At 40.5% G+C, this 263,769-nt stretch overlaps 1 protein-coding gene across 1 annotated transcript; it reads right to left on the bottom strand.

Annotated features, from left to right (window-relative positions):
• Nucleotides 1-22,311: 22,311 nt before the first annotated feature.
• On the bottom strand, nt 22,312-223,173 carry kirrel3a (kirre like nephrin family adhesion molecule 3a). Its single transcript, XM_051685589.1, has 16 exons — nt 222,842-223,173; nt 120,795-120,944; nt 102,136-102,285; nt 80,750-80,907; nt 76,231-76,381; nt 62,874-62,979; nt 48,254-48,402; nt 46,681-46,808; nt 46,144-46,270; nt 41,355-41,455; nt 40,078-40,276; nt 33,486-33,593; nt 32,111-32,194; nt 31,844-31,953; nt 30,067-30,153; nt 22,312-24,163 (listed from the first exon to the last, which is right to left on the bottom strand). The coding sequence occupies exons 1-16, from the start codon at nt 222,912-222,914 to the stop codon at nt 23,699-23,701; spliced, it is 2,346 nt and encodes a 781-aa protein (XP_051541549.1). The 5' UTR covers nt 222,915-223,173; the 3' UTR covers nt 22,312-23,698.
• Between the last annotated feature and the right edge of the window lie 40,596 nt (nt 223,174-263,769).

The raw sequence follows: 263,769 nt of genomic DNA, 5'->3' as shown, positions 1-263,769 counted from the left end.
TATAGTCCCAAATAATTAAACATAATGTTTATCTTAATGCCTGGTGTATATCATTTGGAGTGCAATTCAGCTTTCATGTTCAAATCAAGCGAAATAGTGACATAATCAATTCTGTAGTGGCTATTGAGTCTGTCGTGGATATGAGATCTCAATTTTAACACTAATAGCAAGACAGGACCGTAAACATCATATTTCAGGCGTGACACAGATAAGAATTTAATGGCTTGGAGTCACCCTGTGAAGTAATCTGTGTGATAAAAGCCAGCAGGATCCTTCAGACCAGACCCTGACGGGAAATAAGGGCTCGATACAGCTAAATAGAGAGAGAGAGATGGAGAGAGATTTTGGCTGGAGATGTTGTCTTGCCCATTCTTCTCTTGATGGCTGAAGTCTAATAAAGGCAGGAGAGTAATTAGTACTGATGCAACGCTGCTGATCACCTCCCTTACCATCTGATGGCACTGGAGTAATGCAGCAGGGGAAAGGGCTTATGACAGGCTTCATTATTTCCCCCCCCCCCCCTCTCAAATCTACTGTACCGGTGTTTAAATATTTGGTTAAGTGAAGAATTGTTATTGATTTTTATTATTATCAATTAATGAGTGCAATTAATCTTAAAAAATACTGTACTGTCTTCAAGGTCATAGATTTGTCTTGAACATGGGGGGTGAGGGGGTGGGGCGGTGCTGTACTTGCTTGTTTTGATTATTAGGGGTTATCTCCCCCCATCCCCACTGGAATCTACACCCTGACTGTCTTTATAAGTGAGCTAAGATAAATATACTTTCAATTCAATTTTATTGAAAGTTTAGTGAAATTAACACACACACCTCATGCAGAAATTAAAACACACAAACAGAAAAAAAAAAAAAAAAAAAAAATGATGAAATAGTGAGTAATCTGAGCTTGGGGCGAGATAGTCCCACCACCCTCTGCATATTGATTCAATTGATGTCCTGAAATGGAAGTAATGAACTCACATTTGAACACTGTACAAACACCTCTTTGAATATCTCTAATATGATAAAGAGATTTGCTCTATAACTAACATTTTTAAGAAGTCAGAGGAATGTGTTCTTTTGTAAGTCACAAAAACACACATATTTCTAAAGGCTGTGAGGCAGTTTGCAGTTTGCACACATCTGGGAGTTTATTCTGCAAGTCGGTTCCTTTGAACCTCTATTGAATGTGTTTTAAATCAGTTAAATGTTAAATCAGATTAGTTCAAGGAACAATGTTGTTATTATTTTGTCAAGAATTGCTCAAATTCTGTGATTAATTATGCACCCTCATGTCTTCTAAAGGGATCGTTCATCCAAAAATGAAAATTCTCTCATCATTTACTCACCCTCACACCTTTCTTCTTCTGAACACAAACTAAGATTTTTAAAATAATATTTCAGCTCTGTTGGTCCATTCAATGTAAGTTGATGGTGGTCAGAACTTTGAAGGTCCAAAAAGCATAAAAGTAATCCATATGGCATTGGTTAAATCTGTCTTTAGAAGCGATATGATAGATTTGGGTGAGATTATATGAGTAAGTAATGAGTGAGTAATATTTAAGTCCCTTTTTAGTATAAATCTTCATTTTCACTTTCACATTCTGAAAGTGAAAGTGAAAGTGTAGATTTATATAAAAATGGATTTATAAATTGATCTGTTTCTCACAAAAAGTGATTGCACCGCTTCTGTAGACATAATTTAAACTCCAGAGTTGTATGGATTACTTTTATGCTTAATTTTAAATTTTGTTGTCATGTGATAAAATAAATAAATAAAAAAGAGGACCCTTTTTAGACCCTCAAGACTGTGCAATTATAAAAAAAAATATCAGATATTATGACATTTTTATTAAAAGGCACATTTTGTTAAGGTTAAATTGAGTAACCCTGAGAAAACGTCTTGATATTTATGACTCAAAAATGCACGATATTTGTAAAAAATAAAAAAAATAATATGTTATTATAATTCAAAGTTGTACATGTTAGCATAAGTTAATGCTTACTAAACTAACAATAATTAACAATTAACAATTTAATTTTTATAAATTAACACTAACCAAGATTGACAAATGCTGTTAATATTGCTCATTGTTACTCATGATACCTAATGCATTTACTAATGTTATGAATTTAATGTTAATGAACTAATGTTCTAAATATGTAGTTATAAGCAATGAACAATGACTTTTTACAGCATTTATTAATCTAATCTTAATTTATCACAACACTGTAATTTCATGTAAGTTCATGTTTGTTCATAGTGCATAAACAAATGTTAACATACACAACTTTCAATTAAAAAAATGTATAGGGGCACAAGAAGAAATGAACATTAATCAAGATTAATAAATGCTGTAAAAGTATTATTTATTGTTAGTTCATTTTAACTAATGTAGGTAATGTTAATGAATACAACCCTTTTGTGAAGTGTTACAGAAATAATGGTTGAAAATATGACATTATTATTAAAAACATGAAATATACAGTAGGAAATATGCCCTTGACAAAGTTTAAGGCAGCACCAAAGCAGCATCAGAGCCAGCATATTTTGGTCTTTACAAAGAATATGGAGCCTGTTCAGAGCAGCCTTAACTAAGATGCCTCTATTTCTTTAAACCCCATCTGCTTAATGAAAAATGCAAATGTTAGCAGTGTTCACGATTCTACAAGAGCCGTGAAAGTCATGTTGAAAAAATGACCTGATCCCGTGTCCGACATCCTCAGAAGATGTCTGGGGTTGAGCCATGTCATTACACTCAAAGTATACAGAGCTCAAAGTGATAATCCAGCAAATGGATTTAAGCGCTTGAAAGCTACTAGTGCATGTCCTAATGCATCCATCACTTGTGAACTTCAACCAGATAAGAGGAAAGGACTGCTCGCTCCAGCCATAAAGTGGACAGACTAATGCAGCCCGGGCGTCTGATATCATCCACAGCACAGATCAGCTCATCCACAAACTGCCACTGTCGTGAGCCACACAAGCATTTATCAAAACGACAAACAAATTTAGTTTAAAAGCATATTTTTTTCCTTTCGGTAAATACCTTAAGTTCTTGATTTTGAACTTTTCGTGGAGGGGTCTCTATTGACCCAGATGATTCGACCACAACTTATTTCTAAAATTGGAAATAATCGACAGGTCTGAAGTCTGAAGTGCTTTCCGCTTCAACAAATACAAGGTGCAAGGTCACTGAAACCCATTAAAACAGTAAGAAAACAACCTGAAATGATTGATTTTCAGAACATCAGATCCCTGCACCTTACTGTAAGGTGTAATTGCAAGAGTGTTTGTGTGAGCCGAGTCTTACAAGGAGGGCATGTGAGTCATGTTATGTTTCTAAGGTTATTTGTTGATCTTTTATCTTTAAAGGGTTTTGCAGGAAGAGTGTTTATGTGGCATTTCAGGTGTGGATTTTTATATATGAGTCAGTTCAGTATCTTCACTTTCATTAAAAGGGATAGATCACCTCAAATATGGATTGGAATTGTATCATTTTCTCACTTTCATGTCATCCCAAACCTGTGCGATTCTCTTTCTTCCATGGAACACAAAAAGAGTTATCTAGCAGAATGTCCAAGTTGCTCATTTTCAATCTATAAAAAGGGCATAAAAGCACCATTAATGTAATCCATTTGACTTGTGTGCTAAACCAGACTTAGCTCACTGTGAATTTGCCAACAATAGGTGAAAAGTTCTGCTCCTGAAATCGGCCTGGGCTTACGGAAATTCGAATCACTGCCGCAAGCAGTGGCCGCAAGCTGGAAATGTTGTTGACCGTACTGGCACATGAGTGCTCCAGTTTCCTGGTGAAATGTCCACAGAGTGGCGCCAACAGCAAGTTGTATTTTTAGTTATTAATGATATAACACAGTCAACAGGAATGCATATTTTATAATCCCTATTCCTTAACCCAAACCCAACCCTAAACCTAACCGTCAGTGGAGTAAAAATGTAATATTAGAGCGATAATGCAACTTCCAAATCATGCTCATAATTTCTTATGTGAATGCTATTTCAACCTGTGTCTCCGCACAACTCACCATCATTCACGCTAAAGTGAAATGTGTTTACGCTTGAACTGATGCAAAAATGTCTGATAGGGATGGCGCTTGTCGGTAATTCAGCAGAATGTTGTTGATTTCAGGGTACATGAACTTTCGGAAGCAACATGTCGATCTTCTACAGTGTAATTATACTAATGTACTAATTATTCTGTCTGAAAAGTAATTGCATTACTTATTACTAAACTTTCTAAAACCCTTATCAACCTCGACCAGATGAAAAATATAAGGATAGACATGTAATTGTTCTTTTAATTCTTTCAAATAAATAATATAAAATCGAATAAATTATTCATGAACTGGCCAAAGAATTTAAGGGGGCAGCGTTAAATTAGAAAACATATATTTTAACATAAGACATTACATTTTGATTTTAAATTCACTATTGTTTTATATAGAATTGTTCTATAGTCTATACAGTATTTAACACAATTACATCAGAAGTAACTGTAATTAAATTACTGAAAAATTAAGAGTAATCCCTTACTTAATTTTTTTTCAATGGAAAAAGTAATTTAATTACAGTAATTAATTACTTATGCATTACACCCAACAGAATGACTGCGTGGTTCATGACAAATTTCACAGATGTTCTGATGTGAAATGTCTACTCTGTGACACTAAAAGCAAGTTAAATGTTCTTCCAAACAGAGGATTTTTTTAAGGTTAATGCTCTATCAGTTTTAAAGCTGAAGTACTGTATGCCATTTCTGCAACACTAGCGCCACTGAACGGAACTGTGAAAAATAAAATACAATTTCAAAACAGCTTTCTGAATACGCTTCTTGTCTGCAGTTGTTCAAACAGTTAGATAGCCCCGCCCCCAACAACGAATGCCATTGGTTGCGTAATGTTGTTGGGGTGGGTCTAAGCGGGTCACTCAAAACAAACAGGAATTTTTATAGCACCACAGAGACACAGTGCTTACAGTTTGCGAGAAAACTGACCTATGAATGGCTTACTTATACGTAGTTGTCTATGCATATTAAGCTGGGATAGAAGTATTTTAACACTGAAAAAGTTACATCAGCTTTAAATCAACAAAACATACCTCTCTACCCTAAACCATAAATCTAAACCTAAACCTAACCAATAGTGCATTAATAGTAAATGTGAGATGAAAAACAGAATAGCTAAATCGACCACATCATTTTGAGATGATTCTACAGTATGACATTTTTGACTCACATGTTGACCTTTGCGGTGCAAGTGAGCTATCATGCAACTTGATCGTATTTGAACAAGTTTGCAAATGTAGATGGTTATGTAATGCAAATGCTAAAATGTATTGCCTTACAAGTCATGCACTGTTGTAAAAGTGTTTTAATGTCATAAAATAGCATTGTATAAGGATCAGGACGAAAAGTACGTGATTATGAACTGAAAATCTGCCGTTTCTCGTGATTTGTAAAAATAAATAGATATGAATCCTTATGAAAGATTCCTCTATACAAACTGGCAAGCTGTTTTCTATTCAGAGGGAGTGAATATATTGTGCCCAGGGAATCCTAAACGAAACTCTGTTATTTTCCGAACCGAGATAAGGAGAGGGATCAAGAGATCATGTCACGCTTGTTTTTTTTTTCAGCATGCCAACACAAAGCTTGAAGGTCAAATCATATTCTGTCTAATCACTCATCTGTTAGCCATCCGCTCTGATTGCTGCCCCAGAGGTAAGGGCATGACACGAAATATGCACATTCCCAAATGCCAGAGCGGTATTATTTGTTTGGTTTAGCTGGATGCCACCACCTGAATGGAAATTAGCACTTTTGATTGGAGGAAAAATGCTTGAAGGGGAAACAAAATGCAATTAACTTTGAACACACACACCTTTACAAATGTGCACAGTGATATGCATATCTTAAATAAAAGGGATGTCAATCGATTACAAACAATTACATGATATACTGATTACTTAACAAAATTAATCAAAATTAATCACACAGAGTGAACACTTGCTGAGAAAAGCCCTGAAATGAAGATTTCACTGTGAACACTTCACGCTTCGAACACAGGGGGCAGTGGTTAAAATATCAATCCACTGCCCCCAGTGGCCAGAGCGGGAAGTGTTTTTTTATCAAATGGGCACATGTGAGCTACAGTTTCTGGGCGAAATGTCCACAGAGGGGTGCTAAAAGCGAGTTGTAAAGCAAATTGTTTTAAGCTGTAAATTATTTAATATAGCTGGAATGCATATTTTATTAACTCTACCCTCCCACCAAAACCCTAAACCTAACCATCAGTGGAGTACAAATGTAATCTTATTGGGAAAATGAAACTTCCGAATCACGCTTATCATCGATTATACAAACACAATTGCTTCCTGTTTTCAACACGGGATGAGGACCTTGGTAACTGATAAAATGTGCTATGAGTAACACCACAGGAAAAGGTAAATGCATTTGAATTTATGCAAAGACGTCTAATGGGAGATGGCACTTGTGAGTAACTCGGTAGAATGGGGTTGATACATAATTGTACTAAATTAACATCATGTTTGGAAATAATTCCTCTCTTCCTCACAGCAGTGTGGTTATAATGGCCATCGTGAAAACAGCAGATGCAGGTTTATGTTGCTCGTCTTCATCTGAGCAAGTCTGTGCGGTTTCCTGGGAAACGCAAAAATCCAGTCTGATAAATTGCTCATTGGCCCTGTGTGAGACCTGTCAATGCAAAAATACCTGACTAAAGATTTTCTAAAGACAGCGTACATATACGTTTTTTACAGTGTCATGGTCTTGGAGCATTTTGGGAATTGGTTCATAAACAAAACATCCTATTCAAGAATGTTTAAGCCAGCAAAAATCAATTATACGATTAATTCAGCTATTGTTTTTGGTTTTGTTTTATGATCTTTCAATTCAATTAACCCTGCATCTGCTACATTTTCCATTAAAGAGCAAACATTAGACCTGGGGAAATTTAATGGTAAAAAATAGTACTTAAAAATGCTGTTTGCCTAAACATTTTTTGCCTTTGGCTGTCTGAAATTTTGGAATGAATAATAACATACATTGTTAGTAAGTAATAAGAGGTCCCACACAACTCAGAACCACAGATTTCCACAGAATTCAAGCAATAACCATAAAATTGCTGCAAACTGGTCTTACTATACCTAAATTTTTGCAAAATGACTTTTACGTGGGTTGTTGTACGTATCGCAGTAGTTTTCTGGTGAAATGAACGCTAGAGATGCTGACTTTTATTCCCTTTTACACAAATCAAGAGTAAAATGGCAGATTGTAAGTTAATAAAATACATACTTTACGCTTTGTTCCTCACATAATACGGTTGTATGTCATCTAAAGTGCCACATTTGCTTTTATGACACTATCAGTTAGGTTTAGGTTTAAGGTTTATGGTAGGGAGGTCGGTTTTGTTATCTAAAACTCGACAGAGCATTAACCTTAAAAACCTCTTTGTGGGAGAAAATTGAACGCACTTTTAGCACCACACAGTGGACATTTCACCTTGGAACTGCCACAATACATGTAAGGAACCATGTAATGTCATTTTGCAAACATGTCGCCACAGTAGCATAATTTTTATATTACTCCACAATATTAATCGGTTAGCAGGCTGTGGCTACCAATTGGATATAGAATTCACAAATTTGCATCAGGGAGTCAGGTGCCAATTTAAACTCCACATGAAAGCGTTGCACACAGTGGTCATGTCAGGAATGGCATACTACCCATACTACTCTTTCTGTCATATCTATGAATAACAAAAATAGTAAGAGTAGTATGGCAGTATGCCATTCCAAAAACTACCAACGTCTTGTTCTGCTTTAAGCACTGGCTCTGCCCACGTAATGATACTTCATCTGAATTGTCCAGTAATCATTAGCTGACGCTTTGAAAGCTCAGCAGCAACAGGGAGAAAGTTGAAATAATATGAACTTTGATCGAGGCGTCAACAGATCCTCTACGGGAAAACTCCAACAAGCTGCTCAGCGATCCCTTTTCAGTGCCATAGATTGTGTTTGGATTGTAGATTATTTGAAGGTTTGACGTGCTTCTATGGTAAAATTCAGATACAAAGGACACTAAGTACTTTATTTTTGTCACAATTCCCATTTAGGTTTGTTTTGTAAAAAGTCCTTTCTCCATAACTTCAATGGCACGGAATCGCTGTTGTGTGTTTCATCTGTTTATATCAGTGTAATGTCCTTGCCGGACGCATTGCAAAGGTTCTGCCCTGTTCCAACGAGTGTTCAGGATTTACACAGAGTTGAATCAAATGTCAGAATCGAATGTGAAAATTGGGAAATGCGTTAATTACGATTATGGAAAATTAACGCGTTTAAGGTTTTTAATTAATTGCATGCATTTACATGTTAATTTTGACAGCTCAAATTTTAAATTCTAATTCTCCAAACATAGCATTGAAAATGTGGGGAAAAGTCTGCAGATTCTATCTGGGTCTTGTAATTTAGCAAATGCATTTATCCAAAGTGACTCAGAGTACACTTATTACAGGGACAAACTTGTTCAAGGGCACAATGGTGATGGATCATGACTCACTTCATACACAGTACATGGCTCGAACCAGCAACCTTCCAGCTGCCAGCCCTCTGCTTTAGCCAACCTTTAGTCTAATAATCCACTTTAATGCGCAGGAAACGCTAGCAATGCAATCGTGGGATTGATTCCCAGGGAACACACACTGACATGTACCGTGAATGCATTCCTAATCTTGAATGTGTCTCCTCAATGCATAATCATATTTGTAATACAGAAACAACAGTGTTTAGTCCAACTAAATGTTTTATATTGGAATGCTCGAAGGGACTCTTAGAAACACTTATAAAAGATACTGATGACTGTCATAACTCTATTACACTGGGTATTTTTAACAATTAACTCAAACTGCAGTCATCAATTTGCAGCCTTGATAACCAGTTTGATTAATTTTGTGCTTCCAAATATCTGATTAAATATCTATTTGAGATGTATTACTTTTATATAACAATTATTACTTTTTTAGAAGTGCTGTAGCTATTTGCACAGTGTGGCCACCGTTCAACCAATCTTTGGCAATAGATGCTGGCAGCCTGGATAATTACCTTTTATCAAAGAATTCAGTTTGAAGCCAAGAGTTCATCTTTGCAGAAAATGAGGAAATTCTTTCACCTCAGTCCATTAAAAAAATATAACCCATGAACATACCCCTCATTCTTAGAGGCATTCCTCTCACCCTATGCTTTTAAAAGCTAAACCGTCAATTTAAAATGCTCCATACCCTTCACTTTGATTAAAATGCAAAAAAAAAAAAAAAAAAAAAAAAAAAACACAGAATAAAATGCACAGAATAAACAGAGATTTTTTAAAAGTCAGTGTGATTTGATGTTCCCTATCTGTCACTCACTCGACATTGGTGTCGATGTAGTGACACTAGGGGTCACTCTTGGGAGCCCGAGACACCTCTGGTCTTTGATAAAAGGCCAATGAAAATTGGCGAGTGGTATTTGCATGCCACGCCCCCGGACATACGGTTATAAAAGGAGCTGGTATGCAACCACTCATTCAGATTTTCTCTTCGGAGCCGAACGGTCATGCTCATTGAGCTGAATACTACTGTTCATTCACCTCTGCTGGATCTGACGGCGCATTTCAGCGGCTTCTCCCTCCTCTGCACTGGTGCACTGCAGAGAATGCCCCTGGGTGCTTCGGCAGAAAAGCTAGAGAGTATATTTTCTGAAACAGCATTTTTCCCCTCTAAAAGAGCGCACACACGGAACGTCTTTTTAAAGACGCGTCTTTTTAAAGATGCTTTTCCGATTGTGTGTTATTCCTGGTTGTGCTCGTTATCTCTCGCCTTCTAACGGTCACGATCACTGTCTTTCGTGTCTGGACACTGCTCACGCGGAGACAGTGTTCGTGGATGGTCATGTTCTCATGGCGAGAATATGTCCATGGCAACGTTGCGGTCGCGGCTCGCCTTCGTAAGAAAGCGAGCCACCCCAGAGGCTCCCGCCTCGGTCCTTTTACCCACGGGTTTGAGGCCAGCGCGGCTAGCACTGGGGGCGATTTGGGGACCCCAATGGGACCACCTCTGCCGGGTATCCCCCCACGGACCTCCCATTCCCCAGCACGCTCGTCTGCCCCGATCGGGCTTCCGGGTGAGTCCGCCGGCTCGTCTCACGGCGAGTTCGACCTCTTATTCGGAGCCCGCGAAAGTGATGAGCTCTCGAGCACAGTATCGGAGAGCAGGCTTGTCCAGTCGGACGCCTCAGCTGGGCTCCTCCCTTCGGGGTCGATTGGCCAGTCACAGGCTGACGCGGAGATGACGACATGCTTTCCCGGGCAGCCACGAGCATCGGTTAGAGTGGATTTCACCGCTCTTCCCTGAACTCTCGCGGCTCGGTGATTGGTTCCTGGGCTCGCAGCGCCGCTCAAAGCCACGCCCCGCCCCTGTTCCTTTCTTCCCGGAAGTGCATGAAGAGCTGACAAGGTCGCGGGAGGCTCTTTTTACTGCCTGGTCCCGATCTTTTCAGCTTCCCCGCCCTCACTACCCTCGATGGTGGGGCGGCCAAGGGCTATTCAGCAATCCCTCGGTGCATAAAGGCACTCGCGGTGCACCTATGCCCGCAGAGCGCTGCCACCTGGCACGGGTGCCCAAAGCCCCCATACAAGTTGTCGTCTCTGATGGCCAAGGCCTACGGTGCCGCTGGACAAGCCGCCTCCGCCCTTCACGCCATGGCTCTCCTGCAAGTCTTCCAAGGCACTAAAGGAACTGCACGAGGGTAGTTCCGCCCCGGGATTGATGCAGGAACTGCGCTCGGCGACCGACCTCACTCTCCGAGCGACGGAGGTCACGGCGCGGTCTCTCGGGTGGACGATGGCCACACCAGTGGTCCAGGAGCGCCACCTTTGGCTCAACCTGGTCGAGATGGGTGAGGCCGACAGGACACGATTCCTTGCTGCCCCCATTTCCCAGGCGGATCTATTCGGCGACACCGTCGAGGACTTTGCCCAGCAGTTCTCCATAGTAGAGCAGTAGATGGATGCTAGCCGGCATATCCTGCCCCGACGTGGCTCAAGATCCCGCACCCCGTCTACTCATCGCCAAGGGCGTCCCCCTGCGGTGACTGCACCGCCACTTCGGCCTGGCCCCAGCATGAAGCCCACCGCAGGAAGCAGACGCCGCCCGTCTTGCGGCCGCCCAGAACCCGTGAAAGGCTTCAAAGCGCCCTTGAGACGGGCGACCCAGGGACAACAAAACCCGCTGCTCTGAAGCTGGTAAGCAGATCTTCATCTTTTTGTTACCTTTTGCATTTAATTGCGCTGCATGCCCAAGTGGCTGCAGTACTCAAGAGCTCAGCAAGAGCGGTTTCCTTGTTCCCTGGGTCACGTATCCGGTGTGTACGGCTGTCATCACGACCACTGTCCACCACTCCATTTGGCTGGTTGGCGCTCCAGCGGCGGTCTCCCGCCCCTGAGCGCCCAGCTGTGGCACAAATCCACCCCCGATGTGACAGTCTCCACGGGTCACGGGGACAGGCCTCTTCCTCCCCTGTCCCAAGCTGTTCCGGGGGTGGTCACAAGGAGCCAGGTAAGTGCTTCGATGTCCTTAGACTCAGCACGGCCACAACGTGGTGTGGCACCTCGAGCTCCGCCTGCCGCGAGGCCCCACCTGCCGGTACATCCGATTACATTGTCCCTTTGGTCCCCCTTGCGCGGAACTTGGATGCATGGCTTGCGCTTTCCAATCCGTCACGAGGGCTGCTCCGGACCGTCCGACTCGGCTGCGTGATTCACTTTGCCGGGCATCCGCCCAGGTCCAGCGGTGTCCACTTCACCTTGGTGAAAGACGAAAACGCTGCTACCTTGCGCGGAGATCGCTACCCTCCTATGGAAGGATGCGATAGAACCTGTCCCTCCAGCCGAGATGAAGAAAGTGTTTTACAGACCCTACTTCATCGTACCAAAAAAAAAAAGGCGGTGGGTTGCGGCCAATCTTGGACCTGCGAGTACTGAACTGGGCTTTACACAGACTCCCATTCAAGATGCTGACGCAAAGACGCATTCTAGCGAGCGTCCGGCATCAAGATTGGTTCTCGGCGGTAGACCTGAAGGATGCGTACTTTCACGTCTCGATCCTTCCTCGACACAAACCCTTCCTGCGGTTCGCGTTCAAGGGTCAGGCGTATCAGTACAAAGTCCTCCCTTTCGGCCTGTCCCTGTCTCCTCGCATCTTTACGAAGATCGCAGAGGCTGCCCTTGCCCCATTAAGGGAGGTGGGCATTCGCATTCTCAACTATCTTGACAACTGGCTAATCTTAGCTCACTCTCGAGATGTGTTATGCGCACACAGGAACCTGGTGCTCTCACACCTCATCTGACTAGGGCTTCGGGTCAACTGGGAAAAGAGCAAGCTCCTCCCGGTTCAGAGCATCTCTTTTCTCGGTTTGGAGTTGGACTCAGTCTCCTTGACGGCGTGCCTTATGAACGAGTGCGCCCAGTCGGTGCTGGCCTGTTTGAAGGCATTCAAACAGAAAACAACGATTCCACTGGAACTTTTTCAGAGGCTCCTGGGGCATATGGCATCCTCGGCGGTGGCCACCCCGCTCGGGTTGATGCATATGAGGCCGCTTCAGCACTGGCTCTAGACTCGAGTCCCGAGATGGGCATGGCACCATGGGACACACCGCGTGGCCATTACGTCAGTCTGTCACCGTCTTTTTAGCCCTTTGGTAGGGCTACGAGCCCATTCTACCTGTGGTGTAGCGGCTTCTTGGGCCCTTACCAGAGGTGCCTCTCTAGCAGACATTAGCAGAGCAGCGGGCTGGGCAACACCCAACACTTTGCAAGGTTCTACAACCTCCGGGTGGAACCGGTTTCACAAGCGGATAAGCCCGGGATAGCCGGCCGGGTGTATCGCTTGCACATAGCGCCTTCCACCTCCTTTTGAGCTGAAGACGTACGCCATTAATTCCCAGTAGTGTTCACAAAAGTTGTTCCCTGGTTGACTTCCTCCGAGCCCTGTGGCAGTCGAGTGTTCGGAGAGACTCGCTGCCGGCCTAGTACACGTGCTAACTAAGAGCCCGGTTCTGGGGTAGGTGCACCGCATGTGGCGGTTCCCTGTAAGGCTAACCCCATGCGATCTATTTCTTCCACTTATTCGTTTCCCTGCTGGCAAACTGCGTCTTCCTTGGGCAGAGCCCCTCTGCCCCAGTCTCCATGTTTGTAGTAACTCCTCCCCCATTGGGCAGGATCTACCTTGAAGGCTCTCCACATGGTTGGAAAGACCATGTGACGTATTCCTCCACTTAAATATCCCCCCCCTCTTGGGGCGAGGTGTGGTCTCCGTGGTGTCCTCCCCTTGGGAGGGACACCCCCCGACAAGACCTGGCGGCCCAGTCGGATAATCCCCCTTCTTTTTTAGGGAGTGGAAAAAGAGAAGGGGAAAAGAGGCCACGACTGGGTTAAGCCTGTCTTTATCTTTGGGTAGTCGACTTGTCCCCAAAAAGGGCCGTTCGACACTCATAACTGTGTTGGGGGAGGTTACGTGTCGACCTGGTGTGCTGGCTATGAGGCACACAGCAAGTCTGCCCACCACACACCGCCAGTTCACGTAACGACGTTCAGCCTTGTGGCGTTTTGTACAGGGACACCTAGTGTCACTACATCGACACCAATGTCAAGTGAGTGACAGATAGGGAACGCCATGGTTACTGGTGTAACCTCCGTTCCCTGATGGAGGGAACGAGACGTTGGTCCCTCCTGCCACAATGCTGAACTACCCGCTGAAATGGCCAGAACTTATATTGGCTCCTCAGCGTAAAACCTGAATGAGTGGTTGTATACCAGCTCCTTTTATACCCGTATGTCCAGGGGAGTGGCATGCAAATACCACTCGCCAATTTTCATTGGCCTTTTATCAAAGACCAGGGGTGTCTCGGGCTCCCAAGAGTGACCCCTAGTGTCACTACATCGACACCAACATCTTGTTCCCTCCATCAGGGAACGGAGGTTACACCAGTAACCATGACGTTCTGTGTCTATCATGTCGGGGGAAATGCCACACTTTTATATGTGCAGTTATAGACATCTCTGTTTCAGTCTGACAACTTCAAAATAATCCATGTAAATCCCTCATCAGAAATGCAACTTTATAATATGCTGAAGAACTGGATTAGCATGCAAAGATATGCCACCTGTGTGCGGTTGCGTTCGGTCAATGCCGGCCTTTTCCAAATGTCAATAAGCATGCAGTGATTTATCTTTAAGTCTAGTTTGAAGTGCCCTCTGCCAATAACAGCTGTTGATGGAGCGCCTGCTCATGTACTTTCTCAATGGCTTATAATTTATGTAGAACATAAAACAGAAAAACAGACCTTGGCTGATCTGTTGGTCAGCAGTATCAGAGCGCATGTCAGAGATGTAATTGAGACCTTTAAGAATGAGATCAATGTCTTATATGATTTCCCATATATAAAGGCCAGTGTATTTCTCCACCCAGTGCTAGGTGTAATCCAATTACAAAGTAATTAGTTACTGTACTCAAATTACTTTTTAGTAAAAAAAAAAAAGTGGTGTAATGCATTCAATCTGTAATTCTTGTAAGAGTAACAAGTCATTGTGAAGGAGAAATCTGAGGTGCTGAGTGTATGACTTGTGTGAAACAATGAACAAGGAAGAAATATAGATATTATTTTGAATTTGCAGAGCGAAAAAGGTTTTAGAAAGTAACCTAAAAGTAAAGTAATTAGAAATGTGATTACTTTTTCAATGAAGTAATTAGTAAAATAAACTGATTACAATTTTAGATAAATAATTTGTATTTTGTAGTGGATTACTATTTTTAAGTAACAACCAACATTGTCTCCACGTTTGCATTTTATTTTTATTTTTTTCTAATTTTAGCCAGCTCAAAGTTGTGTAATAATATTCTTATTTATATCACTATTACTTTTGCTGATACTTTATTAAAGAATGAGCAAACCCCTAACCTGGAGTATTACACTGCTTCAGACACGAATGAGGGCATTTCCACCTCATATTTTCTTCCAAAATGGAAATGTCAAAACCTAGTTTGTTACGCTGTTGCTCAATTTGTTATTATGAGTTATTTAACTTCTAGAATGTGAAGGTAAAAAACACCCACTTATTTTCTCTCTCTATCTCTCTCTCTCTCACTCTCTCTGTCTCTTTCTCCTTTTTGAAAATGCTGATAAAGTCAACCTAATTAGTCTGTGATTGTGCAATCATGAACAATTATTGGACCATCCTCATGTGCATAATACAAATGACAATTAATTACAGATGGTAATTGTCAGCATTTGGTTATCAAGCAGGTATCATGCTGCGAGGTACGTCAGACCTCATCAGGAGAGAAAGTTGGGGATTTGTAGCTCAGCAGCTTGCATAACATGCGATATAACTGTCCGTTAAGTTGGTGTTTAGTTGTGTGAGCTCTTTAAACTTCCTTTGTTTTTGTCGTTGACATTTGTGGTTCTATTTAATACTACTTTTTTAATATTTTACTCATATGCTAGTATTAGGTTTGTCCCAAGGGAAAGAACATTTGAATTTAAATCTCATAATAGGAATTATATAGTCAAAGAAACACCTGCAGAAAAAGTGGAGAAGTTTTATGTAAAGATTTATGTAAAGAGGAAAAAGGCAGTAAAAGGCTTCTTTAAAGGAATAGTTCACCTAAAAATGAAAATTCTGTCATCATTTACTCACCCTCATGCCATCCCAGATGTTTATGACTTTCTTTCTTCTGCAGAACACAAATTAAGATTTTTAGAAGTATATCTCAGCTCTGTTGGGCCTTTTAATTCAAGTAAATGGTGGCTAAAACTTTGAAGGTCCAAAAAGCACAAAGGCAGCATAAAAGTAATCCACACGACTCCAGTGATTAAATGCATATCTTCTGATGTGATATGATAGGTGTGGGTGAGAAACAGATTAATATTTAAGTCCTTTTTTTTTTTTTTACCATAAATCTCCACTTTCACTTTTGCATTCTTCTTTTGTTTTGGTGATTCACATTCTTTGTGCATATTGCCAACTACTGGGCAGGGAGGATAATTTATAGTAAAAATGACTTAAATATTGATCTGTTTTCTCACCCACACCTATCATATCCCTTCAGAAGACATAGATTTAACCACTGGAGTTGGATGAATTACTTTTATGCTGCCTTTATGTGCGTTTTCAAACTTCAAAGTTCTGGCCACCATTCACTTGCATTGTATGAACCTACAGAACTGAGATAGATTTCAGAGGACTTTTTTTTTTTTTTTTTTTTTCATCAGAAGAAAGAAAGTCAAACACATCTGGGATGGCATGATAGTGAGCAAATGATGAGAGAATTAAAATATTTGGGTGAAATATTCCTTTAGAAATTTTTTTTTTTTTTTATCATTTTCATGATCAATTCGCTGATCCACATCTGAAGGAGTGAATCAACTCCTAAAACAATCACCACACCAGCAGAACTTTGGTTAAACCTGCTTTGAAGCATCAATAATGCAGGTCTGAGATTGAGAGAAGCAGATACTTTATTGATCATAAAGACAAATCTTAGTGCAAAGGTCTTTGTGTCCAACAAAATAGAGAACAAGATTCCCGATACTCAGAAATGCATCATAGAATGACAAACCCACTTAAAAGCGTTTGCAATCAAGTTCTTCAGGAAAGTGAGCCAATTAATAGCTGGTTGTACAAAAACATCTGCGTATACACCATTATGGTCATTATCTGAATAATGATCAATCCATGAAAGATGCTTTATGCTGAAACGAATAACTAATTTATGAGCAAATTGTGCTGTGTATAAAGGATGGACGGGGGATATTTGTGATTCTTCAGGTTGAGAGAACAATGAGAGCTGAAAGAGAAAAATTGACATGCATATTGATTTGCGAGGGACCCTTGGAGACCTCCGAGACAAAATGTCAGAAGTTAGTTTGCCATCGACCAGCTCAACTGGCTCTGATATTAATTACAAAAGGCAAATAGTTAAAGCAATACTGAGAGTGTCCATCATCCTAAATGTCCTGGTAAAAGCAGGAGCAAAATTATTAGTCTGTATGTGTTTCCTTGTCTTTGCATGACGTACAACATGCGGAACATTCCAATCGCCCAAAAGTGCATTGCGAGGTAACTTCACAGTATATTCATACCATTTATGATATGAAATTCCACATCATAGAGACTGCATGTGTTACCTCCCTTTGATGTCCAAAGGGTGCTTCAAACAGCATATGGAACAAGTGTACATCAATATATCACTTCACAGGAAGTGGACAGGGAAATGTACACATCAGTTATTGCGCACTACATGAGTTCTACACAAAGTTTGGCTAAAATAAACATGGTGAAAAGGAGTAAGACCCTCAGGTCTTACGTTTTTATTCAGCTTAATTAACTTCAGAAGTGGTTACTCCTGATTAATGACTAATGAAACATTAGTCATTAATCTTATAGTTACAGGCCCTTAACACTTACTTAGAGTTTAATCATTTTAAACCATGTCTTGCACTGCACACAAATAACTAATATTGCCATTATTTTCATGCTGTTAGCCAGAGGGGAACTGGCCCCCACAGTGAGCCTGGTTTCTCCCAAGGTTACTTTTCTCCATTAACCAGCATCTTATGGAGTTTTGTGTTCCTTGCCACAGTCGCCTTCAGCTTGCTCACTGGGGTTCTAAATACAATCATTACTTAATTATTTATTTTTATACACCATTCACAATTGTATTTTATCAAACTACACAGTGATCACTCTAAGACATTATAGATATTACGGATTCATTTTCTGTTAATGCATGATTTTCTGTAAAGCTGCTTTGAAACTACGTGTGTTGTGAAAAGCGCTATACAAATAAAAATGACTTGACCTGACTTACTAGGCATATGTGACCATATATGCCTGTTGCAATGCCAGTCGCATGACCATGGGTTAAAATTCCACGCCATAGATGACCACCTTTTCCCATTACCCGTTCTTTTGGATAATCCAGAGACTGAATTTTCTCTTGATTCTAGATCATGCTGTGTTTTTAGTGACGTTAATGCTAATTATTCACATTTTATCTGTAACAGTGAGAGAATCCTTTTTTGAATGGACATACTCACACCAATCAGCCACAACATTAAAACCACATGCCTAATATTGTGTAGGTCTCCCTCGTGCTGCCAAAACAGCACGAACCAGCATTTTAGAATAGCATTCCGAGATTATATTCTTCTCACCACAATTGTACAGAGTGGTTATCTGAGTTACCATAGAATTTTTGCAGATGGAAATGCCTTGTTGATGAGAGAGGTCAACAGAGAATGGCCAGACTGGTTAGAACTGACAAAGTCTACGATAACTCAGATAACCGCTCTGTACAATTGTGGTGAGACGAATAGCATCTCAGAATGCTATTCTGAGATGCTGGTTGGTGCTGTTTTGGCAGCATATGGGGGACCTACATTATATTAGGCAGGTGGTTTTAATGTTGTGGCTGATCGGTGTATAAGCACAGGTCCCACTTCTTTGCTCATCCTTGAGTATTTTTTATTTTTTTTAAAGGAAATGATGAATGAACTGAGCCAAGTGCTTCTGTCAACTGATCTATCTCTTTTTTCCCCTGTTCTTTCAGAGCTCCACAATGTTTCTATTTGCCAGCTCTCAAAAGGTTAAGCAGGAAAGTCAAGCATTCTCGTTTGACAGCTCCTACGCTACCAGCGGCTAAGAGGTCCCTTAACCTTGTTCAGTGCGGTTTAGCGCAGTGATGATCTTGAAGAAATCACCTTATTCTACTGTCATGTGATGCTTTCTAGCACTCTTCAGACCTAAAGGTTGCATTGTGAATCATTTTTTCTTTCCACATCACAACTTCCTCTCACCATATGTGTTGCGCAGAAAAACAACATAATGTCTGTCGACGTGAGCAATATCATATTTATTCTTTCTTAATATTTTTGTTTGTGCTTATAATTACGCTGTGCTCTTTCTGAGCAGCATTCTAAATGACAGTTTATTGGTTCATTACATGCAGAAAAAATGAAAAGTTTTGTGCTTAATCTTCAAGATGTCAATGAATCAGACAGACAAACAATACATCCCAAATTTCATATCTTTCATCTTCCTGTATGGTGAGGCACCCAGACACGGCACATCGTTCATAGGAACAGAGTGCAGATAAATGTCTCACGCAGCGTCTGGATGAAGCTGCGGTTTGGATAGATGTTTCATCATGCATTCAGAGGCTTGAATCATTTTCCTGCAGGTGTTTCTTGCGAGCGCAGAATGAGGAATGATGACGTTTATTTAGAGCTTCATTTGTCGTATTTCTGGGCCTTGCTGCATGCTGTGATCATCAGTTTCGGAGTGATATAAATGTGTATAGTTTTATTTTAATTTACATAAACATTTCAGTCTCTGCTGTAAACTTTGTCATCATGAGTGCTCCCATAGATCTGAACTGCCTAGCTGAGTAGCATATTCAGTTTTATAGATACAGTTGGCAACGTGTCATATACTGAAGGCGAGGTTTAACATTGGGGAAAACAAAACATGGTTTACATAGTTACCCACTAATTTTAATTTAAAAAATGAAGAGAATTATCCAATAGATTTGTCCAGTTTAAAAACAACAACAACAACAACAACAACAACAACACACACACACACACACACACAAATTTATTTCAAATAAAAGAAACCCAGAATCTTTTTTTTAAGCTATTATCCAATAAAATTGGCAGTTTTTAAAAAACAGAATAAAACAAAACACAAAAAAACAAAAACAACCTCCCTCCCACACACTTTTTGGAGTGTTTTTCTTTAAATACTTTGCTAAATCTATTGGGTATTTCTCTTTTTTCCCCCCAAAACTGAATGGACAGATACAGTAGCTGGGTAAAACGGGTGGGTAACCTATGGAAACCAGGTAAAACAGGTTGGTGGGGGACTGTATCTATGACCACCAATGCTGAGCACCCCCCCCCCCCCGGTATTATAAAATAATACCAAACCGTACACCATGCATGCACTTGTGTCCACAAGCAGAAGAATCAACCCTATGTTGGCAGTGTCGATAAAGTTATAGGGACCAGCTATAATGTTGCTTGTAGTGTGGACTGGTGTAAATTGAAGCATTAAGCTGCCATCACTTCTAGTCCTGTGCAAAATCAATAGATGCATCCTGAAAGTGGCTGCAGAAGTAATTTACTCACCGCTGGTCACAACAGATAGGCAAATTCTGTTTCAGCACTCTGAGCTCCACAGAACGCAGGCAACTGAGGAATGTGCTGATGAAGCCTTTTCCAAATAGCTGCACTTACGAAGTGTGTGACTCGACTTTCGATTAAGATGGCAAAGCTGGAAGCAACAGGGACTGTAATTTAATCCAGTGCAAACACGAGGCTCTGTACCTAAAGTAAGATCATCCTTTGAAGTCCATTTAGTTTTAAGATGAAGCCGTCGCGGTCGGACCAACCTTTAAAAGCCAAGATGATGGATTAAACCCACAGTATTTCTCATTTGTATAAAGATGCTTGGAGGGTTTGTGAAATATCACTAATGCTATCACGGGGAGATTTCCCTGACCCTGTATGCAGTTTTATTCAAGGGTGGTTTATTCAGGAAATTTTACTCAAAATAGGGGATGATCTTAGCAGCTTTGTGTGGTGTATTTATTATGTTTAAAGGACACAAGCATTTTACTTTTTGCAAGTCCACTTAAAGTATTAATGTCAAGGTTTCTTCCACTAAAAACAAATTATCATAATTTAGTTTTACATAATTTTTTCACACTTATAATCAAACAAGCAGTTTTTGCAGCTTCACCATAAAGGCTTCTATATGTAAATTTGGCTTGTGATATAAGTAATAGAGTTAAAATTTGTTTTGGTATGTTAACACGCACGATCCTACTGTATTCAGATTTCTGAAAAGCCTGTTTTGTTGCTTTGTTTCTTTAAGTGGAGGGGAGATTTGTGTTGTCAACGGTACACAGGGTCCTAAATGTCAGACAATAAAGTTACAAACAACTACCAAGTATATCTGAGCTTTTGTTCTTACCTGTCGTGACTGTGTTGAACAAAAGGAGATATTGCTAGTCACTTGGTTTCTATTTCTGTGGCATTGCGCTGTGTAAAGGTAGCACCACTCACAGTGAAATGTAGTTAGTCCAGAATTTGTTGTTTACATTTTTTAAACAACAAATGTGTTCACAATGACTATAACTGTATTATATTGTGCAGGATTGTTGATTTTTCAGTGTCCAGAAACAAATTACTTGTCACTGGAAACTTGTCACCTGGTAAAGAGACATTGTTAGAGCATGTCTACATAGTACAAACAAGCCAAATCATGTTTTCCATGATATGTCTCCTTCCTAGGGATATTTCACCCAAAAATTTAAATTGTCATAATTTACTTACCCTAATGTCGTTCCAAACCCCTATGACATACGCTGTTTAGCAGCAAAAACAATGTTCTTGCATGAACATTATGCCACTATGAACAAGCTTTTCTTATAGCACTCATGAATATGCAATCGGGCGCATTAAGGTACCTCGAGGCCAATGGGCTAACCTTTCCGGGGAGCCCCCTGCCAGTCGTCCAATGGGTAGGGTGGAACTGTTATTCTATGAACATGCTCTACACGGACGATTTTCATGGTTGAGCACTGTCTCTACAACGGCATCTCCCGCTGGGCGCGTTCAGATGTGTTACTCCCACAAATGTCGACGGGGGATAATGGGGTGGTGGATGCCATGAAAGGGGCCCCCCTGGGAGTTGTGGGCCTCTGGGCTTCAGCCCTGCATTAATGCGCCCATGTAATAGACGACAATATTTTCATTGAAAAATCAAAACCTTCTGCCATCAGAAGACTTGTAATATTATGCACAGATTACTTTTATGATACTTTTGGGAACTTTTTTAAGCTTTAAAGTGAGTGAACCCTATAAACTGCCATTGTATTAAAAAAATGCAACAGAATATTCATTAAAAAAAAAAGAACTATTATTCAGCATGATAAAAAAAAAAAAAGTTATTCAGGTTTGGAATGACATGAGGGTGAGTATATTATGATAGAATTTTCACTTTGGGGTGAACTATTCCTTTAAATGAAGCATTATTAAAGTTTCATAACATATTCATCTTAAAGCATTAATGTTTCATCATCAGTATGGTTAGCGGGTGTGTTTAAAATGATGAGTGATCTGGTTTGACAGGAAGTCCTGAATGAAAAAGCACACAGAGGAACAAAAGGTGCTGCCTCAGCTTTAATGACCACAGAAGCTCATTCCTACACACTGTTTTATTCAACACTTATTTTGTAATCATGATTATTTGATCAGTGTAATTGCTCTGGTTTTAAATGTTAAAATGAACTTAAATGTTTCACTCGAAAAATTCTGCAGGCTTGGTCACCAACGAGAGGCACTTCCTGCAGCAATTAAAGGTGTAAAGGTATACACCAGACATTCGGGGGTGGGGTTGCTGGAAAGAGAAGAAGCTTACTTAAAACAGTAAGCATACACATATGGTAGCTTCAAAATGAACATGCCATCACAAAGAAGAGGAAAAAATTAAGAATATTCTTCAACAAACATTCATTCTCCCACCAGAATGTGGGATTTATGAGCACAGATGTATAGAAAAACAACAACAACAACATATAGCTGGAGGTAAAAAGTCGCTTATTAACCACAAAGTGTTTGAATTCACAGGAAGCTTACATACATAAACTCATTTATTAACCATGAGGAGTTGGAATGACAAGCTCACATATAATAAGCATTAAATAAGTAAAAATAAAATAAAATATTCAGATCTACATTCTGGTCTCTGGCATGTAAACACTATGCTGTCCATGTTAGCAAAGCTCATAAAGAGCTTTCCACACATGCAGTTTGGCTGTGTGTGATTTTACACACTCACAATGCATAAAAAAAAAGACAAAGCATGAAATCGGAATGACGAGAGACATCATAAGCAAAGAGATGTAATTAAAAAAAAAAAACAGTTTAGTGCACAAAAGGGAAATATATCTTACAGAGTCTTTAGAAAAAGCACAGAATGATCATTTTCCGCAACGGTCCCCAGAGGATAATTCATCCTCGTTAAAATCTTTTTATCAGCAGAGAAACACTGTGGTTGGCATTGAACAGACACCATTGTGCTTTGGGCCACAGTAGAAGAACTACAAGAAGGCCCAAGTTTGGCTCCTCGTAAAAAATTTATACAACCCTCAAGTTTGTTATCGAATCTGAGTGCCAGGTACTCTATCCCAGAGAGCAGTCTGGCTGCATGGAAAAGATTAGATCGGTTCACTATGATAGTCCATGGCAATTGCGTGGACGGACTTCTGATTGTCATATTATGAAACAACGTACAAGATCTTTTTCCCTTTTTTTCCGTTTTCCATTTTTCAAGCTTTCAAAAGTTCTTTCACATAGTTACTTTTCAAAATATACAGAAAAATGGTTGATTGTGTGTTGAGACGTTGGCATTGTCTTTCCAAGTTCAGGATGCTTGAATTTCGACAGTACAAAGAACAGAGTACGAATGTGGCATAAAGCACAGGTGACTCACCGTAAGTGTCCAAATGCATGTACGACTTTCATAAAAGTGGTTGGCATTCATTCCTAACCCTTTGTGGGGTTAAACGTGTGTCTGCATTCGCTTCTGCAGTGGTCGGGTCAGGTCCGAATTCTGCAACGATGATTGCGAATAGTGCGACGAAGAAGATGCAGAGGCTTTGCTGGCTTTGTCGAACTGCACGTATCCATCCGGCTTGCTGCAGCTGCTGACACTGCTGTCACACTGCGTGTCCTGGAACGAGCTGGAATCACTGAGCGATCCTCTCTGGAATTCTCTCTCGCACAACTCGATGGAGCTGCTGCCCATTCCCAGCACGAAACGTTGGCTGTAGTCATAGAGGCGGTTGGGCCCTGCACCCAAGGTGTTGTAAATGTTGGTGTAAGACATGCCGGTGGGTACGCGATGTTTTCCGAGGGTCGCCGTGGCGGGGTTCCGGACCTCAGCATTCTGATTGGCTGTCAGAGATATGGTTGGGGTTTGCTGTTCCTTGAAGGTGTTGACGCTGTAGTATCCGTTGGTTGGATCCTTTGAGGCATAAGAGACATAATTAAGACATTTAATTTGTAAACACAACCTGTAAACAATAAAAATCATTAAAAACACAATAATTAACACAACAGAACCTAGGTCACTGTCAGAAGTGTACAGAAACAAAGTACAAATTCTTCGTTAAAGCTACACTGTGTAACTTTTGGCCCTCTAGCGGTTAAAAAATAAAACTGCATGCGTCTTGTGGAAGAACATTGTTTTGGTAATGATGTAAGTTATGCTTCGACTCTGCTTCTCTGCGTAGATGAATGTGGTCAGAGCGAATAGACAAATAAATAATGAAAGAAAGGAAAAGACGGAGCTTATTTTCTCTGTGTACGGATATGACGTGACACGCACGGGCAAATGACATATGTATGCAATTTCCTGCGAAATCCGTCCCGACAACAATAAAAAATATAAATCATTATTATAGGTTTATCAAAGTGTATTTGAGTAAAGACATGGTTTGGAAGATGAATTTTTGTTGCACTCTCTCATTAATAACATTTTGTTATTGTTTAACAACAAAAAAGTGACAGTGTAGCTTTAAGTACAGTTTTTGAATATTTCAATTTTACTTGATTTTACTTTAATAAAAATTACTTCAATCTGTTTTAACTAATAACACACACATTTTTGTGTTGTTCTTGTACATATTGAATACATCATTCAAACATTCACAGTATAGGTTGGAAAAAGTATGTGAACCACTAGGCTAATGACATTAACAAAAGTTTTGGAATCCAATTAATGTAACAAGATTGGAGGTGTGGGTTAGAGCTACTTTAAATTATAAAAAGCACTCAAACCTGCGAAGCACACAAGACCTATGATCAAGAATTGCTGCTTTGCAAAAAGCAGGAAAGGGTTGCAAAGTTATCTCAAAGTGCTTAGATATCCATATGTCCACATTTAGACAAATTGTCTATAAATTAAGACGAATTAGTACTGTGAATACTCTCCCTAGAAGTGGCCGTCCAGCCAAGATGACTCAAAGAGAATACCACAGAATGCTCAGTGAGGTAAAAAAGAACCCTTGAGTGATAGCTAAAAGATTTGAAGGAATCATTGGAACTGGTTAACATCTCTGTTTATGAGTCTACTATATGGAAAACATTAAACAGGCATGGTGTCCATGGCAGGACTCCACGAAGGAAGTCACTGCTTTCCAACAAAAACATTGCTGCACACCTGAAGTTTTCCAAAGGCCAATTTGAAACTCCACAACACTAATGGGAAAATGTTTTGTGGATTGATGAAAGTAAGGTTGAATTAGTTGGAAAAGAACATGCAGCACTACATATGGTGTAAAAATGGGCACCACACACCAACATGAAAACATCATCCCAACGGTGAAGTACGGTGGAGGGAGCATGATTTGGGGTTGTTTTGCCACTTCAGGGCCTGGACCGTTTGCCATCATCAAGAGAAATATAATTCCCAAGTTTATCAAGCTATCTTATAGGATAATGTCAGGGTTGCTGTGCGCCCTCTGAAGCTCAGTAGAAGTTGGATGATGCAGCAGGACAATGACCCTAAACATAGAAGTAGATCCACTACAGAATAGCTTCAAAAAAAGAAAATCCACCTTTTGGAGTGGCCCAGTCAGTGCCCAGACCAAAAAGAGATGCTGTGGGATGACCTCAAGAGAGCTGTTCATACCAGACATCCAAAGAATATGGCTGAGCTGAAGCAGTTCTGTAAGGAAGAATGGTCCAATATTCCTTCTGAACGTTGTGCAGTTCTAATTTGCAGCTACCGGAAACGCTTTGTTGAGGTTATTGCTGCCAAAGGAGGATCAACAAGTTATTAAGTCCAAGGGTTCACTTACTTTTTCCACAGCACTGTGAATGTTTAATGGGATGTGTTCAGTAAAGACACAAAAGATTATAATTAAAGGTCCGTGTACTTTTGCGTCCATTCTTTTTTACTTTATAAACCCAAAAATGAAAAAATGAAAAATGCGGTTTCTTCTGATGAATAGAATAAGCAAATGCAAACTCATTTTCTGTTGACTATTTCATTTTCTATTTAAAAATTAATAAAGAGAAAGAGGAAAATGGCTTAATTTTCGTTTTCTTTCATTGTTTAAAAAATTAATTTACGGCTTGAACATTTGATATGCACATGTTCGCGGCACTGAAACGCCCCTTTTATCTGATTGGTCAACTCGCCCCATCTTCTGTACTGCCTTAATCCTATCAGCCAGAATTAGAGCTGGGATTGCTGTGCAAATTTGTCTCAATTTTCATTAAATATTGTCCCGACAGAACCACCACTAACTGTAACCTATGCATGCCATATGTATTAGAATCTTGCTGCTTGGCACATCATGGTGTCGTTACCTCTTAATGGACGACGTGTGAGAGATCGCAAGCCACATCACTTGGCCATATGCTGACTGGGAGTTGGTCTATTATATATTATTTTTATTTTTAATAACATATGATTTAGTAGTACCTGTGTATTTGTGTCCCATTGATAAATGTAATTAAAAAAGAGTGCTGTTGCTTTGGATAATAGCGAATGCTAAATTAATGTTTAGGCATCATGAACATGGATTGGAGTGGACATAAAATTCTAATAGCTAAGATTCAGACACAAGGCATCCCGACTGGTCTCGCCGGGACATGGGACATGGTGTGTAAAATCAGGACTGTCCCTGATTATTTTCAAGAACACAAACTAAAATTCACCTAAATGTTATTTCACATTACAAAGGTTGTAGTAAGTTCCTAGTAGACAGACTGATAAATCTCACCTGTAGTAAGTCAGTCTGCCCACTGGGAACTTACTACAACCTTTGGAATGTGAAAATAATGTTTTCGTTAATTGTAGTGATTTTTGATTTTTTTTTTCATAATATAAGTAAATACTGTACATTCATATGCAAATCCATCACTCTGGCGATCTACTAAAACCTGTGAAATGTTTTATTTATTTATTTTTGGTTTATTTTTTAAATAATGTTTTGTTAGATAGAACATGCAAGTCGATAAATGACTGCTCTGATGCCAGTAATGTTTTAGTTGTGGATGGAGTTTTCAGATGGTTCCTTACGCATCATAGGCGAATATCCAAAGAATATTGAACCTAAAACTAACTTTACCCCACAGTTAAAGTAAGACTATGTCTTTACAATGTAGGCATATGCTTCAGTAGTCTTATGAATGTATAGTTATTTTCGTCATCTCATTTAAAACCATGCCTTTTCAAACTGGAGCAACGTCAAAGACAGCAGGTTTATGTGTAGGGCTGTCTGATAAATCTGGCTACTTGATGAGAGAGATAGCTCAGCTGCAATAAACATGGTGAGTTTTGGAGAATAAATGATAAAGAATGTAATATTAACCGAGACAAATTCATCTGAACAATTAAACAGCAGAAGACTTTTATTCTGTCTCACAGCATAGAGGAAGACGACGTTGCAGGTTGGCCAATCAGAAGAAAGGGGCGTTTCAGGTCCACCCAAATATTCAAGCCATATATTAGTGAAATCAAATAATCAAAATGTACAGGGTCCCGTGGCTATTTTTCCAATTTCCTATTTTTAACTTGAGCATTAAATCAAAAATACAAATATCAAGTCATTATTTGTTTTTTAATATTGGTTTTGTAAACAAATAATGAAATAACACGTAATTCTGATTTTGAATTCCTAACTGAATATGAAATGAACGAATGATACACAGATTATAATTGTTTGTGTGTTGTTAGTTTAAGCACATTGTGTTTGTCTATACTTGTGACTTTGATGAATATGAGATCACATTTTATGACCAATTAATGCAGAAAACCAGCTAATTCCAAAGGGTTCACATATATTTTTTCTTGCCACTTTGTCAATAAAATGTGATTACCATTTACATTAAACCAAGGTACCATGAGTATGAATCAATAATGACCAGATACATTTATAAAAATGAAGTACTGCACAATAAACTGTTTAGTGAATTCATCTCCCGAAGAGGTAATTTAATCATTTAACACATCAGATGAATCCCTCTTTTTGTTCCTCATTGTTTCTGGACATTTTCCTGCATGTATTTATAAAGCTTTTGTCACCTAATTAATCTGTTTATCTGAAGTCTGTTAGCACTATAATTCAAACAAGCAGCATTTGCATAACAACGATTAGCACTTTTAATATATTACCGGACAGCTTTAAACATCGTGAGCTTTGATTTAAAAGCAAAAAGATAGAGAAAAAGAGAAAGGAAACAGATTTTTTTTCTCAAGCATTTGTAAGCTCTAAAAAGCCAAGGTCAAGTTCAGCTCACACTAATTATAGGCAGCGTGACATGGAAATTAGGGAACAGACTGATAACTGTCCCACGCTAAGAAGATTACATGGTTTAGTGGTGTGAAACAGTCATCTCCAGCATAAACATTCAAATCTTGTTATCAGCTAATTAAATGGGCCTTGACGATTCATGTCGATTCATTAAATATGCGAAATAATCTCCATAAAATTCACTCACATTTTATTTTTGGCCAATTTATATATATATATACATATATATATATATATATATATATATATATATATATATATATATATATATATATATATATATATATATATGTATGTATGTATATATAAAACATCTCTCTTTTTTCCCATCCTAGCAGCCTTGTAGGGGCATTGAGGTGAAATAACTCAAGGATTTCAGAAAAAAGAGCAGTGCAGTGTTTGCTTTCACTGCTGTCAGAGTCAAGGCCGCTCATCTCTGAATCATGAATGCGGGCCAAATGGCTTAATCATACAGGATGGAATTGAATATTTCAAGTTTGACAGACGTTGGAAGTTCCGTCTCATGAGATTTATCTCTGCAGGTATGGTTGACTGGTGAAAACAAGATGACCAAAAAGATTTTTTTCATTTTCTGAGGAACATGTGAATTGTGCTTGCCCATGCAAAACTCACTGCCACAATGTTAGGGTGGTGCAGGGTGATGCTATTTGGTTGCCAAGTGATCGGAGTGGTTTTCAGTGCATTGCTAGAGCCTTTTGAGGGGTTGCTTACTGTGCCAAGTTGGAAAAGCCCACCACCAAGTTTCTGATGTTCTGTTATGTAGATATGGCTTGGGACCCTTCTTCAATGTAAGTCTATTGGATTTTTTTCATCCGCTAGGCCAAAAATTGCTTAGAAAAGAATAGTAGACCTCTCCTCAACAATGTGCACGATTTGAGGTTAGAGTTTTGAGGTGAGTTACACACCACGTTTATCGAAAAATCTCTAATCCTAAATATGAGCAATAGTAGCTAATAGTGATGTTTTCCTTGACAAGCACCACTCAAGATAGACGCTTTTTGTCTAAAACCTGCAATTTATAAATAATAATCCAAATGGGTCCTTAAAATATTGTGCTTTTGAAATGGTCTAAAATGCTGCAGTAGTCGTTTTTCCTTAAAAGATCAGATTTTACAAGTACTTGAAAAGTTTGAATATTTCTGAGACAAAATGTCTAGACTGTAGTCTAGCCAAATGGTTTTCATTAAACGAATAAGCATGCATGTTCAACCAAAGCGAGCCCCATTACTTCTCAATTACTAGGGAATATAATGAAAACTTGGGCTCTGTGGATCTGACATGCAGTCAGTCAGTTTGACAACATATCCATTTATGAACATTTCTATAATGGACTCTGTGTAAAAAAAAAATCAAAGGATCGCAAATGAAAGGAATTCCTAAAAACTCATGTCCGAGAGTAAGTGTTCCCACAACTCTGGATTATTAGATTTTCTCAGATTACGCGGCTGTTCTATTAAATCTGTTTTTTATGAGTGTGATGGAGAAATTACTCTCTGGGGTTCTTTAATGGTGACAGATGCGAGTCTTGCAGAGTCCCCCCCGCCCCCCCGCCCCCCCATCCCTCCATCTCTCTGTTCATCACCTTAATGTGTTGTAGCTCTCTCTCCTCCTCCTGCAGGACCTCCAACTGTTTCAGCACCGACTCCTGCTGAAATTCTCCTCTCTCCATCTAAGGAGAAAGAGATGGCGAGATGATGCAGTAGGCTTTTGTGGACCACAATTGAGTGTTATTGATTTCTGCCTGTATACATGTAGAATTCAGTGTCTAGAATAAACATTAACTCCCTGTAAGCTCAGATCTGATCTGAACCTGGTCAGAGTTCAAGGATGCAACAATGCTGCAGTGTGCTTTGAGTGCTGCAGGCAGAGATGGAAAGGAAGAGAAAAAGATGGAGAGATGCTGCCATGTCTTGTATCTTTAGTAGCGTTTGATTGTAACATCCTTCCCTACCACAGCACTGCAACCTCAAGTGAGAGACCCTGTTAACACCTGACATTAGATGGACAGTTCACTCAAAATTAAAATTCTGTCATTATTTACTCACCCTCAAGTCATTCATACCTGTATGACTTACTTTCTTCTATGGAACTCAAAAGGAGATGTTTGGGAAATTTTTTTAGCCTCAGTCACCATTCACTTTCATTGTATCTTTTTGCCCATATCATATAAGTAAATAGGGACTGAGGCTGTCAGTCCCTAACATTCTACCTAACATCTCTTTTTGTGTTCAGAAAAATCATACTCTATTCAAGTACATGAACACAAATTCTTGTAGCTATGAAAGCACAGTTTCATGCACCATTGCTTTGCAAAATGTGTCAGAACAAAATTCCTAACAAAAAGACAGTACGTGTTGCATTATCTGCACTGCCACAAGGAGCGCTATAGCAAGCATTAGCGTAAACTGTAGCGTTTTATTGTTTTTTTTTCTCTAATACAGTAAAAAAATTACCATGTTACAGTAGTGAGAATCATCATTGAAAAAAAAGAAAACAGTAAAAGTAAAATGTCCGAATACGTTGCAGTAATGAGAATTGGGGGTAAAAGGTGCCTAAATGTCCTGAAAATAATGTGAAAATGCAAAAAAATAAAATAAATAAATAATAATAATAATGATAATAATAATAATAATAATATATACAGTACTGGTCAAAAGTTTTGAAACACTTATTATTTATTATAATTTTTTTCTTCACATTTTAGAATAATAGTAAAGTCATCTAAACTATGGAATAACATAAATGGAACTATGGGAATTATGTTGTGATTAAACAAAATCCAAAATAAATCAAAACTGTGTTATATTTTAGCATCTTCAAAGTAGTCACCCTTTGCCTAGAATTTGCAGACATGTACTCGACATTTTCTCAACCAAGTGTTTCAAAACTTTTGACCGGTGTGTGTATATATATATATATATATATATATATATATATACATTTTGGTTTGGGTTTAAAAATGAACTGGACACCTTGACAGGTTTTGTGAGAATCACCCCTCTAGTCACCACTTTAGTGTGCCTACTGAGAATCTTCTGTTAAATTTTTGGATGGTTTTCTTTTAAGGTCATGTTTGGCTAACAATGTTGCAAACCTTTGTTTAGGCACAATGGTTACATGTTATTTGAATAGGCGCTCCTTCAGTGTAGTCTGGGACGCATCAGGATGCATAAGTGTTTACACAACAAATGTGGCCATATGAGTCCCTGTCCACAGCTAAAGGTGGTTTGAGTGTTCAGACCACAATGCATCTCCAAGATGCTTTGGATCCCATTTACACCTGTACTTAGGGCAGTCCAACTGGGATCAGAGCACTCAAGATGGATGTTAATGCAAAATGTAAAAAAGTGCAAACTCACCATCATTTGCTTCATACTGCTGTTATCTTCCGGTTCTCTGGCTGCGTTATGGTCCTTATGGACAATCTCCACTCGAATGTCGTTTTTAGCTGATACGACCCCTTTGAGATCTGCTGAAAAACATTCTGATTAGCTATGGTCACGGTGTACCCCTTCACACACACATAAATGGAAACCTTGCTTTGGCCCAATGCAACATGCATGTCCATTTTCCCAGATTTTGGCTGCTAATTTGAAAGGGGTGAGATAAGTGCACAAGGGGCTTACTTTCACTTTTTAACGTGCCAGAGAGCTCTCGCTGCCGAGAAGAGAGGGACACAGGAAGTGACGACATCACCAGGTGCATGTCCTCTGTGTTGCACGGTAACAACATGCAAAGAAAGAAGTATCACTGGTTAAAAATAAGGTCTTTATAGTCTTGACCAGATAAGTCTTGCAAAATGGCTGCTGCTGGTAAAGAGCAGAAGCTCACAGTTAATGGAGACAATCATTTCTGTTTGAGACATTTGCAAAGCAAAGATAAGACAATAAAGACCTCAGATAAACTCCCTCAGACGTGTGTGAAGTGCTGATGTGCTTTTATCATTCAGTGTTGGGGAAGCGACTACTTGTAATCTGAAAGTAGTTAAGCTACAGTCAAGTTACCCTTTTGAAATGGTTGTTAACTATACTACAAGCTACTAGCAGTAGCTAACTCCACTGTATCTACTTAAGGGAGCAACATATTTTTAATAACATAACCTATATAATCAAGATAAGAAACAGAAATTTATTTTTTAAATCATAGCATTTACCTGTAATAAAAACAGAAAATCTATTATACATTTACAATAATTGCTAACTAAACTATTAAAACTAAATTCACATAACATAATCGAAAACATTGTGATAAATGGCAGTATTTAGCTATTATTATTAATTTCTCAAAAATATATACATATTGTAAAATGTTGCGCAAGGACTTCTGGGAACATTTATTAAACCTAACGTAACCTAACCTAACCTAACACTAATCCTAACTGACCTCTGGGAACACTATTATTCACACAAACATTGAATTGTGTGTGTTTTTTTTTTTTTAAACTGGCAAATTTAAATCAACCATCTGAACAAACTGATTTGCTAAAACCAATTTGACTTCTAAATGCTACTTGAGAGAGAGAGATATTCTAGAAGAGTAAGGTAAACAATGCCTGTGTTTATACATGCATCGTCATTTTGAAATAATATTGTTGAGGAAAATAAATTAATAAAAAAAAAAAAAACATCACGTCTAAACCACACCCACCATTAGTTTCTAACAATCATCAACACTCTTCGATTAGCCGAGTTCTACCAGGCCAAGAATTTTGTGCGCAAACAGGAGACGTCACTAAAAGAACACCTTAATGTAACAAAAATGTCACTACATTTCATCATAATTTTTAAGCAAACTAAAAGAAGCCTGATCACCCAGTAAATATCAATTAGCCTTTAATAGCATCACCACTTTTAGTTAGTTACTCCCCAACACAGCTAAGGTTGTGTTGCATAGTGCAATACAGAATTACAAGTTTAGTCTAAAATCAGCGGGTGTCTCTGTGTACATGCGGGGTGAGTTGCTTCTGTGGTTTGTCTCTGTAGAAACAACTAGCTCTCTTACTTCTCTGCAGTCGAGCACAGCAGAAAGCCCCCAGGGTCCCAATGAGGACGATGAGAGCCAGGAAAGCTCCCACTGCAACCCCGATGATGACGGCCAAGCGCAAAGACCCTGAGGAGAACACAGAACCAATGGGATCATCACACAACTGGTGACAGTACGTAGAACCCGTGCAACATTCACAGTGCAGATGTGGAGCCTGTTTGTCACTCGAGGAGACATAATGAAGTCATGTTCCAAGAGCCTTCGATTAAATCCTACGGGTATGAGCTGACCTCTTTGAATAACTCAGCTTTGCACATTTGGAGTCAGCTTTACTAGAGGAAAATGGGCCAGTATTTGAATAAAAAATATCATCTAACTTCATTAAAATATTTCAAAGAAACCATAAAGGCAAGTAAAAGGATTAAGGGCTGTTTAAATTAGATTACAAATGGAAGTTCTGAAATATGTCGGAATTCCATTACAGTTTTTCTGAATTGCTAAAACACTAAACCTCATTCTCTGAAGCAAATGCTCAGTGGCCTAAACCATTTGTCTAATCAGTCACTCTTTTTGCAAAACTCGTAACACATTCTTACTCACTAAAACACATTTCGCACTGTGATGTACTTGTGTTGCAAAACGGTAAACACGGGCAGCAAAAGTTAAACACAACTACAACACAATTGTCATCGTTTACACACAATGACTCAAAATTGTTCACACTTGTTTCTAATGATGTGAAAACGTGATGCTGAGGCAGAATGAATCTCTCACTGACTTTGATTTTGCAGTTGCACATCATTTTTGAGTTTACTGTAATGTGTTTTTCATTTAGTGTGTTCTTTGTTCTTTGGGGTTTTGCAGTTGGACTACTGCATTTTACAGTATGCAAGTGCCGAATATACAGACATTCAATACTGTATTACTTGTAGTACTTACAGTATACAATATATTAACTGTACCTCTGTAAATTGTGATTACTATACCATACTTTTTGACAGTAATTGCAAAATGTGCTTACTATATAAAATACAGTTTTTACCAATTGTTTACACACTAAAATTGGAACTTGAAATGCAACCACCAAAATCTGAAACTCATGTACCAAATCCCTAAACCAAGTCTGCAAAATTGCAAGCACAATTCCTTCTTTACATTCAGTTTTCACACTTTTGCAAAACACTACACACAATTCTCTACATAAGGCACAACATTCAAAATTAAAATCTCTTTAGTCCCTTTGGAAAGCAATGTAAATCACAATGCCAAGCTCTATACATCAATTGGCAACACCCACTCCTCACAGAAATCAGAGCTTTAGCACTATAAAAGGCCACAGATGAGCTCTCCTGTTTTGGAGGAAAATGGAAGTCAATGGTGAAGCAAGAGCTAGAGGTGCAGGAGTGAGAGTAAGATGAGGATGATGAAGGACAGTTGTCTCAGATGAGATGAGATCAGGGCCACATTGGTTGACCATGTGCTCAACCATGGATTGAGTATGAGGGAGGCTGGGCAGAAAGTTCAGCCCAACCTGAGCCGCTACACGGTTGCATCTATCATCCCTACATTCAGAAATGAGAACCGGTAAGTTACCTACCATCTACACTATGCTCTTTATGTATGTATACTGTAGTATACTGCAGTCCAACATATCAGTAGGCCTATGTTACTCAGTGATTGCTGGCCAATGTTACAGTAATGTCATTTCATATTGAAAGAAAATATATTATTTTAGCTTACTGTAACCAATCATATCATATTTGTGGAACTTCTGCAGAACTGAAAGATGGCCAGGCCATGGTGGAAGACACCGGCTGTTCACACCAGAACAGGAATCAAATCAAATCAAATCAAATCACTTTTACTGTCACACAACCATATACACAAGTGCAATATTGTGTGAAATTCTTGGGTGCAGTTCCGAGCAACATAGTAGTCGTGACAGTGATGAGACATAAACATCAATTTACAATAAACATCAGATTTACAACACAATTTAAAATCTAATATACACATAATTACACACAACACAATATACAAATAATAACATACAATGTACAGTATACAATACACACAATATAGAATACACATTATACAATAAAAAAGTATATATAGTATATATACAGTAGGTTGTATTGTACTGTATTGACATTCAGGCTGTCGGTTGATAGTAAGTTGCTAGTGTGTTGTTAAGAGAGAATATAATATAATAATAATATAATTTATGACAGTACGGTGTGCGATATAAGAGTAAGAGTAATAAAGTGCAGTGCTGATGTATTTTGATCGTGGGAGATCAAGAGTTCAAAAGTCTGATTGCTTGGGGGAAAAAGCTGTCATGAAGTCGGCTGGTGCGGGTCCTGATGCTGCGATACCGCCTGCCTGATGGTAACAGTGAGAACAGCCCATGGCTTGGGTGGCTGGAGTCTCTGATGATCCTCCGAGCTTTTTTCACACTGCCTGGTATATATGTCCTGGAGGGAGGGAAGCTCACCTCCGATGATGTGTCTGGCAGTTCGCACCACCCTTTGCAGTGCTTTGCGGTTGTGGGTGGTGCTATTGCCGTACCAGGCGGAGATGCAGCCAGTCAGGATGCTCTCTACAGTGCAGGTGTAGAACTGTGTGAGGATGTGGCAGTTCATTCCAAACTTCCTCAGCAGTCTCAGGAAGAAGAGGCGCTGATGAGCCTTCTTCACAACGGCTTCAGTGTGGATAGACCATGTTATTTCCTCAGTGATGTGGACACCCATGATCTTGATGCTGCTGACTCTCTCCACTGGTGCTCCATTAATGGTGATGGGACTGTGTTCTCTATCTCTTCTCCTGAAGTCCACCACAAGCTCCTTTGTCTTACTTACGTTGAGGGAGAGGTTGTGCTCCTGACACCAGTGTGTCAGAGTGTGCACCTCCTCTCTGTAAGCTGTTTCATCATTGTCAGTGATCAGACCTACCACTGTCGTATCGTCAGCAAACTTAATGATGGCATTGGAGCTATGTGTTGCCACACAGTCATGTGTGTACAGGGAATACAGGAGTGGGCTGAGAACACAGCCCTGCGGGGCTCCTGTGTTGAGGGTCAGTGATGAGGAGATGTTGCTGCCTATTCTAACCACCTGGCGTCTGCTTGACAGGAAGTCCAGGATCCAGCTGCACAGCGAGCTATTTAAGCCCAGAGCCCAGAGTTTCTCATCAAGTTTGTAGGGCACTCTGATTAGTCTCTCAAAGCATTTGCTGATGATTGGGGTCAGAGCAACAGGACGCCAGTCATTTAAGCAAGTTATTTTGGATTGCTTTGGAACAGGCACAATGGTGGACGTTTTAAAGCATGTGGGGACTACAGACAAAGAGAGGGAAAGGTTGAAAATGTCCGTAAAAACACCAGCCAGTTGGTTCACGCACGCTCTGATGACGTGGCCCGGAATGCCCCTGTGAATTCCCTCGGTAGCCAGAATGGTCGACACAGAAGCATGAGAAATTCCGGATCAGGAGAGCAGAAAGACTTGGTAGAATGTACGTTCCTCTGATCACACCAGGATTTGTTGATCATAAAACATACACCACCACCTCTGCTTTAACCTGAGAGGTCTTTCGCTCTGTCCGCTCGGCGCACGGAGAACCCCGCGGGTTCAATGGCTGAATCTGGAATCTCAGCAGACTTCCAAGTTTCTGTTAGGCAGATAATGCAGCAGTCCCTCGTCTCTCGTTGGAAAGAGATCCGTGCTTTCAGCTCACAGAGCTTGTTATCCAGAGACTGAACATTTGCCAGTAGAATACTGGGTAGCGGGGGTCGATTTGCGTGACGTCTTACTTTGATGAGAACGCCGGCTCTATTTCCCCTTTTCCTCCTGCGTTTCCGTGGCCGGGCAGCCCAGACAAAGGGCTCCGCTGGTGTGTTTGTAAACAGCGGGTCGGCATTGAGTCAGGTTTACGGTGTGTAATTGCTGAACCAATGTCCAAAAGTGTTTGTCTGTTGTAGACAATAAGGCAGACAACATCCAATACAAAAAAACATAAGAATTGTAAACAAAACAAACAAAACACTACAATGTTGTGTCGGAGCTCGCAACGCAGCAGCCATACTCGGTGCCATCTTGAGTCCAAAAAGACTGTTATTGTTAAAATGGTGGTGGCAAACAATACCATTCGACTACGAGAAATCCAGAACCACATAATTGTAGACAACACAATATTCAATAACATTCACCAGCTGGGCTTGTCTATACTAGACCAGGTACAACCGGCTACAGTGTAACACTGACAATGCAAAAGGCATATACCTACTGATGGGATATTCATAGTAGTGTTTTATGTATAGCACATCAGTGTGTTGTTGGTTGGTAGACAGATCTATTCATATGACGCATGTGTCATTTTGATGCAAAAAAACATTTTTGAAAGAGATTCAGTTTTTCTCGATTGCTAACACACAAAAATTGGTAGTGTAAGCCATCCTCCTGAAACTATTTTGCCAATTCCCAGCAGAAAGACCATGTACCCCAGTCTATAAACACTATTTACCCCTTTTTGCCACATTTCTCTGGTCCATTCACACTTCTTTGTAAAAGTCTAAACACACCTCTCACTTTAAGACACAATTGTCACCATGTTGTCATTTAGAAAACACTGCCATTCAATAAGTAAACTCAAACCAGCGCAATTCAAACGCCCTTAACAAACAATTGTCAATGTGTAAGCACTAACAACCAAAATTACTCAACAAGCAATCAGGAAATTGGAACGAATAAAAAGGGCAACAGGTAAGCTCACCTCTGTTTCAGAATCATGGATGCAAACATCAGAGAATGAGGCAGGGGAATGGTAAGAATGAGAGGAGGTGGACAAGGGAGAGGCAGGGGAAGAGGAAGAAGAACAACAATCTCAAAAAATGAGATCCGTGCTACTGTAGTGAACCATGTTGTTGTACACGGTATGACAATGAGGGAAGCTGGGCTGAGAGTACAGCCAAACCTGAGCCATTTCAGTGTTGCATCGATTGTCCGGATTTTCAGGGATGAAAACAGGTACCATACTATGAAGTTGTACTTTTTTGTACTATACGTACCATGAAACTATATGCATTACAGTAGCAGAAGCAGATAATACAAGAAAGTAAAAGAGTTTTGAATGCAGTGTTTGCTTTTGCTAGAGATTTGTAGAGTTTTGTGTTTTAGAGTTTTGGGACAATGGGCCAAAGATTAGCAAACATGTGTAAAACATTGGTAAAAATAAAAAAAATAAAAATAAAAATAAATAAATAAAATTTGTAACTACATGCCCTGGACGCTGTGTTCTCCATTTTCTGATGTAGTGTCTAATGAATGCTCTGTAGTGTTTATATTGACTTGCTGTACGATCTGAAAGTACTGTTTGATTTTGAGCTGTACTTTCAGATGAAATGTTTTAGGTGATTGTTGGATTATGCCAGAAGAGTCAGCGGTTTTGTGAATGTAGTTTGAAGATTTGGTTTTGTTTCAAGTTGTGAGAAAATGGGTGAAGTTTTCAAGAAATGTGTTTTAGCAATTCAGAAAAACTGTAAGGAAACCTATAGATTTGAACAGGTGACATTTACCTGCATAAACTGACTATCAGTCAGTCTTTACCCCAATGCATTGAAAAATCATGGTAGTGCACTGAATCATTGTGAGACGCAAGTAGGGCTGGGTGGTTTGATGGTATATCTATATACAGTACTGTGCAAAAGTTTTAGGCACTTGAGTAAAATGTTGCTTAGTGAGTATGTCTTCAGAAATAATGCCATAAATAGTTTTCATTTATCAATAAATGTCATACAAAGTCCAGAAACAAAAAGGCTAAATCAATATTTGGTGTGACAACCTTTATCTTCAAAACAGCACCAATTCTCCTAGGTACTCCTGGACACAGTTTTTCTTGGTTGTTGGCAGATAGGATGTTCCAAGCTTCGTTGAGAACTTGCCACAGTTCTTCTATCTATTCAGGCTGTCTCAATTGCTTCTGTCTCTTCATGTAATCCCAGACTGACTCAATGATGTCGAGATACGGGCTGTGGGGGCCATACCATCTGTTGTAGGGCTCAGTGTTCTTCTTCTATTGAATTATATTTGCAAAGGGAATGTTGAAATCTAAAATTGATATTTCCTACTCATACACTAAAAGCAGAATATATAAAATTACTGTTTGACCCCAGCTTAGCTGGGATATGTGAAAAAAAAGAATTTCACTGTATATGTGCAAATGTATAATGTGTGAAAAATAAAATTATTAAAAAAATAGTATTAATTATTAATTATTATTAAAATTATTAATTATTAATTAATTGAAGACAAATGTTTTTGTGAAAAATATAAAGCACCTAAGACTTTTGCACAGTACTGTATATATATTTATAGAAATGTATCAAGTGATGGAGATTTATTTTTGTGCAGTTGTAAGTGGCTAGGCTGCTTTACATTATTTACAAGTGAGAGTGATGAACAAATATGGAGTAATGTGAAACTTAATATAACTTACATAAAATAATAACATTGCTCATACCACAATATAAGATTTTGTTCATATAGACTACCACAAGACATTAGTAAATAAAAATAAGCACCCACTCCAGGCACACATGCATAACTTGAGTTTTTACCTTGTTCCTTGAGGCGAATGATCTCTGTGTCGGAGCCGAAACTGTTCCATGCGGTGCAATTGTAGATGGTTTGGAAATCAGTAGGGACGATGTTGCTCATTGTGAGGGTGGAGATGACACCTTCTTCTGTGCTCACAGTCTCCACTGTATAACGGCCTGATGTTCCTGATTCCAGCACAGTCTCCTTCCATGACCATGCCTGCAGAACACACACACAGTGAATTAATCCACAGAAAATAAACCCAATCACACAAATGATAAATTCTGTTTCAATAGATCTTTAATGCTTTAGAAGATCTGTTCAATGCTTTTAACTCTAAACACATTAAACCTGTCTCAAGGCTCTTTACAGAGTCACATTTTTGCTCATATTCGCTGTTTGTTATTTATCAACTAAATAGATAGACGGTTGTCTCGAGTAGCTAGAAATTAAGTGTGGTCCACATTATCCATTCCATTTAAAAAAGGAAGGGACAATTTGACCAACATGTACAGTTACCAGCCACATTTATGTTTTTACATAACAAAACCAAATAACAGTTTTATTATGTTGCTCTCTAGAATACTTTATAATGATTGGTTAATCGTGGCATTGTATGGTCAAATATTTTAGTATTATGACCAATAAACAGTATAATCGATTGTAGTCCCAGTCCGCAGTCTCTTCTCACATAATAAAAGAATAGTATTAAAACTAATAAATTCAACTCAAATCAATATTTCATGTCCATTTATATATTTATTTAGTAAGCAGCTGTGTAATATAACTCTGTACAAAGTGAGTTGTACAGTCAACCACCATTACAGCAAAGCATACCCCTTCAGGGTGATATAAGACCCCTCTACTTCATGTCAGGGTCCTGATCACCCTGTCTAGGTTTTTATTTTGCAAAAATAACTGACTAACTGTATCTTATCCCTTACATATTCAATATATAGCCCAGTATAGCCTACAGTTATATTCAATTATATCTTGTTAACTTGCCGCTAAGCGTCTCATACAAAACTCATGAATATCTTTCCAAGATTCAATGCCATAAACCTCTGAAAACTTGGCAAATGGCAAATCCAACCATTTGGAAGTGCTTGCTTTAGCAGCCTGGTGCCTTGTAAACATGACTTTGATTTCCAGCAGACTGACAAACACTCTGACTCCTGTAAACTGTATAAAGCCAGCCAATCAAATTAAAGCTTGCAATTTTCTAGTTTATTAATTTTTTGTGTGCAATATGTCCTAGATGGTCTATAGTCTAACAGACAGATAGATATGGACTCACGATTCGGTCTGGAGGTGGGGTGCTGCGGATGAAACACTTGATCTGCCCCTTCTCCCCATACAGAGCCTGCTGGGTCTGTGTGCTGGAGATGGTGGGAGGCCCTGAAACAAACAACAGATTCTCAAGCTTCCTGCCTAACTGCTGAACCACCTGCACATCAGCACTGTACCCATCCACACAGACATCTGCCCTGAGAACAGAGGTGACAGGACATTTAGCTCCTGCTTTCATTATCTCCTGTCTCTAGGGGATCCACAAACTACCACAGACTACTGCAGAGTGATATATTAAATGTACAGACATGAAAAGTTATGGGTAGTTAGGTACCACAACACATATTTATATATGAATTAATGCAGTGATTAAATACCAAATTGTCACCTTGTAATTATGGAAATTAAATTCTCTATAAAAAATTTAAAAAAAAGCTAATTTGTTACTTTTTTTATTTATGGTTGAATATACAAATTTCATCATTATATAGTGTTGCTAAGAAAATGTAGCATTTTATATTAGGGGGTCCCTGAAAGGCTGAAAGTCTGGGTGGGAGGTCCCTGGGTTGGAAAAGTTTGACAACCCCTGTCTTATCTGGTTTGTATTATTTTCTACTGTATCTTGAGATGATGGATGAGGCATGCCAGTGTGACATTTTATGGCTCACATTTTCTTCTTTTCATACCACATGATTAGTTTTCAAACATAGACACACTGCAATCATTTTGCATACTGCAAATATCTAAAAAAACATCCTTAAAACAACATACACTTAAATCAGAAGCAAAAGACAAGATATTAAGAGGTGAGTTCATTAAACATTAGTGCCACTTTTGTGTATTATTTTAACACAAAAACCTGCATCTTAATCATGACCATCCGCAATCAGCGCAGAAATAGAGCTGTGTCTTGAGTATTTAAATTAAGTCATTGTCATTCCTTTCTGCACAAACAAGTCTCCTTTCTATGTAAATTAGGTTCATTAGGTTCCTGTTCCTGATGCATCCTCAGGTATATAGCACTCAGAACTGGCCAGCAAAATCAGAAATTGTATTTAGCACAGATTTTGTGGTCGCCGTTTCTTAATCTGTATATATATTTTTTATATATTTTAGGGATAGTTCACCCAAAAATGAAAATTCTCTCATCATTTACTCACCCTCATTTAAGATGTGTGTGACTTTCTTCTGCTGAACACAAATGAAGATTTTTAGAAGAATATTTCAGCTCTGTACTATATGTCCATACAATGCAAGTGAATTGTGAGCAGCCAAAAATCACATATAAGGCAGTATAAAAGTAATCCATATGACTCCAATGGTTAAATCTGTCTTCAGAAGCGATATAACAGGTGTGGGTGAGAAACAAGTCAATATTTAAGTTTTTTTTTTTATCTTTATTTTTTTTACTATAAATCTCCACTCTCACTTTCATATTCAGAAAGTGAAAGTGGAGCTTTATAGTAAATGGGATTGAAATATTGATCTGTTTCCTACCCACAGTGATTGCATCACTTCAGAAGACATATATTAAACCCCTGGAGTCATATGGATTACTTTTATGCTGCCTTCATGTGATTTTTGGAGCTTCAAAGTTCTGGCCACCATTCACTTGCATTGAAAGGACCTAAATAGCTGAGATATTCTTCTAATTTCTAACTTCTAAACCTTATTTCAAAGGTCCTGACAATTTTCTTTTAACGGCTTATTATCTTATGTCTTTGTTTCTCTTGTTTTAAGAATGTTTCCATATTTTTACTGCAAACAAGACAAAATACTAATTATTTGCAGTGCACTTGCACAGAGAACAAACCAACAAACTTTTTTCCTCTGCTTCTAATTCAGCACATGCAATATACGACTGGGTAGAGTATTTGGACTCAACTTCATTATTTCACAAATAATTTAGAGAGAAAGCAAAACAGTGAAAGAGACATAGATAAAATCATAATAAACATAATCATAACTTTCCCATTTTTCCTTCCGCAGCAGATTGCAGTTCATTATGTTTCTCTACACGACAACAGATTTCTATTTTAATTGGAATTCGGAGGTCTCTTTGCATTAGTACCATCTCATCAATTAGAGATCCCAGCAGCGTGCAGAAGTCTTCTGTACACACTGCAGCTCCGTCTCTCTAGAGAGAGGAAGACAATGCTCTCGCTTTCCCCGCCACCCTCTTAATCACCCACACGCTCAAAGGCTGCAGTCGGGCAGAAGGGTGGGACGAGTTTCCGTGCTCTTCCAGCGGCAGTCTGTTCAGATCATGTCCTCTGGGGGAGCCAAACAAATCTGACAGGGGATCATGGCCATAAATGAGGGCTGTAATTAAACAGCTTTATCTCTCAGCCTCAGACGGGAAATGAGCGGAGAGAAGAAAGAGTGGAATGTGAAGACTGAACTGCATGAGGAGAGCACTGTCTCACATCTCACTCCGTGCCAGGCTTGCAAGGAAGCTCTGCTCCTATAAGGGGGTGAAAGAGGGAGGCCCGTTCATCTGCTGTGATGCATCTGAACTGAGTGTGTTGCGTTTCTCTGGGTTTTTAGAGATGAGGGTGCAGAAATTGGAGAATTATTTTTTAACAAGTTTAAAAGCACCTTTTAATAGCATTAGCTAGCATTTATGTATCCTAAATACAATCAGATAATATTTTCACAATTTTTTGTTTCATAATTTGACAAAATTACTGTGTGATTGGAAATGGCACTATAACAATATGTGTGTGAAGTGATATAGACCTTATTTTGTTTTGTTTTTCCTCTAATATCTTATATTTGAGCTCAAGTATACTCTTCACTGAAAATTGTATCTTCTTGGTATACAAGTCCTCAAACTTAGAAAACAAACAAACAAACAAAAACATTAGTGGCAGAATTGTTCATTGTGGTAGGAATGACACCACAACTGAAAGGCAGTCATAATTTGTGCAAAAATGGATAAAAATTCATTTTCACAAAAAATATAAAAATTGTTTAGGTTTATTTCACTCTGTCTAGATATATATATATATATATATATATATATATATATATATATATATATATATATATATATATATAAATTATATTTTTATAATTTTTTAAATATATGATATAAAATCTGGGACAAAGGTAAAACAATTCAATTTATAGCTTAAAAGCATTTGAAAAGTGGCAAAAAGAATAAACAAAACACAACAAAAACAAAACGTTGAAAGCATGGTAAAATGTTTCCAGTTTTAAAGTGAAGATAGTTTAAAAACATAATTTTAAAAAGAAAGCAGAAAACAAGTTTGAAAGCACCTTTTACTCAGATGAGGGGTCAGGAGCAGCTAAGAAATTGGAGAGATATCGATCTGTTTTCATGAGGAAGCTCATTCATGCACATCTTTAAGGGGCCTCGTTATCAAAGAAACAAAATTGTGAGTGTTTATCAGAGAGACGCTCTTGCAGCCTAATGGACACTAATGTGGTTATTCATTTATGATCTATTTTAATATCAGTAATCTTATTTCCAATTCATCATCTGCCTAATCTGCCTCATTTCTGGTTTTAAAGCGCTAATGTGTCTCTTCTTTCAAGTCATGTCAGAATGATTGTATTTACGAGATGAGTGCACATGAATGCCATCATAATGGTGTTATTACCAGTGGGAATAACGGCATTTTTTTTAAAAAATAGAAAAAAGCTTTCCAGAAAATCCTACTAATTTAGCTGGTTTATGATTTAACAGGCTTGCTTGACAAAATACAGTTCCTATTCTCTGCAGCAGTCCGAGAAAGATAAAATACACCCACAAAGCATCAATTACACACCTAATGCACATTTTAGTGCTAAAAAAGCTTCCTGTCTTTGTCTGGAAATAAAAAGGAGAGCATGAAATTGCCTAGCGAGTTCATTAATTTCAGACCAAAATAACTTATACACGTCAGGCTGTAATTTTGATTTCCAAACTCGTAAGCAGGAACTTCCTATGAGGACTTGATGGCAGCATTAGCCCTCTGCATATTTGCATATATTTGTATACTTTTTAAGAGGACACTGGATTGTATACAAGGAGTTGAGGAGACCCACACTCACACATCATATCTCGACTTTCAAACACCACAACAGAAGAAATTGTGAAGATTAAGAATTCATCAAGCATTGAACAGGCTTATTGCCTCACAGGAGCAGGCCAGTGTTACTGCAAAGCCCTGAGGACTTAAAAGTTTTCATCAAAACAAATGGATATACCATATAGGGCCCCATAACACTTTTTCATGAGCTATTCTAGAAAGAGAATAACCAATAAAACGATGCAGCAGTACAAGGCCAAACAACAGAAACACATCGGTCTATATGTATATACAGTCTTTGTTAGTAAATTATTTAAGGCACCCAGAAAGCACCATGATTTTTTTAATTACATTTCAGGGCAAAACAATTCATGAAGTGAAGGGGTTAATCAATATGCCTGTATTGATTCAGAAACCAGCTAGAGTCCTTCAGGCAAATCACATGGCTGCATGTGCCCCAGAGTTTGTTATCTATCATCAAGCGAGAAGAAATGATGAGTGCGATATCAAGATCATCTCTCCTGATTACAGCACCTATATCGCTGAGGGTCATAGAGTATATTTCGCTTACTGCAAAGCTAAACAGTGCCGAAAACATCCCTTTTAGCCCGAGTGAAATGTGGCCTGATCCTGCATTTGAGAGCCTCTTCCAGCTCTTGTGAGTCAAAGCAATCAAAGCTCAAAGCAAATGAGAATTCCTTTGAAGAGTCCAGTTCAGACCGGCAGATGGAATATAAAGAAAGTGTTTAAAGTATTTACCATTGACGGTGAGAGTCACTTCCTTCTCTCCCACTCCCACACGCGGCACCACAGCTCGACACACGTATTTCCCAGCATCCTCTTGTCTAACTGTCTTCAGTGTCAAGGTGTTCTCATTGCTTAGCACCTGCAAGGTAACAGATGTTTGAAAAAGAGCAATGCCACAGTCTAAACAAACTTTGTCAACATCATTAAAAAGTTTTGTATTTTCCTTTCTTGGTAAAGTGATTAAGATGAACTGCATCTGTAATTAAGCATCAGTATAGTAACATGCATATATGCACACAGTATATGTAGTTTTTGAAATCAGCTCGACATCACAAATGAAGCTGTGAGATCTTAACAGATGACTACTCAAACGCAATGTGCTCAACTGAGGGTCATTAGCATTCGAAACTGAACTACCACAGATGCTCTCCTCATCAGAAACAGTTATGTCATTTGTTCATCAGATATAGTCATCACATCCAGATGGAGAAATTAATAAAACTCTATAAGTTCATCAGGTTTATGAGTAGAGCAGTGCAAAATACGTACAACTCCATGGCCCCTTTTCATCCAAACAATGGTGAGCGAAGGATTTCCAATCCAAGCACAGCTAAACACAGCATCAGAACCCCGGTCCACTTGCAGGCTCTGAGGTTCAGCGGCCAGACGTGGCCCAACTACAGCACAAAAACATAAACACATTAATGTTTTTGCCCACATTTAAAAGGTAAGTTGACCCAAAAAATGGAAACTCTGTCATCTTTACATTCCCTCATATAGTCCGAACCTGTATGAATTTATTTCTTCCATCAAACACAAAAGAAGTTAAGCAGAATGTACAAGCAGCTATTTTCTATATATTTAAAGGTGAAGTGTGTAATTTCTGCACTACAAGTGGCACCAAATGGAATTACAAAAATAAAGTATGTTTTCAAACAACATTTGCCAACACCCCTTATACTCATCATGCCCTTTCGCACTCTCTGATTCCCTATGAACAAATAGCCTAAATAAAAGGGGATGAATGCTTAACGGTGTAATGAAAAAGACTACTATAACATAAAAACACCGGACAGAAAGCGTGGCAGAGAAATCGGGTTGTCCGATAACATCGCTGGATTGAACGGCAGCTGGGTGTGTGGTGCGGGGGATCCACCATATGAGGTAGGATGGTTCTTCTGGTAACTAGTAAGCTTAACGACAGTGCCATTTCTGACCATTTCAGCGCCCTAGGCGAGATCGCTGTTGTTGACGGGGGAAGGCAGCTGTTTGCTAGAGCGATCTCATCATTGGTGGTGTGTGTGTGTGTGTCTTCCACCTTGCAACACCAATGTTCACTCTGATTTTACGCCATTTTCTCTCTCTGTGTCTTCTAGCAAGTCTTAGAATTTTGGCTTTAACATCTGTAGGCGAATCTAAATTTCTTTTCCTCTGTACACGTCTGCCATGGATGTTCATATTCCCCAAGCTGGACAGCTAGTTCAAGTAGCCACGCCCCAAACTCACGCTATAGGTTGAGCTAGAAAGGGATGGGTGGGGCTGAATGGGCCATTCAAAATATAAACATCAATGTTTTGATGGTGCCTGGGAGTATCAGTGTTTATACTTTTGAGGGAGGTAAACACATGAATTGCTTACTTATAATTGTCAATGAACAATAAACTGGAATAGTAGAATGTATTTTGACATTAAAAAGTTACTTACTTCACCTTTAATCAGGAAGGACACTGTCAATTTCCAAAAATGACAACAACATACCATAAAAGTAGTCAATATGACTTCTAAAGTCTTCTAAAGCCATGAAATAGCTTTATGTGAGGAATAGACAAAAATGTAAATCTTTAGGCACTGAAAACCTTCCTCCCCGCTGTGCTTTTTTGCCTTTTTTTTATTTTTTATTTTTTTTGGAGCTAGAAAACATCTGACCTCATTTAATTCCATTACATGGAAAAGCATGAACATTCTTAAAAATATATTTTGTTTTCCATGGAAGAAAGAAAGTCATATGGATTTGGAATGACATGAGGTTGAGTAAAAGATGACAGAATTTTCATTTTTGGTTTGTCAAGGAAATGGAACACATATCTACACTTTTTAGTAGTAGATGAGAAGGTAAACTCACAGTAAACATCCACATTACGGCTGATGTTGGTGCTACCCAGGGCATTGGTGACCTCACAGGATACTGGCTCGGTGAAGAAGGAATGATCCACTAGCACCTCATAAGTGTCTCCTGTTGTGTCCATGATAATATTGCCCCCCTTCGCCCATCTAATTATCCATTTGAGACAAAACAGAGAAAGAAAAAGACAAACCCTTATGGACGTTGCCAAGGCTTGTTTGTCTAGATCTGCTCTAAAGATCAAAGGCTGTAGGAAAGGTATTTTTCATGGACAAATGACTGAGCTCACGTCTTATTTGCATGATGTACTAAAACAACAAAAGCATCCTTCAGAGTGTCTAACGCAAATTTCAGAACACTGCACGTTCATTTTCGTGCTGTCCACAGACCGTGTCTTGTTCAGCGGAAGAATAACAGAAACACATAAAGAGGTTTTTAGATGCTGCCTCTGTCATTGGCACCCTTTGATGCTGCCATCATTATAGTGAAATGCAAAGAGGAGAGAGAGAAACGGTGGACAACGCAAGCGAACGCCGCTGCTCTTGTTTCAGATGGGAAGATCAAGCACTGAACAGATGGACTTTTGTTTGTAGTTGTGAAGTAAAAGTGGACAGTGTTAGAATAATAAAAAAGAACTTTGTGTAATGAACATATTTGTCATGCAACAGTGTGTATTCTTTTTGGCCTTTTTGCAACTTTTATTGGCAGCGATAGTGAGAGAACAGGAAATGGTGGGGAGATCACAAACTTTTTGATCAATATATTTCCTTTACTTTTCCAGTCATTTGTGATTACTATATAAATAATTTTGATTCAAACTGATTTGTTAATGATTTATTAATAAACCTCCGCATGCGATTTGTAAACTGGTTTGACCGATTTGAATTGAACCAACCTACTCAAAAAAAACAATTTGTTCACAAATCGAACATCATTATGGCTTGTAAGTTAGTTTTACTGTACACAAAAGCAATATCTAGCTGATTAAATATTGAAATGACCCAGATGTGTAAAATAAAAAGACCAATTTACTAATTATGACTTTCATTCTTTAATAACAACAAAAAGAAAATGGGCCACCATAAGCCATGAAACTTGGAATCAGAACAATCCAAAATTTGTTAAAACAAATCAGTTTCCTTAATCTAAAATAATCTAAAAGAGTCAGTCCAGGGTCATCAAAATCAGCCATTTCTTCCACACCGGTTTATTATTATAATTTTTTTCTTAAACCCATCCACTTAACCACTTATGATTATTTCTGGGTAACCAAGAACCAATAACAGCCCTTCTAACAAAAAGACATTAGAACATAAATTTAAAGTTTAAGTATGTAACTTTTTCTGTGTTAAAATACTTGTATCCCAGCTTAATATGCAGAGACAACTGTAAGTATAAGTGTAAACACTGTCTTTCTGTTGCGGTATGAAAATGGCTCTGTTTGTTTTGAGAGACCCGCTTAGACCCGCACCAGCAATGTTATGGACTATCTCTTTGTTTGACCAATGGCAGATGGGGGGAGTATTCAGAAAGCTGTTTTGAAAAAAAAGCTTGCTTTTACAATTCTGTTTGGTGGTGCTAGTGGCACAGAAATTGCAAACTTCAGCTTTAACAATAACAGGATAACATCCATAACTCAATGTGACGAGGAGGAGGGCGTGGCCGGGCTGTGATGACGCACGCCTGGCGCTGAGTTGTCTAATCAGAGGGAGAGAGATAAGGAGGGGCCGGGACATCAGTTCAAGAGAGAGAGAGAAACGCACGTGTTGTGTGTGTGCATCCTTGTTTTGTTTGCTGCAAAGCACTTTTATGTTGTTTGAGTTATGTTCTGTCAAGTTTTACATTGCTGTTCAGCCAGTTCCTGCCTCCTCCTTGCCCATCCCGTACCTCGTTACATTGGTGCCGAAACCCGGGAAGGAGGAGGGATGCGCTATCGGAGAGCCCTTGCTGCTGTTTGAGGGTCGCAACGCTGAGAAGGTATGGTATGGTGGTACTAGAGCGGTTCGCCAGGGGGCGGAGGAACCCGTTGCCATTCGCCAGGAGATGGAGAAACTGCTGCCACCGGACACCAGGAGGTGGAGGAGCCTGCTGCCATCTGCCAGGAGGTGATGTCCAGTGCCATCGCCCGGCATCGCGGAGGACCGCTGCCCAGCTGGCAGAGGACCAGGTGACAGTGTGTCCGGGGACCGGTGAGCCACTTTTTCTCTCTCTCTCTCTCTCTCTCTCTCTCTCTCTCTCTCTCTCGTTCTGTCTCTCCCGCTTGCTTTTTCTCTCTCCACTCTCCCTTCCCTCGTCTCTCTCTTAGGTTCCCAGGAGGTGGGGAAGGCCAGCCGGAGGAAGGACGGCCGAAAGGGCAACACCTCCCCTTCAGGAAGGGAGGGGGGAGTAGGTCAGGCCGGAGGTTTCCCTGGCCTGAATCTGGAGGTGGAGGAGTGTGATGAGGAGGAGGGCGTGGCTGGGCCGTGATGACGCACGCCTGGCTCTGAGTTGTCTAATCAGTGGGAGAGAGATAAGGAGGGGCCGGGATACCAGTTTGAGAGAGAGAGAGAGATGCACGTTTTGTGTGTGTGTGTGTGTGTGTCCTTGTTTTGTTTGCTGCAAAGCACTTTTATGTTATGTTTGAGTTATGTTCTGTCATTAAAGTTTACATTGCTATTTAGCTGGTTCCCGCCTCCTCCTTGCCCATGCTGTGAAACTTGTTACAGTGGTACCAAAACCTGGAAGGGAAGAGGGATGCGCTGTCGCGGACTCCTCGCCACTGCCATCCACCAGCGCAGCAGCCGTGGCCGTCTCCCTGGGGATGGAGGGGTCACTGCTGTCCACCAGGGGCCGGAGGACTCGCTGCCATCCATAGGGGGAGGAGCGAGCTGGTGTCTGCCAGAGGGCGGGGGAGCGGTTGAGGACTGGGCAACAGCATGTCCAGGAGCCAGTGAGCAAGTTCTTCTCTCTCTCTCTCTGTGTCTCCGCTCGCCCTTTCACTCTCCCCACGCCTCCCCTCATCTCTCCCCCAGGTTCACAGTAAGCAGGGTGGACCACCGGCTGGCAGAATGGACGAAAGGGCAGCGTCTCCCCTCCAGAGATGGGGGGGGGGGGGGGGTTTAGTCAGACCAGTGGCACCCTGGCCTGAATCAGGCAGGTGAGGAGTGTGACGAGGAGGAGGGCATGGCTGGGCCATGATGGTGAACGGCCAGCGCTGAATCAGCTGATCAGTGGGACAGTGAGATAAAGGGGAGCTTGAGGCATCAGTTCGAGAGAGAGAGAGATGCACACGGCCATGCTGCATGTGTGACTATGTTTGTTTATATTTGTTTTAAGTTAAGTTTGACATTAAAACTTTATGTTGACTGTTCAGCCGGTTCCCGCCTCCTACTTACCCATCCTTATACTGTTACACTAAATTATTATAATTATTTTTTTTTACATTACACTATTTTAGAGCAGAGCCAAAGTCTTTCTAGCAAGTCAGTCCACTGGCGGCCATCTTTAGAACACTCCCAGGAAACTATGATTGGCTCTTTTACCTGTAAGGTGGGACTTCCTTTCTACATCTGATGACCATTGGCCGTTCCAGTTTGTCCCCTTCATTTTAATAAAAGTGGCCTGTCTCTGCTAAATAGTTTCTGGCAGAGCATAACTAGAAAAATGTATACATTTTACTATAGAAATTTGACTATAGAATATGTATCTTTACTTTTCCAGGCCTAAAAAAACACAATTTAAACATTCACTGATATTTCCAGGTTTTCCATAACCATGAACCCCTAACAATGGACACGTGCCAGATCCGACTTGCATCGCCTGCATGTGTCGAGCACATGTGCTAACCAATAACCCACAGCTCTGACACAAATTCTCTTTTTTTTTGTAGAGTTCCTTTGTGTTCCTTTGGGGATTTTACCTTCTATGTGAACTCAAACACATGAGAGAGATCCGTACACAGGACACAGGTCTGTTGGCTTCACCTGTCAATCTCAGGAAAAATGACTGACCAGCTCAAAAAACCAGTGAGAATGAAAAAGGAGGCTGAAGAAAAGAAAAACTCAAAAAGAAAAACAATTTCTATCTGTGGAGATAGACAGACACCCATTTCATACATATGTATGAGTTTGCACACTTGTAGCTAATCCAGTGGCAATTGATTACCCATCAAAAGCATCCAAAATGAAGCGATTACTCAGGATCAATGTATGTCTGTCATCTCATCACAGATTCAAACGAATGGCAGAAAAGGGCTTATTACATCGTGTTAGGAAATTCAATTTCATCAATTACGATTATGCCAATAGTCAGCGTAAGCTGTTTATGAAATTATTTTAATCCTGTATTTGGTGCTAAAATAGGAAAAAGCTGCGAATAATTTCCATGGATCTTTGACATTCAAACTGATTAAATGCCGCACTTTAATTTAATCAAGACCCAGAGCAGTTGGATAAATTACAGCGTCCTCTTGCCAGGGACGTCTTCTCTAAGACTTTTTTTTTTATGGCTCTGATGAGGGCTTACGTTTAGACAGAAAACATTATGTTATGTTATAGAGCTATGACAACTTTATCTTGTAAGAGAAAAAAAAATCAAATAAAAAATAAAAAAATTGTCACATAAATACAAATAAAACATCACTGGATTTCATTCAAACCCTAGCCAGAAAGACAAATGCAAACACTCTCAAACCTGTTACTGGCTCTGCAATACAAACAAAGATCAAATCCATGTATCTCTGTTGTATATTCTATTTCCTTTGCATTATTCAGCAACGATAGTATGTATGTACAAAGGCTAGAACAAAAAAGCATACACAAAACCCCTTTGAAGGTGTAAGCCAGTAAAACACCCGTGGAAAATAAATTGCTTGTTTTTGTAAGATGTGGCAGGAGGCCTGCCTGTAATCTGCCACATTTCGAATTAAAATGCTGGGTGGTAAGAATTGTCTCCGCAATACAAGCAATCAGCCACATGGACTCTGATGCCCGTCGATGCCAAGCTGCAAACCCACATGTTCACATGAAATGTTCCACACGCCCAACAGAGCGTCTTCCATTAGACACTACAGAGGTGACAAATGAGGATAAGACAAGACAAATCACCTACACCAGAACAAAGCCGCCAACACCAGCGCTGACAGAAAGCCCCTGGAGGGACAAGAAGCACATACTTTATTCACAGGCAGAGAACCGACGTGTCTGATTCCATCCATTCTTGCCCCACTTTTTTGCTCTCAGGTTTAAAGAAAACAAACATTCATGGGCTTAATGGAGATATTCTATCTCTTTTGCACACTGAAAACAAACTCTCCTCTCATAACTTTCTCTATTTTATTTGAAGGTTTTAGCTTATTATTTGAGGCAATGGCATTTCTTGAATACTGTATGATGGCTTCACATTTCAGGGTGTTATTTTGGTGGGAAAAGATCTAGGTTTAGCCTAAATGAAAGGCTGAGTCCTTTCAAAAGAAAGAGTGGAAGTCTTTATGATTTCACTGTCACTTCGAATTTCACCCACACTAAATCACATTCACTGCCTCCTGGGACAAATGCAATGATTTTCTTCATTGAGTCCACTTCACTTTCATCATATACACAGTTGACAGTGCTTCCTCAAGGAATTTATATACATTACATGCTGCTATAGGCCGAAGTATCATCCAATATTTGGCCAATTAGATTATCTACACCTACTTTTCTAATTAACCAATTAAGCTTTATGTTGCTCTTGTGTCAGTTCCAAAATCTACCAACAGCCTTGACAATGGATAATAAACATTAGCCATCAGGCCGAATGTTCTCATATGTGTGTTCAAAAATAATGTACTATACAGGTTAAACCATCATCATAAAATCATGAAAATACACTAAACATACACTATTTTTTTAAAAACATGTACTACAACCATTCAACCAGCACGGTTGAGAATGGTAAGATAAATGCGCTGAAAAAATCTGGGCCAAAAATGGATTGTTATCATACCTTGCTAAAACGTACTCAAGTGGAAATGCTACTGGAACCATTTCTCACTGTGAACCATTTAGCTCGTTGGTGGAAAAGCACTTATTGTTCTTTTAATATAAACAAATTTGTGTACATTTCATTAGCTATTTTTGCATTGTATTAGCCTTCATATCATACAGACAGCAGGGTCCAAAAATCTGAAACCACATTGAAAACAAACCCTGAAATAAGCAAGGGTTTTAGAAGTAAAAAAAAAAAAAAAAATGGTGTTTCTCATCTCACTCCCTAACTCCCTGTCAGGAATCTATAGTTTATGAACAAGAATTTGAGCACAAGCAAGGGTGTTGATACATTAAACATTGGGACACTGATGACTCAAAAAACTGCGACATGTTTATGAGGTTGCTCTTTATATGCACCTGAATGAATCAATAACATTGCTGTTTAAAAAGACACTATTGCGCACTTTTGTTGTAGATCGTACATCGAAAAGTACTACACTGTAAACCCTGATGCTCAAAATAATTAATTGTTTTGAGTAGGGAAAATTTTAATCATACAAATTATTTCAATTAAACTAACCTTGATGAGTATTCAGAACGTTCTCCTTCTTTTGAGTTCATGAGACTTACACCTTTTAAGTAACCAGAATTGTTTTATTGTTTTGAGTTTAATTAACTTGTCTCTTTAAATTTACAGGAACTTAAATTTAACTGATACTGGACAGGGGATTTCTGTTTCCCATCATGCTTTGCATGGCACTCGACAGGGAGTGCAAATGTTAAAAATTATGTGTTTTTTTATGTGTCTTTGCAAGATGAATGTAAAGGCGGATACTTGTTGGTGTTTAATGTTTTGTTGTGTTATTTAGAAGGGTTTCTGTTATGTTAAAGTTTTGGGGGTTACCATTATGGTAAATAGTGGAGTTTGAGCTTAGTTTGAGGACAGGTGCAATTTAAGGTTGTTGTATAGTAAGTATATTGCTTTACCTGTTGAGCAATTGCTGTGCTAATCAAAGTGTATTGTTTCCAATTAGCATTCATTCGGCATATTAGCATTCACTGTACTAGCTTATTCTAGCTAGTGCTGGCTAGTAAGGTTCCCACTACTTGAAGTATTTAAGTTGAACTTACTTGTTCATTTTAAGTTCAGCCAAGGAGTAAAATTTGAAGTCAAGTAAATATCATTAAAATGTATGAGTTAGCTCAATAATTCAGGTCAAGAGCAATAAACATGCATGTATAGTACAAAACCAAAATCTAAAAGTTCTATACTTAAACTAGAGAGTTTATTAATATAAACAATTATGTAACTGATGGCATCAAATTTTTTGAGTTCTGCTAACTTATTAAAAGAACAATTACGTAAATGAACAAAAATACAAATTTTTAATCTTCCTCTAACAACTATAATATTTACAAGTTTGTAGGATTGTTTCCCTTTCGTACACAATATGGATGAAAGATAATTACAAACAAAATCTATTATAAAGACTGAAAATAAGCTTTGACTTCATAAATTTAGGATCGTCCTCTTACTGACTTGAGGGACATCACAAGACATGATGACATTTCCAGTAAGCGAACATCGATGCTTACTGTTTTTTATGTTCTGGGAACTTTCAGGGAGTCAACGTTTCAGTGAACTGGAACTATTTTGTGATTGGGATAGCCCTAGAAATATCCAACTCCCTAGACAGCGCCCTGACTGCTGATTGAGATGCACCCAAAGAAACACTGTGATGTAAAATGAAAATGAAATATTTAATATAATTAATCAAATGTAAGCAAATTTGTGACATTAACCCTGTTAACTGCTTTGTACTTTAATTTCCATGCTTTCATTAAAGCAGACAAGATATCCTTTGTAACATTCACAAATATTGCAGGATAACATGGATCATCAGGTTTTGCACAGAATTGCAGAGTCTATGACATCTTGAGTGCATGCTGTCATAAAAAAAAAGTGGGACATAACAAATACTAAGAAATAAAATAATATTCATATTTTAATTTAACTTATCAGTCAAATAGTTACACTGATAATATAATTTGAAATGGAAAACTTTGAATCAAATTAGAAAAATCTAAAATAGAAGCCTTTTCACAAGTTCTCTCAGACTTTTGGACCCCTCTATATATATCGACAAAATATCGCCATTGATCATTGAAAAACTCATATTGGTCGACCACAAATAACATGGAGCTGTGAGGTCTACTGCTGACTTCTATACAAGATCACATGATGCCAGACTCCATTCGACATATAATAGCTCTCAGAAACTATGAAAAGCCATGAATGAAAAATATTCAAAGTCTTAAATGGCCATCATGACCACCAAACATAAAGGCTTTATTTCTGCTAATTAATTTACAGCCTCACTAATTGTATTTCAAATGCCACAGGAGGACAGTGATGGGTTTTATTTCTACAAGCGTCTGGACTGGACACCTCCAAAAACCATTGCTACATTTTGTCTTACGTAAAAAATTAAATAAAAAAAAAGACAACAAAGTTAAATTAATTTCCAAATTTATGTAAACAAAATGAACATGAATAAAATATTGGCTCGTGAAAATAATCCTTCCTCTTTCTAGTATGGCAGCTCTAATCCTCTCGCAGGGACGGTGTAATGCCCACAGGAAATCTCAAAATCAGTAATGACTTTCTTCGTAATTAGTTGGGCTTCTGTGTTGCTGCTGTGTGAATTCAAATACTGCGTTTCTCTAGAGCAAGTCTCTGTGTGGAGAATTTTCCTGCACTTGATTGATGGTTTCACAACATTACATTTGGCCAAGGGTCTGTGATACACAGAGCACAACCTGATGTTCTTCTGAAGCCTGCTACACTGGGTCGGGGGACAGAAGACAAACAGTGTCTTCTGAGCTTCTGAGATCCTTTGCCCAGCTGGCTGAGGGCACAGGTGGAAGGCTCTGGTGTGTGTCGGTCTGCGCTTCTTTAGACCTCTCCTTCATGAATAATACATGAAAATCTGATGGGGGGAGCAGGTGAGATCATCTCTCAGACCACACTCATTAAAAACAAAGTGTCAGAGAGACGGTATGTACAGTATGATACTGTCTTTCGCTATATAAGTTCCTCATGAGAAAGATCATGGAAATGATTAAGAGATGATCATAGACATAACTTACTGTGGGGATGGCTGGATATGTCCCCATCACTTTTATCCCTTGGATGATTTTGTCCCCACAACTTTATGAAATAGCTTGCAGCAGGGTAATATCTAATACAAAAGAGGTCAATCTCTAGTTATTGAGCAGGCGTTTAATGGGTATTATATTGAGAAATGATCTGGCGTTGGAATTTATTTTATTTTTTTTATTATTTTATGTTTTGCTGAGTGGTTGTTGCAGTTTGCTGTCCAGTAAAATCACAAAACAAATTCAAACATACATGTTTTTGCTACTGATATACATCCACTGTACAGTGGCATTTTTTGGTTTATTTAACCATTTAAGCTCTGAAGGTGTTTTTAAAGATTTCCTGTTTCAGTGGCATTCCCAAAATTAAAAGCTTATAACTCGACAAAAAAACAAAAACAACAAAAAAAGGGTCAAATGTTTGGTATCACTGTAAAGAAAACTTTTCAAATGTTTTAATGATATAGATTGTGATACATTCTGAGACTCTCAGCCTAAGACACTGCTGAAAAAAATAAAATAAAATACGTGAGCCAAGGTTTTTAAAATTATATACAGTATCTCTGGGTGTAAACTGTAGGGGAGAGCGGGGCACAAACAAACACTTTTTGGTTTTCTTAAGTTTGTGTAAATGCACTTGGGGTTCAAAGTGTTTTTCTTTTTTCACATTAATTTTACACATGTCTGGTACAAAAATGTGGATTTGTTTCATGAATACAGCGTATATTTTTTTCGCCATCTACCTGGAAAAAAGGAAAGTGAAATGTTACGTGTTGCCCCATAGGCAGGGCATGTTGTAACAGCTGAGGGGTACATTGTAACATGACCTGACCATTATGACTGTTTAAAATTCCCCTCTAACAACTATATCTGATCTAATTAAAATAAATAGAAGATAAACTAAAATATTATGTCAATATAAGCCATTTATTAACTTTGGCATATAATAATAGCAATAATTCTGACACTTGACAATAAATGTTGGTGCAGCTATCATTGTGAGGACTCTCCATAGACATAATGATTTTTATACTGTACAAACTATAGATTCTATCCCCTAACCCTAACCCTACACCTAAACCTCACAAAAAACTTTCTGCATTTTTACATTTTCAATAAAACATCGTTTAGTATGTTTTTTAAGCAATTAAAATTATGGGGACACTAGAAATGTCCTCATAAACCACATTTATAGCATAATACCCTTGTAATTACCAGTTTGTAACCTAAAAAGTCCTCGTAAACCACTTAAACCTGCCCCCCCCCCCCCCCCCCCCCCCCCACACACACACACACACACACATTAAGGGGAATTATGTAAATTCCATATCTGACTGCATGGAATTTCATACAGTTTGTTCTAATTGGGGCACATTGTAATGCAGAGTTACAACGTGCCCCGTCAGCGCAACAGATTTAAACCAGGCTTGCCACTTCTGCTGGCTATCTGAGAATTAAAAGACTATTTAAGATGCTGGCTAACAGATTGGAGATTAAAATGATACCAAGTTTGCCTGGTTTTAAATAAACACTAAAAACAGAGATGAAAATTAACTTTTCTGTGAATTTTTACTTTTGCTACTTAAAAATTAACATTTGGCGAGACCTTCCAAAGTTTTTATTTTTTTATTTTGCCACAATTTTTTCACTACACAGTGTTGCTATGGCAACAAGTAAACAAATTAAGATTTGACTTACCAACACATGTGGAAACGTTTAAAACACGTGTGTTACAACTAGCCCCACGTTAGTTTGTGCCCTGCTCTCCCCTATATAAGAACTAATTACACAAAATATCACATTATTACACTTTCATAATTACACATGCAAACACAACTATGACTAAAGATTTAATGATGATTAAAGAGTAATGAGATTTCACAGAATGAGTGCCTTTTGACTCGATGAGTCTGCATCATTGAGTCTGTGTCATTTACTTGGCACCATCTCCTGGTGGCCAAATGTAACATTGTGCTTCATGTGGATTATCTAATGATCTATGCATCCGATTACCTTGTGTGTGGGCTCGATTGAAAGATAATGTTTTGTTTATTTTTTGTCAAGTTATAAGCAAAAACGCGCCATTTAAGCAACACCTGTTCACATGAAACATAAATGTCAGAGACATACAGTATGATATACTCAGCTATTAATCGCTATATTTTTGTTGGTGAGTTGAACAAACAGGCTGGCTGTATTCTACTCTTTGAGAGCTTTCCAACAACATATGACACATGGCTATTTGATGAACTTGTTTTTACTGATTGCAATAATATGTACAGTGCAATTTTTTTTATAAACTATCAAAATGGAAAACTTCTGATTTGTCTGCAAATTTCAAAGCACTTGTTCAGTTTTGGTCATAATGCCTACATGCATTGGAAAGTAGAGCTTCTAAGATTTCAAATTATACTCATTTTGTGTTGGTCAAGACTGTAGTTATTAATATTTTGACTATTATTATTTTTTTCTCACAGGTCAATCCAAGCTTAAAGGATTAAACAAAAACGTATATTAAAGTGTATTAAAATCAGAGACTGTATAGAATGAGACAGGTCAATGCTATACTTATGAATGGGAAAAATGATAACTATGAATATGGCGGCTCTTGAAAATTAAAGTCCCACCTTACATTTAAAAGAGCCAATCACATTTATTGATAGATACATCATTTATCAGCTTTCATCGAGAAGGTGCATGCGCATTAGCTGGACCAGCTTGAAAATTAGTTTTTTTTTAAGTGATCTGAGCTAAAGAAGCACAATTTATGATACAGTTTTTGTACGATTTTATAGCTGATTTGCATTACGAACATGGTCGCCAAGTGACCTGACTTGCTTTAAAGCCACTTTGAATAAAACCCCGCACCCCTTGTTTTCAAAGTGAATATGTTCCCACTAGACCAACAGGTCAAGGTTAATCCAGTGGCAAATGTATGGAAGAAGTTACAGAATTAAATATAAGTTAATTTGTGCCCTTGAATTGGTCAACAAGAATTGCTCCATCAAATCACTGTGTAATGAGAACTGTGTAATGAGATACTCAATGTGCTATTGAAATTGTTATTTAAATGCCTTTGCTGTAATGTTATTAATAAATCATTTACATTTCAGTTTTGACTTGGAAATGGACAAATACTATACACCAGGGCTACTCAACTTTGGAAAGGCCAAGGGCCACAAAGCTGGATCCCTGTACCCTTGAGGACCGCACTCTTAATTTGTATGATTATTTATAAGTTAACATTTATATATTAAGAATGTTGGAATGTTAGTTAACGGGATAGTTCACTTAAAAATGAAAATTCTCTCATCATTTACTCACCCTCATGCCATCCCAGATGTGTATAACTTTCTTTCTTCTGCTGAACACAAATGATGATTATTTAGAAAAAAATATCTCAGCTCTGTGGATGAGAGACAGATCAATATTTAAGTCCTTAGATTTTTACTATAAATCTCCACTTTCACTTTCAGATGTGAAAGTAAAACTAAACAGGTGCCACATGTGACTTACAGATGTGAATGTGAAAGTGAAAGTGGAGATTTATAGTAAAAAAGGACTTAAATATTGATCTGTTTCTCCCCCACACCTATCATATCACTTCTGAAGACATGGATTAAACCACTGGAGTCTTATGGATTTATTTTATGCTGCCTTTCAAAGTTCTGGCCACCATTCACTTGCATTGTATGGACCCACAGAGCTGAGATATTCTTCTAAAAATGTTAATTTGTGTTCAGCAGAAGAAAGTTATACACATCTGGGATGGCATGAGGGTGAGGGAATGATGAAAGAATTTTCATTTTTGGGTCAACTATTCCTTTTAGTAATTAATTTAAACATAAGGGGTGTAACAGTTCTATTTTCTGATATAGATCAGTTCTGTTGTCACTGTGATTGTCAACTAACATACACTAGAGATGTGTTCAAAAACAAGAGCTATATTTTAGCACCAAAAGTCCTCCAGTGAAAAGTCATGAAGATTTGTTCACCCCTTATTAGTGTTTTGCGCCAAAGTAGATCACTAAAAAGCATTTCCGTGAAGGCGTCTCAACGCTGTCACTGCAGGAAACACTGTTGTTTTTTCCTGTAAATACTGTTGTCTGGATGAGTACATATCCCTGATGAACTACTCAAGAGATTGGACAGATTTGCAGCATGTTGAGTAGCTCTCAAGTGAGATTGCAAGCACGCACGTTTGATTGACAGACCGCGTGTGAGCGCACATGTACTGTGTATGAACGCGTGTGCAGACCGACTGCCGCTCTCATAACATCAGCCATGCTCAGATAATATTTATTTAATTTTTTATTTATTTGAAACATCCTCTTGCAGTTGAATTCCCTCTCTAACGCGATTCAGCAATGTAGGTATTATTTTGGCTGCTGATAAAAATATTTCTGATGATGATATCATAACGCGGGCCACAAAAGATAGCTCGAAGGCCGCATGCATCCCACTTGTTGAGTAACGCTGCTATAAACCATACTATAAACCTGATCTCCGGAACAATATATCGCATAGACTATTTTTCAAAAGTGTGTAATTTATGTTGTAGAACAAAATTCCATGTATCTTCAAGTAATGTTTACCACAGACCTGATTTTACTCATAAGTTCAAAAAACCCATTATAAAAACCCATAGGAAAATCTTGAGGGAACCCATGGTGAATTAGACTTCCGGGTTCAAATACAAACTGACATCATGGCTGAACAGCTCTATGATACATGCCTACCTTAATAACATTATTCTTTGTGTTATATTACCCTTACATTAATTTAAAATAAAGTTAGCATTAAAACTAGTCAGCACTGTTGCAATGGGGTTTCAGATATATCTGCTGAGGATCCAACTCTCCCTTTTCCCCCCCCTATTTTGGAAAGTCATGAAAATGTAATAATGGGCTGTTTCTTCTACTATATGAGCAAATGTGAATGCAGAAATAATATTAGCTGGTCTCACGTGTACCTCAATAGAACTTTACCTCGCTATACAGTAGTTTCAAACCCTAAAATGTTAATAGGGTCCATGAACTAAGCCTTTGCCAGGTTGTGAAGTCACAACCAGCATGTCCCTATGACACCCACAACGATGATGATTTCCTGTCAAATACCTTGCCAGTCTCCTAAATGTAAAAGCACATGCTTAAGGAAAAACACCTGTAAGGATGTTGCATGTGTAATTTCACACTTGTGTTTTGTGTGATTTTGGAACATTTCACAGATGCTTCTAAAGTATTTATAATCTGCAAATGTCAAGTCTCGGGTGCTATTTTCATCAGATCACGTGAATATATAACAACAAATTAATCTTCTATGCACACACACTTGCATTCGTGATTAGCATGTGTTCACATGTGAAATTCATGTGGTTTTTCTGTGAAGGCATGTTGTGTACAAAAACAAAAGCAACAGCGACTGTATACAATCTGCAGAGATACATAATGAGACACTGGCAAAGAAAAGCATTGTTATGGCCTGTGTGTGTGTCTGTGTGTGTGTGTTCTCACCTATAATGAGTGACAGGAGGATTCGCTTTAGCGGCACAGTGGAACTTGACCAGATTGCCTTCCAGAACAGGCTGCGGTTCCACAGAGAGGTTCACCAGTGGGAAATCTGCAGGAGTAGAGGGGCCGGTCAACTTCATCATCCCAGAGAATGTCTCAAAACCCTCATTAATAAACATTCGTCCAGAAGATTAATTGCAGATTAAAGAACAAACTAAAAATAAACTCTAAAAGTGGGAATGACTTGATTATTCTTTTTCTCGGTTATGGGAGCTACTTTGCATTAAGATTAATTGGAGCTGTAACTCAGCTTCTAATTGCTGAATTAGAATTTAAACAACTTTTAAAATGATTAAAGAGAGTTTTTGGCGATGTGAACAATAAGACTGATTACACAAATTAAACAAACAGCAGCCAAATTTACATTAAGCAAAAGCAAAAATTTAACCCTAGACCTTGTACCAAGCTGTTTCAAAGACAATTACCTTTTATTTATTTATCACTGGAATTCTTTTTGTTCTAAAAATGCCTCCTTCAGTTAAAACAGCAAGATTGTTTGAAATAAATTTAAAAAACACATTTTTTATCTAAGAGAAGACACAAACAGTTTCTGTTGCTTTCATTCACTCTTTTTCAATTATCAGAACCCAAACCTCAACAGACAGAAAGGACTGACAGCAGAGAAACAGAAAGTGACAGCAGACAGACAGGTGCTGACACACTTCGAACTGAAGCAACTGTCTAAGAGAGCATGATTGTGTTGTGTGTTTGGACACAGGGCATGTTGGACATTAACTAGGCTAGCGGTAGAAACATCAGCACCATACCGACAAATAACAGTTATTCCAGACAGCAGTGCTTCCTCCTGCTGTTTTTTCCCCAAAAATCCTCAAACTTTAATATGAGAAAAGCTCCTACAATCTGCCCCAGTCCTGTCACAGTGGACATATCTGTCACCTCCCACAGGTCTGAATGTGATTAGAGGCCTTTGGAAAGCCCAGACACAGCGCTGGGTCTGATTTCTCATTAGCAGTCTGCTCCCATCATTCCACAAACGTATTTGTACCTGGGACAGATGTTTCATTCATAATGGTGTGGGACTAGTCATTTAATACGAACCTGCAGGCTTTTCGAAATACGGCGAAAAGAAATATTGACGCTTTCAAATGTATTAAAGAAACAATAACAGTTAACAAAACAAGAAACTTAGCTGTCTGGATTTTTATGAAAACATAAAAGAGCCTCAGATGGTACAGAATCAACATCGATTTGTGGTCATTCATTTTAAATAAAGTTTACTCTGGACTGTGGTATCACTGGGATTTGGAGTGGTTTCTAAAGTTTCCAAAATGTTCTGCTGTTCAATCATGTTTCAGTGCATTTTAGGAAACACATACACTGAATAGGTTTTACAATTTCATAATTACAACGTTTCTGAAAAAAAAAAAAAAATAAATAAAAAAGCTACATGCAAATATGCATCTGAAATGCAAACTTGTTTCAGTAGTTTGTATGTTAATGTAATCTTATATAGAGGAGTTCCCTATCTGTCACTCACTCGACGTTGTGTCGATGTAGTGACACTAGGGTCACTCTTGGGAGCCCGAGACACCTCTGGTCTTTGATAAAAGGCCAATGAAAATTGGTGAGTGGTATTTGCATGCCACTCCCCCGGACATACGGGTATAAAAGGAGCTGGCGTGCAACCACTCATTCAGATTTTCTCTTCGGAGCTGAACGGTCGATATTTACTGAGCTGACTGTTCATTCACCTCTGCTGAATCTGACGGCGCATTTCAGCGGCTTCTCCCTCCTCTGCACTGGTGCACTGCAGAGAATGCCCCTGGGCGCTTCGGCAGAAAAAAGAGAGTATATTTTCCTAAAAGAGTATATTTCTCTAAAAGAGCGGCACACACGGAACGTCTTTTTAAAGACGCATCTTTTTAAAGATACCTTTCCGCTTGTGTGTTATTCCTGGTTGCGGTCGTTACCTCTCAACTTCAGACGGTCACGATCGCTGTCTTTTTTGTCTGGGCGCGACCCACGCGGAGACAGCGTTCTTGGATGGCTCATGTACTCACTGCGAGAACATGACCATGGCAACGTTGCGGTCGCGGCTTGCTTACGTAAGAAAGCAAGCCACCCCAGCGGCTCCCCACCTCGGTCCTTCTACCTATGGGTATGAGGCCAACACGGTTAGCACTGGGAGCGATTTAGGGACCCCAATGGGACCGCCTCCACCAGGTATCCCCCCACGGACCTCCTATTCCCCAGCATGCTTGTCTGCCCCGATCAGGCTTCCGGATGAGTCCGCCGGCTCGTCTCATGGTGAGTTCGACCTCTTGTTCGGAGCCCACGAAGCTGATGAGCTCTCGAGCACAGCATCGGAGAGTGGGCTTGTCCAGTCGGACGCAGAAGCCTTAGCTGGGCTCCCCCTTCAGGGACGATTGCCCAGTCACAGGCTGATGTGGAAATGACGGACATGCTTACCCGGGCGGCCAAAAGCGTCGGACTAGAGTGGAACCCTCCATTCTCCCCCGAACTCTCGCGGCTCGATAATTGGTTTCTGGGCTTGCGGTGCCGCTCAAAACAGCCATGCCCCGCTCCAGTGCCTTTCTTCCCGGAAGTGCACAAGGAGCTGACAAAATCGTGGGAGGCACCTTTTACTGCCCGATCCCGATTTCTCAGCTCCCCCGCGCTCACTACCCTCGATGGCGGGGCGGCCAGGGGCTATACGGCGATTCCCCCGGTGGATAAGGCACTCGTGGTGCACCTATGCCCGCAGAGCGCCGCCACCTGGCACGGATGCCCAAAGCTCCCGTCCAAGGCCTGTAGGTTCACGTCGTCCCTGACGGCCAAAGCCTACAGTGCTGCTGGACAAGCCGCCTCTGCCCTACACGCCATGGCTCTCCTGCAGGTCCACCAAGCCAAGGCGCTAAAAGAACTGCATGAGGGTAGTTCCACCCCAGATCTGACGCAGGAACTGCGCTCAGCGACCGACCTCACTCTCCGAGCGACGAAGGTCTATGCGCGGTCTCTCAGGCGGGCGATGTCCACATTAGTGGTCCAGGAGCACCACCTTTGGCTCAACCTGGTCGAGATGGGTGAGGCCGACAAGACATGGTTCCTTGCTGCCCCTATCTCCCAGGCTGGCATATTCGGCGACACCGTCGAGGACTTTGCCCAGCAGTCCTCGACGGTGATGCAGCAGACGGAGGCTATCCGGCATATCCTGCCCAGGCGCGGCTCAAGATCCTGCATCCCGCCTGCTCGTCGCCAAGGGTGTCCCCCTGTGGTGACTGCACCAGATCCGCCACAGCCTGCCCCTTTGGCCCGGCCCTGGCGTGGAGCCCACCGCAAGAAGCAGACGCCACCCGTCTCATGGCCAGCCGCCAAGCGCCCCTGAGACGGGCGACCCAGGGTCGACAAAACCCACTGCCTTGGAGCTGGTAAGAAGACCACTCCATCCCTGGTGGAGGGCCCGGAGGAGAATCTTTTATTGCCTTTTCATTTGATTTTGCTGCATGCCTAAGTGGCTGTGGTACCCAACAGTTCAGCAAAAGAGCAGTTTCCTCATTCCCTGGGTCACATATCCGGTGTGCACGGCTGTCATCACGACCACTGTCCACCTTTTTATCCTTGCAGGTTTGGTGCTCCAACGGCGGTCTGCCCACCCCTGCGTGCCCAGTTGTGGCACAGATCCGCCCCCGATGTGACAGTCTCCATGGGTTGCGAGGACAGGCCTCTTCCTCCCCCGTCCCAGGCTGTTCTGGGGGTGGTCACAAGGAGCCAGGTAAGTGCTTCGATGTCCCTAGACTCAGCACGGCCACGACATGGTGTGGCACCTCAAGCTCTGCCCCGCCGCGAGGCCCCACCTGCCGGTACGTCTGACGAGATTGTCCCTTTGGTCCCCCTCGTGCGGAGCTTGGATGCATGGTTTGCACTTTCCAATCTGTCGCGATGGCTTACTGGACCGTCCGACTCGGCTATGCGATTCAGTTTGCCAGGCGTCCGCCCAGGTTCAGCGGTATCCACTTTACCTTGGTGAAGGACGAAAACGCTGCTACCTTGCGTGCAGAGATCGCCACCCTCCTACGGAATAGAACCTGTCCCTCCGGACGAGATGAAGAAGTGGTTTTACAGCCCCTACTTCATCATACCGAAAAAAGGCGGTGGGTTGCGGCCAATCTTGGACCTGCGAGTACTGAACCGTACTTTACACAGACTCCCATTCAAGATGCTGATGCAAAAATGCATTCTGGTGAGCGTCCGGCATCAAGATTGGTTCGTGGCGGTAGACCTGAAGGATGCGTACTTTCACGTCTCGATTCTACCTCAACACAGACCCTTCCTGCAGTTTGCAATCGAGGGTTGGGCGTATCAGTACAAGGTCCTCCATTTCGGTCTGTCCTTGTCCCCTTGCGTCTTCACGAAGGTCGCAGAGGCAGCTCTTGCCCCGTTAAGGGAGGTGGGCATTCACATTCTCAACTATCTCGATGATGGGCTAATCCTAGCTCACTCTCGGGACATGTTGTGTGCACACAGGGACTTGGTGCTCTCGCACCTCAGCCAATTAGGGCTTCGGGTCAACTGGGAAAAGAGCAAGCTCCTCCCGGTTCAGAGCATCTCTTTTCTCGGTTTGGAGTTGGACTCAGTCTCGTTGACAGCACGCCTCACGAATGAGTGCGCACAGTCAGTGCTGGCCTGTTTGAAGGTGTTCAAACATAAAACAGCGGTTCCACTGAAACTCTTTCAGAGGCTCCTGGGGCATATGGCATCCTCAGCGGTGGCCACCCGCTTGGGTTGATGTATATGAGACCCCAAGATGGGCATGGCGCCGTGGGACACATCGCATGGTCATCACGCCAGTCTGTCACCACCTCTTCAGCCCTTGGACCGACCTCACATTTCTACGGGCAGGCGTTCCCCTAGAGTAGGTCTCCAGGCACGTCGTGGTCATGACAGATGCCTCCAAGACGGGCTGGGGCACCATTTGCAATGGGCATGCAGCCGCCGCCTTGTGGACGGCCACGTGGCTGCGTTGGCACATCAACTACCTTGAGTTGCTGGCAATTCTGCTCACCCTGTGGAGGTTCCGGCCGTTGATCAAGGGCAAGCACGTGTTAGTTCGGACAGACAACATGGCAACGGTAGCATATGTCATAGGTCTGCGCTCTCGTTGTATGTCACAACTTGCCCGCTGTCTACTCCTCTGGAGTCAGCAGCACCTCAAGTCGCTGCGAGCCACTCACATCCCGGGTGACCTCAACACTGCAGCGGACGCGCTGTCACGGCAGGTTACCCTCAGGGGAGAGTGGAGACTCCACCCTCATGTGGTCCAGCTGATCTGGAGTCGATTCGGACAGGCACAGGTAGACCTGTTCGCCTCCCAAGAATCCTCCCACTGCCCGCTCTGGTACGCCCTGACCGAGGCACCTCTCAGTATAGACGCGCTGGCACACTGCTGGCCCCCTGGCCTGCGCAAATATATGCAAAAATATGTCTCCTTTTATACCCGTATGTCCAGGGGAGTGGCATCCAAATACCACTCGCCAATTTTCATTGGCCTTTTATCAAAGTCCAGAGGTGTCTCGGGCTCCCAAGAGTGACACCTAGTGTCACTACATAGACACAACGTCTCGTTCCCTCCATCAGGGAATGGAGGTTACGCAAGTAACCATGACGGTAAACTTAATTGGCTTGCTGTCCGTATACTGGAGGGCTCGGAGTTCGAGACTTCACTCGAGTCCTGATTACCCCCCCGGACTTTACTTATTTAGATAAATTATGAATCTAGAGAACAGGTGGAGATGGGGTGAAGGAGGGATGTCAGGAGAACTGTCACAGGAAGCAGGTAAGCAGCGGCTTATATACTCCTACACGTGGGCAGTGATTTGTCAGATTAAAATTAACATTCTTCTCCAGAACCTCTGTTAATTAACTCCATTTAGAAAGATTCAACCATGTTTCAGTGTTTTTTTTTTTTACGAAATGCATACACTGAATAGGGTTTACGAAAGTACAAATATGTTTCTGAAAAATATTTAATCAAAATCTTAAGAGCTACATGCAGGTATAATACGCTGAATAGGTTTTACGATTTCACAATTACAATGTTTCTGAAAAACATGTTTTCAGATTATCAAGAAATGAATATCTGGAATACAAAAAAAAAAAAAGAAAAAACTTATGAAAGAGGCATGTCTGGTTTCTAAGGTTTCCAAAATCTTCTGCGGTTTAATCATGTTTTAGTGTGTTTTACAAAGAACACATGCTAAACGCTGTTTTACGATCTTACAGTTAGGATGTTTTAGGAAAATATTTTATTTGTTGTCACAATCTTCAGAACTATGCGCAAATATGAATCTGAAAAACAAAACTTCTTAAGACTCATATTTAAGATATCATATTTCATTTTTTTTCACGAAATATGTTCACATATATGAAAATATGTTTTACAATTTTACTAATAAAAAAAACAGCAACCTGTTTTTACAATTTCAACACTGCAAAAAATAAACAAAATAAAAATTATAATAATAATTAATAATAATTTTCATCTCGTTTTCCAGGTAAAATATTTGAATATCCGTAAAACACATACAGTAAATTTACTTGAAAGGAAAAATGACAAAAATGTAATTTAAAGGGAAAAAAGTTATTTTTTCTTGGCCCACTGGCAAATAGTTTTTTAAGCTGAATTAAGCACTAAATTGTTCCATTTCTTTCAAAACAACATCTTATATTATTTAGTTTCTCATGTAAAGTTGCCTTTTTTTACATTTACAGATATTTAGATATTTTTACTGGAAAACAAGACTAAAATACAGATTTTACCCTTAATTGCACACCTCGGGTCTTTAGAGACTCAGGACCTAATTTCACCCCCTTTACTTCATCCATTTTTTGGAGCTGTGCCCACACCTCTTTAGTATTCCTATTTTGTTTTACACCTCTTATAAATAGTGTAAAAAAAAAAAATGGCACAATTTCAACAAAAAAATAAATAGATAAATAAACAATAATTATTATTATTATTATGGTTTACATACCAAAAGTGTATAGGGTCATATAGGCCCCTAGGTATATATATAAAAAAAAAAAATATATATATATATATATATATATATATATATATATATATATATATATATATATATATATATATATATATATATTTTTTTTTTTTTTTTTTTGCACTTCCACAAATTATATTTTTTATGATTATTTCATATCTATAAGTAAACCTATTTCTTTATTACAAGAGAAATGAGTACTATATTCGTACAAATAAATACTATATCACATTGATTTTTTGTGCAACAGTAGTGAATTATCTGTATGCCATATTTATGTACACATACATATTACACATGCTATTTCTTACTCAAGGCGACACTGTTGTTTCAGTGATTGAGTTGATTTACATTTGACATTGCTATTTGATGAAGAAACAACATTTCTGATTTGTTGCATTATCTCTTTGACATATGAAAAATAAAACATCAAAATATATCATAATATATTTTATTTTCTAATTTTCTAATTGTCTTGAAAGTATTTTTATAATGTTACACTATCTGAGAATTTTGTAGATCTATTTTTGATAGATATACATGCCGGGTCTCTAAAGACCCAAATATGTAAGAGTGTTTGGTGAGATTCCCATGCATTAAAGGGTTAAGAAAATGATTTTTAGCAGTGAAGAATTGCATGCAAATATGCATCTGAAATGAAAAATATTAAGAAATAGTCATGTCTGGTTTTTAAGGTTTATAAAATCTACTGCAGTTAATTCATATTTCGATGTGTTTCACGAAATACAAATGCTGAATGTGATTTTACAATATTATAGTTAATCTTCAGAACTACATGCAAATATGCATATGAAAAGCAAACTTGTTACGAAAGAAGCACGTCCTCCAAATGTAGAGGCATGCATCTATTTTAAAGAGAGGACTCGAGGGGTGATGCAAGTGAGTGTTTCCTTGAGTTTGATAAAGCACCTCTTGTCAGTTTCCTTTGTCTGGAGTGAGCGTGCTCGCCGACAGGAGCTCACAAGAGGCCCCCAGACACAACTGCATGTGTGTATGCAGTCATTAATTATTCCTAACAAACAGCATTGTTTCAATCCTGCTCTTATTTACAAGGCAATTACTGTTGGAAGCGGCAAGCCACTCTCCTCTCTTGGGTACTAATTCTTAAACGAAACCGCTACACAGAGGCCCAGAAGCTAACAGCATGAAGGATCTTCACACCACGTTCGAGCAAAGGAGTCAGATAATGGCGGCGATATCAATGCCTTCAGATCCAGGCAATCAGCAGCAGTAACTGTGAAGAATATTAACAGACTGTACGATAAAGCCAACTATCAAGAGTCATGTTTGAGTTTTAAGAGGGAAAACAACTGAAAGGGACTAATATAAAGTGTGCAATGGATTGATGTGGGTTGCTAGCTGATGCATGCCTTGAGAACACTTTTATGAAATATGAAACATGTTGTTTAATGATTTTAATTACTGAATGTGGTATAGAGGCAATGACCTTTAAAGAGAGAACAAGGGAATGGAAGAAGGAGAGCGCTGGAGATGTGAATGTCAACACATCGCAGATTAATTTTTGTATCTAGTCATGAAGATTGGTTGAGCGTCCTTATCGAAAATAGTGTTGTGTGAAGAGGAGCTGCCACAGAACTACTCAAATTTCCATTACCCACCATCATAAAGTAATTTTTTTAAGAGTGCACTTTCATGGAAATAATCAATTTAATCTTGAATGGAAGTCTCAGAGGGTGTCCAACTAATTAAAAAGTAGCACCCATATCAATGAGGAACTTCATCCAAGTGATACAAACCCTTAACTCTGGCACACCAGACACTGAAAGACCATCTGCTCAGGGCCAAACTGATTAAAGAAATTCATATCCACCAGTTTCCCTGCTGAAAAGACCAGCTAAGGTCAGCCTGACTTTCCACGATAGACCAGATTGCTTTATGCTGAACAGTGTTGGGTTGGTCCTAGTATAGCTAGTGGACCAGTATAGCCTAACTATTTACTAGCAAAACTTAAGATATGTTCACACTTGAGTGGAAAAAGGACCAAAAAGTGAGCTCAGAACTCATTTTGGCCCAATTTTAGTGTGAGTTCACTTTCCATTCACATTATTTTTTTTGAAGTGGTTTTCCACTTTTCACAGAGATTTTTTTAACATAAACACTCTCATTATATCTTCCCCATTCTGGTTTTCAATTGATCCTTCACTGTAGGCCAACTTTAAAATTGTAATCCTTCTTAATAACTTGAATATATATATATATATATATATATATATATATATATATATATATATATATATATATATATATATATATATATATATATATATATACACACACACACAGTACTGAGCAAAAGTTTTAGGCACTTGTGAAAAATGTTGAATAGTGAGGATGTCTTCAAAAATAATGCCATAAATAGTTTTCATCATTTTTATCAATTAACATCACACAAATTCCAGTAAACATAAATCAGACCAGACAAAAGCTAAATCAATATTTGGTGTGGCCACCTTTGCCTTTAAAACAGCACCAATTCTCCTAGGTACACCTGGAAACAGTTTTTCTTAGTTGTTTACAGATAGGATGTACCAAGCTTCTTGGAGAATTTGCCACAGTTCTTCTATCTATTTAGTCTCAATTGCTTCTGTCTCTTTATGTAATCCCAGACTGACTCGATATTCAGTGGGGGGCTCTGCGGGAGCAATGCCATCTCTTGCAGAGTGCCCTGTTCTTATATTCTAATCTTTTCTATTTGCAAAAGAAATGTTTGGGAGTCTAACATTTATATTTCCTATTGACACACTAAAGCTGAAGATATAAATAACCATCTTAAGACAAATGTTTTTGTGAAACATCTTAAGTGCCTAAAACTTTTGCACAGTACTGTATATGTATAAAGCTTAATACAATAGTGATATTATAATTAAGAATTATATCCAGTATAATTTTATAATATGTCATTTTAATATGATCCTCATTTTTAAAAAAAACATTTTTTTTTTTTATCTATGTTAACTAAAATAAGCCACTTTCTACTCTATGTTATTGTGTGTCATCATTACTTTTGAATGGTAACTTGAATGCTACAAGTTCACAATGCACAGTATGGGTCCTATTTTAAGAGCGCTAGAGCTAAGCGCAGCACTATACCATAAGTCATACACATAAAGTCAAAAGGCTTGGCCATGAAGTTTTGGTATTTTCATGCAAGCATGCGCTAAGTCTAGGCAAAAGTGGGTTTGGCAGAATTTAGCACACAAAGCGCTAATGGTCTGGGTCAAGAGCAATTTAACTCTGAGGTTCTTCTCCGGCACTGTCTCCCAATGTCACGCGTATTTCTTTGACAGTTACAAGCTCCTTTTATATGCATTGGAAAATGTGGTTCTCGTCATAATTTGGATTTATGCTCTGTTAAATGATAGAAAATGTAAGTACTATTAATCATTTTCACACAAATCAAGGCTAGTATTAACAGTGATTGTATCGGAACGCACTTCACTTCTACCAGTTGATTTTGATTTCGAAAAATGTTATTCATTTTTTACCAAAAATATTTCTTAATAAAAATTACTGCTGGTGGAATCTCCAAACTGCAAATGTAGAAACTGAGTTTGGACTTTGCGATGAGATAAGACATGCTTTTGAAACATCTTAGTGCAATGACCTATTTCTCAGGAAAACAGCAAATTGCACTTTGCACAAATTTATTTACATACAATACTCCCACAGTTTGAGTGCATACACCCACAGATAGCGCAAACACTCCCACCGACGGCCACTTGCATTTTGTGCTGGCACGAAAATTGGATAATACATAGTGCATGGTCATAGCCCATAGCACTGCACTTTGTGCATGCACGAAAATAGAGCCCTATAAGTGATTTAAAGCAAACCACACTCAGACTACTTCCTGAGATTGTCTGAGCTTAGTTCACTTTAAAAGGGTCTGAGTTTGTTAGAATAGTTCACATATAAGCCAAAATTTTTACAAACCACTCTAAGACCCCTGAAACAAACACTTTTTGTTAGGCTGGTGCAGCTGGTTGACCAAGGAAGTCATGCAGATTAAGCTACTTTAAAAAGATTGATGGGGACACAAGCATCCCATGTTGGAGACCAACATCCAAAACGCAACATATGTTGGTGACCAACTATGCTGGTCTTTTCAGCAGGGTTTTGTGGCCCACAATTATCCAGACAAGAATTATCATCAAATGTTTGGTTGTTTGGTCAGAAAAACAAAGTGCATGAAAACAGCCCAAGTGGAAATTGAGCGGTTGGTGGGATTCACAGCAGGTCTGGAATGACGAAAACCTCACAGAGTGAATTTGGTTTTGAAGGAGTCCTGATAAATAGGCCAGTGCTTTCACAACCAAGAGCTTATAAATGATTAGAAGAAAATGTTTCCTCTCTAGTATGAAGAGATGGGCCAGAGCAACACTTTACGCTTATTTAGGTCATCAGTGACTCATGTGCCCACAGATCAGTGCCGTCTATTTGCCGTACACTTTAGGCAGAACGCAAAAACTTCAGACGAAATGGAATCGTATGAATTTTTCGTTCTGACGATGAACTCATTCAGCTCTTTCACGTTATTTGATCAAACCTGCAGGTTTATAACTGTTGTTGTTGGGCAATTACCTACAGAGAAGGATAAATGGAAAAACAGCATGTGAATTTGAAGATATAATGAGAGTGTTTTTGTTAAATAATCTCTCTGAATTGTGGAAAATAGGTACCACTCAGCACATTTGCATAAACTTTGCTCCTCAGCGAGCATTCTCAACTACCAGGTCTCGCACAAACCATGCTCCATCATGGCATCTCACCCAACAGCTGCCCGTCATGAATATTGATGTCGTGGCGCATCAGACAAACGCCCCTCGTGACAGTTTGAGGTCCCCGTAGGCTGCTGTGGCCCAAAGGTTCTAGCACCTCTCCACTCTTAGACATCACTTATTTACCCAGCACATGTTCTTCCAGCGTGGGCCTACAACGAGGTCTACACTTCACTGAACTGCTTCCTTGTGTTAGGCCTGCCACATCTCAAAAGACCGCATACGCAGAATGGCGCGAGCTCAGGTTAGACGTGCTCACACTCAGTGTGAATTATTCTGATAAAGACAGCTAAAGGCAAGTTTAAGTGAGCCACAGGAAGCACACCCTGAATCTTGAGCTAAATCAATCATGACAGCAGCAGTTGGCTTATTCGTGGTATTTCGCTGACTTACAAGTAGCAGAGCAGAAATAATCTTAAAACGTTTGTGGATGTACAAATAGATGGCTGATATTCCTTTTTGTAATCATGGTTAATTAATTAAATAAACGAAAAGTGGATTTTATTGGCTCTCACAGATGTGAAAACATCCAAGTTGACCAACAAGAGGTGTTTGTGGAATCCAGGGAAGAAAGGGGCTTACAGTAAAACTCTTCTATTGTTTTGCATGACAAAATAATTTGGGATGAGTCCGGTGGTGCAAAAACACAGACAAACATTTTACAGTTTACGCTTTCATTTGTGAATTTGAGCTCCATTGTGCTGAGGCACATTCCTTTTGGGCAATAAAATAGAATTTATGGACTTGAAGAAAGGAGCTCTCAGAACTCATGGATCTTTGAATATTATATATTTTCTGGCTTATTAGTCAGAGTTAATATCTTTCAACACATGAGAGAGTTGAAGGAATGCCTTTGTTCACGATGCATATTGTCAAAAATATTCCATCAAACGTTCTAATCTTCGCACTGAATTAGTTAAGGCCTTTCTTGTTAGCACTTTCAGATACATTTTTGACAGTAAGGCTTATGACTGCTATAAATAAAATTAAACAACACGATGTTTACCAGTAGAGGAGGAGCTGGTCGTGTTCAATTCTCACAATGTTTAATACCTAACAATAAGCATCCACAATGCCCGGCTTAATGCATAAAAACGTTCCCCATACACAGTGTGCAGAAAATCTGTCACTTATAAATTTCACAATTCCATCTCCAAGACAAAAAGAGAGACGAAAAAACAATTTTGTCAAATCTTGTGTGTCTGTGTAGTGAAGTACGACATGTGCTCAGACATCAGATTGCATGTGTACACAACGGCTGTTTGGATAAAGAAAATAGGACAGCACATAGTGGATTTTCACATGTGAATAATTTATCTACACAGACAGGAAAACACAAGAACTGCACAGAACAGAATGCAGGTCGAAGAATTTGGAAGGAAAGGTAAGCTTGAGTGTGTTTTGGCACTAATTATGTTTAAACAGAAGCACAGTCGGTGGAAAAATCAGAAAGCCCACACTCACGTTGAATGTCGATGGTGACTGTTGCCTCCTTGCCATTGGGCGCCGCTTTGTTGGAAGCACGGCATGTGATCTGCTGTCCGCTTTCAATGTTGGAGGCAGAGATGTGGAGCGTGCTGATCGTGCTTTCTCTTCTGCCATCTCGCAGCAGTGTCTAAGAAGAAAAAAAAAGGCCACCATGAGCGTTAAAGTGTCAGGAGGGCAGCATTCCCCAACGGATATTAACACAGGGCTCAACAATAAGTATGGCCCACCGGCCCAGGGCCAGTGTGAGTGGTATTCAAGCCAGTTGATGGAACTTTCACTGCCCTATCGGGACAGTACTGCGTTGTCACTAAATGATATATTTGTTAAACATGTAAATGTATTTTAACCTCTTCAACTCTGCGGACCTGCCGGTGGGTCCAAAACGGGGTGCTATGTCGCAAAAATGTTTAATGTTCAAGTCTTTGAATACATAAGTCAAACATGTGTGGTTTCTTTGGAAAGCTTAGAATCTGAACTTTTCATAGATAACCATCTCTTCTGCATTTGTTACATAAAATAAAAAATCAGTGGTCATGTGGTAGAAATATGAATATAGAAGTATTTCAAATAGCACTCAAATAGACAAATCATATCAAATGAAAGCTCCCATTCTCAGGAATGCAATTGTATAGTTTATTTTGTTGCCCTAACACAGTTTGAAAGATTTCCAAAAGAATCACAAAATGAAATATGATTTCTGTAAGATCAAATACAAAAGTCTCTTTTATGCGCTGATCACTGCTGCTGTAAGCCTCAAATAGCAAAAAAATGTACATCTGCTTTTACCTTAGGCAGTTTTCTGAAAAATAAATAAAATAAAATAGCAATTTTTTACTTGTCTCTGAGCTTTCTTGTGTGAATAATCCAAAGTTATATCTTAGATCTTCAGAACAAAATATGCAGGAAAGACATGCTATACAAATCATCAGAAATATATGTTATCGACTATAGATGATAAAATATACATGTATACATCATTGCAAAGAAGAGGATCTCAGATTTCTAATGACACCTAGATTGAGCTTCTAGTCCACTCAGAGGCCGAGATATTCGCTAAACAATTGGGGGTGGTGCATGAACTGAAAATTAGACTGAATTTCAATGGACAAGCACACGTGTGAGGGATAAAATGTGTTAGAGCGCCACTTACATTTTAGATCGGCATTTTGTGATGGAAGGTGATAGAGGGGAAAAATAATTCTAGTACTTGCTGCCATCTAGTGGAATAAAATAAAATTTGATGGAGGGAGATGGAGTGAACAGAACTAGAATTACATGCTTACAAAGTTAGGACAAAAAAACAAAAAAAAAAGATGTCTATACACTTCATAAAATTCTATATTTATGGTGATATTACCTGTACTTTCACACTCTGATATTCAAGCTATTGTAGAGACACACTGTTTATTCAGAAAAGATTATTAAAAAATTGGTACAGATATTTGAGGGATATTGACTTCATCTAAAACACCCATCTGCCTCGCAGCTATAACATATTCTCTATCAAAATTAATCAAATAACGCAATAAAAGAGTGTTCAGAGTGGAGCTCAAGTCCTGGAGAAAAACTTCAAGAAAATGAAAAATTCAAATATCTTGTGCTTTTATCATCTGACATTTTTCTAACAGCTGATTGTGTTATGATGGAAAAAGGTTCTCTAGTCATTAAACATTCAGTATTTCAGTTATAAATCAAAGTTTAGGCACAAAATCAAGTTTTCCAAACTGATGAACAGTGTTCAGGATTTTTACAATACTGTTTGTATTTAAACAACAGATTTCTCTCTTTAATATGTTGCTAGTATTTACTGGCATGACTTTCAAGACGTGAATAACTTAGTTCTTATCTATCTCATGGAGGTACTTGATCATCTCAGAAGCATTTAAAAGAGTCTCCCAAGTGCAGAACAGATCTGAAAGCAGTGCTTCTGTTGAAAAACAACTAACCTCTCTAGCTTGCTTGTGTCTAAATTAGGCCTGGTTAATTAATGAAGGGACTCTCTAAGGTGGGTGCTGAGGGGTTCGGCTTACTCGAAATGAGCAGATTACACTCTCCAATCACGGTACGAGCGGTCCTTTAAATACATTTCCTGCTCTCTCAATTTCCTCCCCAAAGCTGACATACTGAGCAAATTGCTAAGGAACACATTCATAATAGAGTATTGGAATGTCTATCCATTATGACATATTTAAAGCACTGCATTACAGCTCCACTTTGCCCTAAAGATTAAATAAAAAATTAGTCCTCACTTATCATTAATTTGACAGATTCGAGGGCATGCAGTTAGGCGGAGTGCAGGATTTCATGAGAAACTTTTACAGTTACATGTGAAAAAGGTGAATGCGTGGCTGAAGATATTGCAAAAATAAAACAAAAAACTGAAGCCCAAAAAATTTGATACTGTGTATAAACAGTATGTTGTAGGGGCTTTTGAATATTCTAATCTAATAAAAATGTTTGGGAATCACAGGCATGTTCAAACATTCTAATTGAAACATTCAAGTCACAGTTTATGAGTATCACATGTGCATTTGAATGTTTGGTTTACATAAAACATTTCAGACAGAATTTTTGGGTAACACAGGCGTATTTGAATTGAAAAGTTCACAAAAGCATTTCTGGGCATCACATACATGTTTGAATGGAATCGAAATGTTTGAGATTTTGAGGTTTTTATTTTACACTAGTTTGAGTTTCTGGGGGCACCACCGCCATGCTGAAATTTTCAAATTGAATCCAAAAGTTTGAGAAAGCATTTTTTGGCATTAAAGACATTTGCTGGCATTTTGGGGCATCATAGGCACATTCACATATTTGAATCTAATCAAAATGTTTGAGACAGAATTTTCAGGCATCAAAGGTATTTTTCAATGTTCAAATCTAAAGTTTAACCCTTTAGGCTCTGAAGGTGTTTTTTTTAAAGATTTCCTGTTTCAGTGGCATACCCAAAATTAAAGGCTTATTAAAAAAAAAAAAAAAAACAAGCAGGGTCAAGTGTTTGGTATCATTGTAAAGAAAGCTTTTTAATTATATAGATTATGAAACATTCTGAGACTATCAGTCTAAGAAACTGCTGAAAAATCACAGAAACAATTGAGCCAACGGTTTACTTTTGTTCTTATTTTTCTGATTTGACATTTTATATCTCTGGGTGTAAATAAGGTGGCTCAGGAGAACTGCTTTTGTTTTGTTCCCAATCATGCCAATTATATCTGAGAAAAATGGTGTATTGAAACGACAAATCAATCAAAAGTTGTAGCTTTACAAAATGATTTATCCTAGTGTACAAAAACATCTCCATGTGTCCAAAAGCCTCTCCAAACAAATAAAACATAATAATTGTACATAAGAACTAAATACACATGCAAACACAACAATGACTAAAGGTTGCCATAGCATGCAGACATGATTTTAGTAATGAGTTTTAGCGCATTACTGATGCATTTGAATATTCAAAAAGATAAAAAATAAAATCACAGGCATTTTTTTCTAGAATAGTTCACAAAAGCATGTCTGTACATCACAAATATGTCTAGTTTTAGTTTTTTGGGTGTTTTACTGGTATGTTTGTATGTTCAGATTGAATCTAAACTTTTGAGACATCATTTTTGGACATTAAAAATGAGTTTGAATCAAAAACATTTGCTAGCTTTTTTGGGCATCATAGGTGCATTTGAACATTCAAATCAAAACATCAGAGAAAGTATTTTGGAGCATCACAGGAGCGTTTAAATGTTCAAATTGAATCTAAAACATTCAAGACAGCATTTTTGGGCATCAAAGGCATGTTCAAACATTCTAACTGTAAAGCATTTTTAAGCATCATAGGAACATTTGAACAAATATAGTGTTCGAACTGAATCAAAAACATATAAGACAGCACTTTTGGACATCACAGGTTTGTTCGAACATTTATAATCGAAACGTTCAAGACGTTCAAGAAGTGTTTTTGAGCATCACATGAGCGTTCGAATGTTCAAATTGAATAGAAATGTTCACTACAACATTTTTGGACATCACCGAATGAAATGTTTGAGAAAGCATATTTGGGCATCATAGGCACATTTAAACATTTGAATCAAAATGCTTTAGACAGTGTTTTTGAGCATAACAGAAGAGTTTGAATGTTCGAATTGAAAACATTTAAAACAGCATTTTTGGACATCACAGCCATGTTCGAACATTCAAATCGAAACAATTGAGAAAGCATTTTTGGGCATCAAAGGTACTTTTGAACATTTGAATCAAAACACTCAAGAATCAAACTGAATTCAAATTGATTATGAAAATTTGACAGCATATTTTGGGCATTACAATTTTAGTGCTGATCGAAAAAGTCCAAGACAATCATTTTGGACATCACCGGCTTGATCGAAATCATGATGCCCAAAGATGATGCTTACTAGCTTTTGAAACACAACCATTGGTTCTGTCATGGTTCAGTATTGTGTTCTGTTGGTGTACAATGGCTGAGAGTAGCAGGGGATGCCCATACCTTCGTGTATGCCGCACCATTCAGCACCTCTCCATTACGGATCCAGATGATGGAGGCGGCTGGTTTGGCATTGTCAGCGTGGCAGGTGAGGTTTAGCGAGTCCCCGGCACGCAAGCTCACCACAGGAGCACCACTTATCACAGGGTCATCAGGAGGAACTGAAAATCAAAATCAGACCTAAGTTTATTTTTTGGACAAACAATGTCAAATACTATAGTAAAAGAAAGAAAGAGCAATGGAAGGATGAGTCAAAAAACAGGTTCCTGAATAGCACTGATTGCACTCCTCTCTTTAAGCAGCACTGATCAGCCTGGTTCTCATTCAGACTCTGCTAAATTATTGATTGGGCACTCAGCTCATTAGGGAGCATATCTGGGGCAAGTCTAAATCAAAGGCAACAAGCAGCTGGTACATCCTGAGCACTCCAGAGAGACAGTATTAGAGGAAAAGAGAAGGCAGCAAGTAGTGAGAAGAGGAGGGACTGTTTGAAGATGCCAGAACGGGCCAGTTGGGGACCGCTTGTTGTTTCGGAAGGTCCCAGAGTTGCTGACTTCATTACGAGGGAAGCTGAGACCCTATTACACATATCTTACTGATTAGACTTCGGCAGGCATTTACTCTAGCTGAGATTTTCAGTCGATCAGATTTCACAAACAAGTTTGAGCAACTGGGTGCTTAAAGACGGCATGGTAACAGCAAAGTTAAAGGGATAGTTCACCCACAAATAAAACTTTGTGAAGTTAAAATGTTGTTCCATTCAACAGTAAGAATTTCTGTCTTATGTGGATGTTGGGCAGAATGTCTTTTTAACATCTCCTTCTTTGTTCCATGGAAAAAAGAAAGTCATATGGGTTTGGAACAATTGGGATGGTGAATTTTCCTTTTAAGGTGGAAAATGAAACTTATCTAATCATTTACTCACCCTCATGGCATCTCAGATGTGTATGATTTTCTTTCTTCTGCTGGTCACCATTCACTTGCATTGAAAGGACTTACAGAGCTGAGATATTCTTCTAAAAATCTTTGTTTGTGTTCAGTAGAAGAAAGAAAGTCATACACAACTTTGATGGCATGAAAGTGAATAAATGATGAGAGAATTTTCATTTTTGAGTGAACTATCCCTTTAAGGACTGAAGGCGACTGCAGTGCAAAGGGACTGTTCTTCCCATGTTCATTTATTCCCATGTTATCAGAACAGTTATTTGGAGGACTTCACACTCTCTGCTGGACATCTTCTCTTCAGATCTCTCTATGTAGCACATCAGACATTGAGATTTGGCCTTGTGCTCGGTGACAGTCTCCGAGCGAAGACCTGTGTGATTTGTTAGCTGGTATTTCCTCTCTGGAACCAATCAAGTCTCCCTCCGGCTTGAAAAATCATGCAGCTCTCAGAGCGAAAGAATAGTTTTTCCCTTATGACTCTGTGTATAAAGGCCACATCCACATCTAGTTGTTGGCACAGTTTGGAGAGAGAGAAAAACAGAGAGAGAGTGGAAGAGATTAGAGAGTGAGAGAGATATAAAGAAAAGCATGAAGAAAAATGAAAAATAGAAAACTGATTTGGTCTGTCGTGATGGAAAAGTAAATCTATTTAACTGAGCACAGACACATGGGCAGCTGAAATATTTTAAATAGGTATCAATAATATATAAACAAACATTTATTTATTTTTTTATTTTTATTTTTGAGTGGTGCTTCCTTGTGAAAAATGTTTCACCACAATGTTACGTGTTGTGGGTGATTTCCAGGGCATTGCTATTCATGTGTCAAGTGTTGCTTTTTAGCATGTTGCAGTTGTTAGGGCATATTCTTGGTGGTTGCTTATTGGCCCAAGTCTTAGGCCTTAGTCTTGAAAGGTTGAAAACGCATTGATTTTGCTATGTTTATCCACACTGCCAGTGACATTGGAATGGTGTTTCCCTCCACTGAAAACTGAGACTTTTGAAAATGCATTTTAGTTGACACATACTCAAAAAAAACAAAAAAACAATGATGTTAGGAAATGGAAAATAGTTTCATACAGAAAATTGAGTCTGATTGCTCCTTGACATGCCGCATGATTTGAGGTATCATTCATGTCCGTAGCGCAAAAATTCTGAGACGAGTTACACACCAAAGTTTAATACTTAGGGTTAGGGTTTTGTTCAATAGTAACAGTGATGCTTGCCTTAGCAAACGCCCCCAATAAATAAGGACCAATGAAATGGAGTGAGACCTCTTTTGCTGCATTTAAATTAGTGTCTGAAAATTCAAAGTACTTCCATCCACTCAGAATCCACTCTCATTTCCAGGAGCAATTAAAGTCATATTCTTTTTCCCATCTGGACATCAAAGCAATCCTTAACGGCTTGTTTTTTATGTCTAAGTGCTTTGCGTGTTTAGAGCAAGAACTCATTTCAAGTGATACAAACAGAGCTTACAATTGCATGCTGGGATTGTTTTCCAGGACAGACAGACCAGAGGCTAAGTGTATGCAAATGAGCAAAACATTTAAGTCATTCAGTCTGTCTGCTCAAGTTGCAGTTATTGATGGCACTGAATTAGAGAAACAGACAAAGAGATAGTGAGTGAGCGAGAAAGTTTCCTAAGCAGGCATTGCAGCCAAACCTTCACATCCTCGAATTCTGGAAAGCTAAGTGGCAATATATTTGGTGTGAATTCACACACTGGCATTTTCAAGCAGCTTTGGACGGCATCCCATGACTCTCCATGTGGCGCAGATCCTAGATGGTTCATACTCTGCTTTTGAGCGCCAGAGACTGTCATAACCATGTTGAATCTTCTCCTTACCGGCATGTTTGCAAATATGCCCTGGTGCAACAGTTTCAAGCTCAAGTCTTAACACGGACAATAATCTTCTTTGTCCTGAGCAGGGAAACCCAATGGATTAATCATCCCGGTGTAATGTTCAGAGTGGGCGAAACTCTCACACAGAGCCTAACGAACAGCCAGCACGGAATTACTTCTGTCTCGGCTCTCTTGATACAACAGGCCCGTGAGACACCTCAAATCATTCGGCATGTGGAGGGAGAAAAATAGAGCAATTTCATTTTGGAAACAAGAGAGAAAGGGGCATTCTGGGAGATGTGACCTATTTTGTAATATACCTGGACTTGGTCTCGCATCTGGAGATGTGTCTCTCTCTCTTGCACTTTCTCTTTCTCCCTCTCTGTCTTCCTCTCTCAGGAATTGGTAGCACAGTGGATTAATTTCATCATAAATTCAGTTGATGTACCACACAGCAGCACACAGCCTTTAGCAATTATCCTTTCTCTTTTGCTTTTTTTTCAGGTGTATTAACTAAAAATACATACAGAGGCTGATAAAGACCCTTTTGAACAGGAACAGAACAGGGCTGCTGGCACATTGCACAAGTCTGTGTTTGTAGCTTGCTAGCCTGCTTAGCATCGCTTATTCTTGCTTATTCATTTTCATAGTTTTATCCTTTGCCATTTTACTGCATGCTTTAGGTTTTTCCGCTTTTCTACTGTTTCAACTGCATGTATTTTACCGCGTGCACCCGTTTCTCTCTTTTTTACTTTTCTTTTTTACACTTGTCTACATCTTGCGTCTCGACTGCATGCATTCGTTTTCTCCATTGTGTTTTACACTGATTATTGCATCAATCTCAAACATCTGCTGATTAAGAACCACATTGAACCACATCGATTGCAAACCCTTGCCGCAAGAACAACCACAACAACAACAACAAACAATTGCAGTAAGTCATAGCATCCACCCATGTTATTTCCTCCTGCATTGCATGCCACATGTTCACATGTGATAAATGTAAGGAATTAGTCAGGCTGACGGAGAAGACTAATGAGTTAGAGACATGCATCCGAATGCTAGTGGAGGTCAGTAAGAAAGAGAAGCCTGTAGATACTGTTTCGGATGCAGGTAGTACAGCGAGCAACACACACACTTTGATTACGGCTGTAGAGCCCCCGCAGCAGGGCATTTGGGTGATGTCTCAGCGGCATACTCGCTCAGCAATGCGACACCACTCTCCCGTTCCTGTTAGAGTTTCCAATCGATTCTCCCCACTCAGTTATGCACCCACTGAAAATGATGTTGCCTTAATAACTGGTGATTCTATTGTAAGGAACGTGGAAATGGAGACTCCATCCACCATTGTTAAATGCATTTCTGGGGCTCGAGCGTCTAACATCAAATCAAATTTACAAGTGCTAGCTAATGTAGATTTTCTAAAATTTATATTCATATCAGCACTAATGATGTCCGTCTTCACCAGTCGGAGATCACTAAAGATAATGTTAAAGAGGTGTGTGAACTTTCAAAAACTATGTCAGACACTGTAATATACTCTGGCCCCCTCCCTGCTCATCGTGGTGATGAGGTTTATATTAGATTAGTGTCACTGAATGGCTGGATGTCTGAGTGGTGTCCGGAGAATAGCATAGGATTAAAAGACAATTGGAAGAGTTTTTGGGGTACAACTGACTTGCTAAAGAGAGACGGACTCTCTCTCCTCTCTAGTAATTTGGCTCATAGTCTTAATAGTGATAGTATTTGAGGTAGCATTCTAAGATGCTATTCTTCTCACCACAATTGTATAGAGAGGTTATCTGAGTTACATAGAATTTGTCAGTTCAAACCAGTCTGCATGAAAATCCCAGAAGATCAGCAGCTACAGAAATACTCAAACCAGCTCGTCTGGCACCAACAATCATCCATGCGATTATCTAATCAGCCAATCGTGTGGCAGCAGTGCAGTGCATAAAATCATTCAGATACAGGTCAGGAGCTTCAGTTAATGTTCACATCAACCATCAGAATGGGGAAAAATGTGATCTCAGTGATTTGGACTGTGGCATGATTGTTGGTACCAGATGGGCTGGTTTGAGTATTTCTGTAACTGCTGATCTCCTGGAATTTTCACACACAACAGTCTCTAGAATTTACTCAGAATGGTGCCAAAATTAAAAAACATCCAGTGAGTGGAAGTTTTGCGGATGGAAACGCCTTGTTGATAAGGGAGGTCAACAGAGAATGGCCAGACTGGTTTGAACTGAAAAAGTCTACGGTCATTCTGTACAATTCGGGTGAGAAGAATAGCATATCAGAATGCTATTTTGAGATGTGGGTTGGTGCTGTTTTGGTGTTACGAGGGGGACCTACACAATATTTGGCAGGTGGTTTTAATGTTGTGGCTGATCGGTGTAGATCACCCAGGCCATACTCTGGTTTCCTTGGTGAATTTGCAAATTTTCTATCAGATCTAGTAGTTAATGCAGATAGAGCTTTAATCAGGTGACTTCAACATTCACATAGATAATGAAAATGACACATTGGGATAAGCATTTATCGATATTCTCAACTCTCTTGGAGTCAGAGAAAATGTGACAGGACCAACTCATTGCCATAATCATATGCTAGATTTAATTCTGTCATATGGATTTGATGTTGATACTATAGAAATTCTACCACAGAGCGATGACATCTCAGATCATTACCTCATCTCAATGATCACACTCATGTCCTCAAGAGAGCAGCTCGGAAAATGGAGCGCAAGTGGAAGAATACAAATTAGAGGTATTCTGCGGTGCATGAAAGGAAAGTGTCTGTAGCTACAGACAGGCACTAAAAGCTGCCAGGTAAGCATATTTTAGCAAACTCATAGAAAATAACCACAACAATTCTAGGTGTTTATTCAGTACTGTGGTTAAATTGGTTAGGAATAAAGCATCGACTGAAACAGATATTCCGTTGCAACACAATAGTAATGACTTCATGAATTACTTTACTGATAAAATTTAAATAATCAGAAACAAAATTGGAACTATGCAATCAACTGTCACAACACCTCAGAAAACAGTGTCTCATAATTTTCCTCATAAGCAACTTCAATCATTCATTGTCATAGGTCATGAAGAGCTAAATATCAAAAGCCACAGCATGTATGTTAGATCCAGTACCAACTAAGCTCTTAAAAGAGGTATTTCCTGTAATTCCAGAACCTCTTCTTAATGTTATTAACTCCTCGCTATCCTTGGAAAATATCCCAAGAAACTTTAAAATGGCAGTTATCAAACTGCTTATTAAGAAGCCACAGCTTGATCCTGGAGAACTGACTAATTACTGACCGATTTCAAATCTACCATTTATGTCGAAAATACTAGAAAAGGTAGTATCCTCCCAGCTATGTTCATTTCTACAGATACATGGTATATATCAACAATTTCAGTCAGAATTTAGAGCCCATCACAGTACAGAGACTGCATTTATAAGAGTTACAAATGACTTCTCTTCTAGTGCTTTTAGATCTCAGTGCTGCCTTTGACACGATAGATGGAGAATTATGTTGGCATTAGTGGACTTGCATTAGCATGGTTTAGGTCCTATTTATTAGACCGCTAACACTTTGTATGTGTAAATGAGGAATGGTCAAATCAAACAAAAGTTAAGTATGGATTGCCACAGGGACCAGTTTTAGGGCCTCTGCTTTTCTCCTTATACATGCTTCCCCTGAGAGATGTTCCCTATCTGTCACTCACTCGACGTTGGTGTCGATGTAGTGACACTAGGGGTCACTCTTGGGAGCCCGAGACACCTCTGGTCTTTGATAAAAGGCCAATGAAAATTGGCAAGTGGTATTTGCATGCCACTCCCCCGAACATACGGGTATAAATGGAGCTGGTATGCAACCACTCATTCAGATTTTCTCTTCGGAGCCGAACGGTCATGCTCGCTGAGCTGAATACTACTGTTCATTCACCTCTGCTGGATCTGACGGCGCATTTCAGTGGCTTCTCCCTCCTCTGCACTGGTGCACTGCAGAGAACGCCCCTGGGCGCTTCGGCAGAAAAACTAGAGAGTATATTTTCTGAAAGAGCATTTTTCCCCTCTAAAAGAGTATATATTTCTCTAAAAGAGCGCACACACGGAACGTCTTTTTAAAGACGCGTCTTTTTAAAGATGCTTTTCCGATTGTATGTTATTCCTGGTTGTGCTCGTTCTCTCTCGCCTTCTAACGGTCACGATCACTGTCTTTCGTGTCTGGGCACTGCTCACGCGGAGACAGCGTTCGTGGATGGTCACGTTCTCATTGCGAGAATATGTCCATGGCAACGTTGCGGTCACGGCTCGCCTTCGTTATAAAGCGAGCCACCCCAGAGGCTCCCGCCTCGGTCCTTTTACCCACGGGTTTGAGGCCAGCGCGGCTAGCACTGGGGGCGATTTGGGGACCCCAATGGGACTGCCTCCGCCGGGTATCCCCCCGCGGACCTCCCATTCCCCAGCACGCTCGTCTGCCCCGATCGGGCTTCCGGGTGAGTCCGCCGGCTCGTCTCACGGCGAGTTCGACCTCTTATTCGGAGCCCGCGAATGTGATGAGCTCTCGAGCGCAGCATCAGAGAGCGGGCTTGTCCAGTCGGAAGCCTCAGCTGGGCTCCTCCCTTCGGGGTCGATCGCCCAGTCACAGGCTGACGCGGAGATGACGACATGCTTTCCCGGACAGCCGCGAGCGTCGGTTAAAGTGGATTTCACCGCTCTTCCCTGAACCCTCTCGGCTCTGTGATTGGTTCCTGGGCTCGTGGTGCCGCTCAAAGCCACGCCCCGCCCCGTTCCTTTCTTCCCGGAAGTGCATGAAGAGCTGACAAGGTCGCGGGAGGCACCTTTTACTGCCCGGTCCCTATCTTTTCAGCTTCCCCGCTCTCACTACCCTCGATGGTGGGGCGGCCAAGGGTTATTCGGCAATCCCCCGGTGGATAAAGGCAACTCGCGGTGCACAACAGGTTACCCTCAAGGGAGAGTGGAGACTCCACCTTCAGGTGGTCCAGCTGATTTGGAGTCGATTCGGTTAGGCACAGGTGCACCTGTTCGCCTCCCAAGAATCCTCCCACTGCCCGCTCTGGTACGCCCTCACCAAGGCCTTCCTCAGCATAGACGCGCTGGCACACAGCTGGTCCCCTGGCATTCGCAAATATGCATTTTCCCCCAGTGAACCTGCTCGCACAGACCCTGTGCAAGGTCAGGGAGGACGAGGAGAAGGTCGTCCTGGTAAGCACCCTACTGGCCCGCCCAGACGTGGTGCTCGGACCTCACGCTCCTCGTGACAGCTCCCCCCGGGCAAATTCCCCTGAGGAAGGCCCTTCTTTCTCAGGGAAGGGGCACCATCCGGCACCCGCGCCCAGACCTCTGGAATCTCCATGTCTGGCCCCTGGACGGGATGCGGAAGACCTCAGCTGTCTCCCACCTGTGGTGGTAGACACGTTCACTCAGGCTAGGGCTCCCTCTACGAGGCACCTGTGTGCCTTTTAAGTGGCGTCTGTTCGCTAAGTGGTGTTCTTCCCGTCAGGAAGACCCCCAGAGGTGCGCAGTCAGATCAGTGCTTTCCTTCCTGCAAGAGAGGTTGGAAGGGAGGCTGTCCCCTTCCACCTTGAAGGTGTACGTTGCTGCCATAGCAGCACACCATGACGCAGTCGACGGTAAGTCCTTAGGGAAGCATGATCTGATCATCAGGTTCCTAAGAGGTGCCAGGAGGCTGAATCCCTCCAGGCCACGCCTTGTTCCCTCATCGGACCTCTGTAGTTTTTCAGGGTCTACAGAGAGCCCCCTTTAAGTTTTGCAGTCAGCCGGGCTTAAGGCACTCTCCTTGAAGACTGCCCTCCTGACTGCGCTCACTTCCATCAAGAGGGTAGGTGACCTGCAAGTGTTCTCTGTCAGCGAAACGTGCCTGGATTTCGGTCCGGGCTATTCTCACGTGATCCTGAGACCCTCGACCGGGCTATGTGCCCAAGGTTCCCACCACTCCTTTTAGGGACCAGGTGGTGAACCTGCAAGCGCTGCCCCAGGAGGAGGCAGACCCAGCCCTGTCGTTGCTGTGTCCGGTGAGCACTTTACGCATCTATTTGGATCGCATGCAGAGCTTTAGAATCTCTGAGCAGCTCTTTGTCTGCTTTGGTGCACAGCGGAAAGGAAGCGCTGTCTCCAAGCAGAGGATTGCCCACTGGCTCATTGACGCCATAACTATGGCATGTCTTGCCCAAAACATGCCGCCCCCGGTAGGGCTATGAGCCCATTCTACCCGTGGTGTAGCGGCTTCTTGGGCCCTGGCCAGAGGTGCCTCTCTAACAGACATTTGCAGAGCAGTGGGCTGGGCAACACCCAACACCTTTGCAAGGTTCTACAACCTCCGGGTGGAACTGGTTTCATCCCAGGTAGTGGCACGCAACACAAGCGGATAAGCCAGGGATAGCCGGCCGGGTGTATCGCTTGCACATAGCGCCTTCCACCTCCTTTTGAGCTGAAGACGTGCGCTGTTAATTCCCAGTAGTGTTCACAAAAGTTGTTCCCTGGTTGACTTCCTCCGAGCCCTGTGGCAGTCGAGTTTTCGGACAGACTCGCTGCCGGCCCAGTACACGCGCTAACTAAGAGCCCAGTTCTGGGGTAGGTGCTCCGCATGTGGCGGTTCCCTGTAAGGCTAACCCCATGCGATCTATATCTTCCGCTAGTTCGTTTTCCTACTGGCAAACTGCGTCTTCCTTGGGCAGAGCCCCTCAGTCTCCATGTTGTAGTAACTCCTCCCCCATTGGGCAGGATCTACCTTGAAGGCTCTCCACATGGTTGGAAAGACCATGTGATGTATTCTTCCACTTAAATATCCCCCCCTCTCTTGGGGCGAGGTGTGGTCTCCGCGGTGTCCTCCCCTTGGGAGGGACAACCCCGACTAGACCTGGCGGCCCAGTCAGATAATCCCCTTTCTTTTTTAGGGAGTGGAAAAAGAGAAGGGGAAAGAGGCCACGACTGGGTTAAGCCTGTCTCTATCTCTGGGTAGTAGACTTGTCCCCAAAAAGGGCCGTTCGACACTCATAACTGTGTTGGGGGAGGTTACGTGTCGACCTGGTGCGCTGGCTATGAGGCACACAGCAAGTCTGCCCACCACACACCGCCAGTTCACGTAACACAGTTCAGCCTTGTGGCGTTTTGTATAGGGACCCCTAGTGTCACTACATCGACACCAACGTCGAGTGAGTGACAGATAGGGAACGTCATGGTTACTGGTGTAACCTCCGTTCCCTGATGGAGGGAACGAGACGTTGGTCCCACCTGCCACAACGCTGAACTACCCGCTGAAATGGCCGAACCTTATATCGGCTCCTCAGCGTAAAACCTGAATGAGTGGTTGCATACCAGCTCCTTTTATACCCGTATGTTCGGGGGAGTGGCATGCAAATACCACTCGCCAATTTTCATTGGCCTTTTATCAAAGACCAGAGGTGTCTCGGACTCCCAAGAGTGACCCCTAGTGTCACTACATCGACACCAACGTCTCGTTCCCTCCATCAGGGAACGGAGGTTACACCAGTAACCATGACGTTATCAGGAATCATAGAATAAGTTTCCACTGTTATACCGAAGATACCCAACTTTATATTTCTTCTAAACCCAATGAAAATTCACAATTCTCCAAATTAGCAGAGTGTATCAATGAAATCAAAGATTGGATGGCCAGAAATTTCCTACTACTCAATTCCGACAAAACAGAGGTACAAATTATTGGAACAAAAACCTCTAAAAATAAGCTGCTAATTATAATTTGACTCTCGATGGATGTACTGTTATGTCGTCTTCTAGAGCGAAGAACTTAGGTGTTCTATCTGATACCAATCTGTCCTTTGAAAATCAAATTTCCAATGTTTGTAGAACAGCATTCGTCCACCTCAGGAATATTGCTAAGTTAAGAGACATGCTCTCTGTCGCTGATGCTGAAAAACTAATTAATGCGTTCAAAACTAAGTTATTGTAATGTATTGCTGGGAGGATGTCCAGCAAGTTCAATACATAAACTTCAATTAGTTCAAAATCCAGAGTGCTGACTACAACCAAGAAATATGATCATATTAGCCCAATTTTATCATTGTTACATTGGCTACCTGTTAAATTTCATATTAATTTTACAATTCTGTTAACTACATACAAAGCTTTGAATGGTCTAGCTCCACAGTACTTAAGTGACCTTCTGACACGCTATATTCCGTCACGTTCATTATGATCACAAAATTCTGTCTTGTTAATAATTCCAAGAATATCAAAATCCACAAAAGGAGGTAGATTCTTTTCATATTTGGCCCCTAAACTATGGAATAGTCTCCCTAACACTGTTCAGTTTCATTTCTGAAATTAAATTTCATTCATATCCCGAGGTTACCAGAGCCAGCCAGATCCAGCTCTGTTCCTGATTGGTGTCGGACTCCACTGCTACGTGACACTGAGTGATGACGACAAACTACAGCCGGTGCTAGCCAGACATCACTTCAGTCTTTTGACTTCAGAGGATGAACTGATGCCAACACCAACTGTAAGACATCGGATACTTCATATGCCACAGCCTGAACCTTGGACTTAGGATGAACCCCATCGAACCTCATGAAATGACCTGCCGGTTGAACTGCGATGCAACTCATTGATCTTTGCCTGCATCACCTTTGTCTATTGATGGACTACTCTTAAAATGGAATACACGAAAGCTTTCATCAGCCAACTAACAAGGACAATGCATCTATGTGAACTTCTGCAGTTAATCCAGGATGGACTACAAAGATTTTAGTCATTAAACTAAAAGTTCATTTTTTAAAAAAAAAATTGTAAACACTGAACCTTAACGCTTATTTAATTTACACATTTTAAACCATGACTTGCACTGCACACAAATAACTAATATTGGGATTACATTCATTTTGTTTAGCCAGAGGGGAACTGGCCCCCACAGTAAGCCTGGTTTCTCCCAAAGTTATTTTTCTCCATTAACCAACATCTTATGGAGTTTTGTGTTCCTTGCCACAATCGCCTTCAGCTTGCTCACAGGGGTTCTAAATACAATTATTATTTAATTATTTAATCAAACTACACAATGATCACTCTAAGACTTTATAGATATTACAGTTAATTTTTTTTTTTTGTTAATGCATGATTTCCTGTAAAGCTGCTTTGAAACGATGTGTGTTGTGAAAAGCACTATACATATAACAATGACTCGACTTGACTTGATCTTTCCTCCCAGAAACAAACATTTATTTGAAAGGAAGCATTTGAACTGAAATATATCTCGACGCCTGTTGAAATGACACTGGTTAATATGTTCCTGCACTGGTGAATATGTTCCTGCACTGTTTATGAAGAACTATTTTAGCATAATTAAGGAAAGCTGTAGATTTAGAAGACATGAACATGTTCAATGGCATTAATTAAACAAATTCACAATAAAAAGTGTTGTATTGATGTTTACTAAACAGCACAATGGCCAAAAAGCCTTGTGGTACCCAACAATGAAGTCAGTTGTCTATTTGTTTTGTTATAGAAATCATTGTCTCCGCTTCCGCCTGTCAGAGAATCAATGCGAGAGTTTTTCCAATTCTGAATAGTTTGTTCTGTTTGAGGTGTTGAACAGAAAACACCTCAAAAGAGATGTTTAACATACTTTAACATAGTTTTCACCAATATTCTGAAAGCCTCTTCTCACGATTTCTCCAAGTGAAAGAAAACAAAATGCAGTCAACAGAATTCCCAGGCAGTTATTGCCATCTTTGACTGATGAACATGTTTTAATTACATTTTCCTTTAATATTGAGGTGTTACACAAAGCTTCCGCTAGCACATCAGACAATCCAGAGTCATTGAAACAAGCAGATATGCTTTTAATAACACTGGACTTGTCATTTCACATTAATACGTGCTAATTAAGATATAATGACAAGTTGTTGTGTATTTGAGCTAAAGCTGTGTTAACAGGGGAGATGAATAGTTCCCTTACAATTTAGATTCAATGTATTTGTTCTTTGATTATGACAAGAATAGTGAGCATAAATAAATAAATGGATGTCAGCTTGATGAGCTTTAACCACAGGGTGCCATTATTGACACAAGCACTGAATTGACAACGGAAGATTTTACCCACTTCTTCTGCTCGAGTTCCTTTAAAAGCATCTCTGGGAGAGAAATGGATGTCACAGAGACATCTGATGTTCAGAAACAGGAGTAATCATGGGAGGAAGGCCAAAGAAACAGAGCATGTTCAAAGATGACACGCATGGAAAAGTGGCCCACACCAGAGAGCCTTTTGGCCTAAACAGGCCGGTGAACAGCAGAGCTCATCTCTAATCAGAACACTGACTATTGCTCCAGATGCCCTGTAGGAGATCTTCAGTACAGGAAGGGCATGTCACTATGCAATTTTCACTTTCCTGATACTCAAGATTTGGCAACTTGACCTCATCTGTATTTGTAGGAATTAATATATAAAGTGCAGTTCTAGCACACATTTAAAGTGATTGTTCACCCAAAAATGACATTATTTACCCATCCTCATGTTTTTCCAAACCCATATGACTTTCTTCCATGGAACACATGAGAAGGCAGAATGTTAGGGACTGACAGCCTCAGAGACCTTTCATTGCATCTTTTTTTATTCCATACAATGGAAGTGAATGGTGACAAAGTCATTCTGCATAAGAAAGAAAGTCATATGCTTTCGGAACAACATGAGAGTGAGTAAATTATGAGTTCCCTGTCTGTCACTCACTCAACGTTGTGTCGATGTAGTGACACTAGGAGTTCGATCTTGAGAGCCCCAATCACCTTTGCTTAAAATAGAAAAGGACAATGAGAACTGGCGAATGGAATTTGGATGCCACTCTCCGCCCCCGGACAAATGGGTATAAAAGGAGATGGTGTGCACCACTCATTCAGATATTTTCTTCGGAGCCGAATGCATGTATTGTGTTCGTCCTCTCACCTTTCGCTTATGCTGCTGGATTTTATGGTGCATATCAGCGGTCACCCTTGCACAGTCGAGTGTTGTGCTTCCCCTGGACGCTTCGGTGGCTGAGTCCGCGGGTGCTAAAAGAGTATATTCAAAAGAGTATATTTCCTTCTAAAAGAGCTCATGCAAATGCTTGGCATCTTTTTAAAGATGTCCTTCCGCATTTGTGCTACTGGATTTGGCCATTATCTCTCGCCTCTGGACAGCCATGAAATCTGTCTCGAGTGCTTGGGGCGCCGGCACGCCGAGGCAGCTTTCGTGGAAGGGTTATGTTCTCATTGCGAGAACATGCCCATTAGAATGTTGCGGTCACGGCTCACTTCCTTCTTTATGAAGCAAGGAGCCACCACGGCTGCTCCCCAACCCGCTCCGTCCTGGGCTGATGCTCAGCCGGCCGGGTCGGCAAGCACCGCGGGCAATCTGGTTGTGGATATGGGAGCGTTTTTGCCAGCTCAACCCCCACGGACCTCCCATCCCCCAGCACGCTCATTCTATCCGGAATAGCTGTCCAGCGATACAGGCGGTCCGCCTCAGGGCGGATTTAATGTGTTGTTCGTGGCTCGCGACGAGGATGAGCTTTGGGTCGCAGCATCAGAGGGTGAGTTTCTGCTATCAGAAGCGGATGAATCTTCTGAGCTCCCTCCCATGGGAGGTAGAGCACAGAATGAGGCGGATGCTGAGATGGCAGCCTTGCTTGCCCGGGCAGCTGCGAATATCGGGCTGAAGTGGAACCCTGCCCTGAGCGTTTGTGGCTGGATGATTGGTTTCTGGGCTCAGAGCGTGACTCATGGCTGCGCCCCGCCCCAGTGCCTTTCTTCCCGGAAGTGCATGAGAAGCTAACGAATTCGTGGAAGGCACCTTTAAAAAAAAAAAAGCTGCCCGTACACACTTCGCCGGCTTGTCCATCCTAACTACCCTCGACTGCGGAGCGGCTAAGGGATATGTCGAGCTCCCACAGGTGGAGCGCGCCGTAGCGGTGCATTTATGCCCGCAGGGCGCGGCCACCTGGTGCAACCGACCAAGGCTCCCTTCCAAGGCCTGTAAGTTCTCTTCCTCATTAATGACGAAGGCTTACAAGGCTGTGGGTCAAGCTGCTTCCACCCTGCATGCCATGGCCATCCTGCAGGTCCACCAGGCCAAGGCGCTGAAAGATCTGCTCGAGGGTAGAACTGACCCAGGGCTGATGCAGGAACTACGTACTGCGACCGACCTCGCCTTACGGGTGACAAAAGTCACGGCGCGTGCCCTGGGCCGGATGATGTCCACTCTTGTCACGACAGATGCCTCGAATTTGGGATGGGGCGCCGTGTGCTATGGGCAGGCAGTCTCGGGGCTCTGGACAGGGCTCCGACTCCTTTGGCAGAGCATCAACTGCTTAGAGTAGCTGGCGGTATTGCTGGCCTTGCGGAGGCTTTGGCCGTTGATTCAGGGCAAGCATGTGTTGGTCCGGACTGACAACAAAGTGACCGTAGTGTATATAAACCGTCAAGGCGGCGTACGCTCATGTCGCACGTTGAAGTCGCTGCGAGCCACTCACCTTCCGGGAGTCCTAAACCATGCAGCGGGAGCGCTCTCACGGCAGGTAACACACCGTGGGGAGTGGGGACTCCACCCCCATATAGTCCAGCTGATTTGGGAGAGATTCGGGGAGGCGCAGAAAGACCTGTTCACCTCCCAAAATTTCTCTCACTGCCCCCTTTGGTACTCCATGTCCGAGGCTCCCCTCGGCACGGGTGCCTTGGCACACAGCAGGCTTCGGGGGCCATGCAAGTATATGTCTCCACCAGTGAGCCTCATTGCACAGACTCTTTACAAAGTCAGGGAGGATGAGCAGCAAGTCCTGTTCGCTGTGCTGTACTGGCCCAACTGGACTTGGTTCTCGAATCTGATGCTCCTGGTAGTAGCACCTCCCTGGTGCATTCTCCTGAGGCAGGACCTTCTCACTCAGGGGAAGGGCACGCTCCAGCACCGCGGCCAGACCTCTATAATCTCCAAATCTGGCTCCTGGATGGGACAGCGGTGGTAAGCACGATCACTCAGGCCAGTACCCCCTCTACAAAGCGGCTGTATGACTTGAAGTGGCGTCTCTTCGCGAACTGGTGTTCTTCCCATGGGGAAGACGCACAGAGAACTGAACTGGCCGCTGACATGGCCGGGACTCTCTATCAGCTCCTCAGCATAAATCTGAATGAGTGGTGCACACCATCTCCTTTTATACTCGTATGTCCGGGGGCGGACAGTGGCATGCAAATTCCACCTGCCAATTCTCATTGGCCTTTTCTATTTTAAGCAAAGGTGACTGGGGCTCTCAAGATCAATCTCCTAGTGTCACTACATCGACACAACGTCTCGTTCCCTCCATCAGGGAACAGAGGTTACATCAGTAAGCAAGACGTTTTCATTGTAAGGTGAACTATCACTTTAACAACATTACAAATACAGTACTAATGAATACTGAGATATGGATGAAAAAAAATCAGGGATGTCATGTACTGGTTCTCAAAAAAATGGTAACGGGACGAGTACCAATACAGTCTTTTCGGTACTCGCCGATACCGAGTCCAATACCTGTTTTTTTGTTTTATTTTTTTCTGAATTCCATATAAACAATTTATTTCAATTTTGTCATCAAAATGGTGTTTAAATAATTTAATTAAATGAAAGTTTAACAATTAATTTTAATGTTGTATTATTTATATCAATGAAGTGATTTTATACAGAACCTGACAATCCAAAATACAACACTGGAGTTATTTTTGTCAAATAAAGTGCTGCATAACAGAGCATCACAGATGTGAGATATTTCTTTTATATAATAATTACTATTAATTTATAATTATTATTATTATTATTTGTAGTATTACAGTGAATATTACATAACTACACAGTAGTGATCTATTTCTTTCATACTTTTCCCCCTTAATTAAATGTAGCTTTAATTTTGGCAGAGCTTTTATTTCGAAGTGTTTCTGTGTTGTTATGACCAAGGAGCTCTGACACTGCAGTGGTAGCTTTTCACTTTGGAAAAGCCAGTGGCTACGTGACTCAAAGTGATTATTAAACTGCAAAAGGCTGCTATTTAATTAAATAAATACGTAGTCTCCATGTACCTTGCGCTAAAATGTGAATTAGCGCTCTGCCTGCTGTAATCTGCTACAAACAAAGAGTGTGATGGTCATGGTGGTGTTTTTCGTGTATGAGCCAAAGAGCTCTAAAAGGTACACGAAATTTGTGTCTCAACTGTATGTCAGCACAACACCAGCTCCACACATTCACAAGCACTCACATTTAAAGCGCTGCACATGCAAACTATATATTTATTTCATTAAATCACAGCTTTTGCTGTTAAATAATTTCACTAGGACATGATAGGACGTGATTTTAATTTGTGCGCTGAATTTTTACGTAACGACATTCATACGTCAGATTAAATAGTTTTTTTGGTATCAGAGCATTTTTAATAGCATAAGTACAAGTACATGAGCACAGTATAGGACCCCTAAAGGGACATCCCTAAAAAAAGATATACTTTTTTTTTTTCAAATGTATTTTTCAGAGAGGCGATCAGAATAGTTTAATAGATATTTCTTACAAACATTTGTCCCTGTGACAATGGAATTATTCATCTGTTTTTCCCTTGCATATTTGTGTCAAACATGCACAGATTGCATCACATACTAGCCAGTCTCCCTGTTTCCAGTCATTGGTGAAACGCCAGTGTCAAAAAATAACATGATTTATTCTTCACATTTTAACTTTGATGGCTTAACGGCAAGACTGTGTGCCACATGGAGTTCTAGAGTCATGTGTTTGGCTTTCGAGGTAAACTTCTGATTTTCAAGTGAGGTCCAAGTTGATTCATGACACAACAGACAATAATTCAATGAGCCTTTTGATTTGCCTATGTCACTTGTTATAACAAGATAAGCTAAACGTTCTTACATTACGATTCAAGCCATGCATTATATTGCTGTTCCAGGCAACTCAACAAGAGACTGTTTTATTTATTTGGCCATATTTACTTGCATTTAGAGAGAGTTATTATTACACCCTACATATATCTTTGTTGTTCAGGTGAAGACAGAGGTTTTGCACCTACGTCATGTTAATGAGAATTTTCACTCTCCCTTCATTATAGCTGTGACACAGAACCATGATGTACCTGTCTGTGAATTCTCATCTCTCGGAGATGCAGATGTTGCTACATGCTTGCTGACAATTCAACAAAGTGTGACGCTCAAAATGAGGACCAGCTGTTGCCAACTTCAATAAATGTTTTAACCTTCATAACGCTAACTGTGTGTGGAGACAGCAGGTGATCATTCTTTGCACGTCTCTCTTTCATTTAAAAACAGAGACAACTACGTGATGGGGGAAAACAGAGAATAACAGAGAAAGAATGGCATTTGGCTGTTTTTCAGGTCAAGCCCTGCATCTGTGAACTCCACAGTTTCTTCACAGTATTGTTTGCTATTTCCACCCCCAATCTGGCTGTGATGTGCCTCTTTGTGCAAGCACTGACATTAACATGAGGTGATGGGAGGCGTATTTGGACAGGGTTGAGGGAGTTAGCTTGCTGCGAAAGGGTGAGAATTAAAAAAAAATAAATAAAAAATAAAAAGGGGGAAAGACAACAGGAAGTCTTTCCTTTTACTTCTATTCTAGTTTTCTGAGAATCTGGTGATGATCCTCTGACTGGTGATTTATCTACGAAGAGGAGGAACAGAACAGCCTCTTCTCTTTGAAAGACTACGGGTAATTGCCATCCCCTCTCATTAGGACTGATGTTTGTCTCCCTCTGGGACAGGTTAACATGGCTTGTTCAACACGCATTTAAGGCAAAGGATAACATCTTGTACAAAGCTTCAATCCACTAGCTTTTCTCCTGTGCCTAGTCTGTGAAGTCCAGATTTAGACCTAATTAATGTGAAGTGACTGTACAATTAGACTCCAAGAGGTGTGCGAAAACAAAACCCTTAAATGCAGTGGTGACTCGAGTTTTCAATTGGTCAAGAATGCAAACTTCTGTAATGTTTCTTATAATTCAGATTTAATAATGTAAGCTTTTACTACACCAAAGATTTTCACTAAATATGCATATGCTTCAATTGAATTTTATGAATTATTCACATATGCAGAGAAAACATGTTAATATTTGTCATCCAGGCACTTGAAGTGGGACAGAATTACAATAAAAGGGCTTTTATGTGTTGGGCTATAAAAAAAACATTATTCCAAAGCAATAGACATTAGTCAGAGAAGAAGGCATATTTAATTTTTTCGGCAACAAAAACAAGGCTGTGAGATATAGTAGTGCGTTATGTTGTATTTATGTTGTACTGTATTGTACCTGGGCGTTGATCGTCCAGTCCATGAAACATTGGGCCTCATTCATAAAACACTAGCAGAAAAAAAATCAATAATAGTTTGTAAAACCATTCACACAAAAACTGTGACAGTTGATGTGAATGAAGAATGATTTTATGAGCAATTTACACAGAAATGAATTGCAATGAATGTGTCAATTAACATAACGATGACTTACAATCATTTACACAGAAATTCGTCGCATTGAATGTGTCAAATCACATAAGAATGATTTTATGATCAATTTACACAGAAATTCATCACATTGAAAGTCTAAACTCACGTAAGAATGATTTTACGATGAATTTACATAGAAATTCGTCGCATTAAGTGTGTCAATTTACGTAATAATGATTTACACTTAAGAATGGACAGTCGGTTGGTCTGAAGGAAGGAAGTAAGGAAGGAAGGAAGGAAAAGAAAGAAAAAGAAAGTCTCTAATTAAGCCAGAAAGCAGCCAAATCTTATAAGTCTCTTTAGCTCAGAGTAGAAGACAATGAGCAGAACAAATGCTGTGAGCTTACAGAAACACTGCAGTGGCTCTTTTTAAACAATAGTGACCTTTGGAAGTGTCTGGGGTTCCTCCCCATGGTTCACTGACTGAATTCCTACACCATTTGCTCACTCCTGTTTCTCAGCTTGGCTTTAGGGGAATTCCTTGGATCTAATTAGCCTCAGGGGTCCTTCTTCAACAATGTGTACCTACCCCACCTCATGTCTTATTCAGCAGCCTGGCCACAACAAAGCAAACTGGGTTACCCCACAACTCTCATACGGGGGTTCAAAGTTCAAATGTCACTCTGACAGGTCAGCCGCCTCCCACTGCTGTCACCTCAGCGGGGTTGACCTAGAGTTTTTACACGTCCGAAACTGAGCCGGATTGTTTGAGAGCCTTATTGTGAGGCTGTGCCACTTGAAAGCGAATAAGGAATAATGAGCATGAGGGTCGCCAGTGCTCTGTGGGAGACTGGAGAAAGTATTTAGTAGACACTGGCGTAACTGCGACCATGACTCAAGAGCCGGATATATGAATGCATCACAGCAGCACCCTGGATTCTAGCCTAAACAGTGAGCTTCAAAGTCAGGAAAAAGCTTCTCCAACCATTTTTCTCCATAAGTGATAAACAGGTCTGAGACTTTACAGGCAAGGCACCCAATCAGTTTATAAAGAGAAGTTAGATTCTTGGCTGTCAGGAGAGAGATACAGAGGTAAAGAAAAAGAGAGAGAGAAAGAAATAAGGAAAGAAAGAAAGAAAGAAAGAAAGAAAGAAAGAATGAAAATGGAAGGTTGCGTCTGACTGTGGTTACACTCCGTTGTCCCACGGGAGGGAAGTGACAGGGGATTGACGGTGACGGAGTCCCTACATGAGGTTCATTACCTCTCTCAGGAGCTGCTTGTGGTTTTGTATGCAACTTTTCAGAAGTAAGCCAGTTTGTGTGGGATTAAATGTCAGACTAATGGCTCTGCCCTAGGGAGCATGATGATTTGTCTCTGCTGCCACCAAACCAGCAAAAAATAAAAACAAATGAGCAGCCTCTCATCTATAATTAATCATTTTAATGGACCTCGAATCGCCGGCATCTTAGATTGGCTTTAAGTGTCTAGACTCAGATTACTGGTTTAAAACACTGTTACTTTGAGGCCAGTATAATGAATTATATGGAATATATCATAGTTTTAACAAAGGAAGGAGAGAAATCAATAATGATAATCAGGCTGAGTCGGGCTGCCCAGGAGCTAAGCTGACGCAATGCGTTTGTGTCAGGGACTTCATCGATCACAGACATATCTAATGTGTCTTATTAAAGCTGATTAGCTCTGATTTCAGAATATCACACATTTATCTGACTCAGACATTGACTTGTCTACATTCATGGTATTTCAGAGGCAATGTTTTTTCTCGCTTTCTCTTTCTGTAGCTCACGCTTTATTCTACTCTGTCAGTGCTTGAATGCATTGAATGAATTTTAGTTAAAGTATTTATCGATTTGTCTCACTGTTGGCCGGTTCATCCTTCCATCCATCAATCTTTCCACACTCTTTAAAATAAAGGCTCCATTCAGACCTAAAAATGTTTTACAAGGCTGATGCCACAGGAGAACCTATTAAAGTTCAACAGAGAACTTTTAATTATCTTGTTCTTTAGAAAGTCATCTACAGTATGTACTCCTGTTTCTATCCATCCATCCATTCATCCTGATTTCTTTGAATGTTGTGGTATTGAGAAAGACTGACCTAAAACAGTGAGCCGAGCGGGTCGTGATCTGCTAGCGACTTGGATGGCTTGACACTCAAAGCTGCCGTCATCGGCCAGTTCCGTCCTCTGAATCAATAGGTGATATTCCCCTTTGCTGTGGTCCCCAATCACGTCATAGCGTGGATAACCTGAAACACAAGCGCTTAGATTAAACAATTATATTCCTGGCAGATGCGTTCTTATCAAAGCAACATAAAAGAAGCCACATACACTCACCCCAAAGAGTATATGGAAACTTAAGCCACACTTAAAAATATATATGAATGTCATTGCATTAGATAAGCACATATCAAACCTTATACCATGGTCTGTTCGAATACTCGATTCTGACTGACTGGAATGCATGCGGTTCAAACAGTTGAATGCACAGGTAGTTCTGGTCAATTTAAATCACCATTCGATATTTATGCACTGTTTGTAACTCTAGCCACATAACATTACAGAGCAAGCAGAGTGAGCTGTAGCAATTAAAAATATTTCCTAACCACTTACATTAACATAGCTTATATAATGGAATTCAGCTTGTTTTGCACGGTGGGTGAGAAAATGAAATCAGGACCTATTAAATGTGTCTTTCGCTGTCCAGCAAGGCGATGCAAGATGATTTAAACTGTAATGTGTTGTGTATGTTACTACCATCTCTCAGGACCTGAAGTGGGACACCCACATAGACTCCATTGTGAAGAAGGCTCAGCAGAGGTTGTACTTCCTTCACCAGCTGAGGAAGTTCAACCTGCCACAGGAGCTGCTGACACAGTTCTACTCGGCCATCATTGAGTCTGTCCTGTGTACATTTATAACTGTCTGGTTTGGTTCAGCCACTAAATCAGACAGAAGGAAACTACAACTGACAGTCAGGACTGCTGAGAGGATTATTGGTGATCCCCTGCCCACCCTCCAAGACCTGTACTTCTCCACAGTGAGAAAACGTGCAGGTAGAATCACTCTGGACCCCACACACCCTGCCCACTCCCTCTTTGAACTGTTGCCCTCTGGCCGGCGCTACAGAGCACTGAGTGACAGGACATCCAGGCACAAGAACCGTTTATACATATCTCATGTACATAAGTAAATTCACATATTTAATTCAATAACTGTACATACCCCTACCTTGCACATACATTACCACTTGCACATGTACATAAGCCATTCTGTTATATGTCCTATTATTTGTATGTCTATTTATACTCTTACCTTGTTTTATATTCTGTGTCTCACTGTAATGTTCTGTGTGCACTTGTTTCTCCTATCACCAAAAAAATTATTTGTGTATGTGAGAACACTTGGCAATAAAGCTCATTCTGATTCTGATTCTGATGTTATGTTGCTGTGCTGAAGTGCCGCCTATAGCCACTAGAGGCCCCCCGCGCTCACTAAGACTAAAGGAGAGTACTAAGACTTATTTTCATGTCTGTAATTGGCGTAACATGGCATAATTGTTAAGATCATAAGGCCCATTACACCTATATTTTACACTTATTCCTCATATTAAAAATATAACCTATTGAAATAAAAAAAAAAAAAAAAAACGGAGTAAGATCGTACGTAATCATAAGATTGAAGTGGGTCCTGACAACCTTATTATTGGTATACTACCTTCATTATTAAGCAATAAAATACAGCAATAGACTTCCAGCCTTAAAGCAAATTACAAGGACAAATCAGAGTCCACACGAATGCAAGGATGGAGTTGAGAGAAATAATATAAAGAATGAATACGAGGATGGAGTGGAATTAAATATATTAGATGGGGAGATCAATAATATATAAGATTAAGAACCTTAAATTTGAACAAAGACGGGAACTGCTTAAAGAAGTAATTATATATTACATGACTGAAATCAGGTCTTTTAGACTATGATCTGTCCTGTGACAGACAAGTTTGGCTCATATGCTAAGATTCAGAGAAAACGTGATGTGAAGATGCAGTAACTACAAAATCCACATCAAAATAATTAGATGGATGGACATACGGACGGATGGATAAATGGAAACTAACGCCATGTCAGCACCAAAGGTTATTTTCTTGGCAATAACAGAGTAGTTTAAAGCATCCTTACAAAAAAAAAAAAAAAAAAAAAAAACTATCACAGCACTGTAAAAAGATGTAAATAAAAGAGATGTAAGATGCGAGGTGAAGACAGCATCTCTCAGCGACACGAACGTACAACGGGAGACAGAAACACGCGTCCCACAAAACACTGTATCCAGCCATTGTCGCGAGTGGTAACAATCGGCTAATATTGGCTGGGATGGTACTTTACAATTCCGGTCCAGTATTTCTCGAACACCTGCAGCGTGATTTTGGGGAGCTGAGTTGGAGGGAGATATTTGATGAGCGGGAAGAGAGTGCCTGTGGAACATTAACAGAAGCCACAGATAGTCACTGCTAGAGACACTACCAGGCTTCTTTATGGGCACTTAAACTTATGCATTGCACAAAAATATCTCTTATTACCGTTCTCATTCGCATGACGTCCCTGACTCTCTGGTTTGCAGTATCCGCTTCTTGAGAGAGTCATTGCTTTCGGCCAATGACAAAAATAGAAAATGACTACACATTTCTGGTGCTATTTTGTGATTAGTTGGAACGGTCTACAGCCTACCCTCAATGTTTGCAACACACAGCCCACTCCCAAATTGCTTTTAACCAATGCACAAATCGTATTTCGTTTGCCAATCGTTTGATTGGGTTGGCAAGACTCACGTTTGGGTGGGCTCAGCCCACCCCTGCCAATGCCTACATCCGGCCTAGATTGTATATATGACTCTTTTCTATGCAAGCAACTAAAGATACCAAACCCACTGGCTTACAAATAAGAAAACTGTTTAGCACAATGATTTACACTCATAGTCTGCAACAAAATGATTAAATGAGTATGTTGTTGGGGGCTTTTTACTCTTTGTGCTAATGTTTTGTTCTATTTCTATGGTAGTTGAATGAATGTGATAATATTTCACTTCACAATAAAAGACTGGGCCCATTTAAAGTTGGCCTTGAAGAATCTCTACTCACACTGACTCTAGTAATAATATAAAACAATGAGGAAAATGCAGTCTTTAGTACAAGTGGAATTAAACCTTGCATGAACACCTTAAATTTGAACATAACATTTTTATCACTGATCAAAATGCTACACAATACAAAGCACACAGTAAATGTGTTTTATGCCTATTTAAAAAGACAGACGAATAGCTTTAAGCTGCAATTTAAACAAGGAAGCAGATTAAAGTAAAAGTAATTATTGATTCAGTTTAAAATGTTTACTCTGCTATACAAGGATTTGCACTTCTTAGCAAAGCACCACACATTCATAAATATTCTTATTAAACACATGACATCCAGCATGACACAAACAGAAGTCTTAAAAGAGGTCTTTCACTGATCCATAAAAGCTTTACACAGCATTAATAACAGAAACATAGAAAGGAAAACATGATTTTCCTTGTTCAGTGTGGCATGTAGACAAAGCAAAGCACATAGCAAAGTATACCAATGCCATTCATTGAATCAAAGCAGCAAAAACAGGCAGTTCAGAAATTGGTATTGATGTTGCAAACATGAGTATATACTGTAGTAACTTATGACCGCTTATGTTTATATATAAACGCCTATTCAGAATTCAGTATTCAGCAAAACTTAAGAATGATAGTGTGAAGTACGCTACAAGAAATTAGTCAATCATAGCAGAGGTTACTTACATATATAAGTCTTAAATGTACAGTAGCAAAAAGGGCCTATTTATCCACAACTGTGACAAATGAAAAATATTAGGACATTTTGTATATCGCTTGTTGTCTACAGTAGTCCACAATGGTCCAAAATCCAATTTTACATACGTATCTGTACATTAACGTTAAAGAAAGTTTAATTGGCTATGATTGTGTCACATCGCGTTTAGTGTGAATGTGATTGTCGCGTCGCACATAGTTTAGACACAGTGTAAAGGCCTGTTCACACCAAATTCGTGATGATTTAGCGAGACGAACCTCTGACGGAAGGTCTATTCACACCGAGTCCATAAAAAGATGAAACAAAAAACCATTTCACTCCTGTACAGTAGACAGTGCTGTTGATGTTACAAACATTTATATCAGTCTCCTGCCCGCACTTTCAGTTTATTGAACGCTGTTAAAGCATTTACTTAACTTATTTGGCATAACTGTTTAATTATGTTCTTTCCATGGTGTTGATTCATTTTGAGGAGAATTAACCTGTGTTTTTTATGCGAGTGAAATGAGTAAAGAACAATTTTGCATATTTATTTGCACATGTATTTTGCTACGAGCAGCTATTGTTTTTATAATGTCTGGATTAATGCTTGGATAATATAACACAAGGTACAGTGATATTAGTACATGTGGAATAATGTACACTAAGAATAACAGTAGGCTATAGTATAAAATAAGATGCATAATATACAAAATATTATAAAATAAAACACTGGCTCATGGTCTCTTCTTTATTTAAATTATTGAAATACTTTGTTATATTGTCCTTGCAATAAAAATAGCAGTGTGGTTCTGCAATTCGTTTGTCTATAGTAAAATATTGCATGTAACATTTCTTAACATGGGATTCTTTACTACGAACTTAGTGCAAACCAATTGCTGAACTTCGCTTCTATTTCTAATGCCATGAGAATAACAGACACAATGATATACATATTATATAATGTACATTAAGACAAAAAACCATAAGCTGACTTTTAAAAAAAACAGACCAGGGTAATGTTTGCTGTACAAAGGGTTCATGGGACTTCTCCACATGACACAGCGGCGAAATGCAAATACCACTCGCCAATTCCCACTGGCCTTTTTTCAAAGACCAGAGGTGTTTTGGGCTCCCAAGAGTGACCCTAGTGTCACTACATCGACACAACGTCTCGTTCCCTCCATCAGGGAATGGAGGTTATGAAAGTAACCAGGACGTTTTCATGAATAGCACCATCGGAATGCATTATTCCCATTAAAAGCTCGTTCGGAATGAACAGTCACATAAAAAAATGGACTTGGTGTGAACAGGCCTTACGAGTCAGAGACAGAGTGAAAAATAGTTGTATGAAAGGCAATCACAAATGTTTTTGGTGCAAAAAACCTTAAAACAAGTGGACTTCAGGGGAAAAATTAAATGCTACAAAAGTGTAGAATATGGCCTCTTTATTAAATGATGTATGATGCCCTTGCAACCAGCAAAATTGCTCCATGGTACTCAACTCAAGACAGATGTCTCATTTTCTGTTAATCTGCAAATATCTGCAGACAGATCGCAGCCCTGAGCACATTTAAATCCGAACATGATCTTGTAACCAGTTATCATGGCATGTCTGTGAAATGCCAGCGATCCTTTATATTAAAGACTGAGTTTGGCTGTCCTGTGCTTTCTGGTAAAAAAGCCTGTATTAAGAATCAATAGTGTCATTACTGCCTTCAGGTTCCTGCCACTGGATCTTCTTTTGCCTTTTATTTAAGAGCTGTTTTCATTAGGGATTATTGAGGCATACAGGCGCCTCAATAAAGCTCTGATGAATTCCCCAATATGCGTGACTGGGCGGCTACAGACAATGGCTGTCAATTAGAAGAAACAATGTGAAATGACCCTATTAAAGGTAATGAATCCCACCAAAATGGATTTGGCTTCATGTTGGATCAATAGCAGCTGCGATAGAGAGCTGGAACGTAGATTTATCACATGCATGAAGACTGTGGGCCTCTCACTGTCACTCCAGTGGATGCAAAGACGGTTGAAACTGACGGTTGAAAGGAGGAAGATCAAAGCTCTGAATGAGTGGATGTGAAACCCGAAGGGGGAGAAATACACTGATGGGCATCCTAATCAAGCTTTATGTTCACTTTAATATCTCTGACATGAGATCTGTCATTTTTCAAGCTCAGAGGACATGTACAGTACCCTTAAATACATAGCTACAGTATCTATGTTTCATTATTTGTGAATTCTGGTGTTTTACAGGACAGTATAAGCGTGCAATTTTGTCAGTGTGAAACTACAGGTGATAAAATATAAGACTGGTTTCCCAAATTGTGTTATGGATTTACACAATAAAAGTGAGATATTGACTCAAAACAATCCATGAATTGCTTTACACATGAAACAATTGGCTATTGGTTTAACTGACATATGAAAGGGCTGCTTTGAACATATTGATTAAAGCTGATAGCGTCAAGGTTCTACTGCAAAACCGAAACATTTTCCAATCTTTTCATTTTGGCAACCGCTATAAAGCAAGATTTTGCCATTGTGTTGTGACTACTAGTTTAAGCGATAGTTCACCCAAAAATGACAATTCTGTCATCATTTACTCACTTTCATGTTGTTCCAAACTCATACATGATTTTCTTTCTTCTGTGGAACACAAAACGAGAGCATCAGTCACCATTCACTTTTATTGTATGGAAAAGAGATGCACTGAAAGTGAATGGTGACTGAGGTTACCATTCTGCTAAACATCTCCTTTTGTGTTACATAGAAGAAATAATGTCATATGGGTTTGGAATGACGAGAAGGTGATGACAAAATTTTAATTTTTGGGTGAAATATCACTTTAAGTATCAGAGGTCTGTCCTCAACTATATGGTGTAAGCAAGAAGCAAGCAAGACTTTTTTGAATTTACAGAAGCCACCGTTGGTTCCCTATCTGTCACTCACTCGACGTTGGTGTCGATGTAGTGACACTAGGGGTCACTCTTGGGAGCCCGAGACACCTCTGGTCTTTGATAAAAGGCCAATGAAAATTGGCGAGTGGTATTTGCATGCCACTCCCCCGAACATACGGGTATAAAAGGAGCTGGTATGCAACCACTCATTCAGATTTTCTCTTCGGAGCCGAACGGTCATGCTCATTGAGCTGAATATTACTGTTCATTCACCTGCTGGATCTGACGGCGCATTTCAGCGGCTTCTCCCTCCTCCGCACTGGTGCACTGCAGAGAATGCCCCTGGGCGCTTCGGCAGAAAAACTAGAGAGTATATTTTCTGAAAGAGCATTTTTCCCCTCTAAAAGAGTATATATTTCTCTAAAAGAGCGCACACACGGAACGTCTTTTTAAAGACGCGTCTTTTTAAAGATGCTTTTCCGATTGTGTGTTATTCCTGGTTGTGCTCGTTATCTCTCGCCTTCTAACGGTCACGATCACTGTCTTTCGTGTCTGGGCACTGCTCACGCGGAGACAGTGTTCGTGGATGGTCACATTCTCATTGCGAGAATGTGTCCATGGCAACGTTGCGGTCGCGGCTCGCCTTCGTAAGGAAGCGAGCCACCCCAGAGGCTCCCGCCACGGTCCTTTTACCCACGGGTTTGAGGCCGGCGCGGCTAGCACTGGGGGCGATTTGGGGACCCCAATGGGACCGCCTCCGCCGGGTATCCCCCCGCGGACCTCCCATTCCCCAGCACGCTCGTCTGCCCCGATCCGGCTTCCGGGTGAATCCGCCGGCTCGTCTCACGGCGAGTTCGACCTCTTATTCGGAGCCCGCGAAAGTGATGAGCTCTCGAGCGCAGCATCGGAGAGCGGGCTCATCCAGTCGGAAGCCTCGGCTGGGCTCCTCCCTTCGGGGTCGATCGCCCAGTCACAGGCTGACGCGGAGATGACGACATGCTTTCCCGGACAGCCGCGAGCGTCGGTTAGAGTGGATTTCACCGCTCTTTTCTGAACCCTCGCGGCTCTGTGATTGGTTCCTGGGCTCGCGGCGCCGCTCAAAGCCACGCCCCGCCCCGTTCCTTTCTTCTCGGAAGTGCATGAAGAGCTGACAAGGTCGCGGGAGGCACCTTTTACTGCCCGGTCCCGATCTTTTCAGCTTCCCCGCTCTCACTACCCTCGATGGTGGGGCGGCCAAGGGTTATTCGGCAATCCCCCGGTGGATAAAGGCGCTCGCGGTGCACCTATGCCTGCAGAGCGCCGCCACCTGGCGTGGGTGCCCAAAGCCGCCGTCCAAGGCCTGTAGGTTTACGTCGTCTCTGACGGTCAAAGCCTACGGTGCTGCTGGACAAGCCGCCTCCGCCCTGCACGCCATGGCTCTCCTGCAAGTCCACCAAGGTGCTAAAGGAACTGCACGAGGGTAGTTCCGCCCCGGGATTGATGCAGGAACTGCGCTCGGCGACCGACCTCGCTCTCCGAGCGACGGAGGTCACGGCGCGGTCTCCCGGGCGAACGATGGCCACACTAGTGGTCCAGGAGCGCCACCTTTGGCTCAACCTGGTCGAGATGGGTGAGGCCGACAGGACACGATTCCTTGCTGCCCCCATTTTCCAGGCGGGCCTATTCGGCGACACCGTCGAGGACTTTGCCCAGCAGTTCTCGATGGTAGAGCAGTAGATGGATGCTAGCCGGCTTGTCCTGCCCCGGCGTGGCTCAAGATCCCCCCATCTACTCATCGCCAAGGGCGTCCCCCTGCGGTGACTGCACCGGCTCCGCCGCAGCCCGCTCCTCCGACCCGGCCCCGGCGTGGAGCCCACCGCAGGAAGTCGACGCCACCCGTCTCACAGCCGGCACCGAAGAACCCACGGAGGTCTTCGAAGCACCCCTGAGACGGGCGACCCAGGGACAACGAAACCCGCTACTCTGGAGCTGGTAAGCAGATCTTCTTTTTGTTACCTTTTGCATTTAATTGTGCTGCATGCCCAAGTGGCTGCAGTACTCAAGAGCTCCGCAAGAGTGGTTTCCTTGTTCCCTGGGTCACATATCCGGTGTGTACGGCTGGCATCACGACCACCGTCCACCACTCCATTTGGCAGGTTGGCGCTCCAGCGGCGGTCTCCCGCCCTGAGCGCCCAGCTGTGGCACAAATCCGCCCCCGATGTGACAGTCTCCACGGGTCATGAGGACAGGCCTCTTCCTCCCCCGTCCCAGGCTGTTCCGGGGGTGGTCACAAGGAGCCAGGTAAGTGCTTCGATGTCCTCAGACTCAGCACGGCCACGATGTGGTGTGGCACCTCAAGCTCCGCCCCGCCGCGAGGCCCCACCCGCCGGTACATCCGATGACGTTGTCCCTTTGGTCCCCCTTGCGCGGAACTCGGACGCATGGCTTGCGCTTTCCAGTCCGTCGCGAGGGCTGGTCCGGACCGTCCGACTCGGCTGCACGATTCACTTCGCTGGGCATCCGCCCAGGTCCAGCGGTGTCCACTTCACCTTGGTGAAAGATGGAAACGCTGCTACCTTGCGCGGAGATCGCTACCCTCCTACGGAAGGACGCGATAGAACCTGTCCCTCCAGCCGAGATGAAGAAGGGGTTTTACAGCCCATACTTCATTGTACCGAAAAAAGGTGGTGGGTTGCGGCCAATCTTGGACCTGCGAGTACTGAACCGGGCCTTACACAGACTCCCGTTCAAGATGCTGACGCAAAGACGCATTCTAGCGAGCGTCCGGCATCAAGATTGGTTCGCGGCGGTAGACCCGAAGGATGCGTACTTTCACGTCTCGATCCTTCCTTGACACAGACCCTTCCTGCGGTTTGCGTTCAAGGGTCAGGCGTATCAGTACAAGTCCTCCCTTTCGGCCTGTCCCTGTCTCCTCGCATCTTTACGAAGATCGCAGAGGCTGCCCTTGCCCCGTTAAGGGAGGTGGGCATTCGCATTCTCAACTATCTCGATGACTGGCTAATCCTAGCTCACTCTCGAGACGGGTTATGCGCACACAGGGACCTGGTGCTCTCACACCTCAGCCGACTAGGGCTTCGGGTCAGCTGGGAAAAGAGCAAGCTCCTCCCGGTTCAGAGCATCTCTTTTCTCGGTTTGGAGTTGGACTCAGTCTCCTTGACGGCGCACCTTACGAACGAGCGCGCCCAGTCGGTGCTGGCCTGTTTGAAGGCGTTCAAACAGAAAACAGCGGTTCCACTGAAACATTTTCAGAGGCTCCTGGGGCATATGGCGTCCTTGGCGGTGGCCACCCCGCTTGGGTTGATGCATATGAGGCCGCTTCACCACTGGCTCCAGACTCGAGTCCCGAGACGGGCATGGCGCCACGGGACACACCGCGTGGCCATTACGTCGGTCTGTCACCGTCTTTTCAGCCCTTGGACCGACCTCTCGTTTCCACGAGCAGGTGTTCCGCTAGAACTGGTCTCCAGGCGCGTCGTGGTCACGACAGACGCCTCCAAAATGGGCTGGGGCGCTGTTGGCAATGGGCACGCAGCCGCCGGCCTCTAGACGGGTCCGCGGCTGCGTTGGCACATCAACTGCCTCGAGTTACTGGCAATTCTGCTCGCCCTGCGGAGGTTCCGGCCGTTGATCCAGGGCAAGCACGTGCTAGTTCGGACAGACAGCACGGCAGCGGTAGCATATGTCAACCGCCAAGGCGGTCTGCGCTCCCGCTGTATGTCATAACTCGCCCGCCGTCTCCTCCAACGGAGTTAGCAGCACCAAGTCGCTGCAAGCCACTCACATCCCGGGCAACCTCAACACTTCGGCGGACGCGCCGTAACAACAGGTTACCCTCAAGGGAGTGTGGAGACTCCACCTTCAGGTGGTCCAGCTGATTTGGAGTCAATTCAGTCAGGCACAGGTGCACCTGTTCGCCTCCCAAGAATCCTCCCACTGCCCGCTCTGGTACGCCCTCACCGAGGCCTTCCTCGGCATAGACGCGCTGGCACACAGCTGATCCCCTGGCATTCGCAAATATGCGTTTTCCCCAGTGAGCCTGCTCGCACAGACCCTGTGCAAGGTCAGGGAGGACGAGGAGAAGGTCGTCCTGGTAAGCACCCTACTGGTCCGCCCAGACGTGGTGCTCGGACCTCATGCTCCTCGTGACAGCTCCCCCCGGGCAAATTCCCCTGAGAAAGGCCCTTCTTTCTCAGGGAAGGGGCACCATCCGGCACCCGCGCCCAGACCTCTGGAATCTCCATGTCTGGCCCCTGGACGGGACGCGGAAGACCTAAGCTGTCTCCCACCTGCAGTGGTAGACACATTCACTCAGGCTAGGGCTCCCTCTACGAGGCGCCTGTATGCCTTTAAGTGGTGTCTGTTCGCTAAGTGGTGTTCTTCCCATCAGGAAGACCCCCCAGAGGTGCGCAGTCAGATCAGTGCTTTCCTTCCTGCAAGAGAGGTTGGAAGGGAGGCTGTCCCCTTCCACCTTGAAGGTGTACGTTGCTGCCATAGCAGCACACCATGACGCAGTCGACGGTAAGTCTTTAGGGAAGCATGATCTGATCATCAGGTTCCTAAGAGGCGCCAGGAGGCTGAATCCCTCCAGGCCACGCCTTGTTCCCTCATCGGACCTCTGTAGTTTTTCAGGGTCTACAGAGAGCCCCCTTTGAGTTTTGCAGTCAGCCGGGCTTAAGGCACTCTCCTTGAAGACTGCCCTCCTGACTGCACTCACTTCCATCAAGAGGGTAGGTGACCTGCAAGCGTTCTCTGTCAGCGAAACGTGCCTGGAGTTCGGTCCGGGCTATTCTCACGTGATCCTGAGACCCCCGACCGGGCTATGTGCCCAAGGTTCCCACCACTCCTTTTAGAGACCAGGTGGTGAACCTGCAAGCACTGCCCCAGGAGGAGGCAGACCTAGCCCTGTCGTTGCTGTGTCCGGTGCACGCTTTACGCATCTATTTGGATCGCACGCAGAGCTTTAGAATCTCTGAGCAGCTCTTTGTCTGCTTTGGTGCACAGCGGAAAGGAAGCGCTGTCTCCAAGCAGAGGATCGCCCACTGGCTCATTGACGCCATAACTATGGCATGTCTCGCCCAAAACATGCCGCCCCCGGTAGGGCTACGAGCCCATTCTACCCGTGGTGTAGCGGCTTCTTGGGCCCTGGCCAGAGGTGCCTCTCTAACAGACATTTGCAGAGCAGCGGGCTGGGCAACACCCAACACCTTTGCAAGGTTCTACAACCTCCGGGTGGAACCGGTTTCGTCCCAGGTAGTGGCACGCAAACAAGTGGATAAGCCCGGGATAGCCGGCCGGGTGTAACGCTTGCACATAGCGCCTTCCACCTCCTTTTGAGCTGAAGACATGCGCTGTTAATTCCCAGTAGTGTTCACGAAAGTTGTTCCCTGGTTGACTTCCTCCGAGCCCTGTGGCAGTCGAGTTTTCGGACAGACTCGCTGCCGGCCCAGTACACGCGCTGACTAAGAGCCCGGTTCTGGGGTAGGTGCTCTGCATGTGGCGGTTCCCTGTAAGGCTAACCCCATGCGATCTATATCTTCCACTAGTTCGTTTCCCTACTGGCAAACTGCGTCTTCCTTGGGCAGAGCCCCTCAGTCTCCATGTTGTAGTAACTCCTCCCCCATTGGGCAGGATCTACCTTGAAGGCTCTCCACATGGTTGGAAAGACCATGTGATGTATTCTTCCACTTAAATATCCCCCCCTCTCTTGGGGCGAGGTGTGGTCTCCGCGGTGTCCTCCCCTTGGGAGGGACACCCCCCGACTAGACCTGGCAGCCCAGTCGGATAATCCCCCTTCTTTTTTAGGGAGTGGAAAAAGAGAAGGGGAAAGAGGCCACGACTGGGTTAAGCCTGTCTCTATCTCTGGGTAGTCGACTTGTCCCCAAAAAGGGCCGTTCGACACTCATAACTGTGTTAAGGGAGGTTACGTGTCGACCTGGTGTGCTGGCTATGAGGCACACAGCAAGTCTGCCCACCACACACCGCCAGTTCACGTAACACAGTTCAGCCTTGTGGCGTTTTGTATAGGGACCCCTAGTGTCACTACATCGACACCAACGTCGAGTGAGTGACAGATAGGGAACGTCATGGTTACTGGTGTAACCTCCGTTCCCTGATGGAGGGAACGAGACGTTGGTCCCTCCTGCCACAACGCTGAACTACCCGATGAAATGGCCGGACCTTATATCGGCTCCTCAGCGTAAAACCTGAATGAGTGGTTGCATACCAGCTCCTTTTATACCCGTATGTTCGGGGGAGTGGCATGCAAATACCACTCGCCAATTTTCATTGGCCTTTTATCAAAGACCAGAGGTGTCTCGGGCTCCCAAGAGTGACCCCTAGTGTCACTACATCGACACCAACGTCTCGTTCCCTCCATCAGGGAACGGAGGTTACACCAGTAACCATGACGTTAACTATGAAAGGTATTTTGATGGAGATATGATGTCTGTTTGTCCATACAATGCAAGTCAATGGTGACCAAATCTTCAAGTTCCGAAAAGGACATAAATGCAGCATAAAGGTAATATATACAACTGGTAATATATACAACTCCAGTGGTTTAATCCATGTCTTCTGAAGAGATATGATCGGTTTGGAGTGAAAATAGACCAAAATATAACTCCTTTTCCATTAAATATCTTTACACCAGCAGTCTCCTTGGCGATCATGATTTCAGGCTCGATCAGGATTACCTTTATGCTGCCTTTACGTCCTTTTTGGAGCTTGAAAATTTGGTCACCATTCACTTGCATTGTATGGACAAACAGACCATATTTCCATCAAAACATCTTTGTTTGTGTTCCACAAAAGAAAGAAAGTCATATGATTTTGAGACCACATAAGGTTGAGTAAACGATAAGAGAATTGTCATTTTTGTGAGAACTATTCCTTTACTTAAAGGTTCTTTAGGGAACCAAAAATGGTTCTTCATGGCACTGCTGTGAAAACCCTTTTTTGTAACCTTTATTTTTAAGAGTGACATACAATGGTATCCATGAGTCCCTGGATGCTAATTACTGCTCAGAGAAATAGAGTAATTTTTTCACACTTGAAACAATGGTTTTATACACACAAAGCCAAAGCTGCTCTGAATGTACTGCTGGCTGATCATGTCAATGCTTTAGAGCGAAACCGGCAAAATTTCCAATCTTTAATGCTTTTATAAATGTCATTTTCACAATCATTTTGAAGCAAGACTTCATTGAATGTCCAGTTCCCACTGCTAGTTAAGTACCAGAGCTCTGTACTTGATTATACCATGTTACAATGATATCCAGGAGTCTCTTGACACCTATAAATGCTCAGAGAAAGAAAAGTCCTCAGAGGTTCAATTAAAGTCCATGACTAAATGCTGCCTGGGGCAAGGGCTAAACATGACTAACTTGTGGAAAAACCAATGTCCAAAATGAAATTCCTTCTTTCGTAAGGTATAGGCTATATTTTAAATTGCATATCACAAGAGGACTAAATGAGGCTGCAGCTAAAAGCTTAATCTTCAAGTATTAAGTGTTTGTTTCTAGATACATATGTGAATGCAATCAGCAACCATTGTTAGCAATAATGACCCCTGGATCCAGCAATTATGAGTAACGTTATCTAAGCAGGATCTGATCACTGTACTTTGAATAAAGTTCTACTATAAAATCCTTGAATTGCTCTTTCATTATGCTTTGTTACACAATAAATATTTCTAAGAGCTAATAAGTTGAACTTCGAGCAAATTGAGGCGAATTTGGAAGTGACATTGAACAAACAGAAGCTTGAGGGAGGAATGTGCAATGAATTTAAAAAAGATACAAGTTTGTTTGCTCTACTGCAAAAACACACACACATTTATAAACACACACAAACACACATACACAAAATGTGGCTCAGAACAGCATACTAAAGACAGCAAATTTGGTAATCATTTTCCTTAGTTTCAGAACATTTCAATTTGTTTGCACAGATTAATTTGTACATCTCGTCATGTGAATGTAAAACAGCTGCACTTGCAGCATGTCTCTCTGGGGTTCTGTGGATGATGAAGTGTTTGCCTTAATTAATGATAGAATTGCAATTAATTCTCTGTTGTAGTTTTGCTTTGCTCAGTCTGATGCTACTTTGGACAGGCACTTTCTGAAGCAACCAGGAAAACCTTCAAACAATCAAGAAAAGTTAGTGGGAAAAAATGGCAAGGCTGCTTAGTAAGAAAATGTCAGGGGATGCATTCACAACCTGACAGAATGGCTATTGTGCTCGAATTTATAGTGCCTTACATGAGAAAAGACCAAAGACGTGTCATCTGAGGTATACAGCGTCTCTGTAATGATACCAACAGATCTAGCTGACACAAGGCTGTTGCGAGCAGCAAAAGTATCTGTGGTATTAGTGTGATTGAATGTACACTTCATATAGAGCCAAACAAAATGTACATAAAGGAATATTCCGGGTTCAATACAAGTTAAGCTCAATCGACAGCATTTGTGACATAATGCTGATTACCACAAAAAATTATTTTGACTCGTCCCTCCTTTTCTTTAAAAAAGCAAAAATCGAAGTTACAATGAGGCACTAACAAAGTGAATGGGGCCAATTTTTTAAAGGTTTAAAGATACTGTAAATGTGAAGCTCATCATTTTATAAAAGCACTTACATTAATTCTTCTGTTAAAACTTGTTTACTTTTGAGCTGTAAAGTTGTATAAATCTTCATTTTAATGGTCGTTTTAGGGTACACAGTGTTACATCATCATGGCAATGAAGTTGTAAAATTGGATATAACTTTCACACACATATTGTTTACATCTTGTGGCAATACTTTTGAAAAATTTAGTATTTTAATATTTACAGAATGGCCCCATTTCCTTCCATTGTAAGTGCCTCACTGTAATTGGTCATTTTTGGTCATTGCGCTAATACGTTTCAATACCACCTCTTAACGCAGCACAATGTCCAAATTCAGTTCCTGCATTTGCAGTTTGGAGATTCCACCAGTAGGTAGTAATCAGGCACATCGCTAGGTCAAAACTCAAGGCCCAAGCCCCGAATGATTTTAGTCCAGCCCTGAATGTTTTTGTTTGGAATTGCAGATGTTTGAGTGGAACTGAAGCAGGAGTTAAGTAAGTGTTGGTTATTGCAGCGATTTTCCTGCAAAATTAATTATATTCATCTGCGATTTGGCGCTTTATACACAATAAATATGCTTCCTCATCAGAAACAGGCGCGATTCGGTTTTTGCGTGAGTGTTGCGTAAGCCATCACAAAAGCATTCGCGTGATGCTGCAGTTATACTTTTGCCTGTACACTTGCGTGCACAGCTCTCAACGGCAATGAGACATTCATACTTGAGGAGTACCACAGTTGAACTCTACTCCAGAAGAAAACCAGGCTTGATGCGCACTGCTCTATCTCTGGAGCACGCGTCATCTGGGCTTTCCTCAATGCATCGGTGCTTACCACAAAACTATTGTGACCCATTTGATTTCTATTCAGAATTGTCTAGTTAAAACACTACGGAGGAATTCTAACATCTCAAACCACTACACAGCACTGACGAGGTAAAGACTAAAGAGATTAACCTAACCACAGTTATAAGCAGCCTTCCATGGTCTTACCTATGCTTATGGAACTGCACTGTAAATATAAGGGAAAGTAAAAGGGCTTTAAAGTCTGGACCTCCAAAATGTATTCTAGTCTCATAACTAATCTCATAGAAAAAAGGTGTTATTTAAATTTAGTTTGATTACATATAGTAGATTGAAGTAAAAAATTTAAAATGTTACAGATAATTAGATGGAAAAAAAAAAAACTTTATTATTTATATGTATGTAATTATTTATGATTTAATTTTCCACCTGTTGATGAAATTCATTTTTAAGTCACTGCAAAAGGGGCCGGAGGAAGAAGTTGGAGAGAGTAAAATGTTTGGATTTAGTACGATTTTTTTGACCACTTTGCAATTTTGATAATATTTTTTGTTTAATTTGAATTGTAATTTGAATTTAGAAATATTTTTGGTTACATTTTTTCATGTTTCAATAAATTAATAAAAAAAAAATTCTATCAAAATCGACCAGAAGTAAAGTGCGTGCCGATACGATCACTGTTAATACAACCCATGATTTGTCAGTAGATAAAAATGATTAATAATACTTACATACGCTTTAATTTAACGGAGTATACATCCAAATTATGACGGGAATAAAATTTTCCATGCATATAAAAGAAGCGTTTCATTGTCATAGAAATATGCACAAAATAACGCAATTTTCAATTCTTCTAATTAGTGTTAATTTCGTTAACAAAAACTATGACGAAAAATGTTCGTCGACAACCTTTTTTTCCATGATTAACATGAGACAATGACGAGACGGCACCAACGTCATTAAACACTAACTGTGACTAAAGCAACATGCAATTTTGTTGACAAAAAAGACTAGACTAAAATGTAGTTTTTAAAAATAAAGTCTTTACCAAAATCTCTCTTTATTTTCATTGGGGGAAAAAAGAGACAAAATATTAGTCTGTTTTTTTTTATTTCTAAATTACAATCCAAATATCCTGTTCATTGGATGACATGAGCAGCAGTTTCCTTTCCTGTGCTGCATGCAGCATATCAGGACTAAGCAAGCACAGTGAGGAGTACCTTTCAAGTAGTTTACAGAAAGCTAACGTTCATTAAATAATGACAACAACAGTTGGACTTGGGAGAAAGAGAAGATGATATGAAGGCTGAAGATATGAAGAAATTGAGGTAGGTTAACGTTTTGGTGGTAATGATAGGTTGGTTTTTTTTAAGCTATATTAAAACAACTAGTGACAACTATATTAGACAACTTAATAAGCTATATTAAGACAAGGCAGTGGTGTTACATTATGTAGGCTGTGTTTTATAGCTAAACCGAACTCATTAAGCTAATAGGCTAGCAAATTGTTGTGAAGGAGATGAAAATGAGCGGCAACGTAGGATTGAGTATAGACCAATGACTTATGTATTTGGCATGTATTTGGTGACAATGCTGTGTTTATTTGTCCTTCACATTACCATCAAAATGATATTTAGAATATGTTATAAAAAGGAATTGCCTAGAAAAACATAAATATAACCTGCATTATGTACTTACTTTGTGAGTATAATACCACCTAGTTTTGATTGTGTAGAGTTTTCTTTTTCTGGATACTCAGGGTTTGTGTTATTAAGTTAAAATGATAGCAATGATTTACTTCTAGTGCATCACTTGGATTTCTTGATGTTGCATCTGTCTAAATGTGACTAAATGTGACAAAAATATGACTAAAATGTCAAAAGTTTTCATTGACTAATACGAGACTAAAATACTGAGGGTTTTCTTTGACTAAGATAAGACTAAAATGTCCAGACTTTTAGTCAACTAAAACTTGACAAAAAAAAAAAAAAAAAAAACAGGATAAGGTTGACTAAATATGATAAAAACTAACAAGGACATTTGATACAGGACTAAGACTAAGACTAAATAAAAAAAAAAATAGCTGACAATATTAACACTACTTCTAATTCATTGCATACAGTCCATTTAAAGTAGGCCTACTCACTTATGAAGTTGCTGTCTTTGCACTTGACCCATCCCATTTGTGCCTTGTGCGGGCGATTTAGCCAAAACCACTTGCGCCTAAACTTAGCACATATTTACACGAAAATACCAAAACTTCATGGCCATGCCCACTGACTTCACGCTTATGACTTAAAGCATTGAATGTGCTTAACGCTAGCTCTCTTAAAATAGGGCCATATGCCACAAATGCTGTCGACTGAGCTTAACTTGTATTGAACCCAGAATATTCCTTTAAAGCTATAGTTCACCCAAACATTGTTATCCTTTACTCACCCTCCTGTTGTTCCAGTGTAAAAAAAAAAGATGCAATGACAGTGAACGGTGACTTAGGCTAACATTCTACCAAAACATCTCCCTTTTCACATATGGAAGAAACAAAGTCATATGGGTTTGGAACAACATGTGACATAATTTTCATTTTTAGCCCTTGAAGGCAGCATAAGCTCTTACCTGACAGGTCTCGGTTGACCCCCAGAGCGAGACCGTCTTTGACCCAGAGCACCACGCCATGATATCCAGTAATGGAGCACGGCAGGGTCACAGGCTGCCCGGCGACAACCACCAGATCATGAGGCTGCTGGATAAACACAACACAGGTTCCTAAAACAGAGAGAGAGAGTGAGTGAGAGAGAGAGAGAGAGAGAGAGAGAGAGAGAGAGAAAGAGAGGGAGGTCACAATTATAAATCATCAAATACAATTTGTCAGTGCTAGCTGCCACTGCCAAAGGAATAAAAAAAAAACACTTTTTTACTTGAGGATCATTATTATGAGCCTAGTAAATCTATTCAAACTCCAGAACTCACTTTGAAGAATAAATCTATAAATTTTAGTTTTATGTCACTCTGAACCTTAATAAAGTGCACTGACACACCGCAGTGCGAGTGCAGGTGTCTCGCAGTTAGAAAAGCTGAACATGACAGTGCTGAGATCAACAAGACTGCAGCATCGGCACCATAAATCAGCTCTCAGCTGAAGCTCCTCAAACTCTCCTCTCACTCCAGAAACTCAGCTTAGCAGGCAAAATAACTTTCCCCTCGACAAAGTCTTGCCATGTGAGATGACAGGCTTGGTGGCACTCTGGAATGGCCACATCCAGATGGCTGTTCACCTTGAAGTGTAATATAGTAAACTGCAAATGAAAAAGCACCCTGAAGGCAAGCAGTCTTCAATACGGGAGGTGAAAAGGATGTGTTACCTTTCTCATTAAATTGCAGAGTGAGACATGCAGAGCTATTTTTTTACATTTGGTTAAACGGCATAAGAGAGTCAATAGAAAGTGAATATGCATTTCTGAAAGAATATATTCACTGAAGATTCCCGCGAAATAAACATCTCACCCTTTCAACACGCCGCTTCCCCTCACCTTTTTTCATCGTTTAATGTGAAAACAGTTGAGACATCAGAGAAATGGAGGAGCCTCATGCATCTCTGGAGACCACTTTGGTAGAGTTTGTCTTAAATTCAATAAAGTGCACCTCTGCTAGGAGCATCTTTCATAAATAGCGCTTGGCCTTCCACTGATGTGGCAGAATTACTGTGGGACAGCGCTGTAAAATGGCGGTAATGCCGAACAACTCGTTGTTGTCTAATCTAGGCATTCTGAGTTAACACCTCTCATTCTCACATTTTATCTTAGTTCCCTTGGCATTAAAAAGTGCACAAAACATTGCCATATAGTTGCTTTTTGTTCTTCTGTCCTTGCCGAAGATGTGTGGGATGTTTCTAGCCAAACACAGATGATAATTTTTTTGTCTCAAAGGTTGTTCTTTTATAGCTCCGAAGACTTAATAGAGTTCTTAGTTGTGTCATTAAAGTATCAACTTTGTCTCTAACATTTCTCCTAAAATTCTTTAGGAGAAATAATAATAATAAAAAATAAAAAAATAAAAATAAATAAAAAAATACATTAATAAGTCAATTGTTGTCATATAGTAACAGTTTAGAATTATAATTTGAATACAGAAAGAACAGTCCTGATTGGTCTTGGATGATTATTAGATGATAAATGTTTGATTACATGATGAAAACTGATACAGATGATGTAACTTTTTCAGTTTTAAAATACTTTCTTCTATACAAGCTTAATAGAGACAACTATAAGTAAGCCATTCATTGGTTAATTTTCTCGAAAACTGTAAACACTGTCTTCTGTGGCACTATGAAAATTGCTCTGTTTATTTTGAGGAACCCGCTTAGACCCACCCCCACAACGTTACTCAACTAATGGCATGATTTGGGGGCGGGTCTATCACTTTGTTTGACTAATGGCAGACGGGGGGGTGTATTCAGAAAGATTTTTTTATTTGCAATTCTGTTTGGTGGTGCTAGTGGTGCAGAAATTACATACTTCAGCTTTAAATTTCAGACTCAGTTTTTAGAAAGAGCTCCCGGGACATTCTGCCTAATCTCCTTTTATGTTCCACAGAAAAAAAGAAAATCAAACATGTTTGGAACGGCATGAGGGTAGGTAAATGTTAACAGAATTTTCACTTTGGGGTTAACTATTCCTTTAATAAACATTGGGAGTCACAGAGAGTCAAGAACATATTCTGTGTTAACTGCTATTGGCCAGATCAGTGTGTTTTTGAGTGATCTTCAGAGTTGCCCTGGCATTTCAAACACTTATGAAACTGATAGAGCACAATGATGAAATGTCAGCATCAGCCCTCCAGCCACACAGTAATACAAATTTTGAAGTTTTGCGAAAACTGGCAAACTTCATTAAAAGTTTACAATAGAGATGAGTGGGAATGTAAATGTTACAGGTCTGCAAGAACTTCCAAAAATGGCAGTGTTTAGAAATGTCTCACGCCGCTGATGCATCTGAATATTTGAATAGTGTTACATATTTTACAAAGATTCATCAACTCTGATGTTTAGACTCTACCATGTACAAGAATCCTTTAAAACAAATTAATGATCCACCACTCAATGTATCCCAATGGTAACATTTCCTTTTCAAATACAATGTTATTTTCATTTACTGATGTTCAGCACATTTATATTAACACTTAGCATGTCGAGTAGGACCAGTGACACTGGTGCCATGACCTGGATGGGAGTGAGGTTTAGTGGGGTGAGTGTAATGGTAGCCAGTTGGTAAGTGATAGCTGTGCAGTGTGTAAACCTCACTCTCCTGGCCTTAAGAGATGCACTAGCGACCAAAGCTAGAGGCTATGGCTTTATAGCCTCCTTGCTAGCGCGTCTGACTCCCATGCTAGGGATCGCTGATTTGAATCCCACTCGGGGTGGGTTGAGTAGGACTGGTGGCACATGCACACCAATACGCTGCTAACTACCTAAAATCAGCTTGTTCAAAAAAATCAGAAACTGCAGGAAAATCCTGTTTACATGTGATTTGAAATCATCAGCTTATTCTCTGTTTTTGATATCAAAACGTAAACAGGTATGCACATAACACTTGCGCACATTGGATAAGGCGAAATACGCTGTTAAAGCTGTTTACATGCAGAGAGAAATCAGGGTAATGGGCAGAAATCTATATGCCAATCACTTTTTGCTTAAACCATTTATGAACTTACCCCGATAAAGTAAAGCTGCTTAAGGCGTTTACATGACCTTAAACAATATTAGCTTATAAAGGATAATCAGTGTAAGATTGTGCATGCAAACTTTCTCATTAACTGGCATTAAAGGGATAGTTCACCCAAAAATGAAAATTCTCTTATCATTTACTCATCCCTTCCCAGATGTGTATGACCTTCTGTATTCATTCATATTGCTGAACACAAATGAAGATTTTAAGAAAAATATCTCAGCACTGTTGCTCCTTTCAATGCAAGTGGATGGTGGCCAGAAATCTTAAGGTCCATAAAGCAGATAAAAGCAGCATAAAAGTAATCCATAAGACTCCAGTGTTTAAATCCACATCTTCAAAAGCGATATGATATGTTTGGGTGAGAAACAGATCAATATTTAAGTCCTTTTTTACTATAAATCTCCACTTTCACTTTCACATCTGAAAATCACATGTGTTGCAAAGTGAAAGTAAAAGTGGAGATATATAGTAAAAAAAGGACTTAAATATTGATCTGTTTCTTACCTACACCTATCATATCGCTTCTGAAGACATAGATTTACCCACTGGAGTCTTATGGATTACTTTCATGCTGCTTTAATCTGCTTTTTGGACTTCAGATTTCTGGCCACCATTCACTTGCATTAAAAGGACCAAAAGAGCTGAGATATGCTTCTAAAAATCTTTGTTTGTGTTCTGCAGAAGAAAAAAAGTCATTCACATCTGGGATGGCATGAAGGTGAGTAAATAATGAGAGATTTCTTTTTTTTTTCTTTTTTTTTTTTTTTTGTGAACTATCCCTTTAATTACTGTGTTAACAATTGGTAAGAGTTTAGAAAGGCTGTTACCGATAACAGTGGTCTAAAATAATGCCAAACAATGGTTAACATTATGTTTCTTGTATGTAATAACATGCACTGATGGATCTTGCACAATAAGACAAGGAACGTTCATTTTGACTTCATGTTGACTTAAAGTGCACTTTTGATGTGAATTGTCCAAATCAAATAGCATTTTCAAGACCTACACATGATCATTGATCAATTACATGTTCTTCTTAGGAATGATAGATGTAAATAAAGAAATTAACCACTGAAATATATGTATCATCTTCAGCTGAGGCATCACAGCATCTTTTTGTTTATGAGACGCAGCAGATGTGCTTCATGTAAGCAGACCAATATCCACAGCAGGGGCTCTGGGAACCATGGACACCTCTAATGAGAGCCACAAATAGATAAATAAATCCAATAATTACATTCAGAGGATTGGCGCATGCCCTCGCAGTGGGTGAAGCACCCCAAGTCAAATCTAGACAAATGAATTTTGTTATTGGATTCCTGCAGTTCCATTTCCTGGACACAGATTTAAACATCACTTCCAGACGATGTCAATTCTGAATGTAACAAAGGGAGAGAAAAACAGCATGTAGGCAGGTCATTGAACCCTCTCGGACGAAAGAAGCCGAGAGAGAGAATAAGAGCGAGTGGGAATGGGAAGTTATTTACAAGATCAACATGCAAAATTGATTGGGTTTATTGTGTTATAGCTTTTTGAAAGCAACCACAAGTGTTACATAAACATACACTCTTGTTTATTTGACAAGAATGCAAGTTTGGTGCAATACATGCCAAGGTCAAGTCAAGTCAAGTCATTTTTATTTGTATAGCGCCTTTCACAACACACATCATTTCAAAGCAGCTTTGCAGAAGATCATGCGTTAACAGAAGATAAAACTATAATATATATAATGTCTTAGAGTCATCATTGTGTAGTTTGATAAAATATGATTGTGAATTGTGTTTAAAAATAAGTAATTAAATAATAATTGTATTTCTAACTCCAGTGAGCAAGCCGAAGGCGACTGTGGCAAGGAACACAAAACTCCATAAGATGTTGGTTAATGGAGAAAAATAACTTCGGTAGAAACCAGGCTAACTGTGGGGGCCAGTTCCTCTCTGGCTAACATCATGAATACAATGCCAATATTACTTATGTATAGTGCAAGTCATGGTTTAAAATTATTAAACTAATTAAGTGTTAAGGGTCAGTGTTTTTAACAAAGATTTTGTAAGAACTGTAAGATTAATGACTAATGTCTTTGAAGTTCATCCTAGATTAATGGCAGAAGTTCACATAGATGCAATTGTCCTTGTGTCCAAGGTGTGATCTTAGGTGTTTTGCTTGAAATTCTGATTTCCCAGGGTATCATTCTGAAATGTGTAAATTATTTGACTTGTAGAAGTAAAACATCTCTTTACTTCCATATGGCACAGTTGGGTTTATGCATTATGAACTAACAGTGAACAGTGGTACATTTCTAAACTAACATTAACCAAGATTAATAAATGCTGTAAAAAATATTGTTCATTGTTATTTCATTATACATAATGAATTTATTAATGTTAACAAATAGAACCTTATCCTTATTGGATCAATATTGTCTGGCTATGATATTATTGGTTAATATTTTCCACACACGTGTGGACTTGGGTATGTCAACAGGAAAGTTGTTTCAGGGGTGGACAAAGTATTTACCTTTTAATGAAAGATTATGAAAATAAACTGCTTTCTTTTTCTTTTTAATAATGTACACTGATAAATCGTGCACAATAAGATCAGGGACATTTTTTAAGAAAGTAAGTAAATTAAACTAAAGAGGGATTTGATTTTGCATCGTTTAAGACGTAGGCACTGCATCCGTTCTACAAACTAATTTGGATTTTATGAGGTGGATTTAGCCGCTGTCTGAATATGTTACCTGTGGAAGAGCAGAAGCAGCTTTATTTAACTGTGGCTGTGGAAGCTAAAGGGTCAGCTGAGAGGAGCAAAACGCCTGCAGTAAACAGTGTCAGCAATTTATGCCTGAGTGCTGCTGATGCTATAGCTCATTAAAAACACAGCCCTCTAGCATCCTTACCTCCTCCAGAGAGAAACAGACAGAGAGCGAGAGAGACAGAGAGAGAAATGGAAAAGCCGTTTGTGCAAGAGGCAATCAGCTCTGTTGTCTTGTTGTCAAAGGCCTACTTTACCATAGTGCTTTAGAAGTGTTTATAAACTACGTGGCATAAGCCTCTCTATCGGTATGGTGAAATTGTTCAAATTGTTATTCTTCCAACCTTCTCCTGCCTTACATCAGTCTGAGATGAAAGAAGTAAGCAACAACCTGAAGTACAAGAGAAACAGGAGGCAGATTAATCTAGCATGCAACAGAATTATTACAAAGATTTTCTTATCCAGGGCAGGAAAAAAACATGCAGTGGTAAAATGGCTCATGATTGAGGATTATACCGCCATCACTAAAATTAATCATCCAGGACAGATGAATCTCTAAGTGTAATCCTTAGCGAAAAATAATTAACAAAAAATAAAATAAAATAAATCTCACACTGAAGCATTATAGACAGATGGCTGATATGGTATCCTCCTTGGAGCCTCCAACAAAAATAAGACTGCGACTTGTTCCACCAAATACAGGTACATTCCTTGAAAGATTGGGAGTAGTTTTGTAAAACATTCTGTGCAAAATTGCACTTGCTTTCCAAGAGTGAGAGCTCTTCCTGTATCACAAAATAGGTTTGACTGGCCTGGCCCTCTCCAATCTAAGCAAAAGACATCTTGCACGACAGAAGTGGAACATGAATTGCTTTGATTTTTGGATTGATTTCTCAACTGAGTCTCCAAAACTCACAAATTCAAAACCAAGCTGTTAGCCAAGAGAAATCAGAGGGCCTCCAATTCCACCCAGACCTCTCTGCTCTTCAAAAGATGGACATGGTCTGAATCTTGCAACCACAAAATCCAAACACTCAAGAAGTTCAACTCACAGGACCTGAATTGCACTCTTCTTGCATGTCTTGAATTTGCTGAATGAAATAAACATAATTTTGCACCAGAGAGGGTGTATTTATTGATCTTCATTATGTGTTTCTATGATTGCTGAAGAAGCTTTTTTCCTTAACAAACCTGTACTTCAAAGTGTATAAAAAAATTTCAGCACAACCTTGAAACACAAAAGGACACAAAGAATAATGATGCCAAACTGCTTGATCTTTTTTCGTGGCTCAAGTTAATTGTGGCCTCGTTACAATGGGTTTTCAAATGTTGATATTGTACACACATTAAAAGTTGAGGGTCATTACAATAGTAATTCAGTAACTACGGTTATTGTTATAGGAGAAGTTGTTTTTGAATTAAACATGTCTCATGAGGTCAATTAACATTCTGATAGAGCTGCTGAAATACTACTATTCGATTTTACGAAAAGACTTCAAAAAGAGTGCATCAGTTATGAAAATCAGACTGGACACTGATCAACAACACATTGGAGCTTTCTGATAAAAATCTAAAATATTTCTACAATGGATAGACAATCTAATGTGACAGGCTGGTCCATGAGGAGGGAAGTTATTTATGAGAAGAGATTATTTCTTATTCGGGGTTTTGATTAGATGTTTTGAAGATGATCAACTCTGTCAGGGATGGGTGCATTTCATTTCCTTCTCTAGAAAACCCCAAAAACAGTGACCTTAACAGACCCATCTAGAGATAAAAAAAATGCCAGAAACAGCTGAGAAACATTCCACATATCTGAAACTAAAATACTGCACTAAAGTTTTCTTGACTGATATATCAATTTAACTTCTAGACAGAGTTACAGTTTAAAATCAACATGAAACTCATTTTACTTCCTTAATCTTATGTATTTCCAAGTGAAACATGATATCTTGATTTTATCCATCAGAAACTGAAATTTAAGGGATAGTTCACCCAAAGATTCATTGAGCACATTTCCATGGACACCAATTACTCCCAAAAATCAGCTTTTTTTAAAATTATTTTATCCCCTTTTCTCCCAATTTGGAATGCCCAATTCCCACTACTTAGTAGGTTGTCATGGTGACACGGTTACTCATCACAATCCGGTGGCGGAGGACAAGTCTCAGTTGCCTCTACTTCTGAGACAGTCAATCCACACATCTTAACATGTGGGTTGCTGTGCATGACACCACGGAGACTCACAGCACAGGAGGCTCATGCAATTCTCTGCGATCCATGCACAACTTACCACGCGCCCCACTGAGAGAGAGAACCACTAATCGCGACAATGAGGAGGATACCCCATGTGAGTCTACCCCATGTGAGTATACCCTCACTAGCAACCAGGCCAATTTGGTTGCTTAGGAGATCATTGCTGAACTCGCGACTCCAGGGGTGGTAGTCAGCATCAATACTTGCTGAGCTACCCAGGCCCCCTCCAAAAATCAGCTTATTTAAAAAATCTGGCAAAGCAAGAAAACCGTGTTTACATGAGATTTGAAACAATAGCGTTATTTTCTGTTTTTTACATCAAACCATGAAAAGACATGCTCTCAACAGGTGCACACACTGATTAAGCCGGTGAGAACACTGGTAAAGGTGTTTACATGCCACGCGAAATCAGCTTATTAAGCATAATCAGTGTAAGAACGTGCATGTGAACGCACTCATTAACTTTCTCTAAACATATGACTCATATGAGTTTCTTCTGTGAAATATGAAAGAAGATGTTAGGCAGAATTTTAGCCTCAGTCACCATTCACTTTCATTTAGGGCTGGGCGATATGTAAAAAACATTTTCACGATATTTTAATAGAAAAATATCCCGATTACATTGTCAACCACCTGCCGAGCGTCGGTGAATATTTTTGCTTTATTTGATTTTGCTTTAAAAATTTAATTAATTTATTGAAATATGAAAAACTTAAAAGATATTTTTTTATTCAAATTGCACTTTAAATGAAATTTAAAAAAAAAGCTATTAAAATAAAGAAGTGATCAAAAAAATCTTATATAACCATCTCCCCAAATCCAAACATTTACCACCTGCAAGAGCCCCATTTGCCATCACGAAAGTATCCGACTACGACATATAAAATTGTTGAATTTTGTGTCGGGAATACGTAAGATTAAGGAAGTAAAATGGGTTGCAAACAGCCTTTCATGTCTAAACTGTAACACAGGTGTTTGGGCGAACTGTCCCTTTAAATACCAAAATGAAGCCAGGTGGTTTAGAGACATTTTGATAAAAAAAATTATTATAATAATTTGCATTTTAACTTGCACCAATAAATCATGCACAATAAGACCAGGAACGGGCGTTAAGAAAGTAAATAGAGTCAATTAATTTCATGCTGCCTTTAAATACAAGATTCAATTATGAACAAGACTGTTTTTCTAACTGCAAAGATCAAAACAGGTGCATCTGAACATCAAAGAGCACGAAACTAGACCAAGGTCTAAATTACAAATTGTAATCGCCAACATTATGGTAATTTGTGAAGCATTCATGTATGCAAATCTCAAACCAAACCACCAGGTAAATGAGTCATTCCGCTCAAGGAGTTAATGATTGTGTTTTGTGACATTTATTTTATTCTTATTTTCAGTGTTTTTTTGATATGAGGTTTAGCATATGCACAGTGCGAGTATGTGCCAGTCTTAGAGGTAACAGTGGTTTTGTTTGGCCGCAGTGGAGTTCCAGCTGCTCTTGTGTAGTATAAACTGAAGGCCTCCTGCACTCCTGGCTGATTCAGCCACCCCCTCTAGCCTGCAGGGCTGCCCGGGGCGATAATTCTGCTGCCTGACACTAAAAGAGCTTCATGGCACCTGTACCCTTCACCACCGGCTCTAGATTCACTCACAGAGCTCTAAAGCAGCCGCAAAGACACACCCATGCATACATGAGTGTATGCTGGCTCAGACACGTGCACACTTGCCCGCTGGCACACATGGACACAAAATGAATTTAACATGTGGCCTCAAATGGTGATTTATTCTTTACATAGTTGATAATTGTTGGGTGTGTTGAAATCCTAAAGGAGTTCCTCAGACTTTCGGCGCAAAGGACTTTTTAGGGCTAAGCAGAGGCTGGCGATTGTCACACACTGCTATGACAAGCAGTAATTGCAGTTATAACATTGCCGCCCAGCCAATTCGTTGAAAAGAGGCATGGTGTTCCATTCACTTTAGCACTGGTGTACGAGCCTGGTCTCGCAGGGGCAGGGCAGACCTAGCTCCAACACGGCTAATTACTGTGGGGACCCGGGACCACAAACTCAGAAGAACTGCCTCACCTTAAAGCAGCTGTGGAAACTTGTGCATTTCCAGTGGACTCTCGCAACAACTCCTAATAAAACACCAAATTGTCTGACAAGCAATTTATCAAAGCACCTTTATGTCCGCAATTACTCACCGTGTGACACCTCGGCCTCATATTGCATTAACACATGGCTTTACACCATGCTGCAGCTCTGGGGATTTTGGAATCACTGAATTGAGTCAATAAAATGGTGTTAAGAGTAAAAACAAAATGTGCTATTAAATGAATGACAATTTGACAATTAATCAAATTAAAATTGCGATATGGCCAAGTATTATTATTATGAAACTGCAAAAGGATGCAGTGCTCTGATGGACGCAAGCATTTCAGCAATTAATTTTGAATGGGCAACTGTCAAATGCACACAGTAACTCAAAGGACTTCCCTAAGTTTTCCATCAAAATAAAAGCTTGATTCAACTGGATGTGTGAAATTAAGGACATGACGACCAAAATGTATTACTACTGTAAACATGTAGAAAAATGTAATATTACTATTAATAACACCAATTACCATTCATTTGTATGGTATATAATATTACTTATAATTATTGTTATTATTATTATATTTAAGCAATTTTACACAAGCAAGAATGTACAGAATCTCAGCACTCAGCCATAACAACCTTGTGCAACAGGTAATCACAGGTTTTTTCCATCAATGTTTTAATTTACATTGAAGCTCTGTTGTGCAGAACTTTATTTGACCAAAAAGAACTGCAAAGTTTTGTTAAAAATGTATTTTTACATTTTATTTTAATTACGGAATTTAAGAAGAATATTCCTACAGAATCCACAGAGCAGCCAAGCACCACACACATTTCCATGACTCTAACTCATCATGCTGGGCTGCATCTTGATTTGATATGTCTGAACTCGAAATCCAGTGCATGTTATTGCCCCAGAACCCACGCACACCCGCTGTAGTGTGTGATTCGCATTTCAACGTGTCCAACGTCCCCACCGGCCGGCCCACCACTTACGACGGGCAAGTCACGCTGGATAACTTCAGCTCAGTGAAGCTTTGATGCCTAGAGGTTGAATTCTACTCAAGCTCAGGATCTGCGACGCAACGTTCATGAATGGGTGAATTACCGTACTGACAGTGTGCTCACTGCTACGTCTCTCCTGCAGAACTAATGGAGCTAATCTGCGGTCTAAAGGTCGAGTCAGGGAAGATTACAATGTAGTCGTGAACTGACAGGCTGACCTTATCATGACTAATGCCCTCGCGAAGGATGCGGCTATCAACACCTGGCTCTAACAGCATGCGTTTACCTTAGTGTAATAGCAGCAGAGGGACATCTGAGGTATTTATACAGCAAAGTGTGAATTTTTACAGTAAGATTTGCATGCAAACACACATACATGCACCTCCAGGCGATGTTGCAGAGTTCTAAGGACATTGCATCTTCATTAGTTGCAAGGGAAATGGGAATTAAAGCAACGGTATTGTAATGAACTTAAAACAATCCTGAAATGCTCTGTTTTGGGAGCACTTTTCCACTCGTAAAAAATGTGAGCCGCAAAAAGCGAGGCAGCTCAAATGTCAGTGGGGGCCGCAGTGGCAGGTTAAGTAATGTGTCCCTCGCAGCTAAAGCAGACAGGCTGTGACACTGCTGCGGTTCTTCTGTACCTACCTGGCCCGGGCAGATCCATAACCCTGTGTCTAATGGAAATGTCAGAAGTACTGTTTGAGCTGCAGTCACGCGCCCCTCCCAAGGCGCACACACATGCGACAGGCCATGTCATAACCAGACTTCCCTCTCTCTGACAGACTATGCTTGGCAGTGGCCCTGGCTTTCCCTCAGTAAACAATCCCCAACAATGTGGAAAGGGAGACCACCCACTGCAAAAACAACCAGGGATTGGGACTTGTTTGATCTTGCGACTCAAAAAAGCTTCTGTCTCTGAAACCACACTCAGGTGCGAGTGTGGTTATAAAGACAACCTGAAACAGCATATGCAACACATATAATTTCTGTAGTGTGATGTATTTTCAAGTGAAACAGAATATTAAGGAAATATAGTAGGGTGGGAATTTTACCAATCTGGATTTCATTGGATTGTGATGGGGGGTGATACATGTTAATCTATTATATTTTTAGGAAATGTTTTGGGGACATTTAAAAATTTCCTCATTTGGAAAAACAATCCATACATAAATGAAATAATGATTTTTAAAATTGTAATAATGCAAAAAGTTTTCTGTTAGGGTTAGGTTTAGGGTGTGGGTTAGGGTTAGTTTTAGAGGTTGACCGATAGTGGGTTTTGCCGATACTGATAACTAAAGTGGGAAAACAGGCCGATAGTTTGTCAAATTTAAAATAGTGCTGAACTTAAGTATTTCTCTCACACTGGAACCTTCTTCAAAGTCTGAAATTAAAGAAAATATTAATTACTGACAATAATAATAGCGTGTATTGTATACAAACTGTTAGAAACTCTCAGAGAAGACCAGGAGACTCGGGTAAAGCTTCAGCAGGATTCTTTATTGTAGAAGATCAGGAGCATTAGCCTACACGTCAGAAGGTGCTGTCTCATGCTGCAGTCATCAAGTCTGACTTAAGGAGGCATCCATTGTATTTTATAGGCATTCAGGAGGCAGTACTTCCAGGTGGTTACAAAGCATTCAGGTGAAACCAAAGCATCCAATGGGTGAAGAGTTCTACTAGCCCTAATCCAATTAGAATAACAATATCACTCAAACGACTTCATTATCATAGAAATAAGGAAGGGTCCACACCAATGGAAAGGCATTTACATTTGACTTAGACATTGACTGAATCATGAACAATGGCCACCAATTCACAGAATAGGGCTGGGGCACCTAGAACAATCACAGAAAATAGGTGATAGCCTTAGTTAGCACGATAAACATGTTTTCATTCACATACACTCTTGGTCAAGCGGACAAACAGAAAATGGTCATTGGGAGATAATCTCACAGAATCACGATACAAAATACAAAATACCTTGGAAGCCCAATATAATGTGAATCACTTTAGTTTTTCATGTGATATTATATGAAAGATAGCATGTGTCGATGTTTTAAACCCGCTATTGAATGTCCGTCTCTATAAATAGCCTAGTCACGTTGCACAACAAACTCCACGCAGAATCAGTGATTGTTTTTATTTAACCTCTAGAGGGTGTCGTTATATTGTTGAACCCTCCAGCACCGGCCACAGAGAAATTAAACCAAAAATAACTGTTGGAAACTATCCAACTACTGTTGGAAACTGTTCGAGTTGATTTTGTCCGATAACCGATAGTAAAAAAAAATGCAACTACCGGCCCAGATTAATCGGTAAATCCGATATATCGGTCGACCTCTAGTTAGTTTATAGCAGTGGTTCTCAAACTGGGGGGATTGAGAGTTTGAAAAGGGTCGTGAACACATACACTCACTGAGCAATTTATTAGGAACACCTGTAAACCTACTTATTTATGCAATTATCTAATCAGCCAATCATGTGGCAGCAGTGCAATTCATAAAATTATGCAGATGCAAATCAGGAGCTTCAGTTAATGTTAACATCAACCATCAGAATGGGGAAAAAATTTGATCTCAGTGATTTCGACCTTGGCATGATCGTTGGTGCCAGACGGACTGGTTTGAGTATTTCTGTAACTGCTGATCTCCTGGGATTATCATGCACAGTCTCTAGAATTTACTCAGAATGGTGCCAGAAACAAAAAAACATCCAGTGAGAGCAGTTCTAAGTATGACCATAAATACTTAGGCAACATTTCATAAAGTTCGTTTTGGAATCATTAATTCTTGTTTACAAAATTATTATAAGGATGCAGATGTCCGCGATTCCTGTAATTTGAAAAATAACACGTTGTTTGTGTGGTTGCCATGGGGTGATGCCAGTACATGTAGAGCCTCTCTGGGGGGCCTGACTGATCGAAGTTTGAGAACCCCTGGGTTATAATAATTATAGTTAACTTTATATAAAAACAATATAATCTATGGTAAGTCCTCATTTGGATAGCTGAGCAAATGTGTGTTTGTGTGTGTGTGTGTGTGTGTGTGTGTGGAGTGATACCAGGTGATTCAGAGAGAGAGACAGCAAAAATTACAGTTCAGACCAGCGTCCAATTCCCATCAGGGACTATGTTATTCAGCAATTAGAAACACACATTTCAGTGATTAGCTGAATCTCAGCAGGCCAGCCACTAATCACAGCAGTCCACGCACACTGCACAAGACACTTTAACTTTTTCTTATATTGGGTTGGAAATAACTTTGCAGGGAGGGTGCAAAGTTTTTATTTTATTTGTGCTGGTTTCATTTCTCAGTGTCAAACATTCCCCTTGCAAAGCTCATGGGATGCTGAGCTGCAGGTTTTCTGTGGCCCTATAGCTGCTGGATGACTTTGTTGAGTGAGATCAGTTCTTGGCATATATTCTAGCTGAACATATGTCACAATCTTGTCATTGTAGTCTTAGTTACTTTAATGCTGGTTCTGCTCTGTCACCAGTGTGTTACTGAAGCTGTTTGGCTTTACCAGTACAGATATCTGCTAGAGGATTTGACTGGAGCCATTCCAAATGTGGGAATAAAACCTTTGGACCCGAGTAATGGACTAACTGGCAGGAGGAGAAGAATCAGATTCGACAGATTAAAGACCAAATGATTGTTTGTGGCGTGTATGTTATTAAATAATTTTGTAGTTGATGATGTAATGACTTGGAGATGCTTGAGATGTTTAATGCAACTTCAGCCTGGTGCAATATAAAATCTACTAGTAGATTCAGTAGACTAGTTAACAGTAAAGTTTTTCTTAAAGGAATAGTTCACCCAAAAATGAAAATTTGCTGATAATTTACTCACCCTCAGGCCATCCAAGATGTATCTGAGTTTCTTTCTTCATCAAAACAGAATTTAAGATTTTTAGGATTTCATTTCAGGCCTCCTCCTTTAAACATGCAAGTGAATGTACTCCATTTTTTGATGGTCCAAAATGCATATTTAGGGTGCACCAAAATAATCCACACGACTCCAGTTGACAAATAAAATTATTCTGAACCCAAACGATTGATTATTTTTAGAAACAAAACAATACTTATATACTTTTTAACTACAAATGTTCGCTTCCGTACATCTCTGTGACACGCGCTCATGAGAGGGATGACGTAAGCTCCCTGGTAAGGTCACGCGTCACGTGGAGGAGGAGGCAGAAAGCGCGTCATTGTTTACAAGACAAGGGGAGCTGTACAAAAGTTGAATTGTCTTTGCTGTAGATTTGTATTTGTATAAGTGTATTGTTCAAAATGGTCGTTTGGTGTGTGTATCCTGGATGGTTCAACCTTCAGAAACACCAAAGAAAATGCACGGCAGGAAAAATATTAACTTTTCATCGATTGCCTATACATGATCATGAGCGACTGTAGCTCTGGCTTATTGCGCTGAACCTGGATATTAGTACACCCCTACGTTCTCTTTTTTTTTTACCTCTGAGGATTTCAGACCATCGAAAGAAACAAAGGTCGGTATCTGAATTCATCGGCTGTGCCCGTGCTGTTTTTCCAGCGAACTCAGGTATGTGTGAAATCTTTGTCTTTGTCACACCTCCCTCGGGCTCTGCACCTCCCTCAGCGCTCCACTCCTCATCACCCGAATTCTAATTCACCGCACCTGCACTCAATTCACTCGCTCATCACTGCCTGCATAACTCACCTTCACGCCACTTCACTGTCAAGTCTCACACAAAGGATGCTTGGTTTCACTAGCTACAACTTGTGTGGCTTGAATTCCTGACAGTCATATAGCCTATATATTTCTGCTAAAGAAAAAGCACAAGTACAATACATTGCTCCAAAATAAAGGATGGTTATTTACTGCAGTAATATTTTTTATTTTTTTATTTTTTATTATTATTATTTGGAAATTATTTTTAATTTTATATTGTTTTGAAACTGTTTTGGACTGTTTTGGTTTGTGAACGGCGCTTGGTCTGTGGTCGGTGCAAGTTTGTCTTGTAAACAGTGATGTACTTCCTGCCTCCTCCTCCATGTGACGCGTGACCTTACCAACGAGCTTACGTCATCCCTCTCATGAGCGCGCTTGTACGGAAGCGAATATTTGTAGTTAAAAAAGTATATAAGTATTATTTTGTTTCTAAAAATAATCAATCGTTTGGGTTCAGAATAATTTTATTTATCAACTGGAGTTTATTTTAATGCACCCTAAATATGCATTTTGGAAAATCAGAAAAAAATGGAGTACATTTACTTGCATTGTTTAAAGGAGGAGGCCTGAAATGAAATCCTAAAAATCTTAAATTCTGTTTTGATGAAGAAAGAAACTCAGATACATCTTGGATGGCCTGAGGGTGAGTAAATTATCAGCAAATTTTCATTTTTGGGTGAACTATTCCTTTAATAAGCTACACATTTAATTTTATTATAATTAATTGTATTTATTTATCACACATTATACATTTGCACATATACACAGTGAAATTCTTTTTTTCACATATCCCAGTTAAGCTGAGGTCAGAGTGCAGGGTCAGCCATGATACAGTGCCCCTGGAGCAGAGTGGGTCAAGGGCCTTGCTCAAGGACCCAACAGTGGCATCTTGGTGGTGCTGGGGCTTGAACCCCTTCTGGTCAGTAACCCAGAGCCTTAACCACTGAGCCACCACTTCCCATTTATATTAAAATAATGTGTAGTTAGAGGTTTGTGTTTCTTTACATATTACAGAGGACCCCCAATTAGTTCCACATAATTATGTAAAGATTTTCTAAACTGATTATGCAAAAAAAAAAAAAAAAAAAAAAAAAAAAGAAAGAAAACAACACTGGTATCGGATAGGAACGGTATCGGCCAATACTGATATTTCAGATATCGGAATCAGATCGGAAGAGAAAAAGTGGTATCGGTGCATCCCTACTGGTGAACTGTGGCTACTTCACCTTGGACTGCACTAACAACACTGGCAACAGAGCTGTTCAGGTTGTAGTCCAAAAACCCAGAAGAGAATTAGCTTTCATGAGCCATGGGTTCCTTCAGGATTTTCCTATGGGTTTTAATAATGGCAGTTTTGGATTTATAAGTAAAACAAGGTCTGTGGTAAAAATTAATTGAAGTTACTTGGACGTTTTGTTCTACAACATAAATAACACACAGCCATACCTCAAAATTGAAGCCACACTGAAGCAACATACTTAAAGAAAAAAAACAAAAAAAAAAACGGCGGCTTCAAAATTCACATTTGAGGTATGACTGTGTGTAATTTATGTTGTAGAACAAAACGTCCAAGTATCTTCAAGTAATGTTTAACACAGACCTTATTTTACTCATAAATCCAAAATTGCCATTTTAAAATCCCATATGAAAATTCCCAAGGGAACCCATGGCGATTTAGCCTTCCGGGCTCTATACACACAGGAATCATAAGGATTATGATATCATTTGAGCATTCGAGTGTTTTAAATGGACTAAATGGAGTGTCAGAGAGGGGCCAGCCTTTGTACTTAACAGCCTCTCCACTTGTCCGTCGAATACTTGAAGTGAAAGCTTGGTACGATGGGTAATCTTCAAACAAAATTCACTGACATGGCCCTTTGTCGTCAGACAACATGACCAAGATTTTCTCAAGGTGCCAGATGTGAAATATCAGGAGTGTTTGCACAGGTTTATGGACTTTTGATGACAGATTATTAATAGTCAGGCTAATGTCATGGCTGAGAGCTGTTTAAAGAGTCACTCCTCCAATGGTCAGGGCCAAAGCAAGATTTGGCATGTTAAAGCTTGTGTTGTGTGCGCAAACGTTCTCAAAATAGGTTCTCATTTAATTAACCTCATAATATAGTAAACAGGATGGAGGTTAAAGGTTTGGGGTGGCAAATACAGGAAGAAATATAGCTGCAGAAAGCCATTATGGGGCCAAGCACCAGCATGGCAACCAATTCACAACATTAAACACAACCCAAAGATCTCATAGAGCAAGCACAGATCACATCACCCAAGGACAGATTTAAACCCAGATTTTTTCAAAGACAGATGAAAAAAGTTGGACTCAAGATGGCGCCGAGTATGGCTGCTGCGTTGCGAGCTCCGACACAACATGGTAGTGTTTTGTTTGTTTTGTTTAAAATTCTTATGTTTTTTGTCTTGGATGTTGTCTGCCTTATTGTCTATGACAGACAAACACTTTTGGACATTGGTTCAGCAATTACACACCATAAACCGGACTACAGATTCCTCAATGCCGACCTGCTGTTTACAAACACGCAAGTGGAGCCCTTTGTCTGGGCTGCCCGGCCACGGAAATGCAGGATTTAAAGGGGAAACAGAGCCGGCGTTCTCATCAGAGTAAGACGCCGCGCAAATCGACCCCCGCTACCCAGTATTCTACTGGCAAATGTTCAGTCTCTGGATAACAAGCTCTGCGAGCTGAAAGCGCGCATCTCTTTCCAACGAGAGACGAGGGACTGCTGCATTATCCGCCTTACAGAAACTTGGATGTCTGCGGAGATTCCAGACTCAGCCATCGAACCTGCGGGGTTCTCCGTGCACCGAGCGGACAGAGCAAAAGACCTCTCAGGTAAAAGCAGAGGTGGTGGAGTATGTTTTATGATCAACAAATCCTGGTGTGATCAGAGGAACGTATATTCTATCAAGTCTTTCTGCTCTCCTGATCTGGAATTTCTCATGCTTCTGTGTCGACCATTCTGGCTACTGAGGGAATTCTCAGCGATCATTATCACTGCTGTGTACATCACCCCACAAGCCGACACAGACCGGGCACTCAAGGAACTGTATGGGATTACAAGCAAGCAGGAAACCGCGCACCCTGAGGCCACGTTCATTGTGACCGGGACTTTAATAAAGCCAGTTTCAAATCAGTCGCACCAAAATACCACCAACACATCAGTTTCAACACACGAGGGGACCGGGTTTTGGACCATTGCTACTCTCCCTTCCAGGATGGCTACAAATCCCGCCCACCATTTGACAAATCGGACCACTCTTCCATTCTGCTTCTGCCCGCTTACAGGCAGAAACTGAAACAGGAAGCACCCACCCTCAGAACGATCCAGTGCTGGTCGGACCAATCAGATTCACACGGACTGGGAGATGTTCAGGTCCGCCTCTGATGACGACATCAAGCTTTACGCTGATAGCGTAATGTGTTTCATCAGAAAGTGTGTAGAGGACGTTGCTCCGACCAGAACAATATGGATCTATCCAAACCAGAATCCATGGATTAATAGTGATGTTCGCGCGGCACTTAATGTGCGGACCTCCACTTTTAATTCCGAGAATGCGGAGGAGCATAAACAAGCCAGTTATGCACTCCGAATATCAGAACAGCAAAATGTCAGTACAGGAACAAGATTGAAGGACAGTTTAACACCACCAACTCTAGAAGCATGTGGCAGGGAATTAACATCATCACAGACTTTAAAGGGAATAAAAACTCTGCCATGAACACCGCTGCATCTCTCTTGGTTGAGCTAAACAATTTTTATGCTCGTTTTGAGGGAAATAACACCACCCTCCCGGAGAGAGCTCTCACGGCCGAAGCTACAGAGGTTAGTTCACTCTCCGTCTCTGTAGCGGATGTAACCCGATCCTTCCGACAGGTGAATATCCGCAAAGCTCTGAACCCGCGGCTTTGCAATATCACTTGCTTAAATGACTGGCGTCCTGTTGCTCTGTCCCCCATCATCAGAAAATGCTTTGAGAGACTAATCAGAGATTACATCTGCTCTGTGCTGCCTCTCTCTCTAGACCCATTGTAGTTTGTTTACCGCAACAACCGCTCCACTGATGATGCCATTGCATCCACAATACACACTGCTCTCTCCCACCTGGAAAAAAAGAACACTTATGTGAGAATGCTGTTTGTAGTCTACAGCTCAGCATTCAACACCATAGTGCCCTCCAAGCTTGATGAGAAACTCTGGGCTCTGGGCTTAAACAGCTCGCTGTGCAGCTGGATCCTGGACTTCCTGTCAAGCAGACGCCAGGTGGTTAGAATAGGCAGCAACATCTCCTCATCACTGACCCTCAACACTGGAGCCCCACAGGGCTGTGTTCTCAGCCCACTCTTGTATTCTCTGTACACACATGACTGTGTGGCAACACATAGCTCCAATGCCATCATTAAGCTTGCTGATGACACGACGGTGGTAGGTCTGATCACTGACAATGATGAAACAGCCTACAGAGAGGAGGTGCACACTCTGACACACTGGTGTCAGGAGCACAACCTCTCCCTCAACGTCAGTAAGACAAAGGAGCTTGTGGTGGACTTCAGAAGAAAAGACAGAGAACACAGTCGCATCACCATCAATGGAGCACCAGTGGAGAGAGTCAGCAGCTTCAAGTTCCTGGGTGTCCACATCACTGTAGATCTCACATGGTCCATCCACACTGAAGTCGTTGTGAAGAAGGCTCATCAGCGCCTCTTCTTCCTGAGATGGCTGAGGAAGTTTGGAATGAATCGCCACATCCTCACACGGTTCTACACCTGCACTGTAGAGAGCATCCTGACTGGCTGCATCTCTACATGGTACGTCAATAGCACCACCCACAACCGCAAATCACTGCAAAGGGTGGTGCGAACTGCCAGACACATCATCGGAGGTGAGCTTCCCTCCCTCCAGGACATATATACCAGGCGGTGTGAAAAAAGCTCGGAGGATCATCAGAGACTCCAGCCACCCGAGCCATGGGCTGTTCTCACTGCTACCATCAGGCAGGCGGTATCGCAGCATCAGGACCCGCACCAGCAGACTTCATGATAGCTTCTTCCCCCAAGCAATCAGACTTTTGAACTCTTGATCTCCCACAATCAAAATACATCGGCACTGCACTTTATTACTCTTATATCTCACACCGGACTGTCATATATTATATTATTATTATAATATACTCTCTCTTAACAACTTACTATCAACCGACAGCCTGAATGTCAATACAGTACAATACAACCTACTGTACATTCTATATATACTTTTTTATTGAATAATGTGTATCTATATTGTGTGTATTGTATACTGTACAGTGTATGTTATTATTTGTATATTGTGTTGTGTAAATCTGATGTTTATTGTAATTGGTATATGTCTCATCACTGTCATGACTGCTATGTTGCTCGGAACTGCACCCAAGAATTTCATACACCATTGCACTTGTGTATATTTTTGTGTGACAATAAAAGTGATTTGATTTAATTTGATTTGAAACCCACAACTTTCCATTCTAGAGTTTAGTGTGCTATCTATTACACTACTCAGCCACAAAGTTGCCAATCAACAAAGGGACATACCGAACTTAGTGGAATTACAGCCGTGCACAGCTGTTACCATGATCAACTTTATATTCATGTAACTTTTCAACAAAGGGGAAAATAAAAATTTGCTTGGGGAAAAGCCCAGCAACCATTCAGTAAACAGAATTCAAAATCTCCGATATGGCGAGCATTACACCATAGTAAGCACAACACATTGCATGAATATGACATACAAAGCAACCCCACACTACTTCACAAGTCACCAAAAAAGTTAGAGAAACAGAAATGCTTCACGGGTGCTAAAAAGACATACCAGTCTAAGAGTCAGAAGGTTTTGAATACAAATGTATTTAAAATGGTGGTGTGTTGATATGGCTGATATCAAACACAACAGAAAAAAAGATCAATCCAGTCATAATGTATTTTGCAATTACTCAAATTTTTTCCCATTGTCCCAAACTGATCTCAAACCAACTACCTTTCAACTCCAAAGTATAGTGCAACTTACCACTGGGCCACATTGCCTGATGTTTTTTTTTTTTTTAAGTGCTGAAGAGATATACCAAGCTGAGATTCACCAAGTTTTGAATAAAATAAAAGTATTCAAAATGGTGGACAGCCTAATATCAAACAGCAGAAAGAAAGAATAGACTGGTCATGATACATTTAACTGATTAGCATGTTAGCTGACTAGCATGTTAAACTAATGTTTCCTTCTGATTGTACTGTGATCAGATAGCCTTACAAATGTGTCGGTTAGCATGCTAAATGATTAGCATGCTAACCTATTAGCATGCTAAGCTAATGTTACCCTACGGATAGCATTGTGATCAAATAGCCTTATATGACAGAAAACCTAACAGTTAGCATGTGAACCGATTAGCATGCTAAGCTATCATAGCATGCATCATGATAACCATACTAAACAGACCATGTTCTTTTGAACTACACGTGATTCTGTCTCCAAACTTCTCAATCCTTTCAAAATATATAATTCCCATATATATCAGAAGAACAACAATTAGACAAAAAAGTATAAGAAGTATACCTGCAAACAGAACTGATCTGTGAGAAGCCCTGCAACTATTCAATAAACAAAATACAAAGATATCCAGTACTATAAAACATCAACTCTTAAAACAAGTCACCCTGGAAATCAAACCCACAACCTTTTAGGCTATAAACCAATGCTTTAATCACACTGAGACACTCAGTTGACATGCCCTTTGAATGGCACTCAAGTGTAAGTTATCTTTTGAAATATAGGTGGTGCTGTCTCCAAACTGCTCAAGTATCATCAGGCTATGATGTCGATGATGCATACCAATTTTCTTTGAAATCAGGCAATGTATTTAAAAGATAGGTCTTTTTTTTTTTCAAATACATTTCAATATGGTGGAGGGACAGTAAAGTTGATATTGGAAAAATACCCACAGAATCCATAGACACCAAACTCTGCATGTGCCCTTAGATCATGGTCCTGATGAAGAATACCAAGTTTAGTTTTAACAGGACAAACTGTTGCCAAGATACAGCCTCAAATCCAGTTTTACATCGACCTTATTAACTTTGTGCTACCGTAACTTTTAAACAAAGGCGAAAATCAAAATTATTTACTATAATTTCTGTGCGGCTTGGTCTAGAGATTATTTTGAGCCATTGTTTGGACAAATCGGACAAAATTTGAAGGACATGAAACTTTTAAACTGTAAACATCATTATCCAAGGTGGCAGCTACCGTAATGGGCAGTTATAATGTATGGGGTAATTCATTTGAAACATTAAGAGGAGAGAAATCAGACAACATTTTTTTTTTTTTTTTTTTTTTTTTTTGTTTCTAGGAGAAACGGATAAAAATATACACGCAAAAGAAAATTTTATTTTTGGGCTGGTGGTGGCGCTATGGAATTTGGCCTAGAGGTCACAAATTTGCTGTGGAGACTATTCATGACCACCCTATCAGTGCACCAAATTTCATAATTGTCCTACAAACGGTTCTATGGGCTGCCATAGACTCCCATTGGGGAGGAATAATAGTAATTATAATACTAACAGATACAATAGAGGCTACGCACATTCGGTGCTTGGCCCCTAACTAATAATAATAACACTAACGAAAACAATAGGCGCCACAGCACCTTCGGTGCTTGGCCCCTAAGAAGAACAGATGGCTGAGAAAGATGGAGAGAAAAGAAAGTGAGAGATGTACAGAATGTTCTCTTCTTGTGTGCCAGCTGCCAAAACTGCCAACTCTATAAAAAATAGCTTTGATATAATCATTATTTCAAATAGCTTTATTACTTCTGAAACGAATGGTGATTAAAGTTCATCAAAGCTTTGAATCTTGCATATCCAGTGATTTGTATAAAATCTACAAAAGTCAGTAGCATCTAAAGCACCTCTGAAATGAGCCCAAGCTCTTTCGAGTGGTCGACAAAAAAAGTGTCACATAAAAGAAACTGAAAACAAAACTTCAAGGCCTAAAACCCATTTTCAAAATAACTCTCAGAGTCATGGGTGAACTGAGTTATTTTTCCATGCCTACGTGTCAGCTGACAGTTCTGAGAGATGCCAAATGATTTTTTTTTCCAAAGTATTATTGAGGTAATCTTAGAGGTTGGGAAATGGAGATCATCTGTCAGTCAGGAGGGTGCCATTTTTAGGTCTAAACCGACACGCGTCGTTCATTTTCCTCCGTGTTGTGTCATATCTGAAGATTCTGGACATGTGAGGTAATGGATTGATTTCAGCATGACCAAATCTGATCCCTGGAGTTCAGTCGCAAACCAGCAGATGCAGGAAAAGACAGGCTTTCATTTGACTTCCTGCTTGTGGTGAGACTTCATGAAATGAACATGCAGTATCACCTGGGATTTGGATCTCTATACCTGTGACAGCTGAAAATACCACATGTTGTGCTTTGGATGTTGGTGCTCAGTATGAGATTCTGGTGTGCTAGTGTCCACCCCAGGCTTCTTAAAGGAATGTTTCAGGTTCATTACAAGCTAAGCTTAATTAACAGCATTTGTGGTATAATGTTCATTACCACAAAAAATAATTTCATCTCATCCCTCGTTCATTTAAAAAAAAAGCAATAATCGTGGTTACAGTAAGGCACAAGGGAGTAAGGAAGTGAATGGAGCCAGTCCATAAATGTTTAAATACACAGTTTTAAAAGTATAGCGACGAGACATAAACAATGGGCCTCATTCATGAAACACGAGCAGAACAAATTTTTGTGTAAATTGTTCATAGCCATTCTGATGAAAATTCTCAGATTCATTAAAGTTTTCGTATTTTCAAAACGTTAGTTGGTATGAACGAAATCTACACCTGCTCCCGACTATGTGTACATCGTGTGTAAGACATCCAAACGTGTTGTGTTCTTACAGGCAAATTGTCATGACTACATTTTAATAGAAGTGAAATTAAATAAGTAATCAAAAATAACTAATAATGAAATGAGTGACCTTAAAAAATAACAAATTATTTAAAAAAAAATCTTTATTTTCTTTTTAAACCATAGCCTATACTTAGCCTATTTACTTATTTCTTTACTGCTTAAAGTATAATTTTTTCCCAACTCCGCTTATCGTTTTTCCAGCAGAAGTGCTTGATTTTTCTTGAAAATATTAATGCCCTCTAACATGACTTGTTGGACAGGTTTTTTATTTTTGTATTTTTTTTTTATATGAGCTCTATAATTTAGGTTTCATAATTTAGTATAGGCATCGGTAAATTGCATTCAGCTGATAACGTATGGTCAATGCTAATGCTGTTTAACCCATAAATTAACACATCACGGGCAGGTGGGTACACAATACAACGGGGGAAAAATTGAAAAAGCCTGCACACTATCGTATAGCTTGCAAATCTGTAATATTTTACAGCATTTCGGTCAAAGATCTTCTTCAGGCATTCTATTAATTTCTCTGAAGATTTTTCCAGTTGCAAGTAGCCTATAACACTCATGACTTACCCAGGAAGTTTCTTCAAATGATTCTAGCCATGCGCTGCAAACTGAACCAGAGAAGGTTAATGGTGGTGGACATCCTCCTGCCAGCGTGGACTGAAAATGTTTTACACTCTTTTTATGTTTCACATTTTACTGACTCTTTGAACTGTTTGATTCAGAAAAGACCATCATATGACATCAAAAACATGCAATGAAATTAAGTCCTCACTTTCTTTGAGACGCTATTGTGCTTGCTAAATCAAAATTTTACGATGCAAATGCACCTCATTCATAAAAACGATTTCATTACCGTTCCACCTAGATGTTAAAAGTATTTACTAGTGAGTCTGGTGCCTTCCTTATATGGCATTTTCATGGGCTTGGATTATGATAATTGTGAATGAACGTGCACACCCCTCCCCCCCCCCATTTACGAATGTTTGGAATTCACGAATATATACACGTTTAACTAACAAATCTGGAGAGTACGAAGCGTTTGTGAATCCGGCGGAAAGTTTTCGTGAAGGTCCATCTTACATTCAAACTACTCAGTCAGGCAACTGTGTATCTAAATAAGTGGTAGGCGTCAAAGCATAGTTTCTTACTGTTTAATTCTTATGATTGATCAGTATTGACGGGCTGATATAACAAAGTTTAAACAGACTTTTAACTAGAACTTACAAAAACGGCATCGCTCCAAATGACCATCCTGCTGGCAGAGGACCACATGGCAGCGCACTTGGGAGCTGGCGAGCCCCGAGATTCTTCTGTCTCTCTCTCTCTCCTGTCTCCCCTCCTTCCTCTTCTTTCCGTCCTGTTCCTCCTCCCTGGAAACGGGGGGTGCCCCCTCCCAAACCCCCTCTCAGCTTCCCCAACCCTTAGAGGATTCCCCGCTGGGAATTTCCCTCTGAAGCAGACGCGAGACGAGACCCTTTGGCGCGCCTTTGACCAAGTGAATGTGATTGATGGTCAATGTCTTCAGCCAGACATTGCACTTGCATATCTGTACTTTTCTATTATAAATGACCAGTTGTATCGAGTGACACAGGACACTTAGACAAAAGAAGATACAACCCAGTTGTTGATATCAAAGAGCCATCGGGAAATGTTTTTCCAGACGGCTCATTATAATCCGATGGTGGGTCACTTAGGGCAGGAACAGACACTGAACCGTCTTATGACCCATTTCTATTGGCTGGGCATTCACAGGGATGTTCGCAGATGTGTGCGTCATGCCATGAATGTCAGCTGGTGAATCCGCCGACCACCCCAAGAGCGCCTTTGCGCCCTCTTTCATTGATCGAGGTCCCCTTTCGAAAGAATTGGTATGGACCTCGTTGGGCCATTAGAGGGGATGGCATGCGGACATTGCTTTGTGTTGGTTCTGGTGGACTATGCAACATGATATCCGGAAGCAGTGCCTCTGTGCAACATTTCAGCATGTAGTGTTGCGGAAGCACTCTTCAGAATCATCTCCCGAGTGGGGATTCCGATTGAAATCCTCACTGATCAACGCACTACTTTCATGTCACATACACTATGTGAGCTGTATGAACTATGAGGGTATTAAATCAATTCAGACAAGCGTGTACCACCCGCAAATGGACGGCTTGGTCGAACGATTTAATGAAACCCTGAAAAACATGATTACTAAGTTCGTGCACGAAGATGCTTCCTTGGTTATATTACTGTTTTTTGTGCTCTCTGACAATTTTGTTCATATTTTAATTTTTTTGTATGCTTTCACTGTATTTTTCTTTGCTTTTGTTTCCAAGTTCTGCGCTTGGTTTTCCAAAACTTGTGAGTAGAGTTTCATGTAAATCAGGGGGTGTTTTGCATCCCTATTGGTCCACTAGTTCTTGATCGACAGCTCCTCCTCTAGCCAATCATTCGAAGAGGGGAGGTGCTGTCACTCCAATGCGACTCTGATGGCTACTGCTCAATATTATATTATTTGTGGTTGATAGATACGCTGCTTGTGTCTGTTTTGAGCATTTTCTGCCAGCTATAGGAAAAAATTTGTTGTCCGTGTAGGCCATTATCATAGTCCGTTAACACATTTATCGAGTCAGCTGAATTTAGTTAGCAGAGTTTTAGTTTAGGCATTATTTAAAACTTCCTTGTTTGTAGGTTATTGGCTGCATTTCAATAAAAAAAAAAAAAAAATTAAAAAAAAAAGGCTGGGTTGGTGTGGATGTTTGATGCATGTTTTTACTAGCTGTATCAATGTAGTCAAAAGTTCAGAACCCAACTTGATCTGCTTGATGTTGCTGAATGTGCCATTATGTACTGATCCTACGTTGGCATCATTGGCACGGCTACATGTAGTGAATTTTTCCACGAGACTGCAGCGAAATCAGAAACAAGTGACCAAGCAATAATGCAATAAAGTTGGCTTGACGTTGGATGTTCTTTATTCACAAACAGTCGCAATTTAGGGACCGTCTCTAAAGATACAGGCAACATTGGAGCATACAAATGCAAAACATTTACAAACATTTCCATGACATAGAGTATACAACTTCTGTAACATTTGAAGCAAATTACTTACAGGCATACAACCAACTCGTGTGCATGTAGGTGTCAGCAATAATGCACTCCTTTTAGATTTTTGATATCATAAAAAAAATACAAATAAAAAAATGTCTAATTATATGTAAGCATTTCTATATTCATCAGTATTGTAATAGGCCTTAGTGTCGGGATCTGGATTTTATTTAATGGAAAAGCGCATCAAATTGTGTTCTGAACTCACGACTACATTGATACAGCTAGTAAAAACATGCATCAAACATCCACACCAACCCAGCCTTGTATTTTTTGGTTGTTTTTTTTTAGATATGCAGCCAATAACCTACAAACAAGGAAGTCTTAAATAATGCCTAAACTAAAGACTCTGCTAACTAAATTCAGCTGACTCGATAAATGTATTAACGGACTATGATAATGGCCTACTCGGACAACACATTTTTTCCTATAGCTGGCAGAAAATACTCAAAACAGACACAAGCAGCATATCTATCAACCACAAATAATGTAATATTGAGCGGCAGCCATCGGAGTTGCATTGGAGTGATGTCACCTCCCCTCTTCGAATGATTGGCTAGTGGACTAATAAGGATGCAAAACGCCCACTGATTTATATGAAATTCTACTCACAAGTTTTGGAAAACCAAGCACAGAATTTGAAAACAAAAGCAAAGAAAAATACAGCAAAAGATAGCACAAAAAACAGTAATATAACTAAGGAAAACATGATTTTGTTTGCATTTCTGATGATTTGCTTTCATTTTTTTCTTTTTTTTTTTTTTTTTTTGCGACATATTTTAAATGTATTTATATATTTTTGATTCAGTCTTGTGATTTGTTGATCTGTGCTAATTATTTTGATCAGCGCTTATTATTTTGATCCGCGCTTTTTATTTATTTTTGCGCTTATTATTTTTTTATCTGCGCTTATTATTTTTTGATTCACGCTTATTATTTTGATTCACGTTTATCATTTTTGGATCCGTGACCGCAATACTTTTGACGGGATTTTGATCCCATACACAGGTTTTTGATTATTGTCTGTGAGTGCAGATTGCAATATTCAACTTCAGGTTTTTTTATCTTACAAGTTTTCAAGTTAGGTTTGTGGGTGTAAATTTTATGTACAAGTTCTCAAATTCAAATCTTCAAGCTCTAAAGTTTAGCAACAGTTTTACCTTCATATCTTTCTATTTTACCATTGTTTTCGCCTGCAATAATCTGTGCTACTCAGTTTTCTAATAGCGTTAGATAAGACCTCAAAGATAAGATGGGTAAGATCTCCTTAGCTTGCTGTACCAGACATGACAGATGGCATAAAGCAGGCATAAAGCAAATCTTTCAACTGGACCTTGATATGCCCTATGATAGATCCTGTGAGATGAGGCCTTCATGCCATTCAAGCCATTTCTTTAAGAGAAGCATCAAATTGGTTTGATTAAAAGACTTAAGCAAACTCATAGGGTGACGGGAGCAATCATTTGAAAGCTGTAATTATTTTCTCCTCGCAAGCAAAAGCTTAAAAGCTGTTATTTTATTAGGTTTCTATTTAATTACCCTCAGATCTAAATTCCACAAGGTTTTCCCATTCATTAAAGCAATTAGGATTACAGATCAGGAGGAAATGTAATCTATAGACAGAATGGATGACATATTTTCACCTAGCCATTAGTTTGCTCTCTCCTACGCAGTGTCTCAATAAAACACAATGATAAAACCTTGTGGCTTGGTTTAAACTCTGCCGTTTACATGACATGGTGAATGGGACTCATTTATGTTGTCCTGACAGCCAATCAGATGCTAACACATGCACACAACGAAGATCTGAAATCTTCTACATAAAATTAATAGAAGTATAGAAATAAGGGCTGGGAACCGAGAATCTTATTCAGAACCGGTTCCATTTATAAAAAATAACGGAACAAAATTATGTTCATGACTTTCAGTTTCTTTACTGGTTATCCTGTGGCTGCATCTGAAATCTTAGGCAGCTGACTTGCTACCTTGCTGTCTATTCAGTAAATGTATTACCTAATAGTGTTTTGAAGTAATGGAATGCTTAAGGAAACTGTTCTCAGAACAGTTTGAAAGGCACCTTATTTTCATCCTACCTCTGTACACAGCCTCCGAAGGCAGCATTTTCCTTATGAGCCTCTTCTTTTGAATCTGTATAGCCAAACATACCATGCTACTGTACCTCCTGGACAAATGACTCCCGAACAAATGATCAGCCACATCTTTTTAGTGAATAAAAACCTTACTTAACTGCAAGTGATATATTTTATTATGTCCAACTCGACTGTTATGTGTACTTAAACCAGAGTAACTACTAGATGGATGTTAAAATGACAATGTGATTTTAAAGATACAAATTATGAGTTTTGTTGTCATTAGTGGTATTTTATATAAAAAATTATAATAATGAATAAAATATCTTAATTAATCTGTGCAAACACCTTTTGCAAGAATCTGTTGTCATCATTTTGTACAATGATGCTAAGGGCAGTAAGTCCAATATTAATTGAATTTATTATTTCCAAATATTTCTTCCTCAAACATACTTAAAAATCATTAATGGAACCATTAAGGAAACGGTGTTGTTAATAGAAATTGGAATTGGAATCGTTAAATTCCTTACAGTTCCTATCCTTTCAAAATGTTTGCATGTAAACACACACAGAAGACCTGAATTCCGGAAAAATCTTCATACTTGTAAATCATGAACCATGTCAAGCTACGAGTGAAGACCGGTGGCGCAAACCCTTGAAAAGGGACAGACATGAGGAGTCATGTTAATTTGAAATTACTGATACGTGAAGAACACGGTATCCTGTGTGTGTGATATCAGAGAGCACATGACACACATGTAAGAGTGCCGCCCAGGGTCAGCGGCTCACTGGAGGCAGGAAGTAACTGGTTGCTGTGCGAGTGTGTCAGAGGTCTGACAGATTCATTTGGACAGGAGAGCATGAGCACTGCCACACAGCATTAGACTCAGGGCAGGGGAGTGCGGCACACAGGAAGCCCACACAGAGAGGCAATCACAGATATAATACTGCATCCCTCTCTTTCTCTGTCTCTCTCTTTCTGTCTCTCTCTCTCTCTCTAGGGGGTCAGCAAGACGCTGTAGGGAGAGTCTGTCAGTACAACTCAGTCTTTGAAGCCTCTGTCGAGAGAGAGAACATACAGTAAGAAAGATGGACATGGAGACTTTCAAAGCGTTGGCAGCAGGAAACGGTTAAGTAGAGCAGAAACGGTTAAGCGGAGCACTGAAGTGTTGCACAAGAAAATTAGTAAGTTAGCGATGGTTAAAGGGTTCAAACCCCTGTGACTTTCTTTCTTCCGTAGAACACAAAAGAAGATGTTAGGCAGAATGTTATCCTCAGTTTTCCATTGCATTTTTTTCTATAAGAGAATGGTGACTGAGGCTAACATTCTGCCTAACATCTTCTTTTGTGTTCCACTGAAGAAAGAAAGTCCTAAAGGGTTTGGAACAACAAGAGGTCACCTTTAATAATGACAGAATTTTCATTTTTGGGTGAAGTATCCCACTACAGTTCTCTAAAGCGACCTTTACTTTTGCACAAAACAAGAAAAATAATAATCTCATGTTGTCATGTTGGATCGGTGCATTTCAACTGGGGGTACCGGCAAAAGGCAAGTCTCAGGGTCCCTTGTCACAATCTGTCACCAGAATTACTTTGAGCCCTCTGCAGAAACCGTAGGTTTCACACAAAAGAAAGGGTAAAATGGAAATCAAAATGTTCTCCACATATACAGTATTTTCGTGCATTTCATATTAAAAGAAAGCAGGACTTTGATCTTATATCATCTTCGATATAATATTATTATCAGGGGAGCGTGAATAAACATGAGCAGGTAAATGTGTAGATAAGATATTGCTCTAGATGTTGATCAGTGACATTTCCTGCACTGATGCAAAGCATTTTAAATGTAGCATCCTGCCATGACCTGATTTCATTTAGGAGCATTAGAATTAAGGAGCGTTAAGTAATTTGATGATATTGCAGCATTTGATCAACTTTTCTTGTAAACAACACAAATAAACTGAGATAGATGCCTCAAGAGTACATTTAAACTCAATCTATGTGCAGGCAAGCACATTTGTATGTTACGTACAATATTTAGCAATCGGAAGATGAAGAAGAAGGCTGTGTATTCATGTGAATGTTGCCACAGGCGAAGGGGGCAGAGAGATTACGAATCAAGATGTCAAAGGCCCTTTCTCATGCATTAAATGATGTGAAGCATCAAGCTACAGAGTTACCCACAGCGCTGCATCGTGCATTGGTTAAGCCTTCCAAAACGATGCTCAAAGTTCAAACAATTTCAACTGTTATCGTTTTCCACTGACCTTTCGAAGCGCAGCCAAAGATTTTTTTGGACAATTTGCATCTGGACAGTTGTTTCAGACTGTTGCTTTACATGGTGTGCGCTTGGTTAAGGACCTGATTTATGCTACTTAGATAATCAAAAATCAAAACAAGGTGGAAGACAAACTGATCCTGTGATTATCAAGATACATCAAGTTGTATGACACAGCATCCTCAGACCCACAAACACATGTTCAAACAAGTCCTTTTTTCTTTCTGTGATCTATCAAAGCATTTACCAGGAGTTTTATCTGATCTAAATTCAAATGGACCAGCGTTTGCTACACCGAAGTCAACTATAGCGGTACAACGTCTACGAGGTACACAGGAGACTAGGCATGTGACAGCATTCAGTAATACGGTATATCATGGTAATTAACATGCACAATATTGTTGCATTTTGACATGGGCCAAATGAATATGTCAATTGGTGTTGTCCATTGCCAAAGTTCTGAGTGCTTCGCTGTGGGGAAGTAGACAGCAGTCAAGTTGCTTCTCAGTGAAGTGATACAGGCAGGATGGGCCAACAGTACAATAGAACGCTCACAGAATGATGTAAAACCGTTAAGCTTTTGTGTTGTCTTGTTGTCTGATTAGTTCTGACAGGAGCAGTGGGACCCACAGAAATGAAAGAGGTACTATAGCAGTTTGAGCACACGCTCGATGCTCTGGGGGTGGCAGGCTGTGTCAGGGTAATGGGGCTGGTGTTTGGGGTGCAGGTGAAGGAACCCAGGGTTTTTCCTCATGGCTCAGATGACAAAGGTTCCTGTACGGCAGTGACCAAGTTCAGAGTCAGTCTCTTACGCAGCCCAAAACATCACCTTCCTCTCTATTTTGCAGATCTACAGCTCTGTTCTGCAGAACTGCAAAGGAAAACTCTCAGATTCTGCTCATTATGTAAAGTCAGTTTATGCTTTTATGCAATTTTGGTTCATTTAGAGATAGCAGAACCTTTGGTATTATGCAGGACAGCAGATTTGCTGACTGAACACAGACTTCCCCGGCTATATTAACATGGAAATGTGAGACAAACAGCCGGAGCGTGGCACGGTTAATTGGATCGAATGCTGAAGGAATGGGGCCCTCCTCCCTGGGGCCTCAACAGTGCTGAGATTCACTTTCAGCCCCGGCTGAGGCATTCCAAAGCAGCAACGTCAATTTACATCAACAATCAGGTGTCACGCCAGTTTACAGCCAATGCTTGACGGACCTCTGCTGTGCTATGGGCCTTTTAACTCTCTCTGGTTCCCCAGTGCCCGTGGCCTTTGCTCTGTGGACTGAGGGGAAATAAAGTCTGTCTGAGAATAAACGCTGAAGCTCTGCTCTCCAGAACACAGTCAAAGCTTGTCCGAAACAGAACAGCTTTAGAAAAAATCAGTCTCTTCTGCCTGTGGATGTATTTCAACCAAATGAGTGGAATATTAATTATATTTATTCCAAACAGTATAAATGAGGTGTGTAACCAAGCACAAGCAAGGAAACAATCTGGATCCAGAACTTTCTATAGGGGGTGTAATTGAGCGAAAAGAAGAGGTTTTGTTTCCAGGCGAAGTTATTTCATAGACAAATTGCATACGATGTGAGAAAAAAACATGCAAATGTAATTGAAACTATAAAGTACCTGCAGAGCTACAGGGCTTTGAACTCCCACAGATACCTCAATTCCCTTTTTTAATGGCATAATCCCACCACAGAGGATTTTGAACGCAAGCAAGAAAAGCTTCAAACAGCTATGAAAAAGTAGGCTATGAGTCACTGGGAGAAATAGAGATGGAGAATGAACGATTAATGCTGGTATACAAAAAGTCTTAACAATGCTGTAAACAATGATGGTATAACTTAACTTTTTTCTCTTTAGGTGGAACATTTCAAACTGTGACCATGCTGACAGTTTGTTAAATAACAAGTTTTCAATTTGACCAATCAGGTCAAGAAAATAACTAAATGTTTAATCAACATGAAATGCTTTCGCAACCCATTTAACTTCTATAATGTGACATACTTTTGAGGGAAATGGAATATTTAATGAGAAAAAAATATAGGGAGGAAATTATTTAATTGGGAACTGATTGGATCACAGCACCCTCTTTTGATGAAGAATTTAAATGTTTCTGCCTCTTATTCGAATGTATTATTATTTAAATTGAAGAAAGAAAGTGATATGGGCTTGGAACAACACAAGGAAGAGTAAATGATGACAGAATTGTTCTTTTTGGGTGAACTATCCCTTTAAATTACTGTGTTACCAAATGGCAAGGTTTTTCGAAAGACTGCATACTTGCAAAAGTAGCTTAAAAAATGCTTAAATAGCTATTTGGCTTTTGGTTAACATTATTTTTCTTGCCCATGTGGCTTATATCTATGCACAAAGCTTAGATGATCGCAGAGCTGAAACACACCAACTTTAAACCGTAAATTCTGCATTGTAACCCAGCATTACACATAAACTTGCATATTAGTGTTTTACATCTTTGCACAATTGCATCAACATCTTTTATGTTAATTTGCGTATTGTTGACTCGAAAAGTGCAAACAATGCATCAACTCATTTTGATGAAACTCTTTAGTTCTGGCGAAGGTATTCAGGCATTTGTGCTCTGCATTTTGGAAACAAACAGGTCCCCTTTCAGTTCTCCTTACTGCTGAATATGACGATCACTGCAATCAGCCAAATAATCAGCAGAAAGGTTCAGAACGTAGAACGGTGCTTGCTTTCAATCTCACCTTTTTTTTATTATTTTTTTATTTGTTTTGCACATGTGAGCTTTCCTGTCAAGTGGCCCAAAAAAGCAGCATGTCACCATGGAGACTGCCCAGCTGAGTTTAACTGCAGCCTAAAGCTAAATCTCCAAACACACCGAAAATGATTCTTAGTCGTGCAAAACAGACTGTAGAGATGTCTAACAGTTAAGCTCAAACTTTCTCAATCAACAGTGCTGGAACATTTATTAAAAAAATCTTAGGCTGTGATCAAATGCAATTGTCAGTGCAAAATGATCTTCACATTTTAACTGGATTGCAAAAGAAAAACAATGGCAAGCAGCCCTTCCTGATTAGATTTATTCTTTTTGACTTTCACTTGACAAATATGATAATCAATGCAAAAAGTGAGAGATATTACGCTCTAGAGTCTGTGATTTTTCTTTAATTTGCTCATATTAATTAACTGTGCAAACACACAAATTATTTCAAATGAGCAAAACCGTGAAATGGAAGATAATGGAATATCATTTTTCAGAAACAACTAAAATGATCTAATGAGAAATGCTTCAGCTGAGTGCGCTACGGCTACGGTACCCGACAAAAGCAATCAATGTGTTTTAGCGCATGTGAAGTACAGAGCTGATAATGCTGTAGCATGAAACGTGAGATGGATCGATACTTGCGTGGAAGCACATTACTGTAATGAAACAATCCTTTTATTAAACCCTGCTGTGAAAAAAATGATCATTTACATTTATTGATTAGAGTCTTGTTGCAATCAAGCCGTCATACAAATCAGTGTTAAAAAACGAGTGAAATATGAATGCCATATTCTGGAGATGAAAATGTCCTGGCTGAGTGAGCAGCATCTTTTATGTCTGGGAGATTAAACTTGATTTTGTAAGAAACCCTGTATTTTTATGATTAAGAGCAGCATGTGTATTATCTTTCTGCAGTTTATGTATTTAATGATTTTTGCATCTTAAACGTATATACACAGCAAATCACATCCTTCAATAACACCTTTAAAGTGGAGATGGAAAAGATTTGCCTAAAAATGTACTCCATGGTACAAATTCAAACAGGCAGAAGATGTTAGATGTCAGTAGTAATTTGATGAAACTTCTGCATGGCTGCATCTGATATTTTCTCTGTAAGAGAAGCTTTATGACAGTTTGTTCACAAATCTTCAGCATTAAACTGAAATGTAGGGAAACTTCTGTGAATAAAGCACTGAGGAATGTTTCTCTGAATTCCTAAAATGTTTAAACAAACATTTAATTTTGAAGTTGAACAAGCTGAAGTTAACTATGCTAAGAAAAAAGGTCTGTAATTGGAAATTATGGCATGTCATGGACAAGAATGATTAAAGATTTGACTGAACAAATATGCGTATACACTCTGTGTATACAGGTCTAAAATTCCCATTTCCTGTCCGTCAAAACTCAATACTCTCTTTCAGTCTCCAAGAACGTTCTGGTTACTTTCGTAACCTCCAGCACTGATGGAGGGAACGAGACATTGTGTCGATGTAGTGACACTAGGGGTCACTCTTGGGAGCCCCAAACACCTCTGCTTTTTTGAAAAAAGGCCAATGAGAATTGCTGAGTGGAATTTGCATGCCACTCTCCCGGACATACTGGTATAAAAGGAGCTGGTATGCAGTCACTCATTCAGGTTTTGTGCTGAGGAGCCAAGACCAGGTCCCGGCCATTTCAGTGGGTAGTTCTCTGCTCGTGCCTGCCAATACATGGGATGAGACCAGCTCAACCCGGAGATTGTAGAACCTCGCAAAGGTGTTGGGTGTTGCCCAGCCCGCTGCTCTGTAGATGTCTGCCAAAGAGGCACCACTGGCAAGGGGCCCAGGAGGCCACCACACTCCTGGTGGAGTGGGCTCGTAACCCCGCAGGGGGTGGCACGTCCTGAGCCTGATATGCAATCGTGAAGGCGTCGATGACCCAGTGGGCGATCCTCTGTTTGGAGACAGTACTTCCTTTCCGCTGTTCACCAAAGCAAACAAAGAGCTGCTCGGAGCTTCTAATGCTCTGCGTGCAATCCAAATAGATGCGTAAAGCTTGCACCGGACACAGCAACACCAAGGCTGAGTCTGCCTCCTCCTGGGGCAGCGCTTGCAGGTTCACCACCTGATCCCTAAAAGGAGTCATGGGAACCTTAGGCACATAGCCCGTTCGGGATCTCAGGATCACGTGAGAGTAACCCGCACCAAACTCCAGGTATGATTCACTGACAGAGAACGCCTGCATGTCCCCTACCCTTTTGATGGAAGTGAGCACAGTCAGGAGGGAAGTCTTCAAAGAGAGTGCCTTAAGCTCAGCTGACCCCAAGGGATCAAAGGGAGCTCCCTGTAGACCCCGAAGGACTACGGAGAGGTCCCATGAGGGGACGAGGCACGGTCTGGAGGGATACAACCTCCTAGCGCCTCTCACGAACCTGATGATCAAGTCGTGCTTCCCCAAATACTTACCATCTACTGCATCGTGATACGCCGAAATAGCGGCTACATACACCTTCAGGGTAGAGGGGGACAGCTGCCCCTCCAGCCTCTCCTGCAGGAAGGAAAGCACTGATCCAACTGCGCACCTCTGGGGGTCTTCATGTCGGGAAGAACACCACTTAGCGAACGGACGCCACTTCAAGGCATACAGGTGTCTCGTAGAGGGAGCCCTAGCCTGAGTGATCGTGTCTACCACCGCAGGTGGTAGGCCACTTAGGTCTTCCGCGTCCCCCAGGGGCCAGACGTGGAGATTCCAGAGGTCTGGTCATGGGTGCCAGATGGTGCCCCGTCCCTGAGAAAGAAAGTCCTTCCTCAGGGGAATTCACTGAGGGGGGCTGCCGTGAGGAGCGTGAGATCCGAGAACCACATCTGGGTGGGCCAGTAGGGTGCTACTAGGATGATCTGCTCCTCGTCCTCCCTGACCTTGTACAGGGTCTGTGCAAGTAGGCTCACTGGGGGAAACACGTATTTGCATAGTCCAGGGGGCGAGCTGTGTGCCAGTGCATCTATACCGAGGGGTGCCTCGGTTAGGGCGTACCAAAGTGGGCAGTGGGAGGATTACCGGGAGCAAACAGGTCTACCTGTGCTCGACCGAATTGACTCCAAATCAGCTGGACCACCTGAGGTTGGAGTCTCCACTCTCCCCTGAGGGTAACCTGACATGACAGTGCGTCCGCTGCGGTGTTGATGTCACCCGGGATGTGAGTGGCTCGTAGCGACTTGAGGCACTGCTGACTCCAGAAGAGGAGACGGCAGGCGTGTCGTGACATGCAATGGGAGCATAGACCGCCTTGGCGGTTGATGTACGCTACCGATGCTGTGTTGTCCGTCTGGACCAACACGTGCTTGCCCTGGATCAATGGCCGGAACCTCTGCAGGGCGAGCAGTACTGCCAACAACTCTAGGCAGTTGATGTGCCAACGCAGCCGTGGGCCAGTCCAGGAGCCGGCGGCTGTGTGCCCATTGCATATGGCACCCCAGCCCACCTTGGAGGCATTTGTAGTAACCACGACGCACCTGGAGACCTGCTCTAGGAGAACCCCTGCCCATAGAAATGCAAGGTCGGTCCAAGGGCTGAAGAGGCGGCGACAGATTGGCATGATGGCCACGCGATGTGTCCCGTGGTGCCATGCCTATCTCAGGACTCGAGTCTGAAGCCAGTGCTGAAGCGCTCTCACATGCATCAACTCGAGCGGTGTGGCCGCTGCTGAGGATGCCATATGCCCCAGGAGCCTCTGAAAAAGTTTCAGTGGAACCGCTGTTCTCTGTCTGAATGCCTTCAAACAGTTCAGCACTGACTGTGCGTGCTCGTTCGTGAGGCGTGCTGTCATCGAGACTGAGTCCAACTCCAGACCGAGAAAAGAGATGCTCTGAACCGGGGAGAGCTTGCTCTTTTCCCAGTTGACCCGAAGCCCCAGTTGGCTGAGGTGCCAGAGCATGAGGTCCCTGTGTGCGCACAGCAACTCTCGAGAGTGAGCTAGGATTAGCCAGTCATCGAGATAGTTGAGGATGCGGACGCCCATTTTCCTTAGCGGGGCAAGGGCAGCCTCTGCGACCTTTGTGAAGACACGAGGGGGCAGGGACAGGCCGAAGGGGAGGACCTCGTACTGGTACGCCTGGCCTTCAAAGGCAAAATGCAGGAAGGGTCTGTGTCAAGGTAATACCAAGATGTGAAAGTATGCGTCCTTCAGGTCTACCGCCGCGAAGCAATCTTGATGCCGGACGCTCGCTAGAATGCGTTTTTGCGTCAGCATCTTGAACGGGAGTCTGTGTAAAGCCCGGTTCAGTACTCGCAGGTCCAGGATTGGTTGCAACCCACCGCCTTTCTTTGGTACGATGAAGTAAGGGCTGTAGAACCCTTTCTTCATCTCAGCTGGAGGGACAGGCTCTATCGCGCCCTTGCACAGAAGGGTAGCGATCTCCACACGCAAGGTAGCGACGTTCTAGCCCTTCACCGAGGTGAAGTAGATACCGCTGAACCTGGGCGGGCGCCTGGCGAACCGAATCGTGTAGCCGAGTCGGATGGTCCGGGTCAGCCACCGCGACGGGTTGGAAAGCACAAGCCACGTCCAAACTCCGGGCGAGGTGAACCAAGGGAATGATCATGTCGGACGTACCGGTGGGTGGGGCCTCGTGGCAGGGTGGAGCTCAAGGTGTCAAGTCAAGGGGATTCGAGCCCTGTGGCTGTGCTGAGTCCAGGGACATCGAAGCACTTACCTGGCTCCTGCCGCCTACCATAAGATTGGCCGAGGAGGGGGGTCGTCCCCGTAGTCCACCGGACCCAATCCCGTGTGAGCGTGTTTGTGCCACAGCTGGACGCACAGGGGTGGGGGGACCGCCGTTGGGGTGCCATACCTGCAAAGATGGGACGTTGGACTGTGGTCGTGACGATGGCAGTGCACATCGAACATGTGACCCAGTGAACAAGAAAACCACTCTTTTGTTGAATTTTTGGGTACCGCAGCCTCTTGGACATGCGGCGAAATTAAATGAAAATGAAACAAAAGATTCTCCTCCCGGCCCTCCACCGGGGGATGGAGTGGTCTGCTCACCAGATCCGGAGAAGCGGGTCTCCTTGCCCCTGGGTCGCCCATCTCAGGGGTGCTTCGAAGCCTTCCTCGGGTTCTTGGCGGCTGGCCGTGTGACGGGTGCCATCTGCTTCCTGCGCTGGGCTCCACGCCAGGGCCGGGCCACGGGGGCAGGCTGCGGCGGAGCTGGTGTTGTAGTTGCAGGAGGATGCCCTTAGTGATGAGCAGATGGGGTGCGGGGTCTTGAGCCACGCCGGGGCAGGATGTGCTGTATGGCCTCCGTCTGCTGCTTCACTGCTGAGAACTGCTGGGCAAAGTCCTCGACAGTGTCACCGAATAGGCCAACCTGGGAGATGGGGGCGCCAAGGAACTGTGCCTTGTCAGCCTCACGCATCTCAACCAAGTTGAGACAAAGGTGGTGCTCCTGGACCACCAGGGTGGACATCGCCTGCCCGAGAGACCACGCTGTGACCTTTGTCGCCCGGGGAGCGAGGTCGGTCGCTGAGCGCAGTTCCTGCACCAATCCCGGGTCAGAACTACCCTCGTGCAGTTCTTTTAGCACCTTGGCCTGGTGTACTTGCAGGAGAGCCATGACGTGCAGGGCGGAAGTGGCTTGTCCAGTGGCACCGTAGGCTCTAGCCATCAGGGACGACATAAACCTACAGGCCCTGGACGGGAGTTTCGGGCGCCCACGCCAGGTGGCAGCGCTCTGTGGATACAGGTGCACTGCGAGTGCCTTATCCACCTGGGGGATCACCGAATACCCCCTGGCCATTCTGCCATCAAATGTAGCGAGAGCGGGGGAGCTGAAAGACCAGGACCGGACAGTAAGAGGTGCCTCCCACGATCTTGTCAGCTCCTCATGCACTTCCGGGGGCGGCCCGAGCCCAGGAACCAATCGCTGAGCCGTGAGGGTTCAGGGGAGAGTGGAGGGTTCCACTCTAGCCCGAGCCTCGTGGCCGCCCGGGAAAGCATGTCCGCCATTTCCGCGTCGGACTGGGACTGGGTGACCACTCCCGAAGGAGGAAGCCCAGTCGAAGCCTCTGTGTCTGACTGGACAAGCCCACTCTCCAATGCTACGCTCGTTAACTCATCTTCTTCCCGGGCTCAGAATGAGATGTCGAACTCGCCCTGAGAGGAGCCGGCGATATCGTCCGAGCGCCCGACCGGAGCAAGCGAGCGTGCTGGAGAATGTGATGTCCGTGGGGGGATACCCAGCGGAGGTAGTCTCATTGAGGTCCCCAAATCGTCCCCAGTGCTAACCGGCACGGCCTCATACCCGTAGGTAGAAGGACCGAGGAGGGGAGCCACGTTTTTTTTAGGATATACACTTTTAGTTGTTTCTGCCGAAGCGCCCAGGGGCGTTCTCTGCACTCCACAGGTGCAGAGGGGGAGAAGCCGCTGAAATGCGCCGTAGAATCCAGCAGATGAGGTGAATGAACTTCGCAGATGAATTCAGCTTCAATGAATAGAACCATTCGGCTCTGAAGAGAAAATCTGAATGAGTGGTTGCATACCAGATCCTTTTATACCCGTATGTCCGGGGGAGTGGCATGCAAATTCCACTCGCCAATTCTCATTGGCCTTTTTTTTTAAAAAGCAGAGGTGTTTGGGGCTCCCAAGAGTGTCCCCTAGTGTCACTTCATCGACACAACGTCGAGTGAGTGACAGATAGGGAACATTGAACACTGGTCTAAAAACAGACGTGGATTCTGATTTTCCCGAGCACTGTGTGTATCATTGTTATGGTTTGCCAAAGACTCCAGTACATTTATCTTAAAACATGTTGAGCATAAAATTTACAACAATGAGCAAAAAAAACTCCATAGTAACCTGGAATCCAACTGATTTAAGTAATTTTGTTGTCACAGGTTTTGATGCCTCAGTACTGAATATAAGTAATCGACCATTTTGGCCAACGACCAGCCAGGAACCTTTCAGATGTGGGTTGATGTTATAATTACAGTACTCTCTGACTTTCTAATCTTTGACTTTATTTTACAAAGATATATTCTGAGCAAGAGTTACTGTAAGCTTTCAATTCTGAAGTCGGGATGAAGTTATTCAATTCGGAGGCCATAAATGCGATTTTGTATGTTTCTTTGGGATGACATTTGGACAAGGTCCTAACACTGCTAATAAATGTGTTTTTTTATTATTATTTTTTTACTTGATGTATGTGGTGCTCTTAAAGGGTACATATCATGGAGACTGGATTTCTGTTGCTCTTTTTAAATAAAATAATTTTAATGACTTCTGCAGAACACAAACAAAGATTTTTAGAAGAATTTCTCAGCTCTGTAGGTCCATACAATGCAAGTGAATGGTGATCTAAAATTTTGAAGCTCCAGTTACCACAGAAAGGCCGCAAAAGGGTAATCCATGAGACTCCAGTGGTTTGATCCATGTCTTCTGTAGTGATCCAATCAGTTTTGGTGAGAAGAGACCAATATTTAACTCTTGCCATTGCAGTCTCTAGGCACTAAGGTTGTCACGATACCATAATCATATCTTATGATACTATACCAGCTAAAGTATTACAATACCAAGAAGTATCACGATAGTGTGTTAATTCTTAACACCGTTTGTCATAGCAAAGGTGGTTCTAAGAACTAGCCATTCCACTTGTTGCTCCAGAAGTGGTGAAAATAACTGATGGATGAATTGGGAGAAGGGTCAAATGGACTAACTTGATACCTAATACATTCTTAGTTTGATGTAAAATATAAATAGATAAATAAATAAATAAATAAATAATCTTCACCACATCAAAACAGCCAGTTCAAACAGCAATGGCTTTAAACTTTTATTCCATTATTTCTGTGATTATTTGATTGTTGGTAACATAAAAATAAAGATATTGTAATGTTGAAAAAACTGTTTTGAGCAGCTGTTTTACTATTATAACTGCTTCAGCCTGGTCTCCTGGTAAACAGCAGCGCGAGTGCAGATTACACACACACACACCGGTTTGATCGCACAGCTCAGGGACGTGATCTAATCATAAGTGCGAACTTTGTGAAGTTACCGCCACCATGCATTTGTACTTGGAAAAAAAATTAAACGAGTGCAACGTTCAATTTTTCAGAGAAACTGTAAATCTGTAAATGTTATGGTAAAGCATTTAGGTTCAATTAATTGTCACTAACCCGTGTGTATTCTGCAGAGTCAGTGGGATGTGTCCGAAGGTGTTTAATAAGGTTGCTGGTATTCCCCCTTTGGCTTGAAATCTCTGTCGACAGGCAGATGGGTTTTCCGGGTCTCATCAGCCAAAACCCAAAATAACTCCACATTTCACTCTCCAAAGTTTTACTTAAATCCATATTATCCATTAGGAGACATGACTGCCAAATTAATACATTGGGATTCAGATGTGTGTGTTTCAGTGTTATTATAGTTTTGGATTTTTAATTTACTTTTTGTTTCTATTTTATATCAATCTGTCATTCCAAATTAGTTTTAGTTTAGTTTTCGTTTTCTCAGTTTCAGTTTAGTTAGTTTTTATTTTAGTTTTAGTTATTTTGGTTTTAGTATTTTTCATGGCTGCCAAAGCAGAAGCATTTACTGGTATCATTTAAAAATGTCTAACATCATTACATTTCTCAGGGCAGTCTTGTTGTTACCTCTATCTATTTGTATGATTGTGTTTAATTTGGATTGTAAATGTTGCAAATTTTATAACATAGGGTGAATATGGGTGAAGTGACAAAGGACATTTAAACTTGATCCCCATTGTATCCATATGAATTTCCTTAGATGATTATAAATAATTTCTTAACTAATCTTTGGGAAGTAAACAACAAGGGATAGTTCATCCAAAAAAATTATCTTATTTACCCACCCTCATGCCATCCCAGATGTGTCTGGAATTCTTTCTTCTGCAGAACACAAAGTAAGATTTTTAGAAGAATACCTCAGCTCTGTAGTACCATACAATGCAAGACATCACAGTACAAAACCTTGAAGCTCCAAAAAGCACATAAAGGTAGCATCCTTTTTTTTACTGTAAATGTTGACATCAGCAGTCTCATTGGCGATCTTTCCTGTAGACTGCAACTGCAAGACTTATAGTGAAAAAGTAGTTACATTTTGGTCTGTTCTCACCCAAAACTGATTCGATTTCTTCAGTAGACATGAATTAAACTACTTAAGGATTAGGTTATGTTGTCTTTATGTGCTTTTTAGACCTTCAAAGCTTTGGACCCTGTTGACTCGTGTTGTATGGACCTACAGAGCTGAGATATTCTTATAATATCTTTGTGTTCAGCAAAAGAAAGAAAGTCAAACACATCTGGAATGGCATGAAGGTGAGTAAATAATAAGAGAACTCTCATTTTTGGGCAGTGTCTTTTTTTTTTTTTTTTTTTTTTTGTACATTTTTGAAGTTTTAAATTGATGATTTTTACTTTGGGATGTGTGGCAGAGCTCATTTCATGACCACCGGTGGGAAAAGCAATGGTAAAGAAAATAACAGAAATTTGAGGTGTAATGTTTGTAAATGTTACATAATGATTTATGATGTAAAATTGCTACAAAATATTATATTATAACATTTATTCTAAATACTTTGTAGATATTTTCTAGAGAATCATTCCTCCTCTGGGATTTGGTCAAAAGAGGGTCTTCAAAAGTTGTACTTCTCGGTATTAAGAATTTCTTCATTTTTGCTTTTGTCTAAGGTAGAAGACATCCTAAGCTTTCTTCAAAGGTATAATGTTAGGTTATGTGTGTTTGGATCATAATTAAAAGTGCTAAGAAATTTACAATTTCCAAAAGTGTCCTACTTTGCCCAAAACTAAAACTTAAATAAATTTTAGATCATTTTTATTTTAGCTAGTTTTGGAGTTAAGAAAAAGTATTTTAGTTTAGTTTTTTTTTTTTTTTCACATAATTGTTTAATGAAAATGGTTTTAGTTAGTTATTATTTTAGTTTTCATTAATTATAACACTGGTGTGTTTGAAGCATGGGAAAACCACTCACTGAAAAATAAACAATACCATATAAGGGGCAAAATCTAAACAGCATTTTGCGCTCTTAAGGGCACTGTTTGAGGGGGACACCACTCGAAAAGACTATATTTTTAATGTTATTGCAGACATAGGTCTGATTCAAATGTTTTAGCGAAAAATAATATTTATTACTGCACATACAACATAACTTACTATACTAACGTATTGACGGTACTACCGTTTAAAAAATACTGTGGCACCGTCATATTTTTAAGCTTTAATATCGTGATACTACCATAGCACCAATCTACCGTGCAACCCTACTAGGCACAATCATGATTTCAAGCTTAATTACACTTCCTAGTGCTTGATGCATACGCAGAGTGCTAGGAAGTGTAATGAAGCTTGAAATCATGATCGCCAAGGAGACTGCTGATGTCAAAATTTATAGTAAAAAAAAGAGAGCATTTTGGTCTGTTCTCACCCACATCTTATTGGATCGCTACAGAAGACATGGATTAAACAGCTGGTGTCTTATGGATTACTTTTATGCTGCCTTTATGTATGATGATTTAAACAACTTTACGGCTCGTAATAATGAATGAATCATTAATTAAATTAATTAAATTAAAGTGCTTTAATAAAATCATAAGTCTTACATTTCTGCCTTTTCTGCCCTCTAAAAATTGGTCCCATTCACTTTCATTGTTTAAGTGCCTCACTGTAACCTCTTAATAATGTCGCAATAAACATTATGCCCCAAATGCTGTCAACAGAGCTTAACTTGTATTGTATTTAAAGCTCCGAACTTTATTTGAACAAAGCAACATTTCAACCAGTTATGTCTTTATCAGCCAAAATAATTAAATTTGTTGCATTTTGTCCTGCATCTGTACCTAACTTCGGTCATCACATACTCACCCTCATGTTGTTCCAAAGCCATATGACTTTCATTCTTCTGTGGAACAGAAAAAGTAGATGTTTGTCAGCCTCAGTCAGCATTCACTTTCAATGGACGGCTTTTCCATACAGTGAAAGTGAATGGTGAATTTCACATCCACACTAATACATTTTTGTTTGAAAACGCATTGATTTCACTATGTTTACGCCTCTCGTCCATACTGGAACAGCCTTTTCCTCCATCGAAAATGGAGCACTTAGAAAATTATTTTTCAAATGAAAACAGATTAGTGTGGATATGGCCTGAGCTTTTTTGGTGTTCCAACGAAGAAAGAATGTTGTATGGATTTAGAATGACATGAGGGTAAGTAAATGATGACAGAATTTAAATGTTTGGGTGAACTATCCCTTTAACCAAAACTTCTCTTCAATAACGAAAACAGCCCATTTAATTATTAGGGTTAGAGAGAGAATGTGGAAAACTGTCATGTAAAACTAAATTCCATTTTTGGTGCAAGAAACCTTGTCTCACTTTGACTTCAGAGGAACTTATTTTTGCTTTAATATAAGAGCATTATTCTAACTACAAAACCTGAGAAATGTGGTTTCAAAATAATGTATTGTTCAGAGCTTTTTCAATAAAGCTTGAGAGTGACCTCACCTTGAGAAAGCCATCTTCAGTTTACACACATATGCATATCCAAAAAAGGCAAAAAAGCTTCTGTCTGAAAGCTTTCTGAGTGCTCTTCCATTTTCCAACTTACGGTCTGGCAAATCTCAGGTGTGTTGCAGATGAGTAGAGAGGAGCTTTGTGTAGACAACAGCCGACCTCAGCATCAATAACAAGCGTGTGTCTCTGTGGCCTGCCGTCAGCACCACCTGCCCCTCCCCCTTATCCCTGGAGAGAGACGGAAACACCCCAGCAACATCTGACAGCTTCATCAGAGTTGCTGCACACCTGTCAGGGCCGCTGAGTTTGCACACTCGCCCCCGTTGCCCATTATCATAGAGCAGCAGCAGCCAGCCTCTGAACCACAGTGCTCTCTCTCACACACACACACACACACACACATACCCCAGTTACCTCACAGAGACATCCTAATTACCTCATACACACACACCGCCTCAGCCTGGAGAAATTACTTATTGACTCCAACCTGAAGGTTATATGATGGGCTGTTGTAATGGGCGGAAGAGTTTGATACAGGGACGTGCTCTCACACCCATGACAAGAAATCCAATACAGCTTTAATTTTATTATCTCATATTTGCATAATGATTGCTCGGCAGTGTAATATTGCTCTAACTGTGCCTGTATTTAAATGCATAATTATTTGTTTTTGTTTTGCAGGTTCTTCTACGAATCAGCTGAAAGTTGATCTTGTTACAGGCAAGTCCTTGTTTTTCTGGAATTATGCAAATAGCTTAAAAAGTTTTAACGAAAAGGCAGTGAAAGTTTTCTTTATGTAAAATGCTGCATACATGAGTTATGCAATTAGCATTTTCATAAGCACCGATTGGTTTGTCTCATGAATATGAAATTAGCAACATACTTCACATGTCATTGCATTACCAAACACTAGTATATTTTAACTAACCAACCATAAAATAATGTCCATTAACGCAGCTGAGTGTAAAACTCGATCTCAGCAAAACTCTCCGGTATTAAAAAGTCTGTGCCATAAACATGACCTTCGTTCAGGCAGCTCAAATGAGTTTTGAGAGCTGTACTGGATATGAACAGGTAATGGGCCTCTTCATTAGTCCTCCAGAGTGAAATGAGCAGAAGAATCGTGGAAGCCTTTACCTCTTTATCACGGAGCTCTGCCTGTGATTATTCTCCTATTAAAATCCCTGCAATTTTTACCTGATCTTACAGTGCATTACAGATTTGTATTGAACAAGGAATAATTATTTTTACCTCTATGAATTAACATTCTGCAGCAGAGAGTGTTTTCATTGAAAACTGCAGCAGTGCTCAGTGCATCATATCATAAACATAATGAACGATCTATCAATTTTTTAGGGATATCATAAAATATTGATATATCGTTTATTAATAGGCACATTATTTTATCGATATATTTTGATATATTTATGATATATTTTTGAGGGATCCATATATTTAAATTAGCCGACATTTAAATTAGAAGCCTAATTTGCGTGCTTTTCAATTTACTCAATTGGGTAATTGCGTAATAGCATTGGGAGACCACGAGAGGGCGACATGACATTTACTGAAGCCAGGTCATTGTTAGGAAAAGCACCGGTATCACACACAGAAGACAAGCTGATGTGGCGCATCAGAAGTCAGTCCAAAGTTACGAAGGTTTTTGTACTTCAAGAATGAACAAAGTAACACTGATGAGTTTGCAGGTGAGTGTATGAAACTGGTGTAATTGCGCAAACTGAACTATTAGAAATGGTGATGTATATTTTTCAATTTCTCTATATGTAGCCTTGAAAAGTGATTTGCACTCTGTGGCACTGCAGAATTTTTGGCATTGAGCTTTGGGTGTAAGTACCCTCATAGAAAATAATAGAATTATAGTTTCGAATTATAGAATGCCACATATCAGACAGAAGCATCCAATGTTTGGGTAATTTACCCTGCTGCTCACACACTGCCAAAGTTGTGTTGAGAAATATGTTTGAAAAGACAAAAGACTATTGTGCAATGAGCAGCCCTGTTTATATCTGAAAAAAAAAATATATAGGGAAAATCTTCCAATTATCGATCAGTGAAAAAGGCATCGATCCCAAGCCTACAATTTATCTAAACAAACATACTCAGAATCCTGACAATTTCTGATTTTTTTTTTCATGCATCATATTTTTATTATGTCCATTTATGTGGTTAGAGACAAATGATATAGAACAGTGAAATCGATAACAAAATTCACTTCTCTATCTTACCTGCACTCGACCCCAGTCTCTCACAAGAAATGGATGATGTGTACTTCATCGTCTTCACTCCTATTGGTTGTTGGCGCTGCCTGATATCGCTCCACATTTGCATAAAGTTAAACTTTTCTGAACTTTTTTCACATCTCTTGACAAACCCACATCCTGTAGTTAACGGTCGCTGTCACTCGTGTCGCTGGAAATCGCCAGCTATCATTGAAAATGAATGGTCTCTTTGTGGCTGTGAGTCACTGACAATGTGAACAGGGCTTAACATCTCCTTTTCTGTTCCACTGAAGAAATAACTCCACAAAGGTCATTCGGGAACATGAGGGTGAGTAAATGATGACAGAATTTTCAAATCTGAATGAACTATCTATTTAAGTTGAGCTGGACAAAAGAGACAGTCAAATAACAATGTAGCAATTTTTATTATTATTATTTCACTCAGTATTGGGCTCGTCTGACTGTTCCGTAAGAAGGCCAGCATGATTCCAGAGACAACATGAATATTTTTTTCAGTTTCGCTCCTTCCTTCATTTCCACTGTCACCACTTTCCTTAAACAACATCCAATTATGCCCCACACAACACTTCATCCATGAAAATCCATCTGCCAAACCAACACATGCGCTTGGGCTTCAGATCCAATAATGACTGTTCGGTTGGGCTCCAGATATATACAGGTTCAAAATGGAATGAAACTTTTTGTGTGTGCCATTGTCATAACAAACAGCACTCAAACTGATCTAGCACACATTTTATTGTAAAATTTACTCTGCAAGTATTTTAATAGGTTCTTGCTGCACAAGGCACTTAAATGCCGACATGGATATGAGTCCTTCCTCGCCAAGGTTTTGGATGGCGTTCAGGATGTTTTATCAGCCTGAACAACCCTGGAAATCCTTTGATATATGCAGGATTTTAAGGTCAGCACGAACTGTGTGGGGGATTAGGCTGGATCCAACACATCCATTTTGGGTCAACAGTGCCAAAATCCTAATTAGCATCCTGTTGCTGCCAGCAGGACATTTGCACTGGGGCTGAATCCAGCGCTATTATTGAGGATGTAAAAAAAAAAAAAAAAAAAAAGGCTAAATTCCAACTTGCCAATGTTTGTGTTGTGCTTTTTGTTTGGGTGCACCTGCTTCAGCATTGTGCTCTGATTGGAAAGCATCAATTCACACTTTCAAATACACACAAGCACTGGCTCCAGAAGACTGCTCCCTTGGTCAGCACACTGCGGGTGATGAAGGTAAATGCAGACAGAAGGGTGACCAGCCCAAAGCAGCTGCTATCAGCCTGCATCAGGAGTCAAACGTGGACCCCCCGCCTGCCAAGCAGTCAAGAGCTCCCACCTCCCAGACAGCTGAATCCTGGCAGCCGTGGCAAAGCTAGCATTACAACAGCAGCTGGGTCCATGAATGGTTGCAATTACAGCCATAAAGATGTTTAATTAACAGATTGCTGTCACCCTAAGCTAAAGACTTGCCCCCTCCACCCCCTGTCCTTCCGAAAGCCCACCGATTTCAACTGCAGAGCTGTGAGCAGCTCAGGTTGCGTCGCACTTGGTGGAAAATGGAACACGCATTTGAGATTAAAATATTATGTAAAGCGATTCCTACATGAGGTGAGTGTAAGATGCTCAATTGGATCCACATATCATCTTCACTTAGATGAAATATTCCCAAGAACAATTACACACACACACACACACACACACTTTTATCTCCAGCTTCACAGGAATGCACATGTGAAGAACCGGGCATTCATGGAAAACAAAGTAGTTTGCTGCCTCTGATGTACAGAGTTCAATATAAGTTAAGCTCAATCAACAGCATTTGTGGCCTAATGTTTATTACAACAGAAACTCATTTTGACACATCCCTCTTTTTTTTTTTTTCTTTTTTTGAAAAGCAAAAATTGTAGGTACAGTAAGGCACTTAGAATGGAAGTGAATGGGGCCAACATTAAAATACTCACTGTTTCAAAAATATAGACACAAAATGTAAAAATATACGTGTTAACATGATTTTAGTGTGATAAAGTCGCTTAATAACCTTATTTGTGAAAAGTTATTTCCAATATTATAATGTCATTGTCATGACGATGAAACAGCTGTAAGCAATTTTACAAAACTAAAATAATGAAGAACTGAAATTTTATCACACTAAAATCATGTTAACATGTATACTGTTTACGTCTTGTGGCTGTACCATTGAAACAGTGTGTATTTAAATTTTTACGGAATTGCTATTTTACCGTTGGACTATCCCACACTTGGGCTGCTTCATCTCAATTCAGCCCAAAACAGGAAACAAATGCTTCATTAAAACAATAAAAACTCTAAAATAATGAAAAGAACCTATCAGTAAAAAAAAAAAAAAAAAAAAAAAAATGGCCTGATGCTTTCAGAAGAACTGTGCTTTCATGAAAGTTCGATTCTCAGCGTTTCTGTACAATTTCATTAATTTTTTCAAGCTTGAATGTACACTAGCTTCAGGACGTGTTTAGTGATGAACTAGAAGCAAAAAGAGGTTCTGATTATTCCACAATTTCCTTTTTAAAGCTTCATTTATCCACCACGCGCAGCCCCTGTGGACCAAAGCACTTGAAACGAAGACAATTATAGTCTCATTTCCTTTCTTACATGCCGAACGGGAGACAGATCTTCACTCCCAATGGGCAGTGGTCTCTTAAATTTCTCTTAAAATATCCAGGCTGGGACATCATAACACAAGAGCGGTGAGCACAGAGAGCATGTCTCCTCAGCATGTGGCACTTGTCCACAGCTTATCAGTCAAGCTATTTAATTGAATCTAGAATTTCTAATTAGCATACATCCACTGTGAAGCTGATCCGTTCTAGTGTTCTTTCAATGAATGGACGGGGGGAGGGGGGGGCACTTTTAACACGAATACCCACAATGCTTCACTGGCAGACCAGCCACAACTCCTGTTTACAGCTGACCCCTTCTGATAGTGACCTGTGTCCAGCAGGAACGGAGATGAGTACACACTCCGCATGTCTCTCTTCAGTTAATTACAACACACAAGTTTTTTGTGTCAGTATTTTTATGCTATCCACATTGCTGGTTTGCACCACCGACAGATCTCACTAGGAGCAAAAAAGCCCAAAGCCGACTGATTTTTAGTTTTGCAGATGAGATAGCATTCCCATTTCATGCAGATGAAGACTTTGGATGCCGTAAAGTTTATGGCTGTGCATATAGAATCATATATCAACATATCGCAATTCTTTTTTTCAAGATATTGCACCTATTCTTGCATCAATATTTTTCCATTCATGTATAAATTAAGGGATAGTTCACTCAAAAATAAAAAGTTATGTCATTTTTTATCCACCACCATGTTGTTCCAAACCCATATTACTTTCTTTTGGGAGCCTAAAAAGAGTTATAGGAAGAATGACAGTGTCAGCCACCATTCTTTTATTGTATGTTATTCTTTCATTGAAATCATCTGGTTATTCTCTGCTTATGATGTCAAAACGTAAGTGCCAAGCTCACACCACATGCATAGGTGTTTACATGCAACATGAAATTGGGGTAATGGACAAAAATCTACATGTGCGGACTGTTTTTTTTTTTTTTTTTTTTGCTTTAAGGAATATTCTGGTTTCAATACAAATTAAGCTTAATCAAAAGCATTTGTAGCATAATGTGACCACAAAAATTACTTTAGTCTAACTTCGTCTTTTCTTAAAAAATAAATAAATAAATCTGCCGACTAAAAAACAAAATCTTGGCGTGATAAAATTGCTTGCTTTTCAGTGTAAAGTTATGTCAAAGTCTTTCTAGCAAGTCAGTCCACTGTCGGCCATCTTTGGAACACTCACGGGAGGCTATTTCCAGTCATGCCAGTGCAGCTCCAATCTACTTGAATAACGAAATCTCAGAAACGGCTGGTCAAGATTACGATCAAAGAACATATTTCAAATCAGCAATAAAATCTGACAATACTGGTGTCATAAATTGCGATTCTTTACCTCATATTAAGCTAAAAAACTCAATTTTCCCGGCTTGTATAGCGAATGCACATGTGCATTCTAGAGTTGATTGACAGGTGATGTATGGATCTAAAAGGTGATTGGCTCTTTTACCTGTAAGGCGGGACTTCCTTTCTGCATCCGTTGACCATTGGCTCCTTGGCTGAGCGTTCCAATTTCTCCCATTCATTTTAATAGAAGTGGCCCATCTCTGCTAAATCTCTGGTTATATCCAATTTTACAACTTTGTTGCCATGACAACATAACGCAATAAACCATAAAACAGCTGTAAAAACGACAATTTAAACAACTTACAGCTCGAATAATACAAAATTTTTAACAGAAGGATTAATGCAAGTACTTTTATAAAATTATAAGATTCTCATTTCTGCCTTTTACCCTCCAAAAAGTGGCCCCATTCACTTCCATTGTAAGTGCCTCATTTAACTTCGATTTTTGATTTTTAAAGAAAATTCTCAATTGTGGTAAGCAATATTATGCCACAAATGCTGTCGATTGAGCTTAACTTTTACTGAACCCCGAATATTCCTTTTGATGCTCATTGAAACCACCCATGGGTTTGACTGTACTTTGCTTAAATGAGTTCACATTTACTATATAGTGTGCTGTTCAAAATTGTTCATAATGTTGACAAATTATACATCTGTATAATTTGTCAACATTATTAACTCTTTTTTGACTAGACTATATAGTAAATATGAACTAACCGTTTATGACGGAGGAAAGCCGTTTCAGGCTTTTACATTAGCACACACGTTGTCGGCTTGTTAAGCATAATCAGTCTAAGATCGTGCATGTAAACGTAAACATGCAAATTGAGATGCATTGCGATGCACTGAATCATGACATATATATCATGATCATAAAGTAGTTTGCATTACCCATCCCCAGAAAACCTCAGAGAATATCAGGTGCTGTCATAGCAGAGGCTAGTGCACATTTCTCATACAGTATGTGATCACTGTTCCGTCTTGATGTAAGAAGCTCGCAGGCGAACAGCTTACGAACTGTGCAAATTGTTTGACAATTCACATCTGTTCTGTATCCAAATGCTGCCACTGTGCATTCTGCAGTGAGCATGAATGGATCTGTGTAGGTACCTTTGCAGATACAGTCAGTCCTGGAAACTTTAGAGTTCAAGGACTCACGTATCAACTAGGATTGTACCAGGGACTAGTCGTCCAACAATTGACTAGTCGATAAGTGGAGTCATTAATAACATTAATATTTTTAGTGGTGGTGGTTTTAATGGGAGGTGCAATTCTCAAATTAATTAAGGGATGCAACTTCTTGGAGAGCGTTTTTGCTGTGCTTAACAGTGAATAAATGTCAACACAGTAAAACCCTCTGCAAGAAGTTTCGTCTGATAATGTCTTTTTATGTGCTGCTGTTACAGCAAAGTGTGAATTATTTCAATACATTTCAAGACGATCACTGTCGAATGTTAAATCCTCTGCTGTGAGCAATACTCCCGTATTTGTGAGGTGATGTGGAAAGATTCAAGTATTTTGCTGATTCTGTTTGACACTTCTTAAATAATTTGTTGCAGTAAAAAAGGTTCAAACTGCTTGATGTCATGAACTAGATGTGTGGATATTATCTAGCAGTTCTGTGCTCTTGAATGCGCAGTGGGGATCGCACTCAGGTTACGTTGAAGCATGTGATTCTGCGTTCAGGATACGCATAAGCAGTTTTGTGCCACTCTGTATCTTATTTCTTACTGGTCTTACTTTGATATTTTTATGCAATATGATGTTTTTTTTGTTTTTTTTTGTTATTTAGCCTATTTATTTGTTGAATATCCATTCATTACCATGTTGAAGAGCTGCACTTTGCATCCGTATATCCCTCTGAAATGCTGGGTCTGGATTAGTGAACATAACGGAGCCTACTTATACATGATCCTTAACACCGACTAGTAATTCAAACAACCGACCAACTAGTTGGTTATAAATATTGGTGGTTTTGCACATCCCTAGTACCAACACATTCATGCACACGTTCACCATCAGCACCTGGCATTAGCTTGAGATGCTGGCCAGCACAGAGCAAAGAGTGCTGGCGAGCACATAGCAAAGAGACGGCAAGATACGAGGTTCAAATACCCTCATGCCTGAAGCCACAGCTCAAGAGCAGGGTTGGAGCAGGGTTTTTTCCCTACAATTCTCAGTGTTTATTAATGCTGTGTAGCTTTTTCCACACGAGTGACAGTGATTGCTCCCACTCATTTCTGTTTTAATGAGAATATGGAGAAACAGGGAGACCGCAGCACAACTGTCAGTCAACGACCCATCAGGGTGACATGATCACACACCCGCTGGTTGGCAGCTGACGGCAGCAGTGGGGGGGAGGGCATGTTAGTTCTCTCTGCACTGTCCTGGGTGGAAGGTTGTCTTTGGCTGGGTCACAGTCCCCACATCACCATGGCTCATTAATTAATCCCTCCCTTCCCTGTCAGCCTCATCATGAAGGCTGCTCCATCCATGAGAAAGTTGATGGCCTGAAAGATTCAGTCTCTTTGACATCAGATCGTACATCAGAAAGAGACCTTATGAACCCTGCAATTGCTTAAAAGGACTCTCTAATGAAGCACTCTTCAATAAATTGTGTTATAATTGAGACACCCTCAATAACAGAGCTGGATTTCTAATTAAATGTTCTAAATATTTAATCAACCTGCATTAAAATGACTAATCATCTTGTTTTGCACTGGGTTTTGATGAAACAAACAGCTCCAAAACCTGAGGGAAATGAAAACCTGTCAGACTGACATTTGGAGGAAAATCTCTGGCAACTTTTTATATGTCTCACCTGGTTCTCTAAAATACTCACTGTTTCACAAGTATACCCATAAGACGTAAACAATATGGGTGTTAACATGATTTTAGTGTGATAAATTCGCTTACTAACCGTTTCTGTTTAAAGTTATGTATATCCAATTTTACAACTTCGTTGTCATGAAACACAGTAAAACCTAAAAGCCTAAAGCGACCATAAAAACGATGATTTGAACAACAATGCACAACAAATAATTCACAAGTTTCAATAGAAGAATAAATGTAAGTGCTTTTATAAAATTATAAGCTTCACATTTCTGCCTTTAAACTCTACAAAATTAGCCCCATTCACTTCCATTGTAGGTGCCTCCCTGTAATCTCGATTTTTGCTTTTTTTAAAGAAAAGAAGGGACAAGTTGAAATAATTTTTTGCAGTGATCAACAATATGCCACAAATGCTGCCGATTGAGCTTAACTTGTATGGAACCTGGAATATTCCTTTAACAACTTATTTTGTGTTCCAGGGTAGAAAGTCATACAGGTTTGGAACAACATAACGATGAGTAAATGATGACAGATTTTTTGGGTTAACTATCTTGGGTTAAGTCTCCTGAGGTTTCCACTTTAGAGTTGATCAGACGGGGGAAGTCGTAAGAAGTTTTTCAAATTTTGATTTTTCTAAAGCAACAAATGTATGCATAACCGTAGATGTTTTGCTAAGAAATGAAAATATGACAAAATATCTTCCTCCCCTTTGAACATTAGAAACCAAATTATAAACCTCTGAAATAAACACAGTGCGGTAAACGTACCTGAGAAATTTATTAAGACACATTATGCATTGTGTGGCGAAGGCACTGTTCATTAGAAAACTCTTGTAAAACGTTCTCATCCTACCCATGTGCTTTCATGCAGAAAATGAATCTATGTAGCAACTGCAGAGAATCGTAAACACATTGGGGTAGCCCTTCCTCCTGCTCTCTCCCATTGGTAAACAGAGTTGCACACACAAACAAATGCACACTCTTACACAAACACGCACACCTGGATGGCCTGCACAGTAGCGCTCAGCTCTCAATGTTGCATCTGTGCATAATTAAGGGCCAGACGTTATTAACTAGTGCCACTTTATCCACGCACACACAAAAACTGTCAATAATGGCTAATTCCGTTCACCGTCTCTGTCTAAGCAGCATACGGTTTTAATAACGGAGAGTGGCTCTGAGAGAGTGGACAAACTCCGATCATTTGAAAAGGGAAAGAAAGCAGGGGTAAAATGAAGAGGGAGAGAGACTCAGCGGGGTGGGCGGAATCGGTTTTATTCCAGCACTTTGTTTGTGCGTTCATCTGCATTCTGGAGACAAACTCCTATTAAGTCCATCAGATGCAAATGAGCAGGGAGACAGACACACTGCCACAGAGTTGCTTGCAATACAATCAGAGCAGCCTTTGGCTCCTGCTCTGTGCATTTAACCTGCTTCAGTGCATTTTCATTAGCAGACGCGGCTCGGCTCTACCTCCCCCCGCTCCAAACAACACCCTGCAGAATTAGAAAACTCTGAAATGAGCTGGAACATTACACTCTTCTGATACTTTTGTATACTTTTGAGTCCTTTTGTCTCAGATGCAAGGCTCTTTTAAAAGAAGGTGGGAGCTAGTCACAATATTACAGAATAAGAATACCTCTGGGTGGCAAAAGGAGAATGTTTTGTAATATATACAGTATATATATATATATATATATATATACAGTATATATATATATATATATATATTTTTTTTTTTTTTTTTTTTTTTTTAATAAGTGTGATCAGTCTCATGCAGGTGAGCCGGTCAAGTGAGAAAGTATAATGACATACTCAAGGCTTCTTCCTGCTGGTCTTGTCCTGTTCTATAAGGTTATTTGTGCAAAATCCACTGGGGATAAATTAGCTTTTTATGCTGTGTGACTGCACAAATGTGTACAGAATGGTGAGATATATTTCACCTAAAATGACTAACCTCTGAATTGAGTGCCTGCTTATCAGCTGGAGGAGTTTATAGGAGTCTTTGGACTGCAGATGAGAAAGAACAAATCTACTTTCAACCAGTATAACTACTAAAGCCGCTACCAATAGGAGAGAACGGGATAACTTTCAGATATGTCTGTTAATGGAATATTCCAGGTTTAATTCAAGTTAAGGTCAATCGACAGCATTTGTAGCATAATGTTGATAAAGACTAAAGTTCATTAAGACTAGGCCCACCTTTAAAAAAAAAAAGAAAAGAAAAGAAAAAAGAAAGAAAGAAAAAAGAAAAATTTGTGATACAGTGAGGCACTTACAATGGAAATGAATGGTCAAACATAGTAGTTTTTAGTTACCAGTGCCATTGTAGAAATTCATTATGCACAGTAAAATAGGATTAATTTAATCCATGAATGAAAGTGTCCATTAACAGGGCAGTTACTGAGATTAAGCGAGTAGTATTCATGTCCATGTAGAATAACTGATATGACTGAACACATGAGTGGTCATGATTTTATACATATGTTTCAAAATTACTATTAATTTCTTTAGAAGTAAAAAAAAATGAAATGAGGAAGAAAGTCACTGAGTGAACCTTTGACTTGTTTTCAGTGTGATAAAATTGCTTACTAACCTTTTCTGTGTAAATTTGTTGTAAATGTTGTAAACTCTAAAACAACAGTTTAAACAACTTTACAGCTAAAATAATACACACGTTTTAAAAGAAGAGTTAATGTAAGTTATTTGATAAAATATAAGCTTCATATTTCTGCCTTTAACCCTAAAAAGTTGGCCCCATTCACTTCCATTGTAAATGTTTAAAGAAAAGGAGGGACAAGTCGAAATAAGTTTTCTGTGGTAATTAACATTAGCAAATGCTGTCGATTGAGCTGAACTTGTACTAAAACCGGAATATTATTTTAAGGATGTAAACATTACATCATCCATGGAACACAAAAAGAGGAGGTTAGGCAGAATGTCAGGAACTGATGGCCTTAGTCATCTTGTGTTGCAAGGACAAAAGAAAGTAATACTGCTTTGAAACGACATGAGGGAGAGTAAAAGATGACAGAATTTTCATTTTTCTGGGTGAACTATCCCTTTAAGCTGCCTTTTTGGGTGGTACCTTGCGGTCCAAACAGCTGTACACAGTAAACAGTCCTGATGGTGGGAAAGCACTTAAAATGACCAAAATGCACATGCCTAGTTTCAGTTATGAGAGCAAAGACAGAGAAGAAGAGAAAACAAAGACTGATGTTATAGATAAATCTGATAAAGAAAGAGTGTGAAAATCAAGAACGTTCTTTGGAAGTGTTAGAGCGAAATGTGTTATTTTGCTAATCATAAGGCAAAATTAGCCTCTCTTGGGTTTGCAAAAGTCAGAGGGTAAAAATAAGCAATGCAAAGAGAAGATGAAAAGGGATCATTAATCTAACCCCACCTCCAGCCTTTGTGATACAATCGCGCTCTCATTAGGCCGTGATTGAACAAACCTTAGTTAACAAGCTCTAACTCGCTGCCTCTTAAAAAAGCAAACGGCAACAAAAAAACAGCAGAATTACTGCTAGTAACAAGCCTGTTTTATGTGCGAAGAGCTGAACTGTCTGAAATGAAAAATGGCACAAGTTGCCACCACTTTCCTGCAGCTGTTTCTTAATGATGTGGATGATAACAGTCTCAGAAAACATAATCACACAAAAACGACAGGCATGCACCAGTCGCCTTAATGCCAAATACAAACGCCATGACTAGTTTAACCAGGAGAAGCCTTGGGTTTGAACACAAATGAGTTGAACAAAAGAAATATCCAATGGCCAAACATGCTGCTTCACTGCATTAGACTATTTGAGGGGTTAAAAATAGGGCAAAAATATAAATCTAGATTTATTTATTTTTTAAATCCCAAAGCTCTATTAGTATTAAACACTTTGAATTTGTCTGAATGAGTAGTGGACTAGTCCGTCTTATGGAAGTTTTGAATAATTAGCCGGGACTAGGGTCCGCCAGACATCTATCAACAACATTAAAGAGGCGTTCACATAAAAACATTATTAAATTAGAAAAAAAGCTGGACAGAGCATAACAGAATCGAAGAATCGAGTCTTGAGACTCGTTTTTGAAAGTTTATCTTTATAACTTGACACATCAATTTAAAAACGCTGATGGTGTGAGGCATTGGGGAAAAAAGTGAGTTGCAATGCAGTGGCCAAGGACTACCATTTGCATGTGTCACAGACCAATTAAAATATTTTAGAAACTGACAGCAATTGTCTGGAAATTTACTGTAGAAGCCAGTGGATTTGAAAAAGAGGTGCTTTGGTGGATGTAGCGGCATTGCTTTAAAAAGGGAATGAATTTGAAAATGCAGCTTCTTAAGAGATCTTTTAGCGTGTTGACAGTTCAACAGTTATTGTTATTGTAAGCACACTAAAGCAAAGCATGCTGTCAGAATGCTAAACATGTTTTTTGAGAAAATACACTCACTGAACACTTTACATTATGGTCCTAATAAAGTGCCAGACCTGGTCTTCTGCTGTTGTAGCCCATCCACTTTAAGGTTCGACATGTTGTGCATTCTGAGATGCTATTCTGCTCACTACAATTCTACAGAGTGGTTATCTGAGTTACTGTAGCCCTTCGAACCAGTCTGGCCATTCTCCATTGACCTCCCTCATCAACAAGGCGTTTCCGTCTGCAGAACTGCTGCTCACTGAATGTTTTTTTTTTTTTTTTTGGCACCATTCTGAGTAAACTCTAGAGACTGTTGTGCATGAAAATCCCAGGAGATCAGCAGTTACAGAAATACTCAAACCAGCCCGTCTGGCACCAACAATCATGCCATGGTCGAAATAAAAATGTTTCCCAATTATGATGGTTGATGTGAACATTAACTAAATCTCCTGACCCCATATTTGCATGCTTTTATGCATTGCATATGCTGCCACACCATTTGTTGATTAGATAATTGCATGAATAAGAAGGTGTACAGGTGTTCCTAATAAAGTTCACTCAGTGAGTGTACATTCCCTATAAAGCACCATGACTACAAAATATTAAAGCTAAGAAATAATAAAGTTTAAAAAAGATCTTGACTCACTGTCCGACCCTTACTAATCAACAACCTAGTTGTTCCCTACAAAACACAGCCTATAAAAAACCTGCAGTACTGTTAGTGTATTATTGAGTCATTTAAAGGGATCATAAACTCAAAATACAGAAAAGACACGTGTAATCTTAGAACTGGACGGAAAGTGGAAGGAATAAAGGAGCAATTGAACAGGAAAATGGAAAAGATGAACCAAAAACAAAACTCTTCAGACTACGCTATACAACCTTGCCATTGTGCTTTCATTTTCTGAGAATGCACTTCTTCAATGTCCTTGCTTTTGGGAAACAACCAGTTAAAGCTACAGTGTCGCCTATGGACAGGCAGAGCAAGCAGCCACCCACACACCTCAGTACACATTCTGTGAAGTGTTCGGATGCAGCAGCAGCGCCGGGGGTGGGGGGATGCTTTCCACATGCATTGCTGCCTCTGTCAAGAAGTTTTGGCTTGATTTTCCTTTTATCTGCTGACCTTCGCACATCAGATTCCAAACCCTTCCAAAAACTGAAATCTTTGTTCTTTAAAAATGACGTTACGGGTTTACTGAAGCCAGCTTGAAAAGAGCTTTTCTGTGGCAACAGCAAAGCTGGCAATGGCAACAAAGAGCGTGTTTTCAAAAATGTGGCTCAAATTTAAAGCACCATGCCACGCAATCTACTGTCATTTCACAAATATGTCTGCTTGATAACGATTGATTTTCCTATGTTTTATTTACTGCCTACCAGCGTCTCTCTCTTTCTCTCCTTGCCTTCCTAGTTTCTATTTGAAAAGTACATAAATACCGTAAATAGGCTGAAAAGAACAGGTCTGAGATAGAGCAGAGGACCAGTCGCAATACATGCCTGTGGAATCAAAAATAAACCAGTGATCTTTGAATGACAGATTGTTTACAGATTGCTGGAAGCTAAATAACACACGTTATTGGCTGTCAGCAACATAACCAAAATCATTAAATTGCTTTTACAGAAAGTTCCCTAAATTATGACTTCTTCGAGAAATTCAAACAACAGCGTGCGATGTCATAAATCACATACAAGAAAAGCAAACATGTATGGTTGTTAAAAGTGTGTGTCACACATGTCGAATTGCACTTCTCAGCTCTGGATCTTTAAATAGTTTAAATGAAGTTTGCTTCCTTAACTTTGAATGTAAACATGTTTAACAAAAATCAGTATGCAGGTCAGAATATTCTGTGACGTGTGACCGCAGGAGACTTTAGGCCCACCGGTGCAGCACCGTAGAACGACAATCAGCATTACAAATTGTCTAGTAATAATCATCTGGTGCTGTAGTCTGTTTCAGAATGAGATGCAGTTTTGTGGTGATGACTTCAAAAAAGAATATTACACAAACAAATCATGTAGCCTCCAAAACAAAAACACTCCAAAGACCATCTCTCATTTTGATGCCTCTCTGTGTGGGGAAAAAGTGTGTATCCTGGATTAATCAAAACGAGTTATTGTATGAAGATGGGCACCCTATTTCTGTGAGCCGGAAAAAGCCAATCAGAAGGCAGTGAGCTGTGGGCTTCATTCATTTCGTGGAGACTGACACGTTAGTGGCAGTCAGGGAGAGGGGCTCACTTCACAAATCAAACCTGACAACTCCCTCTGCATGGACGTCAAGCATAACTTTTATTTCCCCATTTCTGCACGACACAAGCCCGTCGGAATGAACATCATCATCATCATTGCAGATGGACCGTCATCTAGAGTTCTCCACTGTCTACAGTGATTCTAATGGTTGGACAGCTTTCTGGACTTCATTATAATCACCATTAGAATTACTTAAAATAGAACATACATAGATCTGATTGATCAATTATTTTTGATAGCACTATAATAGCGTATGCGCACAAATGCACACACTCTCCCCACTTGAATTCTGCTTCTAATGAGCAAAATCTAATTTATTTGGAGTTGTTTCAACTGTGTATTGATTTTCATACATCTCATATAATATTGTGGATGCATGGTGCAGTGCGCATTATTAGACTCCAACAATCAAACAGTGTTGTTTTTCCCAAGGTTCATGTATCAAACGAGAAGGGCAACGATGAAATCAGCCAAGCAATTACCCACACAGATGTTTAACTGCAGAAAAATTAAAGCAATGTTAATCAAGCATTAAACGTTTACAAATGCTCCCTCCCTATACAGCTGAATTCTTCTGTTTAACTTTAGGGAGAAACAAGTTTTCATATCAATGAGATTGTACTGTATTGCTTTAATGCTTAAAATAACAATGAAATGTTGATATGTTTCTGTAATAACTGATGGACTTATATATATATATGTGTGTGTGTGTTATTACTGATTTATTTTATATTGATTTTTAGTCTTTTTTTAGTCATAGTCTAAACTAGGATTGTCACGATACCAACATTTCAGTAGTCGGTACCAATAAATGAAGTTACTGTTTACAAACCAATAAATGAAGTTACTGTTTACAAACAAACGCTCCACCCTGCTCTTTCCGGGTTCTTTTGGTAGCCCAGAAAAGAACTGCTGTCTATGGGTGCTTCGCTCAAATTGTGCTGAAACTGTACAAAAAGTATTGTTTGTGGGGTTGAAACACCCATTTCCCACAGATTATTGTAGATTAGGGCTTCTTTAAATGTCCACCAGATCATTGCATCAGGTAAAACTCAGGATTTTACAAAAATTATGATTTTCATGGTTCACCGTCATTGTTATTGTGTCTGCTCTATTAGACACAACTGACCCCCCAGCAGCTGTTGGTGGATATGAACTTTTTTTAACAAAGACATCGTGCAAACTCCAATCGCAAATGGCTGTTTTTAATTTCCAAAATGCTGTCGCTGTGACAGATATGAGGTCAGTTGGTCATATATGATCTAATGATTATCTTATATAATCAAGACCACCATATACGATATAACTGGAGGAACGGGGACCCGTCTTCACCACCGCAGTGCATGGACTACTGTTGTGAAAGGATAAGTGTATAAAAATAATGTCATTCTGCTAAAATTGTGTCTTTGCATTTATTTTGAATGGAGGAAATCATATTGTTCGGTCAAAAACATCTGTTATTAAGTTTTGATTTGGAATATTATTATATTGAAGTAAAATATTTGTATTTATTGTATGTGGGTTAATAATTTAAGCAGTTAAGACACATATTGTATGTTGTGATAGTTTTCATTTCTAAGTACCCAAGTCTTAGTGTGTTAAGTGTGCAAGAATGTGGATTCATCAACCTTTTACATGTCCGACATAATCATACAGGCATATTGAACCAAGTTTAAACTTGTTTTGACGATATTTCAGAAAAGAACCCACATAATTTCCTCACTGTAAACCATATATATTCCTTTATAATAACTTTTATTAACATTAACAGACATTATTACACTCTATAAAGCTTAAAAGATTATTAAAACTGCAGCGCTGCCTATTTCCACCATTGAAATCTGCTGCTCAAAAGAACCTGGAAGCATGGTTTCCTGCAGTGTGACGTCAGAGTAATTTCATCTATTCCAGTAAAATTTCACGATTCTCGAAACAAATTTTTATACCACAGCAAAACAGGATAATATGCTATTGAACACAGTTTCCCTTTCTGTCACTCACTTGACGTTGTGTCAATGTTGTGACACTAGGGGTCACTCTTGGGAGCCCCAAACACCTCTGCTTTTTTGAAAAAAGGCCAATGAGAATTGGACAGTGGAATTTGCATGCCACTCCCCCGGACATACGGGTATAAAAGGAGCTGGTATGCAACCACTCATTCAGATTTTCTCTTCAGAGCCGAGAGGTTTTATTCATTGAAGCTGAATTCCTCCACGAAGTTCATTCACCTCATCTGCTGGATTCTACGGTGCATTTCAGCGGCTTCTCCCCCTCTGCACCCGTGGAGTGCAGAGAACGCCCCTGGATGCTTTGGCAGAAACAACTAAAAGAGTATATTCTAAAAAGAGTATATTTTCTTTCTAAAAGAGCGGCACACACGGAATGTCTTTTTAAAGATGCCTTTCCGTTTGTGTGTTATTCCTGGTTGCGGTCGTTATCTCTCCACTTCTGACAGCCACGATCGCTGTCTTACGTGTCAGGGCGCTGCCCATGTGGAGACATCTTTCGTGGATGGGTCTTGTCCTCATTGCGAGAACATGACCATGGCAACGTTTCGGTCGCGGCTTGCATTCGTAAGAAAGCAAGCCACCCCAGCGGCTCCCCGCCTCGGTCCTTCTACCTACGGGTATGAGGCCATGCCAGTTAGCACTGGGGGTGATTTGGGGACCTCAATGGGACCACCTCTGCCGGGTATCGCCCCACGGACCTCCCATTAACCAGCATGCTCGCTTGCCCCGGTCGGGCACTCGGACGAGATCGCCAGCTCATCTCAGGGTGAGTTCGACCACTCGTTTGGAGTCCGGGAAGAAGATGAGTTATCGAGCGCAGCATCGGAGAGCGAGCTCATCCAGTCGGACGCAGAGGCTTTGACTGGGCTTCCTCCTTCGGGAATGGTTGCCCAGTCCTAGACCGATGCGGAAATGATGGACATGCTTTCCCGTGCGGCCGCGAGCGTCGGGCTAGAGTGGAACCCTCCACTCTCCCCTGAACCCTCATGGCTCGACGATTGGTTCCTGGGCTTGGGGCGCCGCCCATGGCCATGCCCCCGTTCCTTTCTTCCCGGAAGTGCATGAGGAGCTAACAAGATCGTGGGAGGCACCTTTTACTGCCCAGTCCCGGTCTTTCAGCTCCCCCGCTCTCACTACCCTCGGGTTGATGCATATGAGACCACTTCAGCACTGGCTTCAGACTCAAGTCCCAAGATAGGCATGGTGCCACAGGACACATCGCGTGACCCTCACGCCGATCTGTCGCTGCCTCTTCAGCCCTTGGACGGACCTTGCATTTCTACGGGCAGGGGTTCCCCTAGAGCAGGTCTCCAGGTGCATCGTGGTTACAACAGACACCTCCAAGACAGGTTGGGGCACCATATGCAACAGGCACACAGCCGCCGGCTCCTGGACTGGCCCGCGGCTGCGTTGGCACATTAACTGCCTAGAGTTGTTGGAAGTACTGCTCGCCCTGCGGAGGTTTTGGCCATTGATCTCCACAGTGTCTTCCCCTTGGGAGGGACACCCCCCGACGCAGACACTTATGGCTCCCAGTCAGTTAACAAATTCCACTCTTTTTGGGGAGAAAAGAGAGGGAAAAGAGGCCTCGACTGTCCCTATAGTTGGGCAGTCGACTTGTACCTGATGGACCGTTCAACGCTCATAAGAGCATTGGGGGAGGTTACGTGATGGCCTGGTGCACTGGCTGCGAGGCACACAGCAGTCTGCCCGTCACGCACCGCCAGTTCACGTAACACAGTTCAGCTAGTTGTGGCATTTTGTATAGGGACCCCTAGTGTCACTACATTGACACAACATCGAGTGAGTGACAGATAGGGAACGTCCTGGTTACTTTCGTAACCCCCGGCTGAAATGGCCGGGACCTTGTCTCGGCTCCTCAGCACAAAACCTGAATGAGTGGTTGCATACCAGCTACTTTTATACCCGTATATCCGGGGGAGTGGCATGCAAATTCCACTGGCCAATTCTCATTGGCCTTTTTTAAAAAAATCAGAGGTGTTTGGGGCTCCCAAGAGTGACCCCTAGTGTCACTACATTGACACAATGTCTTGTTCCCTCCATCAGGGAACGGAGGTTACGAAAGTAACCAGGATGTTTTTGCCCTATTTAAAAAGTTATTTTGCAATGTAAATATTAAATTAAAACAACTGCGTGTTTCCTTCATGTTTTTCAATCAAGTAAACATTGCTGTACAGTAAAAAAAAAAAGTGTTTTTCAAGTAGGGCCCTAAGAAACATTTAATATTTTCCCAAATCTTTTATTTTCCTTTTTTTTTCTGAATTGTATCTTAAATTTTAATTCAACTTAAATAAAATGAAAATAGAACAACTGATTTTCAACATACCATTGCAATTTTTTCAAATAAATTGCTTCTGTAAAGAGCATATTTTAAATACAAAATTGGTCTTATTTTTGTCAAATAAAGAGCATCACAGTATAAATGAAAACACTGATAAAAACTTTCATTCAGAACAACAGCACTCATGCTTGTAAGATATTGCTTAAATATTAGTTTTTATTATTTATTTTTTTGGGGGAAATAAATTTCAGTGAATATTACATTTTACTCTACATTTCTGTTACAAGTTGAATCAAGCTTTTATTTTGACATGAAGGCTTTTCACTTTGTATGTGTTTTTGACAGATAAGCAGTTGTTTAAATGGCACAGTGTAATCATTAAAGCCCAAAATGCTTGTGTCAGTCAGAAAGCACACTGGTATTAGATTGGAGCTCGATATTTCCAGTACTACATAAACACTGGTATTGTAATATCTTTTTTATTTTAGTATCGAAAGCACCGATATTTTTGACATCCCTAGTCTAAACCCAGCAGCATTACTACCAACCTTGCTTAGTGTTATGGGATGGAGTGTCCAGTGTGTGGAGTTGGTGCAGATTATTTTGTCTGCAGTACTGAAGAGATCATGAGTCTAAAGGAATTCCTCACCTTTCATTTAGATCAGTGCATTTTTGGCAGCCCCTAAGAAAATTACACTTCTCCATTCCAGCTCTTCAGTGATTCACAGCCACTGAGCTGCATTACAGAGTACAACAGAATAGATAATTGACCATAAAAATATTCTTTCATCTTAATGTGAATCAAAGAAAATGTACAAGAGCGTGATTTTCTCTAATATTATTGAGATACTTATGTTCACTTAGAGAAATATACCCAATGATTCACAGGTCTATCACATACAAGAAAAAACATTGTTTTCTTTGGAACAAAGTACATTGAAAATCAAAAGCAAAACAGGATGCAATTAAGAATACGCCAGACAAAACGTACACAATTTAGCTGTCAACGCATTTAGGTACCAAGGAAAAAGAATATGCTTGTCAACAACGATTCCTGCTAGGATCAAGCAAACTGAAGTAAACAACAAAATACACTGAAAGAACTTGTTAGAACAAATTAAATTAATCACATTTTTTTGTTTGGGCTTGCGTGACAAACATAATTACATTTAAAGTGAAAAAACGCAGTGTGAATTTTAAATGCTCTTAAATGTCTCAAGCACTAAAAAACATTCCTATCTATCTATCTATCTATCTATCTATCTATCTATATATATATATATATATATATATATATATATATATATATATATATATATTCATCAATACATCTATCTATCTATCTATCTATTCATCAATACATCTATCCATCCTTCATCCATCTATCTGTCCGTCCGTCCGTCCGTCCGTCCATCTGTCTATATGTATTTAATGCTTTCAGGGTTCAGATTTGATAGCTTCTTTCTCAAAACACATAATGATTAGCTACTCAAAGCCTTCCACATTAGGGGTCCACAATGATCTTGGCTCCCTGAAATACTCTTGGTATTTGGTCAAATGTTCGTCACCATAATTAACAGTGAAAATATCACTCATTCTATCTAAATATTACATTTCTGGTTTCCTGTGAGGAGATGCATCATTATTGAGGAAAGGCTTCTTTCTGATTCAACACGTTTTCCTTTTCCCTGTCAGTGCTTTGGCTTTTGCTAATTGATACCCCGTTGAGACTAAGTGCCTAAAAAGGTCAGCCTTTCTTTCTGTGGACAAATTGCCCAATCCGTCCGAAAAGGTCAAACTCCTACCTAGAATCTCAGCTTGACTGTTTTTACAGAAATTTGAGATGATGTAAGTATATCATGGTGTGTTCGGTTTCTATGATATCAGGAGTGTATTCAAGCTTTGAGTCATTAGGTGGATATACTGGCATCTGCAGTTCAATATGGATGCAGGAAACACTGGCAAAGAAAAATGTCATTGTTGGTTTTCATGTTTTATCTGAGGTCCTTCAAAAATAGCCTATTCATACTGTATGTAGACTTTGATATAATTACAGCATGCTTACTAGCATATTTATTTGAAGAAAAAAAAATTAACTAACTTTTAACATGTCTCCCTCTGCACACATACACACACTCGCTGAAAATGAGACAAATGTAAGACAGGTTAAAATCCATTATCATTGTATGTCAGCAGATAGGCCTCTCATAAACCCCAACTGCATGTCGAGCAGCCAGCTGTCCATCAGAAATTTTCTACAATTACTTCCTGGGAAGGTAAGAATGTGTAATTATCAGAGTTTTTTGGTCATAAATGTAATTCCTTACACAATCACAAATAGCATGATTATTTGTCAACCAACTGAAATCAGGAAAAAATTTTTTGAAAAGAATGAAACTATCCAGAGGGACTTCAGAATCTTCACGGGAGACATCAGCTTTCAGAAAACAGTAAGGTACTTGCCAGTGTTGGGGAAGGGCCATTCCATCATTATGGATGTGATATTTGCGGTGAAAATGTGAAATTTAACTTCATATGTAAAGTACTTTTATGTAAACTCATAGACCCCTACAGATAATCCAGACATCAGAGAAGTTTAAGTCAAGACAAGAATATTTTTTCCAGTTCAGATCGAGAAATTAGCTTGCATTATGGATGTGACAAAAATGAACACAAATTTGTGGGAGACCACACACTTTGTAAAAACTTCATAAATAATAATAACCACATAATATAGAAATGTTGGCACTCCTAAGAACATGCTATATTCATTGTCGTTTTCACATAAATGGGGGAAATACGGCGTTACGGACATGACATCTTTTCATTATGGATGTGACAGTTCAGAAAGCAGCACTTACATAATGAGGGGAAACCATCTAAAATGCTTTGAAATCTGCAGACTTCGATCATATAATATGTTGAGACATATTATATTACATTATAAAACCCATCAAGGCTGCATGATGAATTGTAATAAGATTGAAATCACCATTTTTTCATGGTATGGTTGACATATTCATGGAAATGCCTGGAAGCTACGTTGAAACTGTAGCTTCTCAAGCTACAAGTTAAGCCAGTCTCCAAAAAAATAGTGCCAGACAGGACAAAACTCAAAACTCTTAGGCAGGAAAAAAATGCATCAGTATGATGAATGGATGTGGCAGTCCAAAACAGTGAATCTAATCCAGAAGTGGGTAGTAACGCGCTACATTTACTCCGTTACATTTACTTGAGTAACTTTTTGGGAAAAAATTTACTTTTAGTGTAGTGGGTACTTTTTACTCTCACTCAAGAAAATTTCTAATGAAAAAAATGTACTTTTACTTCTTTACAATGGGCAGCGTACCTGTCGTTACATTACTGGGTTTAATTTTAGTTAATGAGTAATTCATTGAGAGATTACTGAATGGGACATTCACGACAGCGGAAGTCCACACAGCTGCGCGCGCTGTCACAGACTGGAACTGTCACTCAAGAAGAGTCCATCACTGCTGCAGCATCAAGCTCTTCAAAGTGAAACACTTTCTTCGCTCTGAACGGTGAAAAAAGAATAGTTTCGTCATGAAATGCCTTCATTTAACACCAAGACAAGATGATATTTCAAGATTAAAATCTCAGCTTCAACTTGAGGCAGCACGTCGAGTTAAGTTGTGGCTCTAAAGCTAACGCGGGCTTTTCTGTGTAATGTGATGGTCATTTTCAGGGTGATTCTATAACTGGGTTCTTATGACATCAGTTTTTAAGTGTACATTTTTAAATCAGTGCAGCAATATATCAGTGCGCTTTGTCCCGTGTCCCGCATGTCATGAGCAGTATTTATGCATTTACCCCGTGCCCTCGGAGGGATACTGGAAACTATCACAGTTACTTCGGTCTGATTAACTGTATAAATCCATGTAAACATCCAAGTTAAGTGTAAATGCCTTTTGCTTTTCCGTTTGTGTGACTGATAACTGGAGCACGAACAGACAGCATTTATGCGTGTGCACAGAGAAGTTCGTGGGGCGTGCGCGTGAGAGATGTGCGGGCACGAGGCGATAGTATGGTGAAGAGAGTGGCTATGTCCGAAATCGTTCACTCATTCACTATTTCCTATATAGTGAATGGCAGTGAGTGCACTATATCTCGGCACTGAGTGAACGAAATGAATGAGTGAATTCGGACGCTGATGTATACACCAAGCATTGGAGCTCTGGGGCTGTCGCAGAAACAGCGTCACCTATGAACTTTTAAAATACTTAGGCCTTAATTGTTATTATTATTAAATAATATATTAATACAATAAATCATTCTGTTTGTCATTTTTAATATATATGTTCATATAAAGAGTAAACACATTTGATCAAATGTACATTATTGTATTTATTTGTTATACTTTAGTATCTTTAAACTCCAGTACAAGCTGGGTAGTGTTTCTGGGCGCATCACACCCTCATACGACCATAAACAGCACCAAAGTTATCATAACTTACATGTTTTAACTGAGTATTTAAATCATCCACAGAATTATCATTTCCACTGTGTGCAGTCTCCTGAGTTAAAATAATATCACCTCAGTGAATTATTTAGTAAATAAAGAATTCTTCATCTTAATGGCACAATTCTGTATAAATAAAAATAAAGAGTACATTTTAAAATGTATCTGTATATTTTGCCTCTCTATATGTTATTATGTTATTTTAATCAAGTAATGATTTGTCAAAAAGTAATTTAATACATTCAGTATGAAATAAAACATTGCAGGAGTGAAGGAAGCAGTAAACTCCCAGCTCGTACATCTTCCCTGCGATGGATTATGGGCAATTAACCATCGTCGAGTGTACATCAAATATACATGACCGGGGCTGGTAACCTACACAGGCTGTGTACTCTGCATTTAGAGAGCGGCGGTACTGCTGTACAGAACTAATGATCTAAATTCTTTTGATACTGAAAACTGTAACTACACTGAAATAAGAATCCACACAGGACTTTAAAAGCTACGAAATAGCGAAAGTAGGCATTAATAAAACATGATCTTGCTTTGGTTTATATTTCAGCATTATATATAATGTTCCTGTGGGACATTTTCACATTTTCACCATAATAATTAATAGAAAGGTTTCCAAATCTCTCTTCTTATTGACAAATTCCTCCAGATCTGACAAGAGCCCTTAAAGGGATAGTTCACCCAAAAATTTAAATTCTCTCATCATTTACTCACCCTAATGCCATCACAGATGTGTATGACTTTCTTTCATCTGCTGAACACAAATGAAGATTTTTAGAAGAATTTCTCAGCTCTTTTGGTCCATAAACTGCAAGTGAATGGGTGCCAACATTTTAAAGCTAAAAAAAATAAATAAAATAAAATAAATCAGCATAAATGTAATCCATAAGACTCCAGTGGTTAAATCAGTATCTTCAGAAGCGATGTGATATGAGAATGTGTGGATGAGAAACAGAGAAACAGATCACTTTCACATTCTTCTTCTTGTGTTTTTGGTGATTCACACTCTTCTCTGCATATCGCCCCCTGGTGGGCAGGGAGAAGAATGTCTAGCAAAAAATGACAAATTGATCTGTTTCTCACCCACACCTATCATATAACTTCTGAAGATATGGATTTAACTACTGGAATCTTAAGGATTACTTTTAAGCTGCCTTTATGTGCTTTTTGGAGCATAAAAATGTTGCCACCCATTCTTAATTTGTGTTCTGAAGAAAGGAAGTCATACATATCTGGAATGTAATGAGGGTGAGAAAATGATGAGAGAATTTTCATTTTTGGGTGAACTATCCCTTTAAAATGATAGCTATCATTCTGTCATCATTTCCCAACCCTCACGCATTTGTTCCACACCCGTGACCTTCTGTATTCTGTGGAACACAAAATATGTTAGACAGAATGTTAGAGACTGACAGTCTCGTTCACCATTCACTTTCAAAATATGGAGAAAAAAACACATTCACTGAAATTAAATAGTGATTCAGGCAAACATTCTGTCTAATATCTCCTTATTGTGCTGCATGTAAGAAAGAAAGTCATACAGGGTTGGAACAACATGATGGTTAATGATGACAGAATTTCCATTAATAATAATAATAATAATAATTCTGTTACACATGTTAAATGTGTATTATGTAATGGAATATACGGGAGTCCATTATGTCATTTGTGAAAGTAATGAGTAACTCACTATTTGAGTACTCTTTTAATTGGATACTTTCTTACTCTTACTCAAGTAATTATTTATGTTAGTACCTTTACTTCTACTTGAGTAATTATTTTTTAAGTAATTGTACTTTTACTTGAGTACAGTTTTTGGCTACTCTACCCACCTACAGACAAAGAATTTTTCCACTACTTCAAGACATTCAAAGTTTGCAGTTTGGTGTAAGAAAAAACAGTGCAACTGCGCAAACTTAGAAAGGGTGATTAGAAATTATGCAATTTTTCTATAAATAGTTTTGGCTTTATTTAAGCTGTCAAACCACAAAAAACTACCTTAAGTTCCTCAAAAATAGCCTATACACAATGTATCTTCTAGTCTAGGCTAAAGTCAATAATATATATCCCTTGATAATGATTTGGGTTGAATTTAATGAAAAACTATGTTAGTGGCGCAGCAGATTTTTTATCAGCCACCGAAGTTGTAGCGGGGCGCCGTCACTGGACGATGCATCAGGTGTGTGAATCCCCTTTATTCATAATTTAAAGTAGTTAAACCTACCCTTTAAAAAAAAAAAATTATTTCCACTTCAAGTTGCAAAGAAAAAGAAGCTAACTACAGTGAACCTATTAAAGGGACCAATATCCTTTTAAATACATAATTATCAGTTGATGTCATTTATTTTTGCAATCAGAGTAGTATTTATGTGCACAAAAACAAAGGATCTAGGAACTAGGGTGGTACTTTAAAATTGGAAGAGATAAGTGTAAGTAAATATGACTATTTGTTTGTCTGTACAGCTGTATAAGCAATTCAATGTGACAAAAATCATCGTCGTAGTATTTTGTTGCTTCACCTCTACCTGTATGAAAAAGTAGCTCATAACGACACCGTATTGAAAACAGCTAAGGTACTGTCACACTACTGCAAATGAAGTTAGAATCATTATGACTTTTAATTAGTTACTCCCCACTGGTCAGGTAACAATTGTAACAACAGCTAAACAACACAAAAACTTCCGCTCTGAAAATATTGAGGCATTCCTCTACACACAGCGATTACCATCAGCATAATTTATTATGCCACATTACAATGCAATTAAGCTGAATTTAAAAAGGGGGAGGAGAATTCTCACAACCCATCAGAGTCCTGCATTGTGAAACTTTCACGTTAGTGAGTTGATACAGAAGAGCAGTGGTGTGTCACTATGTTTTATTGGGAAGTTGGTTGTGTTTGTTGCTAAGAATGTTAATGTGAATCGTCTAACAAGCCTGTTGTTGCTGGGGTGTGCGGTGCGTGTCAGGCCAGCCAGCAGAGGTTAACATAGCTTGGCTAATGAGCCTCAACCAACATAAGCGCAAATGAAGGGGCAGATTCTATCGAATTCATGATGGAGTTATTGAATAGCACGTAGTGGCAGAACATCACGTCTGAGAGAGTCGAGCAGTCAGGGTAAATTGAACTGATGTCACATCTACTCTGAAAACAAACTAACTTGTGAAAAGGCAATATTATTATAAAAGTCTTCCACTTATCTGGAACATTGATTATGGCAGACATTACTGGACATTAGAGAACAACTTTTCTACAGCAGTAAGCAAAACACTGGGTGAGCAGAACCACTCATGTCTCACTACTGAATGTGAGTATCTGAGCTCTGAGCTAGTATTACCAACTCATGTATTTCAAGCTGTTTAACACAGTGGTTAAAGAGGCCATATTCTACACTTTTGTAGCATTTTATCTTTTCCCTGAAGTCTATTTATAATGTTATAAGGTTTCATGCATCAAAAACGGTCGTAATTTAGCATTACACATTACATTTTGTTTAGCTACCTTACCATTAAGGCTTCTATAGACCATTTAAAGATGGTTTAAGGAAGTGACGTCTTTTTGTTCCTTGAACATTTCCTGCTAGTTGTCAAACTCAGACTGCATTCCAAACGGGATAAATCAGCCTCCGAAGGGCACTTTGAAGGGAGAAAAATCTTGATAGTAATGCTGTGAGATTGCTTCAAGCTGAATTTGCAATAAAAATGGCTTTAAAAGTGAGATCTAAATTACCCCTATTTTTGAGCCCCACACTCTCACATTGGATGGTAAAGTCTTCAAAGGGAATAGGACTGACAACTTCTGAATGGAACGCACCCTCATTCAAAACAACAGCATTTCATTCATAGTGATTTTAGCATGGTTAATATTACTAATGTTAACACGATTGTCATAAAATGCCATTATTAAAATGTTGTTCGTTGGCTGGATACTCCCTGGATCCCTGGAACTAATGGAAAATTAAAGTGTTTCAAACTCCGAAAAAGCAACGACAAACGGACCCATAAACCGCTTCAGTGAAGTGAGACGGCTGGATGGATACTAACAACTGTAGTACACATCTTATCTCTGGTAGATCAACACATATTTGGCCAGATAATTGTAAGTTTGAGAGGTTGAATGAAGCACTGCAAGTAATTTACTTTTCATTTAATAATTTTGCAAATGCTTTTATCCAGAAGAAAGAGACAAGAAAAGTATTTTATCATTAAAAAAAGTAATCCTTGCCTTGTCCGCAGGTCACGTAGACAGCTTTATTGAATGGCTTTATTGATTATAACAGGAGCAATCCAATATTCTTGACCTTGCCGCTGAGATAATAATTTTGAGCATCTAAACTATGATACAATTTAACTCTCGTGTTGATGCACTGAGTATTAACAACACATCTGTATAAGTCACTTCAGGTAAACGTTTGATGTTCTTTGAGAAAATTTGTTGACCCAGAGTCTTATTTAATCGGTAATGACACCTCAGTGATTATTTTCAGATTTTGCACATATCTTGTTTGTTCTGTTTTAGCTAGACTCTAAAAGTATGCGCTAGTCATTTTATTTTGACAGTTCAGGGTTATAAAAATGCCGCTACTGGAAATAATTCAGTGCCAGACATGTGCATTAGTGTTCTAATTCCTTTGTTATTGTCCACACTGTTTGTTCATCAGAAGGTTAATGAGTACCGAATAATAGGTGTTGCTATGTAAATGTGGGTGGTCATATGTTCTCATGTGCTCATTGTTATGACGTCAATAATACATAAAGATTCCTAAATAACCTATTTCGCAACTCAGTTTTTATAAATGCTCTGGGTGGACTGAGGAGGGAGCTTTGCATTATGAATGTATCATAATGTCCACAAAAAATGTTTTCCATGATATGATTCCTTTAAATTTACAGCGGAAAAAAAGCAATTACAACTCAAGTAATTTTAGTGCCTCTAGCAAAGTTATGATTGACACGAGCAGGGCTTGTATTTATTATAGTTGTTTCACATATAAAAGCACTTTTCAAAAATTTAAAATTACAGAAATTCTAAAAAAATTACACAAAATTAAATTTTATATTCTGTATCTGGCTTAAAAGGCCAGGCATAGATCCTTAAAAAAATCTGTTATGGTAAAATTACTGTAATCAGTTCAGAGGAGCTACAGTACATAAGTAAAAGACAGCTGACACTTACATTTAGCTGATGAAGTCTTTGATATACACTTTTAATTTGACAAAAGTTCAGTGTTGAAATATTCCCTTTTAAACTGATTTTTCAGAGCAGTGAGGATCAAAGAAAGACGAGCTTCATGTTCATTGTAATTAGGAAGAAGCTCAGTGGAGCTCTCTGTCACCTGTGACTAATGAAACAGCCCTTAAATGGGGGCAAAGCACAGGACTAATTTCGTGGGCGGCCAACTATGACCCCGTAACTGCTTAACTCACCGTGCACCTAACGTGTTCTTTTTGCCTAGCTAAAGTAATGTTTTGAGGAAGTGGTTTGTTTCTGTAATTTGAAGTGTGCCACCCTGAGCTCCTTTGGCTTTTGGATGTGAAATGCTTTTGACGTCTGACATGGCCAAAGAGTCATTCATCTTAGAGTTTGAGGCTCTAGAAAGTTTTCTTCATCCTAGTTTGCTACAACCAAGTAAATTATGCAGGACTTAGCGTGGAGAGCAGTGGAATGTGGAGTGACTAACCTTTTAATAGTAATTTTCACTCTTTGGCCATCAATAGGACAGAGGCACACTCAGAATTCAACTGTGCTGAAATCTGTTTATTTTCAGAATATCTAAATTTTTGCATGCATGATTATGATGATGAAAATCAAGATAAGAGGTAGTGATGGCAAGAGACACCAAGATATCAACTCTCCTTCCAAGCTGACACACAGAAAATCAAAACCAGAGCTACAAAACAGTACTTTATGAACAACAAACAACAATTTCCATAGCCAGTGCATACAATGAAATTACAATGAGAATTTGTTATCAGAAGGTCAGTGTTTAATATGACACTAAATAATTACATTCACCATTCTGTGATACTGAATTGTCTTGAAACTCCAAGAATCAGAAACAAAAGGAAATGTGAAGCTACAGTGAAACAATATGAAGTCAATATGTACAGTGTGAACAGTGCAAAGTCAATATATGTACAGACAGTATGTGAGGCCATACGTTTGTTTGTTGTAGGCTCAAACATCACTGACTCCCATCACCAACCACAACCAAGAAATTGTTTATTAAAGTGCTTTAATTTCTCAAATTAAATCTTGAATTTCCATGTAGATGTGAAGGTCATGTAGTGCAAAACATCCTGCGATTTTCACTAAAAAGAAATTAGCAGACAGATGATGTAGGACGAGTCGGAGTAAGTGGTGCATGCTTTCAACACATGTAAATGAGGAGATGAAGAGGCTCTTCAAGCAGAACAAACTAGGACAGTCTCAAAATTCATTCAAAGAGGGTCACTTCTTTATGCAAGCTGCATCATGATAAAAGCTTCAACAAGAGAACCAGATGCATCAAAAGATGCAGGAAGATTTGATATGTGGGACTCAAGAGGCCAGAGGAACAGAGTGCGAAATTAACCTGATATAAGTACAGTAATAAAGTCAACATAATTAATACAGAGGAAAGGTATTAGCTTGTGTTTGGACACGCTTATATTGTGTGTTGACTTATCCTATTTATTTCTTTTTAATTTATTTGTTCACTGCCAATAGAAAGCTGCCTTCCGACAAGGCATTTTTCTAGAAATGTCGAAGGTTTGCTTTGTCTAACTGCTATTTGTGCATGCTAATTATTTGAGCTGACAACCCTCGGCATTAATCACAAGCCAACGTTAATATTATGATCGGCTGGTGCTAATTCAAATTCATTTCCAGTTTTGTACGTCTGCCTCTGAATTTTACATCTGACCTCCCCTGACCTCTCAGTGAGAGAGGCACTGGGCAAGCCATGACATGTGTAAACGGAAGTTTATTTGAAAAAATAAACATTTCAAAATCATTTCATTGAAAATCAGCAGAGATGCTAATGAAAACTTTCTCGTGGGGATTGTAGATTGAAGGTTCTGGAAGCCATTAACTGACTGTCCTCGACCAAAGAGCGCACCCATAAACCAGGCTCGGCTCCCACGCCACCTATTTACCATACACATTTGTTGGAGCCCACTTTATGTTGAAGACTGAGATATGATCCTTGCACTTTATTATATCTCTAAGGGACAAATTTCTGCATTTGTTAATCAAGCAACCGCAGGAGCCGAATATTCTCCTATTCACTGGAGAGCGGAGTTTCAAAACACAGCTCTACATTCTGCCGGCAGGCGAAGCCAGAAGCTGTTTTACAAACAGGCAGCATGCTTAATATTCATGGCTCTTGGGAAGCTCTGGGAAAAGATAAAGTGAAATGTCAAAGAGTAATGAATGCCCAGAACAGCACTACACAGAGGTGAGGAATCTCATGGAACTTTAACATATACCTCAAACTTTATGGAGCACATTCTGAGTTTCTGTTGTGGTCAAGATGTGCAGAGAAATCCACGAATGCAGGCACAGAGTTGATGGATGGATGAAAGTGTTTCTACATTATGGTTATTTATTAGCCTCATAAAAGCAAGTAAACTTACAGCACTTTAAAAGTCCTAAGTCAAAATAACTGAAGAGCAAACCATTTTTATTCAAGCTGATCTCCACAAGAGAATCCTGGACTCTTGAAAAATATAGCCAGCCCTAGGCAATTTGGAATTGAAACTGATTTTCTCCAAAAGTTTGGTTTTCAATCTGTATATATCTTTATAAATGGACATTAAGTTTGGTGAGAACCATAACTGTGAAGCTGGAGGGGAAAAACTTTACACATATCTGCCTTTGCACCCATCTTGCAATGTCAAGTCACATGCAGAGTATCATTTAGTTTACCTACACTACAACGCCCAAGGACTCCAGCTTAATAATAGTCACACTAGAATCTCTCTACACTCCTCTAATGGCAGGGGTTTACCAGACACCTAAAAAGACAAAGAAAAACAAAACAGGTAAAATAAATAATTTAAACTGTAATACCTGCCTATCTACTGAGAACAGCACAAACAAAGAGCAAAACAAAGAACAAAGATTAGCCGAAGCATTCTGACCATGGAGGGCATTGTTATGTAGTCATCTTGGCAAACCAATATATGAATTCCTCTGTGAGTACAAGCTTAAAATGGTTGTAGGACAAAAGGGTTGTGTCTTCATCTGTCCTTGTTACATCCAGCTGGAATCAATACACTGTTCATCTTGAATGTCCAATAAAAATTCCTCAAGCATTTCTACACATATTAGACAGAGAATTCCTCAGGCAAACAGAAAGATACATGTATCATCAGAGATGGATTTTTATGTGGGAGAGGAGAGGAGAGGAGAATAGAATAGAATAGAATAGAGTAGAGTAGAGTAGAGGAGAGGAGAGGAGAGGAGAGGAAAGGAAAGGAAAGGAAAGGAAAGGACAGGAGAGGAGAGGAAAGGAAAGGAAAGGAAAGGAAAAGAATGGAAAGGAAAGGAAAGGAAAGGAAAGGAAAGGAAAGGAAAGGAAAGGAAAGGAAAAGGAAAAGGAAGGAGAGGAGAGGAGAGGAGAGGAGGAAAAAGAAAAGGAAAGGCAGAACAGGGAAGGGAAAGAAAGTAAAGGAATGGAAAAGGAAGAAGAAAAAGAAGATGAAAGACAGAACAGGGAAGGGAAAGTTAGGGAAGGAAAGGAAAGGAAAAGAAAAAAAGGAAAAGAATGGAAAGGAAAAAGAATGGAAAGGAAAGCAAAGCAAAGGAGAGGAGAGGAGGGGAGAGGAGAGGAGAGGAGAGGAGAGGAGAGGAGAGGAGAGGGTGATGGTAGTCACATCAGAAGAGCATGTGGCAGATTGTGAGGATTTAAGGATTTTAGAGAAAGGATTGCAAGCTGTGCGTGGGGATCTGTGAGGAGACTGAGACCAGATGGTTGTGATTCTGGCACAATTATCCCCCTCTATTGTTACTGATCTCCATCATTCTGTCTCTCCCTGCTCATCTCTGCTTCTGCCAACAGCCCAGAGTCACTTAAAGTAAAAATCTTTAAAGAGACTAAACATTAAAGGATGAACAGCACATGAGTGTGTGTGTGTGTGTGTTTGCCTGACCTTTAATCTATTGATATCCAGCAGTGGTGTAACAACAGCATGAAAGTCTAAATTCATTGGTCATTTAGAAGAAGATACAGTACTTGGCAGTGGTGAACTGCCGTAGAAAATCAATTAAATTAAGAACTTAAAGACAACATTACATGGCATTGTGACATATTTCCAAAGAAATAATGTAGTGTGTCCTTGATTTTAAACTTCAGGATTTTATAATATTACTTTCTCCACAGAAAAGTAATTTCAGAGGCAGATACATTTATTTTATATAGATAAAGATGATGAAAACATTTTTTTTTTTTTGTATAACATGCACTGATAAAATGTGCACAATAAGACAGAGACATTTATTAAAGGCATAGTTCACCCAAAAATTATCATTCTGTCATCATTAACTGACCCTCACATTGTTCCTAAACCGTATTTCTTTCTTGACGTGTTGTCTTGTCTTTCGTGGAACACAAAGGGAGATGTAAGGCAACATTCACTTTTATTGCATCTTTTCTTTATACAATGAAAGTGAATGGTGACTGAAGCTAACATTCTGCCAAACATATTCTTTTGTGTTCCATGGAAGAAAGAAAGCAATACGGGTTTGGAACAACATCAGGCTGAGTAAATGATGACAAAAAGTAGATAGTGTCAATGTTAATTTCATGTTTTCTCACAGACATCTCAGCAGAATGATGCATGCAGACGCAGTCGGCCAAACGCAGACCTTGTTAAACCTGAGAGATCCACACCCAACATTTCTTCTGAACACATTTTCCCAGCATCAACATTTGTTGCTCCTCTGAGAGAAGGGTCTAAGGACTAAACAGATCAAGAAATATGCTGAAGTGTTTTGAGTTCGACTATTAAAAAAAGGCATTCTTGCTGCCTGCAGACTCATGTTTCTCAACAAGAGTCGAGTTTGTGTGGCCTCTTGTTTCATCCTTTAATGTCATCATCCACTTTTACAGCTGCCATCATTTTGTGTTATTTCTGTTTTTGTTTTTTTTCAGGTAAAGCAGACATCATTTTGGTGATTCCATTCAGAGAGTAACCTTCTAGCATCAAGCGCTGCTATTCCCGAGGGCTTTAATGAAATATCACAATAACACGTAACACAGGGGGCAACGGGAGTATGGGATGTGTAAACAGGCAGTTTTCAGCAGGAGCTAATGTCAATGTAAAAATAGAGCATGACAGCGTGAGGGCTTTTTTTTTCTCCATCAAATATGAGTTGGGCTCTTTGAAGTGCTCTGATTTAGAGGAACCTGAGGCAGTTTATTGTAATTATTTAACACTTAGGCCCACCAGACTTCAGTCGACTATGCATTTTTCATGTTTTCACGACAAATTGCATTGCAAACTCTGTGGATAAAAAAAGACACAGAGAGGCTAATTTATTTGAGTATCTTTTCTCCCCTTTTGTTATAGCCTAATTCAACATGTTTATTCTTCAAATTCAAAGTAATTATTTGCTTTTTGCATATTCTAAAAGTATGGTGCATTTCGGCTTTCCGGTATCTGCCTCATATTGATGTATTTTCTCCATCAACAAGGTTGCAGCAAGAATATTAAGCAACTTATCAATAATATCCACAAGTCCAGCCCAAATTAAACTCGAATAGTAGTGGTCTGTTTAAAGCAAACAAGTTTTAAGATTTGTTGCAAAGAGACATTTCTTATTGTTTTATAATGTAATACAAAGTCCTGTGAACTCATATAAAGTATACAATTCAGCAATCAGTTAGTGTGAAACACTTTCAGTCTTCACTGAAGATATTTTATTTACAAGCCATTGAAAATTCTTGACATGCCCAAAGACTTTTGTTGGAGCACAGCTTTCTGCTTTCCCACAGCCAGTTTTACATTTCACACTTTTGCTGACTCGCTTTTATGCCCCAGCAATCAGAGCCAAAGTTCAAAATAGCACATGTCCAGCATGTCTGATGCAGCTATATGAGTGACACGGCTTGTCTTTTCCAAATGGTCAGAAAACAGTGCCCAGGAGAAAAGGCGAGAGCTTGCAATGTTTCAGAGAAGTGTGTGCCAGTGTCAAAATCTGCGAGTCCTTCTAAAGGCCAAAACCTTCTCGTCTACACCTAACTTGTTAAGATTGCTCATATGTGTGATGGAAAATGAATCAAATCATTACAGTAGCAAACTCAGACTACCTGCTGTCTTGTACTAATAGCACAGATCAGAAATATGCCCAATACAATCTTATATCTAGTGGAGTCCGGGGGCATGCTCCCCCATGAATTTTTTTTTGTTTTGTTTGTTTGTTTTTGGTTTTGTTTTTTTGCAAAAACAACACCAAAGCATTCGTTTCTGGTGACTTTGGGAGAAGCATTTTTTTTTCTCAAGTATGAGTAGCATTCATGTAACTACTGGCTAAAAGCATTTCTTCCAGTAACCGTTCAGAACAAATGCATTCTCATGCTAAAAAAAGCAGAACGCACCACAACGAATAGAGCAAAACGCAGGTGTCTCGAGATGCGTTTTTATCGTTCCCGTGTCTCTGTCTACACCCACAACCACAGAGGTCATTCCCGAGTCTCAGTCCATGCCCACAACCACAGAGGTCATACGCTCTCGAGACTCTGCTCATGTTCACGACCACTGAGGTAATTTCCCAGTCATCCTGGACTCTTTGCCTCGAGCCTGCCTTCTACGGCTTCTCCCCTTGAGCCTGCCAAGGCTCCGCCTTCTACAGCTTCGCCCCTCAAGCCTGCCATGGCTCCGCCTTCAATGGCTTCGCCCCTCGAGCCTGCCACGGCTCCGCCTTCTACGGCTTCGGCCCTTGAGCCTCCCATGGCATCGCCTTCCACGGCCTTGCCCCTCGAGCCTACCACAACTCTGCCTGCCATGGCTTCGCCCTCGAGCCTCCCACGGCTCCGCCTGCCACGGCTTTGCCCCTCGAGCCTCCTACGGCTCCGCGTACCACGGCTCCACCCTCAGAGTCTTCCACGGCTCCAGTCTCTACCCTGTGGTTGCCACCCAGGCCTCCTGACCCTGTTTCAGCCCTGTGGCCACCAACCAGGCCTCCTGATCCAGTCCCTACCTTGAGGTGGTCTCCTGGCCGTCCGCCTGATATACTCTGGTCTCCTGGGTCTTCTGGCCGTCCACCTGACCGGCTCTGGTCTTCTGAGTCTCCTGGCCATACGCCTGATCTGTTCTGGTCTTCTGGGTCTCTTGGCCATCCGCCTGATATACTCTGGTCTCCTGGGTCTTCTGGCTGTCCACCTGATCTGCTCTGGTCTTCTGAGTCTCCTGGCCATCGCCTGATCTGCTCTTGTCTCCTTGGTCTCTCGACCGTCCACCCAATCTGCTCTGGTCTCCCTGGTCTCATGGTTATCCGCCTGATCTGCACTGGTCTCCTTGGTCTCTCGGCCGTCCACCCAATCTGCTCTGGTCTCCTTGGTCTCCTGGCCATCTGCCTGATCTCCTCTGGTCCACCTTGGTCTCTCGGCCGTCCACCCATCTGCTCTGGCCTCCCTGGTCTCATGGTCGCCCGCCTGATCTGCACTGGTCTCCTTGGTCTCGGCTGTCCACCTAATCTACTCTGGTCTCTCTGGTCTCCCAGCCTTCTGCCTGTTCTGCTCTGGTATCCTTGGTCTACGGCTCCATCTTGGCCCTGCCTCCCTGACCAGCCTTCCTTGGGCTTCAGGAGCCACCCATTAGAGGGGGGTTCTGTCATGATTCACTGTTGTTTGCCTTGTGTTTCTCCCCTGTCATCTGTTTCACATGGACTACACTTCCCATAATTCCCTGCCCTCATCACTGCCAGCTGTCCATGATTGTTTTCACCTGTCTTCCATTAAGTCATTATCCATTGTGTATATAATGCCCTGTTGTTTGCTTGTTCTTTGTCAGTTGTTATGTGTTTTGACCTCATGTGTTTGACCAGTGCCCATCGTGTATGTTTTCTCTGTTCCTGTGTTTTCCCATCGTGGATGTTTCTTTTGTTCCTGTGTTTACCCCGTTATTCTGTACTTTGTTTATGTTATTAAATACTGTTTCACTGCACCTAGATCCAGCTCTCGTGACTTCCTTCCAGACTTTACAACTATAGAGAAAATGAAAACCAAAAAGGGATAATTTACCCAAAACTGAAAATTCTGTAATCATTCACTTTACCAGTATTTTTTTCCAAACCCATATGACTTTCTACTTTGTTAGACAGAATGCTACAGTCACCATTTACATTCATTGAATCTTCATCCCATACTGTACAATGAAAGTGAATGGTGGCTGAGGGTAAAATTCTACCTAATGACTCCTTTAATCCTGCAAACTGAATTAGTTTTTTTTGGCTTACATTTGCTTTTTGAGTGAAACTAATGCGGCTGATCATAAAACCATCTTACTCTTCTCATGAAGTACTCATGAGGGTTACAAGAGTTTGAATCGAATCTGATCCAGTCCCTTCCCCGCTACCCCAACTGAAACAAAAGTGGCAAAAAGATCAAAAACACAATTGAAAAAAAAAAAAAACACTAATCTATCTCTGAACACAAGCCAGAAGTAAGCATGTGTGTGAGAAAGAGAAATTGGTTGGACCATGCTGCCCTATAATTCAGCAATGAAGCCATTCTCTTAGGCCAGTATCTCAGGCAAGAGAGAGAGAGCCATTTTTACAGAAAGAGCAGCAGCACCATCAGTAAGGAGTCAATGCTTCACACCGCAAGTCAATGTACAGCACGGTCTCATAAGGAGAGATTAGAAAGGCATGAATTACGACGGGAAAAGGGGGTAATGTGGATTGAGTGTGAGACTCCCTGCATTTTACAGAGGGAGAGATTTTCAAATCGCCAATCCTGCATCCAAATTCACACCCTTTCTGCCCTAAATAGTATCCAAGATTAGTGAGAAGTGTCCCAAATCGTAGTATGTTGAAATGAGTGTATTAAAGTTTCCCGGAGAGTCTCTTATTTCTGGTAGATTTTCGAAGAATGGATCCATGAACACTTTTTCGGCTTATATTGCCCACAATCTCTTGCTAGACAGAAGAGAATATGGCCGTTCGCCTTAGAACTACAAGTGTCAAATGTGAAAAATAGGGCTGGGCAAAAAAATCAATTTTTCGATTAATTTCTTATTTTTATTCGGCCGAATCTATATCGATTCTGAAAAGCAGTGGATCGATCTTTGTGTACTGGGTCTGATTAACGTGAATCCTGCAGCTTAGGGGTCTACAACTCCCAGGCATTGCGAGTGGAGCTTTTGCGAGTGGAGCGCATCTAACGTGTATAGCAGGAGAAGCGGATATAAACACGGAGATGGTGTGCAACAGCTAAATCCATCCATGTAGCACATGTTGACAGAGTACAACTATACCTTCGACTCTGTAGCTAGCAGTTATGTGTGTGTGTGTGTGTGTGTTCCAAGAGTACTCGCGATGTGGATTCACGAAAGAATGCTCAAAAAATGCTTAAAAGTCTGTCAAAATACCCATCTGGTGACTTAACAAGGTATGAATGTAAACACAGAGAATCAAAATATTTAAACTATAAATGTGTAATTCCAGCTCTATTGCTGTCTAGCATGTCATTTATAATAATAAAACAACAATAACAAGAAAATGAGAATATGTATATATATATGTATATATACATATATATATAAAATTTGAGGGGGTGGTCTACAGGTCTCCCACTGCTGCTCAGAATCCTGCAGGAAACACTGAACTCCATGTACAGCTTTAGAAACATCTCTCCAATTAGTAGTACTGAATTTTCAATGTCTAATGAATCGAATTTTAATCGAATCAAGAATTGAATCGAATCGAGATTTTGTGAATCGAAATTGAATCGAATCGGGGCATCTGTGCCGATACCCAGCCCTAGTGAAAAACTACGAACATGGCGTTGACAGATTGCGCTCCATCAGTTTATAAATTTATAAACTTTGTTCTCGACGTAGGACAAAGATGCTGATTGGCTCAATAAATTGTGAACAAATCAGCTGCTCCATTTACACGGGGAATAGAAAAGGGTTAGAGTTATTAATCATCATTATCATCTTCCCTACTTTTATATCCATCAGCTGTATTTGGGCGGTCACACTAGGCTTTGAGCATGAAATTTGGAATGAACCATGATATGATGTCACACGGGAGGGCTTCTGGTTTAAGTAAATAATACATCACAAATAACAAACAATATTAAATGTAAAATGTTAAAATTTGTTGTCTACTCATTTTCCTGCAACAATTAAACACGCAGCATTGAAATATGTATTATTTCTATTGAGCCAAGAGGTCAGCATGTGACATTTAGATCTTCTATTGGTCACGTGCCTTCTCGTCGTACGAATTCGCGGTTCAGAGTTCACCAAGCTTGAACTTTGGTACACAGCGTAGTACAAAATTTCTTTGCATGATCTTGTGTCTCCCGCGTTCGGATGCATTTGAATGTCCAAAGGGGGCCTTTGGTTTCAAGACACAACTTTATGACGTGATAGTATGTCCCAATATTTGCACACTTTTTTCCTTCAAACTAACAGTATTCACTTTTCCATCACACTTTCAGGGCATAGTTTAAGTAGGCGAACTTGGACGCTGTACTGGAAGCCCTGAATGACATGTGATTCCCAAAGACATTTGTCTGTCAATGATTTCAAAGGAAGCATATGTATGAGCCTTTTTGTCACATCAAATTGCCTCAAATTTAAATGTCTTGACAGGCTTGGTATTTCCAAAGGAGGGGGAAGTGAGGCTATCTGCCTTGAGGCCACACAGTGTTGTCCAGACGGTGAGGGCGAGTTTGACATCCTGGGCTTTAACTATATGTTTTTGACTCTTCTTCCATTGTAAATGCACAATTTTTCAGACAGTCCAGTCAACACATGGATGGACACTCTCTCTCTCTCTCTCTCTGTCTTTCTTTCTCTAAGAGCTTCGATTCACATCAGTTCCCTTAACCACAGGAGATGTTTTCCTTCAGCTTGACCCGTGACAACTGACAAGCTAAATTAAATGTTGTCTCCACTCTTTTTTCACACCTATGCCAACATTCTTACTCTTTCACACCCTTAAAAGCCAGGAGTATGCGTGCGAGCACACACACAGGTCTCTGGTGTCCTCTTGCTATCTGGCATTAAAGACCCATCACAGAGGAGTGTCATATCTTCTTGTTTGCCCTCTGCAGGAGCTGTAACTCTATCACTGGCCTCCGTCTTGCAGACCCTCTGGACACTAGCGGTATTAAAACGACAGAGTTTCTAAAGGATCCTGAGTTTGTCCTACTTACATCACAGGCAACTGAAGGAAACTTCACTGAGGTCCAAAACAGCCATGCCATGGGCCCAAGTCCCACGCATCTGCCTCTGAGCTGTGACCTTCTCATTTCAGTCCTGGACAGTCATTTGTAAAAAGGAACAATATTTCCTGACTACACTTTCTTTAAGCATTAAACGGTTATCTGTGCCTTTATAAACTCATGTTTAGATTACTGTTTCTCTCTTTACTTGTTACCCACTTCATTGTTTACAACTTGTTCAAAACTCTAATTCTGTATTTTCTTTCTTTTCACATTTTATTGGATTTAGTTTATATTATTATTTCTTTGTCATGTGTTTTTTATTATTATTATTATTGCTTTTGCTCTTTTAGCATATATATTTTTTTTTTCTAACTTGTGCATGCTTTTTTTTTTTTTTGGCTCTGTGAAGTGACCTTGGGTCCTTGAAAGGCACTAAATTAATACAAATTATTATTATTATCTTAACCAGCTTCATCAGATAGACAATACTGGTCAACCAGCTTGGTTTTGCTGGTGAAATGTATGGCTATGCAAACCAGCACTAACCAGCATAAACCAGCCTAGACCATCATGGGAATTGCATGCTGGTTAAAAGAATAGTTCACCCAAAATGTATAATTCTCTCATCAATTACTCACCCTTATATCATCTCATTCTTGACATTCTTTCTTCCACGGAACACAAACAAAGATATTTTAATTGAATTAAATTGAATATAAAGTACTGTATGAAGGCAGCATAAAGGTAATTCAAAAGACTCCAGTGTTTTAATCTGTCTTCTGAAGTGATCTAATTAGTTTTTTGGTGAAAACCAAGGCCGGTGCTGGGCAAATTGATGCCCTACGCAGAGTTCCATGATCGTCGTGATAATCTGACGTGGTGTGAGCAAGCTGCGAGGTGATAATCTGTGTTACGCAAGTCGTGACTGTTATTGGGTCCTTAAATAACGTATAACAAGCAAGTAATGGCAAACTGTATTTGTCGTTGTGGGTTCATTCACAGTGTTAAGACACACAGTGACACAGAGGCCCTGTGTCACGCCTGAGATGATAGAATGAAGAAACACGTATCTTAAAGGTCTTTCTTCATTTGAGGGGCTCAGTTGTTTAATCGTAGAGCCTTAAAGTAACATGTGAAAGTGAAGTATTTTGGATAGAAATATTTTACTATTATATACAGACCCTAAAACAGACAATTAATCGTCATAGTCTCAATTATTTGTATGAAAAAGAATCGTCAGCCAAATTTCATAATCGTAACATCCCTAGATTAAACCATGTTTTACATTTGTCCACCCGTTTCCACTTAAATTTTCCACATACATTCTGTACCACAGTCTGAAAATCTTGGTCTAGAGTTTTACCAAAGAACATATTCAAACTTGCCACGTCACAGTCGGTTATGCAGGGTCATTGATGTCAAACCTGTTTGATTGTCATTGAATAACATTCCAAGATTATCTTTGAATGAAAACTTAAAGTTCAGTCTGGTCCAGTGATGTGCACAGACCATAGCAGGGGCAGGGGTGAAAGGATATGGACAGTGTGTGAAGAGAAATCTGCCATCAAGGGCACCTTTATATTTGTGAACTAAAGGGGCAGGGGCTTTCTCCCTTGTAGCCCCCGTTCTGTGCACGTCAGTGGTCTGGACCATCACACTACCAGATTGTATAAAACTATATTGCATACATTGTACAAAAAAGCAACCTCTGAGCAGTGTGCTCACACTCCTAAAAGACTGTTTGTATCTTAAAACTGTTTTTTGTATGCTTTTTTGTGCAAATGAGAGTAAAATAATGAGTTTGAAAAGACAGAAGGTGTAAGTCTTCATGCACTCAGTGAGGAATGTATTTCTGTATTTTTCAGCTCAATATGACATCGGGAGTGATGACAGATATATGATAATGTTTTCACCGAGAGAAGATGCATGAAATGAAAGTCCAAAACTGTGAACAACAATCTAATGGACTCTTAGGGTTTTATTTGTTGTTCAGTATGTTTTCACACCTTTAGTCCCATTTAAAGGAAACATTTGAGTGTAAAAAACCGAAGCCATCAGTCTTGTCTCCCTACTTTCTTGTCTGCTACCATCTTTACCTCCCAGATGATAATTTACACCAGAATCCCATTAGGGATGTTTGAACACAGCAGTCCGTCGTTGCTATTTACTAAACCTGCTCCCATCATCTAAAGCACAGCAGAGGCTGAAGTTGGACCATTAGGACCAGGACGTGGAACCTCAAGGGCCAGAAACAGGACCACATGCCTGGTACAACCACACAGCTCAGCAATACACTCCATTCAGCTGACCAAACAAATGAATTCAGCGTGAACACATTTATGGGCTGCAAGCAATTAGAAGCTGCAGGGATTCAGCACTGCCTCTAGCACACAGAATGCAGCAGCAAGTTAAATCACCCACCCCAAAGTTTCCTGACCAGAAAAAGATCAGGATTAGCCAGAGGAGAAAAGAGAGTAACCGACATACTCCTCCACCTGAAAAATGTACTTTGCTGGGAAATTGTGTTTCCGAGTTAAGGATGATTTAGCCAGACTGAGCAACCTTCACACTGATGCATGTCCCTGAGATGTTCCAAAAATTGCTGGTGCTGTAGAAATGACAATAAATATATAAAAAAAAAAACATCCTAGGATATATAGACCATTCCCTCTTGTTTAGAGAGTGGTAAGCACTATGAAGCCACCTACATTAGTTATATCCTCTGGGACCTTTATATTTAATAAGTGTAGATGGAGTCACACTATTCCGTACGTTTAGAGCATTAAATGGTGTTCATGCAAGGACCTCTGACTGAGAGCCTGTTAATTATGTATTCAGTGCCTATGGGATGAACCTGGCTGCCTAGTTTTGTTTTCTAAAGTGTTTCTTTGTGTAAAACCATTTAAAGTGCCTGAAATTGGCCTTCTTTTGTTTTCTGGTATAATAAATTCATACTTTAAATGGAAGACAAATAACCACATATAGTCAAGGCTCTTGATAGTGAATTCACAGTAATGTATCATTTCATGCAGATTTTCTGCCAAGACCCTCTGAGATGCACAATAATTTATGGCAAGGTGCATATTATTCATTTTTTGTTGGAAATCGGTGATGCGAGTGTAAACATTTTAAGTTACAACATATTCCTCTCCCAGTTCTTTGGAGAAATCTCTTCAGAAGAGCAGTTAAAGGAGTTTTTAGAAGCCCACAGGGAAACATTTCAGCAGCATTCTGCTGTATATGAAGCTTTGAAGAAATAATTTTCTTTTCATTTAGCAGAGGTCAGCTGTACTCTGAGATTGTCAATAAATATTGACTTTCAGAATTACAGCAACATTCTTCAGTTCTCTTCGTTGTTTCTGCTGTATAACTATCTGTTCACATAAACTTAAGTTATTGTTAATGATCTTGCAGAAAAAATATTAGTTATCTAAATGTTGTAGGAGCCTTTTGTCTCACAAAGTATCAAACTCTGTATGTCAAAGTTGAGCTGTGCCTGTCATTGTCTCCATTTCAACCTCGTTTCATCTTTCTCTAGCAATCTAAAACAGGTTTTCAAACAGGAAATGGTGAAATGGTGCTTTCAGTCCTGAAAAGCTGTCAGACATACTCACGCCTTATGTTTAGTCTTACCTACTCTGCTGAACTTAAAGTGATACCATTCATCAGATGCATCATTTTCAGAGCACACTTAAGAACATGGGGATTCGCCTACTGGCTACTCTTAAAAAACACTGCTCTCCAGATCAGTGTGCACGATGACTTTGTGGCTTTTATAAGATTACAGCCCAGTCATTATTCATTACACACCCCTCTGTGGTGTCATTATCAGTATTGATAAGGAGAAAATAAAATGCACTTAGCACAAAGATTTTCTGTTTATCAGCCCATTCTCTGCTCAAACCACAGAGCACTGACATGATCTTAACAGAATCTTGTTTTTGCTCCTGTGTCCTGTGTTGCTCAATTCATTTGCAGGACATATCTGATATTAAAAGAAGCTGGATTCTTTTTATTTTATTTATTTTTTTGGCTCACTCAAGGCAGAAGAGTCAATTCACTCAAGCTGTACCATTTAGCTCTGGTCTGCAGCCAAGCGGGCGTGCCTGCCGGACGGATGTGTCTGCACTTCATGTGTGATTTTCTGCGGATGTTTCAGAGCTGTGGATGCTGCTGATTGAATTAGCATTCTCCTATTAAATCACAGCACCACAGCAATTGATGCAGCTATTGAAAACGAGCTCTTCTTAATGTAGAGATGGCCTCGAATACTGTTCTGAAAAAAGCATGGCTGAACTGCGCTGAACAAAAGTTGCCATATAGTTCTGTGTAGTTTCGAGGTTTAGAGATTAATCAAAGGCAAACACTTAGACAGGTGACTCTGATAAGTGCAAATTTATCTTTTCTTTTTAAAGATGTTAAAATGATTCCACAACAATGTCAAGATTAAATAAGTCTGGTCTCAAGAAAATTCTGTGACTGTGGTGCAGTGGCATGCAGTCAGCCACTTCAAACCCTTGGAGTGACATAAATGGAGACGGAAAATGTATGTTTTTAAATTATGAAACATTCTTTACCCCGTTTATTAAAAATGTATATGAATTTAAGAAATAAATGCATTAATATGCAATAATATACATCTATAAAAACAATGTAAAAAAATGTAGACTACCTCAACTATCCTCACATTGTATGTCCTGTTTGGCGGAGTAAGCAGTGCATGACAGCCATTCAAAACTGCTTACTGTCGCGCTGTAGCTCCATTTTGTAGTCCAAAATCTCACAGGAGATTTTGAAGGGTTCTGTAATTCATTTGTATTAGCAGAGTGACAGCAAATCTGACCAATCAAATGTGTTATTTCCACCCTGGGGGTTGGCCGTCAGCAGTCTGCACCTTCACAGCTCCAAGTAGAAGGACTTACGCCCTGAACGTAAATGAGGAATTTTTTCTTTCCTTCAGCCATGCTTGTGTCTCTATCAGGCTAACAATGAACAGTGGGACATATTGCCATTAAAGACAGAGCAAGCAGTATTAAAATACTTGGATGATTTTTTGTGGACGCATTCAAATGACATAATTTCCTTCAAATAGACTAATTTAGATTAACACTATGTGCAATCATTATATTGGCCACTCAGCAAGGCTGTGTTCTTATGATCGCTGTGCCAACGGCCTCTGTTAAGTGCATTTGGGTGGTTAAAGGGATAACAGATTTATGCTCTGGACGCTACTGCGGTGGTAACATTTTTGCAACAAAACCTACATCCCTACCCTAAACTTTAAGGCTAAACCTAAATTATAGTCTAATAAATAGCAAATGTGACATGAAAAAGCAATTGCTGAAGCAACCAATTCATTTTATGGAATATCTATGACAATTTGACTCATGTAATCGCATGCTCTTTGGGACTCTTACTCCGGTCCTTTGAGTTGCAAGTGCAACGCTCTATCGGTTTAGCTGTACTGCACAATTTGATCGCACTTGAACAAGCTTCTAAATATAGTTGGTTGTATAATGCAGATGATAAAATTTATCGCCTTACAAGTCATGCACAATAGTGTAGGGTGTTTCGATGTCATAAGATAGCATTGTGCGAGGAACAGGCTGAAAAGTAAGTGTTTATGAATAGATAATCTGCTCAGTGGTTAGCACTGTCGCCTCACAGCAAGAAGGTCCTGGGGTTGAGTCCTGGCTCAACTGGGCCTTTCTGTGCAGAGTTTGCATGTCCTCCCCATGTTCGTGTGGGTTTCCTCCGGGTGCTCTGATTTCCCCCACAAAGTCCAAAAACATGCAGGTTAAGTGAATTGGAGACTCTAAAATTGCCCCATAGGTGTGAGTGAGAGTTCCCCAGCCACTGGGGGTTTCGTCAGGAAGGGCAGGTCAAATATGCAGATCACAGATGGTCCGCTGTGGCAACCCTTAACAGGAGCAGCCGAAAGAAGTAGAAGATGTTGTAGATTCTCTAGGGTTTCCTTTCACCAGGAACCTGCCACGGTAGGTACAATGAGCCACATAAAAATTAAAAAGGTATAGTAGTGTAATTGAATGAGATTAGGTTGAATTAAATTATTAAATATAACTACATCTCATGAAAAGATCTTTGTACTGCACAATTTTGATGAAAGTCTGAAGAACTTAGTAGGGAACCAATTTGCTAAAACATCTGAGGTTCATACAAGGCTGGTGCACAAGTCAATTAACAACTACATTTATATCCATAAAACCTGACTTTCAAGAACTGCCAAAAGGCATTCGAAGGCTTATGTTAGCCCACAAACCCTCGGTAATTCCCATTGTTTCAGACTGGTGGGAATTAATTTCTTGTTAGTGTAAAATTTTGAGACCTGACCACTGCAAACATCACCAAACACAAGAGAACGAAGCTCTATCCAGCTCTATGGAGAGTAAACTTTGGTGTTGTCTGGTGTCTTTCAAAAAGAACATTATTGTTTTTTTTGTTTTTTTTTAAAGGCTTAAAGCAATATGTTCTTTTAGATCTGCCTAGAACGAAGAGGCAACATAGAGAAACATGCTGAGAACAATTATTATAAGCTCCCGTGGTGACTGCTTGCAATTCCCATCAAAAGATGCCATCAAAGCATTTGGTTTACTAGCACAAAATAATGAAGAAGTATTAACCATGCCTCGCGGGGTTCAGATCACACAACACTCTTGATAGATACCTTCCTCTGTAGCAAAGCATCTTGTGTTCTGAAATTGGTCACTCTGAAGTGCAGCGTCAGCCTCTTATCAGAAATGTGACCACAATACGAGGGTTTAGTAGCAATACGAGGGTTTAGAAGGTAAAGTCATGCCAGCCTGTGAAGGATGCATTGTTACGAAAGAAAAACATACACAGAATTATCTGAAGGTAAGAGGACAGTAACCCAGCCCTCAACTGCTGTTTTTCAGTCAGAAGACTGATTTGCATTTAAATAAGCCAGGCTTATGCTCGTATTGCAGCACTCATCTGCGCTGCAGTAAACAGGCTCTCTTTATAATGCCACCAAACACAGGGCTTCAGGGGAGACAGTCCTGTCAATCCATGTGTGCGACTGTCCATGGCAAAAAAAGTTCCCGCAGACACCGAAGCCCTTATCAGATCAGTCGTTCAATTCTTCAAAGTGTTTCACGTCCGACAACATAAAAATCCATCTTCTGCACTCCATCCCATGTGAAATTTACCAGGCCCACATACGTCTATCTCTCAGAGTCTGTCAGGAAGTACAACCTAACAACTGTTTGCAATGCAGAGCAAATATGTGGCGGCGTCACATTGATTCATAGCTGCAATATAGTGAAAGAATAAAATGATGCTGATGTTTTTTCAAACTACCCCCTTTAGCAAATGAGAACACAAAATAAATGATCAAATGATTGATTGCGCAGATAAGAGAAAAAATAAGCTCATATACACACAGATGAACTGCCACCCACACACACAACAGGGACCTTCACACACACACACACACACACACACACACACACGGTATTACTCATATACAAACATGTCAAGAAATAACTTTGTTATTACCTGCTTAGATTATATTAGGCCTGTCAATGCTTCAGTGTGGGTGACAGAAGGAAACTTTGGTGGAAGGTGTTAAGTGACATTTAAGAATCTGATGGCCTTCAAGCTTTGATGTGATCTAATTAACCCGGATACAGCAGTAGTAGAGCAGCACTTCCTTTATAATCCATACCGTTAGTCTTGTTATGAGGCTAAGGGATGTACGCAAGGTAGAATCACAAATGAAACTGAAAAATCTATTTTCAATGGTCAGTGAGAAATAGTCTTTCCTGTTTTTTTCTTTTGTTTTATAATGGTTGCCCATGTATCCTGGTTGCAGCTAGCTCTATCTATCTCTGCTGTCTTTCTGAGCTGTGATTTTCTCATCACTTATTTATAGACTAATCTGTCTCTGTCTGCCTCCAATCAAATTACATAAAAACAAATAGAGGAGAGAGCATATGGAGGCTGAACCCATCCGCAACGGGCCGAGACGAAGTCAGGAACGCACTCCACCTCATTCCCGATCTGACCCGGCCCGAGTCAAGCCAATCCACTCAGCCGGACAGCAAGAAGGATGAGACCAGCTGGGAGAAAATTGGTGTTTACCTGGCTGCTTCACAGGGTAGATTACACTTAAATATCACATTTTAGGCCGAGAAAAAAACAGCTCTCTTCAAGACCAAGAGCTTAAATGAGGCTTTGAGGCAGTGGAGAGTTTAAAGATGTGTGAAATAAAAGAACGAGGTGGGGGAAAATTTAAGCTTCTCTGAACGGAGAGAGATATAAAGCACTGCATCTCAAATGCCTAGGCAAGCTGTCCTTGAAAGCACAACTGAACACCACGAGTCTGCTTCATGAACATCGGTATTTTCAGAATCTTCAACATGAGGTGAAAAACCACAAGGTCTTAGAGATAATCTTATCATTCCTGGTTTTACTTTTGTAAACTAATACTTAAGTGATGCACCTCTTGATCATTCACTGATTGGTATCAGCTGATATTTACTTCCTATGACTCGATCGGTAGTTTCATAATTTGGCCGATCACATAAACCAGTCACATTGGTTGCAAAATCTGCAGTGCTCCTTTAAAACTTGAGCATCTTTATTGTGTCATCATGGGTGTGAGGAAATATTGGCCGAATGTTGTGAGACAACAAACTTAATTCGGCAGTTAAAGGAATATTCCACAAAAATAAATTTTGACTCCTCTCCTTTCGACTTCCTAGCGCCACCTAGTGCTCTGCGCATGCATCAAGCAGTAGGAAGTGTAATCGAGCTTTAGATCACATGATCGTGTTAATTTTTACACTGTTTTAATCATAGTTTTAGTCTTTTGACAAAAATGACAAGATTTAGAGACTTATTAATTTGCGTGTGTTGTCAGTTTAGGATATCGCATTGCATGTAGAGTGTTTTTTACAGAAACAGCGTATTCCCAACACAAGTTACGCAACGCAAGTTAGGCATATTGTGACTAGCGTGTTGCATAGCTTAGTTCAAGTTAACCGGTTCATTCACTTCATTGTCTGTGTAGATGTATGTTTTAATATTACATATATGTTGTAGATTTAGTGATTAATCTCATGTATAAAAAGGATGCTTTTGAGTGAGGTAATTGACCTGTTTTAAAGCATTTGGCCGGTGTTTAGCATTCAACTCATGCAGATTAAGCGTGGAAATCCCCAACATACTGGATTATTAGATTAGATTAATCCATATCTAATATCTTTTTCTATAAACAGATGTTTCTCTAGATGTTTCTTCTTCTGTTTATATCTTGTACTGTTAATATCTTGCAGTATGGTTTTTTTCTTGTTATATTTACGTCAATACTATGCTTTAATTTATTTCGTCTCATATTCGTTATCACTGACGAAATCAAAAATCTCTTCCTCAAAGAACATTTTCGTTAGTGATTTCATTGATGAGATTAACACTGTTGTGCCTAGAGACTGCAATGGCAATATGTACAGTGAAAAAGGAGTTATATTTTGGTCTGTTCTCACCCACAGTTGATTAGTTCACTTTAGAAGAATTTATTAATTAAACCACTGGAGTCATATGGATTACTTTTATGCTGCCTTTATGTGCTTTTTGGAACTTCAAAATTTTGGTCACCATTCACTTGCATTTAATAGACCTACAGAGCTGAGATATTCTTCTAAAAATCTTAATTTGTGTTCTTCAGAAGAAAGAAAATGATACATATCTGGGATGCCATGAGGATGAGTAAATGAAGTGAGAATTTTCATTTTTGGGTAAACTATTCCTTTAAATGAAAGAGGGACTAAATTAATTAAAGGCCCTTTCCCACCTACAGTCCCAGTACTTTTCCCATAGTAACTTTCTAGATGAGAACTCTTACGAGGAGAGGCACAGCCGATGAGAATTTTCCCATGTTGCATTCACATTCATAAAAGTACCCCCGTAGTGACATCATCTAATATCGGCCATTTTTCTTCTGATGTTGTTGACGCATGATTCAATAGCAGCAACAACAAAAAAATCAATAACACTGACAGAGGACACAGCTACACTTTTGCTAGGGCTGTTTTATCTGAATTTTGGCTGCATCCGAAAACATAGGCAGCTGTCTTAATGCCTAATCAGTTAATGGTTTAAATGGCAGAGTTTCTAGTTGAATGAAACTCTTATGGAAACTGGTCAGAGGACAGTTTAAAAAGCACCTTATTTCATCCTACCTCCTAATACAGCCTCCAAAGTCAGCATTTTCAACATGTTAAAAATGCACTATAAACCTACAGTATTTATCAATACAATCTTCTACAATAAAGGCTTTTATAACTCAACACAAATTACACTCACTTACATAAAAAAGACGTCTTAATGCAAGTTAACCACGCAGTAATGGGCACAAAATACTTCCCTCATTTAAACTAGAATTTGTGTGTTCAATTACCCACTCTCGATAAACATCCGATTATTTATATCCGTCATCCCAGGACAAAATGTATGTAGGAATCCAGAAATCACTTTATTTTCTGTATAGTCACACAGTACAAACAGTACAATGTGACGAAAACTCAAAGTGTGTCTCCCAATGAAGCCACACAAATACATATGTGAAACTAATCAAAACTGTCACTTTTAACTTATTTTACATCTATGTATCAGTTTGACACCTCAGTTTGACACTAACTCTGTGTCCGAAATCACATACTGTCACAGTGGGTACTGTATTTGATGAAGGACGCACTTCTCGAAAATAACCATGAAAATAATCTACTCTGGTTTTGTTAAACAAGCACCATTTAAGCACGAGGAACAACTTTCTTGGTATATATATCACCAAAGTCTTTTTAGCAAGTCAGTCCAATCAGCTGCCATCTTTGGAATGCTCTCGGGCAGGCTGGGCAGCTATTTTTGTAAACAAGTGCCATACAAGTGCAGCTCCTGTCTACTTGAATGGGGAAAGACCGAAATCTCCAAAATGGTTGGTCAAGATTACGATCAAAGAACATATTTCAAATCATCAGTAAAATCTGACAACACTGGTATCATAAATTGTGCTTCTTTACCTCAGATTACGCTAAACAAAGCAATTATCCCGGCTTGTCTGCCTAATGCGCATGCACGTTATCTGGTTGATTGACAGGCAATGTCTGTATCAAAAAGGTGATTAGCTCTGTAATGGTGGACTTCCTTTTCTACATCCGTTGACCGTTGGGCGCTCCAATTTCTCCAATTAATTTGAATAGAAGTGGCCAGTCTCTGCTAAATAGTCTCTGATATGACTTACAGTTGAGAAGAGCCGTCCAACTCACAGTTTACCACCGTTCTTTTAAATCAGGCATTTTGAACTCGATTTTTGAGCACCCAATGGATTATGGGATTGTAAAATTATCACTCGATCTACACTTCAGAATCTCGCCGAAAATAGTAGGTCATCCCAGAGTTTCTTGCTTAATGCTTTATGAATACGGACATACTTCTCCATTGGCGTACTGTTTTCGGAAGCAGCATGTGCCTCATTCCTTGCAGGCCTTTGTATCCTAATATAGATCACATTTTGTGTAAGTCTTCTTGTTAAGGCCTATTAAAAAATATCAATTAACCAATCTACAGTATTTTTGTAAAACTATGCAACAGCTGTGGTACTTTTAACAGGAAATTTTAGTTAAAATTGACAGAGAGCAGCAAGCTTACACATGACCAGTTTTAACAGAACTCCTGATAAATGGTTAAATGACCAGTATCAGGATTGGTATCAGCCGATCATATGACAATAAAATCGATATCTGATTTATCGACTATAAAAACCCTAATCAGAGCGTCCCTTACTTAAATAAGTGTGAAAAAAGCATAACGTCTTGAATTAACACAAAGAAAAACACTGGTTTCCAGCATTATCATAACGCTACAGCTTCTGTCGAAACATAATTTTGCCTACATAAATGTACATAATGCAATCCAAGTCGCTAAAAGACATCTGCACAAAGGCAAAGCGTGCTTGTAAAACAACATCTGAGATGCCTCCACAGTACACGTTTTATGAAAGACAACCTCTGATTGCAATATAATTGTTAGCAAGCGTTGACAGTATCTTGTATGGCAGAGTGTGGGCTGCATAAAACCATGCGGGGCTACACTGCCCCCATGGCTGCAAACCACTGCTGACAATGCTGATGGTGTTTATGACACTTAAAGAGGAAACATGATGCCTCTGCAGCAATCAGGATGTTGTGGAGTGAGGAGAGGGGGTGGGGGGAGTCTAATAAATTCAATATTAGTTCAGTTCAACACAGCAGTTCTGAGATTATTGAAATGTGTGATGTGCGAAGAACAATGCGAGAGCCCGCAGGAGGCATTGCTGATATTAAACCTCGTTGATTCATTCAAAGTGACATTTTAAAAGAAGTGCTTGTTTCTGAACTTGCTATGACGACCGCTCTTGGTCTCTTTGAGCCAGTCCGCCTGAGGGTCCCTTTCACGGGGTCCTTGGCTGCTCCTTGTTAGGTGAGAGCTATAAGTGGAGTCAGGGCCAAGCGCAAATGAGTTTGTACCTCGTCGCTGCAGGGGAAAGATCTGCCGCTCGCCCTCACTGATGGGGATTCAGCGGGGCTGCAACGCAGATAAAGGGATATAATGAAGGGTGTCAGATCACATCGACTTTTCCTCTCCTTCTGTTTCCCCGGCCACAGCACTCCGATTCAACTGTCAGGAGATGCTAAATAAACCCAGTGTTCATTTGTAACACAATAGTTGGCACTGGTTAACAAAGTGCCCCAAGGGGCTGGTACAAACATTCAGTCGTGCTCACCTGATAGCATCTCATCTCACCAGAATATGCCTGTCAGAGATACGAGTATAAATCGCAGTTACTCGGATCAATCTCTCATGTAGCTGACTGAGAGGAGTTGATTATTAATTTAACGTATAGTTTTGTAAACTGTCTATGAAATATTTCTCAGTTTACAGCTGAGGTGAGAGGCTGCAAAGCAACAAACTTTAAGCACGGATGGGAACAGGAGGGGGGCTGCAGTATATCATCAGTGTCTAAACTCAGAAGTTCGAAGCCACTGAAGTGCAACACTGTGTGCATATGGTGTAAACACAACTCTGCAGCAAAAATCCTGTCAGTGTTTCCTCTCGGGTCATAAAAAATGATTTTCAGAGTGATGGCAAAGCACTTCCTCTCAAGACTCATGCGAAGTAGGTAAAGAAAAAAAAACGGAGCCCTGCAAGGCTTAACATCTCGGCACACAGACTCATAAAAAGCAGTAATAAAGCAGAAAGCCTCTTGAGATTTGATGTTCATTCGCTCAAGTGTGCATGTGGGAGTAATACCGGAGGCTTTATTGCGAGTTTTCTATTCAAATGAGGAGTTTGGTCCAAGCTGGACCTTAAATGACAGCGTTTAGGGCAAGGGCGGAGCCAGGAGTTTTCACAGGGGTGGCCTGGCAGGGGCCAGCGATCAGTCTGCAGTGGCACAGAAATTTTCAGGCAGCATTTCCATATCATCAGGGGGGGGGGGGGAATATAGTGACACCTGGGACAGAGAGGTGCGGCGACCTTGGTGTGCGCACATGTTAAGACTCCTGTGTGTTGCGGTTGTACAGAAACAGTTCCACCTCTAAAAACTAAATTGTGCCCAAGACAAAAAATGACCAAAACGACAGTTGCGAGCGGGGTGGCCAATGGGGTGGCCAGGCTTCGGTCCATGGTGGCCACGGCCACCCCTGGCCACCCCCTAGCTCCGCCACTGGTTTAGGGCTTCGTCTTCAGGTTATTTCAGGCTCACACAATCAAATAACACAGAATCACAAATGATAGGTTCCGGGAAGGTTCAGAAGTAGCAGTGCTTTAAAAGAAAGCTCTTGTAGGCTATACAAGAGATTTTTCTATACACCTGAAAAGCTTAGGTCACCAAAGAAGATTGAAATAGCTAACAATGGGTCCTTACCTCATTGAAACTCCAAAAACAGCCACAAAGACACATATACAGCATCACCTTTCCTTTGATTTTCTGGCAGATATCCGGTGTAGAAGGATAAAGGAATGGGATGAATGAGTGATTGGAAAATTGGAGGTACACCTAAGGCATCTCCCCAAAATTGGGGGTCAACATAGAAAGTTATGCTACTATATATACTTTAAGTAATTGAATATACTTCTAAGATGCATCAGTGTGTGTTTGAGTGTCGTTTACATGTACTGACATCTGTGTCATATTCATATTAATAGCACGAGCGATGCGCGCAAACCTGTAACAAATCTGGCACAAGCGATGGGAACGACGACCCTCCACATCCACACAGAAATAGCGTATTCTCCTAATCCATAGGATAGATAGCATTATCATTCACAAATAAATACGTTATAATAAAAACAACCCGGACAAGTAATGTGTGCAGGCACTCTGCGCACTTTTCACTCCGTCTAAAGTGGCTGACACTTCACCTGCAGGTGAATTTGCATGCATGGGTCAATGGACAAATTCTCTTACCGAACCCGAGCAGCCCGCAGATCAGCAGCAGCAGTCCGGGTCGCATCGCTGGAGTCGGTGGGAATACCTTCATAGCTGTGAGGGGTGACTTAGGCAATGATGCGCACTCACTGCGGTCCTTTAAAGTTAGGAGCGCTGATTTCTTCTATCTTCTCTTTCTAGACAATGTTTGCGTTCCTTTTCTTACAGCCTTTCGTCTTGCTTTTATATATATCAGTCTTGTATGCAGCTCTGCGCAGAGCTTCTCGTCTACAGTGTCTCGCCCCCGGTCTGCGTTCTTTCACTCAGAGCGCATCAGTGTCAGGCTCACCCACAGCGAGCTCCACACTCTCTCACTCTCTCCTTCGCTCACTGGCGGATGAGGCAGCCGAGGAGAGGAGAGCGCTGAAAGGCTTCGCTCCTCCTTCCCCCGCCTCCTCCCGCCGTGGCACTGTTTTCAGAGAGTCTGACACAACTAAACAGTGCATAGTCTGAATCAACGAATTAATTTATATCACTATTCTCAGTTTAAGAAAGGATCACGAATGGCTTGTGGACAGAAATGAAACTAAAGTCGTCAACACGCTGAAGGAAATTAAAGCGTGTTCTGAGGCGGACTAGTTTGCGAATCTCACTTACTGGAAAAACAAAAACCTAATTTAAAATAAAACTAGTTCCTTTAAAAAATTATCTACCTAGTTATTCATACATGAATAGATAGCGTACCTTCTCTACTTCTGGTTGCTTTTGCAGCTCATTCTGCTAACGACCGTTACAATTTAAATGGTCCTCGTGAGACTTGTATTAGACTCGCTGGTTATTCAAAATAAGAAATAAAAAACCTAATTAGTTGGGTTAAAAATAACCTAACGGAGCCAACTATGGCAAGATACAAGCGTGCCAACTTTGGCTCATTTAAGCGTTTTCTGTCAGTTGTGTTACAGTCTAAAAAGATCCTTGCGAGACTTCTTTAGACATGCTGAGGTTTAAAAATAAGGAAATCCTTAACTAGTTGGGTTAAAAACAACCTAACATGGTAATCCAGCTATGGATAGATAAAGAAGCTTGCCATTTTTGGGTCATATTAGGCAGCTTCTGTCAGTTACGACCGTTACAATTTAAATGTTGTTCTCCTGAGACTTGTAGACTTACTACCTGTTCAAAATAAGAAGAAGAAAAAAAAAACTTGACTAGTTAGGTTAAAGATAACCTTACGTAGTAAGCTATGGATAGATAAAGCAACTTGCCATCTTTGGGTCATCTTATTTCCGTTATGACCATTTCAATATAAAATTTTCTTTTGAGATTGTATTTGATTTACTGGCTGTTCAGAATAAGAAAAACTTAACTAGTTAGGTTAAAAATAACCTAACGTAGTAAGCCAACTATGGAAAGATATCAGCTTGCCAACTTTGGCTAAGCAGCTTCAGTCAGTTACGATCGTTAGAGTTTAAAAGGTCTTTGCAAGAATTATTAAGATATGCTGAGGTTTAAAAATAAGGAAAAGCCTAACTAGCTGGGTTAATAAAATAAACCTAGTAACCCAACTTTAAATAGATAAAGCAACTTGCCATTTTTGGGTCATATTAGGCAGCTTCTGTCAGTTATGACCGTTAAAATGTAATCTGTTATCTTGAGACTTGTAGTAGACTTACTGACTTCAGAATAAGAAAAACTTAACTAGTTAGGTTAAAAATTACCTAACCTATTAAACCAACTTTAAATAGATAAAGCAACTTGCCATCTTTGGGTCATATGCAGCTTCTGTCAGTTACAATTTAAACTGTTATCTTGAGACTTGTATTAGACTTAGTGGCTGTTCAAAATAAGAAAAGAAAAAAAACTAGTTGGGTTAAAAATAACCTGATATAGTAGGCCAACTATGAATAGATATCAGCTTGCCAACTTTGGGTCATTATTCAGCTTTTGTCAGTTACAACCGTTACAATTTAAATTATCCTTGTGAGACTTATATTTAGACAAGCTAGTTTAAAAAAAAAACGAAAACCTAACTAGTTGGGTTAAAATATAACATAGTAAGTAACCCAACTATGGAAAGATAGTGCAACTTGTCATCTTTGGGTCATCATACTATGCAGCTTCTGTCATTTATGACCATTACAATTTAAATTGTTCTCGTGAGACTTGTATTAGACTTGCTGGCCGTTCAAAACAAGAAACAAAGTAACTGAAATAAAAAGTAAAACAATAAATAAATAAATAAATAAATAAAATTGTAAAGAACCTTACTAGTAGCCTAAGCATGGATACATATAGCACCTGCCCAACTTCAGAACTAACTATCTGTCAGCTTTGAAAAAAGGGCAGGCTAGGGAAAATAATTTTCTTCATGACGATAGCAGCAAATTATGTTACTGAACAACAAATTAAAAAACAAGCTGGCTATCGATTGTATACAAATACATTGCCCAGAGGCGCTTTGTATATCCCACAAAGATTCTGGATTCATCTTTCCTTTTTTAAATCAAAGCAACTGACTGACAGAATGTAGGTTGGTAAAGCATTTGTGCTACCAAGTGTCAAGACATATCAGTAAAACTAGCAGAAACCAACACAAAGCTCTACCTTCCTACCTTATAGTTGTGTTTTTTTTTCTTCCCATATATCTAATATTTTTAGTTTGTGGCAGAGGACAAGTCTCAGTTGCCTCCACTTCTGAGACAGTCAAACCGTGCATCTTATCACGTGGCTCACTGTGCGTGACACCATGGAGACTCTATTCTCCGCGATCCACACACAAATTATCACACGCCCCATTGAGAGCGAGAACCATTCATTGCGACCACGAGGAGGTTACCCCATGTGACTCTACCCTCCCTAGCAACCGGGCCAATTTGTTTGCTTAGGAGACCTGGCTGGAGTCACTCAGCGTGCCCTGAATTGGAACTTGTGACTTCAGGGTTGGTAGTCAGCGGCAATACTCGCTGAGCTACCCAGGCCCCTGAGCATAATATCTTTTTAAGTAAACTTGACTTTCTTAGGACAATCAATTACTTTTTTAATTCAATTCAAACTAAAAATAGAAGTTCAATTACTTAAATTATCACTGATGGTAACCATAGAAGTAGTTAGGGCTATCCCATGGTCAGAAGTAAAATAAACTGCCATTTGATGGTAAAAGGCCAGTTGATGGTCAGAGACCAGTGTCTGATTGCTCTTACATATTTAGACTTCTCTAACATATTTAGACTTAAGCTTGTCAAGGAGACATGCATGGGCCTCAACACTTTACATGCAAATCACAATGATTGTGACAATCATCAAACACATTATTAAGTAAAAAATATGAGCTTTGATCTATTGCTAAATGACAAATAACAGAAAGTGACAACAAACACAACAACCAACAGCATAACTAAAAGCAGCAAACAGTTTGTGATGTGTGTAAGTCTCTCGTATTTAATTTCAGGTGAACTGTTTTGTTCATAACTTATCACAAGTTCAGCCAACAAAGATTTGGATAACTGAGTTATCTCAACCAGATGAATCCAGGGCAGTTATTATAACCCTACATTTTAATTATATTTATCACACAAATACAGTGAAATTCTTTTTTTTTTTTTTTTTTTCACATATCCCAGCTAAGCTGGGGTCAGAGTGCAGGGTCAGCCATGATACAGTGCCCATGGAGCAGATAGGGTCAAGGGCCTTGCTCAAGGACCCAACAGTGGCATCTTGGCAGTGGTGGGGCTTGAACCCCCAACCTTCTGATCAGTAACCCAGAGTCTTAACTGCTGAGCCACCACAGCCATCAAAGATTTGGATAACTGAGTTATCTCAACCAGATGAATCCAGGGCAGTTATTATAACTCTACATTTTAAGTATGATATATTATAACTAAAAGGTCAAATTATTTTTTACACAGGATGATTTGAGATATAATTATTGCTTCCCCATTTGTCCTTCCTATCTTCCTAGTTGTTTAGTAAAACAATATATGTCCCTACCCATTTATATGCAGCAGTTAATTAAACACCTCCGAAATACACTTATGGTCATCTGTAGCTTAATAAATTTTCTTTTAAGCGGTTTTATAAAATTAACCAACATATTTCAGTGGGAAAGCTGCTGTGTTTTAGTATGTGCCCCAAGTCGTCCATAAAAGCTTTTACATTTCTGTACATCCTGAAAAACTGTGATTTCTTCCCAAAACCTAACATTATTCCCCAACTCTATTCTATGCACTGGTACAAATATACATTGGTCTGAAATCATTCTTGTAGTTTATTTTAATGGTTTTAACAGAGGTTGTTGGAATCACATTTGCTCAGGTAGGCTATGTTTTACATATCTCTACAGCATGCAGTACACTATAATAAAACCATGCTCAGAAGTTCCTCACAATCAAGTGAAAATGAATAGTTCACATCAGACAAAACACATCTCTTTTCCTGCTTCACTTATTTGGTGTCATTCTCTAGAAACTGTGATACATTAGACTTCTGTTCTGACAGACTGTATGTGGCTACATGTTCACCTCTGACTGTGTCTAAATCTCAGTTTAATTACATTGTCATCATGACATACTACGTTTGTTATGGCTTTATCATCAGTGAATATGTCATCATGTTCGCAACATAATGCACAGGCTAATGGATTTCTGAAAATCCTACTGAGAGCTGGTGATACATAGACAGCATTATTTTGGCATCATAAGCATGCTCCCAAAGTGAAGGTGGCTTTGAGTTGTAGGTGGTGAAATTACGCAGACTTCTGAATACATTATACACGGAAATATTTTCATGTAATTAAGAAAAAAAATGGGGCTATTTCATCCAATATTTGAGAGTTCTACATAATTGTTGTGCTCAATGGAGTATCAGATTGCTATAGTAACATAAACTGTGAGCATTGTTACTCACAGTTGAGTAACTGTACAGTCGTACAGTTCACATTTGCGTGGAACACCTGTATGTAATGCTGCCTTCAAGAACCTCTGATAAGTTCCTACTTAAAAGTTCAAAAGTTGTAATTAAGTAATTTTGATCAGAATAAAATGGACATGTTGGGCAATTTCATATTTTTTCTCTTTTTAATTTCCCTACAAAGACAGAAAGCATTTTTAATGCTAGTTGTGCATTAGGTATGTGATTAATGCTCTTTCTATGTATTTTATTATTCTCATGCTGTCACATGATGGAAAATGTTGTTAGGTTGCATGAGCCTGTTGCCTCATAAACCGACTAAGTGAGTAGCACTTTTTGGCAAGCTTTATTGCTATTCTTCATAAGCAGTACACAAAATGTCTAAAAACTCATTTCTACAGTTAAAATGTCTAAAATCAAAATTCACAATTAAAATTAATAGCTTGTTATGTTCAATACTGATGAGCTTCCACAATTATTTTTAATTGATACCCCCATATTGGTAATTGAACATTCTAGTAAATACTGTACTTACTTTAAATAAGGTCATTCTGACATGACTTGCAGGCAGTATAATTTGCTGTTAACGCACTTTCTACCTGCTTATGAAGAGTGTCTCAAATCGATGAAATATTTGATCTGTTTTTTTTGTTTGTATTTTTGTCTGTTGACAAATCAATGAAATATTTGATCTGTTTTTTGTTTGTATTTTTATCTGTTGAGAAAAGTGCCTAAGTAGGCATCAATCAGCAAGTTAGCTCAATAGGTTTTGGGACACAGCCATGTTTTGTCAATGACAAGTACATGGCATAAATTCTGTGTAGAAGACTCAACCAAGTTTCATGCGACTTTAGATCATCAATAACTGACTGTTTGATATTCAGTTGACCAGAATTTAATGTTTGGAAATTGAGCAGATAACATTCTAATCAGATCATTTGAATTTTAGGCCTATCACACCATAAATAACCCATAATGTCACAATGAGAACATAATCCAATTACGTTTATGGCTTAACAAGAAAAAAAATTATATTCTCAGATGAACCACCTTTTGGCTCTGGTACTTAGAATGTTCTTTCCAATTTCAGCTGTTCCATGAAATGAATACATTGTTTATGCATTTAAATCACACTCAGTTTTATGTTTTAACAAGACATATTTTTCACATTTAAGTACAGAAGACCTAGCAACTAACACAAATGCCCAAGCTTTAACCTCAGCTTTTGTATTTTTGTTTTTAGAGATCTGTTATTGAGAGAAGAACCTCACAATTCAGACTATGAATAGAAACTAATCAAATGAATTCATTTCAACAGAATGTCATCTTTTCAGTTAGCTGACCTTCTGTGTCAAGTGAAGTAGTTGAAGTAAATGTTTTATTTCAGTGCATCATAAGAATGTAGATTTATGGCAAACCTGTGTCTGGCTAATAGAAACAAGACACTAAATAATGAAATATGAGGCTTCAGCAAGTGTTTCTGGAAATCATTAAACACATTTGATTCATGTTTTGATCATGTGGCAAAAGACTAAAAATGTTTGTACTTTGCCATCTGACATTGGTAATGTATCATTTGAAACTGGCATGGACCAAAAGCTATGCATAAAAACATTCAAAAACTTTCACTTGGGCCAGTAAGAAACAACCCAAAATACACAGCAAGCACCCAGAACACGCTAGCGCACTCAAAAAAGGATTTTGCTGCTTGTTCAATTAACTAAAGCAAAACAATTCTAGAACATTTTGTCACAACTTGATTTGATTGTATTCCATCTATTTAAATTTGTAAAAATTAAAGTTTACTTAATCCATTTGAGCTGAGACTACATTAATGCTTTCTGTGCTGTTAATGTAGCATTGATGAAACCATGCAGAGTTTTCTATTTCTTAGCATGCTTTGCATGGGACATGATAGGGAGAGTAAATGTTAAAATTAATTGTTATTTTATGTGTTTTTGTGCTAAATGAATGTAAAGGGGGATACTTGTTCCCTATCTGTCACTCACTCGACATTGTGTTGATGTAGTGACACTAGGGGTCACTCTTGGGAGCCCCAAACACCTCTGCTTTTTTTAAAAAAGGCCAATGAGAATTGGCGAGTGGAATTTGCATGCCACTCCCCCGGACATACAGGTATAAAAGGAGCTGGTATGCAACCACTCATTCAGATTTTCTCTTCGGAGCCGAGAGGTTGTATTCAGTGCACTGAATTCAATTCCCTCCAAAGACGCACCTCAAAGCTGCTGGATTTAAGGCACATTTCAGCGGCTTCTCCCCCTCTGCACCCATGGAGTGCAGAGAACGCCCCTGGGCGCTTCGGCAGAGCGAAAATAAGAGATATTTAGAAGAGTATATTCTAAAAGAGTATATTTTCATTCACAAAAAGAGCGGCACACACACGGAACGTCTTTTAAAGATGCTTTTCTGTTTGTGTGTTATTCCTGGTTGCGGTCGTTATCTCTCCGCTTCTGACGGCCACGATCACTGTCTTACATGTATGGGCACTGCCCACGCGGAGACATCGTTCGTGGATGAGTCATGTCCTCATTGCGAGAATATGACCATGGCAACGTTGCGGTCACGTAAGGAAGCAAGCCACCCCAGCGGCTCCCCGCACCGGTCCTTCTACCTACAGGTTTGAGGCCACGTCGGTTAGCACTGGGGGCGATTTGGGGACATCAATGGGACCACCTCCTTCGGGAACGGACGCCCAGTCTCACGCCGACGTGGAAATGACGGACATGCTTTCCCGGGCGGCCAAAAGCGTCGGGCTAGAGTGGAACCCTCCACTCTCCCCTGAAGTGCACGAGGAGCTGACAAGATCATGGGAGGCACCATTTACTGCCCGGTCCCAGTCTTTCAGCTCCCCTGCTCTCACTACCCTCAATGGTGGAGCGGTCAGGGGGTGATCGGTGATCTCCCAGGTGGATAAGGCACTTGTGTCCGCAGAGCGCCACCACCTGGCACGGGCACCCGAGGCTCCCGTCCAGGGCCTGTAGGTTTACGTCGTTCCTGATGACTGTGGCCTGCGGTGCTACTGGACAAGCCGCCTCCAACATGTCACAACTTGCCCGCCATCTCCTCCTCTGGTGTCAGCAGTGCCTCAAGTCGCTACGAGCCACTCACATCCCGGGCGACCTCAACACCGCAGCGGATGCGCTGTCACGTCAGGTTACCCACAGGGGAGAGTGGAGACTCCACCCTCAGGTGGTCCAGCTGATTTGGAGTCGATTCGGTCGAGCACAGGTAGACCTGATTGCTTCCCGGGAATCCTCCCACTGCCCGCTTTGGTACGCCCTGACCGAGGCACCCCTCGGTATAGATGCGCTGGCACACAGCTGGCCCCCTGGACTACGCAAATATGCATTTCCTCCAGTGAGCCTACTTGCACAGACCCTTTGCAAGGTCAGGGAGGATGAGGAGCAGGTCATCCTAGTAGCAACCTACTGGCCCACCCAGACGTGGTTCTCGGATCTCACGCTCCTACATCAACACAACGTCGAGTGAGTGACAGATAGGGAACGTCCTGGTTACTTTCATAACCTCCGTTCCCTGATGGAGGGAACGAGACATTGTGTCCCCCTTACCACAACGCTGAACTACCCACTGAAATGGCAAGGACCTGGTCTCGGCTCCTCAGCACAAAACCTGAATGAGTGGTTGCATACCAGCTCCTTTTATACCCGTATGTCCGGGGGAGTGGCAAGCAAATTCCACTCGCCAATTCTCATTGGCCTTTTTTCAAAAAAGCAGAGGTTTTGGGGCTCACAAGAGTGACCCCTAGTGTCACTACATCGACACAACTTCTCATTCCCTCCATCAGGGAACGGAGGTTACAAAAGTAACCAGGACGTTAGTGTTTAATGTTTTGGTATGCTGATATTTAGAAGAGTTTCTGTTATGCTGGAGTTTTTGGTGTTACCATTATGGTGAAGAGTGGAGCTTGAGCTAACGATAAGGACAGGTAGATGTGGCATATCTCATTTCAAACACATGGAACCACTGTCCACGACTGAATCAAGTTCAGCCAAAGAGCTATTTTTTTGAGAGTAATGGCAAAGTACCACATACACACAAATACAAAAATTTTTTTTAAATGGTTATTGTGGCCAAAACAGGTTTGAGTTAGCATCCAAACCTCCCATATTCTTCAAAGAAATAGTCATTTCACTGAAGATGACAGACAGTAATTGTGTATAATTATTTTTCTGTACAATGTGGACTGATATTGTATTGAATAATTTATCAGATATATATAATATAGTTTTATCCTCCCATGTAATTTAGCATCCCATTTTCTGTCTTTCATTTATTTATTTTCTGTTCGATAGCCATAAATATGTATTTGAATTGCCACAGTACAAGCATGGAACAATATCAGATAATTTCCCTTAGTCTGAGAAACTTTAATCTCCAGAGCCTGTCCTTATGGGTCCTGAAATCCTTGCAATCGATGAACAACTTAGTAAGGTTTTAGTCAGGTCTTCCGGGAAGATCACAGGAGGAGAGAAGGCACAGTAAGTTGTCATTTTCAGGTCAGAGTGCTTAAAATGCCAAACAAGTTCTCATTTTCCAGTCAGTCTTGTTTGCATATGCATTAAATTAAGTAAACAGCTCGTAGGCTTACCTTGATGAAACAATGACAATATAATTTATGTAAGCAGAGGTTTTGGGGGGTTGCAATGCCAAGTGCTCATGAATGATAATCAGCTGGTTTTACAGTTCGTCTAGATCCCAATGGACTTCATGTGGCCAGATATTCCATTCTAATAGAATCATGATTCACCATTACACTAATCCACACGGAGAACATTTTGTATTAAATTAAATAACATCACTATACATGAGATATTTCACATGGATGCGCAATGTTGTCTATTTACTAAGTGTGTGTAGCTATTCATGCAGATGGTTGTTTTAATGAGTAAAATCTACCTCCCTAACCTAAAACTTTAACCTAAACCTAACCAATTGTGTCTTTAAAGCAATTTAGAGGTGAACAAAACAGACATTCTTACCATAAACTAACACCTAATCCTAACTGATAGTGTTCTAAAAGCAAATGTGACATGAAAAGCAAATTTTCTGAAGCAGCCACGTCATTTCGTGTCACTTCTATAGCACTTTGAGCTCACGTGTCAGCTTACATGCTTGGCTGGACTGGAGCATCAATACTAGAAATAGTCTAAAGTCCAACACTCCATCAGGTGAGCTACCACGCAAGATAATCCCATTGGAATAAGTGTGTAAATGTAGGTGGGTCTGTAATACAAGCATTAAAAAGTATAGTTTTGATGCGTTAGAGTAGAAGTGTTTCGATATCATAACATAGCAGTGTGTAGTAATAGAATAATAGAGTGAAAAGTATGTGTTTATAAAGTCATAATCAGCCTTGCTCCTGTGATTTGTGTGAAAGTGAACAAAACACACAGTTGTTGTAGCGCCTCTACTGTTAATTCCTCCAGGAACCTGAAGCGAAATGTAGAACGAGACATGTAAAACTCAGTTTGCAAAACTGTAGTTATAGTAACGTTCATTCTATGAGACTAGGTTGCAGCAGATATTACACTGGACATTAAGTCACTACCCAACATAGAGGCAAAATTACCATATATCATACAAAATAAAACTAAAATGTCAAAGATGTGAAGCAACCTGCCCATGTTTGGCTAACTTCCACCAACATGTATGAATTACAGAAACACTATAAATTTGATTGGACCAACTCAGTCTCATGGCAAGTCACAATATTTGGTATGAGAAAGCGAAATCATACAAAATCCTATGAGTTGGTTCATACAAAAACATACTTATTTTACTCCCATAGAGAAAAATAATTAAACCACAAATTATGCCATTATGATTTTCCTAAGTTTAACCCCTAAGCCAAATCTAAACCAAACCCTAAAGCTAACAATGGTTTTAATAGGAAAAATCTTTTGTGTGCCACAGGAGATAGAAAATAATTTGGTTTTTAATGAGACAAGGGAAGCGTATTACAGGTTATTGACATACAGTACATCTGTGATTTGTATTGCATAAATTCGGAATTAGTAACCAAATTTGTTCACAGATATATTCTTTATTAAAATAAAGTGTTGGATAGGAGGCTAGCTAAAATTCACTGCCTGTATTGTATTGATTTGAAATTCTGTTTGTTGATTGGTTGGTCTCTATGGGAATAAAAGTCATATATTTCTGTATGAGCCAAGTCGTAGGATATCTTATGATTTCGCCACCTTGCACAAATTATTGTGAATTGTCATGAGACTGTGCTGGATTGAATGCAGCCTTTGCCATCAACAAAAAAAAAAAAAAAAAAAAATATGGAAAGTGCTTTCCCCTGTTGTCTACAACTCTTTTTTAGGTAAAGACCCACCAAAGCTTTAGAGTACAATACCAAACAACATTCAACTCTGATTTGAATAAAATCTGTTTTTATTATATCAGTCTGACCCTTACAAACTCTCTGCCTTATTTCAGTATGGTTTCTTTTTCCCCTATATTTTACATGTTTTTGTACCCATGGTTATGGCTTAAATACTCAACCCCAGAGAACCAGCTAGACTGTATGCAGTCTACCAAAATTTGGATCATATTTAAAAGAGTAGTTTTTTAGGGTTTATGATCAAACTTTTAGTGGAATATTTCATTCTGAGAGATGAGACTGTTGACAGGTGTCTTGCTCAATTGATCTCTTATGACGGGCAAATCTCTCGCCATTTGGATCCTGTCTGCAAGAGATAAATAAAATATCAGTGGATGAATAAAGCGTGAGCAGGCCAGCAGTAATATTTCAGCTGCAGAGTCGAAACAGATGATTGGAGCTGCGTTCACAGAAAAGTGAGGGTGCTGACAGGTCCACGGGAGCTGCTGCGGAATGATGGCAATGGGCTCCTGTCTTTGTCTTTATTCTTACGTGATATGAAAAATATTAACTGTTGTCATTCCTTCCCTTTTTTGCTACGTGACATTTTGTACCTGTCAGCGAGCAAAAGAAGTTCTGGACTATACGAGGTGGTAGTTCTTACACACGAGGGTCTCACAATGCGGTAAAAAAGATGGTACAGGAAATGATGTTGCTTTATGAAACACAGTTAATAACATGAATTGTCGCTGAGCATGGTGACAGTCATATTGAACTGAGAAAAACACTATTTACATTCAGGTCCTACGTATGTTGAAGGCAAGAGTTATCTTAAAGGGTGACTACATGATTTATTACACCAAGTGAATAGATTGTTACACCTTAGGCAAACTGTCTATTCACTTTTCACAATGACTTTTGAACCCTGGGAAATCGATTTCTCGATTTTTAATTCAGCCACAAGACCAATATGCAAGAAATGGCATGCTATGTGTGCATGGAATTATAATAAACACTGTTATATTACTCTCACTCCAGTGTTTAACTTAGTCAACTTTATCATGAAATCAGTTGTGAGCGCAGAGTGGGTGTTCGCATTACACGATTATGAATATGATAACGATACTATTCTAAGATTGTGCATCATTTAATTTAAATATAGAATTGTTTAATGAAGCCATGGCTGTGCTGAGTAAATCCAGTGAGGTCTCCTAAGCAACCAGTTGGCCCGGTTGCTAGGGTAGATAGAGTCACATTGGGTTAACCTCCTCGTGGTCGCTATAATGTGGTTCTCGCTCTCGGTGGGGCACGTGGTGAGTTGTGCGTGGATGCCGCAGAGAATAGCGTGAAGCCTCTGTGGCAACGGGGGCATGATCGAGCGTCCGCCCGGAGAGATAGAAAGCGGTAAGGGTGCATACAACTGACACCAGATTATGATTAACACCTGTTTCTAGTTGCAGTGAGCTCGGGGAGAGCGATCTAAAGACCCGTCACCGACTAGAAGGGTAGTTAGAGCTAGTGATCTAGAGTCCCGCTGAGTAGCTAAAGAGTTATTGTGAAGCTATTGAGTATTTGTGAAGCTGTAAGCTCAGAAGAGTTGACAATTATGTGAAGTTTTATTACAGCCTCCACACGTGCTATGTCTCCGTGGTAACGTGCTCAACATGATAAGATGCGTGGATTGAGGCGAGTCACTACGCCACCACAAGGACTTAGAGTGCACTGGGAATTGGGCATTTCAAAACTGAAGTCATGCATGATTATGGCAATCCATGAACATTTCTACAAAATTTCCTCTGGGATCAATAAAATATCTAATCTATCTCATTAAAATTTATATCCCATGGTATGCACATTATGTTGCCAAGAATTAAAAGGATGTGGCAATATTTTAAATGATAGTTATAATAATATATTATGTGTTCATATCTATAGCTACTATTCAGATGGAGTCACAGGTATGTTCTTTGCTATTTGCCTTCAGTGTGTCGGTGGTGTTGTTTTATTTTAAAATCCTTTCAGCCCTGATCTTACTTTTCAATCTGTTTATCTCACTCAAAGTCAATCACTAACGAATCACATTTGGATGGGAAAGCTAATTCAGTGGCACTCATGGTCTCGTCACTCCATTCATATCCTCAGTTAAAGAATCAAAAGTTTTGCCTTCATTTGAATCTCTTTATTATAATTTTTTATCATACTTTGTATGCCTTTGTAAGAACAAAAACTTCATGTTCAAGTGGAATAAGCACAGAGTGACACAAATTAGCCCCGTGTCCGCCCCTGTGCTAATAGTGCAATTTTGAGCCCAGTGGGTATACGGTGAATCATTAAAATATCTTTAAAATGTGTATGGTTTACTCAAGGCCGGTGATCAAGAATCACCGCTCTGACAAGTAAAGCTAGGGTGCAATCAGTGCTTTCAGGAATTAAAGTACTAAATAAATTTATGTCAGATGGAATTGCAAAAAACAACAACTTTGTTTTCAAAACAGCTTTCTGAATACGCTGTTGCCATTGATCAAACAAAGAGATAGTACCACCACCAACTGACGCCATTGGTTGAGTAACATTGTTGGGCCAGGTCTAAGCAGGTCACTAAAAACTAACAGAGCAATTTTCATAGCGCAACAGAAACACAGTGTTTACTGTTTTTGAGAAAATTAACCTTATGGGCCACTCTATTAATATGAACGGGAGAAACTGGAACATCCAACGGTCAATGGATGTAAAAAAGGAAGTCCTGCCTTATTGGTAAAAGAGTCAATCACCTTTTAGATACAGACATCGATTGTCAATCAACTTGAAAATGTGCATGCACATTAGCTATGCAAGCTGGGAAAATTGCGTTTTTTTGCGTAATCTGAGGTAAAGAAGAACAATTTATGATACCAGTGTTGTCAGATTTTACTGCTTATTTGAAATATGTTCTTTGATCATAATCTTGACCAACCGTTTTGAAGATTTCGGTCTTTCCCCATTCAAGTACATAGGAGCTGCACTTTCATGACTGGAAAAATCTTCCCTGGAGCATTCCAAAGATTGCCGCCAGTGGATTGACTTGCTAGAAAGACTTTAAAGCCACATCCACACTAATTTGTTTTAATTTGAAAACTCCTGTGATTGTAGCAAAATCGATGCATTTTCAAACAAAAATGCTTTAGTGTGGACATGGCCTAAAGGCCTTGTGTGGGTTTGTTTACATTTGAATTTCTTTGACAGTTGGAGTTTCAGTCTTCTTGGCCAGTTTAAAGGTTTTTTGTCTATGTTAGTCTATAGGATTTGGGGGATTTTTGATCAACAAATCAATCAGCTTTGCTGACCTCTTTCGATTGGTGGCTTTCTGCTGTATCAGCAGAAGAGAGCGGTGTCCGGTGACACTCATGATGCACGTGTAGCTCTCTAACCCTTCCTCAACAACCCCTCGATCTCTATATTTTACTGAATAAAATGACAAACTTTAACTTCTAAAGAGAGCTAAATGTCTCAGGGAAAGCTTGGAGCCAAGCGGGATAATACTTCTCCATTAAGAAAAAGCCAAAGCTTATGTTGCTGAAAGAAGACATTGACGATGCCATTGCTGAAGCGGTGAGAATGGCGTTACAAGAACAACTAAAAGATCTCAACACGCTGATACAGACAGCAGTGAAACATGCAGTAAATAGTGTCCTTACCCCACAGTTAACAGACCTAAAGCTTCAAATCCAGCGTTCCGAAGATAGTGTATGTGTGCTAAGGATAATAATAGAAATTAAGATTCAGAACAGCTAGGCCACCTATCAATTTATGTCTTTGTAAGGTGGAGAGTTTAATTCCACTAATAAAATGACGCAAAATAATATAGCCAGTGTTTGACTCACTTCAGGCTACGCGAGAGCCAACAAACAACAGGTTAACATTCTTCAGTGTCAAGTGGATAAGCTTATCAGAAGGATGGTCCAAATGGAGGATCGTAGCCGAAGGTCTAACCTGAGACTCATTGGTGTGAAGGAAGGTGAGGAAGGATCTGATGCCATTGCCTTTTTGAGAGAACATTTGCCAAAATGATTTCCTTCACTGGGAAATCGGGACCTCCACATAGAGAGAACACGTAGACTCTACATTAAAGAGAGGGACAATTATCTTCAAGCTGTTGGTCTACTCCGACTGTCAGGCTATTCTAAACAGAGCCAGAGCCAAGCCTGTTAAACACGGGGATCACAACTTACTTTTATTCCCTGACTACAGTAGGGAAATGATAGCCAAGAGAATGGATTTTGCACATATTTGCAAACATATGACTTCTCTTTGGCTGCAGCCGTTTATACTGTACCCTGCTCAATTAAAAATCACTTATCAAAGGCAGGTCCTTAATTTCGTATCTGTACATGAGGCCGAAATTTGTCTTCAGAAGAATTTTCATCCACTCCCCACCTGACAATTGCCGGCTATACCACAACATATACCAAATAATAGTGAAATGGATGATACCCCACCGCTGTGAGTAGATGTGAAACTGTATAGCCCATGACAGGTGGGTCAGCGAATAAATTGCGTAGGCTACTATAGCGACCTGTATAAAATGTGACAGTGACTTTTTCTTCGATAACCAGTTTTCTCTGACCAACTCATTATTAATTATTCATTTATTTTTTAATATGGGAGATATTGTTGAACGCTTTATTTTTCTCTCTCTAAGTTGGGTGAAATAGTGATGTGTTATTATGCATTTTTGCATTGCTCTCCTTGATGAAAATTTCTTCCCCTGCATTAGCGAGACATTATTGCGTTACAGAGATCCTTATTGTATTGTCGCAGGAGATTTTAATACCACCCTATGTCCAGAATTAGACTGCTCTATGGGCTTACAGCATTCTGCATTGCCCTCTTCTTTGTCTCTTAACTTTTTTTCTTGCTGATCTGAATTTAGCCGATCTTTGATGCCTTAGAATCAAAAGCTGTTATTAATGCTATTAGTACAGCACAGGGCAAGGTGGTCACAGATCCCATTACTAGTAATGACGTTTTAAGTCTTATTATAGTAACCTGTATACACCAGACCAACCCATCAACATACAGAAGTGTACTTCATTTCTTAAAAACTTAAGTTTACCAACTAGAATTAGAGCATCCTATAACACTAAAAATTCGCCCTGTTTAGATGGCATACCTCCTGAATTATATCTAGCTTTTTGGGATCAGGTGGGTCCACTGATACTAGGCTCTATAAATCAGGCCTGTATGGTAGAGTGGCCAGACGGAAGCCACTCCTCAGGGATCATTCCATTGGGATCAAAGAAATGCACTTATTACTGTTTTACTTAAGAAGGACAAAAATCCACTTGAATGCCCAAGCTATCGTCCAATCTCCTTGATTTGTGGGGATGTGAAGCTGTATGCCAAGGAATTAGTTACTTGTATGGAGTCGATGATCTGGAAATTAATACATTTTGATCACGCTGGGTTTATGAAAGAAGGGTTGCTTCTGACAATGTAAAAAAAACTCCTACATAGGGTTCATGTGCTCTCTTACTGCTGCAAGAAAATGCTTGTGCAACAATCGATATTCCTACTTGCGTATCTTTTACTTATTAACGAATTAAGATCCACTCTAATCTCAATATGATAATTCATGATAATTTTATGAGTTTAAAAAAGAAAACTGTGGATGACCTAAAGAGTTTTCTTAATGTCTCTCTACAAGGTAGAGTTACGACTAATAAAATGAATGTTCTGCCCCAGATTAATTTCTTGTTTTTTATGATCCCATTAGCACCACCACCTGATTTTATCCCTGACATGCATTCTCTTATGTCACAGTTCATTTGTGAGAAATAAACTCTCCACCTTACAAAGACATAAATTGATAGGTGGCCTAGCTGTTCCGAATCTTAATTTCTATTATTATGCTTTTCAAATAAGGCCATTGCATGTATGGAGAGACCAAGATTCTGTGGTCCCTTGGTGGGATATAGAGGCAGCACGCGTATGGCCACATCGCTTACAAGATTAGCTTTATACTGGTAGGGGACATGGAAGTATTATGTTGAGATATGGGAGCATTATAAGTAATTCTATAGAAGTATGGGAAAAGGCAGAAAAAATGATGGGGAAAAATTTGGTATTTCATCAGATGTTTGCGCTATGGAATAACTACAACTTCCAATCATGGGGAAACCATTTACCTCTTACCAATGGTTCTCTAGGGGAGTTCACACCTTTGGCGATGTCTTCAGTAGTACAGGCCTGCACTCGTTTGAGGATATTCAGAAGGCATATGACCTTCCAAGTTCCACTTACTTTCTTTATTTGAGACTGAGACCTGCGATGAAGGTATATGGAGTGCCATGGAGTGGGCCGTTATCAGAACACCCTGGAGAGAAATGGATTGGTCCTGGATAGGGCAGGCAGGGTGGTGTAACAATTATTAATAATTCTTTAATTGACCAGTCCAGTAATAATTTGGCAGTTGAAAGGGTATGGGATAGGGAATTCGCCAGCGTAAATTTTAAACCTGATTGGCCAATTGTTTGGTCAAATCTAAGCAGCTCTTCAAAAAATTGGCACACCAGTTTATTCATTTTAAGTTGATTCACAGGGCATATGCTACACCTGTTAAATGTTTAAAGATGAAACTGGTGGCAAGTCCTAACTGCACTGCACACATCGGAATAGTTGCAAGGTACAACTATTCATACGTTCTGGGAATGTAGCATTATTAGGAATTTCTGGACCCATGTTATGACTATCATTTCTAAACTTCTAGGAATTAATATAAGGCCTGCTCCTTGCATTTGTCTCCACAATAATGACTCGTCTCTATCTCTGAATTTAAATCAACGGAGACTTATATAAGCAGGCCTCACTGCTGCAAAAAAGACCATTCTGAAGGGTTGGCTTCATCCCGATACGTCCTTAATTCAGTACTGGTTGATGGATTACCAATACAACAGTGCATCCGGAAAGTATTCACAGCGCTTCACTTTTTCCACATTTTGTTATGTTACAGCCTTATTCCAAAATGGATTAAATTCATTATTTTCCTCAAAATTCTACAAACAATACCCCATAATGACAATGTGAAAGAAGTTTGTTTAAAATCTTTGCAAATTTATTAAAAATAAAAAACTAAAAAAAATCACATGTACGTAAGTATTCACAGCCTTTGCCATGACACTCAAAATTGAGCTCAGGTGCATCCTGTTTCCACTGATCATCCTTGAGATGTTTCTACAACTTGAATGGAGTCCATCTGTGGTAAATTCAGTTGATTGGACATGATTTAGAAAGGCACACACCTGTCTATATAAGGTCCCACAGTTAACAGTGCATGTCAGAGCACAAACCAAGCCATGAAGTCCAAGAAATTGTCTGTAGACCGCCGAGATAGGATTGTATCGAGGCACAGATCTGGGGAAGGGTACAGAAACATTTCTGCAGCATTGAAGGTCCCAATGAGCACAGTGACCTCCATCATCTGTAAATGGAAGAAGTTTGGAACCACCAGGACTCTTCCTAGAGCTGGCCGCCCGGCCAAACTGAGCGATCGGGGGAGAAGGGCCTTAGTCAGGGAGGTGACCAAGAACCCGATGGTCACTCTGACACAGCTCCAGCATTTCTCTGTGGAGAGAGGAGAACTTTCCAGAAGAACAACCATCTCTGCAGCACTCCACCAATCAGGCCTGTATGGTAGAGTGGCCAGACGGAAGCCACTCCTCAGTAAAAGGCTCATGACAACCCGCCTGGAGTTTGCCAAAAGGCACCTGAAGGACTCTCAGACCATGAGAAACAAAGATTGAACTGTTTGGCCTGAATGGCAAGCATCATGTCTGGAGGAAACCAGGCACCGCTCATCACCTGGACAATACCATCCCTACAGTGAAGCATGGTGGTGGCAGCATCATGCTGTGGGGATGTTTTTCAGCGGCAGGAACTGGGAGACTAGTCAGGATTGAGGGAAAGATGAATGCAGCAATGTACAGAGACATTCTTGATGAAAACCTGCTCCAGAGCGCTCTGGAACTCTGACTGGGGCGAAGGTTCATCTTCCAACAGTACAACGACCCTAAGCACACAGACAAGATAACAAAGGAGTGACTCCGGGACAACTCTGTGAAGGTCCTTGAGTGGCCCAGCCAGAGCCCAGACTTGAACCCGATTGAACATCTCTGGAGAGATCTGAAAATGGCTGTGCACCGACGCTCCCCATCCAACCTGATGGAGCTTGAGAGGTCCTGCAAAGAAGAATGGGAGAAACTGCCCAAAAATAGGTGTGCCAAGCTTGTAGCATCATACTCAAAAAGACTTGAGGCTGTAATTGGTGCCAAAGGTGCTTCAACAAAGTATTGAGCAAAGGCTGTGAATACTTATGTCCATGTGTTTTTTTTTTGTTGTTGTTTTTTTTTTCGTTTTTTATTTTTAATAAATTTGCAAAGATTTCAAACTTCTTTCACGTTGTCATTATGGGGTATTGTTTGTAGAATTGAGGAAAATAATGAATTTAATCCATTTTGGAATAAGGCTGTAACATAACAAAATGTGGAAAAAGTGAAGCGCTGTGAATACTTTCCGGATGCACTGTATATGTGTTACCAATACTTTGTTTTGTCTTTTTTTTTTTAAACTATAATAGTTATGAGTTGGTCCCAAAATAAGTCCATTCAGATGGGTAAAACCTTATGGTTGTATTTATTCTTGATGCATGTTATTCACATTGATTATTTAGGGATGCTTGCCTCTCTCTATTTAATGGTAGTATTGTTAAGATTATTATTCTTATTTATTATTTCTTAAATATTTAGTTTTTCTCTTTTCTATTTTTTTCATGTGTATACATTTTTTTCTCTCTCTCTCTTTATATTTCCTAATAATTGTTGGCCTGTACAGTTATTTTTTGTGTGTATATTTGTTTTGTTATGTCTCTTGAAAAAAAAAAAAAACTGTAACAGGAAAACTGTTAATTCGATCAGTTAGAAAAGACATAGCAACCTCAGCCAGAACAGGCTAAAGGACTGTGCCAAGTTTGGTGGATGTAACAAGAAAGCTCTAGGATGAGTTACAGTCAGAAATGTTGGTCTTGGTTTAGGGATTTTGAAAAAACCCTAACACAAGTCTGTAGAATACATGCTGTAGAATTTGTAAAGCCAACATTGTAATGAAAAGAAATCTAAAAATGCATCTAAAATCCCTGGCGTACTTTGAGTTTTAGTATTGGGCTGGTTTTGGGTTGTCTTTGTCACACAGACCTGGCAAACCTGATCAGGCTCCACACAGAGGAGCTTACGTCCAGTGCTATCTTGCTATGCACCACTTCTAAACTGATTAGAAGTTCAAACTTGGATCAGTCTCAGGTTTTTCACGTCTTGGCAGCATCAAATATCAACAGCCCCCTTTTTTCCCCTGAACTCTTTTATGTAGCTTTTAAAAAGATCTCCACAGCGTATTTGAAGAAGTCACTGCATTCTCTGCACTGGATCTCACAGAGCTCAGCTCTGCGTTTGATGTTTAGATGTCTCTCTTTTCAAATCCACAGGGGGTCTGTCAATGTATTTCAATGCAGACCAGAATGGTTATACCTCCCCATTGTGCAGATGAGGTGATATTCGGTAATGAAACAGCATTCCCCAAAGCATGCAAGCATCTATCATCTCTCTGAACTCTCTATAAACAATCTAGCAAGCCCTCTGGGTTAAGTGACAGAATCAGTGTAAGTTCATTTTATTTGGCCTGAAATCAAAACTGTTAATGCATAATTTATATTAGAAAATGAATTATATGTACATATATATAACAAATGTGAAATAACATTTTATTATGCACAAAATGCAGCATACTGCGGCCTAATTTGATTTACCCAAGTAAGGACATGCTCTTGGATCAACATCCTTGTTAATTCTGGAACAATATTTCTATCAACTAATCAGATTTTAGGGTTAGGCTTAGGGATCAAGTAAGTCTGTATTACATAGAGAGAGCTATCCCTCCGTATTCCCATTCATCTGAAAGGCAATTGCTAGTTTGGTGCAGGACCCCCGATACTCGATTGTGAACTCTGCAATATTTGCTCCAATATTTTTGAGCCAATCACTTTTTCTTTTTTTTCTTTCTTTTTTTTACTGTAAAGGTCATGTGACTAAAAAAAAAAAAAAAATGGCCACTGAAAAAAACATCTTCTATAATATAATGATATATTACACTTCATGTTGCTTGCAAAAAAAATGGACAGAAGGAAACATTGTTTTCAGAAGAAGACATGAGAACTGGACTAGAAATAAATCAAATATAAAAACAAATGAACTGATGCAGTATCTTGTGTTTATGAATAAACTTATGAGTCATGCAGATCCACCATTTGAATATTTTATTAGTTTTGCCCAAGCATTTATTTTTATTAGTTTTGCCGCTCACATGTCGGTTTCAATGGAATACAATAGCATACATAAAATCCCGAAAGACAGAGCATTTATAAAACCAGCCCAACAAAAACAGATTTCTCCTCCTCCCTATTTACATATTGCTGCTTCTTTTTACAATAAAATCATAATTGGTAATGAATCATGCACACACTTTTACCCAGGCCTCGGGCATAAATACAGCTATGCAAAAACTGCACATGTGTGTGTTATATGCTGTGATTATGATTTGATATTCTAAGCACAAAGTTTCATCTTGTGTTTCATTCAGCGTGCAATAATTAAAGCAGCACAATTCACAAATGACTGATTTGATCACTGACGTTTGTTTAGAACCCAGAGAAGACAGAAAGCTTCAAAGACTTACACAAGATCAAGCCATCAAACATTTATGAATATATATTAATTACAGAAAGGCTGGCTAACTATGTGTTTGTATTTTATGTGTGGATTACCCATGAGATTTGCATACCCTCTCCTACCTTCTGCTTAAAGGATATTGATTGTTCCCTGGGGAGCTCAGTCTCTTTAACCTGCTAACCATCTCACTGTACGTTAGAAAATATCCCTCTTATTGCAGACCCAGAATGCATTATAGTTTTCCAAAGTTTTGGAAGAAAATATAGGGTTAGGGTCAACCCTAATCATCTGAAAAGCTAGATATAGGTCAAATGAAGAGGGTCTGGGTGGCACTGATAATATTGTATTCATTTGACCATGACGCAAGTGTTTTATCAGGCAGATGGTGGAATGCATATGTGTGTGTAATTTAAATGGTCCAATTGATGCCAAAAGAGTAAATTCTGCTGTTGTCCTTGAAATGTGGACAGTTGACATGCAATACTCCATCTAAAACTACATTGAATAACATTTTTGTAATAAGTCTATAATTATTATTAATTCACTTGCATTACTTCATATAAAAGGAATATTCTGGGTTCAATACAAGTTAAGCTCAATCGACAGTATCTTTGGCATAATGTTGATTACCACAGAACATAATTTCGCCTTGACCCCATTTACAATGGAAGTGAATGTGGCTTTAAAGGCAGAAATGTGAAGCTTATAATTTTATAAATGCACTTACATTAAGTCTTATGTTAAAACTTGTGTATTATTTGAGCTGTAAATTTACAACGAAGTTGCAAAATTGGATATAACTTTGAACGGAAAAGTTTTTTAAGAGATTTTATCATATTAAAATCATGTTAACATGCACTTTGTTTACATCTTGTGGCTACACTTCTGAAACAGTGAGTATTTTAACATTTATGGATTAGCTCCATTTACTCCCATTGTAAGAACCTCACTCACTATGTTTCCATCCAAGTTGCAAATTGAATTTCCGTAAAAAAACACAATATTTCAAAACAACGTGTAAATAAAGCCACGTTTCCATCCAATTTGTTCAAAAGAATAAAGTCATTACGTCCGAAGAAATTGTAGCCACTGTGACTCTTTTATTAATAAAAAACTTTCGGTTTAGAGCACACAGACAAAACACTGTAAAGAACTTTGCCTCATGTCTGGGAGTGACCGCATTTCACACAGTTCTGGGTGTTCTGGGCACACACTACATGTGTGCGTTCCTCCTTTTGCCGTGCGTATCTATAATATATTTTTCAAAAGTGTCAATAAACATGCTCTTCTGCACAGTTCAAGTTTGTGTTCGACTTATTTGCTTTGCAAACTCTATGCAGGCTTTATATTTTCCAGACACCTTTAATTCAGGATGACCAGAGCAACATTTCAGTTGTGATGACTGGCCCTCTTGTTAGTCCATGAACAAGTTATTCAGTCAAATTACTTTTTTGATGCACATCTTGTATTCCTAATAAATTCAATAGTAATTTATTCAGTAAATGTGTTTCCATTATAGTATGTGCAATTTTTTTCTTATCAAATAAAACATTTATCCACCTCAAGTGCACGTTTTTTTATGCACATTTTGGAGAGTTTATTTATATCTTGGTGTTTCTATCCAGCAGTTTTTATGCAATATCCCAAAATGCGCATAAAAATATGTGGATGGAAACCCAGCTACTGTAACCCAGATTTTTGCTTTTTTTAAAGAAAAGGAGGGACGGATTGAATTTTTAAATTTTTGTTGTAATCAACATTATGCCACAAATGCTGTCGATTGAGCTTAATTTGCATTGCCCCCGGAATGTTCCTTTAAAAGGTTCATATCAAGGGTTCTGTTTTCATGAGTGTGCAAAGCACTTTTGTACAAATGGACTATATAATAGGATGCAGATGCTGGAATAACCGGAGAAGAACCTCAGAAATAATTTGCACTTGGTCCAGTATTTTTGAGCGTTGCGCACGCAATTTCGTCAAACCCACTTGAGCCTAGACTTACCGCATACTTGCACGAAAATACCAAAACTTCCTGGCCTTGCCCATTGACTTTGCGCTTATGACTTAAGGCATTGTGCTGTGATTAACTCATATTTTTGCAGCGGAATTTGGGGGTGGAATCAACATTATGCCGATTGAGCTTAATTTTCATTGAACACGGAATGTTCCTTTAAAGGGTTGATATCATAAAGGGTTTGTATCACTTTATTCCTTTTTCCTGATGTCCACTTATAATGTGTATACATTGAAAACCCTTATAAGTTGACTACTCATTTGATTGAGTAAACTCATTCCCTCAAATGAATTGAGTAATGGTGTTGCCAAAACTTATATAATTAAGTTTGATTAACTTGGTACTCATATAGAATGAACTTAGCTTTTTAGGTTAAGGTAACTAGATGCAAGTATACTTAACTTAAGATTTGCTATTAAAATATTGTTGTTTCTAATGTTTGCATTGGACAAACTCTTTTATTTCAAAAGATTATTATATGACCCCCTTTAACAAAAATGGTGACCAATTATAGCATCTAATAACACCTCCATACAAATGTTTAAATATGAATGTAAAAAAAAAAGTTAATGTCCATGTTATTTGTCAACTACCCAACTGTAAATGTGGAATAAAACAGGCTATTAATGAATGAATCTGTCTTTCTCTCTTTCTGCACCTCTTATGCCTCTCTCTCTCTCTCCTCCATTCATCCAGAGTTAGTGGCAGTACTTGTTATAGGAGCAGAGTGACTGCCAGATTGTGTCACGCCAACTTTCCAGCTCATGGGATCCGGTGAGCGAGTTTTTATCTCCTCTAAACAGACACATCCGACTGCTTCCTGAGGGCTTTTATGAAGAGGTATGTGGGTGTGTGTCTACCGAGAAGATTTTAGTTGGAGGTTTTATTTGCAAATTACCTGAATGCTTTCTTTCACAAAGTCAATGTCCTGTTACTGAACTGACATTTTTTCCCAAATTGATCACTCACTCACAAGGATATTACATGTATTCAGAATGCTTTTTAAATTCAATTGCTTGTTGTTTTGTACAAATATTGATTCTTGCTTGAAATGTCACTTTGCGTCATCTTAACAGTGTGAAAAATAACCTCAAGCATGAATTCCATTTATTTCAATGGTATTTAAAAAAACACAGTGTTTATCTGAGGAAAAATGTCCAATTGTCTGATCAATAGATCACAGAATGTAATACAATTAGAACTCTGTGGATTCTACAGCATGCAGTCGAAGTCTTACTGAGTTATCAATAGAGTTGAGGGTTGAGTTAAAGATACTGCATGCCTAAATGCACCAGAGGTATTTACTGTTGTTTGGGCTTATTTCACATCAAAAAGAGTCAAGTTTGGGTCTAACTTGTTGCTTGATCCAGCGAAGTAGCTCCTAACCTTTGACTCCCCTTTGGTGATGCACACCCACTCTGGATTCATCAAATATCAATGGCCATCAGGGCCATCAGGGTCAAGAAACCTTTAAATAGGAAGGTCTTAAAGTGAAAGTTATTTTTCTGGTCATGTTTTGTAAAGGTTTTATTCTGTGTCACAACCCCAACAAACATTAGAAATGTTCTTGCATTAGTGCCTCTCTATTTGTCAATAAAATCATGTCATGCAGAATTTAATTGAGATTATTTCTACATATCAAGCTTGCTGATCACAGTAAGTGTTTCAACCTTGAGATGTTTCCTTCAACTCCACTGACCATTATTAAAACATAATGATGAATCTAATGAAATGAGCACAGAGGTTTAGAACACTCAAACATTCGTCTCAAGGGCCTCATTATGTAGTCTAGCATTTATCTTCTGTTGCTTACATGTTTAAAACTATATAACAATATACTATATAAAATTAAAAAAAATCAGCATTAAAAAGATATCAAAGAGTGAATCAATCTGAAAATGAAGTGGAAAGAGTTTAGGGTGAATAAACAGTCCCTTTTTAGTTCTTATGGACCAATATAATGCATTTATTAATGGCAAAAATGTATGTAATAGACATCAGCCATCTAATTTACTTAAATGAATGGTTTTATTGCCATATTAGTAGGTAGAACAATATCCTATTCTTTAACAGACACATTCAACCATTCAGAAAAATATGCCACTTTAAATTATTTATCGGTAATTAAATCTACAAGATTTAAATGAAATAAACAAGAACATCAAAAATATCACACACATAAATGATCATGCAAATAATCATTATAAAAGAATAGTTTTTCTGATGGTAAAACAGGGCTTATATTTGCAGAGGCCATACCTGATTATGTCTAATATTGTGTACATGACTGGACAACTAATATGAATGTTCAACTTCATTACACAATTTGCTACAAAGCCATTTCGAAACTCTGAACATATAAACCATGTTTGTTGACTGATTTTCTGTGACCTTGAACACCTAACATACGTTTACTCAGAATTTCTATTAGTGTTTAGGGCAGGTGCAAAGGCGCACAGACCCACGACAGACTTTTTTTCGAATGTTTGCTGATGTTGGTGGAAAATCTGTAAAATTCTGTGGAATGGAATCTAAGTTGGTAAAATGTGTTAAATGGAGCTTCAGTACTACACTCTGATTGGTAGATGAAAGCATTATCAAATTAGCCAAAATATTTAATAAACAAACATGCAAAGACCAAAATTGTCCTTTGGAGCTGCATGTCTTAAAAACGTATAAATAAATAAATAATGACATTAGTTATGATTTGTCAGTAGCTGCACCCCATATCATACTTCTGTACAATTCTAAGCCATTTTGTAGTGTAAAATCTAATTAGTTGATCTTATTTAGATTTTTTAAGGAAATCAGTTTTTCTAAGTATACCTACTTCTATCAGGAAGACTCGCAGACTTGGAGTGAAATTTAAGTGATGAATTTAAGAAATGCAATGTCTCTCTTTGGCGTAAGCCCCGTCTGGCGGTCCGAAGAAGTTGTACTCGGGACCATCATATCCTGCAAGAGATAGGAGGCAGGGGCGAGGATCCTACCCCCATGCAGGACGGGACTCAACTGGTGGTGGTGGGGTGGTGGAGGTTGCCATGTTAGCACACTGAAACAGCAATGTGATAGATTGTGAGCAGACTTATAAAGCAATGGCTTACATGTGATTGGCTAGGAGTTACCTAGCTAATGGTGCGATGATGTACAACTGCTAATCTTCCCGCTAGAACTACGCTGTGCTGACATTTATTTGGCTCAATTAAATTGAACTTAATTTTATTAAGTAACGTTATCTATTTACAAGCAAACAATTCATCTGTGATTAAAATATCAATGTTTTTATTTAAATATTTAAATTGAATTCTAACACGTCATTTACAATGTAAGGGAAATTATGAAATTATCCCGGTTTGCCATCTGGCACATTGGATTCTCCTCAGTGCTTCTTAGGTCGGGCGTCCACGGTGTGAGTTCTGACACTCGGGAGGTCGTGAGCCCCTGCACACATAACGAATCAGTTTATCTGAAAATCACACAGGTGCAATTGTACATGACACAACTTTATGACTTGGCGAATTCCAGAGCAATCACATGAAGTTTCTCGCTATTTATCATTATAAGACATGAAGCCAGATGAGGATATTGCTTTAATTCCTCGTAGCTTGCGATTTAGAAATAAAAAAGAAGACTGGAATGGAGGCTGCATTAGCTGAAAACTCATCTGCCGATACTTATTACAAATGCTCTCCAACATCTGGCAGATTAAGATTTCGAAGGGAGGTTGTGTGATGTAGGATGTGTCCTTCTCATCTGTGTCACTGCTTGCATGTTGATTTTGAAGAAGATCTGTGTGTCACGGATCCACCGGACTCCCTCTCCCTCACTCCACACAGCGCTCACTCTCCCCTGAGTTGATCACACGCACCTGTGCATCATCAGTGATTAATCAAGGACTGCATAAAAACCCTCTCTCACACTCAGTCATTTGTCTGTTCTCATTGTCAGTGCTTCCATGGAGACAACGGACTCCCTAGTTTATCTAGACTTACCTGTAATTATATACTTACCTGTTATTGTTCCCCTCGTCAGAGTTTAGTGTTAGTTCATCCTCCATTTGTTCCCCAGCATTTGGATTCTCCTGTTTCGTTTATGTTTCCTGTAAAGACCAAAAGACTTTGAGTTTTCCCTTCATCTCCATATTGTTATATTTCCATGTTTAGAGTTTACTCACCTGCTGTTCGTGTCATACCTGTGTCTGGATTGCCTCATCTGTTTGTTACTCCTCTTGTCCATTCACTCTGTTAATAAACCAAGCGATTGAGTCCATCCCTCTGCCTCCGTGAGTTTCTCCGTGACACCGTGAGGTCTTCTGTTCCATGTGAATGTGCTTTAAAGCCTCACGCAGCAAAGTTTAAAAATCTTATTAGCGCAGCGCTTGATTGACAGTTGGAACTTTCAACCTAGAAGTCCTTTGTTTCACCAGACATGTGCTTGGAGAGTTAAAAAAATCACTATCATGTGCATATACAACTTTAACAGATGCTATATCCCCCTAAATGTAGCCCTAGAAGTATGACAAATAAAAATAGACCATGATGGAAATTTTAAAACTCTGTCCGTCAGAGTGATAAAGATTGTTTTCTAGCGCAACCCATATGGCAAATGATTTGTTTGAAGAGCAAAGAACAGCATGGCATTTCTGTTGAATCATTCTCAGTGATGTGGTCATGAATATTTTGGGGAAAACACAGTTTTAACACGGCCATTTTCTCCAAATGTGCAAAAGCCTCATGAACACTCATTTTACATTGATCGTGTGAGTTGAAACACCTTGCTTTTTTTTTTTTTTAAGAAAAGGTGGGCAAGTCCAAATTCATTTTTGTGCTAATCAATATTATGCCACAAATGCTGTCGATTGGGCTTAACTTGTATATTCCTTTATGTTGTGCAAACAAATTATTATTTTTTTACAATTTGAGATGGCTATTAGTATTTATGTAATGTTGCTATCAACAGGCAGACGAAGAGACAATGAAGTAAAGATGAACCCAAGTGCAGTTCATTTACAAATGTGGAATCCCAAAAAACTTTAACTATAAAGGTGAACTAAATATGAAAATAAACTACTTGACATGAAACTAGACCTGGCTTGACTTGACTTAAACAAAACAAAATTACATTTGCAATATCTCACACCAGACAATGGCAAACATGAGGACTTAAATACAAGGACATGGGTAACAAGTAAACAAGACAACCAATCACAAGACTAAACTAATAAACAAGATAACAAGGCTAAATGAACTTAAACCAATGAAAAGACAAGACTAATAACAAAGTAATCAAACAAAGAACCAATGAAAACAAGACACATGGACAGGGGAAACACATGACAAGATCACATGAAGGAACAGGAAATCACATGACATGAACAGGAACTAAACTTGAAAATAAAAGACATGAAAAACATGAACCAAAACACATAAACGTGAAATATCCCCCCCCCCCCTCTAGAGGCAGCTCCCGATGCCCCAAAAAATAATAGCAAAGTTTATAGGGAGCTGAGGAGGAGTGGTGGGGTCCTTGAAACTTGGTCTGGCAAGACATGGTGTGGGGCGTGGCCTGGCGAAACAGGGCATGGGGCATGGCCTGGCGAGACAGGGCATGGGATATGGGAACAGGGCAAAGTCAATGGAAAGTTGGGGCCCTGAAAGGCTCGAGGGGTGGAGCTGATGGGGATGAGGACCAAGGCAGAGCTGCAGGGATGGCGGTCCCTGGTGGAGCAGAGGTGGGCCTGGACCGTGGAGCAGAGGCGGGCTTGTGACATGGCATGGAGCAGTCTGGGGCTTGGCTGAGAGATGGCATGGAGCAGACTGAGGCGTGGCTGTGACATGGCATGAAGCAGTCTGGGGCTTGGCTGTAATATGGCATGGAGCAGGCTGAGGTGTGGCTGTGACATGGCATGGAGCAGGCTGAGGCGTGGCTGTGACATGGCATGGCACAGGCTGAGGTGTGGCTGTGACATGGCATGGAGCAGGCTGAGGCATGACATGGCCTGGAGCTGACTGAGGCGTGGCTGTGACATGGCCTGGAGCTGACTCTGGCGTGGCTGTGATATGGCCTGGAGCTGACTCTGGCGTGGCTGTGACATGGCCTGGAGCTGACTCTGGCGTGGCTGTGACATGGCCTGGAACTGACTCTGGCTTGGCGGCCATGACGTGGAACTCTGGCTTGGCGGCCATGATGTGGAACTCTGCTTGACGGCCATGATGTGGAACTCTGGCTTGGCGGCCATGATGTGGGGCAAAGTCGTGGAAGGCGGAGCCATGGTAGGCTCGAGGAGCGAAGCTGTAGAAGGCAAAGCCGTGGTAGGCTCGAGATTAAGAGTCCTGGATGACTGGGAAAAGACCTTAGTGGTCGTGAACATGAGCAGAGTCTCAGGAGCAACCTCTGTGGTCTTGGGCATAGACAGAAACTCGGGTATGACCTCCGTGGTCATGAACATGGGCAGAGACTGGGAAATGACCTCTGTGGTCATGGGCGTAGACAGAGACTCGGTTACGACCTCCGTGGTCATGAACATGGGCAGAGACTCGGAAACAACCTCCGTGGTTGTGTACATGGGCAGAGACTTGGAAACCACCTCCATGGTCATATACATGGGCAGAGACTTGGAAACGACCTCTGTGGTCGTGTACATGGGCAGAGACTTGGAAATGACCTCCGTGGTCGTGTACATGGGCAGAGACTTGGAAACCACCTCCGTGGTTGTGTACATGGGCAGAGACTTGGAAACGAAAGCCTTTCTCCTCCTCCTCCTCCGGGAGGTTGAAGTTGGCAACTCAGGCTCTGGGATGGATGAGGCTGGCAATGCAGGCTCTGGGGCAGACGAAGCTGGCAACACAGACTCTGGGACAGATGAGGCTGGCAACGCAGGCTCTGGGACGGACAAGGCTGGCAACGCAGGCTCTGGGATGGACAAGGCTGGCAATGCTGGCTCTGGGACGGACGAAGCTTCCAGCTCGTTGGCCGTGGCAGGCATGGGCGTTGGCTCACTGGCAGTGGCAGGCGTGGGCATTGGCTTGTTGGCCATGACGTGGGACTCCGTCTTGACAGCCATGATGTGGAACTCCAGCTCGGCATCCACCTCCCCCACAGTGACCGTAGAATCAGTGATCTGCTGGGCAAGGTCGATATACTGAGCGAGGCTGAGGGAACTGTGAACACCAGGCATCAGGGAGGAAATTGGCTCACTTAATCCAAAACGGAAACGGTCTTTGAGGGCAACCTCATGGCCAGAGAGCAGAAGTCCCCCACACATTCCTCCAGGGATCGATTCCCCTGACGTAGGCGCAGTAGTCGGACCGCTGGGTTCATGGCTGGCGGTCAGGTATTCTGTAACATTGCTATCAACAGGCAGACGAAGAGACGATGACAATGAAGTAAAGATGAACCCAAGTGCAGTTTATTTACAAACGTGGAATCCCAAAAAACCTAACAGTAAACATGAACTAAACATGAACATAAACTACTTGACTTGACATGAAACTAGACTTGACATGAAACGTCATGGTTACTTGTGTAACCTCCGTTCCCTGATGGAGGGAACGAGACGTTGTGTCGGTTTAGTGACACTAAGGGTCACTCTTGGGAGCCGAGACACCTCTGGTCTTTGATAAAAGGCCAATGAAAATTGGCGAGTGGTATTTGCATGCCACTCCCCCGGACATACGGGTATAAAAGGAGCTGATATGCAACCACTCATTCAGGTTTTATGCTGAGGAGCCGATATAAGGGCCGGCCATTTCAGCGGGTAGTTCAGTGTTGTGGCAGGAGGGACACAACGTCTCATTCCCTCCATCAGGGAATGGAGGTAACACAAGTAACCATGACATTCCCTATCTGTCACTCACTCGACGTTGTGTCGACGTAGTGACACTAGGGGTCCCTATACAAAACGCCACAATTGGCTGAACTGTGTTACGTGAACTGGTAGTGTGTGGTGGGCAGACTACTGTGTGCCTCATAGCCAGCACACCAGGTCAACACGTAGCCTCCCCCAACATAGTTATAAGTGTCGAACGGCCCTTTTTGGGGACAAGTCGATTACCCAAAAGATAGAGACAGGCTTAACCCAGTCATGGCCTCTTTTCCCCTTCTTTTTTTCCACTCCCTAAAAAAGAAGGGGGATTATCCGGCTGGGCCACCAGGTCTAGTCGGGGGTGTCCCTCCCAAGGGGAAGACACCGCGGAGACCACATCTCGCCCAAAGAGAGGGGGGGATATTTAAGTGGAAAAATACATCACATGGTCTTTCCAACCATGTGGAGAGTCTTCAAGGTAGATCCTGCCCAATGGGGGAGGAGTTACTACAAACATGGAGACTGGGGCAGAGGGGCTCTTTCCAAGGAAGACGCAGTTTTCCAACAGGGAAACGAATTAGCGGAAGATATATATCGCATGGGGTTAGCCTTACAGGGAACTGCCACATGCAGAGCACCTACCCCAGAACAGGACTCTTAGTTCGAACGTGTACTGGGCCGGCAGCGAGTCTCTCCGAAAACTCGACTGCCACAGGGCTCGGAGGAAGTCAACCAGGGAACAAAGTTTGTGAACACTACTTATAATTAATGGCGCACGTCTTCAGCTCCAAGGGAGGTGGAAGGTGCTATGTGCAAGCGATACACCCGGCCAACTATCCCGGGCTTATCCACTTGTGTTGCTTGCCACTACCTGGGACGAAACCGGTTCCACCCGGAGGTTGTAGAACCTTGCACAGGTGTTGGGTGTTGCCCAGCCTGCTGTTCTGCAAATGTCTGTTAGAGAGGCACCCCTGGCCAGGGCCGAAGGAGTCACTACACCCCTGGTAGAATGGGCTTGTAGCCCAACCGGGGCGGCATGTCCTAGGCGACATATGCCATAGTCATGGCGTCAATGAGCCAATGGGCGATCCTCTGCTTGGAGACAGCGCTTCCTTTCCGCTGTGCACCAAAGCAGACCTCGGTCAAAGGGGGGCCTCGGTCAGGGCGTACCAGAGCGGGCAGTGGGGAGGATTCTTGGGAGGTGAACAGGTGAACCTGTGCCTGTCGAATCGACTCCAAATAAGCTGGACCACCTGAGGGTGGAGTTTCCACTCTCCCCTGAGGGTAACCTGTCGTGACAGCGCGTCCACTGTAGTGTTGAGGTTGCCTGGGATGTGAGTGGCTTGCAGCGACTTGAAGTGCTGCTGAATCCAGAGGAGGAGACGGCAGGTGAGTTGTGACATACAATGAGAGCGCAGATCGCCTTGGTTGTTAACATATGCTACCGTTGTCGTGTTGTCTGTCTGAACTAACACGTGCTTGCCCTGGATCAATGGCTGAAACCTCCACAGTGCGAGCAGAATTGCCAACAACTCGAGGCAGTTGATGTGCCAATGCAGTCGCGGACCCGTCCAGAGGCCGGCGGCAGCATGCCCGTTGCAAACAGCGCCCCAGCCTGTTTTGGAGGTGTCTGTCATGACCACGACACAGTTCTAGAGGAACACCTGCCCGTAGAAACGAGAGGTCGGTCCAAGGGCTGAAAATTCAGTGACACACCGGCGTGATGACCACGCGATGTGTCCCGTGGCGCCAGGCCCATCTCGGGACACGCGTCTGGAGCCAGTGCTGAAGCGGCCTCATATGCATCAACCCGAATGGGGTGGCCACTGCCGAGGATGCCATATGCCCCAGGAGTCTCTGAAAAAGTTTCAGTGGAACCGCTGTTTTCTGTTTGAACACCTTCAAACAGGCCAGCACCGACTGGGCGCGCTCGTTCGTAAGGCGCGCCATCAAGGAGACTGAGTCCAACTCCAAACCAAGAAAAGAGATGCTCTGAACTGGGAGGAGCTTGCTCTTTTCCCAGTTGACCCGTAGCCCTAGTCGGCTGAGGTGTGAGAGCACCAGGTCCCTGTGTGCACACAACATGTCTCAAGAATGAGCTAGGATTAGCCAGTCATCGAGATAGTTGAGAATGCGAATGCCCACCTCCCACCTCCCTTAACGGGGCAAGGGCAGCCTCTGCAACCTTCGTAAAGACGCGAGAAGACAGAGACAGGCCGAAAGGGAGGACTTTGTACTGATACGCCTGACTCTCGGATGCAAACCGCAGGAAGGGTCTGTGTCGAGGAAGGATCGAGACGTGGAAGTACACATCCTTCAGGTCTACCGCCGCGAACCAATCTTGATGCCGGACGCTCGCCATAATGCATTTTTGCATCAGCATCTTGAACGTGAGTCTGTGTAAAGCCTAGTTCAGAACTCACAGGTCCAAGATTGGCCGCAACCCACCGCCTTTTTTCGGTACGATGAAGTAGGGGCTGAAAAACCCCTTCTTCATCTCGGCTGGAGGGACAGGTTCTATCGTGCCCTTCCGTAGGAGGGTAGCGATTTCCGTGCAAGGTAGCACAGTGTCCACTTCACCAAGGTGAAGTGGACACCGCTGAACCTGGGCGGACGCCCGGCGAAGTGAATCGTGCAGCCGAGTCAGACGGTCCGGACCAGCCCTCGTGACGGATGAGAAAGCGCAAGCCATGCGTCCAAGTTCCGCGCAAGGGGGACCAAAGGGACAACGTCATCGGACGTACCGGCAGGTGGGGCCTCGCGGCGGGGCTGAGTCTAAGGACATCGAAGCACTTACCTGGCTCCTTGTGACCACCCCCGGAACAGCCTGGGACGGGGAGGAAGAGGCATGTCCTCATGACCCGTGGAGACTGTCACATCGGGGGTGGATTTGTGCCACAGCTGGACGCTCAGGGGCGGGAGACCGCCGCTGGAGCGCCAAACCTGCCAAATAGAGTGGTGGATGGTGGTCGTGGTGATGGCCGTGCACACCGGATACATGACCCAGGGAACAAGGAAACCACTCTTGCTGAGCTCTTGAGTACTGCAGCCACTTGGGCATGCAGCGCAATTAAATGCAAGGGGGATGCCCTTGGTGATGAGTAGACAGGGTGCGGGATCTTGAGCCACGCCGGGGCAGGATATGCCAGCTAGCATCCGTCTACTGCTCCACCATCAAAAACTGCTGGGCAAAGTCCTCAACGGTGTTGCCGAATAGGCCCGCCTGGGAAATGGGGGCAGCAAGGAATCGTGTCTTGTCGTCCTCGCCCATCTCGACCAGGTTGAGCCAAAGGTGGCACTTCTGGACCACTAGTGTGGCCATCGTCCGCCCGAGAGACCGCGCCGTGACCTCCGTCACTCGGAGAGTGAGGTCGGTCGCCGAGTGCAGTTCCTGCAACAATCCCGGGGCGGAACTACCCTCGTGCAGTTCCTTTAGCGCCTTGGCGGACTTGCAGGAGAGCCATGGCGTGCAGGGCAGAGGCGGCTTGTCCAGTGGCACCGTAGGCCTTGGCCGTCAGGGACGACATAAACCTACAGGCCTTGGACGGGTGCTTTGGGCACCCGCACCAGGTGGCGGTGCTCTGCGGGCATAGGTGCACCGCGAGCGCCTTTATCCACCAGGGGATTGCCGAATAGCCCTTGGCCACCCCACCATCGAGGGTAGTGAGGGCGGGGAAGCTGAAAAGATTGGGACCGGGCAGTAAAAAGTGCCTCCCGTGACCTTGTCAGCTCCTCATGCACTTCCGGGAAGAAAGGAACGTGGGCGGGGCGTGGCTTTAAGCGGCTCCGCGAGCCCAGGAACCAATCACCGAGCCGCGAGGGTTCAGGGAAGAGCAGTGAGTTCCACTTTAGCCGACGCTCGCGGCTGCCCGGGAAAGCATGTCGTCAACTCCGCGTCAGCCTGTGACTGGGCAATCGTCCCCGAAGGGAGAAGCCCAGCTGAGGTTTCCGACTGGATGAGCCCGCTCTCCGATGCTGCACTCGAGAGCTCATCACTTTCGCGGGCTCCGAATAAGAGGTCAAACTCGCCGTGAGACAAGCGGCGGACTCATCCGGAAGCCCGATCGGGGCAGACGAGCGTGCTGGGGAATGGGAGGTCCGTGGGGGTATACCTGGTGGAGGCGGTCCCATTGGGGTCCCCAAATCGCCCCCAGTGCTAGCCGCGCTGGCCTCATACCTGTGGGTAAAAGGACCGAGGCGGGGAGCCTCTGGGGTGGCTTGCTTTCTTACAAAGGCAAGCCGCGACCGCAACGTTGCCATGTCCTCGCAATGAGAACATGACCATCCACGAATGCTGTCTCCGCGTGAGCAGTGCCCAGACATGAAAGACAGTGATCGTGACCATCAGAAGGCGAGAGATAACGAGCGCAACCAGGAATAACATACAATGGAAAAACATCTTTAGAAAGACGCGTCTTTAAAAAGACGTTCCGTGTGTGCCGCTCTTTTAGAGAAATATACTCTTTTAGAGAAATATACTCTTTTATTTCTGCCAAAGCGCCCAGGGGCATTCTCTGAAGTGCACCAGTGCAGAGGGAGGAGAAGCCGCTGAAATGTGCCGTCAGATCCAGCAGAGGTGAATGAACAGTCGTGGGAATTCAGCTCAGTGAACATGAGGCTCCGAAGAGAAAATTCTGAATGAGTGGTTGCATACCAGCTCCTTTTATACTCGTATGTCCGGGGGAGTGGCATGCAAATACCACTCGCCAATTTTCATTGGCCTTTTATCAAAGACCAGAGGTGTCTCGGGCTCCCAAGAGTGACCCCTAGTGTCACTACATCGACACAATGTCGAGTGAGTGACAGATAGGGAACTAGACTTGACATGAAACTAGACCTGGCTTGACTTGACTTGGTTTGGCTTGGCTTGGCTTGGCTTGGCTTGAACAAAACAACAAAGTTACATTAGCACTACCTCACACCGGACAATGGCAAACATGAGGGCTTAAATACAAGGACATGGGTAACAAGTAAACAAGACAACCTAAACCTAACATCACAAGACTAAACTAATAAACAAGATAACAAGACTAAATGAACTTAAACCAATGAAAATACAAGACTAATAACAAAGTAATCAAACAAAGAACCAATTAAAACAAGACACATGAACAGGGGAAACACATGACAAGATCACATGAGGGAACAGGAACTCAAATGACATGAACAGGAACTAAACTTGAAAATAAGAGACATGAAAAACATGAACCAAAACACATAAATGTGACAATTTACAGTAATGCAAAAAAATAAATAAATAAAAAATAAATAAATACTACGAGTACCCGGATGATGTACTTCTACCAAAATAACAGTGTGAAATGTTTGATAAGCTTCATGCACTCATATCAAGCACTTCATTGCCCTACTTAGCGAAAGGGGCGGAGTTACCTGGTTGCAATGCAAGGCTGATTTATGTTAAAGCTAGCAGCAATGTCACTTACGTCACTTACGTCTAAATGTCACTTACGTCAACTGAAACAGTGAATGATTCTGTGTTGTAAAAAATGTTAGTGTTCCATTTGAGATAATACCATACTTGGAAGATTCATAGACTAGATGTATGGGGCTTTTCCACTGCACGGTATGGCTCGACTCGACTCTGCTCGCTTTTTGGGGGTTTTCGACTGTGGATAGTACCTGGTACCTGGTACTTTTTTTAGTACCACCTCGGTCGAGGTTCCAAGCAAGCCGAGCCGATACTAAATGTGACGTCAAAACCCTGCAGATCACTGATTGGTCAGAGAGAATCTATTAGCTAGATGGCAGGTTAGCTTAACCTTGTGCGTCGTCTTTGAGCTAACACAGTGATGTCCTCGTCTGCGCTTTGGTGTATGATTTCGCAAACTCTCCCGTTTTTTTAGCGATATTTTGTCTTGCTGCTGTCAGCCTCTTTTGAAACAAAGATTGTCGTCTTGCTTTGAAAAACAGCCACATGCCAAGAATCAAGAACACCATTCCTTTGATATCCTCCATTGCTCCTTTGTTGTGTGTTTGTGTCACATTTAAGATGATGTCACGGCAGTAGAGGTGGCGCAACTATGACGATCAGCCTATAATCCCACCCATGTTGAGGCTGCACTAAACTGCAATTGAAAAGCAAGCTCAGAAAAGTAAAGTGAGCAGAGTCGAGTCGCATCGAACCATAATGTGCAGTGGAAAAGTGTCATTGATGACCGAGTGCATAGTATATAGTGTAAGTGCATAGTATATAGTGTGTAGTGCATGATTTGAGGCACAGTTAATGCTCCGTCTGATAAATAGCCTGACAAAAATTGTTTGAGTAGCCTATTGTTGCTATGGTTGCTTCCACAGGCAAATGGGATTTTGCGGGCATCTATTTTCTGTTCGCAAGTATCAATTTAACTTTTGTGTTTACTGAAACATTAGAAAACCCCTCTGAAAGGGGACCCCCCTTAATTCACCTAGGGATGCACCAATACTACTTTTTTCTCTTCCAATCCGATTCTGATATCAGAAATCTCAGTATCAGCGGATACCGATCCCGATCCGATACCAGTGTTGTTTTTTTGCATAATCAGTTTAGAATATCTTTACATTATTGTGTGGAACAAATGATAATAATAATAATATATTATAATAGTAATATATAGTAATATATCTCAATCGTGCAACTTTAACTTTTAAACCCTCACGCTTTTATTTTGACATTCTGAACTCTCCAGGAATTCCTGAATGTGTCTGTTTGTTGTCAAGTTCACAGTAGTTTAATTCGCTTCTTATTCAAATTCTGGTAAAAAAAAAAAAAAAGCACCTCCAGTGCCATTCTTAATGCGTATTATAAGTGTACCGAACTTTTGAGCATCTACATCTGAGATGTTGTTCGTGAGTAACGCTCAAATATTGCGCCACGAGTGCGTGTGTAAAAAGAGCAGTGCCATTCACTGACGCGCTGGAGCTGCGCGTGCATTTTATATATTTACTTATAAAACACGGCTTTTTGTGATTCACAGAGCTATTGCACGTCTTCAAGTGGCTATGAATAAAATGCACGAGTCATATTAACTGCTTTAATGGTGTTTTAATGGTCCTTTTATGTCATTTTTGGAGCTTGACAGTAACGAACATGACTAACACACAGTATCGGATTTGTATCGGGCTTGTCGGAGCTTCAGTATCGGAGCCGATACCGATTCAGGTATCGGATCGGTACATCCCTAAATTCACCCATAACTCTATTTGGCCTTCATGAACATCTTCATTTGTGAGTTTACAATAGTGCTTCAATAGTTATTCTGTGCTCCAGCAAGTCAAATGATGATCAACATACCGAACATCGTACAGACACAAATCATTTTACTCTCCCACCTCTTTGAGCGAGAGCTCCTGTGAGTGTGTATTATTTGGCTCCGTCTTAAGATTCTCTTGCTTCTTTATGGCTCACTGGCTTCTTATAGATTTAACTGAATGTTGTATTAGTCATAGTCAAAGTGCAGAATCCATTTCCCCTCTCTCTAAATAACCAGGCAATGAATGAGCTCTACCACCCATAACGGCTCCAGATCTGCTTCACCTCCATTCTGATGGGGAAAGCGCTCCAGACGCAGAAGTGTTTAATCTCTTTATTATCTTCACAGGAGATTATTTGATAGAAGCAAAGCTATGTCATCTGATACATTTAAGTGTGCATGGTTTACTTACAGTTCTGTGATGTATTCTTTTAAGATAAGTCTGCGAGGATGCTGACGGATGAAGAAAACGTGACTTCAGTGCTTTGTGCAGTGCAATGTCATACATGTCTAATCAAAAGTTTGCAAACACTATATTCGCATAACTATGGATTGAATTGAGATAAACATTAAAGGACATGATAGCACTCCAAATTCCCACAAATCTTACTATACAAAAAATAAAATAAATAAATAAATAACAGAGTGACTATTTGCACCCAGCTGTGTTGTAATAATGGTGTTACTAAAGTAATATGGTGTTAATATAGTAACCATGTTTAATTTTGTGTTTATTATAATTTTACTACAAAATACCATAGTAATACTATGGTTACTGTAGTAAAACCATGTAAGGGAAGGTTAGGGTTGTAGCATCTACCATTATTTGCACCAGGGTGCAAATAGCATCTTCCAAAATATAAAAGATCAATCAAACCTCTAATGCACAAAGTACAGATAAATATCACTAAAACTACTGTATGTGTTGGTCCAATGGTATGATCGCACCAGGTTCAAAACCTGATCATATACACTACCGGTCAAAAGTTTTGAAACACTTGACTGAAATGTTTCTCATGATCTTTTGATCTGAAGGCGTATGCTTAAATGTTTGAAATTAGTTTTGTAGACAAAAATATAATTGTGCCACCATATTAATTTATTTCATTATAAAACTAACATTTAATAAAAAATAAAAAAAATGTTTTTGAAATTGATGACTTGGATCAAATAATAAAGAAAAGCAGCCAATAAGTGCCCAACATAGATGGGAAGTCCTTCAGTACTGTTTTAAAAGCATCCCAGGGTGATACCTCAAGAAGTTGGTTGAGAAAATGTCAGGAGTACATTTCTTCAAATTCAAGACAAAAGGTGACTACTTTGAAGATGCTAAAATATAACACAGTTTTCAATTATTTTGGATTTTGTTTAGTCACAACATAATTCCCATAGTTCCATTTATGTTATTCCATAGTTTTGATGGCTTTACTATTATTCTAAAATGTGAGAAAAAAAAAAAATTATAATAAAGAATGAGTTTCAAAACTTTTGACCAGTAGTGTAGATAAAAAAAAAATTCTCCCTTTTTCTCCCCAATTTGGAATGCCCAATTCCCAATGCGTTCTAAGTCCTCATGGTGGCGTAAAGACTCGCCTCAATCCGGGTGGTGGAGGCTCAGTTTCCTCCGCATCTTATCACTTGGCTTGTTGAGCACGTTACTGTGGAGACATAGCTCGTGTGGAGGCTTCACGCTATTCTCCACGGCATCCATACACAACTCATCACACATCCCACTGAGAGCGAGAACCACATTATAGCGACCACGAGGAGGTTACCCCATGTGACTCTACCCTCCCTAGCAACCAGGCCAATTTAGTTGCTTTGAAGACTTGACTGGAGTCACTCAGCACGCCCTGGATTCGAACCTGCTACT

Source organism: Myxocyprinus asiaticus, chromosome 43 (genome assembly GCF_019703515.2).
Source record: "Myxocyprinus asiaticus isolate MX2 ecotype Aquarium Trade chromosome 43, UBuf_Myxa_2, whole genome shotgun sequence".
Classification (NCBI taxonomy): domain Eukaryota; kingdom Metazoa; phylum Chordata; class Actinopteri; order Cypriniformes; family Catostomidae; genus Myxocyprinus; species Myxocyprinus asiaticus.
This window is presented reverse-complemented; position numbering and strand designations above follow the sequence as displayed.

Coding starts and splice junctions, on each gene's coding strand:
- kirrel3a (XM_051685589.1), bottom strand. CDS start 222,914: ATGAAGGTATTCCCACCGACTCCAGCGATGCGACCCGGACTGCTGCTG. Junction 40,277..41,354: donor CCCCACCTCCAGACCGAATC/GTGAGTCCATAT, acceptor TGTGTTCTGCAG/GCATGGTCATGGAAGGAGAC. Junction 30,154..31,843: donor GCAGTATGAAGCAAATGATG/GTGAGTTTGCAC, acceptor CTTTCTCCTTAG/ATGGAGAGAGGAGAATTTCA.